This window comes from Natator depressus, chromosome 14 (assembly GCF_965152275.1).
Source record: "Natator depressus isolate rNatDep1 chromosome 14, rNatDep2.hap1, whole genome shotgun sequence".
In the NCBI taxonomy this organism is placed as follows: Eukaryota; Metazoa; Chordata; order Testudines; family Cheloniidae; genus Natator; species Natator depressus.
Genome location: NC_134247.1, coordinates 8,750,774 through 9,021,632, shown reverse-complemented (window position 1 = coordinate 9,021,632; position 270,859 = coordinate 8,750,774). Strand labels below are relative to the sequence as shown.

General features: G+C 40.9%; 6 protein-coding genes and 2 non-coding genes across 28 annotated transcripts; 3 read left to right on the top strand and 5 right to left on the bottom strand.

Annotated features, from left to right (window-relative positions):
- Nucleotides 1-6,362: 6,362 nt before the first annotated feature.
- On the bottom strand, nucleotides 6,363-17,221 carry C14H17orf75 (chromosome 14 C17orf75 homolog). Its single transcript, XM_074971572.1, has 10 exons — nucleotides 16,743-17,221; nucleotides 14,306-14,386; nucleotides 12,817-12,942; nucleotides 11,807-11,947; nucleotides 11,502-11,559; nucleotides 10,175-10,294; nucleotides 9,449-9,513; nucleotides 9,187-9,323; nucleotides 8,360-8,463; nucleotides 6,363-7,989 (listed from the first exon to the last, which is right to left on the bottom strand). Exons 1-10 carry the CDS (start codon nucleotides 16,883-16,885, stop codon nucleotides 7,780-7,782), a joined length of 1,185 nt encoding a protein of 394 aa, XP_074827673.1. The 5' UTR covers nucleotides 16,886-17,221; the 3' UTR covers nucleotides 6,363-7,779.
- Nucleotides 17,222-18,668: 1,447 nt separating this feature from the next.
- On the top strand, nucleotides 18,669-36,861 carry ZNF207 (zinc finger protein 207). 13 transcript variants are annotated; one of them, XR_012641884.1, is made up of 14 exons: nucleotides 18,669-18,847; nucleotides 19,758-19,884; nucleotides 21,113-21,251; nucleotides 22,255-22,425; nucleotides 24,106-24,181; nucleotides 24,767-24,814; nucleotides 26,837-26,937; nucleotides 28,392-28,552; nucleotides 29,269-29,361; nucleotides 30,584-30,826; nucleotides 31,734-31,896; nucleotides 32,122-32,305; nucleotides 32,528-32,607; nucleotides 36,807-36,822. XR_012641884.1 is itself a non-coding variant. In XM_074971561.1 (13 exons), exons 1-12 carry the CDS (start codon nucleotides 18,807-18,809, stop codon nucleotides 32,280-32,282), a joined length of 1,524 nt encoding a protein of 507 aa, XP_074827662.1. In that variant the 5' UTR covers nucleotides 18,669-18,806; the 3' UTR covers nucleotides 32,283-32,305; nucleotides 32,528-32,924. The 13 variants fall into 13 exon arrangements, 11 of the variants coding, with proteins under 11 accessions (XP_074827662.1, XP_074827663.1, XP_074827661.1 ...); XM_074971561.1 differs by lacking the exon at nucleotides 36,807-36,822 and having other exon boundaries at nucleotides 32,528-32,924; XR_012641883.1 differs by having other exon boundaries at nucleotides 18,670-18,847; nucleotides 32,122-32,607; nucleotides 36,807-36,861.
- Nucleotides 36,862-49,318: 12,457 nt separating this feature from the next.
- Nucleotides 49,319-61,031, bottom strand: LOC141998389 (sterile alpha motif domain-containing protein 9-like). 3 transcript variants are annotated; one of them, XM_074971155.1, is made up of 4 exons: nucleotides 60,819-61,031; nucleotides 58,983-59,155; nucleotides 57,480-57,527; nucleotides 49,319-55,411 (listed from the first exon to the last, which is right to left on the bottom strand). In XM_074971155.1, the coding sequence occupies exons 3-4, from the start codon at nucleotides 57,481-57,483 to the stop codon at nucleotides 50,613-50,615; spliced, it is 4,803 nt and encodes a 1,600-aa protein (XP_074827256.1). In that variant the 5' UTR covers nucleotides 57,484-57,527; nucleotides 58,983-59,155; nucleotides 60,819-61,031; the 3' UTR covers nucleotides 49,319-50,612. The 3 variants fall into 3 exon arrangements, with proteins under 3 accessions (XP_074827256.1, XP_074827259.1, XP_074827258.1); XM_074971158.1 differs by having other exon boundaries at nucleotides 59,085-59,155; XM_074971157.1 differs by having other exon boundaries at nucleotides 58,983-59,100.
- Nucleotides 61,032-69,296: 8,265 nt separating this feature from the next.
- Nucleotides 69,297-81,144, bottom strand: LOC141999081 (sterile alpha motif domain-containing protein 9-like). Of its 2 annotated transcripts, XM_074972218.1 has the most exons (4): nucleotides 81,067-81,144; nucleotides 79,937-80,138; nucleotides 77,059-77,105; nucleotides 69,297-76,648 (listed from the first exon to the last, which is right to left on the bottom strand). In XM_074972218.1, the coding sequence occupies exons 3-4, from the start codon at nucleotides 77,060-77,062 to the stop codon at nucleotides 71,847-71,849; spliced, it is 4,806 nt and encodes a 1,601-aa protein (XP_074828319.1). In that variant the 5' UTR covers nucleotides 77,063-77,105; nucleotides 79,937-80,138; nucleotides 81,067-81,144; the 3' UTR covers nucleotides 69,297-71,846. The 2 variants fall into 2 exon arrangements, with proteins under 2 accessions (XP_074828319.1, XP_074828318.1); XM_074972217.1 differs by lacking the exons at nucleotides 79,937-80,138; nucleotides 81,067-81,144 and having other exon boundaries at nucleotides 77,059-77,128.
- Nucleotides 81,145-88,252: 7,108 nt separating this feature from the next.
- ERN1 (endoplasmic reticulum to nucleus signaling 1) lies at nucleotides 88,253-150,747 on the bottom strand. Of its 2 annotated transcripts, XM_074972219.1 has the most exons (22): nucleotides 150,572-150,747; nucleotides 128,526-128,646; nucleotides 111,671-111,704; nucleotides 110,699-110,771; nucleotides 109,061-109,133; nucleotides 107,247-107,369; nucleotides 106,198-106,299; nucleotides 103,981-104,242; nucleotides 103,562-103,640; nucleotides 101,959-102,121; nucleotides 101,025-101,143; nucleotides 100,358-100,549; nucleotides 99,384-99,588; nucleotides 98,118-98,208; nucleotides 97,560-97,749; nucleotides 94,092-94,191; nucleotides 93,256-93,455; nucleotides 92,543-92,690; nucleotides 91,875-92,002; nucleotides 91,305-91,428; nucleotides 90,627-90,694; nucleotides 88,253-90,260 (listed from the first exon to the last, which is right to left on the bottom strand). In XM_074972219.1, the coding sequence occupies exons 1-22, from the start codon at nucleotides 150,659-150,661 to the stop codon at nucleotides 90,054-90,056; spliced, it is 2,892 nt and encodes a 963-aa protein (XP_074828320.1). In that variant the 5' UTR covers nucleotides 150,662-150,747; the 3' UTR covers nucleotides 88,253-90,053. The 2 variants fall into 2 exon arrangements, with proteins under 2 accessions (XP_074828320.1, XP_074828321.1); XM_074972220.1 differs by lacking the exons at nucleotides 110,699-110,771; nucleotides 111,671-111,704; nucleotides 150,572-150,747 and having other exon boundaries at nucleotides 88,254-90,260; nucleotides 128,526-128,569.
- Nucleotides 150,748-153,835: 3,088 nt separating this feature from the next.
- On the top strand, nucleotides 153,836-153,900 carry LOC141999108 (small nucleolar RNA SNORD104). The gene has a single exon (XR_012641967.1). It is a non-coding gene; the product is annotated as a small nucleolar RNA SNORD104 (small nucleolar RNA).
- A 320-nt stretch (nucleotides 153,901-154,220) lies between these two features.
- LOC141999109 (small nucleolar RNA SNORA50) lies at nucleotides 154,221-154,357 on the top strand. The gene has a single exon (XR_012641968.1). It is a non-coding gene; the product is annotated as a small nucleolar RNA SNORA50 (small nucleolar RNA).
- A 2,854-nt stretch (nucleotides 154,358-157,211) lies between these two features.
- On the bottom strand, nucleotides 157,212-270,636 carry TEX2 (testis expressed 2). Of its 5 annotated transcripts, none has more exons than XM_074971978.1 (12): nucleotides 270,471-270,636; nucleotides 215,362-217,013; nucleotides 197,613-197,813; nucleotides 195,233-195,569; nucleotides 193,618-193,865; nucleotides 188,534-188,683; nucleotides 183,768-183,867; nucleotides 175,040-175,172; nucleotides 163,792-163,917; nucleotides 160,595-160,804; nucleotides 159,990-160,110; nucleotides 157,212-158,126 (listed from the first exon to the last, which is right to left on the bottom strand). In XM_074971978.1, the coding sequence occupies exons 2-12, from the start codon at nucleotides 216,985-216,987 to the stop codon at nucleotides 158,004-158,006; spliced, it is 3,375 nt and encodes a 1,124-aa protein (XP_074828079.1). In that variant the 5' UTR covers nucleotides 216,988-217,013; nucleotides 270,471-270,636; the 3' UTR covers nucleotides 157,212-158,003. The 5 variants fall into 5 exon arrangements, with proteins under 5 accessions (XP_074828079.1, XP_074828082.1, XP_074828081.1 ...); XM_074971981.1 differs by having other exon boundaries at nucleotides 163,792-163,911; XM_074971980.1 differs by lacking the exon at nucleotides 270,471-270,636 and adding an exon at nucleotides 270,300-270,437.
- Between the last annotated feature and the right edge of the window lie 223 nt (nucleotides 270,637-270,859).

The following is a 270,859-nucleotide window of genomic DNA, read 5'->3' as shown; positions in this document are numbered from 1 at the left end:
GAGCAGGCCTTTCATTGCTTGGGTGGGCTCTGCCAACCAATCCCAGTTCTCAGTTAGGCTGACACCTGAAACCAGCACTAAATGCACACATACAGATGAATAAATCAAGTGTTTTATATTTCAATATATTAAGGGTGAATTCATCCACACACCTCACACAAAGGCAAGGAAATGAACGTAATCTATGCTCAGTGTCACCAGCTGAGAGATCAAGGGCAGTACAAGGCACTTGGGCTGAGATCTTTACTCCCTCTTTTAAAAACTGTTTGATATTAACCATTTTAAAATATCAAATAAACTGCACAAGCTCTTTAAAATAGTGTCAAAATCTATCAATCTCAATTATGCTGTCTTTTAAATTCAGTGAGTGAATAGAGGATAGATTTTCTCTTTCACCTCCAGATGTCCTTGCTGTTGCCGGTTTGTGTCAGAGCCTTAACATTACTCGTCTCCAGTCATTTGTGGATGAATTGGGACTTACAGTGGCTCTTCTCATCTGGTCACGAAGGAGCAATTTACATCGTGAATTGATTTTTTTTTTTAATTCAGCAGCTACCAGAATTTCACATTATGTAGTTCAACAAAATGTGAATGTATTGGACCTTACAGATACTTAATGTCAGAGAGAGAGTGTGGAATTGTTATGATCAACATGAAGACACTAGTGAGTGGTGTATATTTTATAACAAATTTTTTCTTATGCTAATGTCCTTGGACAAGTATTTCATGGTGAAAAGAAGAGATGTGGTGAAGCTGTAAGAGCTATTCCCATAGTCGATGTTGAATTGCAGCACAGCTACTGTATAGGATTATCCAGTATTGGGCTTTAGGGAGCAACCAGACGGGAGGGGTAATGAAGACTGACTCAGAATCTGGGGACACGGGTAATACAACTCCTAGAGAGACACCTGCTGGTCAATTCAGAGGTTGACACTGGCGGCTGCTTTCACTTAGAACTCCATGTTGATGGCTCCTTCTCATGGGAGCCAAAAAGAAAGAAATTAATAGGGGCCAAAAAAAAGCACCATCCAGAATGAAAAGATGAGTGCACAGTCAGTGGGAGTTGCAAGTTGCACCTCTTATTCTTAGATCCTTGGATCTAGAAACAGTATTTTGCACACATCACTAATATTAAATAAAGGAAAAAGCCAGATAAGGAGGGATGGGATATGAGCTCACGAGAAATAACCTCTACATGTGGGTTAAGGAAGAAAAACTTTTAACTTTTGCTAAATCTTTAACTAAGCATTTCATGTCCTTTTTCCAGTCAGCCAGTAATACTTCGCGCTTACATAGCATATCACAAATATTTATGAATCTTCACTACTTGCTTAGGTAGAAATAAGTAAGTATTTTATAAATGAGGAAACTGAGGCTAGGGGAGTTACAACTTGTACAAGGTGACAAAGTGAGCTTTTGTCAGAACTGGGACAAGAACTCAGGGATCCTGTCTCCCGGACCATGCTCTGTCCAATGGACCATACTGCCTCTGGTTTTCAGATTGGAGAATTTGGGTTTTAATTTGTATACAACAGATGGAATCCTATGCTTGGTCCCAAAATAGTGTGGCCATCTCACAAAGTCAGTAGACCTCCTAAGATGTCCCAGATTTTGTGCCAACATTATATTCTTGCAAGATTTTGGGCTGGATTTTCAAAAGCACTTACCGTATATACTCAATCATAAGCCGGTTCGTTTATAATGGGTTCTCAAACTGGGGGTTGGGACCCCTCAGGGGGTCACAAGGTTATTACAGGGCGGGTCGTGAGCTGTCAATCTCCATCCCAAACTCTGCTTTGCATCCAGCATTTATAATGGTGTTAAATATATAAAAAAGTGTTCTTAATTTATAAGGGGGGGGGGTCGCACTCAGAGGCTTACTATATGAAAGGGTTCACCAGTAAAAAAAAGTTTGAGAGCCACTGGTTTATAAGCCAACCTCCCCTCCCCAGATGGATAAGTAAAAATGGAAAATTTTTATGACCCATTCATAAGCCGACCCTATAATTCAGGGGTTGGCAAACTTTGGCTCCCGGGCCATCAGGATAAGCCACTGGTGATTTGTTTACCTTGAACGTCTGCAGGCATGGAGGTAAACCTGAGTAAACAAACTGTCCCAGCCTGCCAGCGGCTTACCCTGATGGGTCGGGACAGCAACTAGTGGGAAAATTTTGGGCGAGGGAGAAGCTGGCGGTCAGGGGAGTAACCCCTATGACCACCCCCCACATGACCCTACCCCGGGACCCCCACACTCTCCCCATCCCATCCCTTCCCACCTTAGCTGGGGCGGACCAGGGGAGGATGTCTCTGGCCTGGCTGGAGCTGCTCTGGCAGGCGCGGCTGCAACCTGCCAGCCCCAGAGCTACAGCTGCTTCAGAGGTTGGGGGGAGAGCAGCGTGGCCAGAAGCGGAGAGACTCTGGCCCCATCTCTTCCCTTCTGGCTTTGCTGCCTCTCCTTGCCCCCTCTGTTGGGGGAGGGGCTGTGTCCCACCTCTCCCCCTCTATACCTGTTCATAAGCCCACCCCCTTCTCTGATGCTTCCCTTTTTTACTAAAAAAAAATTCGGCTTATGAATGAGTGTATACGGTAAATAAGTTAGGAGCACAAATCTTATTGATTTTCATGGGACTTGAGCTCCTAACGTACTTAAGAGTTTTTGAATATCCCACTGTTTGGTTTTACCTGAACTTTAACCAGATCTGACCCCACGTAGGCATGTTCAGATCTAGCAAGCCAAAGGCCAATAGATTTGGGGTTCTGGTTTTGGTCTTTCTCTTATTATTGTAATTCTTTTTCTTTTAAAAAGTGACAGCCTTAGGGTACTGTGTGCTGCTGCTCAACAACTCCTACAGCTCAACGCTTCACAGCACAGACACTGAGAACTGGTTGAAGATGAAGGCAATATATTCAGCTGTTCACTAAAAGAATAAATCATGTGTGAAACAAAAACAAACTGTTTTAAAGGTAAATGTATTATTGTCATCATTAATCTTTGGCTTTTAATGGGAAGAAGCTCCCTAATGAGGTACTTTAAAATGCCAGAACATAGTACAGTAAATTGACATTGCTGAGCACTTTACAACACGGGACATGAAAAATTCCACAGGCCTGATTTATGCAGCAAAAATACATTAATTTCCAATGAGTTTAGTAGACACATTAGTCACCAAATGTATCCTGACTCCCCCACAGAGTCTGTTTAGTTTGCAAATAAAGCTAGATTTATGCAGCTTGATTTTCTTTTGCTTTCATCATCAATACTAATGCCTCCTCCAAGTGTTAATCACAGAGCACCAAACAATATAATTCTGCCTTAAAAATGCTGAATAATTGATGCTTCACCATCAAGGGCTAGGAGAACAAAATAATATTTGCAAGGTAACACGTTGTGATATGTTTCCAAATATTTTTGTATTGTGTACATTCTGTATATTTTTGTTGTAACAAATATTATTTGAGCACAGCTTCCATTAAAGATTTGGGGGGCTTTTTTTTTTTTTTTTTTTAAATAAAGAGTGAGCTTGTTAATGTAACATGCCAAAAACAAAAAAAACACCAACTTGCAAAGAGGGATTGTGTTTTATAAGTACATCAACAATTAAAAACTTAACAAGAATGTTTTGACACGAGTGATTTGATTTCAACTTTTCTATTTCATCATTGACTATGGAGATCAATTACTTATGTTTGTGTTTTGTTGAAAGTGTGTGGTAAAGGAAAAAAATTAGGTTTCTGCCCCTTTCTTATTCTCTGTATAAGGTAGGAAGAGAGTGGTATCATCTGATTTTGTTGGTTTTTTAACTTTAAAAATTCATGTCTTGTCCACTTCCTGATAACTGGAACACTTGTGAAATTATGACATCACAAGAGACAGCAGCCTAAAGGTGGAGAAGGGGATTTTTAACCCGTCTGTTTTAACCAGGCTTTATTTTGCTGGTTTTTTTTTTTTTGTTAAAATATATTTACCACCAATGTCTAATGAACACTTAGGAGAAAATGTCTTTTACAGATTTGACACCCGCTTGAATTAAGAAATGGAGTTAATGGTCCTCCAGTAAAACAAGGAAAGACCACAAGTGATATTCCTGAAATTGCTTAGATATAAAACAGAAACAAAATAAAAAAAATCAGCCTGCTTTATTCATTGTAAGGGAGTAAGAAGGGACACGATCCCAATTTTAAAAAAAAAAAACCCTGCGGGTTGACGTTAAGAATAGTTGGGTTAAAGTATCGCTAAGAAATTAATTAAGTAAAATGCTCTGGCTCCCAAAATCCCAGTTTTGTCAAGGGCACTTTCAAGAAGTTTGAACTCTTTCTGTCAGTCATACACCTGAATAAGTAAGTCACTGCAGAGCTGATAGGAACGCAACTGGCCTAAAATAAGTGTATCAAGTATATAGCAAGATGGAGGATGGTTTTTTTTTAAATACCAATTATTACCTTGTTCCTTCAAAGTGCAGATCTTGGGAAAATTGAGCCTAGAAGGAGCTCAAAGCAGGAACAGATAGATAATGAAGAGAAAATCCACCAGGCATGCAAGGTTTGACAGTTCCAGGCTGGAACCCAGCACAAAGGCAACCACATGTGATGGGACACAAACTTAATAGGACTGCAATTGAGGTAAGCAGCTGCTCAGGGAAGAAAGGCCTATGCAAGTGGAAGAGATCAAAGTCTCACAAGCAAATGCTAAAAAAGCTGGGCTTTATAACTACGGGATGTGACAGGTACTATATATATTAAATATGGGTAAGTATGAACTTGCTAGGACCACATCGTGAATAATTTTTCTCCAAAAAGAAGAATGTGCCAGGTGATTCTCACCAGTAAAGGAGTGTTTAACTGTGATCACCCCAATGACTGGCCTGGAAAAATCTGCCTGGCTCAGATATTAGAGCTAGAAAACTGTCTTAAATAGCTTTGTACCAGCCATAAAGTTATGAGGATGGCAGCAAATATGTAGGTAACTCTATCCATTAAAGATGTCCTGAAGGTAACTCAGAAGCCAGAATATAGATTGTTTTTGTATCACAAAGGAGAAAGTATATTACCCCCAACACATGTAGTCTGCTGCTAATCCAGTAACACCTGTATTATAGAGCTTCAAAATGACCTGCCCATTACTAGATTGGGTATTTTGAGGCCAGCCTTGACTGCAAGCAATACACGCTGTAGCTCATGAAAGCTTATGCTCAAATAAACTTGTTAGTCTCTAAGGTGCCACAAGTCCTCCTTTTCTTTTTGCGAATACAGACTAACATGGCTGCTACTCTGAAACCTGACATTACAACTTAGGGCCTTCAGCCAACTGCACCATCCAAAGTGGGTGAGGAGCAGCCTCATTTCTCACATCACCAGTCATCCCCTGGCAACTAGAGATTCTTGCATTGCAGATTGTAATGCTTAAGGTTGAGATTTTGTCATGGTTATTTTTACTAAAAATAACCAGACAGGTCGCTGGCAATAAAAATTCATGGACGCCTGTGACCTGTCTGTGACTTTTACTAAAAATAATGGTGTGGGGGACTGATAGGGGGGATGACTGAAGCCCACGGCGGGGAGTTTGTTCTCCAGCACTCACCATGCGCAGCAGCTGAGAGATGCGGGGTCCCCACTGCCCGCAGTGGCTTGGAGCTCCAGGGACCCCACCACCCACAGAGCCTGACAGCTCTGGGACAAGCAGCTTAGAGCTCTGGGGCTCCTGTGTCCCCACCTGTGGTGGCTCGGAGCGCCAGGGCCCCTGCCAGTTGACAACTCCGGCCCCACCACCCCGGGGCTAAAGCTGAAGCAGAAAATGTCACGGAGGTCTCTGAAAGTCACAAAATCTGTGACGTCCATGACAAAATCTTATCCTTAGCAATGCTTGATATGAAGACATTAATCAGCAACCCATTCTTCATGATGCTCATATATTTCTTAGCATGGAGAGATCCCTTGCACCCGAAGCAGTTAGAACACTGAAGGATCGGTTTTCCAAAGTTGTAAAAAATTTATGAAAGTCATAGAAAGCAAAACAGGTTATTGAGTGCTGCTAGTATTGGCTTACTGACTGATGAATAAAACATGCTGAAGGAAACTGTTATTACTCCTCAGTGATCCAGCATGCAGCCTGTGATGTGATGTGGTAACTGGTTGTTCTTTTTAGGCTACTTTTATTTTCCTCTCTGCCAATGCACATCCTTTGTCCCATCCATATGATGGTGCTATACTTGTAACTCCTCCAGAGATTGCTAGGAGAATAATATTAGCTATAGAGCCTAAACAGATGTATTCATTCATTGGAAATACTTTCTTGGAATTAAAAAGTAAACTATACCACCAAGGTTTTAAATTTATTTTATTAGATATGATTACAGCACAAGAAAACATGTACCTTTTAATTTTGATGTACAGCATTCACAAAACAAACAGCAGTCACACAACTGGTTCAGTAAGGTTATTACAAGTATAGTTAGTGATGGAGACCTCTTCATAACAGGATAGTTCATTAAGTGTCAAGTTATGATAAAACACACTATGTGCAAAGGTTACATTCCCTAGCTAATCACTTGAAACGTGTGACTTTTGCCTACCTAAGGACTATTCCTGCAGTCCTCCTCTGTATAATCTTGATAAAGGTCCCCTTAGTTTTGGCTCCTATTGCATCCAAAGTGGTAAATATATTCTGCTGTCTACATTACTTATGGTTTAGAAAATGTATTTCCCATGTGTGAGAAAGTTCATTGCTGGAGTACAATGATGCATTTTCAAAATGAAATATATATACAGACTTAAGACCAAGTTAAATTCATCTTTATAAAAATTTTAGCCTGATTCTCCCCTGCTTTGCAACATATATGCAGTGTTGCTGTAACCGTGTCAGTCCCAGGATAGTAGAGAGACAAAGTGGGTGAGGTAATATCTTTTATTGGACCAACTTGGATAGAAGTTGGTCCAATAAAAGATATTACCTATTATCTCTTGTAGCTTATATAGTCATTTACACTTAGGCAAGGTGGATGTAAAACACTACCATTCTGATATAGCGTTCTTACACCTGTGCAAAATCAGTGATTACAGACAGTGGAGTATCAGACCTATCAATTTACAGATAACTTGACTGGTTTGACGTGTATACTCCCAGGCACACCTTCCATACAAGTCAGGAAAGTTTGTTTTAAAGACTATATTCAGTTTAAAACCAATCAGTTCAGTAAGCATAATCAACAACATAATCTGGTCACAGAAGTACAGATTTTCTATTTTAGAATTAAGGATGTGAAAACAAATAAGAACATAGGGCTTGTTGCCTGAGAAAATTCTCGGAATTGAATATGTTTAATTCATTTACTATATGTGATTTATCCAAATGTTTGTCGTTCTTTATATGACTTTTTTGTTTAAATAAATCTGATCTCAATGTTTAGTCATGCTCCTCTCTACTAGTTCTTCTGTGTTAAACATTTTCTAAATGCTTAAAACTATCACTACCATTTGGGTGAAAGTTTTTCTTATGACATGATAGTAAAAAACAAAATGGTGTGGTCCCCAAAAAAGGAGGATCAGTTGCAGAATCTGATAAGTGTTGAAAAAAGAATGTCTGGATTTGTATAATACAGTATATTCAAAAACTGAAGCAAATCTCATGCTGCTTTTTCTAAAAAGACCCAGATGTGAAATAAGTTTGAAATGACTGAATGCTTTCAAATATAATTTAAGCTTCTGCAATAGTGAATTCTGATCTGCAAAGAAGGAATTAATTATTTATACAATAGCACAAAGCGAGTACAAAAATTAAGATCTTTAGGCTACTGCCGTTTCTGTCATGAATTCCTCAAGGACAGTTATTACATTTTTGGCTTCTGGCATTTCTGCTTGCTCCACTTTAACAATCTTCAGAAGGACATCTCCACTGCCACAGTTCTTTAGAAACACAAAACACTTAAACAAGGCATAATGGTTCATTTCTGCCTGACGAATAAACCTCTTCAGGTTGTTAGTGTCTTGTATGGCCTATAAACACAGTAACAGAAAATATTCCTCATTCCTTTATCTGTAGGGAAGGTATGCCAATACATAAACTTGGAGAAGTGGAAGAGTGTGCAGTAAGAATTTTATTACATACACTAGTAGACAAATCAGTTAGCTACAACTCTTGATAGGAGTTCCTATTGTAATTTTAAAGTTAGGTTGTTTTAAGAAAAAAATAAGTTGGTTTCTAAATCTGTCTGTCTCCTTTAGAGGATATTCTGTTCTTGTCCACTCTGAGTACAGCAAGAAGGAGGCAAGCTCTCACAGTTATCACTGTATCAATGCAAAAGTGACTATTTGCATAATCAGTAACCCTTCTGTCTCCTGCAAGCATATGTGTATACAAAGTTACCTTCAATTTAAAGTTCTCCAATATTTGCCGGAAGAGAAATGGATTTCTACCTTCAGCACCATTTAGAAAAGCCTGCATCCAGTCGTCACAAAATTTGTTACTTCCTGTCACACGTTTAGGAACAAAGAAAAGGAGGTAAGGAAAAAGTGAGTGTGTGTGTGCATGCGTGCATTAGAGCACTGCATAACCCACATCTATGTGATTATGTACTTAATCTCACTCACACAATAATTGTAACTAACACCAGTAACGTTTGCCCTATGATATAAATATTCAAAAGCATAAAAATTCAAAAGATAGAATGTGTATGAGAAAACAAAAGAAAATGTAACTAATCCCCCTTTCTTGCTATTTTAACTAGTATAACAGGAAAATAGATTTTGTTTTCAGTTTCTTTGAAACATCTTTCCCAAAGTTCCAGGTGCTTTTAAAACTACAAACAAGGTTAAAATCTACAGTAAACTGTCAAAACAGAATAATAATTGCCCAAAATAACTATAATTATCTAACCATCTACATCCCTCTATATACCACTCATCAAAAGCCTGATGGAAAAAGTGAGCTCTGCAGGTTGATCTGAAGCTTAACTAATCTGAGTTTTGGTAGATCATAGAGCTGAGCAAATTCCAGACTCTAGGACCTCTCACTTTTAAACCAGAGATCAAGTGCCTGTGTGGATCATATATGGTATGATATCAAATGGGAAGAAAGGTGTTCTCAAGATAGCCAGGTCCCAAAACTTTCTGGGTATGATCCTGTAAGATGCTGAGCCTTCTCTAAAGATGAGCTGGATAAGTTGATGGAAGCATGTCCATCCATGATCTTACCTGCATTATGGAACTGAGGCTGTGGTCCACTACAGTCTATTACCACTGATTTGTGATGTTCCTCAGTCATGGCTATACACAAGGAGGTCATTGTACCTTCCTGAATGAGACCTTGGAGACTGGCAGCACTCAGAAACCTGACATACAAAACTATTGTGAACTGCTAGTTTACACTCAAACAGCAAAACCAGGAAAGGGATCATACAATAAGCCAAGCAATTTATAGGCTATATTGTCTCTGTTTAGGTGTAATATTCTTTACCTGTGAATATCTTTCTTTATTCTTTCATCTGAATTTTTAACTTCAACAGGAGTATAACTCAAAGCCTTTTAAAAAAAAACAATTTGTTTGCTGTTGGCTGTATATATTTCACTTCTGTTACTATATTCATTATTATTATTATTATTTATTATTACTAGCAAAGAGGAACAAGTGATCCTAGTTAAGTTCTTTTCCAAATAGTCTAGTAAGTACCAGATGCTAGATAAGTACTCCAGACTATATTCATTACAACTATTTATACATTTTGAAAAGTATGTTTGTATTTCTATTAACCATTCTGCCCACATCCTTCTCATGTTCATTGTCTAGCAGTATATAACTCATCTTATTTTTTTGTTCTCAGCATCTTTCTACAATGAATTTCATAGACACTTAGTGTCCTTGTCTAGTCTGAGCAAAATGGAATTTGTATTGCCTCTCTCATTCTAACTATAATTGAACACTAAGCATTCAATTTTAAAATAAGTCAGCTATAAAGTTATTAATTTTAAAAAGTTAGTTTTCCTGACTGGTGAATGAAATAGCTCGTAGTGGCTTAGTAATACAGCTGAGAAAATTCACTTTGTATTGACTAAAGGGGGAGGTTTTCTTCATTCAGTTCAGGGTGAATGGAAAAGCCAAATGCAAGCTACATTTACAATATAACAGGATCACTGAGTTGACTAGAAAATGTTCAGAAGATGTTTTAGTTTGATGTATACTTACAGCATGTAACAAAAAGGTGAGTTTCTCCTGGAAGAGCTGCACTACCCTCTGGATAGGACATACAGAGTCCTCAAACCAACTTCTTAGGTAGGGTTTAATATAAGTCTCCAGGTTACTTTTCTGTAGCAAATTGAAACATTAAAGCTTTGATTCTGGTATAAAAATAAGCATATTGCTAACCCATTCCAACCATGCAATTTGGATATCAATTCCTTCCTAATTTTGAACTACCATCAGCTAAAATCATTAGCTTGGTATCTTAAGTCTTACTAACATGAAACACCAGCTCTGAAAGCCTTTATATTCTACAAGAAGATGACATGTTATATTTGTAATCTATTCTCACATGTATCAGCAAGTAATGTAGTCCAGTAGATAGGGAACAGGACTGGGAGTCAGAACTTGGGTTCCATTCCCTGAACTTTTTCTTTCTTTCAAGTTTATTCACATAAAAAACAAATCAACCTATCATCACTGCTTAGAAAAGTTAGGGGACTGAATGCTCATTGCTAACCTTTCCATATGCTACTATAATTTCTTAAAGGAATTTAGTCAATTTATTCACACTTCTGTGTGAATTTACCTATTAGTGTCCTAAGTAACCCTTAAGATTACTGTGCTTGGGAAAGAAAGTCTGATGTTTCCATTTGTTTAACTTGTATGGTGGGCAGCACTTAGTGTACGCACTTGTTTCACAGTATAGATAGTTGCTCATTTCCTCCTGTTTATGTTGGTCTTTCATGTACTAACTTTTTGTCAGAGTGGTCAATTCTTATTCTGTAGCCCATGGGGCTAGCCTGCCAGGTTGCTATATTATACAATCTGTTTTTCTTTATTAGCTTGATTGTTTATATTGTTTTGGTTTATATTTCAGTAGATATTATTTCATTATATATTCCTTGTTGTAATGCAAAGAACCTACAGGCTTGTATCCTGTATGATTAGCTAGAGCAAGTTAGCATAAGTGTTTATAACCTTTGGGATAGATAAATGGTCTACTGGTTATCCTTTTGATGTTGGGGAACTGAATGGAAAACTGAATGTGTTTTACCAAAATTCTGGGATGTACCAGTAACCACAAGATACACGGCAAGAACATGGGTTCTGTCCCCAGTGAGTGCCCTTGCTGCACACCCTGAGAGTCCGGACAAAGTATTGAACTCTCTACATTCTCTAATTCTGTAGCCTGATTTGACAAGAACCTAAGTATCTTCTGCTCAGATCATTGGCGAGCCTCTAACAAATCAGCCCTATAAAATCAGGTAAGCAATTCATAAAATGTCATCTTTACCATTTAAAAGAATTCAATCATAGAATTAGATCTTACCTCTGAATCAAGGTTAGTCTTCAGGCCTTGAACATATATGTCCAACTCAAGTCTGAAAGTATCCTCTTAAGGATATAAGATACATAAATTAAGACTTGCTCTTTGCCAATTTAGTATATAGTAGGTAATCACTTTTTTGGTTATACTCTGGAAGATGTGTACAAGTAGGCTAGTAGTCAATGAATTCAAGGAACTGGCAGCAGAGCTGGAAAAGGTTTCAAAGTTAACAGGGTAAACACGCTACTTGTTGTTTTCATATGCTCTTTTCCCCACACCCAAATAAAGAGAGGTTAAGGAAAGGATATAGCTCGAGCCCTTTTTCTGAGCCTCCTAAGAAACAAGTTACATACTCTGGAGGGCTGATGTTTGTTTCCACTGTTGCTGTTTCTAGAAGCTTTTCTTGTTGAAGAAGACAGTAATAACAACCAACTCGAAATTCTGGTATGCTAGAGACAGAAAAAAAATTGAATTAATCATATGCAGATGTGCCAAATAATGTAATGATTGTTCTAAATGAATTTCATTTTGCGTCTCACATTAGAAATTAACCAGCCACTGACCATAGGTGAAATCCTGACCCTTCTAAAGTCAATGGAAATTTTGCCATTGACTTCAATGGGGTCAAGATTTCCTATCCTACATTTTATATAAAATTGTGAATAATCAGATAATGATTAAGATTAGGATTTTGAATCCCTATGGTTTTTCACCTTGATCAAAATAATTCTGTCCTGATCAGAACAGTAATATGTCACTCTGATTACCTTTGACTGAGGTACATCCCAGAAATAAATGCAAGCTTTAACTATCCTATTTATAACCTCTTTTTAAAAAAAACAATTGTTGTTCATATTTTCCAACAAGGCTTCAAAAGATAAACTGACTTTAGAAATAAAGGCTATGTGTAAAGGAGTGAGAGTCAACTACAATATGTTCTCTCTCCCCCCATATATATGTGTGTGTAATTTACTTTAAAACCTGCTAACACCAATTCAACCTGCACATAGCAGCACATATACAACCTTCCTAGATCTTTTCCTCCTTGTTAACTGCACAGACAGTGTGATCAGAACAACCTGATCAAAACCAATTTACTATGTTTGCAGTTTTTCACTGCCACCTAAAGGAAATCTAAGGCAAATGCTACTGGCACATAACTAAACTGGGAGCCTTACATATGCTTTGACAGGCTGATTAGCTGCAATCAGGATTAAATTCATATGCAGCAGCAGATAGTAAACTTAGTGAGACTGCCAGCATTTCTTATCATTTCCCATGTTTATCACAAATTAAAAACAGTACATTTTACTCTTACCTCAACTCCACAGATGCAACATTACCCATCCCCTCAAAAAGTGCTCCTTTAATAAGACGCTTAACAATAAAACTGCGTAACTCTGTCTCTGCTTCAGCTGGTAAGTTAGTATCCACCAAGGACAGGCTTTGAAAACAAGATAAAATTCTTTGAGAAAAAGAGTAAACTATTTTAATTCTCTAGCTGGGCATCTGCCCGACTGCAGCTGTAGGTTGTATATTTGCTTCCTTATGGTTATAGCAGAGGCTGAGCCAGGACTCCTGGAATCTGTTCCTGGCACTACCTCTAACACATCATCTGACCTGAGGCAAGTCAGAAATGTATTCAGTGTCTTGTTCACTAGATTATGTCAATTGATATTAGAATTAAAGAATCCCAGATTCCCTTAATAGCAGGTCGCTTAGGCCCAGATTCACAAAGGGACTTGGGCATTGTGACAACAAGCATCACGGCGCCTAACTTTTAGGTGCCTACAAAATCACAGGAATAACACTGCAATTCAAAAAGCCTGAGTTAGCTGAGGCTCCCTAATCAAAGAATGGGGAGAGATAGGCACCTTAGAATGTAATTCATAAAACTGAGCATGCTAGGTGAGGAGTCACCTAAGCTAGCCCTTGGAGGAAGCCAAGGAGGGAATGTATCCTAAGCTCTGCCCCTCTAAGGGAAGTGCTTAAATCCAGGCTGCAGGGAGGCTTCTTAGGGAGACAAACACCTATCTCTTGTAGTGACTCATAACCAGGGAACCGTTCTCCTTTAGTTTGGGCACCTAAGGTGTTTCTTGTGAGACTGGCATAGGTAGGTACCTAACTCCACACAAAATGGCTGGAGGAGGAGATGGTTGTAGTGCCCACTTGATAACTTTTATCCCAGTGGTTTGAGTGCTCACCTGGGACATGGGAGACCCAGGTTCAATTTCCCCTCTGATGGAGGGGGGGAAAGGATTTGAAGAGGGGTCTCCTAAATCTTTCAGGAAAGTGCTCTAAACATTGGGCTATGGGATATTCTGATGTGAGGCGCTCTCAATCTCTCCTGTTTTATACAATAAATAGCAAGACATTAGAGTAGGGGTCTGAGGGGAGACCTCGGCTCCCGTTCCCCTGCTCCAATGACTCGTTAATTATTTATATTCAAAGACCTAAAATTATGTAGATATGCTAAGAATTACTAGTAGTATAAAAGAAATGAGTGTGAACCCAAGGAGTATAATTTGCATTGGTCTATTATTGTAAGCCTCCACTCACCCAACTCAGAAATTCCATTTGGTGTACATGTCCATTATCATCTTGGTGCTTAATAAAAAAAAAAACCACCAGAAAAAAATGCCCAATATATATGAATGAATTCAATATAGCTTTCAGGGAGATTTGTACTTCTGATGCGGAATGTATTCCTTTTTGTATCTACCCAAATATGAAGATGTCAAAAGCTCTGAATTAGAAACTGAATGGGAAATGAGGGTGCTTAAATGGTTCTGCTGTGTTTGTTTTACCTAAAGTCTTCAGCAGAGGGAGTTTCTGGTGTTGCACTGCTCGGACTTCCATCATCACTGTCAACAGCCTGCTCTGATGAACTGAAAATCAAGGCATTTTTATGACTGACATTAAATATGGACACATAACATGTATACAGGTCTATTACCACTAAACAGGGCAGAGGAGAAAGAAGCATTGTGGGGATGGTGCAGAATGGAAGTAGCCTTTGAAAGTACTATGGAGTGGAGGACAAAGGGGGCGATGATGAAGGGAAGAAATTACTTGTTCCCTATTCCAGGGGAGACATAAAAAATGGAGTAGAGCAGCTAAGAACTGAATAGATAGGGAGAGTGAACTCCTTCTCAGACCTAAGGTTTTGGTAGCCAATGTAGGAAAGCTTAGTACCGCCGTTGCCTGTGCTCTGAAAACCTCCAGCTTCAGTGCTGTCAATCATGTACCTTTCTAGAACATTATCTGGAAACCCTTAGTTTCCTATCAAGATGCCCTCTTTATGAGTAGTCTGCATTTGGAGCTGTCCCTCCAAAACACAATATGTTCTGGTGCCAAAGGAAGGGTGAGAATAATCCACTCCTTGCCAAAATCTGGTATTGTCCCATTCATCTTTCTGTTTTTCATCTCCTCACCCTGCACAAATAAGCCCTACTTAACCAGAGCTCAAACTCAGCTAGGCAGTGGTAAAGCAGTGGAAACACACACACTATCATAAAATCAGAGAATAATAGGACTGGAAGGGACCTCGAGAGGTCCTCTAGTCCAGTCCCCTGCACTCATGACAGGACTAAGTATTATCTAGACCATTCCTGACAGGTGTTTGTCTAAACCTGCCCTTAAAAATCTCCAGTGGTGGAGATTCCACAACCTCCCTAAGCAATTTATTCCAGTGCTTAACCACTCTGACAGGAAGTTTTTCCTAATGTCCAACCTCAACCTCCCTTGCTTCTTGTCCTATCCTCAGGGGTTAAGGAGAATAATTCTTTTCCCTCCTCCTTGTAACAACCTTTTATGTACTTGAAGCTGTTATCATGTCCCTTCTCAGTCTTCTCTTTTCCAGACTAAACAAACTCAATTTTTTCAATCTTCCCTCATAGGCCATGTTTTCTAGACTTTTAAATCATTTTTGTTGCTCTTTTCTGGACTTTTCCCAATTTGTCCACATCTTTCCTGAAATATGTCACCCAGAACCGGACACAATACTCCAGTTGAAGCCTAATTAGCGTGGAGTAGAGCGGGAGAATTACTTCTCGTGTCTTGCTTACAATACTCCTGCTAATACATCCCAGAATGATGTTTGCTTTTTTTGCAGCAGTGTTATACTGTTGACTCATACTTAGCTTGTGATCCACTATGACCCCCCCAGATCCCTTTCCGCAGTACTCCTTCCTAGGCAGTCATTTCCCATTTTGTAGGTGTGCAACTTATTGTTCCTTCCTCAATGGAGTACTTTGCATTTGTCTTTATTGAATTTCATCCTATTTACTTCAGACCATTTCTCCAGTTTGTCCAGATCATTTTGAATTTTAATCCTATCCTCAGAGCACTTATAACCCCTTCCAGCTTGATGTCGTCTGCAAACTTTATAAGTGTACTCTCTTTGCCATTATCTAAATCATTGATGAAGATATTGAACAGAACTGATCCCTGCAGGACCCCATTTGTTATGCCCTTCCAGCATGACTGTGAACCACCGATAACTACTCTCACAGAATCACAGAATATCAGGGTTGGAAGGGACCTCAGGAGGTCATCTAGTCCAACCCCCTGCTCAAAGCAGGACCAATCCCCAGTTTTTGCCCCAGATCCCAAATGGCCCCCTCAAGGATTGAACTCACAACCCTGGGTTTAGCAGGCCAATGCTCAAACCACTGAGCTATCCCTCCCACCCCCAAAGGGATACTGTTCCCTCTCTGGGAACAGTTTTCCAACCAGTTTTGCACCTACTTTATAGTAGCTCCATCTAGGTTGTATTTCCCTAGTTTGTTTATGAGGTCATGCAAGACAATATCAAAAGCTTTACTGAAGTCAAGATATACCACATCTACCGCTTTTCTCCCCTCACCCCCTCCATTTTGCCATGAAGACCACTGAGACCAGAGTATGAGCTGTAATTAACCAGATGGATTACATCCCCTTTATTTGGAAACCACACTCCAAACCGTTACGAGTCTCAGCCACCCTCACTGCATCCTCTTGCACCCTCTTCCCTCCCTTCTCCTCCCTCCATTCCCGGAATTAAAGGCAGCTAACAACGGCCTCGCTCTCTCCTGCTCTCGTTCCCCCTCCAGCTGCATCATCTGTTGACAGCAGGAAGCAGTGTGAGGGGAGGGAGATGGCACCTGCAGGTCACTTTGGACTTTTCCCTAGGAAAGGGGAGAGAAGCAGAAGGCTGGGCCCTGTGGAGCGTGTTGGGGAGGAGGAATCCATCCAGCCCCTCACCTGTAGCCCTGGTAGCTGTACAGACAGTAGTAGCTATTACTGTACCGCTCCGGCCTCCGCTCCTCTGCCGAGCCGCCCCCTTCCTCGCTGCTCTCCAGCTCCCTCTCGTCCCCATCCACAGACTCCTGCAAAGACGGCAGCATCTTGCCCCAGCTCAGCAGCTCTTCGTGTGTAGCAACGAAATCCGCCCTCTAGTCTCCTGCGGTACGGTGCTGGTCTTCCTGCTCCGCTCACGCCACAAACACTCAGGTTCCGGCTGCACTTGTTTCCTCTCCTGCCTTTCACACTGACACCGCTTCCTAGAACTACTGCTCCAGCTCTCAGTTCCTGGAAGGCAGATGCTTTGTAGAGCACGTGTCACAGCCTCCCCCTGTTGGGATGGAAGATGTTGCTGTGTGTATTCCCATGAGATATTTACAATTTCGGCACAAATCTTAAAATCTCTCTCACTCAAAGAGTCCCAATGTGGCAGCTCTGAATCTATTTCTCTCCCCTGCCCCCATTCCAGACTTGCCCTCATTCAGTTTGGAGGGAGAATCTTTCATTTAGGATCTTTTGCAGTCTCCCTCTCTCTCTCTCAGGAGGAAAGGTTTTACTGAATGTGTTTAAGTGATCGATTTTAAAATTAAAATTAACTCTGAAGCTGTTTAAATCCCCATCCACCAATCAACTTATCCTTTGCAGGAAAATCCCTAAATTTTACAGCAGAGGGTAAAAATCCTCTTCTGTATTCCTCAAAGTTCTTCTATACTTTTATAAGCAAATTAAGGTTTTTTGCAAAGGAAAAACATATCTTGTCAATTACCATTTCACATGTGAATTTTAAAGTACAATTTATGTCCATAGCATGACAGCTTCTGTTTATCCATAGAACAACTGTGGTATTGCCCAACAGCGAGGGAGAGAGAGCTCAGTATTTTGAGCATTGGCCTGCTAAATCCAGGGTTGTCAGTTCAATCCTTGAGGGGGCCATTTAGGGATCTGGGGCAAAAATTGGGGGATTGGTCCTGCTTTAAGCAGGGTGGGGTTTGACTAGATAACCTCCTGAGGTCCCTTCCAACCCTGATATTCTATGGTTCAAGCTTCTCCAAACAGCTCAGCCAATATGCCTCAAGGACAAGTTTGGTGTGATCACCTCTTTTGGTGACTATGATGGTTCTCTATAGTTCATTCATTGGTCTCTGTGCTGGGACTGTCAGGTTTGCCACTTAGGCCTTGTTTTGAGGGGACGAGATTCCACCCGTTTTGCCTTAGTGCCATGACACAGTGCATCAGTGCAGTAAGGCTACATGACATTGTGTTGATATTTTGAGGGGACACAATGGCGTTCTCCCTCAGCGCCACCACACAGTGCATCGGCCTGGGGAAGGCACGTGGTGATGCTGTGCTGACATTTGAGAAGAAGGGATGATGTTTTTGTTTAGTTAAGGGCCTGACGTGAGGTGTTGGTGTCGGAACACCCGAGGATGGGGATGATTTTTTCAGGGGAAAGGACTGTTTTGGTTGTGGCAGGCTGACATGGTGATGCCTTGCAATGAAGCTGTGGTGGTGCTGTGCAATGAGGTTGTGGTGATATTCCGGAGTGCTGTTTTGTCAGCAGATAGGGGTCTGCAGGCAACCTGCAGATGTTGCCTAGTGACACACAGACGCCACATCACAATGGCACAGTCTGTCCTGTCCAACAACCCTGTGGGCACCTTAAACCTCTTCGCTGGTGGGTATCCGAATCCCTTCCCTCCTCACCCTTATCAGCTCCCTGTGGCCACCAGGGCGTCATGACAGAGGGTTCTACGCCCCTAGGCGGGACGTGAAAGGAGGTTGAAACAAAATGGCTGCCGTCAGTAATCGCGGTGTTTGTTAGGAGACTCAGAGGCAAAGGGCGCCTGGTGGACGTCACGTGACAGCCCCTTCGCGGCTGCTGCGGTGCATCCTGGGAAGCCCAGGGCTTGGAGGCGGCGGCAGGAGGGAGCGGCGCGGCCATTTTGTCTTCCTACGAGAGGCCGGTGGAGGGCCTCCGGCTGGTGCCTGCTTGTCGCCTTTCTCTAGTTCGGTAGCGCCACCGCGATGGGCCGGAAGAAGAAGAAGCAGCTGAAGCCCTGGTGCTGATATCCTTTGCCACAGAACGGGATGGCTTCCCGGCCGGGACTGGGCGGGGGTAAAAGGGAGAGCGCGGCCTGGTCTCTGTTACCCCGGAACGTGGCCTAGTCTCTGCTTCCCCTCCCCTAAATCTCCTGGCCGGGATGCCCCGCACTCGCTCACTTTCTCCCTCCTCCACTTTTTCACTGCCTGGTCCCGGGACTCGGGCTCTCCTTCCGCCCCCTCCCCCCCATCCTTTACCGGGAGTCGCCCCGCGCTCTCCTTCCCTCACCAGGAGGCGGCCTGGGCTCGGGCTTTTCTCTCCCTTTCTCTCCTCTTCCTGCGCTGGGGGACGCGGCTTGCTCCTTCTGCCTCCCGACCGCCTTGTTTGGAATTTCAGCTGGGTGGTGTTTGTTTTCTGGTATTCCCTCCCCGCCAGCTCCACCGAGCTCCTAGCGAGCCTGCGGTAGTGGGGTGAGCGGAGGAGTCCCCGCAGGAATAGATGACACTCTCCGCAGCAAGCTGCTGCTAGCTGGGACAGTGTGGATTCGTGGAGATGGAAAAAATCTTCATCTCTGCAGGGAGAGGCCGTAAAACTGTCTCAGAGAAACTTTAGAGAGATCTCACTCGCCTTGTGTGACCAACAGGGCTACAACTACTCTGCATACAACAATCAGAGAAACCTTGGCATTTAATGAGACTTGGCGCTTCCCTCAGTCTCCTAAAGGATTGACTGCTGCTCTGAAGGCAGCATTAAAGATCAGTTCAATTTGCTGCAGCCATAAATATTGTTTCCTAGCCACCGTTTTAAATTAATCTTTTCACAGAATTGTATTACACTTGATCTAACTCCCCTGGTTTTTTCCCTGTTGCCATTCCTTTAAGCTGTTTGATACAAAAATCTTAAAGCTTCAGAATGTCCTTAATAATCTTGAATAGGTATTGCAATAGGGATTTTGATGATGAGAAAATCCTTATACAGCATCAAAAAGCAAAGCACTTTAAATGCCATATATGTCATAAGAAACTGTATACAGGACCTGGTTTAGCTATACATTGTATGCAGGTAAGGCTTTTTTTAAATATATGCATAACTTGCCTCGTGTTCAGTTTGTCCCTAGAGTGATACTGCATTAAAAACTTTAAGATTATTTGTTTATTACTGCTAGAATCTCAAATAAAACTTTGCTGTAGTTGCCTTGTTTAGGAAACATTGATGTCTCTCTTCTCTATTTCTAATACAAGAACATACATCCCTTTTTATAAACTCACTGGTTTTAGTAATGCTGTCACAAATGTACATGATAGCATATAGATTAGACAGATAATCTTGGCCTTTCATTCACACCTGACATTGGGGAGGATGTATTAGTTGGTTTTAAATCCAGAAAACAAGTTCCTAACATGGTTTTAACATCTGTGTAGTTTATATTGGCAAGGGAAAATGCACTTCTTAGTCTGAACCTATTATTAGATATGTTTAAACTACAGAGACTATACGAGTATAGCTACATTGTATAATGCTGGCATGACTCCATAGTGTAGACAGAGCCTGTGCTGACTGATGGGTTTTTCCATCCGTATAGGAATACCAAGTCTCCAAATGATGGTAGCCATCAACATAGCTGCGTCTACACTGGGGGTAAGTCGACATAACTGTGTCCATCAGGGATGTTTTTTTCACATCCCTGACAGATGTCGCTATGTCAACCTAACTTTTAAGTGTAGACCAAGCCTAAGACTAAAATTTTTCCTCATGAGGCTGTATTTACAAAGACAGTTAAAGTAGTATTAAAAAAAGGGATAAACCATGTAGTTCTTATCTAAGCTAAACTGTGAATAATGTACAGTAGCATGTGCCCCTCTTTAGCAGCATCCCTTAGTTTAAAAGACACTTCTTTTCTTTGCGAAAGTATGACCGGACACATCTAACCCCCCCCCCCCCCCCAAAAAAAAAAAAAAAGGTTATTGAGCAATCTGATACAGAGTAAAAAGCGTTCAATGTATTATAAATGTAATGGAACAAATCGCTCAAAACACTTTCATGTAGGGGCCAACACAAATTGCAGCTGTTTGGGAGAGACATTACCAGTAGATGTTAGTTACAGATTTTAAAAAGAAAATAATTATTTAACTAAACATATGTGCATTTGTTATGGATTTGAGTTGAGGTGACAAAGTGGATAGCCTTAACAGAATAATCTGTAAGATTTGACGCTGCCTGTAGAAGTAATGTTATCAGTCACAAAAATCTTAGCTGATTGCAATAAAGGAATCTAACTTTTTTGATTTAGGTGCATAAAGAAACAATAGATGCTGTTCCAAATGCTATTCCTGGAAGAACGGACATTGAACTGGAAATCTATGGTATGGAGGGCATTCCAGAAAAAGACATGGATGAAAGGAGACGGTTACTTGAACAAAAAACTCAGGGTAAACTTGAATGTTTAGTTACTTACATTATATGTTCACCATAATATGTTAACTAGATTAGAGCATATAAAGAGGTGCATAGCTTTATCCCTATTTACTATGAATGACATAGGTGTAAATAGTAATATTTAATGAATGTATAAATTGCATTTCTGTAGTGGTGAAACTAAAATGTTACAGTGGCCCTGTTTTGATCCTGAGATGCAGTGTCTTACAGAGCTCTATTTAAACCATAAAACTGTAATAGTTGGGATTCGTGCTCTGTGAAAGTAACTACTTTAAATATAGAGTTAAAGCTGATACTGAGGAAATAGTTTAGCAACAGGATTTGTTTGAAGGAAAATCCTCAGTGGCCTGGGTTTTACATTGCCATTCAGATTTGATTAGTGGAGCTGCCTTGCTCTTTAGGTAGTGGAGGTAAGGAATATCATCAGTGATTTTGGTTCGGCTAGAGAAGTTGATACATTCTGTAACTACTTTGATAGGCTTTGCTGGCAGCTTAAGTGACTAATGATATTTTCTCCTAGCCAAAGGTAACTGCTTTGGCAAGTACCCGTCTGGAAAAGGATTATCCTGTTACATAGCAGGAACTGTGACTTGAGGGTGGATAGAAGAAAAACAGCATAAATAGAATAGAGGTTTGGACTTCTTGGGTGCTAAGAATGCCTTTGTGAACTTCCCTGGTGTTCTAGCCTCCCCCGGAGCCCTACTGCGTAGATTAAGCTGTGGCATGCAGACCTAGGTGGCAGTTCTTAAGAATAATCCTGGTAGGGTTTCTTGCCCCACTTTACCAACTCATACACACATATAACACAAGGGAGGAAGGGTTATGTAAAATTTTTCCTTCCTTCCTTCCTAAAATACATAGTTGCAAATTACCAGCAAGGTGGTTTAAAAGTTAGTTTCAAATTGGAACACCTAAGTAGTAGATGAAATCTTATGCTCTTAAACGCTGTAGATTTGTGTTATTCTTAATCTGACAGTGTTCATTACATTTCTTTAGCAGAGAGCCAGAAGAAGAAACAACAAGATGATTCTGATGAGTATGATGATGATGAATCTACAGCTTCAACTTCATTTCAGCCACAACCAGTACAGCCGCAACAGGGATACATGCCCCCAATGGCACAACCGGGATTGCCTCCTGTGCCAGGTGCACCAGGAATACCCCCAGGTAACATAGGCTTTTAAAGCTAACATGGAAAAACCAAATACTTTCATTGAGATGCTACTTTAACGCTAGGATGATGGTCTGTCACCTTCCCAACACTGTTAGATATGACAGTATAACTTATGACTGATGCTTAAGCACAGCTGTCTTGACATCTTCTTTCTTGAAAAAAATATAACATTAAGAAATGTCACAATAGTGCTAGAAGGATTGCTGAAGTGAGGTACCAATCAAGGAAAAATTGTCATAATGCCACCTTTCTGATCTAGCTTCAGGCTGGCTACTGCTTCTGTTTCCCCTTCAGTTCTTGGGCCAATTACCTGCCTGTGGTTCTCCCAGCCTTCCCAGGAGGGGCTCACTGCCACTCCCAGAGTCCTTCAGGCCCTTCTTCCAGGGCACTGTTTCATTAGTTCAAACACAGCTCACAAAGTAACACACTCACAATCAGTGCAGGCTGCTGGGGCCCAGAAGCGTTTCATTCTGCTTCCCTCTCTCTCTGCTCCAGGGGAGTCACATGAGCCAGACTTCTTTCTGTAGTTCCCCTTCAACTGAGCCCTCTCAGCTCTTTGTAGAAAACACCTATCTCCTTCTCAGGTGGGTCTTATAAATTGAACAGGACCGGCTGGCTTCTGACCCGTTACAATCCATAAACATGAAAAGCTAAATGTCACTGATAGGTTCTTTTTATTTAATGACAGGATAGTTTTTCTGTTGTGAATAACTTATTCCAAAAAATCCTTCCAAGTAGTAGCAATAAAGGGATTAATTTTGTCTCTATTCACATAAAAGCCTAGTTGAGTTTCAATTCTAACATGACCAGATGTAGTTTTCATATTTAAACATATTCCTATTCCAGATTTTTAATGAGTCTATAATTTGTTCATCATTTTGCACTTCCATTCCTTAGACAGGGTTTTTTGTCCACATTGCCTACCTGTGTTACCCTTGATAGTTTTCTGCTTTTATATACTATGTAAATTGACTTTGTTTTGACACTAAAAGTGATGAACGTACCTACATCTGCTATGTCGGAGAAGCTTTCATTAGCCTGTCTCTTGATGCTATTTAAGAGTTTCACTGAGGTTGGAAACTGCCATTTAGGGAAGCAGTTGCTCTGTCAAGGAGAGAAAATGCCCTAATGAGGGAGCCTAGTTTGTAGGTGCTTAGACCACTAGCCTAAGACTTGGGAAACCTGGGTTCAGTTCCCTGCTCTGCTACAGACTTCTTGTGTCACCTTGGGGGAAGTCCTTTAGCCTTGCTGTGCCCTACAGGTGGGAAATGAATACTTCCCTACTTCACAGAAGTGTTATGAGGAGAATTACATTTAAGACCATTGAGTGCTTTGGGATCTACTGATAAAAATGGCTATATAAGAGTAAGATATTACTATCTCGATGCTGGCTAAATTTCTGACAAAATGCTAGGTTATGTGTACACTTATATAAAGAGGAAGAGCGTCTCTATCCCTTAGTGATAGAAAATCAGTTTTCTGATCACGTGTCCAAATGTAGTAGTGATACCTGCCCCCATCCTTGAAAACTCATGCAAAATATATCTTCAAGCAGTGTTAAAAAGGATTTTTCTCTAAAGCTTATATACAAATAGTTGATCCAGTCTTGTTTGTGTCTGAAGTCTCACACTGATAAATCTATTACTCATCTAAAAATTACTTTCAATTTAAAGGTATACCACCCTTGATGGCAGGTGTTCCACCAATGATGCCAGGAATGCCTCCAGTTATGCCAGGAATGCCACCTGGGTGAGTAAAAACGTAGGCTTAATCAGTTGGCCTATGTTCATGCAGTGGTTTTTGCACACTAGCAGTTTGCCATCTAAATCTGTCATTAGCGGCTCTGAACTGTTTTAGAAAAAATCAGAATCTCTGTGGAACTTTGGGGGGTTTATAAACTTGAGTTAATTTTAAAGTTAACATAGGGCCTGGAAGGCTATACCACAACATCAAAATGTCACTAAAATTTAGCAAGTCATGCGTAAATGTGGTGGTGGTGTTGCTGCTCCTCCTCCCACCCCCCAGTTAATACAGTTGGATGTAAAATCTTGACTTGCTGGTTTAAACCCTTCCATGAACCCATTGTCAAAGTTTGTGCTGTGTATATACATTATTGCATCAGAGGTTATCTCTTGTTTTCATCAGTTGTGGATCCAACCAGGAACAAGCTTGTTAGTCAGTTTAAGATTTTGTTAAATGAGATTTACACAGACTGGTTGTAGAGTGTACAGATGAGTTTTTAAATTGTTAATGGGGTTGACACATAACACCCTATCACAATGTGTTTGGAAAATCACAGGTAGATTTTTTGATTTTTGTCATACATTTTCACAGATTACATCAACAGAGAAAGTACATGCAGTCATTTTGCGGTGAAAACATGTAAGCATCTAATTAATAATGTAATTTAGGTACATTCATTATGCCATTTTATGTCAAATGAAACGTGTCATATTGAGCCCCTCTCAATATTTTAGTGTTCCGTAACTAGGTTTTGTGTAGTGCAAAGTTTGAGGTTTTCATTGTTAAGAATAATAAGGGATCTCCATCTGGGTCCATAAGACAAAACAAAGGGAGATAACATTGCAATAGCTGTCTTGTTTCCTACTTCACCTTTCATTTTGCAGCAGTCTTCAGCTTCATTTGGTCACTCCCTGTGAGTAGTGGGAGGTTAATTTTTTTTTTAATGAAAACATTTCAGTGAGGATTCATTGATATATAGCTTAAGCAACCTGCTTAATGTCATATACAATTTTTTAATTAGAAAAAAACTGTGGTGATCGGTCTGATTATTGCAGTTACATTTTACGTGGGTGTTTTTCTGTTTGGTTTTGAAACGTATAGCTTGAAGGATTTCATTCTGCCATCAGGACATTGCCAATTTTCCCTGGTTTTTAGTCTGAGTGGCACTTAAAGCTCTTTGTCAAATTTTAATCTGGATGGATGCTATGCCATATAGTAAGGAACATAATTTGCCAAAAAACTGCACTAGTCTATCAAACCAATTACAATCTTATAGATTGTAGTTATTACTTTACATTGTTACCAGTTTAAAGCCTAACTTAACCTAAAACAGATTTCCACTCGTTCTTTTTTTTTTAAATAAGGGAACATCAGGATAAGTAAGACTAGCCTTGGCCAATGAAATAATATGTTCTAACTTATTGTACTTTAGTCCTGTTCTTTTCAGATTCTAAGAAACAAATGTCCATTTCATAACATAATATCCCTGCTGTTTCTTGTAAGTGCATCTTCATGGTGACAGTAGGAGGGCCTCCCTCATCCAAGAGTTCCTGAGAGAATCTTTTGATACTGTGGGGTGCCTTCACTGCTTTCCCTAGCCTGGTTGCAGGTGTTTCTAGCTTAAGAATCCTCATTCTTCATATGGTATCTTGTGGAAACCTTGCCTCCCATTTAATAAAATCCTGTGGTAACTAAATTGCTTACCTTGAAAAGTAATATTTGGACAGTATTTAATGTCTTTTTAGCTTATTTTAATGGAGTTTAGCAGCTACAGGTGGTAGGAGGGGCCAATGGGACACCAGTGTTCAATATTGGAGGAAACTTCAGCCATATCCAGTAGGTGAGAGGAATTTATTCTTAGAACAGAGAAAAAGCCATGACCTTAGACAGGCACAATCAAATCCTGCTGTTCAAAGCATAGCCAGAATTACTGGAGATTGATTTTCTGATGTTTCCTTCTTCAGTACGTTTGACGGAACTTTATGTAGTCATCTTTACCTGTTTGGTTGTCTGTCAGACAACATTGGAAGCAGAAACTTTTTTTTTTTTTAAATAGGAAGATGTGGCTGTGTATTCACAAAAATTGGCCTGAGACCTCAGACATATGTACTACCTGAAACTTCTAATATTTTGTATAACTAACTTGATTTCAAGTTGACTCTGTCTCTTTACACATTGTTCAAGGTTAGACTGTCATTTATGTTATCCTGGAATCTTTAAAAAATGAGGGGTAGTGTAACAGCATGATTTAAACAAATTTCCTTGGGCATTTTGTTAGTGGGGTACTAATTAGCTTAGCATTACACTTGGTATACAATTTATTAGTAGGCCACTTACACTGAAACTGAGCCAATTAATTGAAAAGGACATGCTGGAGTACCTTTTTAATGGAGAGACTAGGCCTGGCAGTCTGATATTAAATCTGATTGATGTCACCTTAAGGAATTGAGTCCCACATGAAAACTGTTTCTCTTCCTGTTGACAGTGGAACCTCTTTTATTGGGGACTGGTTTGTCTACTGAGTCAAGATGACTTGAATTCCTCTGTCGGTGGAAATAACTAGGTTACTTGCAACACCTTTAGCTTAATATTAGTGTGTGCCAATAGTCTCAATAGGAGATCATTAGTTTTCATATTAGTCTCTATTTTATATTTTAATAGGATGATGCCAATGGGTGGAATGATGCCTCCTGGGCCAGGAATACCACCTCTTATGCCTGGTATGCCACCAGGTAGGTCAGTGATGTCGAACTCATACTGTGGTGAGCTAAATTATATCTTTTATTTAACTTGGGGTTCTTGGGTTCATATGATTAAAAATCGGGCTGTATGCTACCCATACTTCATACTAGATCTCTAGAATTCAGTGGTGGCTTTCCACAAAGATAAAGGGTAGAATTTGGTGGCAAACTAACATTTTTAAATAGTACACTTTTATTTGTTGGAGAGGGAAAATGTGGAGAGTTGTTTTTCCTCTTTCATTATCCTTTCTCTCAAGCTTTTAAACACTGAGACAGCTGTGAAAAGCAGCTGACTGGTACTGCAGGATCCTAGAAAAGAGAAATTCCTGCATCGCTGTTTTGACTGCTGTTACTGACAGCTGGCTGAAATTGGTGCAGTCTTAAACTCACCTGCGATCCTAAACTCAACTGAGTAGGCTGGAAGATTCACACCCGTTAGGTAGATTGTATAAAATAAGTTTATTCCTGTCCAGAATTGACTGTATTACACTATGCTTGGGGGAGCCCTCTTGTCTTATTTCAGGAAGCTTTATATTTTACACAACAAATTTTCTCCAGTCTTTTTGTTTAGGTGATCGAGTATTTTAATGTGTTTCTTTGTGTTGAAGCGTTGCTTTGCTTTAAATCATAACTATAAGATTATAAAAACTGCTTCATAGCCTTTCTCTTGTTTTGCTTGTAACCAGTATTGTGGGCATCTGTTAACTGTACTAACCGTTTTAGGAGAACCTTCCATGGCAATCACGTGTCCAAAAGTAGTTTGGTTAAATCTTTTTTTTTTTTTAACTACTAAGTATTGCAAGTGAGTTAAGTTGCTTAATTTAAAGGTCTTTTACGTATAATATGTCTACCGTCAGAAGAATTGTGTTTCTGGTTGCCTTACCTGGTCTTTTAATAGTCTGCAATATTGGCTGTCTGAGGGAGCCATTTCCATGTCCTCTGCAGAGCAATCAGTCACAGCCTGATCTGAGTTCACACTTTGCTACCAGCCCCATAAAGTTCATTCTCCACTAATGACAAACAGTTTGTCCAGGCTTCGTAGCAGCCTTATCACTCAGTTGGCAGCTTAGGTTTAGTTAGTGAATCTTACACAGGTTCTCTGAGTTGCATGTGGAGTTAAGAGGAAAGAACTTGTATAACTGTGTTGGGGGGGTGGAGGAGTACCTAAGCTACTGTCTGTCCTTTCCCTGTGTCTCAAAATTGAATCTGTAATTGTAAGGTGGAGGTGACAAAACTTCAGTCTTTCTTATAAGTAAGTGTGTTAATTTATATTATACATGCATATGTGTTTAATTTGTGACTATCTAAAACAGCTGTCTCTACAAGCTGATAAAATGTACATTGACATTACAGGCTTATGTATGTCAAGACTGCACATATTGTTTTTAAAACATTCTGGAATAGTGTACTCAAAAGGAATATTTCTGTTCACCTGTGCTTGAGTTTTTATTACAGATTCTTTCCTATTTTCATAGGTATGCCACCACCTGTTGGTCCTCGTCCTGGTATGCCTCCCATGACACAAGCACAGCCTGTGACAGCACCAGGCATTCTTAATAGACCTCCAGCTCCTGCTGTAGCAGCACCCTCCCCACAGCCTCCAGTTACAAAACCACTTTTCCCCAGTGCAGGACAGGTAAGGTGACCTTCAGAGACTCTGGAATCTTAACTATCTAGTCTTGTCCCTTACAATGGACTATAAAATTAAATCATTGTGACTGTTAGTACTTCTCATTGAAGATACTACAAAAGTAATTGATAAAACTTCTCACCTGTTTTGACTCTTTATTGTAATAATGCAGTTTAACACTAGGCTGCTGATTTTTTAAAAGGATTTTTATTCACTTTTTATTTCCCCTGTCTTCAGTGTCTTATAGCAGCCCAGGAACTAGGTATAACTTCTATCAGCGGATGTGGGGCAGTGGGGGATGGACAAAACACACTGACACTACTTCCCTTATGGAGGGGAATGGTTGGCTGAACTTTTTTCCTCTGTCAGCAGATGGAGATTTGACTTCTCAAAACTTTCAGTAAAGTTCACAATGCACAAGTCTTGTCATGGTTTGTTTTAAGCAGGATTTCAACTTGTGGCCTCTTGATTTTTTTTTTTTTTTTTTTTTTAAGGCTTGTGACCATTGCCATTTGTTGTAAATGAATACATCCTTAATTCTTTACTTGCTTTCAAGTATGTTGCAGAAACTTTCATAATGTCCTTTTTGCATTTTGGACTTCTGCATGGAAGATAATCATTTACAAAAAATTCAGTCCCTTGGATAAGAGATCCTTCCATATGGATATTTTCCACCCAATTGTTTGGAGACTGTTCACTGTTTCCTTTCTTTTATGCTACAGATGGGGACACCTGTCACAAGTTCAAGTACAGCTTCATCCAATTCAGAAAATCTGTCAGCATCTTCTAAAGCTCTGTTTCCTAGCACAGCACAAGTACGCAGGAAGTTGCAGTTTTAAAAAAGAATCGCTTTGCAACTTAACCCTTTGGACCGTTATGTAAATCTGAAATTGTCTGCCTAAACATCTTCAGATAATTGCTGTTATATTCCTGATTATGTTTAGCTGGTAAAACTACAAAATCCTTAATTGTATATTACATTTTGTAGGAATACACATTTCGAAGTGTTCAATTCCTCTTGGATAATGGGAAGAAATGAGAAATACTACATCCTGGTTCTGAAGGGTTAAAAAAGCATGAAAGCAGCAAAATGCATTTTAGTGGGCAGTGGTTAGCTTGATGCATGGTGAAACCTTTTTAGTTCATGCTGTTTAATCTTAATATAGGGAAACTCTAATTTGCATTATGTTCTAAAATTGAAACATTTGGCTTCAGTTAGAAGGTTGAATGGAGAATTGAAAATGTATGCTGGCTACTGCCAAAGCATTCTCTCAAGTGAAACTCATTTTTGTAGTATTTTACTTTTAAAGCAAAGTTGTCTTGTCTCTAATTTAATTTAAGCACAGACAGTATTGACTCCAGCCTCTTGTGTTTCACAGTGGACCTCAAATTTGTTTTCACTTTAATCATTAATGAGACTAAAATTTCAGGAAGAGCTGTAGACAGATATTTAAAAGACCTTTGCAAGACTATTGCAGTGTTTTTGTTATGGAGAGACTGCTTCAAAATTAATTTAAATTTTTAAAGTCTGACATGTTAGACCTCTTATACTGAAAGGTTTAGTTAAAGCCAAGATTTTCAAAACATCTAATTTCATTAATGAATGCTAACACTTGGAGTTGTATTCACTAATGATTGCTAAAGTACACTAATTGTAATAACAGAAATAGAAATTCACTTCAGCATAGCTTGTCTTTACTAAAGCAGAGTGGTCCATAAAGGATTTATATATTAAATTGAATGTTCTGGGTGAAATTATGCAAGAAAGTCAGCAGAATATATATGCAATTTTTATTTTGTACCTTTGTTTTAGCTATTGCTTTTGACCTGCAACATCTAGACTCTTACAGTGTGTGCACTAGGTTTTATTTTGTCTTTGTTTTCAGTTGCTTTAGTATTATGTGATGAGGCTGAACGTTACTTTGGACTAGCTTATTTTAATTGTGTATCTTACTGGAAAGTTTCAGACGTCAAACAGGTAAATGAGTCTTATTTTAAAAAGTAAGTATTTCTACTGATTAATTTTTTATTTCACAGGCTCAGGCAGCTGTTCCAGGACCAGTGGGTACTGATTTCAAACCTTTGAATAATACACCTGCAACAACCACAGAGCCCCCCAAACCTACATTCCCTGCTTATACACAGTCTACAGCTTCAACCACTAGCACAACAAACAGTACTGCAGCTAAACCAGCTACGTCTATAACAAGTAAGCCTGCTACCCTTACAACAACCAGTGCAACCAGTAAGTTGATCCATCCAGATGAGGATATATCACTGGTAAGTTAAAACTGTTTTTCTTAAGTTGATAAATGCAACTCACGTTTCCATTGCAATTGTTATGTGGCTAACAGGATACTTTTCTCTATCCCAGGATGACTTTAATGCTGGCAGGAGTACAAAATATGTTGAATTAATTTATGAGAAATTCATGTGAGGGGATATATCTTCAGTTTCAAGGTGGTGAATAGCGTAATATAGAGTTAACACCGCCTAACCGTACCTTTATAAATGGTGAAACTGTTGCATTGACTCTAAGAATAACCCCTCCTGAGTGTGGCTCTACCTTAATTGGCTCTCACTTCTCCAGGCTGATATATAACTGTTAGAACTGTGCCAGATATAAACACATAGCTAGGCAGCCTGGCACAAGTGAGACTGAGCAATTGTGAAGTGCTCCTGACAGATATGAAAAACAATTATATGGATGCGCTTCTCCAAGTTCAGAACTGAAAAATCTCAAGACAAAGTGCATCCTGCTTTCCTAAGCAAGGTTAGAATTCAGGTTAGACTTAGTTTTGTCCTTTAGATTCCCAGTTCATTTGAGATTTTTTTACATATAATTTTAGTATTAAGAAGAGATTGAGTCTCATCTTTTTCAGCCCTGAGAGGATTGGCTCCTTATGTGCAAAATATTAGAGTTGACAGTATTAGTATAGCAATTTGAAATAGTTGAACTTGCACTATGTGGTAGCTTTCCTGGGAAAGAGAGATACTATTGGTAATATACTTGAGAATTTTATCATAGCAAATTTAGTTCTATTTTTGAAGCTACCTTTAGTAACAATTTCAGTTTTATAAATTCTGGCTTAGGTACCTGGACATTCTGCACCAATATTTAAATTAATATTTCAACTACCTTTCTCTTCCTGGAGTGTTAAAACATCTATGTGTGCTGTATTTTTAGGAAGAGAGAAGGGCACAGTTGCCCAAATATCAACGTAATCTCCCTCGACAAGGACAGGTATCCATGGGCAATCCATCAGTTGGATCGCTTGGAGGTATGATGCCACCACAACCTGGAATTCCTCCACAGCAACAGGGAATGAGACCTCCTATGCCTCCTCATGGTAATCACACTTTTTCCTAATACATTTGAGTTCACTGAAAGCTTTTTAAATCTAGAAGCAGCTGTTAATTTGAAATGGATGGGTTTTTACAGAAATATAACTTAATGTTTAACTTTGTCTCTAACCTTTAGAATCTACTAAAATAGCTTTATTTTAAAATAACATTTTTAAAAAAGAAAACTAGTAGATACGTTTACTTTCATCTTAAAAATGTTTTGTTCATAGGTCAGTATGGTGCTCATCACCAAGGCATGCCAGGATACCTTCCTGGAGGGATGCCTCCATATGGTCAGGGACCTCCAATGGTGCCCCCTTACCAAGGTGGACCTCCTCGACCTCCAATGGGAATGAGACCTCCTGTAATGTCGCAAGGTGGCCGCTACTGATGCTACTACACACAGTCTAATAGGTTTGGAGATTAAACCTTTTCTCATCTTGTGCTGTTAATATAGCCAAGCTTCCGTCAGTTAAGGCTTCATTGTGACTTTTAAAAAAAAATATCTTCCCACATGCAAGGAACTATTGGACATTCTTATTTTACATGGGAAAAATTTATTTGGAATAATAAAACAGGAACTTTTCCTGATGTTGCAATTTATACTGTATGGCTTCTTTTTCATGTTTCATCTAGGTTTTTAGAAGTGAAGTATAGTAAATATGGTTCGTTAAATTGTGAAGGCGCTGGAATTACATGAACATACCATCTTAAAGGCAAGTTCTGTAACATTATGTTGCTATTTGTAAAGTGATGCCTTCACAGCACTTCAGGTGCTGTTGGACTTCACGTCCCCAACTTAGCTTGGTGAGGGCTGTAACTATTCCCAACTACCTGTACATTTAAAAGTCTGAACATGTAACAATATTTAATGTATTTAGCGTTCCTCCTGTTGCAGGGTTTAAGTAAACTGACCCAATAAGGTCGTGTGACTTTTCTGTACTGTTATAAACTTCATTGTAATAAAACAAGACAAAAATTTATATGCCTTTTTATTCATGACCAGCTGTGGACAACTGCCTGCAAGGTTTGTACAGATGCATGCCACAGTAGTTATTGGTGTAATAAACGCATATTTACTGCTGCTCTTTTGATATACTCTAATTCTTGTTTGAACTTTGTCACTTAGCTGCATGTTGTAGTCTCCTAAGCAAGTAGACATAGACCTGTACACTTATTAACTAACTTTTAAAAAAATGATTAATAGGAATGAAGTTACAGGGTACATCTCATCTATCGTTTATAATTTGTTTAAAATGGTACAGGTTTCTTTAATAGGCCTTTCTTCTTGTCCACAATAAATCTTAGATGACTTGTAACATTGGCACTTTCACATGTTAGCAAGATGTAATTGTGACCCCTGGCTGATGTAAATCCTAGTGCCAGATGCATCCTGTTAGTTCTTTCTTCAGATAACTTTCTTGGATGTGTGACTGCATCAATGCATGAACCCCAGGAGCCATTCAGGAGAAAACTTCTAGAAGCTTAGGTGCATGACACACAGTGAGTGATTTTATTGCTACTGTATTGAAAGTGACCTGCAAAAAGGAAAAATAGGCCTTTGGCCCATGTTTTGCCTCTCTGATGTGCAAAGAACGGGATTTTGTTTTCTGCTTTTGCCACAAATATAAGGAATTACAAATCTGATTGTTGGACACAAGATGACTTGTGGATTGAAAGTTTTCTCAGCCCTTTAAGTGCCTGGGTGTTGAACCTTTGAGACTCTTCTCCCAAGTGTCTTAATTACTTAGTTAACAAATCAGAATTTTTAATCTGAATTTGTCTCTTACCCTCTTACTCAGATTAATTTCCTTGTTACGACGAATATCTTGCTTCTTTAGTTGACTAGTCTTCCAGTGTTGAGCTAAATTTCTAATGGAAAAATACAGACATGGGGAGAACACTTTTTGTGATGGGGGGGCTTCCAGGTCTTTTAAACATCAAGAAGAAGAAAATGGCAAATGTTGCTTTCCTTTGCAGATCAACTTTTAAATACAAGTTCCAGCCATAAGTTGTATCTTATCTGTGCCACTTGTGTTGTGGTGAAACTCTTTTCCCTTGTTTTTCCATCGCGTAGGCTGACAGCCTGTACCCTAGTTTGGTCATTAGTGTAGTAGGTTTTCCTGTTTTTTTTTCCTAACACTAAGCATTGTGGCTTAGTCTTAGTTTTGGAAGAGAGTTCTCTCGTTTTTTACAGCTATGGTTTGTACCAGGAACTTCACATTGCTTTTCTTTCGTGCCCCATCTTTTCAGTCTGCAAATTTTCAAATTAAAGATATCGAGAACATTGTGCTGTCTTCCAGTAGAGTATGTGGCCCCATGGAACTCATTATATAGTGTCTCAGGTTCTTTGGCATCTTAATTTCTAGTTATATGGCCTTGGTTTAACAACTTAGAAATTTATCTGGCAAATCTCCAGAAACTTGTATTAATCTTAAGCAAGATCCATAGCTCTCCAGATGTCATAAAGAAGCATTTTTCTAGGCACTAGGTGCCATTTACCTGCTGGCCATCTGTCAGCTAACATGTAGAATAAATAAGCAGACTCATTCAGTAATTTGCTTGGAAATGCATTATGAACTGGCCTTGAGTTTTCAGTTATCTTTTTTTCTCTCCCTCCCTTCCTCCCTCCCTCCCGCCACACTTTTCCATTTCTCTACAATCATAATTTAATATGTCCATTGTTGTATTCCAGATGGAAGCTGGTTGTCTTCTGTATTCCTTTCTTCTGATCCCAAGGATCATTCAAAAAAACCCCAAACATTAAAGCTATCCTAACACATTTAACTTTTTTTTATACCTCGCCTAAAAACATTCATGTCGATAGATTGATTTTTGTATTGAGCCTGTAAAAACTGTGGAACTTCCAGCTTTTTCTCAAGCTCTTATGATGCTCTAAGGATATCTCTCCTCCTTCCCCCTGCTGTAGTTCTATAATCCATTTTTTAAAAAACTTTTATTTTCTGCTCTGCACCATCCCACCCACCCCCCCTTTTCAAGGATGAGTAGTCAAAAAAAAAAAAAAAACCCAAAACCCAAGAACCTTAATGCATGCATTGCTCACTTGATCTGCTCTACTAATTGTCGTTATTTGTCCTTTAGTCCAAAATAGTTCCCATTTCTTAAATAGTTACTGTTTGGCTGGTTAGGTGATAGCATCGTTTTATAGCTCACAAATATTATTTTGGCTACTTAGAGGTTGGAAACCTTTAGATCTCTTTATTTTGTTCCTAACAGGACCTGAATTGATGAAATCTCTTACAAATATACTTGGCAAAGTTTAGTTATCTGCTCTTGGTATTTCTCAGGTAGACACTCCCTGTTTTGTTTCCTCTACTAGGAGACCTGTAATGCAGCTACCTTGAGTTGCTGTCACTTCTTTTTCAGTGTGAATGTTCTTACAGAATTTGCTGTCTCTTACTGGCCTGCCGTTTCATTTATGTCCAGAGTGTCAGACTTGCAGTAGAGTTTCCTGAGGAGACAAGCTGCTTTCAGATAAAGTAATTTTTATATGGATTAACCGTTTAAATCCCCTCCCCTAAGATTAGCATGCCATATCTCATAGTGAAATGAGAATTTATGATTAAATAAGATTGGTTGACTGACCTGCAAACTACATAACCAAATGTTGGTGTAGGCACTAAAAACATCTGAGTGAATAATTTTTAGGCAAACGTTTAGAAACAGATGAGGAAAGTCAATGCTTGTGCAGAAGATTAAGCATTTTTCATTAGAGGATCTAAATCATTTTTAAAATAGCCTCATGGTACTCCTGTGAGGTAGACATATTCTAACCATTTTAGAGACAGAAAATAAGTGATTTGCCCAAGATCATTCAGCAAATCATTGAAAGAGCCAGAATTATAAACCAGGAGTCTTGATATCATCTCTTTTTTGAGTTGCTAAACTACCCTTCAGCACAGAGGTTACCTTTTAAATTAGATTTTACAAAGTTAACTAGTTTCCGTGGTCTCTAATCTGTGAGTGAACTAACTCTTTCCTTTGGTGAATGATTAGTAAGACTTTCCCGATGACTAGCTTTTACTCTTTTTGCAAATCATTGCTCCTCTATTTCAGTTCATAGATTCAAGATATTGGTAATAAGTTTGAGGATGGGATGCATATCTGATAATTAAAATGAATAATTAACCCTTGCTCTGTGCATGCACAGGAGGACACAAGCTTCTAGAAAGTATTCAACTGCTTCTGTGGTTTGCATGGTGCATGCACTCATTTCGAGTGTATGGAGCTGCAGAGCAAATTACCTGTGTAGTGCACTCAAGTCAATGGTAATTAATTTTTTCTGTGAACTAATGGATAAAGTACAGCATATAATCTGAAATTATTTTGCAGAAACCAAAGAATTCTGAACACAAGATGAAAAGAAAAAAAGCAAGACTTGTTTGGTTTACACAGTGAGAAGGGCAATATAATGACTTCTGATAACAGAAGTTGAAACTGTAACAAACTAGCCTATCAGCTGGTGTTGCAATTTCCAAAACAATTTTAAATTTTTTTGTCTGGTACTAAATATCTTAATAATTGTACTGGTCTAGCTACTACAGAAGACACTAAGGTGAGGGTAAACTTTTCAGTGGCTGATGGGATTTTCACCTAACATTACTTTTTGTGAACTAGTACAATAAATGCCATCAGTTATGGGAAAAATACCCATAGACAACAAAGTTGTGTTCCAGTCATCAAGCTACAAATGAAGTAATCTAAAGTCAGAACTTCGTACAACTCAAAAATAGTCAGAAAGTATAAAAGGGTTAGTTTGGAATTAACAAACAAATGCTAAGGCAGTGACTTCTTTTGTTTGCTTGATCACTGGAATTTTGTTAATTTTGAATGCATGTCTTTCACTTAATTGGGTTATGTTTTTCTAAAATTTAAATTTTTCTTCTTCCTATAGCCCTGCCATAGGACAGGCTGAGGCAGAGTCTCAGTGTTGCCCTGTTCAGTCTGAGGCAAGTGGGATTTATTTTATTCATTCTAGGGGCTTTCACAGCTTTATGGCTGTTGGATATCTATGTCCCCAAACTTGCAGCAAGTTTGGTGAAGGCCCCTAAATTTAATTTAATTTAGGATTTTTATAATCTTTTGGTAGATGGGCTCTATATTAATATTCATACTTATTGGCTGTGGTGTTTTTGAAGAGGTTGGGGGGCAGGGATATTTAAGATCGATGTGGATGCAACTTTTTTCCCTTTATCCTTCAGCCATTTCCCTTTTTTCCAAATTCCATGCACTATTTTTTTGACGGTAATATTTAATAATGGAACTACATGTAGCTTATATGAACACATCTGTTGCGTGATGCTGTTGCTTTTTCTGGGAAAATGTATTGAAATGCTTCTTACTTGAAATCCAGAAATTTCATCATAACACTTTAAATCCGTTTAGTTATTAGGCCTACAGTATTAATTATAAGAATATTAGTCAGAGCTGGAGGCAGAAAATTAGCTGTATTTATAGAACCCTGAATAATAATTTTCCATAAAAGGAAGGATATAGTGATATACTTAACATTTTTGTTTTCACATGTTATACCATGAAAGTTACACCAGAAGAGTAAATATTAATGTAGAGCCCTGCAAAGAAGAAATACAGATTTGAGTTGGTAAATAGAAAAAAGGAATGAGAAATTGAAGTTGTAGATTTTGCAAAAATGTCAGTTTGAAAGATTTCCTTTTCATCAGCCTCTTTTTTAAAAAGGCATAATATTGTAAAGTTTGGTGTATTGCACCATGTATTCTAAAATCATGGCATTCATTGCGAATTTTGAGGGATTTTTCAATGTAACTTAACATGTTTAATAACTACTGTTACCATATCAACAGTATTGAAGATAAAACTGTACTCTTATTTAGAAAATGAGAACTTTACTATCCTTAAATAATTTTAAAATTACTGTTTGAGCAGACTGCCCTTTTGCCTTTTTCTAGCGAAAGCATTTGATACCTGGACAATTTCAGCCTGAGAATAGGTTTTGTCCCTGTGTAATCTGACTGCCTCTTGGCAGCATTTGACTCTTACAATTTCCAAATTAAAAAAATTAATGTTTGCTAGGTTATTTGAAATTGCTGCAGCAGATGAGTTTTTAAAGACAGTTTTTGATGCACCATAGAAACTGTTTAATTTCTTTAACGTTTCCTTAAGTAATGGTTAACTTGTATGGCTTTCACAAGTCTGGTTGTGGCTCACATTGTCTTTAATACAATGGACTGTCACCTACAAGAGTGGAACGTGTTCCTTCTGCCCTGTTGCTTTCCCCCTTTGGAACTCCTTCCCAACTTCCCCACACTCACATTCTGAACCCCTTCTGGGTTTCTGATCCTTCCTGGTGAGCTCCAGAAACTAGTTCTAATCCTCACTAATGCCCAAATTTGTGAGACCTACGCACTGAATGTTAACTGTATTCAAGTAATTGTTGAGCAATTTGTGTTATATTCCTAATTCTGTCAGTTTGATGTTACCCTTTATAACACTACAAGACAATAGTACAGTAACTAGCATTTTTATACTAAATTTATTCAAGTTGTAAGAGCACTTGTTAGGTCACTTCACTGTCTTGTCTCCTTATTTGCATAAACTGGTCACAGGCAAGAGTTTTCTTGCAGAGGAGAATTGAATAAGTAGTGTGTTGTATGTGTTGCTACAGGTATCTGAATCATTCTGTTAAGACTCAATTAATGAGAAGAGCCAGAGATATTTAGTGTTTAATATTCATTATTGATTCAGTCTGCCTTATATCACCATTTAATAGACTGACACTAAATAGTTTCCATCCAAATATTTGCATTTGGTTTGGTAAGTCTTCAGGTGTATTTTGTAGTAGAAATGTTCAAATGTAGATTAATGTATACGCTCCCCCTTGTCCATAGTGTACATTTGTACAAAGATGAGTATCCTTCTTTGATCCACACTTGGGTTATATCCAATAAACATATATTCCTTGTGGCAGTTAAATGTTCAGTGTCATACTCAAACCATCAATTTGTTTTCACCTTTGCATTGTTTGAAGATACTAGTTTAAGATGGTCATGAGAAATCACTTACTTGCACTTCCTATTTCTGTTGTACTAATGCTCTTAATATAATTTAAATGTTTCTTCACCATGCCAAAAAAACCTGATGATTCTCTGTATTTCTTGTATCTATCTTGTGAAATGAGACTAAGTACTGTAGTTCATTCCTCCCCTATCACTGTAGGGATATTTTCTTTTCTGCACCAGTTATTCTCATGTAAATTTGAGAACATACTTCTTGGAATCCTAGTAGAAACTTTCATCTGGAGGAAGACTAATCGCTTTGCTATCTGCTTCCGAAAGATGTACTCAGTGGCACTCCAGAATAATTCTGCAGGATGTTGTGTGTATTTGAGCTTCCTTTGCTATAATTTTCAATTCAGTGCATTTCAAATGGTATCGGAAATCTCAAGTTGGTCTTCAGACACAAGCTTCGCTTCTCCCTTTCTCCCTGTTCCTGCCTCCCTCTAAGGGAGTTTTATGATTTTCAAAAGTTTCTCATTTTGAGATTTCAGTAAAAATTTGAAGTTCATAGGTCTCAGTGACTTCAGCAGGCATGCCAATATTATCTTAATTCAGTGCCACAGTTGATGTCCATGTATTAATTTGAAAGCAACAAGAGAGCAGTTTGCATTTGCTTTAAATATTCAGTGGTGATATATGACCTATAAAAGGTAGAGAGGCTTTGCTTTCCTTCTAACCACCCATAATGGCACGCTGCTTTACATTATTTAATTTAATAGTTTTTCCTCAGCTCCTGGATCAACTGACCAATCTTAAGTGTTTCAAAAAGATCTCTGAACACAAATCTAGTTCTGAAAAAAAAAAAGAAAAAACCTTGCTCCTAGTGTGAAGCTTGTCTGACACCCTTGAGTGTGGATCTGAGGAGGATATTGCCAGGAAAAACTTAAATTGTAAACAAGAAATTCCCTAATTCAAAGTAGTGTGAACTTACTGATACCCTGTGTGTCACGAAGTTGCTCCATTTCTGGCTTCCGTGTCTTTTCCCAAAGGCTCTTAAGAATCACTTTAAAATATTACTCTTATTTTCCTGCATTCTAATGGAAGCATTAGGTATTATTCCATTTAAAGCTACAAGGACCTATATTTCATGGACAAGAAATGCTATAATGTTAAACTGCTAAATCAGGTGAACTTGTGCATATCTCTTATTACATGCAAGGTAAATAATAGGAGTGGCAAAGTACATGCCATGCGTTAAGTTCTTGGACGCTTTAGAATGCTGTGATGTTTGCCTTATACAGAACACTTTGTATATTAGTATTAAATGCTGTCCCTTAAGTGCTGTGGAAAATACTTAATGCCAGTGTGCCTATTTTCAAAATGATTTCACTAAAGCAGGGTTTCTCAAACTCCATTGCATCATGACCGCCTTCTGACAACAAATTACTACATGACCCCAGGCAGGGGGACCGAAGCCTGAGCCAAAACCAAAGTTTGACCCCTGCTGTCCAGGGATGGGGCAGGCCGAGGAGGAGGCAAAGCCGAAGCTTGAGGGCTTCAGCCCTGGGTGGTGGGGCTCTGACTTCGGCTTCAGCCCTGGACCCCAGCAAGTCTAATGCCAGCTCTGGCGACCCCATAAAAACGGGGTCGTGACCCACTTTGAGGTCCCAACCCACAGTTTGAGAACCACTGCATTAAAGTAACTAGGATTTTATATAGCCCAGTGATTCTCAACCTATTTACCATTGTGGGCTGCATCCAATACTACCTGTATGGCCCTGAGGATGTCACATGGGCTGCAGCTCTGTGCTGATTGGGCCACAGGTTAAGAACCATTGCGATAGCCAATCTGGAGAAAAGCCGTTAGTGGGTTTAGTGGCCTCTTTCTGCCGCAAATGTAGTGATGGTCCATTTTCGTGTTTGCCATAAAAACTTGTCCAGATATTAGTTTGGGAGTGGGAAAAGAATTGAGGATAGTTGCTTTGGAAATAGACCTTGCTGAGTTTTTGTGTTTGTGCAAAACACATTTAATCATCTGACTGTTGTGATTCAGTAAAAATATGTTGCTCAGATGGCAGCTCTCTGCAGATCTCTACCCCATCAGAATAGGAAGTAGATAAGAATAATCACAGCTAGAATGAATACTGGTATCATGTTTCTGCTAGTGTATCTGCAGTTTAACTGCAACATCATTGCTGGCCAAGTGACCTACGTATACTGAGGACCTCTATGCAAGAGAGCCAGACTTTTAATCCACAATTTCTTGATCCCTCGGCCAACACAGACTTGAAATACAACAGACTCCTCAGGGTGGTTACAATTTGTGCGCCTCACTTCTCAACCCAACTTTTTTCTTAAGAGGCGTGGAAGGATCCACAGTCAGGAGTCCTAACCAGTCCTTGATTGGCCAGATGGTCCCCACGTAAAGCCCGAGAGTAAAGGAGGAGAAGGTGAACTACCAGTTGAATTTCCACTACAACATCCACATTTCATTCAGGTCGTCAGACACAGTGTAGTGTTGTTAAGATCCAGGCTTTTTATTCAGCCTTAACTCAAATTATATCTAGTAGGATGGTATATCTTGAATGCTGGGATGCTCCACACTTCTCTGCAAGTCTGTGCACCAGTTCTTTTGATTTCTCCAACCATCTATCTCCCTAGCAGAAAACTCTAGTTTTAATAGTACCATTTTTAAATGGTGCTGAACTCATCTTAAAACACTGAGCTCATCTCAAGGTTTGTCTTGACTAGGAATTAAAAGGTAAGACCAACAGCTGGTGACAGTGTAGCATTCTCTTGTATAAGATCATGTTTGATGTAATAGATGATCATTTCGGGCTTCCTAGAATAGTAAGTTAAGAAATCTGATTTTTGAGGCCATGGGATTTTTTCCCTCTCCTCTCCTTTATAGGGTGTGTAGAGAGAAGACACATTGTGGCAGGGGAGTTGATAGGTCAGATGAGGTATGTCAGTTTCAGGTATGTGTTGCCTCAGGGTTTCCTTTTTGTTTTTGCTATATCAGTATAAATTTTAATCACATTTCAAGAGTAATTCTTTTTAAATTGAATTACACATCTGCTGTTCCTACTAAAACTGTGTTAACTAGTCCCAACTTCAACCTTTTGGTTTTGAATGTGGGAATTTTCATCATACCTAACAGACCACATATACTCAAAGGAATCCATTTCTCTGTTCCCTGATTTATGAATCACACACCAAGACACAGTAAAACTGATTTCACAAACAACTTCAACTCTATTGCCTCAGTGAAGCAGGTGAAATTTGAGAAAATAAGTGTACCCGATCTATTTTCACTGAGTGCTCTTTAACAGGGTCACTCTTGCAACTACAACTTGTAATCCCTTGACATTCAGGTTTGTCCAAAAGGTATTTATCATATTACACTTGTCTGATACATGAGTCAGAAAAGTTTGAATCAAATTTAAAGGCAAATTAAACATAATTTTATAGCTGCCTTTAGTCCTTTTTTTTTTTTAAAGGGACATTGTACCAATTGAGGTTTGAAAAAAAAATTTTAAATGAGAACTAAATTATGGATAAACTCCTTGATTTAATACAACTTGTGTTTTTGTTAACTAGCAGCAGAATTTCAGCATTTGCTACTTACTGGTAGAGAAGAAAAATCCCACAGCACTGCCAGTACAGGTTAGTTTAATCTGTAAGTACCTGATGTTCCTGTTTGAAATACTGTGTTCAAATACCATTTAAATACATGAGGAGAGAGTCTTTTGATCACCTAAATGTAAATACGTCTTTGTTGCGTAGGATATATGTTGCTGTCTTCAGTAGTGAGTAAATTTGTAGAATTTAACAGTTAAAAAAAAAATAGTGATTCTAACTACACCTAGGGGTACTATACATTTACAAGCACCTGATTAACGGAAATGGGGATTAAAAGTTTTGATAGTCATTTTGGCAGTATTGAGAAGCTTAATGGACACGTGGATGTGGATTCAACGGTCACTTCTTCAGTAATTCACTTACTACCGAGAGAGGTAATTTTACCAGAGTGAATTGGTGATACAGGATTTTGATATTCGCTTATATTGGGGATTGGGTGTTCATGCCCCTAATACTGTAGCAGTAATTTAACCTTGACTTAAATTTTCTGTTTACAGATAATATGTAATATCACCTGACTTAATACCCCCACTCTCATATATTTGCTGTAGTAGGCCCTGTGCATGGGGTTAGACTCTGAAATCCATTTTAGCCCCTTTCTACACTTCAAAGAGCTCCTACAAATGTTTTCCTCAGAGACTTTAGTTTACCCCATATTTCTTGCCTTTCCCTCATATTCCTCTTTACTTTCTCCTTCCACCCCTCCAGTATTGCTTAGTGTGCTTTATCTGCTTAAATTTGAAGCAGGTGACTTAATTGTTTGGATGTTTTTTGGTTGTGCAGTGTCCTGAGCGTCTCGAGTATTTTGAATGAAATTAACTTCAGAAGATAAAATTTTGTATGTGTACACAAATATACTGTGACCGTTTTTAGGTGCTCTACAAAAATAAACTCCAAAACTACAGCACATTAAAGATCAAGGAAAGCCAACAGATGGAGGTAGTCAAATAGAAACTGAAACTGTCGTCATCTCAATTTACCTAATTAGAGCAACAATCTGAATAACAATGTGATAAGCTGACATATACAGCTCCACCAAGTTGATTTCAGAATTGAACATCTCACATAGGTTTTAAGAATTCATTTTCAATTATAATAGCATGTTAATTTTTTATGTTATAGAAGAAAACATGCTTACTGGTTTTAAGAGCTGTGATAACCTTTGTAGTTTTAGCAGGACACATCACCCAGGGACTCCTATTATATGCTCAGGAATTCAGACTAAATGTTCACTTGCCTGCAAGTGGCAGCACACGCACTTCAACTTTCTCACTTGTGATGTGCCTGTTCAGACTTATCTTTTGGGAACCTGGCGGGTCACTTTTATATTGGCTTTAAAATTAATCTGATGGCCTATAACTCCTAAACATGACTGGGAGTTATGTGCATGTGTAAAAACTACAGATTCCTTACTTTGAAATCAGTGACTATATGTAGTAAAGTTCACAAATCTTTCCTTTTAATTGATATTTTTTAAATAATTGTGAATCCAGTTGCTGTTTGTGGCACCAAATCTCTCACCTTATTAATAAGTGGTTCTTTTGGACTGCAATATTGTTCTGTGAGGTCAGCTTACAGGGGTTGCTAAAAAAGAAATTATTTAACCTTCTACTTCACAGTACCCCCAATTTGGTATTGAACGCTCCGCTTTGCCACACCCATCCTCTAGTGCGGGGGTCGGTAATCTGCTGGCAGGCTGCGAGACGTTTTGTTTATGTTGACCATCTGCAGGCACTCCCCCACGCAGCTCCCTGGGGCCGCAGTTCCCTGTTCCCGGCCAATGGGAGCTGTGGGAAGGAGCAGGCCGCAGGGATGTGCTGGCCGTGGCTTCCCGCAGCTCCCATTGGCTGGGAACGGCGAACCGCGGCCCCAGGGAGCTGCGGGGGGGGTCATGCCTGAGGACGGTCAAAGTAAACAAACTGTCTCGCGGCCTGCCAGCGGATTACCCTGATGGGCTGCGTGCCAAAGGTTGCCGACCCCTGCTCTAGTGCTTCATATTACAAAAAAGTACAATGCTTCAGGATGGCTTTAATATAATGAGCTGTGGTGGAAATGCCACCTTTCTGAGATTTTTTTTTGCCAATTAAATAGCCCACAGCATAACATGAATATTGTTTCAGTAATAAAGAGCTAAGTGCATTTTCCTTTGACACAGCAAATTTGGATTTTTTCTGAAAGGATACTGGGAATCTTTAGGCCTGTCATTACCACACAGGTGATCTTAAGTTGAGCTTTTGGTCCATTGTCATAGCTGTCCTTTAGCATACAATTGGATCTTTTACTTTACTGTGGCAATTACTTGGAGGCCACACTAAGAGTTTATCTATCTTCTATGAACCAACAGTCATTCAGGTATTGATATTAAAAAGTGTCCCAAATTCATGTTCTTTGAAGAAGTGAAGTGAATGGGACCAAATTAACTGTGTTTAGAACATTAAAATATGCCTATCAATCTGTAAGCACATGTACAAAACTTGTAATAGATGGTAAAAGTATTGGTAAGAGGGAGGGGTAAACTGAGAGGTTGGTAAGTATGTGGGTAACTCTGTAAAATGCATGTTGACTGTAGAAATGGTAACTGTCTGCAGTTTAATTTTCGTAGCATTCAGTTGACAGAGAAGTGTTGAAGACCATATGGAACCAAGAACAATGAATCAAACTTGCATTCCTTGTGTGTTCTTATGGGGCTCATATTTCTTCAGGAATGGGAAATTGGATATATATACTTCCATAATATGTATCTATTTAATTCTGACTTTCTCTAATGATTAAACTTAGTAATTTAATAAATGAATTGTTGCCTGTGTATTTTCTCTGAAGGAACAATTTAGAATTCGCAACAATTTTAAGTATAAAAAAGTATGTTTTCAACTGACTTTCAGCTTAAATAGCATAATGAAATCAGGCAAATGAATAAAGACACAGTTTATCTGCAGAGATATTAGGTGACATATGCTGCAATAACATGCCAAACAATGCGTACTGCTCAGCTGTGTAAAACATTTAAATTGGGTATGTTAATCAAGTATTAGTCTTTGAGGCTACAAACAACCCAAATCAGATTTTTGTGCTCAGCCTTGCTAATTTTTTGGGGTGTTTTTTTGTAGCTTTTTAAAAAAATTCTGGCTTCTTTTGTTTTCTGTAGGTCTCAGTAACGTAACACTGATAATTAAAATTAATACAAGCTCCCAAAACTGCTTGAGTAACTACACATGTGTTATTAAGACACAATACTGGAGTAAACAATGCAGCTGTGCTTTTAGGTTAAGGCATATTTGACCAAATAAGGACTGGGAAGATCCTTTTAGCTGGAGTGGTATGGGTACTAAATTGGCACAGAATAATTAAACACGAACAACTGATGTGCAGTACCTAAAAGTAAGTCTTTTACATATTTGAAGACTTATCAGGTCCACCCTCAGTAATCTTTTCTCAAAACCAAACACGTCCAGTTTTTTAACCTTTCCTCATAAGTTATGTCTTTTAAACCTTTTGTAATTTTTGTTGCTGTCCTCTGGACTCTCCAGTTTGTCCACATCTTATGTACCAGACCTGGACATAATACTTCAGCAGAGGCCTCACCATTTCCAAGTAGAGCGTGACAGTTACATATGACACTTCTGTTATCCAGAAGGACATTTGCCTTTTTTGCTACAGCATCACACTGTTGACTCATTCAGTTTGTGATCCACTGTAACCTCCAGATCCTTTTCTGTAGCACTGCTGTCTAGCCAGTCATTGCCAATTTTGAATTTGTGCACTTCTCTTCCTTAGTACTTTTCACCTGTCTTTATTGATTTCAGACCAAATCTTCAATTTATCAAGGTAATTCTGAATTCTAGTCCTGGCCTTCAGAGTGCTTGCAGCCTCATCCAGCTTGATGTTATCTGCTAATTTTGTAAGCATACTCTCCACTACATCATCCAAGTTGTTAATGAAAACAATGAATAGTAGTACTGAACCTAAAATGGATCCTACTTGCATAAGAACGGCCATGCTGGGTCAGGCCAAAGGTCCAGCTAGCCCAGTATCCTGTCTTCCGACAGTGGCCAGTAGCACTTGATATCTCCTCCCAGTTTGATTGTGAACCATTGATAATTCTTTGAATCTGGTCTTTCAACCAGTTGTACATCTTATAGTAATTTAATCTAAGCCATATTTCTGTAGTTTCCATATGAGAATGTTGTGGGAAGCAGAAGACTCGCATTAGATTGATTTAGTGTTACTCGTTCTCGATAAGTGCGTGTAGGCTATTTCCACTTTATCCTTCATGTTTGAACAATTTGATAAGTTGTTCCAGTATGTTTCCAGATATTGATTGCCCTCAGACATTAGTAATGATGTGTCTCAAATTGCTAGGCCATATGGCATCATGTACCTTTGACTCGTGTGCCCATTTTGCATGAAGCAAGGCAGGTGCCTAACTCATTCTTGCTAGAAACAACGTAGGCATCTAAAGTGACTCCTGGAGACAGGTTCCCTGCTGTGAACCGCTAGTACAAATAGGTACCTCCCTGCAGCCCCAGCCTAGGAGCTGAACTCGGAGTGGGGCTTAGCACACAACCCCTCATCAGCATTACCCAGCGTAGGCAGCTGCCAGTTTAGCATGCTGGCTTTTGTGGATCATGTTCTTAGGTGTTTCTCTCCCCACCCCCATTGTTCAGGGACCCTAGGTACCTAACTCTAGGCTTTGTAGGTCACCTTGGCACTCCATTGATTTTTCTGTGCACCCAAAGTTAGGCATTGCGACACTGAGCGGATTTCGAGATCTGAGCCTAACTGCTTAGCTTCCAGAAATTCTGCACTAATTCTTACAGTCCAGCTGTCAACTGGCCAGCACAAGGTGATTTCTCCTGTGAAACTGTTTGAATAATCAATTTTTTGCCCTGCCATCCTTAGTTTAAAACAACCTTGCCACATGTAGCTGAGAAGGCTCTGAATGAGCCACATATAAAAGCTTAATTAGTATCCTGGTTCACCCCATTCCTCTTCTGCTGTAAATACTGAAATGTGAGGTTAACCAATATTTTAAGCTTGTATCTTTCCTCTGGTGGGAGCCTCAGCCATCTGTGATTCAGACCTTTTCAAGCTTTTATCAAGTCAATATACAATTACAAAATTCACAGCATTTCACAGAGAGTGGTGATTCTAAGTCAAGTTTTTAACTCTGAAGTGGACAGTTAAAACAAAAAAAAGTTTGTGCAGGAATACCATTTGCTGTTCCAATACCATCCATAACTCTGATATCAGATGCATCCAAGAAGGATTGGGGAGTACATATATGTCAGATCCACACTCATGATTGGTGGTCTCATTGGGAGTGCCAGTTACATATTCTAGAATTGAGATGGATACATCTAGCTTGCAAAGAGTTTATACCACTGATCAAAGATTCTTCCATTCCAATTCTCATGCTCAATCCACAGTGGCCTATTACATAAATAAACAGGGAAGTGCAAGATCAGATCTCCTATGTCAAGAAGCCATAGATCTGTGGGAGTAATATATCAAGAATTGTATCAGTCTTGATGATGATTTAACAGACTCACTAAGCAAAAAAGTGACTTTATATCACAAATGGGAATTAAAAGATTAATTACTGGACCAAATCTTCCGAAGATGGGTTTTTCCCCAAATAGACCCATTCACTTTTAATCAGAAGAGAAAGCGTCTGAAGTTTTGTTCTCGAGCAAGAAAGAGTCCAGGATCCATAGCGGACACTTTCATGATTGCTGGTTATACTATTTGATATGTGCTTACCTTCCTTTTCCTTTAATTCCAAGGCTTATTAAGGAACATATGGCAAGAAAAAGCTCTAGTTATACTTGGATTCTGGGCAGTGAAGGAACTGAGTAGTGGTTGGGGTCGTTGCACTCTCAAAACCCCTGGGAGGGGGAACATGAGCACAACCCCCTACTGGACACTACTAGTGAAAATGTTCCTCGCTACTGTGCTAAGGTGCCCATATACCATGAGTGGGATCCACATGCGTCTACCTCTCAAAGAATCAGTTACTATGAGATAAGTAACCCTTTCTGATTGAAAAAAGCAGAGCAGGTGTGATCAAGTTAGATATTCCAACAGCCTACAGCTTCTCCACTTGGAGTATTATTGGGGAAGAAAATCCAAGCAAGAAAGCTTCTCAATTATCCCTTCTCAATGTTCCCTTGATACTACATATGCTTGATTTTGGAAATCTAATAGCTTTGTATGCAGCAGACAGAAAAATAACTGGGAAAGATTTCAAATACAACCATAAAGTCTACTTGAACCCAAGAGAGAGCTCATCACTTTGGAGCATTTTCTGTACAACACTACTTCTTGCAGATTCAGCGTCAATCTTCTTTAAACAAGGTAACAGAGTCTAGCATTATTTATAGTTGATTGTGATGTAGACACATTTAAATCCTGAATTGTTCTAATGAATTCAGGCTTTGTGTCGTCGCTCATATGCAACATGGATGTTATATTAAGTTTAAAAAGTCAGCTGGTTTTAACAGCCCTCTTTCTAACAATCTCAGTTTTAATTTAAAACTAACTTTCCTCTTTCCCCAGACTTTGAACAGAGAAGTAGGGCTTAATCCTTGTGTATAGGAAAATAGTGGCTGATTATAGTTTCAAATGAACTGCAGAACTAAGTGGTTGCACGTAGAGCCATCAGATGTTGAGTATGTCAGAAAAATTTCCATCTATTTGCCCTTTTATCTTCTATGTTGAAGAACTCAATAAACAAGTTGGGATTCATGTAAAAGGTTGTTTAGTCAGACAGTATGCAAATGATATTTTAGTTTCCAGTGAAGTTTAAGTGAGGTAGTTGTTAATACAATAATATTAAAAGAAGCAAAACACAAACTCCAAAAATAATGTATTGTTACTTCATTAGAGTACGCTTTTTTAATACCTCATTAAAAATGAACTGGTGCAGTAAAGATATTTATAATATAATATAACATTAGTAAATTATAATAGAAATAAAGTATTAATGTTCAAATAAGACTATGAAATCAGTAAACATACAAGTCATGTCCTAAACCACATAACATGAAGGTGATATATCAGTCAGTGCCCTTTCTACAAAACATAACCTAGCAGTGTGAGAACGGCTCATGTTTAGTGTATTACCTTAGACAAATTTGAAAAATTGTAATGATGCTTAAAGTATTTTTACTTCAAACTATTAATATATTTTAAAAAGAAAGCTGCTAAGGTAGATTAGCCACTATTTCACCAATTTTACCTGTTTTTTTTTTTTTAAACAATTGATTTGCAAAGTACAGCAAATTTTTTTTAAACAAATGCTTACTTTTCCTGCCCACCAATTTTCTTGCACCCGTCCCCCCAAAAAGGACAAATGAGTTGATGCACTATTGAATTTGGTTATTCAACATGTGGTACTATACAACAAATGAAGTATGCTAAATAGTTAAGATACATATTTTGTTCATGTGTACAGCATGAGTCACTTTAAAATTATTTTCTTTCCTTCATCTTGGAAAATACTAAAACCAAACTACAGAACACAATTACAAATTATATTCTATTTTATAATTCTTTTAATGCATCCAAGAAGCAAAATTAAATTACCCAATGTAACAACTGTGGAATCCACTGTCTGGATTTTGGAGGAAAGGATAAAACTGACATTAACACCTGCTTAGTCTTGTGGTGCATTTGGCCTCATAGCTCCAAATGATCCTTGGTGGTTTCTCATTCTCTATCTCTTTTGCATTTTTCAGTTTTACCAATAATTAATATACTAGTAAGTTGCACTCTTTTGAATTTTTTTTCACTGATAAAACAAACTTAAAAAGTGAATGGACCCATAATTATTCAATCACTATGATTCATGGTAACAGGTTTTCTTAAATATAAGTTTCCAGACTTTCTGGATCTTCAAGCAGGGTTATTATGCTTCTCCCCACAATTCTTTGGGCTTTTTTTTTTCCTGGGTGTCATGCACTTTGATTTCTTGATGAACGTTTTCTGAATGTAACAAGTAAGACTAGCACAGTTTTCTAACTGTATAGTGGGTACTCTCAAATTAATGCACCCAAGTACCTTACTCTGTGGAAGAGTTTTTTTCTTTACTTATTGACTTGAATATCATGAGCAACAAGCCCATTAAATGAAAATCCTAAATAAAATGTCACATTTTCATTTCCTTGAGGCACGGAATCATAATGTAAAGGTACAATATGAATCTGCCCAACATGACCCTGTACAAACAGTTTTCCATTTTCTGTCCAACCTGAAACCCTTCTTAGAACATCACGTATTTTACCTACATTCCACACATCACCATGTTGCCACTTCATCCGTCGATCATTTAGGGAGCCACCAATTAATTTATCAATCCTAGTCTTGTGCATAATCTTTCTTAGACCACTTCCCTTTCCCAGGAAAAAATGTGTGTAGATTTTTTTCTTTCTTGGAGCAATATTTTTCACTTTGATGTCATGCATGCGTTTCATAGTCTGAAGAGCTGATACGAGAATATCATCTTTATCTGGATTAGGTTCTTTGTCTAATGCATCATCAGGCCAGTACAGTAAGGTGAGCAAAAAATGGGCACTTGCTGGAAATGCTGTTCTTCTCTGTTTAAAAAATCTGTTGCTGAGTTCTCTAAGAGTTTCAAAAGGAAGAAGTTTGGAAGATCCAGGAGATAAACATGCTAGTGTAATGTGACACAAAATGTAATTGATGAGATCAATATCCTCTAGCCTCTCTTTCTGTGGGTCATCTGGGTAAAAATTAATTATTTTTTCTAGCTTTTCAACTGACCTCATCTCCTTTGAATCTGTCAAAAATGAAAGAATGGTAGTGACACTGCCACCACCATACTTATAAATGTTCATACGTCTGAGGAGTTGAGTTTCAGGTCCGGCTTTTTCTTCTCCCATAGGATACTCTGAGGTAAAGAACTTAGCATATACCTCAGACTGTCTTTTCAACCACTTTCTGGGATTGTAAACTTGTTCTTCCTTCTCCTCCTTTGCCTCCTCATCTTGTTTCTCCTGGTTTTTATCTGTTTGGAAGTAACTTAGATCTTCTGAAATCCAGTCCAGAGCATTATAAATGTTCTGACGTAAGCCTTTTAAACGACTGTGAAGCTTTCCCCAGGGTTTTTTAATTTCCTCAGGAATGTAGTCTGTTAGCAAATAACGCACAAGCTCTGGATGTTCCCCTTGTGTGTTTCTGGGAAATACCTCAAGTGTAGACAGGAGTTTTAGTAGACGACATCCCACTTCAACCTCTCCAAAATATCCGGCATTGTTCATACTGTCGATCTCTGACTTTGCAGCCTGTTGTGCAGCCCTGAAGCATTTCATAGCTTTAAGGGCAGTTTCTATCATCTCAATGACTCCACCAGGAGTGGCCTCATACATCTTTTTGTCCAGAGTAAAACTAAACCATTTCCTGTACACTTGACCTTCTGTATCCAATATAAAAGAATCATTTGGCAAATGAGATTTGGCTACCCCTGCCCAATATTCTGCATCCTCAAATTTTTCATGATTGTAATGCAATCGAGCAAGCTGCTGGGCAAAGAAGGCATCTTTTCCCAGGCATTCGTATGCAGTTTTTAAAACCTCTATAGCTTTTTCACAGTCTTCAACCTTACAGACATGCTCAATGAATGGAGAGAAGAGGCTGTCAGTATTGTCTCCCCTGCTCTTCTTGTCGCGTCGTATGAACAAATCTCTGATGAACTTCATGAACTCTTCTCGTCCAAATCTATGGTTTAAAAGCACTTTTTCCTGAAGAAGTTTCATTGCAATTTGACTCTGAGGCTGACTTCTTGAGAGCTGATGCAGAATTTCTTTTGCAACCAGGTAATGTATGATATGGACAGATGAAATACAGGTGGTATTTTCTCTTAATTCAATAAAAATAACTCTTGCCTGTTCACTTAAGTTATTTTTGAAATCATACTCTCTCACTCTCTTTTCTGTATATGCCCCGAGCCCTAGAAAAGCTTCACAGTGTGATAATGAAATGTGTGAATTGTGTACATAGAAATTGAGCAAAGCAACATACCTCATTAAATTAGTAACGGGGGAAGAAAGGTCTATGCCTTGCAGCAGGTGCTCTACAAACTCCCTCACATATGTTTCATTAAACTCCTCACTCATTAGGACAAACGTAAGAATAAATTCAGGCTTGAAGTCTTTCTGCTTTTTAAGTTTTTCAATTTTGGTTTTAAACAGGTGTTTCTCTTGGTCTGTCAATTTGTGAGTGACGGCAACTGTATCGAGGGGAGAAGCTTTGCAAAGCTTTTCAGGGACATTAGATCGTTTACAGCCCAAGAGGATGAAACAAGGCTTGGAAAAATGACTTCTTCGAGCTGCCATTGCATCCATTAAATCATTCTTTAATTCATCCAGATAATCTTCTTCATAGTCCTCAATCAGGAGGATCACTGGGAGAGAATTCTTTATGTCATTTTCATCATATTCTCTAAAATTAACTGCATGCTTGGAGACAGTTGCAATTGAATATGAAGATTTGACCACAGCACATCTTAAATCCTTTCTTCTTTTCCATAGTACTTGCCTTGCAATGGTGCTTCCTCCACTTCCAGGTTGATGAAATATTTTTAGTTTAGCCACAGAATACCTGATTCTGTTCCCATGCAAAATATCATCTAAGATTTTATGAACCTCTTCACAGGCCTCCCGTTCAATGACTTCTCCACAGCTCCCTTTATCAGCAAGCCAGAAATTTTTCCAGCTGACTTTTCTACCTTGGTAAAATGTTTGTTCTATCTCTTGTATTTTTTTTGTGCTCAGAAGATCCAGTTTGATATCATCACATTGATCTGCACACAATATTTCAAGGGAAGACATTTTTTCTTCTTCCAGAGTTGGAAGCACACACAGACCTCTTGTGGAAACTGGTAAATGTCTGGGACATATTGCAGATGGCATCATGTTTTGAATAGTGGCATCTACGTGACTTAGCTTCATGCCCACAATGCTCCTCTGTTCTAGTGTCTCAATGCTACAAGATGCCTGAGCGAGGTTAGCCCACTTCTCATAATTTTCTTTGGACTCTGCAATGCATATGATATAATCCATACCATTCATTTCTGTATAGAATTCCTGGAAGGTGTCTACAATTGGCTTCTCCACAGGTGATGACAGTAGGAAAAGTACCACAAAAGATCCCTTTGGAAGGATTTCATCACAGATAAATGAAATGGCTTTCTTAAGATACTTCTTTTTCGTTCTAATCCAAGTGTCTTCATCACAAGATTTTTCATCCCCACGGAAGTCACTGCGTCCATTGCAAAATATCCAGCTGGTGTGATCAAATAGGCCCAAATGTTTTTGAAATTCAGTGGTGCTCATCTTGCTTTCATTGGAATAATTTTGCAAGAAATGTGACCTTGTTTCATGATGCTCTTTGTACTTGGCATATAAACCTGACACATTGGAATCCTCATCAAAATCAAACACACAGAAAATATTCATGCGCATTAAAAAGTTGACAGATTTCAGATCTTCTTTTCCACAGCTGTTTGCGACAAGAATGTACAATAGAGAATCATTCATATAGTTCTTGCCATCAGTGAATAGGACTGATAACTTCCGCCCTAAATTTTGGGAAATTTCCATAGGGTCCTCATTACTGGAGGACTCAGCCTTTTCCCTTCTGACATCCTTCTCTTGTAAACCCTGAATAAAAGCCACTAGCTCTTCATTCTTTACAGGCTCAGACTTTGTTCCCACTCTTTGATAGAGAACTGGAATTTTGTCAAAAATCACCTTATTACTGTGTTCGTTAAATCTAGGTAAGCGTACTTGAAAGATCTTTCCCTTCACTGTACTGGATGATGGTTCAATGTCAACCTCTACCACAAAGTATTGTTCTTGAGAGTCTTTCTGAATCACTTCAGTAAAAATAGGAGGGTGAATGCAATTTCTTGCAGCTTCTTGTTCAGATGGTTCAAAACATTTTTCAATGTAATCTAATGCATCTACGTAGATGTCTCTCTCTCTTACCGGTATGCCGGCTATCTGTCCGTGTTTCCAGCCCTTGTCTTCAACACTGTCCATTACACCAAAGTGTATTGTGCCATTTGTTCGAACATTCATGCAGGCTGAGGCATATCTAATGACTTCATAGGCAAACTTTGCTTGCAATCGTTGCCTGTCCAGCTTCGCAGCAGTTGTGAAAGATTTGTATTCATGGCAAGGAATGATCAAATCTATGATTCCAGTTTCCGGAGCAAGAATTCTGTTTTTCACATATTTAAAATTAATGTCTTCATTTTTAAATTGTCTGAATTTGCTCAGCGTTAATGATTCAACTGTATTTTCATGTAAGGAATGACTTTTTCTACTTCCTCTCCTGCAAAAAGTAGACACTGTTTTTAATGTGTGCTCCTTACCAGTCTTTTCTACTGCCCCAGTGTTGTCTGTTTCTGAAGATACCTTCTGGTAAGATGTTACATGAAAACTTTCATGCTGTGTGATGCTGAGGGCTTTTAAATCACTGTCTGTCTCTTCAGTTGGTGCATTAGCCTTCATAGACACAGCTGAACTCCTGTTTTTTACTCTCTTTTTATCATCATTGGTAGTGATATCGGAACCCAACACTTCTGAAGCTTTAATGCTGGGATTATCTGCTTGGGCTGAGTCTACCCCTGCATTTTTGTGCAAATGTTCCAAAAGTTCATTTCTTTTCCGTGTTATTATGTGGATTTGGCCTCCTTTCATACCCATGCTTTTGAGGAAAGGTTCATCTAATTCTTTGAGCACTGGGCCAGTCACTTCCTCTTCACAGAGCTTTTCTACATATTCTTTCTTAATTCCAATAGATTCGAGCCAGCATCTAACATGAGACTCATTCCATTCAGCCAAAGGTAATGTTTTGTAGTCTGAAAATGAAATTGTGTGTCAGTAGCACATACTTAGGGAGGCAAGTATCAGAGGGATAGCCATGTTAGTCTGGATCTGTAAAAGCAGTGTACACCCACTGAAGCTTATGCTCCAATACGTCTGTTAGTCTATAAGGTGCGGTGCCACAGGACTCTTTGCATACTCAGGAAGAGTTACTCTTTTTTGTTTGTTTAATTTCACCACACAATGCACTTTGAATTAGTGTTCTGGTCCTCTTTAAAGCCTTGTCTAGACCCAGAGTTAAATGTGTGATGTTTGCTAACAACATGTTTGAAAACTCTAGTGAAGACAAGGCAATTTAGATTTCAACATATACTAATTGCATTGAGTTGAAGGCCAGGCTTCACCCACCCATGCCCAGGTTTTAACTCCCCTATCTTAGACTTTGTTAAAGGCAGCCTGGCTTGTCAACACTAGACTTCTCAAGCATGTTAGCTCAGTGGTCTCCAAACGCACCCCCAGTGCCAGTTCTAGGGAAGCGCCAAAAAAAAAAAAAAAAGCTGCCGCCGGCGTGCCACTGCAGACGGAGCGGGGAGAGCCGAGCTGCCCCCGGCGTGCCGCTGAAGACAGAGTGGGGAGAGCAGCGCACCCCCAGGGCTGGTCTTGCGCACTCCACTTTGGAGACCACTGTGTTTAGCTAAAACTTTCTAACAATGCACCTTTTATGCTAGTCTAGACAAAAACTAAGAAGAGACTGTATGGAGTAGCTGCAGGGACTAGTAGACAGTGTGAAGCTTCATCGTATCATAGAGTTTAAGGCCAGAAGGGGACCGTTACATCTTCTGGTCTGACCTGCATATCACAAGACATTAAATGTCACCTAGATCAGTGGTTTTCAAACTTTTTCTGGGGACCCAGTTGAAGAAAATGGTTGATGCCCATGACCCAGCGGAGCTGGGGCTGAGGGGTTTGGGATGCGGGGGTGAGGGCTGTGGGGTTGGGAATGAGGGGTTCAGGGTGTGGGAGGGGGCTCTGGGCTGGGGCAGGGGGTTGGGGTGCAGCAGCGGATCAGGGCTGTGGGCTGGGGGTGCAGGCCCTGGGGTGGGGCCAAGGATGAGGGGCTTGGGGTGCAGGGAGGGGTTCCAGGTTGGGGGGGCTCAGGGCTGGGGCAGGAGATTGGGGCACAGGGTTGGGACACGGACTTACTTCCAGCGCCTCCCGGTCAGCAGTGCAGCTGGGGTGCAGAGGCAAGTTTCCCACCTGTCCTAGCCCTGCCGACCGCGCTGCACCTGAAGCAGCAGGTCCGGCTCCTAGGCAGAGGCACGCAATCAGGTCTGCACAGCTCTTGCCCGCAGGCACCGCCCCCTCAGCCAGCCAATGGGACTGCAGAGCTGGTGCTTGGGGCAGGGGCAGCGCACCGAGCCCCATGGTCACGGACCTGCTGCTGGCCACTTCTGGGGCACAGTGCGGTGTTGGAACAGGTAGGCACTAGGGCTGCCTTACCTGGGCAGCACTACCGATGGGACTTTTAATGGCCTGGTCGGCGGTTCTGACCAGAGCGACCCAGTGCCTTATATGCTTACAGTGCCTTACAGTACTGGGTCGCAACCCAAACTTTGAAAAATGCTGACCTACGTACCCCTCTGTTATTCAGAGATGTTAGCAAGACGAAAGCATTTCAGTCCTCAAAAGAATGCCTGGGGCACACAATGTTGTAAACAGGAGAGGCCAAGGTGCCCTCGGTACCCAAGTCTGCAGGGCAGGGGCTTGATCAGATGAGATGTGCCCCGATGATCCCAGCAGGTGAACCGCACCCCATGCTGCAGACTCGGAGGAAGGCAAAAGCTACGGATCAAGTGCTGAGGTCTAGTTACAGTTGTGCCACTGATTTCCTCTATGTTCTTGGGGAAATCACTGATTACTACTGTGTCTGTTCCTTTCTCAGTGAGGATACCACCTCCTTACCATTCTCCCAGGGCTGCTGAAAAGATTCACTAGTTTGCCCCACACGTTAGATAAGTAAAATGTTATATATTCAAAAGGGAAGTATTGTTAAAGCAAATTCCATTACCCAAGAAGTACAAACATCTTAAAAGAGAGACATACCCATTTTCTTGTAGAAGTAGTTGTTTATCCTCTTGTGCAGAAACTGATCTAAAGGGGGGGAAAGCCATAACAAAGAGCTTAACTATTTGTTTCTATGTTCACTCACTTTTGGGGGGATGTGAGGGATCCATTTATGTGTTTGTTATTTACTGAATTTAAACCTGGGTTTGCCATCTAGCTCTGTCTTTCAGACCCCAGTATGAAAGGGGTGGAAAAATAAACTTAATAATGTACAAACCACAATATGAGAATCTCTTACTCATAAACCAGGGCCAGTAGCCATTCCCTCCTCTGCCCCGCTCCATTCTACTTTTTTCTTGGGAAGCTGGTAAAAGCTGGAACAGATACAGCAGGGCAAGTGTGAAAAATTGGGATAGAGATTGGGGTTTAATAGGAGCCTATATAAGAAAAAGCCCCAAATATCGGGACATCTGGTCATCCTAAGTAGGGGCAGTAGCTGTCCAAGCTTGGTGCTGGAGGGATCAGCTGCAGGGGTGAACAGATAGCTTAGGCTTTTGGCCATTGAGTCTTGGGTATGTATTTCTCTTCTTGAACGCTGGACTGAAACTATTCTGATAACTAGATTTCAGATAGGCCACAGAACAGCCAACACAAGGCTGGCAGAATTATAATTAAAATTTTAACTACTGCATTAAACTTGTTACAGTGTGGTCTGAATTCCACCTCTTCACCTTTACAAAGGTCTGTTTATTCTGTCTTCTCCCCAGTAATGCACTTCTCTGGACAGTACCTTACGTAGTGCCAAATTAAGAGAGGGCTCTTAAGAGCCTGCTTAATGCTGCTTTGCTTAGTGAGCAAAAATAATTACTTGTCCTGCTCCTGTAGTCAGTTGGCAAAGTTTGTAAGTCAGTGGGACTCTGGTTGTATCATGTATCAGAGGGGTAGCCGTGTTAGTCTGGATCTGTAACAGCGGCAAAGAGTCGTGTGGCACCTTATAGACTAACAGACGTATTGGAGCATAAGCTTTCGTGAGCAAATACCCACTTCGTCGGATTTCCACTGCATGCATCCGACGAAGTGGGTATTTGCTCACAAAAGCTTATGCTCCAATACATCTGTTAGTCTATAAGGTGCCACACGACTCTTTGCTGCTTATATCATGTAAATCAGCGAAACCACATTCTAGAGCCTTGTCTACATAAGTTGTACTGCTTTATAGCATTATACTTTAAAGTGGTACAATCCTGTCCCCTCCTTACTGTTGACACACTTAGTTTGGCATAAAGGTGCCTTAAACTGGTGTAGTTTATTCCTATATTACAAACAACTTATCCAAAAGTGAAGTGTGCAAAATAATGCCCAATAATACAATTATACAAGAGAATGAGAAAACAGAAATTTAATAATGCCTGCAAATAAATATTTATAAAAGGTCCCTCAAGCAAACTGAGACAATAGACTAGACAGTTAAAGAATAAGAGGTGACAGCATATGTCAAGGAAAATTTGTAAGTATAAATAATAGCCACAGACATTTCCGTACCACACTCTGACAGGTCAATTCTGCTCTCTCATGCCAGGTCAGTGGAGGTGGGTTTCTACACAGCTGAGATCCAGTTCCATAGTGGCAATTCCAGGCTCCTACCTGCTTCAAGGATGTGCTGTGAATTCAGATTTAAAGGCAGAAGAATCCTTAGAGTGGATCAAGAGAGCAGCCTGCAGCAAAAAGGCAAGTTAAGTAGGCGTGAGCATAGGATTGGAGAAAGATGGTCCAATTCCTGTGAAGGGTAGGGCGAAGAAGGGGCAGCAGGCTAGTGTGGGGGTGGGAGAGATTGGTGATAAGGGGTTAAAACGTAATGGGGAACAAATTCACACATTTAAGTAAACAGCAAGACCCTGGAACAGATACGAGAGTGTGATGGGTATCTGCTACCTATGCAATCAATAGCCCCCTAAATTATTTTGCAAAAGCAACTCTAGATTGTACAAATACTTTTTAAAGTTCTTTTCTTTTTAGCTGATCTCTTAGCCTCTTGGTTTGGAGCCTGATTCAATGAAACCTTTCCCTTTGAGCAAAGTGGGAATGTTAATTCCTTGGCAGGGAGTGGTCACAGCCCACACCCTGAAGTACACAAAATGGGACCTGAAAATGCAGTGAGAGTTTTTGAGGAAACGAAAGTTATTTTTGAACGTCCTGGCTAAAAAGCTCCTCAAGGAGGCAGCAAAGTGTAAGAGCTGGATGTATTTCTAAGTTGTTACGTTCCTGATCAGAACCAACCCCACTGAGAGGATAAAAATTACCTTTATCCCGGCCCCCACTGAAGTTAGAGCAATCCCTCGTGGGCTGCCCTATGTTACAATCCACTGCTTATGGGCCTAAGGGGTTGTTTTGGCAGCCACAGAGTGGCTCTCAGTCCCATTTCGCTACCATCATAGCGTGGTGTAGAGTGATTATGCTGGTTCTGTACCACAATGGGACCCTCCCCCAGTCCACACTATGCGCAGGAGGAGGGTTGTCAGTGACTGACTGCAGTAGTTTTGTAGCCCATAGGGCTAGCCTGCCTGCTTGCTTATATATCTTTTCTTATGGGTCTGATTGTTTTCCTGCATGTGAAAAGGGAATATAGAGAAACCATGAACCCTGGGGGCCTAGTTTTCTAGAGGTCAACAAATTTGCAAATCAGGGTCTTAGATCTGGAATTTCCCCATCCTGAGTGACAGAAACCCAGATCCTCAACATCAGTGTTGGAAGTTAAGGGGGTGGGGATCAATGTAGATTCTGATCCTGCAGTTTAATACAGAGCTGTTCCAAGGGGACAGGATGGGTGGCCCTGTATTTGTGTGGGGCAATGCTAGGGTTGGGGACATTCTCCAACCTCATCATGGGCCCGGCACAGAGCGATTAGCTGGCAAAGATAACACCATCGGGGGCTGCATTACCCAGAGATCCACCCATGGGATTTAATCTGCAGAGAGAGTGGGGAGGCAGACAGTGAATACAAACTGGCAGGCAAATCTTCCTCTTAGCCCACTGCCACAGGCTTCTTGCAGAGGGGGCCATTGGCCCCTAGAAACAGATTCCTGCCTGAACAACAGGCCTCCCCGAGAGAGGAAAGGTTCAGAATCTGGGAGCTGAAGGAAGACAATAGACCTCAGGGAACATGGCCGTTGCAGTGCAAGGCTTCATTCTTCTGATCCCTGCTATGCCTTAGGGAGAGTCACTAGCACTGAGTGACCCAGAACTAAATATCCACAAAGAACGTCATATTCATCCCCATCCACCATGCCCAGCCCCTTTCCCGCCAAACTACATTTAATTAAGACGTCAAGGTACTGAGTTTTGAGCCAACTCTCAAGTAGTGCTACAGGGAAGGCTTACCTGACTCAGGCTGCAGCGGGGAAGAAGCTGCCTGCTCGCTCACTCACGGAAGCACCAGTTCTGAGAGAGGAAGCTTTCCCCTTTACAGTTGGAGATTTGTTTGTGAAAAGAGGAACTGATCACAGGGCTGGACAGTAGCCCATGTTGGCTGATGTCCCCAAAAGTGCGTGGGAGAGAGTGCGAGAGCTTCTCCCCAGAAGTGAGCTTGAAACTTGTCCAAGTCTCCACCCACCAGACTGAGCCTGGCTAGAAATCATCAAGCACAAAGCGAGACACTTCCGTGTTGAGCTTTGAGCTCAGCTGTTTAGCTTGCCTTAGGCCTGGTTTATGCAGTTTATGGCCTGATTTAACCATGTAGGTTTTTCTTACTGAAATAGCTAAATCTGCACAACCCTCATGTGTAACCAGTGCTGGTGTTCAGGTGCTTTATAACACCTTTCCTTAGGGGAATAAGCTATCACAGTATAAGCACCTTTTACCAAGGTAGCTGCCTCTGTGCTAGGGTGGTAGTACTGGTCTAGTTAAAGCAGTACAACATTTGTGTGTAGGCAGCCCTTCGCTGCAGGCTGTACTGTTAGCCCTCCCAAATGAAGCCCTGGGGGGGGGATGACAAAGAACCCCTCTCCCCCCCAGGGTGACTGGTCCAAGGTGCCCCCCTCCCGGTGTGAGTGCTGCTCCCTGTCACCCAAGTGGGGCCAGCCCAAGGCCCCCCCTCTCCCTGCTGGCCCAAACCCCCTTGCTGCCTGCCCACGCGGGGCCAGCCTGAGGCCCCATCTTCCCCCCCACCCCCCCAAAGCCTCGCTGTTGCTCTCCTTGGGCTGGCCTGAGGCCCCCCCTTCAGCCCCCTGCAAGCAGGACCAGACCGAGCCCCCCCCTCCCCCCACACACAAGGCCAGCTCGAGGCCCCCGTCTATCCCTGCACATGGGGCTGGCCCAAGATCCCTGCCACCCGCCCATGCAGAGCCCTGTGCCCTTCTAGGGGTTGCAACCCACTTTTTTGGAAAAAAATGCGCTTTTGTCTACTTTGCTCTTGCCAACTGATGATCAGATCAGTGGCAAGAGCAAATGCCCATGTTTGCCAAAAAAAGGCGGGATGGCCAGACAGGGCTTATAAAAAGGGACTGTCCCAGCCAAAACAGGATGTAGGGTCGCCCTACCAACCTTCCCTTCCAGAAAAACAACCCCACACTCCAGGTGTTGTGTAGGAAATGTTCTCCAATACAAGGAACTGTTTGGACACTACAGGGATGGGCTGAAAAACCTTGGACTGTGCATAAATCAGGAATTGCAGGGAGATGTGCAGCCGGACCCCCAGTAAGAGGTTCTGCAGGAGCCCAAAGAGGGGCTGTGACCTGACACAACCCACAGAGCACCAAGGTCTCCCTCTTGCAGCAAAAGGAACAGGTGTTGGGGCAGGGTGTGGGTGTGTGAGAGAGAGAAAGACCAATGCCATGCACATACGCATGCTCATGGCTCCGTGAAGGAGCTGTCCCAATTTAGCTGTGGAACAAGAGTGGATTACTCTCCCGCCCAACCACCCAGCCTCAGATGGATGGCAGCAAGTGGTGTTGGGATGGGTCATGAGGGCGAGGAAGTGGCTTACATGAAGCAAAAACGTACAAGTAATCTCTGAGCGCGGTTTAGAGGTGGACCAGCTGAACGTCATGCCGCCAGCTCAAGTGGCATGGTGGGGGTGGCCTGGGAGGCCTATGGGGAAGAGGGCCTGATGATGCATTCTGGAGGGCAAGGGGTGCGGGCTGGGCAGGGACCCTCCTGTAGGACCGCTACAGGAAGCAGAAGGCATTGATGCCCTCACTGCTGAAACATTGGTCAGGGTGTGGCTGTGCAGCTGGCAGCAAAACGCCCAGGCAGGAGGGAGAGCTTTGCTGTTAGTTACTCCTTAAATTACCTCTCCCCAGCTGCCTGCCCTGTGATGTTGTCAGATCACATGTAGGGAGGCAGACACAGTAGTAAGGTCACAGAATACCATCTAGAAACAGATCTTAGCCTGAACCCATCTGTCTCTGGTTCCAGGGAGGGCATGTATATCAGCTGCCCAGTTTAGACACATTACAGTAGTACTAGTAGCATCAGCCAGGTTGCGGGGGTGCATGCTGTACAGACCTATGATACCGGTGCTATCACCAATTTGTCAGAACAGGCTTTTGCTGTGAGGTGTCTCTGGGCCCAGGCTCAGTTCTAGGGAGCTGCTTTAAGAGCCATAGTTCAAGGTTCTTTTGTTAAACCCCCATTATTGTTCAAATGTCACATTAATCGCAAGCCACACCGAGCAGGGGGCAGCAGTGCTTTAATTGAGTGGTTTTCGAACTGTGGGTTGGGACCCCAAAGTAGGTGAGCAGCCAGGCCATGGTAAGAGTTGTGGGGGGGCAGCTGTGGGGAGCCTTAGACCCTCCACTTGCCTAGGATGAGGGGGGTCAAGAGTTGCCCCTAACCCGTGTCCCGCCCTCCTCCAGGGCAGGTGGAGGGCCCACAGCTGCCCACGCCGCTCTTACCATGGCTGTGCTGTGCCCCCCCGAGCACACCTCCAGCTGGAGCCTGGTCCAGGTGAGAGCTGCGCAGGCAGCTGTGGGGAGCCGCAGCCCCTCTTGCCTGGGGTGGGGCAGGGCAAGGACATGGGCTGTGGGGGGCTGCTTATGACCCCCACCCATCGAATGCTTGAGCACCCTTTATCGCCACCCACCACTGTGTGCTGGTGTAAGAGAGGGGCGCCACTCACTCCCCGCCTCAATTCCTTTGTACTGGACAGACTCTGATAGAGCCCTCAACTCATCCACCCTCTGGCTGAGGTAATTGCCACAGAAATGCTGCCAGCTGCACCCTTATAGAGCTAATAGCCAAACTCTGTTTTAAAAGACAATCCAGCTAAAGGTCCTCAAGAGACCCCTTTCCTGCAAGACCAAATGGAGAAGTGCTTCCACTTAGCCAGGTAAGCGTTTCTAGTTGTGTTTTTTCTGCTATTCAGAAGCACTTTTTGAACATCCTTCAAGCGGGACCTTTCAAAGGGTCTCAGCCATGAAGTACTCACTCCATCAGATGGACAACTCAGAGACTAGGATGGAGCAAGCACCTGTGGTCCTGGGAAATTACATCTGGATCCAACTGGAGACACAGGAGGCTCGACCGACAAGAATAGTAGGGTCGAGTACCAGTGTTGACGAGGTCATGTCAGTGCTAGGAGGATGAGGTGAGCAGGTCTTGTTTCACTTTGAAGATGACCCTGAGAGGTAAAGGAATCGGCAGGAAAGCATACAGGAGGGATTTCTTCCAGGATAAGAGACAAGCATCTGTCAGCGAGCGTGGGCTGAGCCCTTCCTGTGAACAGAACTGATGACATATCCCCCAGAGATGAAAGATGGACCTGACCATATCTGGACCACTTGTGGTGATCAGAGAAGGATCTGCGCAGCTGATCCATTAATGTGTTCTGTTTCCCCAAAGGGCAAGCAGCTCTGATATGAACTGAGCTGGTTATACAGAAGTCCCAGAGGTGAATTGCCTCCTGGGACAGTGGGTTTGACTGTGCTTCTCCTTGCCTGTTTATGTAAAACAGGGTTGTCTAATTGTCTGTCAGAATTAATAGATTTTTTCCCACCGTGTTAGGGAGGAAGGCCAAGCAAGCTAGATGTATTGCTCTTAACTCCTTGACATTTATGAGTCTCTAGATCTTGAGACGACCAAAGATCTTGAGTCTACAGGGACCAACTATGAGCTCCCCAACCCAGAGAAGATTCTTATGTGACTAGAGGGAGGGTTGGAAGCGGGGGGAGAAAGGGAAAGAGTAGTCTGGCGTACTGATCAACATAGGTACATGCTGCCCTGTGACCCAGAAGACTGAGGCAGCTGCATACTGTTGTGAGAGGATATACTCTCAGTTGCAGCACTAGGTCCCATAAAGTTTCAAACCTGGCTTGTGGAAGAAAGGCATTGGCCTTCATGGACTCTAAAGACTGCCCCGATGAATTCTATTGTCTTTACCCATTTCAGGATTGATTTGTCTCAATTTACTAGGATCCCCAGTGCATTGAATGTGGACAGGTTACTGGATATGCTGGATAGGATTTGAGCCTCAGACCAACCTCTGGCCAAGCAGTCGTCTAGGTATGGGAACATGTGGACACCTAATTTTCGTAAGTGAGCTGCCACAACTGCCCTGCATCTTGTGAACACTTGAGGAGCAGCTAACAGACCAAAGAGAAGCACGGTAAATTGATCATGGCAACCATTCACCACAAATCTGAGAGACTTTCCACAGTCGTGGCATATTGCAACATGGAGTTAAGCATCCTTTAAACTGAGGGCAGCGTACCAGTCTTTTAAATCTAAATTAGGCATGAGATTGACTTGGGGATCAGGAAGTAGCAGGAATAGAAGCCCTTTTCCCTGAGATACAACAGGACTTCCTCTATGGCCTGAAGAATACACGTTGAAGGGCAATCTCTTGAGAATGGTCCCTGAAGAGGGATGGAGAAAGGGGTTGGGGTGGGGCAGAAATGAACTGGATGGCATACGTCAGTTTCACCGTGCTTAAGATCCACTGGTCTGATGCTATGTGGGCCCAAGCATTTCGGCAGTGGGATAAGAAATTGATAAACAAACAATGGGGAACAAATGGAGCCATGGTGACTAGTACACTGTCCTTAACAAACCCATCAAAATGCCTGTTTGGACAAGGCGGCTGGATGGGATGAGCTCACTGATGCTGAAGAGGAGGGTGGTGGACGGCACCTCCTATAATCTCTGCCCTTTTTCCTGAGTGGATCTTGGGATCGAGGCGCATACTAGAATTTGTATAGCTGCTGCAGATCATACTGTTTTCTTTTTTATGCTGGGGTATAGATCTGAAGGGATTTGAGTGTTGCCCTAGAATCCTTAAGGCTATGAAGCCTGTCATCCATTTTCTCTGAAAACAGTGAGGGACCTTCAAAAAGAAGGTCCTGGTTAGTCTGTTAGACCTCTGGAGGTAAACCAGACAACTGCAACCATGAACCCCTTATAGTAATCGCTTTTGCCATGGTTTGAGCAACCGAGTCTGCACTATCCAAACCCCCATGGAGGGAAGTCCTCTTACCTTCATCCACCATTACTGCAGATTCTTGTCTACAGTCCTCTGGTACATTGTTTTTAGATTTTATAATACTCTCCTAGAGGGTGAAGTCATATCGACTCACAAGAGTGTGTTGGTTGCAATCCTGAGTTGCAGGCTTCCTGAAGAAGAAAGCTTGCAACCAAACAGATCCAGCCTCTTTGAGTCTTTGCTTTTCAGCATGGAAGTTTATTCCCCCTGTCTTTCCTGATCATTGGCAGCTGCCATCACAAGAGAGCCAGGGGGCAGGGCGGTGGAGTAAGAGTAAATATGTTCAAATGCCCTAGAGAAGATGAAGTACCTCTTTTCAGCTCATTTTGCTTTGGGGGGAAGGGAGAAGGGTGTCTGCCAAAAAGCCTTGACTGGTTTCATGATGGCTTCATTAATTGGTAGAGCAACCCTGACTGGGGTTGCTGATACTAGGATGTCCACCAACTTGTGAGAGCTTTCACGCACGTCTTCTGCCTGAACGTCAAGTCCAGAGGCCACTCTTTTAAAAAGATCTCGATGAGCAGTGTGGTGATGGCGGTGATGAGTCACTTGGACAGCTCAACAGCCTCATCTGGTGATGAGGATGCAACATGCATCTGAGGTGTTGGTTGGTCTGTGGCTTGTGGCAGGGAAGGTGCCTGAGTGGCTGCTGGCTGCTTGGTACTAGTCTTGATACTGGGTACCAGGGAATGATGCTTTTTGGTAACTGCCTCTGGTGAGCTCTCAGTGAGCGAGATGGTTGAGGGGAGGTCCTAGCTGGAGGGGAATGCCCCATGGCATCCAGACTGGCTACTGATATGGGCCCGGGACGCATCCTTGCCCAGCTTGTTGATCCTTAGACGAGGCCCAGTGCTGGGGATGCTGTATGACTCATGGTCCCAATGACTTACGTTCCCCATCCTGGGTGGGAGACAGAGCACCAGACCTCTGAGTCTGAGGAAGGAGAGTCAGATGCTTCTGCCATTGCAAGGGCAGATCCAGATGGAACCAGGGAGAGGTAACCTGAGCCTGGAGATGGCAGTACCAGGGAAATCATGGGAGGCTTTTCTCTTGTCAACATGGGCTTTTGCAAAGGCTTGGGTTGTGGCACTGTAGGAGCTTGATATGGTGAGGTATGAGCAATGGACATCGGTACCAGCTGCACACCTTCCACTGCCAGCGATATTAGTACCAAGGGGCTAAATAAGACTCATGCAGCTGCATACACCTCCAGGAGGGTTGGGATCAGCACTGTCTGCTGGCCAAGTGTCATTCAGTGGACGGCCTTGTCAGACCTGGCACCAGCTCTGGAAGCTGTTATCCCCTCCTGGGAGATGGCGAGCGTTCTGGGGAGGATGCGTCTCTTGCCCAAATGCTTTGTCAAGTCTCTGCCTTTGTCTGGCTTTGGTACCAATGCAGTCAAGAGCATAGGTGCCAACTCCATGGGTGCTCCGGGGCTGGAGCACCCACAGGGAAAAATTAGTGGGTGCTCTGCACTCACTGGCAGCCAAGCTCCCCTCCCTCGAGCGCGCCGAGTCCCTGTTCCTCCACCTACCTCCCAGCGCTTCCCCCCGGCCGCCACCAAACAGCTGGCGGGGATTTGGGGAAGGAGTTGGAATAGGGGCAGGGAGGACACGGAGTTGGGGCAGGGACTTTGGGGAAAAGGGGCGGGGCAGGGGTGGCAAGAGGCAGGGCTGGGCCAGGGCCATATGGAAGGGATGGAGTGAGAGCAGAGGCAGGGTCAGGCACCCAGGGGAAAGCGGGGAAGTCGGCACCTATGGTCAAGAGAGGAACTGAACCTTCAGAAGGCCTAAGCTTTTTCTTTAGTACCAAGGAACAGTCCCAAGGAGCCATAGACGCCTCTGGTGGCTCTGCACTGAAGCTGATGTATTTGGGGCGCCTTCCCCATGTGACACCTCCGAGGGGAGTGAAATGCTGCCTCCATAAGGAAGCACTTAACCCTCACCGGCCTATCTTTTTTCTTGAGTGAGGCTTGAACGCTTTGCAAATGTAACATTTGTCACTAACGTTTTGAGCAGGCTGGGTGCAGGTTGCTGACCAGCATGGGTTTCACACAGATTCAGCAGGACTTAAACCCCAATGAATGATGCACCATTCTGGTACCAAGAGAAAAAAAGGAGTCAAAAAGAGATCAAAACCAGAAAATTAGCACTAAAACTGTCTAAAACTAACAAACTACTATTTTGCAACAAACAGGATCTATATATAGAAAGGAGTGAGGGAAGCACGTGAATTAACAAGCCTGGGTCGCTCCGACGACTGTCACTGGTGGTAAGAAGGAACTCTGGTGGGTTGGGGGAAGCTCTGCTCTCTTACACCAGCACACAGTGGTGTGTGGCAACAGGGCGTTCACGCCACCCGTTAGGATACTGCTGAGGGGGGAAAATGTCCAATATCTTTGTACAGGATGCGTGTACACTTATAGTGGAATGGACATGTGCAATCAATTGAAGAAGAACAAACAGCGATCTCACAGATTACCTTAATGGACAGTACTCAGCCAGTCAGGGTTGGTAGCTGAAGGACTCCATTCTTAGAGATGGGCCTTCCCCACGATAAATCTATTGAACACCAACAAGAATAACAAATACCCTCTCTTCTGTTCCAGAGTGGGTGCCAGCCAGGGTCCCTCCAGAATACTTACTGCATGCCTTGGTCTCAAGGTCGACTTTATGCCTTTCTCCTGATACCCAAAGTCATGAAGATGATCAGGCAGGGAGGATATGGCTACAGTGACACAAAAAGCCCCCTTAATGGCCCAGAGCATATTTAGTAGCAGACTTACTGCACCTGTGCACAGTGACTTATCTCTCTCCCAGACTTGTAGACAAATTCACCAGAACTTCCAAGTCTCCAACTGTTTAACCCTTTCAAGTCTCTACCAAGAGAATTTAAATCGATTTCTACAGTTTAAATAACATGGAACACTTTGTGGCTGTTTGGCAGTGGGAGGCAGGGAGAAGCATGCAGCGTGGGTTTTTATAGTAAGGTAAAATTAAATCAGATGGATTTTAAAAAGCCCTTTGTAACAATCCCCATTTTGTAGCTTTCTTCTTCCAAACTTTGAGCAGAGGAGTTGGGCTTCATCAGTGCTTATAGGAAAATAGGAGCTTAGTTTTCAGCTACTTTTATATTAACTAGTTGTACCTAGTCAATGAGTATCTCTAACATCCTTTTTAGGAAAACCTTTCATCTAACTACCCTCTGTCTTATATCTGTGAGAGAGAGCTCAAATTAGGTTTCTGTTAAAGGGTTCTTTTGTCAAACTAACAGCAAGTGATATTTTAGTCTTCCATGGATGTTTGTGAGGTAGTAACAATGCAATAATTGTGAAAGAAGCAAAATGCAAACTCCAAGAATTCTTTATAGAAGTCACTGTATTGTAGTAAGTGCAATAAAAACAGACAGTGAATCAGTACAATTAAGATACTTGTGCTGAGTGTTTGTCATTTCAAAATTAATAAGTTAAAATATAAAAACTATATGTTCAAACAAATTACATTAGGAAATCAGTATACATGTAAATCCTAAAACTAAGTAACAGGAGGATGTAACAATAAGCAGTACAGTTTCTTAAAGAATTTAGCCTTCCACAGTGTTAGAACTTCTTCAGTTTAGTTTCTTACCATAGACAAACTTCGTAAAATTGTAATGATGCTTCTTTTTTTAAAAAAAAAATCTTCAAACTACTATATTTCTCCTCTCCAAAATCAACAGATGTTTTGTTGCTTTATTGAATTTGGTTATTTAATACAGATAACTTTTACAGCTAGTGTGCCTGGTACTATACAACGGATGAAGTGTGCTGAATAGTTATGGTACTATAGTATACATAACTGGTATGGTAGAGATAGTTTATTAACAGCTATCAATTGTTCTCCATGTCCAATGGAGGTAGAACAAGAAGCAACGGGCTTAACCTGCACCAATGGAGATTTAGGTTAGATATTAAGAAAACCTTTCTAACTATAAGAGTAGTTAAGCTCTGGAATAGGATTCCAAGGGAGGCTGTGGAATCCCCATTATTGGAGGTTTTTAAGAACAAGTTGGACAAACACCTGCCAGGGATGGTCTAGGTTTACTTGGTCCTGCCTCAGCATGGGTGGCTGGAGTAGATGACCTCTCAAGGTCCCTTCCAGCTCTACATTTTTATGATTCCATGACTTAGCTGTGGGCCAATCTGCAAAAACCAGTAAGTATCACAATAAAACTTAAAACTAAATCCAAAATTATAAAATGTTAAAATATTTATAAATACAGATTAAAAAAGACATACACCATTAATCTGTATATGATCACCATACCGCTAGCTTTTTCCTTATACTATAAATGGCATGATAATATACCTATCTATATATGGTAATATACATAAATATACATAAGTATTTTATATGGGTCACCTTAAAATATAATCTTCCCTCTTACTTTCCCTGAAAAGATCAAAACCAAATTATAGGTTGCAATTAATTACAGCCAAGATTGTATCTGCCAATAATTCATTTACTAAGTCAAAAAAGGAAAATAAATTACCTGTATTACCTACTGTGGAATCTGCTGTCCACATACTGCAGTAAAGACTAGTATTGATGTCACTTAAGTTGGTACATGTTCAGTCTAGTGGTGAATTTGGCTCCATATTGATAAACAATTACTTTCTTCTGGGCTTTCAAACACCACAAAAAAAACCAACAACAAAACTTGACTATACATGACCATTACAGTTCCCAGAATATTCTGCATGGGAGTTAGAGGGGGTTACAACAGAGGTGTTAGACCTACTTAAATTCCAGTTCCATTCAGTCCGCCTCCTGAAATTCCACTAGATGTTAATATCAGATACAGGATTCTTCTTTACTTTCTCTTTTATCTGTTGTTGAACACTGCTGCTGTTAAACTCTTAAATATAACTACATTATTTTACTAGTGCATGAAAGGAACTAATACAGATATAAGGCAGTCTAAAAAGCATATTAATAGGTTCCATTTATTCCAGCCAGCTGCCTGCACATAGTTGAAAGCAAGGACTGCAATAATAATCTGCTGCTCTCTCTTAACTGATGAAGCAAACTAATTTTAAAAGCAAAGGGGGCTGGGGCATATGAGTTATGAGGAGAGGCTGAGGGAACTGGGTTTATTTAGTCTGCAGAAGAGTGAGGGGGGGGGATTTGATAGCAGCCTTCAACTACCTGAAGGGGGGATAGGCTGTTCTCAGTGATGGCAGATGACAGAACAAGTTGCAGTGGGGGAGGTCTAGGTTGGATATTAGGAAAAACTATTTCACTAGGAGGGTTGTGGAGCACTGGAGTGGGTTACCTAGGGAGGTGGTGGAATCGCCGTCTTTAGAGGTTTTTAAGGCCCGGCTTGACAAAGCCCTGGCTGGGATGATTTACTTGGTGTTGGACTTGCTTTGAGCAGGGGGTTGGACTAGCTGACATCCTGAGGTCTCTTCCAACCCTAATCTTCTATGATCCATCACTACTCCTCTTCTTATAAGTGCTGTGTCATATTTTGTTTCTAAGTTTGTGTTATTGATATGAAAACTTACATATCATTTCAGTTTTACACAAATAAAGGATGAAGCCTCTCTATGTTGAATATCCAGTTTTCTTCATCCTTTCCAAGAGACAATAACTTAAAAATTTCCTTTCCTTTCTGGGGAATTGAATCATGACAGCTACATTGAAACAAAGTATTCAGATACAAAACAATGACTTGAAAATTGCATATGGCAGTTGATACTAATGACACTATGTCAGAGTTGTACTTGCTCTAAGAGAAAGATTTAGTTCTCATTTTGGACAGTGGACTTTTTTTCCTGTTACGTTCTTTTCAGAACGTAACAGGAAAAAAACTTTAATACCTTGCAATGTTTTGAGTCTAGTGGGAATTTCAACTTAATGCACTAAGTACCTTATTTTTTGGAGCAAATTGTTTTATTTTTTTACCTGAATGTCATAGGCAACAAGCCCACTAAATGAAAATCCTAAATTAAATGTCACATTTTCATTTCCTGGAGGCACTGAATCAAAATGTAAAGGCAAAATATGAATCTGCCCAACATGACCCCGTGCACATACTTTCCCCTTTTCTGTCCAGCCATTCACTCTTTTTAAGACACTATGAACTTTGCCTATTTTCCATACATCTCCATGTAGCCACTTCATTCGTCGTTCATTTAGGGAGCCATCAATTAATTTATCAATCCTAGTCTTGTGTACAAACTTTCCTAGACCATTGCCTTTTCCCAGGAAAAAATGTGTGTAGATTCTCTTTTTTCTTGGAGCAACGTTTTTCATCTTGATGTCATACAAGTGCTTCATGGACTGAAGAGCAGCTATGAGAATATCATTTTTATCGGGATTAGATTCTCTGTCTAATGCATCATCTGGCCAGTACAGTAAGGTGAGCAAAAAATGGGCACTTGCTGGAAATGCTGTTCTTCTCTGTTTAAAAAATCTATTGCTGAGTTCTCTAAGTGTTTCAAAAGGAAGAAGTTTGGAAGATCCAGGAGATAAACATGCTAGTGTGATGTGACACAAAATATAATTGATGAGATCAATGTCCTCCAAGCTTCCTTTCTGTGGGTCTTCTGCATATAAGCTAATTATTTTTTCTAGCTTCTTAACTGACCTCTCATCCTTTGAATCTGAAAACAATGAAAGAATGGTAGTGACACTGCCACCACCATACTTATAAATGTTCATACGTCTGACGAGTTGGGTTTCAGGTACGGCTTTGTTTTCTCCCATAGGATACTCTGAAGTAAAGAACTTAGCATACACCTCAGACTGTCTTTTCAACCACTTTCTGGGATTGTAAACTTGTTCTTCCTTCTCCTCTGCCTCATTTTCTTTGTTCTGGTTTTTATCTGTTTGGAAGTAACTTAGATCTTCTGAAATCCATTCCAGAGCATTATAAATTTTCTGGCGTAAGCCTTTTAAACGACTGTGAAGCTTTCCCCAGGGTTTTTTAATTTCCTCAGGAATGTAGTCTGTTAGCAAATAACGCACAAGCTCAGGATGTTCCCCTTGTGTGTTTCTGGGAAATACCTCAAGTGTAGACAGAAATTTTAGTAGACGACATCCCACTTCAACCTCTCCAAAATATCCAGCATTGTTCATGTTGTCGATCTCTGACTTTGCAGCCTGTTGTGCAGCCCTGAAGCATTTCATAGCTTTAAGGGCAATTTCTATCATCTCAATGACTTCACCAGGCGTGGCCCCATCTGTCTCTTTGTCCACAGTAGAACTAAACCATTTCCTGTACACTTGACCTTCTGTATCCAAAATAAAAGAATCATATGGCAAATGAGATTTGGCTACCCCTGCCCAATATTCTGCATCCTCAAATTTCTCATGATTGTAATGCAATCGAGCAAGCTGCTGGGCAAAGTAGGCATCTTTTCCCAGGCATTCGTATGCAGTTTTTAAAACCTCTATAGCTTTTTCACAGTCTTCAACCTTACAGACATGCTCAATGAATGGAGAGAAGAGGCTGTCAGTATTGTCTCCCCTGCTTTTCTTGTCACGTCGTATGAACAGATCTCTGATGAATTTTATGAACTCTTCCCGTCCAAATCTGTGCTGAAAAAGCATTTTTTCCTGGAGAAGATTCATTGCAATTTGGCTTTGAGGCTGACTTCCTGAGAGTTGATGCAAAATTTCCTTAGCAACCAGGTGATGTATTATTTGAACACATGAAATATAGGTGGTATTTGCTCTTAATTCAATGAAAATAAGTCTTGCCTGTTCACTTAAGTTGTTTTTGAAATCATACTCTCTCTTTTCTGTATATGCCCCGAGCCCTAGAAAAGCTTCACAGTGTGATAATGAAATGTATGAACCATGTACATAGGAATTGAGCAAAGCAACATACTTCATCAAACTAGTAACAGGGGAGGAAAGGTCTATGCCTTCCTTCCAGTGCTCTACAAACTCTGTGACATATGTTTCCTTAAACTCCTTACTCATCAGGACAAATGTAATTATAAATTCAGGCTTGAAGTCTTTCTGCTCTTCAAGCTTTTCAATTTTGGTTTTAAACAGGTGTTTCTCTTGGTCTGACAGTTTGTGAGTGACAGCAACTGTATCGAGGGGAGAAGCTTTGCAAAGCTTTTCAGGGACATTAGATCGTTTACAGCACATGAGGATGAAACAAGGCTTGGATGAATGACCTCTTCGAGCTGCCATTGCATCCATTAAATCATTCTTTAATTCATCTAGATAATCTTCATCGTAGTCTTCAACAAGGAGGAGGACTGGGAGAGAATTCTTCATGTCATTTTCATCATATTCTCTAAAATTAACTGCATGTTGGGAGACAGTTGCAACTGGATATGAAGATCTGACCACAGCACATCTTAAATCCTTTCTTCTTTTCCATAGTACTTGCCTTGCAATGGTGCTTCCTCCACTTCCAGGTTGATGAAATATTTTTAGTTTAGCCACAGACCACCTGATTCTGTTCTCGTGCAAAATACCATCTAAGATTTTATGAACATCTCTGCAGGCATCACGTTCAATGACATCTCCACAGCCCCCTTTATCAGCAAGCCAGAAATTTTTCCAGCTGACTTTTCTACCTTGGTAAAATGTTCGTTCTATCTCTTGTATTTCTTTTGTGCTCAGAAGATCCAGTTTGATATCATCACATTGATTTGTACACAGTATTTCAAGGGAAAACATTTTCTCTTCTTCCAGTGTTGGAAGCACACACAGACCTCTTGTGGAAACTGGTAAACGTCTGGGACATACTGTAGATGGCATCATGTTTTGAATAGTGGCATCTACGTGACTTAGCTTCATGCCCACAATGCTCCTCTGTTCTAGTGTCTCAATGCTACAAGATGCCTGAGCGAGGTTAGCCCACTTCTCATAATTTTCTTTGGACTCTGCAATGCATATGATATAATCCATACCATTCATTTCTGTATAGAATTCCTGGAAGGTGTCTACAATTGGCTTCTCCACAGGTGATGACAGTAGGAAAAGTACCACAAAAGATCCCTTTGGAAGGATTTCATCACAGATAAATGAAATGGCTTTCTTAAGATACTTCTTTTTAGTTCTAATCCAAGTATTTTCATCACAAGGTTTTTCATCGCCAAGGAAGTCACTGCGTCCATTGCAAAATATCCAGCTGGTGTAAACATCTAGGCCCAAATGTTTTTTAAATTCAGTGGTGTTCATCTTGCTTTCATTGGCATAATTTTGCAAAAAATGCAAATGTGTTGCATGATGCTCTTTGTACTTGGCATGTAAACCTGACACATTGGAATCCTCATCAAAATCAAACACACAGAAAATATTCATGCGCATTAAAAAGTTGACAGACTTAAGATCTTCCTTTCTACATCTGTTTGTGACAAGGATGTAACTCAGGTAGTCATCTATATAGTTCTTGCCATCATTTAATAGGACTAATAACTTACGCCCTAAATCTTGTGAAGTTTCTATGAGGTCTTCATTACTGGAGGACTCAGCCATTTCTCTTCTAATATCCCTCTCTTGTAAACCCTGAATAAAATCCACTAACTGTTCTTCATTCTTTAGAGGTTCAGAATTGGCCTTAAGTCTTTGATAGAGAACTGAATTTTTTTCACATATTGTCTTATTGCTGTTTTCATTAAATCTAGGTAAGCGTACTTGAAAAATCTTCCCCTTCACTGTACTGGATGATGGTTCAATGTCAACCTCCACCACAAAGCGTTGGTCTTGAGTGTCCTTCTCAATCACTTCAATAAAAACAGGAGGGTGAATGCATATTCTTGCAGCTTCTTGGTCAGATGCATTGAAACATTTTGCAATGTTTTTATCCAATGCATCAACATAGATGTCTCTGTGTCTGACTGGCACACCTATTATCTGCCCATGTTCATAATCCTTGTCACCTTCAAACCTGTCCATGACACCAAAGTGTATCGTTCCATTACTTCGGATATTCATGCAGGCTGAGCCAAATCGAATCACTTCAAAGGCAAACTTTGCTTCAAGCAGTGGTCTGTCTAGTTCCGCAGCAATTGCAAAGGATTTGTATTCATGGCAAGGGGTGATCAAATCAATGACTCCTGTTTCAGGAGAAAGGACTGTGTTTTTCACATACTTAAAATTAATATCTTGAGTGCCAAATGGTCGAAATCTGCTCAGAGTTAAAGCTTCAACTCTTTTTTTATGCATTGAATGACTTTTTCCATTTTCTGTCCTGCCAAAAGTAGACACTGATTTTTCTGTGTCTTCCCTGCTAGACTCTTCTAGTGGACCAGAGATGTCTGTTTCGGAAGCTGCATGCTGATGAAATGTTACTTGAGAACTTGGTACATTTTTAGGCCGTGTGATTTGGATGTTCTTCAAGCCACACTCTCTCTTTTCAGCTGGTACATTAGCTGTTGTAGGCATGTTAGAATTCCTGATTTTCATTTTTTTCCCCTGAGCATTAGTTGTTCTACCAGTGTCACTCAAGATTTCTGGAGTCTTAAAACTGGGATTATCTGCTTGCCCTATACCTGCTTCTTTGTTCAAACATTCCAAAAGTTCATTTCTTTCACATATAAGTACATGGATTTGGCCTTTTTTCATACCAATGCTTTTGAGAAAAGAGTCATCTATTTTTCTAAGCACTGGACCTGTTACTTCTTCCTCCCATAGCTTTTTCACATATTCTTCTTTTATTCCAATGGACTCTAGCCAGTCTCTGACGTGACACTCATTCCATTCAGCCAAAGGTAACGTTTTGTAGTCTAAGAATAAAATAAGTTTTAATAAAAATAAATAATAATAATTAATAAATCAGACAAAACGTGAGGTCACCCTGAGCAATTCAGCATGCTGTGTTCTTGTAGTTATAATCCTCCTTGAGAGCGAGCATGCGCATGTATGCATGGGTTGGTGGACTGAGTATAAAACTGGGGATCAGGAACTCCTACATTCTGATTCCAACTCTCACTCATTTGCTGTCTAGTCTTGGGCAAGTCACTGAGCCATTGTGGGTCTGAGTTTCCCAATCTGTAAAATGGGAATAATACCTATTTACCCACCTTGCAGGGCTGTTGAGAGGATTCACAGTTGTGTACCATACAGTGGACCATTTACTTGTACTTATATGTTTAAAAATAATTATGGGGAGATATCTTAAAAGCAAGGTACATACCCATTTTCTCTTGAAGTGGGTTTATCCCCCTGCTGATAAATGAAGATCTAAAGTAGAAGAAAACATACATACATGTGTTTCAGAAAATCATTTCCACGTAATCCAGATTTACTCTATCTATACTGTAATTAATTTTTTGCACCGTTTGTCTTTTTATGTACATTATTTCTTCATTTTCAAAATCTTGGATTGCCATCTAGCACTCTGCTTTTCATAGTCTGACATAAAAGTGGTGGAAAATAAATCCAGTAATGCATAGAAAATAACATAACTCATTAGTCATGAACTTGGGAGCTTAAATTCATAACTCTAGACACTAAAAATCATGGGCTGAATAGAGACACTGGATTTAATGCTCATTACAACAATCTATAACCCACTAACTCCCCTCCAGCTGTTTCCTCCCTCCCCTTTCCCCCCTTTTACTGGAGAGGCCTTAACAGGCCATTTCACCTTGAATGGTCCCTTGAAATATGGGTTAACTACTTATGCTAAACAATCTTTCATCTTGTATTTAGCTGTGACACTCTGGTTAAGTTTCCCAGACATGAAGAGCTCTGTGTAAGCTTGAAAACTTGTCTCTCTCACCAACAGAAGTTGGTCCAATAAAAGATACAACCTCACCCACCTTGTTTCCCTGAGGGCTTGTCTACACTTACAGCACTGCAGCCTGCCACTGTAGCACTTACTGAAGACACTACGTACATCAATGGGAGAGCTTCTCCTGTCAGCATAGGTCCACCCGACCGGGAGGTGGTACCTATGTTGACGGGGGAAGCCCTTCTGCTGAGATCGCGCTATCTACACCGGGAGTTAGGTTGGTATAACTGCCTCACTCAGGGGTGTGGATCCGATGTAGTTATAGTCTGAATGATATAGTTATAGCAACATAAGTTTGTAGTGCGGACCAGGGCTAAGTAACCCCTCTCCCAAGTGCTGCACTCGAACAGCCTGTAGCTTGCAAAATTGGGAAAACACCTTAGATTTCCCCCATTCCACCTCTTTCTTAGCCAAACATGGCATGTTAATGAAGCCAAATTAATATTGATAACCACAGTGATAATGGGTCCACCTCTCAAATAGTGCTACATAGACAGGACTTAATCCTTGACTAATCTCCTGTATCACAGAACCTCCTGCTCATCTCACTGCATCTGCATCTCCAAGAGAGTGAGCTGGATACATTTTCTCATTTGCGAGACGCTTGCCTATGGGTAGGAAGAAATTATCATTGGGGCTGATTGGCATCCCATGGTGAGTTTTAGGGCTTGGCTAGATGATGAGTTAGTGTGCAACCAGAGGGGTGTATGCTATAGTGTGTTCCAAGGGGGAGGGTCCAGCTGGAGGTGTGGGCTCTGGGGATGAGAGGTTTGGGGTGCAGAAGGGTGCTGCAGGCTGGGATCGAGGGGTTCGGAGGGTGGGAGGGGGATAAGGGGCACAGGCTCCGGGCGGCGCTTACCTCAAGCAGATCCTGGAAGCAGCGGCATGTCTCTTCTCTGGCTCCTTCACCGAGGCGCGGCCAGGCAGCTCTGCATGCTGCCCTGTCCTCAGGCACCACCCCTGAAGCTCTCATTGGCTGCAGTTCCCGGCCAACGGGAGCTGCAGGTGTGGCGCTTGGGGCGGGGGCAGCGTGCAGAGTGGAGCCCCCGGCTGCCCCTGTGCATAGGAGCCAGGGAGGGCCATGCCGCTGCTTTCAGGAGCTGTGTGGAGTGCCCCCCCCACCACCACCACCACCATGCTCCCTGACTGGAGCGTCGGAGCAGGGCAAGCCCCAAACCCTGCTCCTCAGCGGGAGCTCAAGGGCTGGATTAAAATGGCCCATACAGCTAAGCCTAAACTGTCAGAAAAAATTTTCCCCTTCTTTTAGTGACAGTTCAGGTTGCAGAAGCACATAGCCAGCCACCCAAAACCTTACAATCATAGACATCAGAAGAGAAGAGTCGTCTCCATGCCTCATTGCCTTCATACTGCCTACAGGACTGTGCTAATGCACTCTGACACCTCCAACAGGTACTGAAAATCAATTCATAGGACTGGAAGGGACCATCTGGGTCATTGAGGCCAGTCCCTGGCTAGCACAGGCCACCCCATTGTATAATCCTGTTCATAAAAGTATCAAGTTCCATTTTAAAACTATTACAGTTGTTTGCTCCCGCTATTCCTGTTTGGGGGGGGGTTCCAGAACCTCACTCCTCTGTTGGTGGTGAGAAACCTTCTAATTTCCAGCCTAAATGTATTCATGGCCAGTTTATAGACACCAGTCCTCGAGTTTAAAGACCCCTTCTCCCTCCCTGGTGTTTTCACAGACAGCCTTAACTTTGCTAGGCTAAATAAGACACTACACACTCCAGCTTCATCCACTTTGCATTGTAACCAAGGAACAAAACCAAACAAAAGCAATGCAACTTAATAGCAACCTCAGCAGTGTTAAACCACCTTAGCGACCCAGTGACTTGACAGGTGTGACAGCCATATGTGCTGCCCTGTAGATACAAGCGCACCCTGAGGTAGCCCTTAAACATTTTGCATTTCCTGGGTTTCAGAGGTTTAAGCATGGGGGCACTCATCTTTCTGGAAGTTGGAAGGGCAGGAGGCTGTGCTGGGCAACCTGACTGCCACTTTAACCAGGGGTTTTGGCAGTTAATTCCACAGGTTTCTTGAGAAAGTCAATGCATAGTTAGCTATCAAATACAGTCCCAGCCCTACTTCCCTGGCTTATATTTTAGACAAGGGGCTGTGCTGTCTGTGTACAAAATGAGTTCATATCCCAGCTTGTTCCTGGTGGCAAATACCCTGTAGTGCAAGGTTTCTACACAGTGTAGTCCAGGTTTCTACACAGCTGAGATCCAGTTCCTTAGTGGCAATTCCAGGCTCCTACCTGCTTCAGGGATGTGAATTCAGGTTTAAAGACAGAAGAATCCTTAGAGTGAAAGAGACCCTGCAGCAAAAAGGCAAGTTAAGCAGGGCCCCTGATTTGAACCAGCCTTGTTTTTGGAGAGACGAGAAACCCTTGGCCCTATAACTTTGATGGAGAGTAGATGGAGAGGTGAGTATAGAACTGGAGAAAGATGGTCCAATTCCTGTGAAGGAGAGAGGGGAGAAGGGTCAGTGGGCTATTGGGACAGGTGGGAGAGATTGGTGATAGGGGCTTAAAAAGGAAGGGGGAACAAATGCACACATTTAAGTAAACAGCAAGACCCTGGAACAGATGTGAGAGAGCGATGAGTAGCTGCTAATCACATCCCTCCCCCGAATTATTTCGCAAAAGCAACTCCAAGGCTGTACAAATACTTTAAAAAAAATTCTTTTTAGCTGAGCGCTTCACAGCCCCAGGGTGGGGGGCCTGATGCGTTGAAACCCCTTCCCCGGGAGTAGCGTGGGAACGTTAATTCCACGGCGGCCGCGCAATGGGACCTGACAAGGCAGCCAGAGCACTTGAGGAAACGAAAGTAATTGTTGACAGTCCTGGCTAAAGCTCGCCACGAGGGGGCAGCAAAGCTCGAGCGTGGAAATGGAGGCGTTTGTGGGTTGTTTGCCAGGTGAGGGGATGGGCTCCAGAGACCACCCGAATTGGGGTCAGGGTCAGCCCAAGGTGGGGGGTTAATGGCCTTTAGCCCAGCCCCCAATGTCACCATCAGCAGCCCACGGGCCCACCGAAAATCCCAGCCTGCAGCAAAGCCCGGGGCACAGCCCCCTTCCGCCCCATATGCCCAGGGCTGGTGCAGCGGATGGGGACACACACCCCCGCCCCGCGGGCACGGTGCTCAGTGCCCGGTTCCGCCATTTGACTGCCAGGGACCAGGCACCGGGGAGAGACCCGGGCTGGGCCCCCAGGGACGATGTGCCGGGGCTGGGCGCCTCTGGCAATGGGGCCCCCGCGCTGGAATTCCCCGGGCCGAACGGCCCCGCGCGACTCTTCCCGGGGAGCCGCCCAGCAATTGCCCCGGCAGGGCGGGGGCGACGCTTCCCCAAAGCCCCCTGCAGCTCCAGCGCCCGGGGCTGCCTCACCCGTCGCCGAGTGCCCCGCGGGGGGCCGCGCAGCCGCCTGCCCCGTCCGAGGAGCCGTGGGTCGGCCGCGGGTTTGCAGCAGATCACGGGGCTGGGCAGCACCCCGCGGCGGCGGGCTCGCCCGGCTCTGACGCGCCCAGAAGGGCGGGTGGGGAGCGAGACCAGCGGCTGCCGAGCTGGTTTCCATGTCACGCCCTCCCCCATGCAGTGAAAAATAAATATCTCGGTGCTAAAAAGACCGCCCCCCCCAGCTCCCCGCGGCTTTCACTTGCGCTTCCCAGCCGCTGCTCAGCGCCCAGCTTGCGCCTGTTCCCGAGCCTGACCCCCCCCCAGGGGTATGGTCGGCACCCTGCCCCGCCCCTGGCCCCTGGCTTGGTCCCAGCGCTCGGCTCGCACCCGCCTGGCTGCTCCCAAAGCTGCTGCGTCCCTCGCTACCCTGCCTCTCGCGCCGGCTGGGAGCCATGCAGCCGCCCTGTAATGGGAGCCAGTTACTGTGCTGGGGAAGCGCCTGCACCGACCGGACTGGGTTTAAAGACCCCCCAGTCACGGCTGTGGGCTGAGCTAGCGGGTCTGCTTACCCCACCAGCCTCTCAGCACCGCAGATGCCTGCTTTTCTTGCACAGCCCCCCCGCCCCGCTGGCTCCCAAAGGACACGCTGCTGTAGGCCACAGCGAAAACCGGTTCTGTGGGGGTTGGGGGCATTCACAGAGCAGCTGTAGACTGGGTGCCACGCCTGGGCCCGAGACATGAGCAGCGTGGTGGGACTCACCGCGTAACGTGGGTTTGGGCTGACGAGCAATGGCTGAGGGGAAAGGCCAGGGGCCTGGCGCGGGGTGCTGCGCTCATGCCAGGCCTTCAGCGCCGGGATGCCAGCATGACAGCTGCACTGACAGTCGAGACGGGAGTTGGGACTCGGAAGCTTGCCATGCCCAATTGCCACTGGTCAGTGGGCAATCATTTTGGAGTTTGAAAAGCCACAGTGGGGACCATTGTCATGCAAGTGTGCAGGGCCATGCATCACCTTCCGCTATGCAGATCTCTGATGCTCAGTAAAATGCAGGCCATAATGGATGGATTCACAGCAATGGGGTTACTGAGCTGGGACCATAGCTGGTACACGTATGCCAATTTTGAAACCAGCCCACCTTGCCACAGTGTGCATGCACAGGAAGGGCTGCTTTTCTATGGTTAGGCAATCATTGGTGGATCACTAGGGATGCTTCACCAACATCTGCGTTGGCTGGTCACAGACATTGCACGAGGCGCATATCTTTAAGAACACAGGGGCTGTTCAGAAAGCTACAAACAGCGCCATTCTTTCCTGACCTGTGGCTTACCAAGGGCCGTGTTGAAATGGCAACAGTAATCCCGGGGGACCCAGCCTACCTCCTGCTCCCCTCACTCATCAAACTCCACGCCAGCCACCTCGACCGCACCAAGGAAAGAGTCAGTCAGCAGGTGCAGAAGGACAGTTGAACATGCTTTTGGTAAGCTGAAGGGACGCTGTCATTCCGATCCAGTCTTGTTAGTAAGGAACACCAAAGATATCCCAATGGTTATAGCTGTCAATTGTGGCCTGCATAAGATCTGTGAGGCAAGGTGGGGGAAGGGTGCAGCCAGGGCAGAGGGCCTCTGAGTTCAAACAGTCAGATACAAGAGCTTTAAAAGAGCTTAACACAATGCTATGTGGCTGAGGAAGTGCTTTGAATTGAAAGAGACTTTCCTTAATGCGGTGTGGAGGCCTGTACTTTACCTGGCCCAGACGGTTTGGGGGCTGATAGGAATTGTGTGGTGCTTGGTATACATTTATTAATGCACCTATTAATTTTGTGGTGCTTGCTGTACCTTTATAATTATTACACGGTTTGTCACTGCTCCTCTGCGTTCCATCAGCCTGCACAATAACATGCTTTCGATAGCCTTAGTCATTTCACAGCATCTGTTGTGAAGTAATAAAGATGCATGTTTCCAAAAAAACAGATTTTTATTGTGTACCAAAACCAGTGCACAAGTGCTATGTTGCATCTAAAAACCAACTACAATAAAAACTTCTGAAATAAATTAACAGAAAAGAATTTAACAAGGGGAAAGAACATTTATGGCCATTTCGGCTACCCTACAGCAACCATGGCTCTCGCAGGCCAGTGTAGGTGAAGCTGTGGTTTTCCTTCCTGTCCCATAGCATGGAGAGGTAGGGGGAGGAATGCAGCCCCTGATGCCACCTGGAATGCGTGGGTGGGTAAGTAAGTAAAAGGAGGTGCTAAAATGGAGCTCTCCATTGACTTTCTAATTGTAGCCAATTATTTTATCATTCATTTATTGTGGGTGGTATAATGTTAGGATTATAGAAGTATAAGATTGGTTAGTAGTCAGAAGAGACGAGTCTGTATGAGGTATCTAAGTAAGCAGGGCTGAAACACAAGGCCTACAGCCTGAGGCCAGTAAGAGTTTAGATTAGCCCTTAGAGTTAAGAAATGCTTGATGTAAGTAAGTGACCGACAAATAACCTGATGTCACAAGATTAAAAATTGTAGCAATGAGTGGTATTGCAAAAAATTAGCTGCAAGATTAATTTTAGATTACAAAATGCCCTAGAGGTACTTTTTTTTTTTTTAAAACATGTTCCTTAACCACTGGATACAGGTTGTGCGTCAGTGCTGAGAATAAAAGGAACTATACACAACCTATGGAAAACAGGGTACCCCAATATTCTCAGGGGACACAATACAATTAGGGAAAAGAAGGCTGACACTTTCACACACATGCACAGGATATGAGGTATAGTCAGAATCACATTATAAAAGAGGGTGCCCAGATTGGGAAAATTGAGCTCCCCCTGGGAAAACTCCAGCAGGAACCCTCCGTCTACTGATGATCAATCCATGAGAGACCCAGCATACCCTAATACTATCTAGGAGGATATGAGTATGACTATAGCTATAATAAGTGAATAGGTATAGTAGGATTTATCTGTGCTTGGATATTCATTGTTGGTAACTTTTAGCAATTTTATTAAAGAAGTTGTTCTAGTGAATGTATGTGTTACTTTCCTTAGTCTTCATGTGTTCCTAGAGACTCTAGATCTGAAACAAGTGGCAGAGGGAGCTTTCACTCTGTTGAGCTTGAGACTGTAGCCAGCAGAGCCAAACCCACAGTGGTGTAATACAACATTACTAAATGCACTGGATCCAAGGGGCATGTAGCATTGCTTCTTCCCCGAGGCGACGCTCCCGAGCCGGGAACGATCAGCAAATGGAGCGGCAAGCGGCGATATGGTCTTTGCCCAAGCAGTGGAGGCAACGTTGGTGCTAGTCACTCCCAGAGAAGGAGTTGACGGCACGAAGCGCGGTACTTAAACCTGTCTTGCCTGGGCATAGTGCCCGGGCTGGGGAAGAGTCCTGCAAAGGGAAGGAAAGTCCAAAACGCTAACTAACAACTATGAACGGATAACTAATTACAACTAGAGAAAGAAAAAACAAAACAAAAAAAACTATGTACAAGGAAAAAACAAGTGAAAACACAGTACACATAGCAAGCTAAGAGCACCGAGGAACAGGCGTTCCGACTCTGGCCATGCAGCAGTAAGAGGGAACTCCAGGCCCCTCTGTTCACGGTTTGATGCAGCACAAGCTTCCAGGCTCTCAGAGAATGTGTCCTCCAGTATCCTCTTCTTTCGTCTCCTCATTTGGCTCAGATATTCCATGGGTGTGGTGGAAGGCCCCCTCAAGGCCACAATGGCAGCAGCTACAGATAAGACACACACAGGTATCATGTCTATAGTCACAACTGGAAGCAAAAGTTAAGTTTCGGAACCCCCTTTACTCGGTCCCTTAAATTTTAAACAAGACATGCTTATTGACACTTCAGCTTCAGAGTGCTTGTGCCCAGCACCATCGCTAGTCCCAGCCATGGTGAGTATGGCCCAGTAGAGGTGTGGGAGGAATTGTTCAGTTGCATGAAACAATAACATTTTAGCCTATTTCCATGGGTACACATATAGGGCAACGACACTGAATACTGGCACTGTTTTCCACAGGCAGTGGTGATTTTAGCCGATATCTCGCTCCTGAGAGTAACAAAAGCACAGAGATGCTGCTGCTGGTGTCCCGAAGCCGTCTGGGCCCATATGCTGCTAGCCTGTTACCTGCAATGGTGCCTGACGAAGTCATTGCAGAGTGGCGTAGGGAAGTGTCTATGGAGGAAGAAATAAGGCTGCCGTCCCAAGAATCCTTCAGGAGAGGATTGCAGAGTGCCTCCATGAATGTTCCATCAAGGTCTCTCAGGAGGACTCAAGGGACATCCCTGTGTACATAAACAAACTGCTTCACATGGCCCCCGCCTAACTCTAGAGGGGAATGGAAAGCAGACAACAACTCTACCTGTGTTTGTTGTACCACTACCTCTTCTACTAAGAATAAATTAATGAAAAGTTGATACCTGCATCCTCCTAAGCTGGGAGTCAGGCACCAATGGGAAAAGCGTTCACACACTTGCCAGAGATTCTTCCCGTTCATTGGGCTTGCCTGTGCTCAGCTACTGGGACTAGCTAAACTGCAGTCCTTCACATCACACGGCACTGCTGCTGAGCCCTATTATACCCTTTCAGCTGCATCCTCCACGCAATCTGTGGATGTCCACATGTCTACGGCTGATCTGTTGCTGTGCCCGCACAGCCTCTTCTCCCCACAGTACCCAGGAGATCCAATACTTCATCTCCTCCAGACAGGAGTTTGTCTGGAGCATGGAGACAGCATGGTTGGTCAGGTAGTTGCACACGAGGGAGAGCTGCTAGGTGTGCCTGCCGAAGTTGGTAATCGGAAAAAGGCATTTCAAAAATACGTTGGATTTTTGAAGGGGATGTGGCTTATGGTCTCTGCGATCCCGAGGCATTAGAGTTCACAACTGTGACCAGAGAAGTCACTGTCGGGCATTGTGAGACAACTGCTGGAGGACTGTTGGGGTTGACACAGGTCACGCAATGTCTACATTCGCACTGAGTCAACCTCAGTACGTCGACCACGGCTTGACGCCAGAGGTAATGATGTTATTGCATTGCTATAATGGGGTGTTTACGTTGGCGGGAGAGAAATTTTGAGTGTAAATGTGCACAATCAAGTAGATGCAAGGCAGCTTACATCAACCTAACTTTGTAGTGTAGACCAGGCCTATGACTCCTCAGACCCTTCTCCTATTACTCTGTGAACTGTTACCTAGTCATCATAAGTAGAAGCCACAAGACAAAGACTCCAAGAAGAAAGAACAGTTAGACTTTGTAGTAACAGTGTTTCTTCAAGATGTTTTGCACATGTGGATCCCACAGCTTGTCCTCCATCTGTGCTCCTTTGGAGCCCATCTCTCTTGAATTAGCAAGAGAACAGAGTCCGTCAGGCTGTTCTGTCCTATATGCCTTGGGGAGGTGTGGCAGGGGTGTGGCACGAAGACCTTCAGGGTATGTCTACACTGCAGACAGACACCCACAGCTAGCCTGTGCCAGTTGACTTGGGCTCGCGGGGGTCAGGTGCTGTTTAATTGCGGTATAGATGTTCAGGTGCAGGCTACAGCCTGAGTTCTGGGACCCTCCCTCCTTGCAGGGTCCTAGAGCCCAGGCTGCAGCCTGGCCCTGCAATGTCTACACTGCAATCAAACAGTCCCTTACTCCGAGCATCTTAGCCCAAGTCAGCTGTGTGTTTTTATCTGCAGTGTAGACATACCCTCAGGGTGCAGGCCTGGCCCCAGCGGGCACCGGTGGTCAAAGATTCTGATGCTTTTATTTGGCTTTTTCACAGTTGCCACCTTTATTTGCAACACAAGTCATTCTCCCCCCCTTTCCCTGAATATGTGTGTTCCAAGAATCAAGTCTTGTTTGTGATGTATTCTTCTGTAAATTGGCTGCCTCTCAATGCTACTCTTGTGTTTACCTTTTGTTTTAGCTCCTGGAGGTGGAAGATGTCAGGCAAACAGGCTCCAATCCACATCTGTCCCTGACTATTTTTGATGGACACCATGTTGGTGTGTGCTCACTCATTGTTTTTTCTTATGGCCTTACGAAGTGATGGGGATACTTGAGACAAAGATCATTTTAGTTAGCCTCTGAGCACATCTGTTTATTGTTCTATTTTAGGTACCTATGTAGCTCCTATTACAGGAGTACCTGAGCACTTAATAATCTTATTGTATTTATCCTCAACATCCCTGTGAAGAAGGGCAGAACTAAGGGGAACTGAGATACAGAGAGAGACTAAATGACTTGCACAAGGTCACAGAGGAAATCTGTGGAGGGGAGCAGGGAGCTGAATCCAGGTCTCCCGAGGTTAAAGCAGGAATGACTTTCAGAGGTGCTTGCAGACCAAGAAATGTTTGCACTAGTTGGGAAAGTTTGCAACATGGCATCAGTTCTGCTGCACTGGTATTAACAATATTAGGAATCCTGGAATAGATGGGGCACCAGCTGCCGACACCTTTCTAAACAGTGTCATGTAACTGCCCAGAACAGGTCTAAGCTGACACAGTGCTTAAAGCAGTTGCAACAGCCAGTGACTGACAGCAGGGCTCCTATCACCACAAAATGGAACTGAACCCATGTTAACAAAAGACACACTCAAAGTCACTTCCCTGAACCACTACGAAGAATGGAGCAGTGGATAAAATAAACACCCTCTCGACCCATCTCTGATTTTAGTACAATAGCTAAGTGAATTTTGAATTGCAGGAAAAGAATGCTTTTCAAGGCTTCTAAAACACTGCAATTAATGATTCGTCTATAATTTCCTATGTTCTCTGTGCATGTCTCCACTGCCCTCTGGTGGATGGAATGTCAGACTCACTCAAATGTTTATTGGCCTAGTGGTTGCAGCATAAAAACTCTTAACAGTACGGCACAAGCAGGGGTTACCTTTAGCTCTTTATTGAGGAGTAAATATGAACATACCCTACCCAGCCCCTGTATCTATCTCAGAAACCTGATGCCTTGCTCAGTGGAGTTTAAAAAAAAAAAAAAGGCAAAATCTTCCCCCTTGCCCTTTTTGCTTGGTTACCTTTAACACGGGTTTTCACACTCTTCCCCCCCCCAAAAGCCAGGCTATTCCCGTGAAGGTCAGCGGCAGAGAGTGCACAGCTTCCTTTCTAGTCCTACCCATCTTCCCAGACTGCAATGAGTGAATAGCCATTTTCACTAAAAAAGGGGAACACGCCTCAGTCTCTAAACCTATTTGTATTTATTGAGTACAAGGCATTATTTAGTAGAATTATAAAAGAACTGTACATTAGAGGTATAAAAATATGAAATAAACTTTGAATCATCTTAGGTAAAACTACCATTTTTTCAAGCTTTAAAAACATGTAACTTGCACAATTTGGCATCTTACCTTGACATCTGATTTCATACAATGTAAAACTAGGAAACTCCCCCAAATGTAAGCTTTAGAAAGGTGACTGCATTAGAAAAAGAAAAAACACACACCCCATAGCGATGCCCAGTCACACAAGTAACCGTCAATAATTTACTAGTTTACGACACAATGGCACGGTCAGACAAATTAAAAGTTTCCCTGTCCACATGATTTACCCATTAACAAGAACAGACAAATTAGTTCCATTGAAAGATGCAGTATAGCTTTTCCTCTTCCAGTTATTAAAAAGTGGTTAACAGAAAACACTAGAAGCGTTTTTTTTTTTTAAAGTATTTGGCATGCTTTATACTTGTACCATTTAAATTTGATACCACTTTGTAGTAAAAATTAAATAAATATAAATATGTTAAATAAATATATTGTAAAAGAATAATACACATGTATTACATCAGAACCCAGCATTTCTTAATGCTGTTCACACATTTAATGCTTGTCACAGCTTTAGGGCCACTGAAAAGGAATACTGCATCCTTTCAAATGTAAAGAAAATGTATATAAAAGCTTCACCTTGGACATCATCATCAATCCAGACATACAGGAACTCAGGTTCCATTGCTTATTACTACTTTCGTTCACCAATTAAAAATGTGGTCCATAATTTCACTGTTCTTTAGAGCAATTCATATTTAGATCCCTTTCCCGCTACAGGGTCACACTGCCTCTGGCTCAGTAACTGAAGACCTTCTTAAGAAGAAAGAAAGGAACAATTTTAGCCAGACAGTTACTGTATCCAACACACCAACTGGCCTCTTTCCTACAAAGAAGCTAGAAACGGACATCTGAATATGCTTCTCCAAATTACAGTATACCTTAGTTTTTAATACTGTGATCTAAGCCAAATACTGTCATTGCCTTTCTGTGAACATTTGGCTGATCTCTCAAAACCCCCTAGCATGCAGTCTTGCACTTGTGAAGTAAATAGAACTGACCGATTTTTCCAATCGGTAATGTATCGGATGGCATTGTATCTACCCAAGAATTGGGGACTAATATTCAAGGGTTGCACTGATTAATTAGAAATTACATTCTCTTTACAGGTTTTGGATATTTTCAGATTATTCCCTTTACAATCACTGTATTGTATCTAAGACACTGTTTCAAATGCAGAATATGGCAGTAGTGCAATAGCAGGTTTGGATGGTTTGCTACAACTAAAAGGCTCCTTTTCCAGATCCTAATGCCTAGTAACGATATGGTTTCAGTCACTGTGTTTGATTCTGTGCAGTAAAATATATGAATTATAAAATCAAGTACAATGTAAGTATGTTCAACAGCAGAACGATGTTTACACATAGCTGTTTGCACTCCATTTTCACTTTCTTTCTTAAAAGCTGCCTTAGGATAACTCCACCAGCTTGGTTCAATGCTTTTCTGAAGTTAGCTCTCATTCCTTGTGCTCCTATTGTCCTTTTCCTGCTTCAGCGCAGACACAACATAAGGCACGTTTGGAAGCTTGGTTTCTTCAAAGAGACATTTTACTCTTTGATGATCCCACTTGTCCCTGCTAAAGGTAGGCCAATTTCACAGCCTTATGCTTGGAATGTTCATCACAGAGAAGGGAGCCCCATCTCCACCCTCTCAAATGGTATCTCCTGGAAGTCTCTGCTCTGCAGAATCCTGACTATAATAATGCTGAAAGAGTCGTTCCCGGCTGCAGATTTGCATTGCGTGGTAGGTGTGAAGGAGAAGGCAAGGGAAACGAGACGTGAAATAACATACAAAATAGTCTGGGATAGAGCCCAGCGTCTCCTGCACTTCCAGGGGCAGTTCTCTGTAATGATGTTTCTAGGGAAAAAAAAAAAAAAAAGATACAGAAGAGCATTCTTTATAGGGTATTCACTTTCTTCCTCTGTGCAACATACTAAAGAGATCCCCATGAACAAGAAGCAGTTTAGTGGCCAAAGAAGACTTACTAAATGACAAGTGTCAGTTTATAGTGGTGGATTGTTGGCAGTAAAGTGGACCACCACCTAAGATAAGCCAATAAAAGATGGTTTAGGTGGAAACAGAAAGGGTAACATTCAAGTAATTTAAAATGCTGTTTATACTTCTAAATAGGCATGGAGAATATGACAGGTATGGGTGGCTAAAGTTTTACGTGGTACAGATTCTAAGATGGTTTGATGCTGGTTCACACACACACCCCTTTACCTTATTTCTCATCGCCCGCAGAAGATCCCGTACTGAGCCCCCTTTATAGGATCTGAATTTTCGAAGATCTGCAAAAGCAAATAGGCTGTTTGTTTGTTTGTTTTTTTTAAATGAACTGATGTGTACAAAGTCCTCCAGGGAGCTGATCTGTTGCTATCTCCCATACTTGCAGCCAAAACACGTGAGAGAGCTGTTTGTACTGTTCTGGCCAGGTACATCAGGATCTGAAGTATTATAACCTTTTTCAAACACTAAAGGAAAAAAATCAGTGCAGGAGGCATATTGACAATGCAGAATATTAAACAGTTTGATGCATGTGTGACCCGTATGATTTTTGAACTGTATCATCTCTGCTCTTAAAAAGTAAAATGTAAATACCGCTAAAGCCTGGTAAGTAAACAATGGAAAATAGGGCCTGAAATGGCCACACTCTTGTTTTTTGTGTTTGCATGCTTGTTTTAAGTCACTCAGTTCTAAAATAGGGTTATATATATGTGTGTATGTGCGCGTGTACGTATATGTACTTTTTAATTTAGAACAATTCAGTACTTCAGTTGCAGGCCAAGTTCTCATGTAACAAATCTGAAAGACAATGGTATTGCTGCCTTCCTGTACATGCAGGTTAGGGATAATAGCTTGTAATTCCCTTACATTATTATGGAATATAATCTCAGTTACCTGTCTGAAGGGGAACCGTGATGTGCTCTCTCCAGTCCATTTTTACCACCTTTCTCCCTCCTCTCTCTAACTGCTTGACTATGGGACCATCTAGAGATTCTTTTTCTATTCGGTCACTCACATCCTGTAAGAAATGTTCAAGTTCCTTCAAATGCTGTATTTTTACTTCCAACTCCTACCCACTCCCCACCCTCCCAATTACAAATTGCCACCCTCTGCCAGATTAAAGGGTGTCCTGAAAAATGGCTGTTTGCTGCTGTGAGACAGTACAATGTAATTGGACTGAACATAGGATTGGTAGTCAGGAGCTATCTGCTAGAGTTCTTTCAACATAGAAAACCCAACATGCTCACTGGACTGAAACCCTCCAAAAGGGCTGGACATTTTCTTACCTGCACTGACTAAGCACACAACCTCACTTCTTTGTTCCTTACACTGCACGTTCATCAACTGCTGATTCTACATGCAACTATCTCAAAGACTTTAAACTTGAAGTTTTAGAGTATAAGATTTTAAAAACGTATGCAGAATGTTTCATCCTGGACAAAATAAAAAATTGACAAGACAGACCTGAAAAAACTGGAGCTGTCTTTCTAGATCCCAGAAGAATGGGTGCTTCAGCACACAGCTGGCAGATGGACGTTTCTGAGGATCCATGTTTATCATCTGCTCTATTAAGTCACGAGCGACTATGTCCTCTACGAGAAAAAGGGTGATTATTCCCAGACTGTCTGAAACAGTTAAAGTTGTTTTCAGTCTTTAAGAAGCCATCACGACACCTTCGAGTTTGTCAGAGATTTAGAATTTCCAGTTGGATGCTCAGCCTACAAAAAACAGGCCAAATCCTGCCCTGATTTATAGTCTGTGCAACCCACCAGAAAGTCATTGGGGTTGAATCAGTACAGCTAAGAGCAAAGGTCAGTTCAATCTTTTTAACATCCTGGATTTACATGAAATTCCTCTTAAAACTATCACAGTAAAGCTTGGAGGGCTCAAAACTTTGCAATCACCCGGAATTTCATACGCTTTTGGACAGTAAAGTCAATAGTTTTAAGGGCTTCTAAGTTAAGAAAAGGAGCTTCCCATATAATTACTTCAGGTGCTTGTACTTCACATTTGCAACTTTGGGGTCATGGTGATTCATAGGTCTCAGACCATTTCCAGTGGTGTTTTGGGAGCTAGAATAAACTGTGCAGTGCTTTACATTTAACAGAGTAGGAACACATCCACCTACTTACCGTGCCTCTCTGAATTTAAGGAGTCCAGACTGTAAACACCGAGTAGAATGTTGGCTTGCCGCTGCAGGGATTTGCCAAAGGGATGACTGCCTTCAGATACCACGTAATAGAAGACACAGCCAGCCGAAAAGATGTCCACAGTGTATGTCTGCAAATGAACATATGGTTTATAAGCAACATTACAATATAGTTTATTCAATACTTTGGGTCAACTTCACAAGTCAGTTGTGCATCTGAGGGAACAATAGAAGTTTCTATAATCACACTTCTCTCCACAATATTCTAAAGTAATTAGAACATGGCAAATCCTGCACTAAACCCACCTCCAAGAACATCTCCTGTCTTAAGTGACCACTTAAAGTATTCCCACTTTTCTAGTACAATCCCATTCTATTGCTAAAGGCCACCATGAGTAAGTAACTGATTTTTGGTGGCCCCTTGGGTGATCACTTTGATTTCACTAGGACTACAAAATATGGAACAGGATAATACAGTAATAGCCCACTAATCAGAAAGTTCAGCCCTCAACAAGAGCTAGTTGTGTTCAGAACCTCTGAAAATTAGTCCACAGACATTTTAGTTCCAAACTAGCTTGAATGAAGAGGCAATGAACTGTGGATGTAAAGGTCTGACTGCAACAGTGTGACACTTGCCAATCCCACTCCATGGAACTTCCCTAACCCTCGGAACAAGAACAAATGTGATTGACTTACAGGGTTCTCTTTGCAATCTTCACTCAGCATCTCTGGAGCGATCCACCCTTCAGTGCCTGGCACACCAGACTGACGGCTAAAACTGTGCCTGCCCACTGCCAGCTTCTTACACAGGCCAAAGTCTGAAATCATGGCTTTGACCTTGCCATGGGCATTGGGCATTGAAATTAGGATATTATGAGGTTTCAAATCCCTGTGGACTAATACAAACACCAATTAACTGACACCGGGTAGCACCAAGAGCATTTTTAATTGTTTTATTTATTTGGAATGAAATCCTTTCACATTACTGAAGCAGTTTTTGTTAACGGTCAGGGATCTATAGGCTTAAGCTCAAGGCACCTGTTGCCTATTCATTTGGGATGCCTATTCTACCCCATTTCCTTCAAATCTTGCAAGTTCTTGTTAGAGCCATCACCACCTCCACACATCCCCAGGTATTCCAAAGCCATCATTTGTTATATTCTAATGAGAATATAACAGCTGAGAAGCTCAAAGCAAATGCTAATATAGCAGGGAAGTATCCCCATTTTACAGCTAGGGAAAACTGAGGCATAGAGGGGTTGTGTCACATACAAGTCTGTGAAAGAGCTGGGAATGAAGCTAGATTTCCTGGTTCCCAGTGCTGCTTTATCATGGCCACTCGTGAATGGGCATCATGGAATGGCATTGTTATTTAAAAAAGGAAAGAAAAAGAATGAGTGGTCTCCACTTCTCCCAGCCACCCAGCAATAAACTACATGGCTGCCATAGCTCCCTGCACCAGGCTGGCTTATTTTGCTTCTTAACCAATAAAACATACAGTCACCTGAAATTGAAACGAAGGGCCTTCTTACCAATATTGAGAGAGTGTAGATAAGCAAGACCAGATGTCGTCTGTTGCAGTAGGTTAATGGGCTGTAAGCCATGGCGACTGAAGTCCTTCTGCTCCACATACTATACATTATATAAGGGAAAACAGAAAGTAAGCCTAAAACCCCAGCATGTTCTTTATACACTGGTCTCTACATAGATCTCAGGCCACTGAAAAGCTCCCTCAACAGAAGTAAATTCTACCCAATCTAATGAGAGCTGGTTATAGTCTATCCCACAGACAAAGGGGAACTTTAAGACATCATACTGTACTAAAATTCCACAAGCCTGTTGCGCAGAGAGCCCATGTGCTGATCCACTCCAGCATGCTCTTCAAATGAAGGACTTTTATTTACAAGGGGATCCCAAATAAAAGCGAAGAGCAATAGACTGCCCAGTAAATCAGCAGAGTGAATTTTTTCAGCCCAGCATTTATTTATTTTTGCTAAAAATGCAGACTGAAACTTTGTGTCTTTGAGTCAAATTTGCTGGTTTGGGTCAAACTCCACCCCCACCTGAAAAAATAATTCAGAAAAAAACCAAAGTGTATGAGTTCTGACATTTTCAAAACATAACGTTATGATTTTTCAATTAAAAATGCCCTTTAATTTAGAATTTTATTGCAATTTTATTTTTAAAAAGGTTAACTCCTGCCCCCCCTAAAATTAAATGAAACTTTGTGTTTTGGGTTTCACTCAACTAAATTTTTTCCCCCCAGTTTGGGCACCAAAGCAAAAACCCAGCTATTTGTACATACTCATAGAGGTATGAAGGGACCATTGTGATCTTCTAGTCTGACCTGTGTAGCACAGCCCACAGAACTTCCCCAAAATAATTCTTGGAGCAGATCTTTTCAACAAACAGGCAATCATGATTTAAAATGGTCAGTGATGGAGAATCCCACACGACCCTTGGTAAATTGTTCCAATGGATAATTACTCTCACCATTAAAAATTTATACCTTATTTCCAGTCTGAATTTGTCTGGCTTCAACTTCAAGCCATTGGATCGTTTTATACCTTCTCTGCTAGATTAAAAGACCATTCTTAAATATCTGTTCCCCACATGGATACTTATACACGGTCATCAGCTCACCCGTTAATCTTCTCTTTGTTAAGCTAAATGGATTGAGCTCTTTGAGTCTACCACTATATGGCATGTTTCCTAATCTTTTAATCATTCCTGTGGCTCTTCTTCGAACCCTCTCTAATTTATCAATATCATTCGCAAATTGTGGACAACAGAATTGGATGCAGTATTCCAGCAGCAGTTACACCACTGCCAAATATAATGGTAAAATAGCTTGTCTATTCCGACTTAAGATTCCCCTTTTTATGTATCCCCGGATTGCATTAGCTCTTTTGGCCACAGCGTTATACTGGGAGTTCATGTTCAGCCAGGACCCCCAGATCTTTTCCAGGATCACGGCTTTGCGGGATGAAGTCTCCCATTCTGTAGGTATGGCTATATTCTTTATTCCTAGGTGCATACATTTACATTTAGCCATATTAAAATGCATACTGTTTGCTTGCACCTAGTTTACCAAGTGACCCAGATTGCTCTGAATAGGTGACCTGTCCTCTTAATCCCCCAAATTTGGTGTCATCTGCAAACTTTATCAGTGATGACTTTTATGTTTTCTTCTAGGTCATTGATAAAAATGTTAAATAGCATAGGGCCAAGAACCAATCCCTGCAAGATCTGGTTGAAAAAACACCCACTTGAAGAGAATTTCCAATTACATTTTGAGATCTATTTGTTAGCCAATTTTTAATCCATTTAATGTGTGCCAAGTACATTTTATATTGTTCTAGTTTTTTTAATTACAATGTGGTGTGGGTACCTGTGATCCTAAGCAACCAAGTCAAATGCTTTACAGAAGTCTCAGTATATTATGTCAACACTATTACCTTTATCAACCACACTTGTAATTTCATCCAAAAAAAAAAAAAAAAAAAAATCAAGTTAGTTTGACAGGACCTATTTTCCCTAAGCTCATGTTGATTTGCATTAATTACATCATTATTATTAATTGAGTCTTATTAATTGAGTCCAGTATCAGGAGCTCCATTAACTTGCCCGGGATCAATGTCAGGCTGACAGGCCAATAATTACCAAGACATCCCATTTACTATTTTTAAAAACTGGCACAGCATTAGCTTTCTACTCTACCGCTCAGTATTAAATCTCCCTTATTTCCACAGTCAGAGCCCAAGATAGCTGGAGCTTTTACTCGTCAGTTTCCTGGTTGGCCTAGATGCCCTGGTTTTTAAAGGAACATAATTATGTTTAGGTTTTATCCTAGCTCAGAGAAACCTTTCAACAGGAATTTAACTCTGAGCAAATGCTGCTCATTAGCACTGCCCAGTGGAGGCTGAAAATAGGTAGGCCAAGGTGTCCAGCATCTTACTCACACCAGGCTAAGCAAAGCCCTTGCCTCACTTCCCCCCACAAAGCTTTCCTTAGCACATGCGCCACCTGCACACTCACGCTGCTGGGCTTCTTTAAAAGGCGGCTCTCAGGACAAGCTAAAGCCTTAAGAAGCAACATTTTAGAGAGGCTACTAGTGAGGGCAGCAGATGCCTTACACATGGTGGGGGATACAGAGTGACTGAGAAGGAACCTTTTTCAAGAACACATATAGAAAGTTCAATAGACCCTTCTCTTATATCAGAGACCTGGGGAGGGCTGGGAAGCCAAATGGCAGGAACACACAGCAAAGGGGGAAAAGGAATGTTGTCTGGGCAGAGGAAGCCAGGGAGGAGGAAGGGTAAGAAAAAGTTTTCTTCTTCTGTTTTACCACCCAAACACTGGCAGGCACTGGGACACTGATGCCATACCCCTTCTCTTTATTATAGTTGCTGATTACAAGATAGAAGGAAAACAGCAATTGTGTATAGCCCATGAGGCTGTGTTCTTTGCTTCTGTGATACCAGAGTATTACAGTAAATTGGGCTGTCTCAGATTCACCCTGGACTATAATAACACTGAAGGGATGATGATGATGATGATACAAGGAGGAAAGCCTCTTAACTACACATACAGCAAACGACTATGTTGTAAAAGTAAATAACCAATTACAGATGGTGATTTGGGTAACATCAGAAATGTTCGCAAAAAGAAAAGGAGTACTTGTGGCACCTTAGAGACTAACCAATTTATTTGAGCATGAGCTGTAGCTCACGAAAGCTCATGCTCAAATAAATTGGTTAGTCTCTAAGGTGCCACAAGTACTCCTTTTCTTTTTGCGAATACAGACTAACACAGCTGTTACTCTGAAACCTATCAGAAATGTTGTCTGCATAGAACAGGTGCCTGAACTGCAGACTCAAAGCAGAGTTTAGAGTCTGCCATTGAGAAGCCTTTCACAGCCTGTTTTTTCTCTCTGCCTTTACCCCACAGCCCAAGCTCTTTGCTTTAGCAATTTTTTATGTTTGTAAGTGACCTGTTACCTCCTGTAAGGTGGCAGCACAGAGCTCTATGGCAATGTACTGAAACTGCCTGTCCTTCTCAGTGCAGAAATAGCGGATCACGTTGGGGTGCTCGTCCGACTCACGCAGCAGCTGCACCTCGCGGTCAGCAAAGCTGAAGCATTCAGGGAGAATTCTTTTCACCGCCACATCTCTGTTATCAAATGTCCCTCTGTAGACAGTGACCCGTATAGCAGAGAAACCTCTTAGAGTCAGTTTGTGCACTGAGATAGGTGGGTTACATGGAACACATTTCACACAGATAGATTTAAAAAGCACTTCTCCAGTATTAGACAAGGTGCCTCTGTTCAATGCTTTCATTTCAAACAAATATTTACAAATGACGACATAACCCTGGATTTTTGTTAGTGAAGGGACACTGCAGAAAAGAGACGCACACACGCACAGAGCGCTTACTTTTAAAAGTCTCATGGGAATGTTTCCATTCATATTAGACCATAAGAATTTTTTAAAAAATATTCAAAAAAATAGTGGGGCATTAATTGGGCTCTAAAATCAAATGCATGGATTGTCTTGTACCTGTAAACAATTGTTCCTTCAGCTCCATGTCCCAATACATTTTTCGGGCTAAATGAAATCTTGCCGACCATTACTATGCGTGTGTCCTCATCTGAACAAAAATAAGCAGCAAAAGGATTAATTTAAGGCAGATTTTAAAAGTCAGCACTTTGCAGTTGCATATCCATATGGAGTCGGTATGTAAAACCTCCTCTTTCAAGTTTAAATGCACAACACTGAGAACTAAGAAAGAGGGAGGGAGGAGATCTAGGGCCAGGCTTTCAAAACTACATATACATTGCTGACAAGTTTTTGTACGGGCTGACATTCAGATTTGGGCATGCAAACTGCACCGGGGTGGCTGGACACCAGACTATCCAATTCATGATTTCAAACATTCTGTGTACAGATCAGGACAGCCCCAGTGGGGCTGGAGCCCTTTGGAATTTTGACAAAAGATCATGGCTGGGGACATACATGAGACAAGCAGCTTTTAGGAGACAAGAAGCCCTTTCCAGTTTTTAAAATGCTTATGTGAATGTAGCATTGGTGGAAGGTGCCGAACTGACAGCGCTGCAGAGTGGATGCAGTGCAGGCACTGTGCTGCCCTCATGGTGGAACTTACTTCCCTGGAGGGACCACAGACAACATGCAGAGGAGAGGGGAGAGTCCAGTTTCCATGGTCCACTCAATTCTTGGCTTCTATTAATGCCAATATAACAATTTTTTTAAATAAGCTGGATTTTTCTGCATTAGGGTCTGAACTGAGGCCGCCAACCCACTTCAAATATGCCAATGAGCACATGGCCCATGAGCAGCCCAATCCTGCACTCCTGACCCAGGCAAACCTTCTAGTGAAGCCAGTGGTAGGATTAAGCCTAAAATGACAAAAACTTGTGGTCAGCATTGAAAAAAGAATTTGAAAAGTCGCCTCTCACTAGAAGAGCTCAAGAATAGGGGTGGAGAGAATACACCCAATGGTGGACATGAATCCCAAAAATCAGGATTCAAGACCAGATGTCTTTCTAGGAGATGTTCTAGCTCAACCAGAAGTCCTGGGCTTGCTGCAGGAATCAAAGGAGGAAGTTCTCTGGCCTGTGTTATACAACAGGAGGTCACACTGGTTCCTTCAGGTCTTAATCTATGAAATATTGTCAATATCCTATGTTTGTCGTCCCCCCACCCCTTGTTGTGCTTTGTTACCTTTGGCAGTGGGGGAAATGTTACAAACTTTCTGATTTGAATTCTTATTGGGACATACGATGAAAGAAGTTAGATTAACGTTACCTCCCTCTTCCTGCTCAGTGGAGAGACATCTCCCAGTGTCTGAGCCAGAGAGGTTGGAATACGCTGAGTGGTTTGATGCTTTGGGAGACACGTTCGGTGTGCTGGTAGCTGAACTCTCCGTCTGCACATAGGAGGTGTCCAAAAAGTCTGCCTCTGGGGGGAGATCGCTGGGGGCACTGAAGGGCAGTTGCTGTTGCTGCGTACTCTTCAGAAGGAAAGAGATGATCTTAACACCACAGCAGTGAAGGAATAAAAATCTCAATAGACATGCAGACAAGGTGGCATGTCCATGGCTCAGCATCCAGAAAAGGCAGATTCTACTATCCTCTAAGTGAAAAACTTCTCATTGCCAGACTCCTAACTTATTTCTGGTAGGGCAGTTAAAGAGTCTCTGTAACCCAAACTGTTCTCTACCTTGTTATACATTTTTAAAGCATGGTTGATGACTCAGGCTGGTTGTTTGTTGTAGCAAAAAATGCCATTAGCCTGAAGTTTATTTTCCCTTAGAAAAGCATCTTTAGACTGAATAGCTACCGTTAAACAGTAAAAGGGTACAGGGCCTGATCCAAAGATCAGAGAAGTGGATGGGGGCGGGGATCTTCTGGTAAATTCAATGGTCTTTGGATCATGACCAAAAAAGCAAGCAACACACACACAAAATAACTATGGGCAAAAATCCATGGAAGAGTCTTGCAGGTGGAATAGGAAAAGTCTCAAGTGTAACGGTGTGTGTCACAGAAATCACTGCCACATCAAACATGCAGTAGCCTTAGTTATCAGATTGCATATCTGTGAGTTATCATGGTGATAACAGTTATTACTGACAGCTAATGGAGAAAGCAGAATTGCCCTTCTTTTATGAAGTCGTGACTCTTTTCCTCCCCAACTCCTGCATCATCTTTACCAGGCTAGGCTGCCAAACATTACAGCCCTTTCTCAGAATTCACTAGAATATCAAGCTCAATCAGCATTACCATTGGACAGGTGATGACGAATGCTACCCAGCCCACAAACAAAAAGGTGCTCAGGATGATTGTGGCCATGTCTTTCAGCATGGAATCTACGGGAGCCTCTGGCCGAGGTACAGGTGGACTGGGCTTCTCTTCAATGTCCTTTGGAATGGTAGGAGGCAATTCTTTTGAGGAACCTTCAACTATACCAATAACCTAGGAACACAGAAGACTCCATCAGTTCAAAGTCTCAATGGATAATGTATGTTATATATGCTAGTACAGCTGTTAGTACAGTACATTTCAATGCGGGACCATTTCTTAAAAGCTTACTGACGTGCAAGACTCTCTTGGATGTAATGGTGGCTCACAGCAAAATTGGTCAATCTTCTGAGGACCCTGCAGTTCATTCATTCAATGGACTATTTCCACTGAAGACAATGGGAGTTTTGTATGTGCAAGGAAAGCAGGACTCAGCTTTAAGTCTGATATCAAGAGTTCTATAACACAGAATAATGCCAATGACACCCCATGGGAGGGTACTGTGCTGCACTTCCACAAAGAACTTGGGAAAATTCCCTACACTTTTTCCTACAGAGTCCAAGTTCTCCCAAAATTTTCATTTCCCTCCCCTGTAATTTTCCAGTGGCTTCTTCAGTTATTCAGTAATACGATCAGGTTATTCACAAACCTCCTCAAAACTGGCTTTTTCAGAGTCAGCTGGAATCACATTTTCATGCGGTTTAGGCAAACTGCTTGGAAATTTCTCCAGGATTTTTGTAGGGGCTGATAATGGTGTTTCATGGTGTCCTTTAAATAAAACAACATTTGTTACAAGAATTGTTACTTTTTAGGGCAAACATGCTTGATTTTGGTATCTCTGCCAAGAAGCAATACTCGGGGCTTATTTGCATTAATAAAATGGCTTGAGGCCATCACAGAATAGAGCGCAGAAGAACTTTCAGCCTCTTAGCTGGGAATTCCCATTTATACAGGAGTGTGCTGTCTCGTAATGTGTGTTTGGAGATACTGTGGGTTATGACAGTTTAGAATAAAATGAGGCTGTCTTATATGTACCTTAACACCAGAGCACTGTCCCTGTGGAATGACCCAAAGCTTGGAAGATTTGGGTATATATCTGAAAACTGTGACATGCCCTTTGAAGTGAAGCAATGCTCTTGCTCTTAAAGGCTCTAAACCTGCAAGTATTGGTTATGGCCAGACTTCAGCAGGACTTGTGCTCAGGCTCTGGCTGCAGATTTGGACCCTGATTTTGTCTCTTGTTGGAAATAAATATTGAATAACTACCCTTTCAGTGAGCATTGCCCATCCTGTGCACTGAATGAGACAGGGGCCTTTGGAAAATACAGGATATAATCATGTAATTAAAAACTGTATCATAATGCATATGCATAAGGGGGCCAAATTAGGGTGGTAAGGCAAACTTATTTCTGGCATCCTCTAACTTTTGAGTGCTTGACTTTGCATCTTTTAATGTAGTGGTTTTGGATGTAATTTAAAATACTTTGTATATGGTAACAATAATCTCTGTCTGGATTATTGCTTTTGTCCACCAGAGGACAGTGCAATAGAGAGCGGGTGGAATATTACTGACTTCCTGGTACCTATTAACAGCCAGTGGTTCCTCCAGTAGTTGAGTTTCTTTTCTTTCAATCCTGCTGAAAATTTCAGATCCGTACTAGGAGTGATAACACACTCGCCATTGTCTTCAATAGTAACTCCTTCTGTTTTGGGGCCCTCTAACAGAGGTATGGCTCGACCACGGGGCTAAAAAGACAGAGATTTATTTTACAGTTAACAAAGCACTCTCTCTCTCTCTCCACAACACTTTACAAAGCCTCAGAGAATTTACCAGTCTAACTCAGACAAAAGACGGGACATAACTCAAAAGTCATATTAGAAACGCCACAAGCTTTCCCTTGGAATTAAGTAAATGTTTAACTCAGAATATTTTATTGCTAAATTACAGGTGGGAAGCTCCACCTTAATTTGGGGTTTACTTCATATACCATGCCTCTCATACCGTAGGGTCAGAGAGTGTTAGCAAGCAACAAGTTACATGCCAGCAATGCAGTAACTGCACGTAAACATGACAGCCATTATGCCCTCAGCCATAGTTCACACAGCCTTGGACATTAGATCCTGCATTACTGAGAGAAGGAGTCTTGCTTAGGAGGTGGGGTTGCCTCCCCCCACCTTGTTTTTAAAAAAAAAAATAGGAAAAAGGATCTTTACCTTCCTCCCAGGCTAGCCACAATCCAGCAAACAGAAACTTGCTTTAACATCTCATCATAATGTTGGTGCTTTCAACAGTATGAACTGGGTGGCAACTTTAACATCAATAACCACAACACATTGTCAATAGTGGTAGAAACAGCCTTGATATGTTACTTGAACTCACATGCTCTGGTTCAGATGTGAGAGGGTTTCCGTCCCAGCTCAGCCAGAGAGACACACTTCCTGACTAGCTATAACTAAATATTACTTACAGCACTGGAAACCATTCTTGAAAGAAGGTTGGACTGTCAAATTTTCATGGTTTTCTGTGGCTTCCTTGATTTGTAATTTGTTACTTTAAAAGTCCTAGTTGCTCAGCAGTCCTCTGTGAACTGCTTTTGTTATTTAACTAAGATTATAGTCCTTATGGTTGTGAAGATCCCTTTCCAAATATGAATGGAGTGTAATCAGTGCAGGGCTTCTTACCCACAAAAAGTCTTCTGTACAGCATTCCTATCCTTTATAGCTGGGAAATGTTGAACAGTGACAAGATATCAATCAAACCATTTAATTTAGGAAAGCATATTATGCTTTATCACAACAAGATCGAGAATCACTAAATAATCCATAACACAAAGAATCATTGTATCTATATTCTGTGTGTATTATGTCTATTTCTCATTTGAATGAATTTAAGTACTTAGCAGATTTTAAAATAAAAACCACACCGTATATTTGAAAAATATATATATATTTTTTTCCCAGCTGAAACTGACACTTGCATTTTTTGCTATGACAAAGCTGTGAGTTTTCCAATGTTTTGCCAGGACAAACAGCCTTAAATGATAACTAGAGATGGGCCTAAACACTCCAAACATTGGGAGACCTGATAAAGGGTTAATTCTCAACTGTTCAGCACAGAACCATACCTAATACTAGAAAGTGGGCTTTTCAAAACATGGTATCAAAGTCCTGAAGTATCTAACTTACCACAATAGCCACTCCTTCATGCACCATTGATGGAGATGCATACAAGCTCGTTGAGTATTTTCCTACATAGAGCGTAGGTCTAGAACAACAACAAAAGTTAGGGAGAAAGTTCCAAATGGCTGTTTTTACCACCTGAGTTACAAAGTTGGTCATGCACTGTTTTAGACGCTTCAATTTGAGTCACTGGCATGATCAGCATTTATTTATTCCTGTACAAATACAATGTTCAGTAAATGTTAAAGAGCAACGAGCCAATTATGTACTCTCTCCTTCTACTATCTTGCAATTTATAGAATAGCAGCTCTATTAAGTAACTGAATAGAAACACAATTTCTAATTAGAGTACTGCAAAGCACCATCAGTCAGACTCTGAAAACAATATTTATAACTTTTATTCTGACTATAATATTTATACTCACGTCAACTTGCTCTTGGTCTCCGTTTCCTTTGGGAAAGGATACTTCCACTTAGTGATGCGTCCAACCTCCCCAGACATGAAGGTCAGGTAGCGCAGCGTTTCTATTCCCACATTTGTGTGCATTACTTTCCGTAGTCCTTCACGCTGCCAGATGTAAAAAGCTACCACCGGGGAACCATAATTCTGAATCCACAGCACATCCCCAGACTCACTATCCACAGTCACCACCAGCCCGTCTCCGTTAGATACAAAGTGGGACATTTCTAAAACATACAAATACACGAGGTTATTTGAGTCTCCTGCTTATTCATGGCTATAGTAACACACATACATTGGCAGTACTTGAACCTTAAATGAGCTACTAAAATCTGTTAGGGCTCGTCTACAAGAAGACATAATCCATGGCAAGCCAGAGTGTGAATCTATAGTGCATTCACTGCACACTAATTGGCTGTGTGGACCCTGCTACTACGTGCTAGTGCATGGCAGCAGGGTCTGCATGGCCAGTTAGTGCACAGCAAGCTACTGTGCTGTAGATTCACACCTTGGCTTGCCTCACACTAAGTCTCTGTGTAGACAAGCCCTTAAACTGGTTCATTTTATATTGAAAAAGACTAGCCCTAGTGAGTGGCTCAAGAGTTCTCGAAATTATCCTGATGTAAATACATTCTTCTCTCTCACCAGTAGAAATAATATATTGTTTAGTTTGGCTCCTCAGCATATACTTCTAAGGACTTGCAGACCTGCCTCTTCTCTACATACAGAATAATCATCATATAAACCACAGTATCTCCAAACACACATTACAAGACAGCACACTCCTGTATAACTGGGAATTCCCAGCTAAGAGGCTGAAAGTTCTTCTGCGCTCTATTTTAAATGACCAGATTCAGAAAATATAGACAGCCCAATCCCGCAACACAGTATGCTTGGGCAGGCCCCGGCACCTGCACACAGACCCCCTGAGTCAACGAATTATCGCATTGCAGGACTGGGGCCTTAACTGGGAATGAAACAGCATAACCATGTCATGCACATTTCTTTTTGATTACTTCCATTAGAAACAACTCTGACATTGATAAATTAGGCTGAAATATTCAAGATTTACAGGGAAACCCCAGTGACATTGGGATTTAATGCTACTTATTCCAGAGTCAAACATTTGTTTGTTTGTTTTAAAAAAAAAAACAGTATCAGCACTGAAAAGCAGCAGACATTTCCCAATAAGATGAAAGGGAAGGTAACTGATTCCATGTAAAGTTTGCGATTTACCATAATTTTGGGGCTCGCTCCCATTGTGCAATAGTTTGGCAAGGTGAAGAAATATCCACTAGGAATCAGAACTAGAAGGTTCTTGTTTTTATTTCTAACTCACTTACCTGATGCTCTCTTCCATACCAAAGGACAAGTTTCAAATTTCATGTGTGTTTTAAAGTTATTCTCTCTAGATCACAACCAGGCAGTGCCATTTTCCTGATCCACATGAAGCCCCACTGTTTTTAATAAACTTAGCCCCAATAGTTATCTCTTCCAAAATTTCCCCTTCCTCACAATAGCTGTAAACAAACGTTATCATCATCATTCATTCTGTGCTCAAACAGCAGGCACTGTAATTCTAGGGAGGATACACTGTATTCTTCATACATAATTATTGTCCTACTCTAATAGTCATATTATTTTGCACTATCATACTTGTTGAGATCGTCAGGTGGAAGTGCAAATCATTATCAATAGTATCAACACTAATAATATTTTGCATCTCTCTAGTGATGTCCAACTGATGATGTAAACAAGCTTTACAAACATGATTTAAGCTTTTCAACCTCTTTATGTAGCAGGGAATTATCATCCCATTTTACAGCTATGGAAACTGAGGCACTGAGAGATTTGGGTAACTTGCCCAAAGTCACACAAAAAATCTGTGCCAGAGCAGTAGGGCCATCCTTTCCCTGATTGGACAAGTTAAAGGATTGCCATATATGCACTCAGATTGAAGAAGCGACTCCAGGACTGTGTGGCTTAAATAAGGGGGGGGGGAGGAGGGTAAAAGGGGGGAGAAGGGAAGGGGGCAGGGCAGAGCAACTTAAAAAGATCAGTGTGTAGATACAGAGGCGGGGGGAGGGAGGAGCTGGTTCTGCCCATTGCAGAGAAAAATGTCAGGATATTGGAGCTATAGCAAAGTGAAAAAAAATGCAAAGGACAAGATCAAAATTCTTACTGTATTTCACATCTTCATCAGGTACAGTGGCTGCATAATCAAAGTAGGTGGCATTCCATCGGAGCTCCTTATTTTTGGTATCATACATTGTAATAGTGTATTCTGTTAAAAAATACACACTCTGTGTAAATAATCCTTTGAGACAACAGAACTAGTCACCCGTCATGCCGGACACTTCTCAGGACAACACACATCCTGCTTTTCATGTTTTCAGCCTTCTTTTAGGTTTTTCCTGGCACTAAGAGATATAGTTACACATCATGGAACTTAAAGACAAAACTAATTTCTGTTCCACTGAAATCTACTGCTCAAAAGGAAGCTCAGAAGACAAAAAGCAGTAGGCAGTGCTCCAATCCATGTTATCAGCTCTTTGTGCTTCTTCCTCGAAGACTTCTTCTGTAGCATTCCTACCTAATTTTATCTACAACCAAACCCTGCATTTAAAAATTAGGTGCAATATGTTCTGTAACAGAATTTTCGCAATAAAGATCATTTTAAAAAATAGTTTTAAAAACAGATTAATCTACAGATCTGATGGCAAATCTGTAAACACAGCTTACAGAGAGACATCCCAAATATAGGTCTTTGGTCTATTTTAATCCTCTTCACCTAGAATGGAGCATTTGTATTTTCAGTATGACAGCTGCTGTCTCTCCATTTCCCCAACCCATTTATTTACGGGGACCAAAAGCTTCAGATGCAACCAGGGCTACAAAGCTGCTAGCATGGTACATCATTGAATTAACAGAATTTAAAAGCCACTTTGCTTGGGAGTCAGCCCCAGGAATCACTTACACAAACACCACTATATGCAGAAACCACACATTAGTCTGTGAATGTATAAAATGGCACATGTCCATTGCTATCTGAAGGCAAATCATTTTTTCTGTTTACATTGTAAAGCCACCACCTCCAGAAGTTATTCTAGGAGATTAAACAAACCTGAGTTTATTATCACAAGGTTATCCTTTGTGGGCCTGCACTAGCTTTAAAATGAACCCAAAAAGCCAAAAACTTTCTTTTAAGTGGTAGAGGGAAAAGTGTCTTACCGGTTCGCCCAAGATACAGGAGGGATGTTGATGGACAAAGGCTTTCTGCAAATGAAGACGTTAAGGTTTGCTGTTTCTCCCCAGTGACGAGGTCTATCACATACCAAATATCTTGCTTCTTTCCTGAAATCACCAGTTAAATTGCATTAGTGTTCAGTCTGAAAATTACTCAGATACAAAATCCAGGCTCTTAGAAAAAACTTTTTTGATTTGAGAAGTAGTTCTGTAGTGGGCCCATAGTTTGGGATTTTTTTCCATGGAAAATGTTTAAAAGTTTTTTTTTGTTAAACAAAATAATTTCGGACAATAACCAAAACTAGAAACCAAACAACACTGTTGTCCCCTCATTTAACGTTACTGACTCCTAGCAGGTACTGGCAAGCATAGTGACAACATTTCTACGACATCTTTATAAGCACTATCATGTAAAATAAGGTTATCACATTCACACTATCCAATTGGCAAATGGTTACTGAAGAGAGTTTTGAGGATTGAAAATCCTTATGCTAGGAGAGGAAGAAGACGGAGGTGCTGTTTGTTGTAGCACAGTATGGTGGGAAGGAATTATCAGTTTCTACACATGTAGGAACAGTATGACAATGGAACAGACTGCCTAGGGAGGTTGTGGAAGCTCCTTCGCTGGAGATTTTCAAAAGGAGACTGGAGTCATCTGTCTCGGATGTTTTAGACATACCAAATCCTGCATCTTGGCAGAGAGTTAAACTATATGACCCTTGCGGTCCCTTCTAACCCTATGGTTCCATGATTCCAAATTGATACGGGATTTTAGTCCTAATAACCCAAATATCAGAGCCACAGTCTGTAGCAGCCTAGTTTAGAAATGTCAAATAGTTAACCTGCTTTTCCCCCCTCAACAGTTTTCAACAGAGCGATGTGAACTGGAGACCTAGAAGGTAGGGAGAGAGTGCAGATTTCCTCCAGGTCTTAACAGATGTGGTGTCATCTCCAAAGATGCCAACCAGGCAGAGTAATGTAAATCCCCCTAACTATTAATGACAGGTTTCAGAGTAGCAGCCGTGTTAGTCTGTATTCGCAAAAAGAAAAGGAGTACTTGTGGCACCTTAGAGACTAACCAATTTATTTGAGCATAAGCTTTCGTGAGCTACAGTGAGCTGTAGCTCACGAAAGCTTATGCTCAAATAAATTGGTTAGTCTCTAAGGTGCCACAAGTACTCCTTTTCTTTTTGCTAACTATTAATGAATCAGGAGATCTGATTACAACATGGTTAAAAGCTGTAGTGTAGATTCAACCTAGCCATGACCATGTAACCAGGCTTCAGATTTGAACCATCCAGGACAGTACCCCAGTTCGATCTCGCCTACACCACAACTTAGAACCATGTTGTAACTCGATTTCCTGACTCAGTTATAGTTGTAATGTAGGCAGGGGCCTTTGGCTGGCTGAGGCAAGTATATTTATAAGCATGAGAAGGTGATTAAATATACCATATAACTGAGCTAAATATGTTTTGTGTCACAGAATAAAGTTAATTACATTTTCTGTAGTGGGAGAGTAACTTTTTTTTTTTTTTTTTAAAGGCAATGCAGTGGTTTGAGAAGCTATTCTCCTTCTAAGGGAAGGCAGTTGACTTTTTATCTTCACATGTCAGTAAGTGCAAGATTCTCTATCAGAAAATATTACGAAAGGCTTTAATTAACAGCCAAGGCTGAGATGACATTTTCATGCAAGAGAGCTCTGTCTGGTTTAGGCAGTTTGTATTTGTCGGTTGCTGTTGAGTAATGTTGCAATCTTCTAAATCAGTTAACCCGTGGAGAGATTAACTAGAACTTACCCATGTACAGAATCCCATCTGAACTGCGACAGGGTGATGCTTGCACTAGCTCAGGGATTGTAAATGGAAGTTTCTAGAAAAAAAAATGAAAAGGCTCATTTAAATCATAAAATTTTTACACTTTGAAATTAGTGCGATTTTCCCAGTTGTGTTCAAGGGAACAGGGTACCAATACAGCTCATGTGGGGACTTCTCAGTGTTTTACTAGAAATGTAACAGGAATGGAGGAAATATTTATAGTACAGAAGACTGGAGGCCAGGACTCCTGGGTTTTATTCCTAACTCTACCACCGACTTGTGCACCATGTCCCAACACTGTGCTTTAATTCCCCCATCTGTTAACGAGTATACATATATTTACCTGCCTTGCAACGGTGCAACATTAGCATTGCAAAGCTCAGTGATCTTCATACAAACCGTGTTATTAAAAAGGCAATGAATTATTATGATCGCCAAATTCTATAATGCTCCTGGGCACGTATCACATCTACATGCTTGGTGAACAACCTTCCAGGATTTTAAGAGGCCTTCATCAGGAAGAGAAAAGTGACAAACAGAAGTGTTGCACAAATACAAGAGAGGCCAGGACTTTAAACAGTGAAATTACTTCCATCTAGCTTGGAACATCTACAATGATGCATCCAACCCGAATATTTTTACCTGAGGAGATTAACAGGTGAAAGGAAACATGATGTTCAGGACCGATTGCTACCTAGATCTACCCACAAAGAACACCAAAAATACAAACACAAATTAAGGCCACGTATCTGGGTGCATTAGGAAAAAACCTGTCAGTAGATACTTCTCTGTTCAAAAATAAAAAAAAATGTTAAAGTTCTAAAAGGAAGTCATAGCGGCTGCCAGGAAAAGAAACTTGTGGGAAGCCAAACATTTTATCTGAGTTTCATCACAAAGCTGTTGCTTTACTCAAGTGTTCAGCTGACATCTGCGGGGTTGACTATTTCGATGCAAATATTTTGGAAGGGTTCACAGTTTAACCTGCTTACTAAGTGCTATAACAGCACCTGCTATTTGAGACAGCACAGAATCCACATTTATCCTAATATGGGTTGGACTTCTCAATAGGACTGCTAAAAATTTTATTTTTTTCAGGCCATAACTGTGTGTGCTGTATTGAATACCTCTCCCTCCCAGGATGCTATGAGGATTACTTAATATCTGGAGAGTGCTAAAGAAGTGGTGTTATCATCATCATTACACTAGCAAGTGCCACAAAAATATCAAAGGTGGGTCAAACGGGTCTGCCTTTTGTTGGTATCCTCAAGCCAAAGGGGTTTTCTGTAGCTCACAAGGAAGGCTGTAAATGTTGCCTGTCCTAAACTACAGGATGGCCCTTTGAACCAGAAAGCAGTGCAACTCGAATGCTGTCATTCCAGGAATTTGTATCCTAAAATTGGTACTGGCACTGAACAGTGTTTACTAGCCAATGTTGTCAGGCCTTCCCAAGAAATACTTGCTTCCAGTAAATGATTCAAAATGTGGGCAGCTTGCAGAACTTTACAACGCTGTCAGGAAAGCAGATAGTTGGGAAAGTAATTTAGGGACCTACCCTTTGTGCAATCTAATTAGGGCGCATGTGTAGACAGATTAGACACTAGCAAACCAAAATATACTCACAGTTAAGCCTTCATTATTTTTGCCACCAAGTGTATATAAACTGCCATCGTTTGGGTCTGGAAGAAATGCTGGCCTATGAGTTAAATAGTGATTATAAATAAATTGAACACATTATACTTGTCACCAAACCAATAAGCAGCAATGGTCAGTGTGTGTGTCCTGGTGAAGACCATTTGACATCTGCTTGTTGACTTTAGAATATCTGGTTGTTCGAAACACTTATTAATTGAACATCAAAGAGAATGAATATCAGAACGGGCACAGCCTATTAAACCTAAACTATTGTCAATAGTGTTCCTAGTCCAACTGAAGCTGGGTTGACCAGTATGAATACGATGCCTTGCAGTATAGGGATCACAGTTCAAATCTAATTTATATATAGTGGCAATAAAACCAGCAGTAACATATACAAACAAAAGCGGCTCAAAAGCTGGGGGACAAAAAAGCCTGCCCAAGCCCCACTGCCCTGGGTGTGGAGGGGCCAAAGCCCAAGCACTTCGCCCCAGGCAGGGAACCTGTAACCTGAGCCCTGCCACCCAGGGCTGAAGCCCTCAGGCTGTTGGGCTCAGACTTTGGCTCTGGTGACCCCATTAAAATGGGGCCCCGACCCACAGTTTGAGAACCACTGAGATAAGGTACTGAAACTAAAGGTTTAGAATCTGAACACTGTTCCCCAGCAGGTTATGCTATTTCCCAGGCTGTTCAAGTCAGTGATCCTGAAATAGGCATGGTCAACCTGCTTGTGTTCCAGACAGGTGCTCCAAGCATGGTTTTTGGAGAGAAACAGTCTGAAGGAAGGACATTTCATTTGAATCCTACAAACAGGGAAAGTTTTTAATCTTTAATCCCATGTCTGGTTACCTGTGGTATTTCAACAGTTCCCTACTTTAAACTAAAACCAAACTTCATGATGTCAGTGAAAAATCAAACAAGCAATAGAGGGCTGAAGTAAACAGAGAAAGAGAGACTTACTCTTCCACGTGTGTTGGCACCTGGAGTACAGGATCTGCACAAACAGAACATGCGGGAGTCAATGTATAGGCAATTAAAAGTCATGAACTCACACCAACCCCAGGATTGACCATTTTGCGAGCCACGTTGGGTGTTTAAGGGAGTCATCCATAGGAATGTATAGCATCATAACATAGCACCCATCTGATAATGCAAACAGGGCTTGTAATTTATTGTATACCTCTGTAAGCATCAGCAGGGCACTTTTGCTCCCTCTAAAGCTACCTTTGTACTCAGTCTTATCCTGCACTCCTCATTCTCAATACGTAACTCCCAAAACCATCAACAGAAGGGGATTCGCATGAAGCAGCAGTGTCACATCATGTCATGAGTCATCTCTATATCTTTCCTTGGCCACAAGCACACTACATTGCATGTAAAGGCACCTTTCTAGAGTGCAAAAAACTACCTCTTCTTCTAAAAACGACTTCCTTCGTGTCTGGTCCTTGGCTGCCCAGAAGGAAGCTGATCAGAATTCCCAAGCAGCCACAATGACAGGATTCCACCATCAATTTTATTTAAACACATGTGAACATTCATTAACGTTAACGGGTCGTGGAGAATAGAGAGAGGAGAATATAAATCTTCATGTCTGAATGCAAAAGGGCCTGCTTAATGCCTCTTTCATCTGTTTTTTATGATCACTCACTATTCTGTGTCTAAGCAGGCAGGCAAGCATATACTTCCTTAGCAAACTTCACACTTAATTTATGATGCAACTTGTAAACCGAGGACTTGGTTCTGCTCCCATTGAAAACAACAGCAACACAGTCACTGATTTAAGCAGGAAGCAGATAGAGACTTAAACATCCTACTCCAAGGGAAAATATATGGGATATGGAATAATTTACCAAATTAAAATGTCACTGAAAAAAAGCCACAGCGTCCCAAGAACCTCCTTCACACCTGTCTGTGACAGAAAGGATCATCTGAACACTTTAGGAAAAGTTCATGTAAATGATTTCTCCAGTGAAACTTCCCCAAACGTCCATTATTCACCACCTCAGCATTGCCAGCTCTCACAATTTTACTACACATCTCGCAGTGTTTAGTATTTTTCTTGAAGCCCGATCCCGGATTCCCTGGGATTCCGTGACAATTACAGCTTTCATTTTAAAAAGGGAATTTTTCGACCTTTTGGATACAGAGGAAAGCTTGAAAACACGATTCCTAAAAGCTCTCACAAGCAGGCACATTAAAAAAAAAAAAAAAAAAAAGGTTGAGCTGCTTGTTTTTTTAATCTTCTGATTTTTTTAGGCTCACCCTCATACTCTTTGGGGGGCCTGAGATTTGAAGGCCTGGGGTTGACAATACTGGTACCAACAGAGATACCCAAGTGTGCAGCATATACTCTTGTGTGCAGCATTGGAAAGAGGACTGTGTGCACAAAGCATGCATCCTCCACCCTCATCTGTAAGAAAGTTCCTTAAATAAACCAGAAGGTAGGGATCACAACAGGTTCTTGCTCCCAAAAGATAAAAATTTAAAATAATTCAATCAATAAAGAAAACAGATTAAACAGACCAAACAAGCTACTGCAAAAAGCAACTCTTATTTATCTTTTACACCAGTTCTCTCGTCACACACACACAGAAACAAAATGATGCAAGAGGAAGGAAATAAGGGCTCAAACATTCACTTATGAGAGACTTTGATTGGGAAGCTGGCACATGTACTAGAGATTTCAAATACACTACAGTAATAGCAGAGCTATGCAAGATAAGGGCAACAGACTCATGATTCAGGGTGCTTGTGGACCCCCTGAAGTCCCTCCACTCCCCATGTATTGCAGTGCACACACTGCTAGATCTGAAGAACAGTAGCAGAGCTTCCCCCACACCTTCAGCCATTTCTTCCGTTCCACTAAACAGCCCCACAGAGCAACGGAGTTCAAAATGCAACAGGATCCAGAGTTTTGTTTGCTTTTTGAAACCTAAAAGATGACTGAGTAGGTTCTTTCTTAAAGCAGACAGAGCAATTTAATTCAAAAGCACGTAAAGCTTCTGGAAGAAACCCAATTCATGGGTGTGAAGCCAGCACTCTGTTATGCTGTTGAGCAATTTTACACTTGTAGATTAGATCGCCCAGGGAGGCCATGGCAATAAAGTGTTGATGCTCCCTAGTGTGATACTCCCTATTTCAACACTATTTACTTCAATACTTACTATTTCAATAGTATCAACACTATTTACTTCAGACCATTTCTCCAGTTTGTCCAGATCATTCTGATTTTTAATCCTCTCCTCCAAAGCACTTGCAACCCCTCCCAGCTTGTTATCCTCTGTAAACTTTCTATCTAAATCCATCTAATACAGGGGTTCCCAAACTTGGTTCGTGGCTTGTTCAGGGTAAGTCCCTGTCGGGTCGCGAGATGCTTTGTTTACCTGAGCGTCCGCTGGTACGGCCTCTCACAGTTCCCAGTGGCCACGGTTCGCCATTCCCGGCTAATGGGAGCTGTGGGAAGCTGATTTCCAAATCAGCTCCTCACTGAAGACGCATAGCAAAGAAAAAGCATGAGATGCCTGATGTAAGGTTTGGTTCAACTCAACAATAAAAAAAAAAAAAAGACCTTTGTGAAGTAAAGAGTGATCAGAAACCATAAGTGTCCATCTGAATCCAGGTGAAACAGACTAAAGGGAGAAAGAGATAGGACCTCCATAGACTAAGGTATTTATAGTCACTATGACCTCACAAGAAGGGGAAAAAAAATTATTTGGTGATATGAGAGCATCATAAGTCAGCAGTAAATGGCAAAGGCTTCTGTTAAGTCAAACTTTAATTCAAATGTTACAAGCACTGCTTGAGGCACACACCAAGTGACTTTGCAAGTTCTTGATGAACTGATTAGGTACAGAAATTTCTGATGTGGGAAGACATAAGCTGCCTTTGGTAATTTCAAAGATTTATATTGTCAGTCTATCTTCAGCAACAGTACTTGAGCAATGCTGCCAAAAGCCCTATCTATGATCATCGCTTCCTCAAGTGATCGCTCATGATGATAAACCTGTACACTTTGGTTTTGAAATGATATATTTGTTTTTTGGGTTTTTATTAAACTCAGTACAACATTATGCATTTTAAAAATCACTTACTCCCTACTCTAGACAAGGTCTTCGGTGACTATTTCTTGCCTCAACTCTTCCTTTAAACTTTTCAGACATTTTTAGTCTAAGGGTCTCTTATTTATCTGAATGTGAGGAGTAAGCCCATTGACAAACATGGTGTATAACTGGTGAGATCTGAATCAAGTTTCAACTTTTCTATTACACTATTTACTGACATACTATAGCATGCACTCAAAGATAATTCCAAACGTCACCTTTAATTTAAAGGTTGCTCTAATCTTACTGCCAAAATCCATCATTATGTGTTACTTTACAACTTGCTTCTAAACGGAACAGGAAAGGATGTGGTGCTTTTTCTTTGTATAGATTAGTATTTAGGGTTTTTCAGCTAATGTACAGCTGCAGGAACGGTCAGAAGGTTAGATTCTAATCTGGAGTGTCTGCATCTGGCTTGTCCACAACCTTAGGCAAAGAGAGTTGTAGCTCTTCTCTCCCCACAAAAAAATTAGAAGAATTCAATTACAAACAGCGTAAGTTCCATAAAGCATTTGTGGACTAAAAGACCTTGAGTTCAACTCATCTTGTAATGCTGGAGAACCTCCTCAAGAGGCATGTGCTTCAAGGCTCAGCTCAAAGTAAAGCTCCCCTCCCCCTTTCCTACTACCTAAGGGCTCTTAACCCAAGAATATGCTGCGATTTTATCTACCAACTATAACTAAGCAATATGTGTGTGTTCCTATCTCTTATGTTGTCTCTTACACACACACACACACACACACACAGAGCTAAAGCTCAGAACTTTGTGAAGCTGTTAGAGAAGAGTGTCAATCATGACAATTTCATCAACCAGTAGTACTCCCTTCAAGATACTGAACAATCTCACAACACCAGAAATCCAATTCATGTCATCTCACCTTCCTCAATCAATCTTTCCTGTTGCATGTCCCCAAATATGGAAAGAAAGTCTTGTAATGCTATGAAAATAATGAGCTCTACTGTGATGTAAAAAGTATGTTGTCTACTTCAGTTAGATCCTTATAAAGATATCACCACGACTGTGAGAAAAAGTTCTTAAAACTTTCTTTCCTGGCATCGTGATTTCAAGCTCGATCTCAAAGAAAGGGAACTAGTGATTCCAGCTTTTACTTACGCCCTCAGTGATGGTAATTTGATTTAGTAAATAGTCAAAATTAGCAAGGCAGGTGAACTAGATTAAGATGTTCTATTTAAGGGGCATGAAATTTTGTAGTACTTACTGCACACACAAAAAAAAAAAACCCAAACACCAATCCCATTAATGGCCTCCTAGAACACTGTCTAAATGTCCCATATGAACCATAAGAAACAGCTGCCTATGTATCAAAAATACAGATCTGATTCATTTTCACTCCAGAGGCTGCTTGCAGCAGAGCATAACATGACTGAGGAAAATCTTTTCTGTTCCTTTACCCATAATACAGTCTATCCAGAAAGACTGGCTGTGCACATCCACTTGTCTCAATTCATCCGTTGAAACAAATTTTCTGGATTTCCTTAACACTTACATTATCTTTAACTAAAGTTTAAATGCCCTTGTGAAACTACCTTCACATGAAAGAGGGCGAACTTTTCTTACTCTCTGTCATGTGGTTTGGTTGATATCACATCTTCTGGTAGCTCCAATGTTAGCACAAGCAGACTAGTAAAATAAAGAAGACTAGCCTACCAGAACTGAAGTCAAGCTTTTTCTACCTAATGGGCTAAAATGAAGAAGGCCCCTGTCACAGTTACTAGGCTCTTTGAGTGCACCCCACTCAGGTCTTGGGCCTCGAGCCATCACTTCTCTCTTGGGGTGGAATCACGTAATTCTTCCACTCTCAGACCAGACCCTGGGCTGCAGTTCCCTGTGACCAACCGTGATTACTCTGCAGGCCTGACTTATCTTCGTGCCTACAGTTCCATTTCCTCTGGGAACAATGACAGCAATAACCAGTAACTAGACAGCTTCCTTAAAGAAACGTATTATTTATTTAGAACCAAAGTATTTAAGAGAAAATGGATCTTAAAACAATAAACCCGTCTAGATGCATGCCTGCTTCTGCCTGAGGCTCACCATTCCCCGAACCTAGGAAAGACCCAGCTCCTTCAAACTCCAGCGTCTCTCTGTGTCAGCCTTTCTCCCTGGACAGCAACTGACAACTACCCCCCTACCCCCCCCCCAAGTCTTTTTAACTGTTCAGTGTCCCTTTGATCACTAGGCTCCCAACGTGCCAAAGCTGTCTCACTTCAAACTGGAGCCTGGAAGTATGTCCTTGTCCTGTAATTGCTCCCCATATTTGTTGGGAGATTTTCTTATCTACATCTATTGTGATGCTTTCCTGCTTATTTTTTTGCACAGTGTCCCTATTACACTAGATCAAAACATTCATATAATTCAATATATAACAACACTTCACTGACCATTACACAACATAATTACATCTCACTATTCCTAGATTATTAAACACAGCAGCTGCACGTCTGCCACAGTCCTGTCAAAGCCCTCAAAAGTAAAGCTAACTCACAGAGTTGAGAGATGGAAAAAATGATCGGCGGGGTCATTCAGTGCATAGCCCTAATGATGCGGGAGTAGAAAATAATTTATTCCTTGACATTTAACCAGTTTCCAGTTTTGCAACTCTTTTCAAAAAAGATCTTTACTATTACAAAACCATCGGCTGGAAAAATAAAGGGTTATGAAATAAGAGGTTACTTCTAGATTCCCTCTGAGGGCCCACTTACAAGAAGAACAAAGTCAGGGGGCCCATTTACATAATGATTGCCCCTGGTTTTACCTCATTAATGGGGCCCAGTTATATCTCATTGGCAACAACATTATAACCAGGCAGCAGTCAAATGCCCTGACCCAGTTCTGCTTGTATTGTACTGTAGATGGACCCTACTAATGACAGACTAAATTAGTCTGGAATAATTCTAGACAGCATTTTGAAGGCACAGCCTGGGATTTTAAAGTAAAAAAAAAAAAACCACAACCACCCTGCCATATCTGTATTATTTGAGAATAATTCCTAGCAAATGGCATAATGCTAAAAGCTGTATACAAACATCTAATCGCTTTACATTCTCTCTATCTGCCTCATAAAAAAGCAAGATAAGGAGCGATTTGCCCTTTGACAGTTCTTTTTAAATGCATGAGATATCACTGCAGATTTCCATCCCTTTAATGTGCCTCTAGGTTGAACAGAAACACATGAAAACAGTGACTGAAAAAGGAGAAGTGGCAGATTCTGAAACAGCAACTGAACTAGTTGCTGCCACAGTGGAATGAACTGGAAAAAACGGTTTCTGAGCTGGAGTCTCATCAGAAGACGTGAACTAATGGACTGGGCTAAAAAGTGTGTGTCATCCCAGCTAAGTGTTGCAACTTCTTTCAAAAAGATTAGAGACACTGACTCACAGTCCTCTGGAGTTTTCAAAGGACAGAGGAATTGATCGCTTTCATGGATATAACAGTTTCTCTTTCTAAAGTCCCTATGGGTTTTAATCTTTGGATCTGCAATTCTGTACCAAACAATGTTCCAAGGCTCGGAATTATTATTATTTTACAGTAGGATCTATAGATCCCAACGTGAGCCCACTAACAGTGCTTGAAATATAAATTATAAAAAGGGCCCAAACCTGCAACTTCTATTCATGAATCCTTAACTTCAATGGGCTAGTCATGTCAGTAAGGTTTTGGAGGATCAAGATCCTTTTTATAATTTATATTGACAACTGTTACTATGCCCATCATTGTGCAGAAAAGAACATACAGTCCCTGCCCCAAAAAGCTTACACTCCAAATTAGACAAGACACTATACTAGCTAGGGAGGCAGTATGGAGAGGGTGCTGGACTGTGACTCTGGAGACCTGGCTCCATTTCTGGCTCTGCCACTGATCTGCTGGATGACCTTGGGCAAGTGCCTCTATCAGGCAGGTGGGTCTGGTCAGCTCTGGCAAGCTGTCCACCCAGGAGTTAGAAAACCAAGAACATCTGGCCTGGCTGGCTGATTTGTAACAGTTGTGCCAATCACACATACTCTAAGAGTCTTCACACTGACTCTGACGAGTGGGACAAGGCGAAGGCAAAGCAAGCAAGCAACCTTCACTGGCAATAGATATAGCCTCAAACCTGTGCATGTTGTATATTCCTTTGGAAAACACTTCATGGAAGAAGTGGATTGTAGGTAGGTAGGGAGAAGGATCATTTGGGGCAAAAGGGCAAGGAGACTGTTCCAACCAGGACAGCGACAAAGGATGCACAGAAATAAACTGGAGAAGGACAAAGACAAAATATACCCAAAATAGCACCCTGAAACACTACATACTTAAATTCTTCACTGTTGAAGATGCTGCTTATTAACATAAAGTCACATTGTTAACAGACTAGCCCAGAGTGCTTTTTGGGGGGGGGGGGGAGAGTACTTCTTACGAAACACCTTCTGAACAAAGACCACTGACATAAGACTTTTTAAAATACAGACCATTAAATTGATGACATTCAGGGGAGAACCATTCTTCAGATCTGATCTTGCCAGTTGGCTCTGGGCCGCCTACTGTAACGCTCTCAGATTTCTCATCTGCACTTTTTCTCCAGCTCAGTCTTCCCTGCTCTGAGAGATTTCCTTTCCTTCATTGTGGCACAGATTATAGTTTTGTGACCAAAGCAGGAGGCTGCCCAATAAGTCACTCGTAGGCTCATTACTGGCTGCTTGAGGGTAATGGATTCCATCTTCTTCTATAGAAAGAATACTGCATAGTTGTCAGATATGTTTAGTCAAAAGAACATAAAGAATAGAGTCTGAACTGCTGCATCCTAGCCTTGCAACACAAACTAAGGAGGTGACACAGAAGTAGCATCAGCAGCAATGCCATCTCTAACTGCAGAGCCCCACCGTTTTAAAAGAAAGAAGATGACCTTTCAATCCGGAGAGTTTTATTGATTAGTTCCTTAAGACATTGTAGATACAGATTCCAATCAGAAGGGTGAATGTTCACATTTTATGAGCAATAATGGTATGAAAAAAAGTAAAAACAGAAAGAGCTGCAACTCTTTCAAGCTAACATGGAGACTGCTCAACAGCTTGTGAAAAGTGCAACTTTACATTGCCTGGATTTTGCCCTAATCATAACTTTGTTTAAATGATTTTTGTTTGGTGCAGTGGCCTGATTATACCCAAGTTGGATTCTCAGTCTCTGGATTCCGCAGACAGGCTGTCAGTACTGAGGAAGCTTGCTTGGTGTCCTGATGATGGTGAGAGGAGAAGATAAGGAAGCGTGTCACACCGCTCAGAACTAACCACTCCTTTTTTGGATCAGAGATGGCACTTCAGAGACTTGTTCAGAAGTGATGTCCACACCCTGGAGCCTCAGAATGATACGGCTGGACTGTTTGGGGCTCCAGCAGGGACAAAGGCTCTTCCGGAATGGGACTACCATTTTTTTTTCTATTAACTCTAGGACCATCTTTGTGAAGTGCATGTGATGATGCAACAGCAGTTACATGGCCAGTCGCTGAGGGCCCAATCCTGCAAAGTGTTGAGCACCAGCTCCCCACTGAAACCAATGGAACCCGAAGGCACTCAGCACCTTGCAGTAACTGAGCCCACAGTTCACACTGCAGATAACTATAGTGTGTGCTTTCCTTTCTAAACTATTGCCTCTCTCACTGTTTATTGACAGTTGATTTATGCTGCACATGGGGAGAAGAGAGCCGGAGCATTCAAATCACCTGTCTTGGCAGCACTAGATGAGGGCAGGAAACTCAAACAGGTTATTGTGGTGATAAGAGGCACTAGTTCATTTACTTTGCATTCCTGTAATAGGTTTTAGTGCTAATCAGGACAAACTATAAATGGAAAGATGTTCATGTTTGTTTAAGCACTACTAGAACGTGAATAACCCCCCTTCCTGATACTGAGTTTCAGCACATGAAGACACATGGCTGTTTGTTTTTAAACAAGAAGGTACTATACAGTTGGTCATGCTAAACACCTAACCTCTTACGTGTAATAACAAAACCCTATGTCACTGATAAACGATTTCACTGTGCTGTAGGCGACCTCCAGAGTATCTAAAGTCATGTGAACAACAACATATGCTTAATTTTCCGATATCTAGGGTACAAAGCAGCTGTCCGAGAACCCAGGCAGTATGTGCAACTTAGAAGTTTCACAGAAAGTTTTGTATGCGTTACAAACTTATAGTTAACAGAGACAGACAGCACGACATATGGTAAACATGCCAAATTCAGTACTAATATTACAGTTCTTCTGGTATTAAACCCAGCATTAGAGCAGGATGGTAGCTGGTTAGCCAACTCTGATGTTGGGCTCCCAGTACTGCAACTGTCACACATCTTTCATGTGGGCTTTTCACCAACCTGGTAGCAACCAATGGAAGATTCAGAAATGACAATTTCAGTTAGAAATCTAATCTCCAAATTCAATTCCCAGGTCATTCATGTAGTTCCTTGCCTGTTGAGATTTCACAAGTTCACTAAACTAACCCAGAAGAATGCAGCTTGTTTTTAAATGTATTACCATATATTTGTGCAGTGAGGTTTGTGGTTTTCATTGTCATATAGAACCAAACTGGTGGGTGATAAGCACTTCACAAAACATTAGTTGGGTGTACTGCACATAGATAAGGATCCAGAATATTAAACAGTCAATAAAATAAAACTAGCACGACCAGACTGGATAATCCAGTTCTATAGGGCATTAATGTACCACAACAACAAAAAACCCAACCCCCAATGGTATTTTGCAACTTTTTATTTTTTTTTTTTTAATAAGGAAGAGTAACTTAAACAATCTGGACTTAAACCAGTGTCCTCTCTTATTTTCATTAGTTAGGTACCCTCATCCCTCCTCAGAGGCACCTAACCTCTTCCCCTTAATAAGACTGCTTACAAGTAAAGGCCAACTACTGCACTGAGTTTATACAAGCGAGTCAAACTCTACATAGGACAGGACTATACACTTATATTCACATATGCTGTGTTATGTCAGTATAGGTTAAAGTTTTTCTTAATATTAATATAGCTACAAGCCACAAAGCAATCGTGAATTGAGAGAGTAGTAATTTTCATTCATCTAATCAAGAATGCTCAGGGATAGAGGGGATCTCCGTACAACATTTACATGGGTGAAAATATTGGTATAGAGGGTGGGAAAATTGTGAGGATACCCATAAACTGAGATTCCTGAAATTTCTGTCTCACTAGCTTAACATTTCCTACTCTACTGTGGATAAGAGGGGTTTAAAAAGTGCTCATTTTGCTCTTATAAAAATAACTGCTTGTTTGCTAGAACTACATTCAAACAATGAACAGTCTCATAAAGACAGAAGAACTGGTTTGGACTACAGAGATCAGACTAGCACAGTCCTTCACCACCAATTCAGCCTGCCGACTGAAAGGGCAACTGGTTTACAAACACTGAGTAGAATGATGCAATCACTGTGACAGCATTTCATTTAGCTGCTTTCTAATGGATTTCCAAAAGGTGAGGAGAAAGGGCTACATCTCAAATATATCTTTCACATGTAATCAACCACCAGAGTCCAACCACAACCATTTTATTTTGTATTAAATGCCATGTTTTCATGAAGAAAAAAATGATAAAAGCTATTCTTAAAAGAGCCTCTTTCTTATTATTTTATGTATTAAATTATAAGAGTATGCAGTCCCTAGCACACAACTTGTTCAACGTCAACTATGACAGACCTGAACCATTAAACTTGTGTTATCCCTAGTGCCATCTCCCTCAGGCACACAGCAGAGACAAGAGAGGACCTTTATACCCTGCCCTTTAGGTCAACAGACAGGCTTTATTGTACCAGTCGGAGAAGCATACTCCAGGGTTAAGAGCCTTCCACTACAAATCTTTTGCCTCCAGTTCCCAGTATATCGGCAGAAGAACCCCAGGGAACCTCTATTCTATTCTAATCAGAGGCTTATAAGGCACCCATCATGCCATAGTATTTGGGTGCCTACTCAAGATTCTTATACCATGACTCAGTTGCCATGGTGGCACATACAGAGAGTGACTCTCTTTCAAGTAATCAGAAGCCTATCTGTGTACAGTTTTATAAATCAGACTCAACACTTCCAATCACATCTGAAGCAACCATAGAGCTATTGCAGTATTCAGAGAATTAGTGCAATACATTCCCTGCTATGCTCCCCCACAGCTGGATGTGGGGAAAGCTATGTACTGTAGCAGTGCTTTGTGTAATCCAATCTGGAAGGGACAAAGGTACTAAAAAATCCTTGCATAATGACAGGTTTCAGAGTAGCAGCCGTGTTAGTCTGTATCCGCAAAAAGAAAAGGAAGACTTGTGGCACCTTAGAGACTAACAAGTTTATTTGAGCATACGCTTTCGTGAGAGTGAGCTGTAGCTCACGAAAGCGTATGCTCAAATAAATTTGTTAGTCTCTTAGCCCTGGTCTACACTAGGAGTTGAGGTCGAATTTAGCAGCGTTAAATCGATTTAACCCTGCACCTATCCACATATGAAGCCCTTTTTTTCGACTTAAAGGGTTCTTAAAATCGATTTCCTTACTCCACCCCCAACAAGGGGATTAGCGCTTAAATCGGCCTTGCCAGGTTGAATTTGGGGTACTGTGCACGCAATTAGACAGTATTGGCCTCCGGGAGCTAACCCAGAGTGCTCTATTGTGACCGCTCTGGACAGCACTCTCAACTCAGATGCACTGGCCAGGTAGACAGGAAAAGGCCTGCAAACTTTTGAATTTCAATTTCCTGTTTGCATGGTCACCTGCAGCTTGCCACACTGGCCAGAGCTCATCAGCAGAGGTGACCACGATGGAGTCCCAGAATCGCAAAAGAGCTCCAGCATGGACCGAACAGGAGGTACAGGATCTGATCGCTGTATGGGGAGAGGAATCCATGCTATCAGAACTCCGTTCCAGTTTTCGAAATGCCAAAACATTTGTCAAAATCTCCCAGGGCATGAAGGACAGAGGCCATAAGAGGGACCCGAAGCAGTGCCGCCTGAAACTTACGGAGCTGAGGCAAGCCTACCAGAAAACCAGAGAGGCAAATGGCCGCTCCGGGTCAGAGCCCCAAACATGCCGCTTCTATGATGAGCTGCATGCCATTTTAGGGGGTTCAGCCACCACTACCCCAGCCGTGTTGTTTGACTCCTTCAATGGAGATGGAGGCAACACAGAAGCAGTGTTTGGGGACGAGGAAGATAATGATAATGAAGTTGTAGATAGCTCACAGCAAGCAAGCAGAGAAACCGATTTTCCCGACAGCCAGGAACTGTTTCTCACCCTGGACCTGGAGCCAGTACTCCCCGAACCCACCCAAGGCTGCCTCCCGGACCCACCAGGTGGAGAAGGGACCTCTGGTGAGGGTACCTTTTAAAATACTACACATGGTTTAAAAGCAAGCATGTTTAATGATTAATTTGCCCTGGCATTTGCGGCTCTCCTGGATGTACTCCCAAAGCCTTGCAAAAGGTTTCTGGGGAGGGCAGCCTTATTCCACCCACCACGGTAGGACACTTTACCACACCAGACCAGTAGCACGTACTCGGGAATCATTGTAGAACAAAGCATTGCAGTGTATGTTTGCTGGCATTCAAACAACATCAGTTCTTTATCTCTCTGTGTTATCCTCAGGAAAGTGCTATCATTCATGGTCACCTGGTTGAAATAGGGTGCTTTTCTTAAGGGGACATTCAGAGGTTCCCGTTCCTGCTGGGCTGTTTGCCTGTGGCTGAACAGAAATGTTCCCCGCTGTTAGCCACGGGGAGTGGTGAGGGGCTAGCCATGTGGTGGGGGGAGGCAAAATACGACCTTGGAACGAAAGCACATGTGCTATGTATGTAATGTTAACAGCAAGGTTTACCGTGAAAGAGTGTACCCATTGTTCTGTAAAATGTGTCTTTTTAAATACCCCTGTCCCTTTTTTTTTCCTCCACCAGCTGCATGTGTTTCAAGGATCACAGGATCTTCTCCTTCCCAGAGGCTAGTGAAGATTAGAAGGTGAAAAAAACGCACTCGTGATGAAATGTTCTCTGAGCTCATGCTGTCCTCCCACACTGACAGAGCACAGACGAATGCGTGGAGGCAGACAATGTCAGAGTACAGGAAAGCACAAAATGACCGGGAGGAGAGGTGGCGGGCTGAAGCTCAAATGTGGCGGCAGTGTGATGAGAGGAGGCAGGATTCAATGCTGAGGCTGCTGGAGGATCAAACTAAAGTGCACCAGCGTATGGTTGAGCTGCAGGAAAGGCAGCAGAAGCACAGACCGCTGCTACAGCCCCTGTGTAACCAACCACCCTCCTCCCCAAGTTCCATAGCCTCCTCACCCAGACGCCCAAGAACGCAGTGGGGGGGCCTCCGGCCACCCAGCAACTCCACCCCAGAGGATTGCCCAAGCAACAAAAGGCTGGCATTCAATACGTTTTAAAGTTTTAAACTTTAAAGTGCTGTGTCCCCTTGTCCTTCCCTCCTCCACTACCCCTCCCGGTGCTTCTCTCCTCCACCACCCCTTGGCAGTTATCCCCCTATTTGTGTGATGAATTAATAAAGAATGCATGAATGTGAAGCAACAATGACTTTATTGCCTCTGCAAGTGGTGATCGAAGGGAGGAGGGGAGGGTGCTTAGCTTACAGGGAAGTAGAATGAACCAAGGGGCGGGGGGTTTCATCAAGGAGAAACAAACAGAACTTTCACACCGTAGCCTGGCCAGTCATGAAACTGGTCTTCAAAGCTTCTCTGATGCGCACCGCGCCCTCCTGTATTCTTCTAACCGCCCTGGTGTCGGGCTGCACGTAACCAGCGGCCAGGCGATTTGCCTCAACCTCCCACCCCGCCATAAATGGCTCCCCCTTACTCTCACAGATATTGTGGAGCGCACAGCAAGTAGTAATAACAGTGGGAATATTGGTTTCGCTGAGGTCTAACTGAGTCAGTAAACGGCGCCAGCGCGCTTTTAAACGTCCAAATGCACATTCTACCACCATTCTGCACTTGCTCAGCCTGTAGTTGAACAGCTCCTGACTACTGTCCAGGCTGCCTGTGTACGGCTTCATGAGCCATGGCACTAAGGGGTAGGCTGAGTCCCCAAGGATAACTATAGGCATTTCAACATCCCCAACTGTTATTTTCTGGTCTGGGAATAAAGTCCCTTCCTGCAGCTTTTGAAACAGACCAGAGTTCCTGAAGATGCGAGCGTCATGTACCTTTCCCGGCCATCCCACGTTGATGTTGGTGAAACGTCCCTTGTGATCCACCAGTGCTTGCAGCACTATTGAAAAGTACCCCTTGCGGTTTATGTAATCGCCGGCTTGGTGCTCCGGTGCCAAGATAGGGATATGGGTTCCGTCTACGGCCCCACCACAGTTAGTGGATGGCTTTGCTGCAATGGGATTCCCTATGACCTGCACATTTCCCAGGGTCACTACCCTTGATATCAGCAGATCTTTGATTGCGTTGGCTACTTGCATCACAGCAGCCCCCACAGTAGATTTGCCCACTCCAAATTGATTCCCGACTGACCGGTAGCTGTCTGGCGTTGCAAGCTTCCACAGGGCTATTGCCACTCGCTTCTCAACTGTGAGGGCTGCTCTCATCTTGGTATTCATGCACTTCAGGGCAGGGGAAAGCAAGTCACAAAGTTTCATCTAAGTGCCCTTACGCATGTGAAAGTTTCGCAGCCACTGGGAATCATCCCAGACCTGCAACACTATGCGGTCCCACCAGTCTGTGCTTGTTTCCCAGGCCCAGAATCGGCGTTCCACGGCATGAACCTGCCCCATTAGCACCATGATGCCTGCATTGCCAGGGCCCATGGTTTGAGAGAAGTCTGTGTCCATGTTCTCATCACTCTCGTCACCGCGCTGACGTCGCCCACTTGCCCGGTTTCGCTTTGCCAGGTTCTGGTGCTGCATATACTGCTGGATAATGCGTGTGGTGTTTAATGTGCTCCTCATTGCCAAAGTGATCTGAGCGGGCTCCATGCTTGCCATGGTATGGTGTCTCCACAGAAAAAAGGCGCGGAACGATTGTCTGCCATTGCTCTGACGGAGGGAGGGGCGACTGACGATGTGGTTACAGGGTTGTCTTACAGGGAATTAAAATCAACAAAGGGGGTGGCTTTACATCAAGGAGAAACAAAAACAACTGTCACACACAATGGCCCCCTCAAGGATTGAACTCAAAACCCTGGGCTTAGCAGACCAATGCTCAACCCACTAAGCTATCCCTCCCTCTCGTATTTCAGGCAGGACTTCATGGAGGGAGGGAGGGGGGAGCAAATGAATACAAAACAAATCTGGTCTATTTCTTGTTTTGATCCACTCCATCTATCTTTTACATCTTTGGCTGGCAGCAGACGGTGCAGAAGGACTGCAAGCCATCCACATCTCTTGGCTGCTCAGCAGAAGATGGTACAATAGGACTGCTAGCCATCCATATTTCCTTCCTGCTCACCATAAGATGGTACAATAGGACTGCCTGCAGGACTAAAGAGAGTGACCTGGTCGAGTCACTCCTAATGTAGTCCCTGCACCCATGTCTGCCCACGCGCTCCTGACCGACGCGGCCAGGAGCACCTCGGACATGACGATGACGGCTACCAGTCCTATTGTACCGTCTGCTGCCACAAGGCAATGGGTTGCTGCTGCTGTGTAGCAATGCAGTACCGCGTCTGCCAGCACCCAGAAGACATACGGTGACAGTGAGCTGAGCGGGCTCCATGCTTGCCGTAGCATGGCGTCTGCACAGGTAACTCAGGAAAAAAGGCGTGAAACGATTGTCTGCCGTTGCTTTCACAGAGGGAGGGAGGGAAGGAGGGCCTGATGACATGTACCCAGAACCACCCGTGACAATGTTTTTTGCCCCATCAGGCATTGGGATCTCAACCCAGAATTCCAATGGGCAGCGGAGACTGCGGGAACTGTGGGATAGCTACCCACAGTGCAACACTCCGGAAGTCAATGCTAGCCTCGGTACTGTGGAAGCACTCCGTCGAGTTAATGCACTTAATGCACTTAGAGCATTTTGTGTGGGGACACACACAATCGACTATTTAAAAATGATTTCTAAAAAAACCAACTTCTATAAATTCGACCTAATTTCATAGTGTAGACATACCCTAAGGTGCCACAAGTCTTCCTTTTCTTTTTAAAAAATCCTTGCATTAACAAACATTAAAAAAAAAAAAAGAAGGTCACAATCACCTTACCCAGTGCAGAAGAATAAACTTTAAAAAGGGGACATTATGTCCAAAAGCAAATAAAGCTGTACAACTATTACTAATGTGCAGGCCTGAACTAAGATGTTTGGTACAGTAATCGTATCTATAACCTCTGCCTAAATGTTCTGAAACATTAAAAAACAAAAAATCAGATATAAAAAAAATCCAAATGTGAAAATATACAGATCAGCATGATTACTGTACTGCTGCAGTTAGATATCAAGTCATGTCCAGAAGGAGAACAGCAAAGCTAAGGAATATGTCGTTCAGTATCTACATCTTTTTCGGCTTCTGCACCCCTATGTTCATCCTTTACAAAACCGTGATAAATTTTGTACAAAGTAGGTCTTGTGAGCCAGTATTTAAAAACTCATAATCAGAGGAACATTATTGTCCTGGTAAAATAAGCGTATCAGCATTTTATGTAAAGTTATTGAATATATACAGTTATTGAAGTTACTCCACAGAAGATAGGAGGACACCTCGTACTCACCTTCTTTTAAAGCCCACTTGATTGATCCTGTCCTCTTGCTGACAGCATGCAAACTTCCATCTAGGGTTGAAACAAACAACAGCGTTTCTGGTACAGTCACCGAACTAGTGCTTCCATAGCTCTGAAAAAGAAGAGCCCATAAATTTACATTATAACTTGTTTTAAAATCTGTTACTTTTAATTATGTCATGCTGCAAAAAGTCAAGATTCTTTGGTTTTGCATGTAAGGATTAGTCTGCTTTCTGCAAGACAAACTGTTTTACAAAATCCCTGCTAGGCAGATGTGTATAGTAGAGATGAATGAATGTTACTCACAGGTACCCAGTAAACCTGAAGGAGAGAGGAAATGGCACTGCCAGATAGGAAACTGAGGAATGGCTAGCACCAATCAGTAGATAAACTAAAGTATCTAAAATCTGAGCACTCATTTAGACCCCAGCATATCTCTTGGCTATACCTGCTCCCGGAGCTCAGCCCTCCTGCTGTATCAACACTGCAAAAACAAGCTGTGTTAGACACTTGGGGTGAAATCCTGGCCCTGTTAAATTCAATGGAAGTTTTACCATTAACTTTACCCATAGTGTCAAGCATTCTCTCCTACATGGGGTACTATACTCTGCTATTCCTTTTGATACCAGTGGAGAAATCATTCTCAACTCTGGTTTGCATAGGCGGGAGAACTGTTTACTACTTGTTGTCATTTTCATAGCATAGACAGTCTTTGAGTCTAGCTATTATATACATGTAATTCTATCACAAGGCATCCCAAAACTATGTAAAAAGATAACAGAAACAATGAGGTTGGGTCAAAGGTGCTAACAGACTAAACCAGAAACTTAATTTAATCACGCCTCTCTCTCAACCTGGTACAAAAAGAATCAATATATACCAGCAGCCTCAACACATACATTTTGTTACAAGCCTTTAGTTATCACCCAAATAACTTCCTTGTTTGTAAACTGTATTTGTGTTGCCCATCAGTCTGCCATCTGCCTTGTCTGGGAAGTTTCAGAACTATATTTAAATCTCAAGCTACTATTGTTGGTAAGGTGAAACTATGTGCATTGATAACCCAATGACTGAAATTTTGAAAAATAATTCTAGATAAATTCAAAGGTTTAACCATATTAGGATTTGTGAAGGACAAAACATGAAGTTGCCAAGCTCAAAAGCTTTGGCTCACCTGTGGCTCTCTCCTTGGAAAATTATGGATTTTTCAGAACAGACCAATTCTGCAGTAATATACCTAGTTCTCTTCCCATTATATAGCAGTATATTATAAAGTAATACTTAACTAACTCCTAGGTACCACCCACTGATATAGTAATACAGTGAGCATGCATGTTGCATTACAGCAATCATGAATATTTATGGCACAGCTTGATTTAAACACAAAAAACAGTTAAAAGGACAAATCAATAACAGTCCTGAAAACAGGGATCGGAGATAAACTGCTGTAGGTGCAGAAGAAGGAAAAATATATCAGTGCTTAAACATAGTTACAAACTCAGTTAAATAATAAAAGCTACAAGGGGCCTAATGTTTAGACAAAAGACATTTCCAGTTAAATAAAATATTTATACCCTGCATTATAGACCAAACTTTGTAATACTTGTTCAACAAGGGGCACTTAATAGCAGCCTCTCTCATGCTGGTCTGTAAGTGTGTAAGGCAAATGATGTCAGTAATCAATATTCAGTTTAAAAGCATCTTTCCACACAAATAAAATGAACTGCAACACAGCAGGAAGAGGAGCTACATTTTAAAGACAGGGCATCTGAATCATCTTGCAAAAATTATGACAAGTTTTTTTTAAATCAAGAAACGTCCCTAATTCTTAAGTTCATCATCTTTTGGTCTTTTCCTACTTATAGCAGTTAGCATTTATGCAGCATGTTTCCTCTTCAAATACTGTACAAACAATCATTTGGTCTCATACTGTGTAAATCACCAGTTACTCCAGTGGAATTGCACTGGCGTAAACATGGTGCAAATATCTGAGTAGGTCTGTGATGTGGTTCTGGTGGGGGGCTGGCTCACATGGCCCCATAAGTCTGAAACCAGTTTTATTCAGCTACATCTGAAGAGAACCAGCACCAGAAGATATACAGAGGTGTCTCTGGATTGAACAGATCTCTTCACTTATAAAATACACAAGTATAAAATATAATCTTAAACGAATACATTTTAATTTTAAAGTCACATCCTCTAAAGTGACTTAGAATAAGCTAAGCTGCTCACGAGCGAAGACCTGGTGCAATGGATGTTAGTCTGGAGAGATTTATAATAGAAACTCTGGCACAAATTTGAGCAGAACACATCAGAATAAAAATGGAACACCCTTTTCTGATTAAACTGTAAAACATTAACGAGAACAGCACATGTGCATATCCTGCCTAGAGACTGGGAATACACTGCCCATGCCTTGCCTGCTATTGATTCTGTGCAGACCAGTTTGCCCCAGGGCGGAGTTCAAGAAGAAAACATGTATCTATAAGTGCTTGTCGTGTTGCATAGTTTTGACACACCCTTTTTCTGATGTGATTAGGATATCCTAAACCCACCATGAAAATACTGGGGGGGGGGGGGGGGGGGAGAATGGTGCAATAAGGACTGAACCACATACTGTGCTTCTATGAATTTTTGGCACTAGCATCATCATCTTAACAGGCTTTGCAATACAGAAAAACTGTCTGCTTGACAGGGTCCATCTTGATCTAAAGATTCCACCCAGAGTCTGTTGGAGCTATCACTGTTTTGTGGATTGAACTCTGTAGCAGAGGTTCCATGTGGATGGGATCACTGCAAGATCAAGACCCAGAGCTTTTAACCAGTAACACCAAATATTAAAGGTAATAGAAAATATTTTTAAATACAGTGCTGTTCATCACCAGATCTCAAAGCATTTACAAAAATGAACGTACATCATATCCTCATTTTATAAAAAAGGAGACTTAAGCACAGTGGCTTGCCCCATTACACACACCCACACACAATCAGTGGCTGAGCAGGCGGGGAATAAAGCACAGTATTTCTGGCTTCCAGTCCATTACCCTATCCACTCCACCATGCTGCTTCTCATAACTATACAAAACAGCTTTTCAGACAAATGCAGTGCAAGTCTTTTTAAGCCATCAATTTTTAATTTTAAATTTTAAAAAGTAGATTTGAAAGGTTATTTTTTTCTTTAATGTGGTTCTCTGTCAATCTTTCTTTGTCCAATTTATTATTTTCAATAATTTTATCTAATGCATATTTATTAAAAATGCTCCTTTAACTTCACTGAAGTAGGGCATGGCATACATTTTCAAAAGTGACTATTGATTTTGGGTGACATGTTAGAGGCCAGATTTTTCAGAGGGCAAAGTAACTAGCAATTTTGGTGGCTCAACATTTGGGTGCCCAACTTGAGATGCTTAAAAGGACTTCATTTTCAGAAAGTGGTCAGCAGCTGCCCTCTGAAAAATCTGGCCTCTAACATGTCACAGCTGGACACCCAAAATCACTAGTCATTTTTGAAAATGCAGGCCTTACCCTACTTCAGTGAAGTCAAAGGAGCATTTTTAAAAACTATACATTAGATAAAATATTGAAAATAATAAATTGGACACACACAAAAAAGATTGAAAGAGAATCACATTAAAGAAAAAAAAATTACCTCCCCACACTATTCTTACCTTCATCAGCAATAGCACCATAAGAAAAAGTGTGAAAAATCTAATTGCTTTTCAATATTATACTATTTAACATTTTTCAAGCTAAGAAATGCAAAAGTAAAAAGACCAATCAATTTCATTTTTGTTTATTGTAAGTTTCACTTTTAGGTTTTGACAATATAGTCCAGTGCTATCAATCTAATAAAACAAAGTGCTTACACTGGAATTTATTTGCTTTTTAAAATTTAAATTTCATGTAAATATGTGTATGGGTATTAGGTTTGTTGGATGTTAGTTTCACAAAACATTTTTTGTATATATTTTATGGACAAGATTATGCAGCAGCAGGATAGCCATCTAAGGTGCTTCTACAGAAAGATCAAAGACCTCACCCATATATCTCCTGTCCCACAGCAGGATTCCACTTTTTAAAATAACCTGCCCTTCTATTGTTCATTGTTGCTTAATATGCAGTACAGATAATCATGTTGGTTTTTTTATTAATGTTCAACAAGGAATTAATTTTTTTGGCAGGTTTTTACGATGTGTGGTCAGGGTATGTGCCAGATCTTTCAGGACTTGAAATGGGTTATTGGTTCCCAATTATTTTGTTTGGTAAACTGAGGCAAAAAAAACCCTAAGTAATTTGCTCAATATCACACTACAAGTCAGTGGCAGAACTAGGAATAGAATGCAGGAGTCAAACACTAGATACCACTCCATCTTTGTTTACACAGGTGCTTTCCCACACCAGGTCAAAAAAATAGGAGACAGAACGACTGTGTTACAGGAGCAGTTGAAACCCACTGTAACTCTGAACATTTTTTCCATCAAGTTATGTGAAACCTACAGTACGTGTTGTTCTCTCTCTTATGGTGTTATTTTTTCAGGCTTCAGACTTTTCCTGCAGCATTAGCACTATAGTGCAATTTAATTCCAAACTATTTTCTTTCTATGGATCATCATCATTCATAAATTCAGGACATTCTGGTCTGGCATAACCAGATCTAACTTTCTGGTTTGCCTAAAGATTCAGCAAACAAACAGCACTAACAGAACAGAAACGCTTATGTTTGTTTCTCATTCCCATGAAGTCAAATTCTTCCTCCCCAACAGGAAAATCAATAAAAGATGTGAGTTAATCTGTGATATTTGTTTTGGAGGGGATTTGCTCACGATCTAACTGACAATATTCATCAGCAAAAATTTAAAAAACACAGCCGTATGTCTTCCAAGAGATGTTCAAGCAATCAGGCAAGCTACATTAGTATTTTTAACCATTTTGATACTGTATAATTAACAAAGAGTTAATATTTAAAGCCATTGGTTCTTATTCTCATGAATAAAATTACTCTGAAAACAAAAACTAGTGAATTTTAATCAACCCTATAAATTTAAGGGAGGTTAATTTTCTGAATATCATCATTTGCACAATAATACTTTGTAATAGTACCTTTCATCTGGAAATCCTCACAGACGTCACAAAAGATAATTAAGCCTATCACTGCTGTGAGGTATGTAACCGTTTTTAAATATGCATTTTACAAATGGGTAAACAACCACAGAGAGGTGAAGTGATTTTCTCTTGGTCACATAAATCAGTGGCAAGCCCAGAAGCAGAAGTCAGGAGACCTGACTCCCAATCTCTTGCTCTAATCACCAGATATCACTTTCTTTCCAATATTGGTACAGCTGATACAGTAGCATTTTCTCTTCTGGGCCAGAAATTTAGGAATTTAATTCCATACCAAAGACTTTAGCGCAAACGCAATAACTGTAATGCAGTTCTAGGGTGAAGGTGATGTACTGTTTATTAAGGGTGCCCATCCTTCAGGTGGTATATTAAATCAAGGGCTTTTCTGTCTGACATGGACAGCCTAAAGTATAAAGTTAAAGATCTCACGTTACTTTAAGGAAAAATAAAAAATAGGAGAGAGAGACTCTGGGATATATTACCCAAGTATCCTGAGCAACTTTCCCTATCTTGATAATACAGATTCTAAAGTCCAGGACTCTATACATTCTGCAGCTAGTTACTTGAACACAATGTCTGAATAGCTACCATAGCACTAAGAGCTACTAGTATCTAACAGCTTTGGAAATCACTCTGATGTACTTTAAATAGGACAGATACTATATAATATCTTACTCCATTTCACTAGGTATTTTACCTCCAATGATTAATGAATGGCAGCACCTAGTTCTCAGTTAGCAGTCTCTGGTGTGCAAACTGAAAGAAAGCAAGAAGTTTTACTCCTGTATGTCAGGTATTCATTCTTCCTACATCTAAAAATGTTAAACAGCTAATGTACATTTAAGCTAGTGTATACTGAAAGCACTAAAAAGCATCAAAACACAACAGAGGTCTTTTTAAAAAAAACAGATGAGCAATTTATTTAATTTGTTCAAACATTCTTTAAAACTGTTTGTAGCAAATTAAATAGAAATTCAAACATTTTTTGTTGTACAGAGTGATCCATCATTTGTCAAAAGAACAGGAGTACTTGTGGCACGTTAGAGACTAACAAATTTATTAGAGCATAAGCTTTTGTCAGCATCCGCAGGGCACTGCACTGTTTAAAAAAAAAAAAGAAAACAAAGCATCACAGCTGAACCTATGAAATTAAATAAATGTTCCAGTTCTGAATTATCTATGAACCACATAAACAAACCGTGCCCATCAAGTTAATTGCACTTAATTACGTATCATCCTCATATGCCAGATGTTTCCCAACTGTATGTAGCAGGTTAACTAATAAAAGATAAGCTCATACTGGACACCTGTGGTGGTTTGTTTAAGGAGACAACCACTGAACTATAAATTTTAAACAACCTGTGTGTATGTCCACTTTATCCACTTGCTAACTCAGACTCTTGCCTACTCCAGTTATCAGAACGGGGCAATTATCTCCCATGTCTTACACACGACACTCCCATTAATACACTTCAGAATGATATTAGCCTTTTTTACAACTGCATCACATTGACGACTCATTCAATTTGTGATCCACTAGAACCCCCAAACCCTTTTCAGCAGTACTGCCACCTAGCCAGTTATTCCCCACTTATGTGGCTGTGCATTTTATTTTTCCTTCCCAACAAACGGCTTCCTTCAAAAAGGAAGAAATAACATTCTATCTTTACATAGAACCTTTTATCCCCAAAAGATCCCAAAGCACTTCACAGACAAAATGGTATTCAAACAGATATTACTTTATCCCACTACTAAAATGCAGTTATCTCTGGGATGCAACACAGTTGTTAAAGACAGGAAGTGAAGATTATTGTAGCCATCCAAAATTGCAGGTAGGATTGAGGTAGGCAGAATGTAACAAATAGAGTTGGAATTTGGCCACGAATAAAATGGCTCAAGCAACAAATCTCTCTTCAGACTCTACACAGATTAACTCTGCTCTTCTAAACTACTCACTCTTTGAACAAGCATTTATCATCTCACAGATTCAGCTAGTTCCCCAACCAGCATTTTCACTTCCTGTCTTCTTTTAAGAAGTGAATCTAGTATGTATCATCACTGTAAAAAATAAACACATGCAGGAAATTCCTGTAGGGGCCATTACTAATAACTAGGAGAAACACAGTCAGGCTGCAGAACTGATCATGGATCAACACCTTCAATAAAGGAGAGAATATGGAAAGAGGAGAGGGTGAAGGACCTCAACTATCAAAGTCTTTCTCTCCAGAGATAAGGGGAAGAAAAGTCTGACCATCATTAGGGCACAATACAAAATTTGCGTTTTAGCACAAACCTCCCCACAGTAATGAAGGCAGAATGGCAGCCCAGCTCCTTGCATGCCAGCCCAACTGCTATCTTATACAGACTGAGACACACCAGAGTCGCTTTAGCTGCTCCCTGGCTACCATCCAGACTTTATTTCAGCTTGGAAAAGAGACTAAGGGGGGAATATGACTGAAGTCTATAAAATCATGACTGGTATGGAGAAAGTAAATAAGGAAGAGTTATTTACTCCTTCTCATACCACAAGAACTAGGGGTCACCAAATGAAATTAATAGGCAGCAGGTTTAAAAACAAACAAAAGGAAGTATTTTTTTACACAACGCACAGTCAACCTGTGGAATTCCTTGCCAGAGGATGTTGTGAAGGCCAAGACTATAACAGCGTTCAAAATGAACTAGACAAATTAATGGAGAATAGGTCCATTAATGGCTATTAGCCAAGATGGGCAGGGATGATGTCCCTAGCCTCTGTTTGCCAGAAGCTGGGAATGGGAAACAAGGAATGGATCACTTGATGATTACCTGTTCTGTTCATTCCCTCTGGGGCACCTGGCATTGGCCACTGTCGGAAAACAGTATACTGGGCTAGATGGACCTTTGGTCTGACCCAGTATGGCCGTTCTTATGAGTTCTTCCATTGACCTGGCCACCATCTCTCAAGAGGGTGGATTAACTACAGTGATGGAAAAACCTTCCATTGTTGCAGCAAGCGTCTATGCTATGGCTCTGCAGCTGTAATGCAGACAAGCCCTGATATCACCCACTGGATTTTTGAGTATAGGGAGAGTTACTCACTATACAAATTCATAAAAGCAGTGTTTAAAAATTACACCTATATTTTGGTTACAAAAGACACACTGGGGATATTCAGCATGTTTTCTTGGCAGGGGATATTCAGCTGCTTCAGCCCCTTACGTTGGCTTGCACCATCATTTGCCACAGAAAGCTTCTAACTTTTGAACAGCTGGTGCCATTAGCAGCTTGGGGTTTTCAGGTCTGCGTCAGTTCCTTACAGCTTTATTGTGGCTTCTTACAGATAAAGGCAACACCCAACAGGAAGAGAAAAACAAATAAGATCAAAACCTAATAAAGCCATTTTACCATAGTGTGCAAGAATCTAAATGATTAGACTCAGAAACAATACCTGGAGATGCAGCACAACTCCTGAGGAGTCTCCACATACAAGAGAGGAACTCAAACATATTGAAATGTTCCTCTACTACTAAGGCTGCAGTACTGTGGATAGGAGGAAGAGGACCAGCCCAGAAAATGCTTCACAGCCTTAGAGTTTTGAAATCTTATAATGAAAACTACTATACAAGTGCAAACAATTAGAGAAATTGATCTTCACCACATCACAGTGTTGTACCAATAAATTAAAAACCAGCAGGATCTTATTAAAGGGAAAAAGGCAAAATACCACATTTATTGTGAATACAGAAAGAATCATAGTAAGCAGTTAGTTACAGCTGTAACATTCCATTCAATCTCATCTTTATTCACTCATTCATTCATATACACACACACAGGTTCTGCAAGGTTGTTATCATAGTAAGCAGTTAGTTATAGCTATAACATTCCATTCAATCTCATATTTCTTCACACATTCACACATTCACACACACACACACACACACAGGTTCTGCAAGGTTGTCATCATAGTTACCAGCCTTAGAGTTGCTCATGCCAAGCCACTGGCCAGGTGGCCTGGACATGAGGAGGGAGCAGGGCCTTGTCAGATGCTCATCTGATGCTCCTGGAAGTTGGTTTGCAGAATCAGACCCCAAAGTTCTCACTTTTTAAGAGTCTATTTTTATAGGAATTTCTTCCTATGCCAGTCTATGGGAATTGCTTCATCATGCTGTTGCTGAATCAATCAGCAGATAGCACATTCCTGACGGCTCCAAGAAGTTATCTTGTTCTTTGGTTCTCCCATTCTTGAGGCTGTTGGGTGGATTCCAGTCTGCCCTCCGGGGGTCCTCTGGTTATTTCCACTTGACGCCTTCTTCAGCCGATGGACACTGGATTCTTAGGCTGGCACCTCCCTGATCATTCAGTTGTTATCCACACCAAGCATCCGTCCACATACATCCTCTATCTCTATTTTAATCACAATTGTTAATACAACAAAAGGGCGGGGAGTCTCTGGGTGCTGTTTCTGTTGTTAGAGTATTGCTTTGAGTCTCTGTGAATTGCTTTGAGAACAGATTCTGTCTTAGAATGTACTAACACAATTAGCAGCTTGCAAGTTTCACACATAGAGGGAGAGAAACAGTACCAAAACCCAAGAGACCTCTTAATTAGTAATACCCTGGAATTTAAACTATGGGGAATCAAACTCATTTGTGATTTTAATACAGAACTTCTTTAATATGATCCAACAACAGCACGGATGGGAAGTTGGAAGGCATCACTGTAGCTCCAGATAAATCACAGGACTTTTCCTGATGCCTAGATGTCATGATGGGTGAACAATATATTCATCTATATGATTCTGAATAAAGGAGAAATCAGGCATTGTAGTAGGTGGCCTGGTACACCTGCAGTTTTACACCTACTGCCCTTGTTGCAGCCTTCAGAGTACAAGAGTTATGCCTGTATAACCCATTAGTTCTAAACTATTTAAACAAGGTGCAGTACCACAAACACAACTATACAAGAGGAAGGGTTGCAGCAGCCACTATATAGCAGGTGCCGTGCCTAGCCTATAGAAGGCACCACAAAGCCAGACCATTTGCAACTTTTGCAAAGCCTTTGCCTATAGGGATTGCTTAAAAAAAACATGGCGTGTCCATGGATTTCTGTTGTATCTACTCTTTACACAACGTTAAGAATATGAGGAACACCCCCCGCCCCAGAGACTACCCCCCAGAGTTAGGTTCTGGTAGCTTCCACAATAGAAGACAGGGAAACCCATGAGAGGGCTTCCAAAATATTTAAATGGATACTACCCAATTCCTGTACACTAACATTTCCATAACTTCTGACTTTGTGTGGCTCAAAAGCTTGCATCTCTTATCACCAGAAGTGGGTCCAGTAAAATATATTACCTCACCCACCTTGTCTCTCTAACTTTCCCACAACTAATACAAAAAATTTCCCAGAATTCACCATTACAAATTATAATTGCAACCATAATGATGTTTGGAAGGTATGTATTGTTTTAAAAAACAGTACTTAAGAAGCAGGGAACTGAACTGTTACTTTGTCATGTCCATATGAATTGTGAACTAAACAAGACACCTAAACTGCTTGTTGGTATATCAAAAACCAATATTTTCTTTTAACTCTCAGCTATTTTACACGATCAGTAGTACCTGGAAAGGAATGGAAAGTAGTTAATGTGCAAAGAGTTCTTTCTGCACACTCTGCAAATGGGAAGCATGAAAGTATCTTCTTACTTTTAGCCTTCAGATCGTTACTGAGTTTAAAGATAAAAGGAGAGAGGGGAGACCATAACTAAAGGAGGTATTCACACAACTTTCTACCACAAACCAGACTAATGTCTGTCTCCTGCACAGCATATGACCCAGAAAGTTCTGAAGTATTAATCAGATCATGAAATTCTAGCAGCAATCTGCACTCTCATCTTAATCGGTTGGGTGTAGTATAACTGGAAGGGGGAGGGAATAATCTCACACCCACACAGCCAGTTCCCTTTTAGTCAGGTAGAAACCTGACATCGCTTCCTGGTTCAGCGACAGGGATAACCGGGGGCTATGTGCCTTCTATACCCCCTCTCTCATCCAAGGTTCAGTGAATAAGGTGGGTGCTTTAGTCTGCATGGCTGTCAATCTAACCCTGTTCACAAGCACTAAATAAAATACCTAAAATAATAATAGCGTTGAAGCAGATTTTCACTCAGAACAGGCTTATATTCTAAGTATGTATGATCTATTAACTTTTACATATTTTCAGATTAAATGAAGAAAGGTGTGAGAGACTGTGTTGAGAAGAAACCAATGGCTGCACAGCCTCTTCAGATACTAGTGTGGGATGTTTTTACACTGGCTGTCAAGCCACACAAAATAATCTACTTCCGATGCAGTTGGATACAACTACCTAATCTCCTCCCCAACACGCCAAACAGGTAAGAATCCAAGAAGCAAACGTGCCAGGTTCTTTAATGGACCTTAGTCTTCTGCAACCTGGCACATAGCACGGACATTGCACAACTAGGATGGCAGTTACTTCTGGAATTCAGAACTCAAACTGGGACTAATATTTTGAAAAAGATAATATTAAGGTTGCAAAGTGGACACAGAAAGCTCCTGTACTGAAGAACTTATTGTCAGGACTCCAAGGGCCAATTTCTGCTCACTTACACCCAGGAGGTTGAAACCAACTAAGTTACATAGGCGTAAGCGACAGCAGAGTTTGGTCCCATGTATATCTCTCTTCCCTTCAACCCACTGATCCTGTAACAATGATGCCCCTGTTAAACTCTGTTCTCCCTTGCTCCAGTTGCCTTGTTCCATCACCTCTTGCTCCCTGCTTTTTTCCTTCAGCCTTCCTTCATTCTCCATGCATAATCTCCAGCTGCTCAAGGATTCTCTGTTTATATTAAACCATTGAAAGGGTATTTATGTGGTGCTGCTTCTTATGCACTGCAGCAGCCACCTTAGATATCCAGGGTGCGATCATGAAGCCTTGAGCTGAACCCTGAAGATGAGTCAACTATTTCAGGCTTAAGGCACTTGTCAGTGTTCCTTTATTTCCAATGCCCTATTTGTTTTACCTATTAACAGGTTAAAAATCCATAAGCATATGCAACTCTTAATAATTCAAAATCTCCTATTAATTTTAATTATTCAAGGCACAGTATTTTTCAGCTAAGACTTTTAAACTGACAGACCCATTGCAAATTACTGACGTTGGTGAGTTAGCAAGTAAAAAAGAAGCCACGAATGCTGCATCACAAGATCTACTTTATTCACAAACAACTCACCTGGAGAAACTGATAGGTGCTTAGTATAAAACAACAGAAATAGGTTGATTTAATCATTTAAATTCCTTCATGGCATATTTGTAAATATCAATAGATAATTGAAAAATTAACATGTGTAAATGTCTAAATCCAATTTTTCATTATTCATGTTGTTTACTTGGATTGTGCACTTCACATTGGACGATGAAAATAGACAAGTCAGTTTCACTTGTGTTTATTAGTGTACTTCAGCACTACCCAAAGGCTGCAGGGTCTGGGTTGCAAACACTGAACAGACATGTTTGTTTGTTTTTCAAAAAAACCTGCTCAGCTGGAATTTTTTTAAATGCCCAGTGAAAATTTCTTTTATTAACATGAGATCTTATAAAAACTTGTATTTACAAAGACTAAACTTGAGACAAGTTTAACCTGATGGTACCCAGAGAAACAGACTGCTCCATCATAAAAAATACTAAAGCTCCAATCCTGAGATGAGCTGCAGGTATAGGGGTCCACTTCTTCAGAACTCATTTCAACACTGGGGCCTAAATAGCTATAATTCAATACAAATTCTTGAAACAGATTCTCATTTCACATTACAATCATAGTCCAAGGAGATGTAATACAACACATTGTCCGAGAGATACGGCAGGATGGAGAATTAACAAGGCAAGACGACAGACCAAGCTATACCTCTTTAGTGGTAGCAGAAAAGATAATTATACAGAACATGTGAAAAGCTTGGTTGAGGTCCTCCCTCAAAAAACCACCCTCTGTGGAATCGATTATGAATTTTGATCAGCAGGATAGCTCCTTGCTAACCATGAATTTCCATCCCAGTGGTAAAATTACATGAAAGATTCAGAATATTAAAGAAACTATATTGCTCCTTTTGATTCTAAACAAGAAATGGTTGCTTTAAATAAAAACTAAAAAGATGGTGACTAATGATGGTGTTATCTGATATTTTAACTAGAAACCCAAATTTCTAGGTATTCTCCATGCCTTCACCAAGTTAAGCTTCAACAAATATTCTTGAGTACTGAATGTTAATCAGAATATAATGGAAGAGGGTTGGGTCTTTTAAGTGCTTGTTGCCACTAGCATAACAAACCTCCTCTTACTTAGACTCACTAAGGGTCTTTGAGGGAAATAAATAAATAAATTACAAACCAACAAAGAAATGAGTCCAAACCAATTTGAATTAAAACAAAGCCAAAATAAAGTTGTGTTACAAATTCTGATATGTTTATGTATTTGTGCACAGCCGAGTATCAAACAGGATATTATCTATCATTTAGGAAACCTCTGTATGGGTTATCAGATAAGTGCCCTATTTCTAGTACTTCACTTTTAAGACGAGAGAAAATTTGTCTAGAAAAAACTGGTTTAATGAAGATCAAATTCCTATGAGAATAGTTTCCTCCATTAATTTAGCTTTGTTTAAAGACAGTGGCCTATATTTCAGAAGTGCTAAGCACCCACATCCTACTGAAGTCAATGGAAGCCGCAGTTTTGAAAAAAAATCAGGCCACTAATTCCTTAAAGTTTTAGTTCTATAGCTTAAAAGTATGCCGTATTATTGGAGTGCTTATCATTAGGGACTCCTCAAGTGCGAGTAAACAACACCGAAAAGTATTCCATCTATCCACAATATGTCCCAAACCTTTTGCTTTATTGAAAGAGCTCAGATACCAGGGATGCCATGAATTAGCTGTGAGCTAGAAAAGCAGTCTGAATATTGCTACCTGTTACTTCAATAAAACAGCTTACAGCTTGTTAGTAAGCAAATCACAATGCCATGTCTTACCAGTAAATGATTTCCACTTTTTTTCTTTTTAAATAAGAAAGTGTTTGGAAGAGATTATAAATGTGTTAGTAAATTCAACTTGCAATGTTTGGTGGGATAAAAACACTGACATTTTGCTAGGTTTAAATAAATCTTCACAACTTCGCTGCTACAGCCTGGTTTAAAGCACTAATACAAAACTATTGAAAGTATAAACTATTAACAAAAGACCAAATCCTGCATTCCTTGGGCACCCATACTCACTATTTCAATGGAATGCAGAACAAGACTGTGTATTTATATTTGGAGATATTCTAGCAAAAGCAGAGTCTAAGCCTATTTCCACTGACTTCTATGGGAGCAGAATCAAGCATTTTTGCTACAGCAAAGAAATATAACTTGTGCTCCAGGAGACAAGGTATGGACAAAGTAATATATTTTTTAAACGAGCATCTGCACAATACTGGAAGCACTTAGCATAATTGTCACATGTGGTCTATGATTCAGGGCGCTGATTTTGTCAGCTAGTGCTCTAATTACATTGCTGGCTACAGGTTGAGAGTCACTGTGCATAATAAAACCAAGCCACTGAAATCAATTTTGTGAAACAGAATTAACTGATTTTGCAGCATTAGTAATTAAGTTGATGCTTAAAGGAAAGCTGACCAAAAAAATAAATGAAGCTACTAAATTTACACTTTCTTTAGAAAATTAAATAAAATATAGTGGTCTTTATGACCTTAAAAAAATTGTAGCAACTATCTGTCAGTTATTTCTAGAGTCCCCGTCACTGCAGTGTCTAGTCACTGGTGAGTCTTCATAATTGCGTGCATGCACACGACAAAAACATGTCCGTACACATCATCCCAGGAGCAGGCAGGGTATTGAACTATATGTAAATTCCACTCATAGAGGATTCTATCCTCTCTCTAGGTCAAATTCTGAGAGGTGCTGAGCATCATCAACTCCTAGGAAAGCCAATGGACTGAGGCCCCTCTGGGGAAACAGAACTTGTTTAAATATTCACAAGAACACTAGAGCCAGGAAGGGTAAGGACAGAATTATGCATATGCGCATCTGTACACTAAGCCACAGTTGTCAGGTCTAATCTTAGGTACATGCATCTTGTTAGTATTCCTCTAAAGGAATATAAACACAGTAATTATTACAATGAGCTACCAAATGTATCAGCAATTCAAACCATACATACTGGTGTTATTCAATATAAACCTTAAAAAAATATGTCTCTTTTCATTAAGTCTTAATACTGTCTCACCTTAGTTTTCATGCATGTTTGGCAACTTAACTATCACTGCCTGATGACAGAGAAAAATGCTTCAGAAGAAAACATCTGATCAAGGCTGGGGTTTCCCAGTTTCTAGAACATGCTGCAGGTGTTGCACCTTATGTATGTTATTAGAGAGCATTAAAACTCAGCCCACAGGAGAGGACATACCAGTGTTCAAAACACTCATTTTATCCTGAACAAGAGGTTGCTGGTTTTGAGCTGTATAAGCTTCAAAGGGAAACAGGCAGAATTCAGGGTGTTCTGCTATAGCACTGATCACAAGGAAAGGGTTAAACGAACTAGCTTTCTTAAATATATTTGTCTTCTCAGTTCACCATAACACACTTTCTTTCAAATTACACAGTGTTATATTTCAGTGCTCTATAATATTTATTGTGGCACCACTGACTATTTATAGGCCACTCTATTATACTGTCCCCTGTTGTATCAAAGATGTTGCTCCCTCATAATGTCCTTCCATTTATTGCGTGGGCAATTCCAAGAACTGCTCACTGAGTCACCTAAATAATGAGGAAGGCCATGTTAAAATACAAGAAAAAAAAATATAAACTACAGACAAACAACAGCAATGGTATCACACAAAATGACAAAGGCTGGGAAATTAGGGCAGACGAATTTCTACAACAGAATGTCCCCATTACTTTTTCTTAATATGTTCATCTATGTCTGTCCAGTTATTTGGGTGATCTGCGTTTTCTAGACTGTTCCATTTTCTTCACCTGGCAGGGTAAAGAGACTGGGACAAGGAGCAAGGGGTGGGGAAGAGACAGGATTGGTAAGAAGGGATAAGGCAGAAGGGGTCATGCTTGAGGGGAGTGGGCAGAAAAGTCTGCCTACTAGAGCATGTTCCCCTACAGGGACAGGAACTGGTTGAGCGTCGAGATTGGGAGTGGGAGATGGAGAGGGAAAGGGAGGGAACAAGGAGCCAGTAGGGGCGGGAATGAAACTAGCAGGGCAAGGAGACTGGGACTGAGAACCAGTGGGTCGGTGAAAGTAGAGAGTGGGAACAGATCGGACAGGGAGCCATGGTGCAGGGGAAGAACTTGGATGGGCTGGTCAAAGAGATTGGGACAAGGATCTGGAGGGGTGCGGGAAGAACATCCAGATTGGCCAAGGAGCCCAGGGAATGAGATTGGAACTGGGAGTCCATGAAAATGGGGAATGTGGGGTGTGACTGGAGACAAGGATAGGAGAAAGACAAACTGGATAAGGAGTTGGGATGTGGGGACTGTTTGGGAAAGGAGACTGAGGACAAGGAGCTGAGGGCCTGGTGAACTTGGAATGGCTGGTCAAGAAGACTGTACCTGGGTGTGGGGAGGAGACTGGGAGGGGTATACCAGAGGGGTGAGACTAGGATGTGCAAAAAGATTGAGATTAGAAGCCTGAGGAGTAGAGACTGGGACGGGCAAGGTGAAGAGACAGGGACAAGGAGCAAGGGGTGGGGAAGAGACAGGATTGGTAGGAGGGGATAAGGCAGAAGGGGTCATGCTTGAGGGGAGTGGGCAGAAAAGTCTGTGCCTACTAGAGCATGTTCCCCTACAGAGGCTGGAGTAGAACCCAAGTTCCCTGAGTCTCATTATTCCTCTGCTGTCAGCAAATATCTTTGAAACTTACTGACAAAGTGTCTCATCCCCCTCTACTGCAGGTCCATGTCATAGAATCGTACGACTGGAAGGGACCTTGAGAGGTCATCTAGTCCAGTCTCCGGCACTCATGGCAGGACTAAGTATTATCTAGACCACCCCGACAGGTGTTTATCTAATCTACTCTTAAAAATCTCCAATGACAGAGATTCCACAACCTCCCTAGGAAATTTATTCCAGTGCTTAAACACCCTGACAGTTGGGAAGTTTCTCCTAATTACCAGCCTAAATTACCCTTGCTGCAACTTAAGCCCATTGCTACTTGTCCTATCCTCAGAGGTTTGTCCCCTCTCAGTCTTCTCCAGATTAAACAAACCCAATTTTTTCCAACCTTCCCTCATGTTTGCTACACCTTTAATCATTTTTGTTGCTCTTCTCTGGACTTTCTCCAATTTGTCCACATCTTTCCTGAAATGTTGTGCCCAGAACTGGACACAGTACTCCAGTTGAGGCTTAATCAACGCGGAGTAGAGTGGAAGAATTACTTTTTGTGTCTTGCCCACAACACTCCTGCTAATACATCCCAGAATGATGTTTGGTTTTTTTGCAACACTGTTACATTGTTGACTCATATGTAGCTTGTGATCCACTATGACCCCCAGATCCCTTTCTGCAGTACTCCTTCCTAGGCAGTCATTTCCCATTTTGTATGTGTGCAACTGACTGTTCCTTCCTAACTGGAGTACTTTGCATTTGTCCTTATTCAATTTCACCCTCTTTACTTCAGACCATTTCTCCCATTTGTCCAGATCATTTTGACTTTTAATCCTATCCTCCAAAGCACTTGCAACACCTTCCAGCTTGGTATCATCTGCAAACTTTGTAAGTGTACTCTCTATGCCATTATCTAAATCACTGATGAAGATACTGAACAGAACTGATCCCTGGGGGACCCCACTTGATATGCCCTTCCAGCTTGACTGTGAACCACTGATAACTACCTATTACTGATATCAGTTACTCTGTTAGCTCAAGTGGCAGAGGTCTGGGTGGTGGACCTAAAGGTTGCACCTCTCTTGATGACCCATATGGATGTTCATATGATGGAATTTCTGTTCTTTCCCCCAAACTTCTGCAATAAATGACACAGGGGTCCTAGAGACAGCAGTTTCTTCCATTGCATAACCCTGATTCATTCTCAGAGCAGATCCATCCTGTGCACTGAATGAGGCAGGGGTCCTGTGGAAAAAATAGTATATGGTTATGTAATTAAATACTGTATCATAATGCATGTGTACAAGGGGGCTAAATTAAGGTTGCCCAGGCAACCATAATTCTGGCATTTTCCTAAAGTTGAGTGCTGTAACATTAATAATGTTCTTTAATTAAGTTTTGTGCATGTGTAATATACATTTAAGCTATACATTTCCAATGTGTGGGGAAAATTGTACCTACAAAATATTTGTTTTCAAGTCAACTTTACCTGACTGGATGGAAGTTCCTTTTCAGAGCCATTACAGCACAGATGAAATACAGACAGTTTTGTACTGATCTCTTATGATTTGTTAGTGTTAATATGGATGAATTTTAAAGTAACTGTAGATTGTGAATAAAACCGATACAGCCTAACCTATTTTTAGGGTGGAGCAAAGGGGAGGGGAAGCAGAAGGGAAAAGGAGTTTCATTTCAAGCCCAGCACCAGCAATCCTAATTGTAACTAAGGAGTATGAATGTGATCTAGTGACTAGGGCTTTACACTGGGACTCAGGAGACCTGGGTTCTAGTCTCATTTGTGCAAGCAACCTTGGACAATTGCTCCTTGCGTGTGTCTCCTTCTGTAAAGGATAATAATCGTAACTGTGACTAAATATTTTTTCCTAAAAACAAATAAAAGGCTGTCCCTGGACAAAATCATATATGCCAAGTTTAGGTTGGAAAGAATTATTAGTTAAGTTATAAACTTCTACATACAAAAAGCACTAATATTAACTATGGTCCCAATCCTACAGTGTGATCCTCATGAGCAAACAAACTACTTTGCTCATACAGTGCCCGTTGATTTCAATGGGCTCTGAATGGGCACAACAGTCCACCCAGGCAAATCATCATGCAAGACTGAGGCCTATAGCAGTATGAAATGAAATGGGGTTTGCTTATGTAGTGTGTTTGAATCAGGTTTCATTTATAAGACGGACCCTGCCAGGCATAGGTGCTAGAAGTAGGGGTGCCGCTGCACCCCCTGGCTTGAAGTGGTTTCCATCATATACAGGATTTACAGTTTGGTTCAATGGCTCGCAGCACCTCCACTATACAACCTGTTCCTTCACCCCTGCTGCCAGGCCCAAAATTTAGGTTTTTCTGATGGTGTTGGCATGGTAAGAATCTTAAAAAAGTTACTACTAATCTTAGATTTTTTTTTCAACATTAAAACACAGTGCGGGACTAGGAGACTATTTAAAGTTTTCCTCTGCAGTGGTCCAAATGCAATAGCAACGTGCTAAGCAATGAAACTCACCAGTATAGATAAACTGTCCAGACTGACTAGAATAAAAGAAGTAACCAACATAAATGGAGAGCTGCATCTTTTTTTCCTTTGAAGTAACCATATAATTATACCTAAAATTCAATACAAACTATAAAATACAAAAATCATCCTAAATGGTGAAAGGCAAATTTGATATTTTTCTATAAGCTCCTTGTTTTGGTAATACCACTACACAAAAATTTTTAAGATAATTTATCTTGACAGTATGCTTTCAACTTTTGCACTTTTCCTAATTGAGCAACAGTAAGAAACACTTTAGAGTTTCACAGTTAAGCATGTTTACTTTTTAAAAGGGGAGTGGAGCTGTGTAGGGAAAAAGAAAGCTTCCAGCTTTGCTTAACCTGAACTATAACCCCATCTATCAAATTGGTATTCTCAGGTGAACAACAAGCAAGCCATTATACTTGCTTAAAAAGCATAACCTTAAAACTCCCCTCTCCTAGATTCAGGTATAGCTCAGATACCAAGAACTGCATGCCAGTTGGCCCTTTTCACTATCACTGGATCCATGGAGGTCACAAAATAGAGGGTCTTTTTCAGGAATGGGATTTTTTAAAGAATAGATCTAAACACATTTTTTTAAAAGCAAATAATTTAAAACCATCTGTCTCTGTAGCAAAAGCTAATTGCCATATTAAATTTATCTGCAAAAAGAATTCACTTGTTAAACACACTATCTACCTTGGTGAGTCCATGGCTACATTCTTTCCCATAGCCTCTTGATGCCCAATGATACTGCATGAGCAAATCCACACACAACCTGATTATTTTTCAAGAGGGTTTGTGACAGTGCATGGTGCACTTGCTTTTCACCCCCTAAAGATCAAGTTTCAAATTCTGAATAAGAGTCCCCTCTAGATATTTGTTCACATCGCAAAGTCACCAAGTGCATATTTAGCATAACTGGCAATTTTGGTCAAGAGAGCATGGAAGTAAAGTAACAGATGAGCTGCAAATTGGGAACGCAGTGGACTGGCTGAGTTGTGTAGGAGACAATCATTTTTATCTCCACCATCAAGAGCGTTTAGGTTTCAGAGTAGCAGCCGTATTAGTCTGTATCCGCAAAAAGAAAAGGAGGACTTGTGGCACCTTAGAGACTAATAAATTTATTTGAGCATAAGCTTTCGTGAGCTAAAGCTCACTTCATCGGATGAGTGTTTAGGTGTTTCACAGAACATAAGAAGACAAGGCCTCTGATCTGAAGAGCTTACAATCTAAACAGAAATCTACAGATGCAGGACAGGAGACAGCATATAACAAAAAAAGTGAAAGGACTGAGCTGTGATGTTTTATCATGTCTACCTAGTTGCTTTATTTGTCTACATTATTTTGTCCATCACCAGTTTTGTTCATGCTTCTCTAACCAGCACCCCATCTGCTTGCTGCCAAGTTAATTCTATTTTTGTTTGAAAATTAGTATATATACACATCTATGCAGGAAATATTTAGATAGGGTATTATAGGTAATCATGGCAGATAGCAAGTGGGTACACAGCTGCGTGTTTAGGACAGAAGTGAAACAGAGAAGAACGTCATCCACATGCATGCGTATACAGAGTCATTGGGCATTCAAGGGAAGAAAACGGAGATCACATAATGACGTTTAAATAGGCAAATAAACAGCTTTACAAAGATATATAAAAGTTATTGCCATTATTATTATTATTCAGACGCAGGCGGCTGTCTGACTTTGCAGATGTGACCTACATAAGTTACAGTAACCTCTTGGCAAGCCCTAGCCAAACACACCCAGATGGCAGCTCCCCTCTTACATATCCCCTTAAACACCCACAGCTAAGGATGCAACTCCCTTCACACAGTGCAACTCCTCTCTGTGCAACTCCCTTCACACAGTATCCTTGTGGAATTGGGGGGGAGCAATTCCCTCCTCTCTCTGTTCACACTGTACCTCAGGCTGAAGGCACTTCCCCATATCTCTGTCCCACACACTGAGCCCAGCGGAGCACCCCTACTTTCAGTGCCTTCATAGGCCTGAAGCAATTCTCTCTCTCTCACCCCCGCCCCCGGCCGCAAGGGGTGCCCAGCCCTGATGCCCAGGTCCCCCCACTCTTTTATACCCCTCTCCTCAGTCAAACTCTTGACAGAGCCCCAGGGAGCTGAGTGCCCGTTTGGACAGGGCTCTCAAACCTGCGGAGAGGGGAGCACGCAGCCTGACCAGAGAAGGGCTCCCTCTCCCAGGGCAGGGGGATACATGGGGTAACTCGCCCACCTCAGCCCTGGGGGTGGGGTGACGGGGGCAAGTCCCCACGCTCTATGCCCCCCTCCCTGACCCGGGATGGGGGCGAGGGATGTCGGGGGGGGCAACTCCCCCCTCCCAGCCCCCGGGGTGGGGGGTAACTCCCCCCGGGCCCCCGCTCACAGCCCGGCTGACTGGTGTACATGGGGCTTCCCCGCCCTGTGCCGCCATCCCCGGGCCCTGGGGGAGGCTGAGGCTGAGCCCGGGGCCGCCGCTCACTTACTCTGGGCCCCAGCACCAGCAGCAACGCGCCCAGGCTGAGGAGGCAGCGGCGGAGCAGGGCCCGGTGCGGGGGGCGGCCGCCCCGCTCCATGGTTTTGCACCGGGGGCTCAGCGGCGCCCGGCCGGCTCAGCGGCTCCCTGGCTGCGCCGTGATGCAGCGTGTCCGCCGGCCCCCCTGGCCCTTGCGGGGCGGAGCCGGGCCGGGGAAGGCCACAGACGTCAGCCCCGGCAAAGGAGGTGGAGCAGACTGGGAGGGAGCCAGGCCCGGGGGCTGAGCCAGGGCGGACACGGGGACTTTGCCCCCAGCCCCGAGCTGCAGACGGGGACACCGTTTTATTGCGCCCGGGCGGACACGGGCGATTCCCCCTGAACCCCATGCAGAGGGACAGCCACAGTTCTGCACTCACCTTCCCGTTAGCCTTGCAGCTCCCATGAATGCTGCTCTCCTTCGTGGGAGCTGCAAAGCTAGCGCAAAGTGCATTGAGCTCGAAATATGTACCCATCACATGATATTATCTAGAGCAGTGCTACTCAAAGTGGTGGTCCGCGGACCGGTGCCGGTCCACGAGCCATCGGCTACCGGTCTGCGCGCACATGGGTGGGGGGGGGGAATTGCCCGTCCCCCACATCAGAGAGCTTGAGAAGCACTGCCCTAGAGTATATCAGCTCTGACAGTTCCCTTGTTAAAACTCTCTTTCAGTATTTGGGTGGTGGGGTGTACCGGTCTAAACTGCAAGTTTACATACTTTATACGTGCTCGAACCAAAAATCACAACAGAGCTTCAACACTCTGATCAATCGCTTATTCAAGGCAATTTATTGTTTTGGATGTGGGCTCCTATGCATAAGAATTTAAAAAATAAAGTATATATATATACTCTGCACGGCCACATTTTCATTAGTGTGTGCCATTACAAGTGCCTGTTCAAATGAGTATTTAGACGTCTGCATTTCCATTTGTACATACAGTAACTGCACACATGACCACTTAACGTGGGCAAGCCTAGATGTAAAAAAACAATGTGTATTTTAAAAATGACCTTGGAGTACTATTTCTTTGAAAACTGCCTCAAAGATCCCGTGAGACAAGAAGGGTGAGGTAATTCTTTAAGAAAAGGGATTTGCTCTGCTTTGCCTGTCTTCAAAGTTTTCTGCCGCACCCCACCATTGTTCCATGGGACGTATGCTTCTTGGCAACTTCCCTCCACCCCAGAGATGGCAGCATTTCAGTGGGTTTCTATGTAGATGGTTCTAAAGAGCTGTCAGAGCCTTTGGGATGAAAAGGGATATAAAAATGTCAGATATTATTGCCTTCCATGTTTAAACTTGTTATATATTGTTTCATATCTTTGCATCATTAGTTCATTGCCTATAATTCTTATTATTCATGTTCTGAAATTAAATTTCACTTTAGATTGAAATGATACATGCAGAGATGTCAGCTATGTAGTTCACATGCACATATAGTACATATTAAAACAATTTACCTTTTAGAATGGCTCAGCAAAAGTTTGAATTTCACCTATGAGAAAACAGTCTTCAAAAATATGGAATATGGAAAAATAAAAATATGGAAACTCTTGCAAAAAATAAGCAAATAAACTGGAATCAACATTGTACAATAGCTATGAAAAACATAGCTATGAAAAACAGCATGCTTAGAAAATGCTTTATGTTTAATAAAAATAAAACTCTTTTCTCTGGGCACAGTTAAAATACATTTAGAAATGATCAACTCCCGCAAAGGAGAAATTAGGATGACATCAAATTCTGGAGTGGAGGTGCATCTCCATCTTCTCTTTATCTACTTTACCAGTTTCCATTGTAGATAGTTAGTGACTGGTCCCCCTACTGGGCAAAACAAATCCTAGACATTACAAATGTTTTAGATCACAAGTAATGTATTAAAACTTATGTTCTTAACATGTACAACTGCTGATGGAGATTAGCATGAGTATGTGAAAAACGACCTTACTGTTTTTCCTACTTATTTAGGTGTGCATGGGACTTTAAACACATACAGCAAACAATGAGGTCACACTCCTTAGCATCCACATAAAGGCCTGAACATGAAAATTCTGCACAGAGAATGGCTGGACTTCTATATAAGACAGATAACATATAATGGCAACTGACCACAGAGATAGGGAGAGTTCACAGGAAATAAGGTGAAGGGAAGACAGTTCAATATTTGGGATTTATGCATCTCCTCATTTAGCCGTCGTAATCCTGAAATCCACGCCTATTAAAAAGCTTATTTCCCAGGGTCTCAGAACTGGTGTTTTTTAACCCAAGGCAGGCAGGTTAAATGCCTCTGTTGGGGGTGGAGGGGGAAATGGGAGAGAGCAATGGTCATTGGGTTTGGAGCTGATTAATCTAAGCAAGCTCTGGCGCCCCCACTGGTCCCAGGTGGGCTCGATGCTACCTGGTCTGACTGAGCCAGGCTTGGCCCAGCATGGTACAGCCAAGCTCAGCTATGTTCAACCCAAAAAGAAAAGGAGTACTTGTGGCACCTTAGAGACTAACCAATTTCCAAGGCCCCGCCCCAGCCTACTTCGAAACAGAACCGTTAGCCCACGGTGCTCTGGTTCACACCAGCTAGATGCGGTTAGCCCCAGGCCAACCAAGCCCCGCGCGGTCCGATTTGGGCCTAACTGGCCCAATACAACCCCGCCCCCTCATCATTCCCCCACCTTCCCCCGGCCCCGATCGCGCGAGACCCAGCCGCTGACGTCAAACGGCTGTGTGTCCTGTGACTTACATGTCATTGGTTGCTGATGAGAAGGGGCGGTGCCTGTTGAGGCGCCCGAACTATAAATGTTGGTGGGCTGCGACGCTCCGCCTTTCTCTCTGCCTAGAGGGGTCGGGGCAGCGCTGGAGGTGAGTGGCGGAGGGAGGGCCCAAATCCGCTTGAGGAGATGGGGCCGGTCGGTGTGCCGTGGAGACGAGGAGGACTAGTGGTGGGGGCGGTGAGGTGTCCCGTTGGCTCGGAGAAGGGGGGTGTCCGGCGGGGGGAGACCCATGGCTTGGGGCGGGCCGTTTGCTCTGGCGGTTGGGGAGGGAAGCGGGGTTGGGGGGTCCCGCCCGCGGCGAGCGGCGGCCGCTCCGGCAGTGGCGAGGGGGGCCCGGAGGGCGGTGGCCCGAGGGGGCGTCGCTCTGGCGCGGGGAGGTAGGCGTGGGGGTTGGGGGAGGGGTCCTGCCCGCGGCGGGAGGCGGCCGCCCTCGGGATGGAGTCGGGGGGGCGTCCGTCCCACCAGCGCCGGCTGCTGTGATGATTCTCCTTACACGTGTTAGACTTCTGACGCGGATGAAGTGAAGCCGAGTCTGAGCCCCCGGCGCCGGGTCCCTCTGGACCAAGCGGGCCACGGCGCCCTGCCTCCTCCTGGGCTGCGGGTTGAGCCCGGCCCTGCACCCAGACGCGCGTTGTGGCCGCCGAGGAGTCGGGGCCCTCCGCTCGGGCTGCGATCCTAACAGGGCTCCTGTTCCTTGCAGGCATGACGGGAGCCGGCCTGGGACCTATGCCCTGGAGACCTGCTGCAGTCTCTGGAGACCTGCTGGCCCATTGCCAGCTGATTGGCTCGGTGTAAAGGGTGGGGAGAATGGTTAATAAAACAGCAGAAAAAAATTGTCTGTTTCTTTATTGTGCTCTCCAGCACTGTCTTTGAACTGGTGAAGTGGCCAACTGATGGCTTCGCTGGCTAAGCAACAGTGCAACAGGAAAAGCTTGTTCATAACTGGTGCTGCTTAGTTAAAATCTGAGTGGCTCTTTTAAGAGCAAGTAACAGTCTTGTTACTGTACTGCTTAAATCTTAGACTATAATTAAATTCCCCCTTTGCTGAATGAAATTTCCTCTTCCTAGAGGCCTGGTACTGGTGGCAGTGGACACTGGAAAGACAAACATGTCTCATTAAAGTTAAGATCTCTCCTTGGTTGAATGACTTGGCTTTTGATGTCCTGTCCATAGGACATTGGCACTGCAGAATAGGCATAACCCTTCATAGAATTAACTCTTCCCATGACCACCTAGGAAGTTCTGTTACTTCTACAATGCAGCTTGTTCTAAAGTGGCCAATACACTTGGAACTGGTTGTGCTTACAGAAATGTACATTTCTTCCAGCTGCTTTGAAACCAGGAGGCTAGCAAATGCTTGGATGAAGGACTATAAAACAGAGCAACTTCAAGTGACTAGGTTTTAATGGGAGAAAAAATGAAGGTAGCATCAGCTATAGCACACTTGAAGGGGGGGTGGTATATATACAATTTTGCATTATATATGAGGGGGTAGAACAGCTTGCATGAATGTAGTCCAGTCTACACCTGTGGTGCCCCCTTGCTTGCTACACAGTTGGCTCAGTAGAATATAGAGCTGGCTTAAGGGTGGAGGGGGAAGGACAGAGCGGAACTGGGTGGTGCTCCCTGCCATTAAGCTTTAAGCAGTGGGTGAAAACTGAAATGCATTCAAACTCTGGAAGGATCTTAATTATGAGAGAAATAAGGCTAATAGGACAACTGACCAAAGCTTTTGGACAGTGAAATAAGATGCAGTACTGAAATAAATGCTAGATGGGGATAGGGAAAGAATTTTTCGTTTCCCATGCATCAGTTTGGTTGTCTCCTAATTCTATAGTAGCTTTAAGATCTGTGTTTTCCCCAAGTTTGGCTTCACTAGTTTTCCTGCAAGGAAGATCTAGCAGAGGAATGATTAAGTTGTGTAAACAGTATTTGAACCACACCATTTTGAGTAGGACCTAGTGATTATAACTACTAAGGTTTTTCCTTGGCAGTGCCAAAGCATCTTTCAAAGGTACATAGATGGCCACTACCCTTTAAGATCAGAGTGCCTCATGATCAGTGAGTTTGTCCTTCCACCACTGGTAAGACATACTGACTTGTAAGAGGAAGACTTGCAGCAGCTAGAATTGAGCTTAGCACTAGACAAGGGGTTGGTAACCTTTCAAAGGAGGTCTCCTTTGGTTTGTTTGACCAAAATATTTTGAGAGCTACATCACAGCAGTATAAAGAAAAGGAGGACTAACATTTATTTGAGCATAAGCTTTTGTCAGCTACAGCTCACTTCAGTGGCTGCATTCATTTTTTTCCACTGAATGCATCCGATGAAGTGAGCTGTAGCTCACAAGAGCTTATGCTCAAATAAAGTTGTTAGGCTAAGGTGCCACAAGTACTTTTTCTTTTTGCGGATACAGACTAACCCAGCTGCTACTCTGAAACCTGTCATCACAGCAGTATGTAACTCAAAACTGATCTTAAAGCTCTTATTTTCAAAGCCAGAACAATACATTTTTTAAATCACTTACCCTAAAGCATCAGTCTCCATAGTGCAGCTTGAATTGAACATACTTTCTCCAGAAATTCATTTTTATTGTAACAGGGAGGTACCACATGAAAGTGGCTTCCCAAATACATCTTTTGAAAACATCTTGCACAAACAAACTACTGGTCAAACAATTATGCAGAAATAACTTACAAGCTATGTAATGTGTCTGACATGGGATAACTTTATTTCAGAAAACAAAGCAAGCCAATTGTAGTTACCCACATAGTTTGATGAGGAAGTGCAATATAACAATTGTGTAACAAATCTGGATATCTTTACACATTAGTGCATCTAGTCCTTTTACTTATTAGTTATTGCACATAGAAATTTAAATCATATAAAAGACCTGCGTACAAGACATGCAGACTTCATGAAAGGGAAATAATGCCGGTGTAGTAATGAGTGCAATACCAGAACAGCATACACAAACTGGAATGGTCACAGGAGTTTAGGTAACAAATATAACCTGCTAATATTGCAATTAAAAGTAACGAAAAATAGGTGTTCAAATATAGACTTAATTTTTAAATATATTAAATGCTAATTTTATTTATGATGTTTCAGGCAAGGTGCTGTTTAAAAAAAATCTTCACTATGATAGCTTCATTTAGAGCTGGTAAATAATCAAAAGTTACACAAGATCATTCTGATTTACAACAAATAGGACTGAACACAATATATAAAGTTCTTAAAAATTTACTTTTCAAAAGAAAAAAAGCAAATTATGCTATTCAAAGGGGAGCTACAAAACTCACCTTTGTAAACTAAAACATTCTGACAAATACATGAACAGTTGGCAACACTGAGAAAAAAGTCACATTAAATATCAGATATGTAGTGTTCAAATAGTTATTGATTTAATGCATACATTTAATCTCCACACAGGACAGAAATAAAAAGGCAGTTTTTTCTCATAGTTTTGGCCATTTATTAGCATTTATTAAATCTGTCATAACCAGTTTGTGATCAGCCTGAACAACTTCAAATGCTTGAATTCCTATTTCACATACAAAACTGAGAAATAAACACACAGATGTCAAAATCTCCCTTCAGTTACAGCTACAAATCCTCACCAGCATCAGGTGATTTGAAGTCACTGGGGATGCATGGCTATCACTGATCAGAATTTAGTCCCATGCTTTGCATGTAAACACTGGTGTCTCAGGAAAACACAGCAACAGAAACTCCTATGAGAATCCCAGAGTTTATTTCATTGTATTAGAAACTCCATAGACAAGTAGGGTAACTATTTCTGGTCAGTATGTGCAGTTTTAGACATTTTAATGTGTGCTCATATCTTTAAACATTCAGAATTAATCACAAACCATGGTGATTGTACCTCACTATGAGGCAGGCTTGCTATGGTTTGGTCTCATGGCTTTGCCGAATGCTTTCTTAAATCACAATAACCCCACCAATTCCCACCTTCACTGATATTTGTGAGTGTGTGTTTTATGGCTACTTGCTTCCCAAAAAAGCACTAACTTGGTATGAAAAAAATAAGTTAATATGTATACCCCACCTAAATGGATTCAAAATATTACCTATACATCCAATTTACATTCTTTTCTCCTGAAAGCACTTCATATTTCAATTGCTTGACACAAGCTATTGACTGCAGAAGTGAAAGAACATAAAACAGTTCATTCTACACCTCCAACTGCCTGAGAGAGAAAAATAGTCTTCCAGTTGTATACATTTGTTCCTGCCAGAGGATTTGGCATGCAGTTCCTTTACTGCAAAAGAACCACCCTTCAATGCAGTAGCATGATGTATGAACACAAACTGACCACAATTTGTGTCATCAAGCTCCTTGATCTATTACAATTAGATTTTTTTTTTCTTCAGAACAGGTCATCTTAACCTCAGTTAAAATCCTGACAGCAGCCATTACAAAATAAATCAACTTATAAATGGAATGAAACTTTGTATAAGTGCAGTAAACAGGAACAATAACCAGACATGTTGAGCGCAAATAAATGGTTATAGGCAGTCCTCTTTAAAAAGATGTGGCACAAGTTAAGGACAAAACTACTGCAGTTTAAAAAACCATGAAAATAAATTTCTTAATACTGTACACTGCAAATCTTCACATTTCATGGTTGATCAGCAGCCTCTGTGACTGGATCTTTTGAAGGGCACGTAGATGAGCGGGGATCCATGGCTGAATGCATTAGAGGAATATAAACATCATCCATGTTTGGCATGACAAAAATTTTCTGTGAAATGAAGGCAAAATTAAATGCAACTTAGTTTAACGTGTCATTTTGGGGTTTCTGATTAGCATCATTCAAAAGTAAGTAACATACTTAAAATCAATTTCGGTTTCCCTAGGTTGGCCAGAATTTGATGCAATTTGTACATGCAAACTCTGCAGTGCCTACCAGTCACAACAGTTTGGTTAATATGTGAACTATACCCCATATTCTTCATAGTGAGTATGATAGGCTTATAGCATAATTATTGAGTATTTTATGCAAAACAGGTCATGTGAGGGGTCACTGCAAAAGTTATGATTTGCCAAATATCCTATTTGTATGCATGTATCATTTTTGTATCTAAAGTTAGAAATATTGACTATGTAGCTGTATTTCATTCGTGCTTACTCTGGGTGACACCCACAACTAGCCTTTCTGGTACAACAATGAAGAAGCCAGACAGTGCTAATGGCCCATCAGCAAAGACAATGGACCCTGGAATAACTTAACCTTCCTGTGAACATTCCAAACAGCCTGTAAGTAATAGCTGCTATGACGCTACAAGGACATGTGAGCAGGCCACATGATTCTGGACTCCATCTTGGGATGTCAGTATTTTTCCACAAACCAGTCTGAAAACCAAGTTTTGAAACAAAAGGTTCCCACCATATGCTACAGCAATATAAGGCAGGGAGTGACATCATCTGTTATTCTTCACTCCCCATACAGAAATATTCCTGGAAACACCTGAGTAACAAGAACTGAACTGGGGGAAGTGCTCGACCAAGGCTAAAGGGATTTCTAGCCTGTGTATGAAGACCTGAGAAACCCAAGCTGTAAAACTAATGCAGCTTGCCTTAAGACTCTACAAGTCTGCCTGTACCATCAGTTAGGGTGAGATTCTGCTGTTCATATCCAATCTATCTAGTATATTAAACTTAGGTTACATTTTTGTTTATTTGCTAGGTAATCTGCTTTGATCTGTTTGCTATCACTTAAAATCTATCTTTTGTAGTTAATAAATTTATTTTATGTTTTAATCTAAACCAGCGAGTTTGGAGTGAAATGCACAGGAATCTTAGCTCAGAGAGGCTGTTGCAGATTTCTCTCCACATTGGGGGGAGGGAGGGAAGCGAGCTCTATGAGCTTATGCTGTACAGCGCAAGACGGTATAATTTTGGGTTTATGCTCCAGGGGGGGTGCATGCCTGGGGAGCTGAGAGTTACCTTGGCTTTATCCTTCCTACTGTTGGTTCGTGCAGTGGCTAGTCAGAGAGCCTGCATGTAACTGCAGCTGGGCGTGTGTCCCCTACCTATGTTTATGCTGGTGCAGCGGGTCAGCAGTTTGTCACAGCTGGAGTGTGAGGGAGACCCCAGGCTGGTGGCTCAGAGGGCTCAGTGGTACCCCAATTCCAGGTGGCGCCCCATGGGGGAACCCGTCACAGTATAAACCAATTAATTTCAGATTAGACATTAGGAAGTGCTGAGATCCCTGCACATTTCACTCAACTCAATAAAGGGCCAAAGGGAAGTGCCTGTTCCCCCCACCCCCGCCCAGCATATACCTCATTGCAGTTCCTTTCAAGCAGAATTCAAGGTGGCAATTTTGATCTAGCCAGTCTGCCTGATAGGTTTGTGTCATAGATAGTCAAGAGACTCTCCCACTCTTTGGACCATCCTGGAAATGTATATCCATTGGGTTGATCAGTTGGCCAGATTTTCAGCAGCGCTCAGCACCTAGTAGTTCAGCTGGATGCCGACCACTTTTGCAAATTGAAAATCTGCACTTCTCTTATGTCTGCACTAGGAATTAAAGGAACAGTTTTGAACTGCAACCTTCATTAGTTAAACGAAAAACGTCTTTAAAGTTATTAAAGAAACATACCTGAAACTCTTGTTCCAGTTTCTTTTCTATCCAGTCAGTCACATGAACCAAAGTTACTTCTCTCTCGCCGAGCTTTGGCCGAGCTTTTAGCTCTAGATAAGGAGGTCTTCGGAAACCGTACCTCAAGAGCACACACACAAAGAGGAGAGAGTTTTTTATCGTGACTATCTCCTGAAGGAAATGCTTGAACACATTAACTGTAAATAGAATTCAGATTTTGATGATAGCTCCTGTCACCACTCTAGTTTATAAATATTAATTTCTATTGCATCTCTTCCAAAATACATTCCAGCTGAGTGTCTAACCTTTTCTTCTTGTTCTTAGAACTATTTTGCATATTAAATGCTCTGCAGTTTGCAGAGGAAGGTTCTATTGATACTAGAGCTTCTGACATGATGGCACGCACATTTTGTAGCAAAACATTTCAAAGACACTGGGCAAGGGAAGAAAGAATCACACTGATTTTTATTTTATTTTACAGAATGGTCAAATAGCTGCAAAGATATAAAAGTACCCAGTGTCTTTTATAAGGGAAATTAGTATTGTAAGTGGAAAATTGACAGTTAAAAGAATTCAATTTCTATTTTACTTTACTCTACACTTACCATATTCTGTCAGTAGGTGGTGGTGGAATGTTAACTGCTAGTGTTCCTTTACACTCTTGTACTTCAACAGTGAGCAATAGTGGAGTATTGGATACCTCTTCAATCTTCTTTTTAATAAACTCAGTCTCTGTTGCTTTCTGGAAATATTTTGACTTGGTAATTTTATCCACAATCCTCATGATCTTACTTGTCCGATGTCCTCCAACATACCTTCATATGTAGAATAAGAAAAATACATGATCAAAATGATGCGCCCAGAAATTAGCTAGTTTTCCTAAAAATTTCTTTATCTCTGCATGTTCCATGAAGGAACACCACAGTAGGAGCTAGAGGCTGTAAAAACCATGATCTGACACTAAAAGCTTTGGAATAAAATGAAGAAAAATGTGGGCTGAATGCCAGGGAAAATGTGTGTGGTGCAAGCCTCAGCAGTTGAGAAATGTAAAACAAGGCATGCTAAAAGCACTCCTCCAAAAAAATTTTTTTTTACACATATGCTGGGATTTTCAAAAGGGATCTAATAGAATTAGATGCCTAGCTCCTTTAGGACCCACAAAATCTCAGTGATAGTTTAGGGGACAATCCTACACTATCTGGCGAATAGACTAGGCCAGATTTTCAGAGGTATTCAGGTGCCTACTGGAATTTTCAAAACAGCGTCTAAGTGCCTAACTATTTTAATTTCAATTGAAGTTAGGTGCCCAGATGCTTTTGAAAATCCTAGTAGGTGCATAAACATCTTTGAAAATCTGGCCCTAAGTGATGAGAGGTCTTTTCAATCTTGATTGCCCGAACAACTTACAGTTTTTTCCTGGGTGTCTCACATAGGGTCAACTAGATGGGGCCCCAATTCTGATTGCAGCCTTTGGGCAGTATGGCAACACAAAAAAGGGCTACAATTTCTATGACTATCACCAATTTCATTTGCTAAATTATTTATAGATTTTCTCTGAAGTCATGTTGATTTGCAAGGTCTTCAATAAAAGTCCTAAACAGAGATTCACACTGATGTGTCCAGGCAATGCATGTCAGAGTCTGCACCCAGCTGGTTACAAGTGACTAATGGCTCTTCTATCCAGTCCAAGTGCACCTCCTTTCCGGATGGCACTAGAAGCATGACAATTTTTTTTAAAATGGCTAAAGATGCTTACATGATTGTCAACAGTAAGTTGGCATGATGTGTGCAAATTTGTATATCACCATCTTAACAAAAATTGTCAGGAGACAGATGCACTGAAGCATGTGCACATACATCTTGAGTTCAAGGGGACCAAACACCATGTCCCAGCTGTTTAATGCAGAGTGTTTAATTATAGGTTTTTGGAAGCGTTACTGTGTTTAGTGTGGAGTTACTGGTAGGAGGACCAAGGAGGAAAGAAGAACCAGGCAGTAGAAGAAGCAAGGCTCCAGGAACTGTTTGCTGCACATATGCAAAAAGACTGTTTTTTCCCCACTACAACTAGTCTAGATGGGATGCTAGCAAGACAGACACTTTGTTGTAAGGACAGAGTACATCTCTACTTCCTTCTACACCTAGCACATCTAGGAATGCGAGCACTGCATAAAAAACATAAGGATGGCATCTTCCACATTCCTGCAGTGCCCAGGTCATCCACTGAATGAGATGGTATGGGGGGTTAATCTCTATTAACACAATGGGCCAATTCTCAACTGGTATAAAACCAATATATCTCCATTAATTTCAATTCCCTGATTTATACCAGCTGTGGATCTAGCCCAAACAGAAACAGAGTTATCCATTCATTGGATACTATAGTGGTAATGGTGCAAATTTTCAAAGGCTTGAAACAGAGTTCTGGCCAATCAGAATTTCCTTCTACATTTACATAAAAGTACAGATCACATATAATTAACATTGCCAAGAGAACAAAAAGGAAAACCAAAGTATCTGTAAAAGTATATTACATATAAATAATTCTGACAGATCACTATATACAAATTAAAAGGATTTGCCTGTTAAAAATACACACTTTAGGGAACTACTGCACAGTCAAGCTACTCTAAAAGCCGTTGAAGAGAAAATAAAAGTGACAGCGATCAAGAGAAGCTATGGCTCAAATGCTACTTAAGCATCAAGTTTAGAAATTCCTAAACCCTAAAAAGAAAAGGAGGACTTGTGGCACCTTAGAGACTAACAAATTTATTTGAGCATAAGCTTTCGTGAGCTACAGCTCACTTCATCGGATGCAAAAAATTTGTTAGTCTCTAAGGTGCCACAAGTACTCCTTTTCTTTTTGCGAATACACACTAACACGGCTGCTACTCTGAAATCTGTCACTAAACTCTAAAGACACAGGTTCAATCCCCAACAAAAATGACCTAGTCTTTCAGCCTCTCAAGGTATTTAAAACAGCTGAGGTTTAGTTGGTGGTTTAAGCATGATGCTGGGAGTTCTATTCCTGGCTCTGCCACTGGGTGAGACATCTTAGGCATAGGCCTTGTCTACACTACAGGGGAAATTCGATCTAAGCTACGCAATTTGAGTTACATGAATAGTGTAACTCAAATTGACGTAGCTTAGACCTACTTACTGCGGGGTCCACACTACGTGATGTCGACGGGAGACGCTCTCCTGTCGACTCCCCCTACTCTTCTCAATCCAGTGGAGTACAGGAGTCAACGGGAGAGCGATCTGCATTCGATTTAGCGGGTCTTCACTAGACCTGCTAAATTGACCGCCAATGCATCGCTCGTCGACCCCTCGGTAGGTGTAAACAAGCCCATAGAAACTTCAAAGTAACTTGGTGAAGTCACCACATCTGTAACATGGGATAGGGACATTTAGCAGTCTTTAAAATCTGCAGATGAGTTATGGAAGTATCAGATGTTGTAAACTGAGCACTATGCAGTTCACTCTGCAGAGATATTTTGCACAATACATTAGAAACTAAGCTCCTATCTTTTCTGCTACGATAACTTGCAAGAGTAGCTATTTGTTTTGGTCAATATTTCCCTTTCTTCCTTTGTTGTGTAATATGCTACCCGATTGCCCCCCCTCCATCCCAGAAGCGTCTGCTTTTCAGTTGTGCTGTTGGATGGACGACACACACACACACACACCTTACTGATGCCCTTTCCCATGACAAGCACTATAGTGGAACAGAACATGAAAGGTTGTCATAATCCTTCAGCTGGCAAAGCATGTTTAAAAAAAAAAAATCAGGTAAACGTCTCACCCTTCTGCACCAGGAGTCAGCTGCTTCTCTCCTCCCATCACCTCAGAAGCATCCTCCTCCTCTGACGATCCAGCACTAGAAGACTCCTCATCACTGTCTGCAAGGCAATATGCCCTTGGCCTGAAACTGAAAGAGACAGAGAGAACAATTTCCATATGAAACTTGACATCATCACCCATTCACCATGGATAGCTCTTGTGGTGCCTTATATATTTATACTGAACTGTCTGTAATTCTCTCTGGATAGTTAAGGAAAGGGAGGGCAGAGAGAGAGAGAGAGAGAGAGAGTAAAAAAAACAAACGCACACTGGGATTGGTTGCAGAATCCTCGAATTAAATATGCGTGATTATTTACACAGAAGCCTGTTTTTCTTCAGTAAAGCTGAAACCTGCATGAAATGAGAGTCTATTGTATGGCAAGACAGAAAACGGAATGGCTGTTTTGCATGCCACCTAACGGAATGGGAGATGGCTTTAAATATGTTTGCAGACACATTCTTGTTGGTGTTAGTTGCTTTCCAAAAGGTTTGAATAAAATGAAGAATGTCAAAAGTTTATAAAAACAAACAAACCCAAACATGAATTTTAAAATGCTGATATGAGACTATGCAGCTGTATCTTGTGCAGGACAAGTAGATTTATACTGAATGCCAACATAGGACTCTATTCAACACAAATTTTGACTAAAGGTTCCAGGATGGGAAGTTTCAGTTTTTATTTTGGAGATTAAAAAAAGCGTACTGTGCCATGCCAGGTATGGTGTTTATGCTTCACATATGTACACAAGCTATTATCCCTGGTCACTATCAGAGTCACACGGGTCCTTTGTATCTATCTACCATAATTATTGGGGGGGGCCAGATTTAGAAATGATGTGTAAAGCGGTGTAAATTACAAACTGGTAGGTGAGTGTACAGGAGGCTACTTGATTTTAAGAGAATCTGAGTGAAATCTACATGCTGAAGACCCAGATGGTGGTTTAAGGGAAAGTACCCTGCCCACACACAGTTTAGCTCACACCCTCCTGTTGGCTGCTTTTCTTCCTATACCTTATCTTTTTTTGCCTCTATCTGGGCAAGTTGTACGAACTCAGGCTCTCTTACAGCACATACACCCACTTACTGGCATGTAACATAGCACCTTACGTATTCTTTTTAAATTGAAATCTGTGCAAAGCAATGTGTTGTGCACACTGTTGGCACTTAAGATATTCAACCTCTCAGACAACACCTCTAGAAACTCAGACCTCATAGTGGGTGTTAGAGAGAGAAGGGAAAAAAGGTTAAATGGGAATTTCAAAGGACATTGGACCTGATTCTCCATTGGCCTCGAAATAATGTATTCATGCACATCTGAAATTGATAGTATTCTACATCCACTTTGCATGAATGTAAGTGATTACACAAGGTGCAGGGCACTGGAGAATCAGGTCTTAAAACAGTCTACATCAAGGAAACTTGCAGTGTTGTAATTAATTGCTATGGTTACATTAGTAATTTGTATCATTGCAGCTACAGTTGATGTAGCTACATAGGTATAAAATTTCCCTAATGTAAGTTTAAAAGGGAAGGATAAAGGAATTTTGCTGCTGGGCAAAAAGAAAAAGGATTCTAGGTACTAAAATTCCTTTAAAAAGTCTTTTGTAGAATTCCCTCCATCCCACCCTAGCTGGGGGCACAATTTCCAATTGGTCTCTTCGTGGCACACATTTCCCTCCTTCATGGATCCATGGGAAAATGGTTCTGCAGGCTGGTCAAGTTGTAGCTCATTGTACCAATGAGGCACAGGAATCTGGTCAGTGACCTGGTGTATATGGCAGTAGTGTAATTTCTGCTGAAGAGAGTCCATCATGGATTAAGAGGAGTGGGGGTAGTGGAGCAAAGAGGTTACTCACTTTGTACAGTAACTGTGGTTCTTCAAGATGTGTCCCTTGATGGGTGCTCCACTTCTGGTGTGCATGTGCCTCTTAAGCCCTTGATCTGAGATTTTCAGTTATCAGCATCCATTTGGCCCATGCATGCGCCCTATGCCTCCTTGTGCAACGTAACAAGCTATACAGAGATGCACAGGCAAACTGCATTTAGTTCCTTATTCACTCAAAACATCCCCTAAGGAACAGTCTGAAGCAGAGGGGAAGGAGACTGGGTACTGGAGCACCCATAGGGGGACACATCTCAAAAAAACAGTTACTGCACCAAGTGAGTAACCTCCTCCTCTTCAAATAGCATCCCCATGGGTGCACCACTTCAGGTGACTTCCGAGCAGTATCCCCAGATGAAGGAGGGAGTTTTGAACTGAGTCCAGAATTGAAGACAGTACTGCAGAACCAAGTATCGCATCGGATATGACAGCATGGATCAGGGCATAATGTTTAAAAAATGTATGTACTGAAGCCCTTGTAGCAGCCCTACATATTTCAGATACTGGTACATTCTTCAGTAATGCCGTAGACGTTGCCTGAGATCTGGCTGATTGTGCTATCACCCTTTTGGAGGTGAGGGGCAATGCCCACAGCATTGTAAGTGATAATATATCCCAATATCCATCTCAATCGTTTCTGACTAGAGACTGAGAACCCCATAGATCTATTTAGAAAGGAAATGAAGAGTCTCGGTGACTTCCTAAATTGCTTGGTTCCCTTCTATCACCCAGGGTACGTAAACAGGATTCTTGTAGAGAACTATGTGGCTTCAGGAAAAACCCTGGTAGATGAATGGATTAAGGTGGAACTCCAACAGAACCTTAGGTAAGAATTTAGGATGTGGGCGTGAAGAGACCTGGTCTATAAAGAACACTGTAAAGGGACGATCTGCTGTCAAGTCCCCAATCTTCCTGATCCTACTGGTCTAGGTGATAGTTACCTTATGACACCTCCATTCAAACCAATGGCAACCTGTTTTCTGTTGTCTATGAAAATGGTCTTTTTAGTAACTGAGTACCAAGTTGAGGTCCCAGGTCAGGTAGTGTCCCTAATCTGCAGACAGAGATTCTCCAAACCTTTAATAAGCCTAGATGATACCGGATGTGCATATATGGAGAATCCTTCCACTGGAGGATGAAAGTCTGATATTGTGGCCAAATGGACCTTAACTGAACTAACACATAACCCTGATTTTTTTTTTAGATCCAACAGATAATCCAGGATGACTGAAAGCAGCATCAAATCAGGCAGAAGACAGTGACACCACCACCAATTGAAGAATCTCTTCCATTTCTGCACATAAATAGTGTGGGTTGATCTCCTCCTACTATTCAGTAACACTTGTTATACTTCCGTAGAGCAGGAGGATTCTAACCCAATGAACCAACAAGAAGCTGTGCCCTGAGGCGGAGAACCGCTAGGTTGGGATGAAGCACACGACCTGTATGTTGTGACAAGAGATGAAGACTGGTCAGGAGCCTGAACAATGGTTAGACACATAGGTGAAGCAGGTAATGGTACCACTACTTTCACTCTATTTAAATTAATTATACTAACCACTACAGAAATATTAGAAAAGCCACGGCACGCTCAAGGCAGACGTGCTAGGGTTCCACATCAGGCCAAGATGGTTGAGAAGAAACTAAGGGCTATCTGCCTGTGTATCCCTATATTGCCTCGATATTTGGCACGAGGAGGTATAGGGTGTATGAGCAGGACAAATAGACACTGCTAACTGAAAATCTCTGATCAACACTTGAGAGTCATGCACACCTGAAGTGGAGCACCCAGAGGTAAACTACTTGAAGAATAATCTTAATCAGGATACAAAATATTACACAATAGCAACTAATTCCTGGACTCAAGTTTTGGAGTAGTTTTGTGCTCAAATGCGAACCAAATCTTTTCGCAACAGATTCAAGTTAGGGAAAGATATGGGTGAATACACTTTGACATTAATATATCTCTTGTAATGCGAGAGTTTTAAGCAGTTATAAAACAAAAGTTTCGGGCAAGAGGGAATTACCCAGGATTGTCGTTTTAGTTGCGTAATATTTCACAGCTTGTTAAGAACATGCAATTTATAGCTGGGTTTTCTTTCATTTTTGTTCTTGTGGTTTTGTTCTCATGTTTTCCTTTTTCAAAGGAACCAGGCAGAACACTGAAGTCATTGTCACTGCCCATATAAATGGGCAGAGGAAGATGTTAAGGTTGCTGTATGGAGCCCCACCAATCTAAAGGACAGTTCAAGTACAATGCACCAGTATACAGCATTCTTCCCTAGGAGCATGCGTAAAGAATGAGGGCAATAATCTCAAATTCCTTTTTAAGTAGCACGGATCCAAGTTGTAAGGTTTGGATTTGACCTTCCCCAAAGATTTCTTCATAGGTACAACCCCATTGTAGCTCACTGCTTGTATCAGAGCACCCAAAAGTGATGCACACCAAGTGCTTCTACACCAAAGCTGAAAGAGGTCACTCTCACAATAGTCCCAGTGAGCATTCCTAAAATAATCCCACAACGGAGACACTGCCAGCCAAGACATCAACAAATCCTCTCTTCATTAAATTAAGTGACATCAAAGACGATCTCCAATCTCATTATACAATGTGTGGATCACACTACATGATCACAGCAGAAGGGAGTGCCATTCTCAAAGTATCTTCTTGCACTGACTGCATGGGATTTCACTGAACTGCCACTTGTACCCTGTATTATTATGTAGTATACTACAACCAAGAGGAATTATATTGTGTAGGAGACTGCATTGCATTTCTAAATGTAGATTAGCCTGCCTGTATTTGCATATAGAAATCTCTGGTATGCTGTCTGAGACATGCTAGTCATTTATTTATAGAATAGCCATTTCACATTTTGCTCACTGGCAGTGTCTCAGAGTTGCATTTTGTGTCTGAGGGCTCTCCAGCAGGATAATATCCCAACACACTTCAGAGTACTGTCCAACACATTAATGCAAGATACTGTTTTTGATAGAATAATGCTGGACATGTTTGTTAATATGAGGGACTGAAAGCAACTTACACCTAACTAGTTTTGTTGCCTTTTTCAAATGAGGCAGGTGTCTTTTTCCAGCTATTTGGGGGGGGGGGGGGGGTGAGGGAAGCTTTTTTGGCTGTTGTAGCTCCAGACTCGATTTGGCTCAAGGCACTTCCATAAAGGTCACATTCAGTCAACTGCCTACGCTCATTTATATATGGTCTGCACTGCTAACTGAGATTTCCCCACTTGTTTATACAAATCTCACCCATACTCAAATCAAGTACCGCTTTGGCAGACAGCTAGGTGTGGTATGGGGAGACACTGACGGAATAAAGGGGTGTGTGTGTATGTGTGTGTTAGGCTGTGTGGTCTGGCAGAATAAGCATATTGCTGGAAGCCAGGAGGTTTGAAGTTCCACTCCTGGTTTTGCCACTGACTCTCTGTGATGCATTGGCAAGTTGTTTAACCTCCCTGTCTCAATTTTCCCATTTTGAGGGATTACAATTTGTAAAGCATTTTGGACATTTAATAATACTACTACTTGAAGAAAAGATGTTGAAAGAAAGATTCACTCACTCAATGAGAAATACTTATGATGGCTTCATTATTTATGTGTATTTCTGATTTCCTCATAGTATTTAACCCTTTCACGCCAAAAGTCAGATATCCCAATGCTGTCTGTTAACACAGGCTCCAAGAGATAACATTTCACCACTCAGGAAACTTCAGCTTCCAAAGGAGTCATTGGAAAGTTTTCAATTTATCATGTTTCCTTGCCATCCCTGCTTAGAATGGATATGGCTTTTTCCAGTCTGTTTTGCCCAGAAGTGATTGTTTAGTTTTTTTGTGGCCAGGGAAGGGTAAAAAAGGTATTATATATAGGATAGTGACAGCAGCATTGTGATCAAAATGTTCCTGATATGATGGACGTTCATCCTGCTTCTCATGCTACACCAGTCTTGCAAAATTCTATGTCGATAACTGGCCTGGAGAGAATGATTTCTTCAGATGGGCAAGTAATATCTCACTTCTTCATTACTGTCATGGTAAAGGCAAGTGAGCAGATTAGGTCTGGGTTGGAGAATCTTTGCAAGGCCATGCCACACCATTATGTGCCTATGTTTTATTTTTAAAGTGCTTGTCAGAAATACCCGCACGACTGTGGAGATAATTATATTGTAATATGGTTATCCGTACTAAAGTGATTTCACCACACAGTTATGAAGTAGTTTTCCGTACTACCATCTACCTTCTCCAGCGAAGGGTACTGATGACAACTATATCAAACTTGGATTCAGAAGCATGGAGTTCAGTTCGATTTGTCATAGCAATTCTCCTGACATAATCTGAACTAATACTTCATTGTGCTAATTTTAATATTTGAATTAAGATGAACTGTGCAGATCAGAACTGAACTGTGACTACTACTAAGGTGTCCATACGCTTCATATAGCACATTTAATTTTCAGAAGCTTTACATGGTATCCATTGTATATGGTAAAAACAAAAGTATACTGGAAGTGCGCATGGGTCAAATTGATGAACATCTGGCCCTGGGCACGATGCACACTTAGGAAAGGCCATCTGAAGGGGCTAATACAGTTTTAGTTCTAAATTCAAAGCATACATTACTAGTTACTGATATTAACATTTACTTTACCTGTAAATGATTGCTGTGTGAGAATTCAAACTATGGTACATTAAAAAAAGAGAGGTGTGAAATCAGTGTGTTTGCCCACTGTATTTCAGAGACTGTTCCTTCGTTACAAGGATATAAATCCATACAGAGACATTTTTGTAGGCTTGAGGGAGGGGAAGCAGACTCTCCATCTCTATAGGCGTTTGCTTTTTTCCAGGGTGGGTGGGGGGCATTTTGTGGAAAAGCTCCTTTTAATATTTAGGATCACAATCTTTGTGTCAGTGACACTGATGTAAATCCAAAATAATTTGTCAGTCTTTGGTGGGGTCACTACACATTTAACTTTAGTAAAACAGAGCAGAATCCAGCCCACTGACTTCAGATTCCAGATTTATCTGTGCAACAGTACAGAATTTGGTCATTAATATATTTTTGCTTGTATTTTATTTTTACAGGTCATGTCATTTAGCACCGTTATAAATCTCACTTTAATATACTTCAGAATGGACCAGGTTATGTCTCAAGCATGCAAATTAGCTTTTATTAAATATTAAGGGACAGTTTTATTTATATACCAGCAAAAGGTTAGATTTTCAAGAATATTTTCTGGATTTGTTGGCAGTGAATATGCACTAAATCATGGAGTCTGCCTACCGTTCAGGGACTGGTGATTTCTCAGGAACTACTATGACATTCTAGTTTGTTGCTGGAAGAGAAAAGAGTTACTTTGAACCATGAAAATTCTAGGACCCCAGTGGCTACTTAAATTCTTACTTCACTACACAGCAAAACTAGTATAGGACACATGAATTTAGGAGCATTCTTAGCTTCCAAGGATTCAGAAATGGTGTCTTTATATCCAGGCTCGATAGTACTGAGACACTAGGGGCAGCAACAGCAAATGAGGAGGTTGGGAGTAACCTATTATCTTAGCCTCTCAGCGCATTATTAAGATTCCTTTTCCTTCTAAAGAAGGAAAGAAAGAAAACCCATTGAATGGTTTTATATAGCACAAAAAGAATCAACATTCCACAGCTAAATTAGTTGGATATTTGACAAATACCACTCACCAGATAAATACAAATCCACAGATTGATGAATCCAAAACACATTATAAAAAATGAAGAAAAAATAGCACAAATACAAGTTAGATAGGATACAATATGTAATTTCTAGCCAGTTTATCTAGGAGGCATTTCTCATTTAAACAAGGAGGTAAACAGAACTATTATATATACAAAATTGGACTTTAAAAGGTGGACATGTTTATTTACACTGTGCAGTAAAGTTACTGAGGAGCATCTGAACTGTTGACATGCAGGATGCAGCTATCCTTTCACATTCATTATTTGTGTTATAGTAGCACCACATAATACCTACTAGTCTAAAGAAGAAACTGTGCAGGGTATTGATTTCTCAGGCACAAATGGGAGCAGTGTGTTTATGGAAGAAAAATGGGAAACCACTGTGGACTCACCAAAGGCACATTCAGCATTTAGAATTTTGTGCATGAAAGATCCAAGTCAAGTCTAATGCCTAAACAGCACATACCTAGACAGCTGCAAAAGAATGGCATGTAGAGCCACTGATTAGGGATGAAAATAGGTGTCAGAAAAACGTAGGCTCTACTTTCAGTTCTGCCATAGCAGTGTAATCTCAGGCAAGTTGCTCCACCTCTCTGACTCACCTTCCCCCCATTTGTTAAGCATTAATACTTGCCTGCTTACTTACTATACAAAGATAATTTGAGAACTATCTAATAACTAAAGGTCTTTGAAAATGTAACATCCATATTGGTTTATGCTCACACAATATTCATTAATTTAATTTCAGAAAGAGGAACTACACACAAATGAGGAAACTAGTTAAACAGAAATAAAAAGATACAGTCATTAAAGTGAAATGCCTGCAAGCTGCATGGAAACTTTAAATAAAAAAACACCATAAAAGAGGCTCACATTAAATGTATATCCTAAAATAAAAAAAACAGTAAGACAACCAAAAAATGCCACCATTGCTAAACAAAGTAAAAAGCAGTTAGAGGCAAAAATGTATCCTTTAAAAACTGGAAGTCCAAAGGAAAATAGAAAGGAGCATAAACCCTGGCAAGTCAAGTGTACAAGTATAATTAGTCAGGCCAAAAAACACTCTGAAGAGCAACTAGCCAAAGACTCAACCTAACAGCAAAAAAATGTTTAAGTACATCAAAAGCAGGAAGCCTGCCAAACAATCAGTGGGGACACTGGGAGATTGAGGTGCTAAAGGAGCATTCAAGGAAGTTAAGACCATTGCAGAGAAACTAAATGAATTCTTTGCATCAGTCTTCACTGCAGAGGATGTGAGGGAGGTTCCCACACATGAGCTATTCTTTTTAGGTGACAAATCTGAGGAACTGTCCCAGACTGAGGTGTCAAGAGAGGAGGCTTTGGAACAAACTGGTAAGTTAAATAGGTATCAGTCACCAGGATCAGATGGTATTCACCCAAGAGTTCTGAAGAAACTCAAATATGAAACTGCAGAACTATTAAGTGTGGTTCCTATCATTTAAATCAGCTTCTGTACCAGATGACACGAGAATAGCTAATGTGACACCATTTTTTAAAAAAGGCTCCAGAGGTGATCCTGTCAATTTCAGGCCTGTAAGCCAAACTTCAGTACCAAGAAAATTGGTTGAAACTACAGTAAAGAACACATTTATCAGACACAGATGAACACAATTTGGGGGGGGGGGGGCGGGGGGGAGTCAATATGGCTTTTGGAAAGGGAAATCATGCCTCACCAATCTATTAGAGTTCTTTGAGGGTGTCAACAAACATGTGGATACAGGTGATCCAGTGGGTATAGTGTACTTGGACTTTCAGAAAGCCTTTGAAAAGGTCCCTCATCAAAGGCTCTTAAGCAAAGTAAGCAGTCATGGGATAAAAGGGAAGGTCCTCTCATGGATGAGTAACTGGTTAAAAGACAGGAAACAAAGGGTAGGAATAAATGGTCAGTTTTCAGAATGGAGAGAGGTAAATAGTGGCGTCTCCCAGGGATCTGTATTGGGATTAGTGCTGTTCAACATATTCATAAATGATCTGGAAAAAGGGTAAACAGTGAGGTGGCAAAATTTACAGATGATACAAAATTACTCAAGATTGCTGTCTGCTTTGGATTTAGCTAAGAGTTACAAAGGGGTCTCAAAAACCCCTTGGGTGACTGGGCAACAAAATGGTAGATTAAATTCAAATATTGATAAATGCAAAGTCATGCACAATGGAAAAAGCATAATCCCAACTATACATACAAAATTTATGAGATCTAAATTAGCTGTTACTACTCAGGAAATAAAATCTTGGAGTCATTGTGGATAGTTCTCTGAAAACATCCACTCAATGTGCAGTGGCAGTCAAAACAGCTAAACAAGTGTTATTTACTCCTTCATTTAACATAAGAACCAGGGGTCACCCAATGAAATTAATAGGCAGCAGGTTTAAAACAAGCAAAAGGACGTATTTCTTCACACAATGCACAGTCAACCTGTGGAACTTGTTGTCAGGGATGTTATGAAGGCCAAAACTATAATGGGGTTCAAAAAAGTATTAGATAAGTTCAATGGCTATTAGCCAAGATGTCAGGGATGCCACCCCATGCTCCGGGTGTCCATAGCCTCTGACTGCCAGAAGCTAGGAGTGGTTGACAGGGGATGGATCACTCGAGGATTGCGTGTTCTATTCATTCCCTCTGAACCACCTGGCACTGGCCACTTGCAGAAGACTGGATAGATACTCAGCTAGATGGACCATTGGTCTGATCTAGTATGGCCGTTCTTATATTCTAATTTACGTACACTTGGGTATCTGCAATATGTGGTGAATATGTTAAAAATTTCACAGCAAGAATGGACAAAATTAATCTCTAGTGGGAGCCTACCAATGCCACTGGAGTTACACTGAGAATGTATTTATCCAGTATTTGCAGTTAAACTAAATCCTTCTATTTTTTACTTGTCAGTGTCAAAGAAGAGAACACTGGAAGGAGATCTTATACATGTTCAAATATCTATATTTTAGTTTATCAACATTTTTTCTTTTAGAAGTTAGCATTTCACAATGTCACCATTTGTCTTTTTCTTGCAGAAAATATACAGAATAATGAAATCAGAACTGATCAGGTAATTAATGAATGAATTCAACTGATTTTAAAATAGTCTTTTCAAATCTACTTATTTGTAATTTAAATGTCTCTATGTTTTAAGATTTGGGATTTTAAAAAAAGTATTTTGTTCTGCTTACAAAATCTTTATAATTCGTTTTTTTGTTTTTTTTTTTTAATAAAATAGGTCCTATTTGGAGAGCATATTTATACCTTGTGTACAGACTTATCTTCAGCATTTACCAGGGCTTTAAATGCAAGTGGAAGATACCTTAAGATAAAAATCTACTGTCTAAACATAATGAAGAACTGATATAATAAAGTATATTAACTTGTTATAAAAAGTTAGTTTATGAAGATAATCAAATGTCAATAAACAGAAGTAATTAACTGGTTCCAAATGTTATTACAGACTTAAGGCCAAATTCAGTCCTCAGATACAAACATCAACTTCCATTGATCTAGAATTGAACTGCAGTAACATCTGAGGGTAGAATTAGCCCTGCCTTCCTAAACACAGGTCTGGTTTCTTTCTTGGGCAGTAATATCTTACCCTTCTTTGCCAATCTCTCCAACTTTCAGTGCTTCACCAAGAGGCTCTTTACCAAGTTTGGTCAAATTCATTTTGGTCTCGAGGGTCATTAGAAAAGACCCGTTGTAGGACATTTCCAAATCAATCCAAAGCCCTAGAATTGTTAATAAAAAAATTAAACTTTTTAAGATGTGACATTGCAACTTAGAATAACTTATACAATCATTTTATATTAAAGTGATGTCAAGCTAGAAATAACTTTGGAACAAAAGCATTCATAGCGTTATGGACAAGACCAGAGATTTTTGAAAATGGAAAATAGTTTTTAAAATATCTTACTTTTTACCACTTGTGCAGTTTACTTTTCACATTTCACTCAGCTTGGAAAGTGCAGGTAATGAAGATGTGTCAGTTACACTATGTGGCGAGCCTGCACTACCACAATGCCATTATGGTTCAACTTCCAGAACTTTGGGGCATGTTTTATATGCGAGTATAACATTTTTGTTTAGTTTTCATAAAAAAAAGTTTTATTTTTAAATTGTTTGAATCCCTGGACTAGTTGATAATAAAATACCAAAACAATTAATTAATTAAATTACTAGTGAAGTTCGAGCTCCACTGTGGTGCTCAGAAATCTATACATCATCATCATCATCGACACTAAATAATGAAACTGCCTATAAGTTAGACAATCATTCCCCCTACTGGCTCTACAGTCCTTTCTAAGCCACTGTAAAAAATGAGCTGGGAAAGACCCTCTGATACATCCTCTGCAAGGGAAGGAGAGTACCACACCTTCTTGAATGGCAAGATAGAGCCCCTCAGAGAAGTTATCAGACAGACAGTCTCGTATTGCATGATCTTACCCAAACAACCCTTGAGATATATGACTTCTATATATTCACATTAAGGCTTCATAATACAAAAAATAATTCTGCTTTGAACAGCCTCATTTCCTCTAATGATTTACCTTATGTGAATAATAATAAACACTCGCCTGCTGCAGTGTTCTAATGTACTGCACACCAATATGAATATAATTCAAGTATTTAAAAAAAAAAAAAAGTAAAAACCGCCCTCTTAAAATTCAAACAAAACCTTTTAAAGAGGCTGAATACAAAAAATTCAGATCTATGTTTTCAGAAGTGATTAGTGATTTTAGGTGCCTAATTTGAGATACCTTAAAAAGCCCCAATATACAGAGGGCAGGTGCTCAACACTCAGAAAAATCAGGCCCCTTTGAAGTGTCAAGTTGGGCAACCAAAAATTAATCCACTAAGAACATTAGTCACTTCTGAAACTTTAGGCCTTTGTGAATGCAATCTATCGTTCTCTTTTCTGCAAACACACATGAGCAAAACTGAAATGCCATACAGAGTCCAACCCTGCAACCACAAACTCCAGGATGCAGGCCACCCAGTCAGCTATCATCATACAATTAGAAATAATGCTGAAGGCGAACTGTCTTTAGTTTCCTCATGTACAAATATAAAATTTCTCCACAATTCAGATGAATGCGAGTTGACTGTTTCACATTATGCTTCTAAACAAGGAAACAAATGCCAATTTATGCAGAATTTCCCTCTCTGCTTTCTGCTGGTGAAATTAAAGATGGCATTGGGAACAGATATCACAGGTCTGAACAGCTGAGAGCAACTCTTTTTGTAATCAGTGAGTCAGCATGCTCCAAACTTCAATGATGTTTTAACAACAGATTAAATTAAACTAAGGAAACAATTCAGATTACTGAGAGAAAGGATGTTCTCTTCTACTCAGGGTGACTGGTTTGTTAGTATTTATATAAAAAAAATAGCACCCCCCCCACCTCATGGTACAATTTAGTCATCAAGTTTTTTGTTGCCTAACCTTGATGAAGATACAGTAACACCAGAGGCACATATTATCAAGTTATGGCTATATTAACACAAGCACTGTTTAAATTAAAAAGCTGCTTTCTCTGTCAATGACAGTAATTGCTCAAATGATGAAAGTCACATAAGCAGAATGTCTTTTCTTGAAGTCAAGAATTAGTGGAAATTTGTACTTTGAGAGGCTCTGAAAGCATTTTTCAAATATTGTACATCACTGCATTTTTAAGACCCAAAGCAGACTACATGAAATGGCCTCAAACAGCATAATACCACAACATTTCATTCAGAACTCCAATTTTGATTGAGAAAGTTGCCTAAATTACCTTTATGCTAAGAAACTTACTGACAAGTAAGTTTATATTGCTTATGCAAAAATAAAAATATTTTCCAATGATTGTTGTCATATTCACATATATCCCCTTAAAAATTAGGGCCAAAAGAGAATTAAACTAAGGTTATTGCAGAGATTCCATGTTTATTACAAGAATTAATAAAATGCAGGAACTAAAACATCAGAATTTGACAACGTGACTGCAATTACAAGGATTACAAATCCTACCATAAACACTTGTCTGCTGCAACTACTCTGTAAACAAGAAACCAAAAGGATTAGTTTTACTGAATGGTAGTGTGGTCATAAATACAAAAGTAAACCAAAACACACAGCAATCTCATAAAACCTGTCTCCTGACTTTTAAATGCGATGCATTTACTACAAAGATAAGAACAAACAACTGAAGTACTAAGTCAGAACTGGCAGCCCAAACAGATTCTTAATAATTCAAACATGCATTTCCAGAATAAAAATTCTTAGAAACCAATTAAAAAAGTTGTTGAATCTTTCTATCAGTGAATCGGTCTACAAAATCTTAAAATAAAGTTTAATATACTGGAGCAGTTTTATTGGTTTTTAATCATGGTTGGGTGTAATATGTATTTTTTTATTCTGTTTAGTTATTTCTGTTAAAAGTCACAATAATGCTGATGGGTTTTGTACACTAACTGCTTTCAGCTTTCAGACAGGGGCATCATTTCAGAAAAAAATTTTGATGGTTGGAGAAAGAGGGTAAAATTGTGTCAGCATATAGAACATTATATTCTGTAAAGTTGGTGGGAGATTAGAAGACATAATGGAACATATACACCTGTGAAATGTCGTGGGTGGGGGAACCCAAGGTTGCGGGGGGGCAACTGTCCTCCCCCGCCCTTGCTCTACAGTAAATGATGTTCTTGCTTGCACATACCTGGGATAAACCTGTCACTTGTGGAGACCAGTATCAGCAGAGTGCAATTTTCATTGCACAAAACATAAAGCTTATTGGCAATCTACTTTTATGAGAGTTCTTTACAACTTTACTGGAGAGGACAGGCAAATATCTGCCACTAGACTGGATAGCTAGGTCACAACATGTTTTGCCGTCTAATTCTTCCCTAATTTATATGTGCATCCCACATTGAAATCAATGGAATTACAAAAGGAGTAATTCAAGATAGAACTACTAGAGATCCAAGTATACAGTCTGTCTTCTACATGTGGAATAGAATTGATGACAAAAGTATTTAAAGTAACGTTACTTTAAGAACAGATTTTTTAAAATACAAAAAAATAGTTCAGTGGAAAATGTCAAGTTTATACAAAGTGTTCTTAAATAATTCCCAATCACCGTTCAGAGTTTTCTGATTAAAATTTTCCACCCAGCTGACCTGGCTCATAATTGTTTTCAGTTTTGTGAAATTAGCCCTTAATGATTTTAAACAGTTTTAGTCATCCTACCTCTGAAGTCAATAATAGTATTTTAACTGCAAAAGGCTGATACTGGTAAGCATGATTTCTGACCATGATAATAATCACTGATTCTGATGCTATTTCAACTGCTATAAAACCAAAATTATAAACAGAACCATGCAAGTCTCTGGTAGCAAAAAAGAATACAACAAGCAACATGTCCATCATAAGCAACTACTGCTGGGTGTGTCTTAGTAGGGCACATCTAAAATTGCTTCACTTCTAATGAAGAATCAATGCTAGATGGTTCCCCAGGGCTTTATTAGCGACATAAGCAGAAAAGCAGAGGCACTAGTAATGTCAACCTATGTCTGTCAAAAGACATGCCAAATAGAAATGCCTTAACTAAGCAGACAAAAAAAAATATAAAGTAATGGAAGCTACTGCAAATGAGAAACCAGAGATAATTACCACCAATAAGTGTGGCTTAATTTTGAAGGAAAATATCAGACCATAAAGTTGTCTACTACATTCGCTTCTTTCAAAGTATTTTCAAGTTTAAAAATAGTAAGATCCCACAACTGGGGAAAAACTACTAAAAAAAATTGAAAAAACTTAATCAGCAATATTACTTTTCAGCAGAAATAGGATCACAGACGAACTGTAACTAGGGAACAAGCAATATGTTCCAATCCCCAGATAATCTGGGATGCAGTAAAGTATTTCCCCCTATTTCCATCAGGAAAAAAAAGTTCCATTTCCAACAGTAGTGAAATTATTTGCTGTCTTAGAACAAAAACTTTAAGTTAAATGAAAAAATGGACTTTATTAAACCTGGAAATGGTGTACTCTCAGTGTGCCAGGTGTTTTACAGGCAACTTTCCAGCCCCCAAAAGAGTTTATAATACAGGGAGATGATGCACAGATAGATGATGGTGTTTAGATGCAACAAACAGCGGTGATTCAATGGTGGTGATTAGTATGTTTCTAGATAGCTCCATGATAGATTTTAGAAAATCTTAAAACTAAACAAAACTATTTTGCTCACACTTCTGAGAGGGACATTAGAGCTTATAGGCCTTCTCCTGTCCTACACTGATTTGAGAAAACAGAATTTTTAGTAAAAAGAAAAGGAGGACTTGTGGCACCTTAGAGACTAACAAATTTATTTGAGCATAAACTTTCGTGAGCTACAGCTTCATCCGATGAAGTGAGCTGTAGCTCACGAAAGCTTATGCTCAAATAAATTTGTTAGTCTCTAAGGTGCCACAAGTCCTCCTTTTCTTTTTTGCGGATACAGACTAACACGGCTGCTACTCTGAAACCTGTCAGAATTTTTAGTGTCATCCATAAAGTGTGTGTATGGCATTAACCAGCTGATAAGTGTTAAAATTTTCAGTGAGTATCAATTATTGCAAAACTTGGTCTGACATCAGAGTTTGCACTAAATTCATTCGATTAATATATCAAACTCTCAGCCCTTTAAGAAGATGATGCAAGATGATCTTGTATATTGCACCCAAGCACTTCAGACAGTAACTATCAGGTATGAAATTGATTAAACAACTTTGCATAGAAGCTAGGCAAAGAAATAGGAAAGAGTTGAATAGAGGAGTCTGTCAGATGTTTAAAAGTTCTGACTTTACATCATTTTTATGTAGAGCCAAGGAATCCTAGCCTAGAGACAGAGTTAGTTATTTCCCAAGTTTACAAATAGAATCTGCATCAACTTAATCAACTGGCAAAAATGCTTTTTCAAAGATCCTAGTCCTTTGGATGAAAGGAGAGCTTGCTGGATATTCTGTTTTTTCCAAATGATTAAGCTACACCTTCAACAGTTATCTTACTGCATTGGAACAAAACTCATCTTCAAGCTCAAATTAAAAAATGACAGGTCTTGATCAAATAAACAGCTAACTACTCTGAGACTAAGGAGATGCACTCAGTTGTGTATGCTCACATCACGACTTCCAAGTTTCCTAGAATAGAACAGGTGTATTGACTTTCGGCAAACCCCTGAAGCACAGTTCTCAACTCGAGAGCACCCCAAATCTCATATCAGAAGGTAAACATAATTGTTTCTAAGGCCTTGCCTGAACATGAAGTTATACCACTTTAGCTCTACTAATAGAGTTAAAAAGTGGTAGAACTGCCCTAGTGGATACAGTTATACTGGTACAAAAGTTATTGGTATACATTGGTATAGCTTATGTATGTAAATTTAGTAGAATAAGTGATACACCAGAATAACTGCATCCATACTAGGGGCTGTTGTACTGATTTAATTATTTTAGTGAAAAGTCACACTTCTAATCAAAATAATTAAACTGGTACAAAACCTGTATGCAGACAGGACCTGAAGTTCTGTTGGGCAGAATGTGATGATCTGGATATGATGTTAAGTAAATAAAATGCAGCTAAACACAGCATCAAAACCATAGTTCTCCAGCTCCGGTAAGCCATCGTCACTTGACCTTTACAAACAAATGAGAGGAACTAAGGTTTAGAAAGACAGAAAATACCCACCCTGGTCAGGAATTTATCAGCTAGTTTAGTACTGAAATTTCCCCTAAGAAGCACTGGAGAAGAGACTGGCTGGCTTATGCATGAGTGTGTCTGTTTCACCATCCTTGTGTTCTGAGAAAATATCATTGTTTTTATCTTTATTTAATGTTTATTCCTGGTAAGGGACACTGGTGGACAGGTCAGTTAGTCAGGAGTATTTCCCTAAAGTTCTGCTTAATGGAAACCACTTAGTACTTACTTTCATCCCATGACTTCAGTGTACTTCAAACATTACGTAAGCCTTTAATGCCTTTGTGAGGGATTATATTTGTTTCACAGATTGAGAAACTGAGGCACAGAGCATGTACGCAACTTTTCTAACTCACACAGCAAGTCAGCAGGAGAGCCTGCAATAGAACCTAGTCATGTGTTCTAATCTACCCTGCCAGTGGATCTAACAGATAACTCTTGTCAAGAGAATTTGATTAGTCTTGAGCAAAATTATCTTTGGGGCTATAAATTAATTTGGCTGAACACCTGCGCACTCTCGAGTGCAGAAGCAAGAAGCTGGATACAATCCTGCTCTACCATTTGAATATACTCTGTTGAGAAGTTTGTAGAAATAAATGGAGTTTAACCTTTTGCTGACTCAGTCTCTGTGACTTAGAGGCTCTATAATGTTCTCCAAAGTCCCCACAACTGAGGCAATTTAAAATCCTTGCTGACTCACACTATGATCAGTCAGGGTATGGTTAGGATCCAGACATTGGTTACTGAGTGCCAGCTGGAACAAGTTCTTATTCCGACATCTTTGCTGCTCAACTATCTGAGGGAAAATGGCTTTAAAGAGTGACTAAATTATGAAGCAGATGTAGAGGGATGGTAAACAAACAGGCTCCCTCAAGGGAACATTTCCCCGTAGACCAATTAGAGCCTTCTAAACTCTGGGTCAAATAAGCCCTTGTAGATCAAGTATATCCTTCAAAAACATTTCCAACACGTCACCAACAAAGTTAAAACAGGGAAGAGAAGATGTGGAATTTAAAAAGAAAAGATTTGCTAAAGGAGACAGCTGAAAATCATGCCCAATGGCTACAATGAAAATCTAGTTCCTATCTAACAAACAGTTTCATCTATCAGAACAGATTTCTATGCTGGGGAGGACGGGGGGCGGGGAGAGGGCGAGAGGCAAAGACCTACCTGCCCCCTCTCTTTAAGTGTACAATCAAATACTTCTAAAAACAGACTTTTTTCAACCTGTAACACTCTGTCAATCTTTGAATTTTTTTCAAAAAAGGATGTTTAAGCTATTCTTCATCTGAGTGGATTGCCTCTTTATGCAAATACCAGAGTGACAGAAATCACAGCCATGACAAATGCCTTGCTTTGGGGATCCGTAAAACCAGAAAGAACCCAGATTGAGTTTCAGCTCCCAGGGCTGGCAGTAAGAAAATCATCACTTCATCAGTTATCACCTTTGACATTGAAAGACAAGCACAAAATCCCACAATGCTATTTTTACGAAGTCCCTTTTTAGAGCTGAGCCAATGTGTGTTTTCTGGTTTATTAGTTGTAGCATTTTGCTGTATCATTGTTTTCATAGAGCAAGGCTGCAGCTCTTAAACAGAAATCAGATCTGGGTTCTGCTATGGTACAGAATCAATTATTCTCTGGGCATGAAGAAAAGATGCTGGATCCTTTACTACTTTGTACTTTGTCAAATTTTACTTTACTTTTATAATTCTGTGAATTTAGTGGTATTCAGTTGGGAAGAGAATATAATTTCCTTAAATTCATCCTGTTGCTCACCTATAAAAGTACCTTGCACAGCCAAACCCCTAGGGCCTTCATTTAGCACTCTTTCCCTCAAGCAAAAAACTCATACTGAAATCCATGGGCCAAACTCTGCTCTCAGCAGTTCCACAGGGTAGAACTGGAAAAAGAGGGAAGTTGGCCTTTTATCAGAATAAGTTTTGCTAAAGAGAACCCTTAAAGCGGGCTGCTTTTCCCAGGTTTACCAGATCCCAGCCTCCTACCCCAGTCTACATCTTCTGTACAACTTTTCAGGCATACAGCATATTTGGAGTGCTAAAGGCACTTTATGAGTGCTGCAGTCTGAACATCAACAGCTTTACAAATCCATTCTTAATAATGGTATGGTAGCCAAATGAAAAATAAGAGGGGCACTCAAATAGTTTAAGCCCAGATCTTGTGCTTTGTTTAGAAAAAGGTTTTGCCAAACATAAGAGAAACAGTTGTGAGGCGGTTCTGTTTGTGTTTTTTTAATATTTCAGTAGAAATAGTTTAGGTTGCCAGTACTACGGAATGTTTATATCTCTATTGTAGCAGTGAACAATAACAGGACATGAGAAATAAAAATGGAGTATAAGCACAAGTGAAACTAATTATGTGTCCAAATTGAATGAAACGGAAAAAGTAAACAAGTCACAAATGGTAAACAGTGTAACTGCATGGTTAGTTTCAAAAATTTAAAGGTTATCAGTAACACTGGGTAAGATGTTTTTAAAATAAATCTTTTATAACTTGACAGTGTCCTTTTAATTCTGCAATAGAAGCAAAACATAATAAATATTCTTTTTACCATCAACCTAAGAAATTCCTGTTCAAACCAAGTGTTCATTACCTTTGTGATCAACAGAAGGTTTGAAGGCTTGAAGAATCTTCGGCACTGCTATTCCCATGTCAAGTTCAGTTAGAGCTAGCTCATTCATGAAATATGGCAGCTGGAAGAAAGGAAAGAATACAAAAATCAAGTTAATTTTAATGGAACTATAAAGAGACCAGGTGTTCTGTGATATTTGGAAGGTGGTTAAAGTATAGTACATTTGAGAAAACATTTAGCTGAGTTACCAATTAAAAGGACACACAAAGTACGATTACATGCAGAAATTTTAATTCTAGGATTTAGCATTCCTTTATCTGAAAATAATATTTTAGCGGATGCCTTCATTTATAAACTCTGAGCCAATGCATTTTTAATATTTCCATTCCAATCAGTTGCGTGCACCCAATCAAGAATACAAATTTCAACCTACAACATTAAGTTGATACATTGTCAAACACTTGTATCCCACATTTGACTGATAAATGAACTGTATGCTCTATCGGTCAAAACAAACAAAAGGTGTAGACCAAGAATGAAGTGTAGATACTTGGCAGTTTGCCAGATTTAAAATGATCCGGTTTTGTTTTTATTTTTTTTGAACATGTTATCCAACTGCAGTTACACATTTTTTAGTGGAGAAATTCTGCAGTTAGGCTGATATTATAAAATAATAAGACCATCACTACTTTTATCCACAGCAAACTCTGCTTGGGGTCTATACCTTTTATCCTACATCATGCCTCTAGTACTATATACTGCGCATGCATAAACATACAAAATAGGGATTTAGAATGAAAGCGTATGAATGATAATCATATAAATATATATTTATATCTTAATAATGTATATAACACTATATGCAAAGGTACGTTCATTCTGAATCCCAGTGTTGAGAGTACCTATATAATTTCAAACACATACATGTCCTAAACTGTGTTATACATGGTGACGGAACCCTAATTTTTCTATTCTTGTTGCTGGAGGCTCACACATTAACTTGCACTGCCCTGTGCTATGCTGCTCATCGATCACCGTACACATACTTTGCCTCTCTGCCTCCTTCCTGGATGTCCCTTGCCCAACTGAAGAGATAAGACAAATTGATAAACAGATGTTTTAATTACTAGGGGAGAGTAGTAATTTCAAAGAAAATTCTGTAGGTGAGAAAGTACATTATGAACACACTCAAGCAGTCCATAATTAGAAATTATTTAGGGCTTCTCTACACTACCGCTAAAGTTGATGTAACTTACATTGCTTAGGGGAGTGAAAAAGCCACTCTCCTGAGCCACGTAAGTTACATCGACTTAAAGCACTGTTTACTCTGTGCTATGTCGGCAAGAGAGCGTCTCCCGCCGACACAGCTTCCGCCTCTACTTTAGTTGGAGTAATTCCATTGACAGGATAGCGCTCTCCTGGCGACAAAGCGCATCTACACCAGATGCACTACATGGGTGCAGATGCATTGTTGCAGCTGCGCTGATGTAGCACGGTAGTGAAGACAAGCCCTAAATTGATGTGACCGAGTCTCTTGCAGCACTGTTCCCAACCAGGATAATGCTGCCTTTTCTAATTTTGCCCAAGACACAGCAATTCCCCCCCATCACAGCATGGATTAATACCATATGTAGGCAAGAGGAACTTCTGCTGGGTTTAGATTGGGGCCATCACTGACAGCATTACCGAGTTCAAAGCTGGCAGATGCATTATTTTCTGTAATAACATTCCTGCTGAGATTCCTGGAGAAATTAAGGGAAGGAGGAGCGTGGGAGGGAAATGAAAAAGGCTGCAATTTAGCCAACCAAATTAAGGGAAAGTTCCTAACATCAAGATGCTCAGTAGGGATGAGACTGTTCTAAGATGGTTGCACAGTAATCAGACTGCTCTAACGGTCATATAATAAAGTATTGCGGCTTGCAAGAGGAAGAGGGTTAAATGGGCTGTTTGACATAAGGTGAGGACAGCCTTGAACAAGAACACCTTGAGCACAAATTTGAAGACTACAATAACCTCAGCAATTCAAGGCACCAGGACCCAACAGGGAAGCAACTAAGTGCCCAACATCTTCCCATTCTCCAGTGATAGGTGGCCCCTATTTTGGGGACTCACATGGTAATGCCATTGCTTGGGGCCCTCACCATGCAGACTATGTAGTCATTGCTGAACAAGGTAAAACATTTGAAATATTAAAGACTAGACTATGGCATTTATGGGGTGTTTCCGGGCCACACGGCCAGAAGCAGCTTGGGAAGATATTGTGGCACATTCAGACTATTTCCCTCATGAAAAAAATTATTTTTAAGACAGTAGAGGAAAGCCACACGCTACCTACAAAGTCCAGAAGCAGCACAGAAGATTTATCGCATTTCCCCCACTTTACTTTTACAGTGATGTGAAAAAAAGATGAGAAGGAATAGGATTATTGCAAGAGTTTTTTTAATATCCTTGTATAACTCAGTACTGCTATACAGACTAGTTTGTTTAGAATAATTCCTCCTATTTAAAAAACTGCTTTCAGAAAAGTAACATAAAAAAAGTAAATAAAAAAGAGCTCCTTAAACCAAAAGTACTAAAGTCTGGGTGGGGGACTATAATGCAATAAATGCATTAAGTGTTTCAATACACTAAGTCATTGGCATTATATTCTACCCAGATGCCTTTCTAGTCACTGCACTGCTGTGAATTCCCATCCTCTTCCTCCCATTTTGGATAATTTAACAATCTACCTTTCACATTGCACCAATATAGCACTTCCAATGAGAAGGTTTTTAAAAAGCATAGGGAACTGAAAGGGGGAAATAAGAAATATTGTGAGTACAACAGATTTGTATTCAAAGCAGATCAGGAGGTTTCCTTAACACTGCAAGTATCTTTCACAAAAAAGATCAAAAGGGTTAAAAAAAGCTAGCTGCATAAGTGAATTGATTAAAGTTATTAGCATTTAAAAGATATGGGTATCCAGCTTGAGTTCCTGTGTTTTTAAAAAAAATATTGTGAGTTTAATGCTCACGAGTAGTACAGTACTGGCTTATTTGAACCCTGAGTCAGTGGATGGAGCCCACTGAAACAAAAGACCAACCCCCTCAAAATAAGGGTGGGTCCACAGACCCCAGGACTTAATAGAGGACAAAGAATGAAACGGGCAATTCACAGGGTCAAAACAAGGGACCAACAGAAGGACACCAAACAAAGAACTCTGGACAACACCCACTGTTCAGAGGAATCATCTGGACTCCACCTAGAGGAGCTCTGCCTGGATGTGTGAACGGATGAGGGACCAGACACAGGCCCCAAAATCAGAAAACCACCCTGAAGAGTGAAGCCCTCTGCCATGTACAGGTATTCCCACACTGCCCTGCAATATGCCTCCAAAACTGAGCAGAAAGTATCATGTCTCTGAGTCAGAGATCAGTTCCCTCTCCACGGCCCAAGGCAATCTTTGGCCGTCCTGCTGAGACCACCTAGGGGACCTGTTGTGGGGGGGTAGGTTTTTGTGCTGTGGACAACTGCCGACAAGAGACGGCACTGACACCACGAACGCATTCCCCACAGGACACCAAACCATCAGAGGAGCTAACTTTGTTATCAGCAGACTGAATTTGCACAGACCGCCAAGGAGGTGAAAGGCCCAGAATGGCAGAAGGGCAGCAAATGAGAGAAAATATATTGCATACCTTTGCCTGTAATAGCAGCGAATATTTATAACAGAGCAGTGCCCTATACATTTATGGCGTTTATCAGCATTTCATCTCTCTCCCCCCCATTCCAATTTTTTGCACTCAAACTGTTCTCAAGATGTTTGAATAGCTTGCTTCAGTGGCTGTGGAAACAGCCCTGGGTAGAATTAGTTTACTGCTTACTTCCAGTAGTACAAGGAGCACTCTCTCACAGCTGGTTTTGGCAGCTAAATTCCAGTCCTGGTGACAGCAGGTCCACTCCTTTCTTTGTGTTTAGGAACAGACCGATAAACACCCCCACCCCACCCCACCAGTTGTTGAACAAACCTGTGATTAGCTGCTGCTATTTGGAAGAGTCTGAGAATGCAAGGGGCAGACCATGAGTCAGTCAAAACCCTTTCTCCTTTTCTTTTTTGAGCTTGTGCATTAGATAGCACAATTATACCCCTTTGCCTTTCAGATAGCTGCTGCCTTTACCACTACTCCCACAGAGAATCCTGGTTTATAACGGATTTCTGAATTTAAAGTGTGCTCATATGGGCACAATTACAACTATATGGTCCCCACCCCTTCCTGTTGTCAATATACCATTTCTGAAAGCAGTTTTCATTTCACTGAAATCCTGAATCCTCATCGGGGGTTCCTGTTCAGATGTGCCAGTGAGTAGAGAACCAATACACTAACACAATGGGTTTGCAACATTAGCCTTAGAGATTTGTTGGTCAAGCAAGCCTAAAATGCTGTAATACTACTGCTTAATGCTAATACAGTAATACTTTTCACCTCTATCAGAGGACCTCTATGTGTTTTGCAAACATCCATGAATTCAGCCTCCACACCCCTATGAAGCAAACAATTACTACTATCTACATTTTGCAGTCAGATTAAGTGACTTGGCCAAGATGGCACCCTGAAATCTGTGGCAAAGCAGGATTACATCTAACTACTCCTTTTGTCATTAACAGGGTTCAAGACTCTATGTCAAAATACAAGATATTTCAAAAAGTATTTTTAAATAAAATCTCTATAAATCATGTGACTAAACTAAAAAAATATATCCTTTTTTATGCTGGATAATAGGAAGTGCAAACCCCCCAGGAGAGATACCTTTATTTTGCTGAGTTTCATTTGGATCTTCTTGGACACAAGATCAGACCAGTACTTTTCTCCTAAGAAATCCCAAAATATTCTTCCAACCAAAGCATTTACCCATGCCTCCTGTTCCTCTTCTTCAGCTACCGTTCGGATATCTGGCAACTGGTAACAAACATATCATTCAGTTACGGAGCACAGTTTAGACAATCTAGTCACTGCCTAAAGAACATTTTCCTCTAGGTCTTGTCTACACTGGGAAATTCATACTGTTCGTTAACCCATATTAAAATAATGTTTACACTGTTTAACAAAGACTATAATCTTCAAAATCATGGTTAACCCTTGTGTGTGTGTCTGTTAATGCAATAAAATTTCTCAGTGGAGACCTAAACTAAACAGATTTGGAGTCATTTGCAGAAAAGGTATTCAAGTTATCAGATATTCACACAGACTATTTTTAATGCTAACAGCAAAAGCAACATTTTTCACACTAAAAGATACAAAATTCCACAACACAGCAGATAAGAATCTGACAAGTGCTTAGGTCTCCTTCCTGCCCAAACCCACTTGCCTTATCAAGTCTGAAAGCAAAGCTAAATATTTTTTTGCTAAGCAAAACTAAATCAGAAAGAAAGGAATACAAGAAAAATGTGAGACAATAGAAGGGAAAATCCTTTGTATTTTTCCTCCACTTGTGTGTCCAAAAATCCACTAATGGAATGACCAGAGCTATATACTGTCAAAGATGAAGACTGAATCAGTGAGGGGGGGGGAGGGGGGTAATAGGTTAGAGAATAATTCTCTGCAAAGTTACAGGGGTTCAAGCACAAAAATGCAACATGACCTAGAAAACATGAAGCAAATCTCCCACATCATTGACATTTGACTGTACGTCTGAAGAAACTATACGGTTTTCTTTCCAGTGAGTTGGAGCAATATCTGGAGCAATGAAGTTTTGTGGCAATATCTGAATGGATCATGTCTTGATTCATTTGAGAGTAATCTCAAACAAATGAAGACACAATCCATTTGGATATTGCAACTTTACGACTTCAGCTATAAAGGCAGAGCCAACCGAAGCTACATGCCAATACGTACGCACCTCCACTTTCAGATTCAGATGCAGGGAGTCTGAACTCTATGTAGAGGAGAGAAAGAATTTATGTGATTTCTCTATAAAGAGTTTAGAATGGGGAGAGGTACAGGAAAACTTAATTCAAAGAGACTCCTAAAGCACAGTCTTTCAGCACACTGTATTATATATGTATCTCCTATTATTGTTCATGGGAGAAGTGTGTGCATAAATACTCCCCTCCCCCTCCCTCCAAATCTACTCCCAAGAAGCTCAAAGGAACACTGTCAGTCCTTCGACTGAGTACACTTAAAATAAATGTTTGCTCAAAAGGAACTGACCTGCTATTTAGATTGTAAGCTCTTCAGGCAGGGACCATCTACCACGGTTTTGTACAGTGCCTAGTACAATAGGGCCCTGATTCATAGATAAGGCCAAAAGGGACCATTGTGATCATCTAGTCTGACCTCCAGCATAAAACATAGGTCATAGGACTTGACTAATTCATGACTGGGGCCCCTAGGTTTTTTACCATAATAATATTGTGAGTAGGGAGCTCCATATACACATGCAGAATTGTAGAGGAGCCATTAGTGATAGAAATACACCAGTTAAAAGAAACTTCTCGTCAGTAGAATGCAGAAGTTAAGTTGCTGTGTCTCAAACAGAATGTATTCATTAATGGAGCTTTGCTCAATGGCTTCCTTGAAGGAAATTATATTCCCCCACCCCTTCAAAAATGTGTGCATCAACTTTCACACCCAAATTCCAGGATAAGGCAAATGGCTCACTTGTAGGAGATTTTAAAACATTTGGACAGGAGGATAATGGTCATTCTGTGAGATGCCTTAAGCTTACAAAAGGCTGCCCCAGCTGTCAACTGAACTCAATATTTCTTGCTTAAAAAGAAATCTCAGATGTGTTTATTGTTTCAGACAACTGAATCTTGATGTGCATGTTTAAACTTACAGGAGGAGGAAAGTAACTGCCACATTTCCCAATCATTACTGTTTAGTGATGCATTTCCAAGCTGCTTGTAAAATTAATGCAAAATTAGAAAGCTTTTAGTCTTTTTTTTTTTTTTAAATTAAAAAAGTAACTGACAAGTACAACTAATAATTCTTGGATGGTGTACGGAGAAAGTTCTTGCTCAGAAATCTCATGAGACTATATTCTGAATAATGCTCTAAGAAGTTCCTTTTATATAAGAGCCTCATTTGAATTTTATTGTAAGAAAAGCCCCACGTTCTAAATTGTCATGGAACATACATTAGCCAAGCTAGCATTAAGAGTCGCTGATGGGACTTTCATTAAATAAAATTGATCTTTAAATGCTAGTTTCTCTGCTTTGAGGTGATGCAGAGTTGATTTTCCTGAGGCAGTGTAGGCTGCACATTTCCATGCTACTCTAGATCTCATTAAAAAGAAACAAGTTTAATAGGGGAAAAAACAGCAGCAGACAGTATATTTACAGTGATAAACTGAGACACTGACAATATGCATGGCACATGTTGTTTCATTCTAATAATCTTTTCATGCGCACCAAGATGCTGGTCCTAAAATGCCAATTATAAAGAAGATATGCATAAATTTTGTGCTCTCTGAGAAGCTCCACAATTTAACAATAAGTGACTCTAAACACATTTAAAATCTGCCATATTAAAAAGGGGCATAGTGCTGATGGCAGCTTGCCTAGGACCGTAGGAGGTGGCATGTTATTTTGCTCAAGACAGAAGGATCAAGTTACCCAAGTCTGGACTCTGATAAAGTGATAACTTGATTTGAAGTGCAATTAGTTTCACTAGCTACAACAAGGTTTCCCCCTGGCTCCACAGTATCTGTGTTTATTTTTTAAATTTTCTGTGTTGTTGATACTTCACATGTATATCCCCGAACATAAAAAAATAACCATTCCTTTACCATTTTAGGTTACTATTTATCCCCCCTGCTTCAAACTTTTGTTTTGGCACAGCAACCAGCTAGAAACAGTGGCTGCTCTGAAATCAGCTGAACAGGATTTCTTTGCAACCTTAATATTCCCAAGGGCTGTGACTTTATACAAAAAGAGAATTTGCTGGATTGCTAAATTCTGTATGACCCAAGTTCTTGCCAGCACCATTATCCTATTTATAAACTTAAGCCTGACACGTCAGATTCAGTATTGCAACCAATCATTGTTTCAGAGGTTGATTGCGTGGCCAGGATCCCTCCTGGCCAGGGCCAATGAGCCCCAAATCAGCTCATATCATGTACTGTACGTGGTCCTCCTTAACTATGAGCTGTATGAGGGCCCTGAAGTGCACATTATTTTACATGCACAAAATATATATTAAGTAAACTGGGGTCACACTTTATATTAAGGTTCCATTTATTAAGGATAAATGAATGATTAATAGGTGTTTTACTAAGTAGTTGAGCAATTAGAAAGTCCAAGAGGTGAAGAGGCTCCTGATAAGCCATGGTTTATCTACAACACCCACTCATAAGCATGTTATATATGTGAGTAGTATGTGTTATAACATGTGTTAATCATTTAGTAACCCTTTATAAACCATTTATAAATGGAAACTTAATACACAATACCCATGGTTTAGTCTTTGTAAGGAAGGCTGCATCTGAAAGCAAGTTTCTAAACAGAAAAGTGGATAGTTCCATTGCTTTCACTCAATTAACTCTCTTGGAAGGGCTCCTGCATTAGAAACTATGTCTCTTGGTCTTGGAAACCAAACACTCAAAAGGTCATCAGATGACATTTACATCAGTGATGAAATCCTGACCCTATTTGAGTCAATGTGGCAACAATTTCATCCTAGATGAATTTAAAAAAAAACAAAAAACAAAAAACAAAAAACTTTCCTTTGGTTGAATTTAAAAATACACAGAAAAATACACTTACATGATATAAAGAATTGGAGACATGAATCAGCTTTTGAAACATGGATAGAAAAACTAAATCACAGGTTCCTGAGCCAAATTTGTGTTTATTCCTAGTATACTCCCATGCAGTTTAGAAAAGAGAATAGTGGAAGCTTTTAGGTAGCATAATTTAGGTTGAGGGAAGGAACAGGGAAAATAGTTTGTTTATGGACGTGTCCAGTGTATTGCACACACACAAACTGCCAGAGATCATAAATGCAGAGTTAAGCAGAACAACTGTGTGTAGTGGCTCTAAGGGGACCGAAGTTCTTCATCAGATTATCAAAGTCCACTGAATTGTTGGCCATTCTGAGCTGAAAACAGAATATGTATTAAAATAACATCACAGTACAAGTCCCTACTTACATGCATCTGAGGATGGGGTCATCATAAAATAATTCTATCTGCGGGATGGTGGAGATACATGGACATATCTGAATGTTTTATAACTTCCCTAAGAAAGATTAGCTAATGAGAATAAACTCTCCTTACTCAGCACTAAATTGCATTTATGGCTGAAAAATGAACTCTAAAAATGACTCCCTCCTGATTTCAGCACGTCTGCATACCAATTACGTTTTTAGTTGGATCTGGTTAACATTAAACTAAAAAGTTAGTTGATATGATCTTTTTACTACTCTTACTATTGAAGCACGAGCATAGCTATAGGAGAGTGAACTGGACGGTATCATGGCTCACCCATCAACAAAAGAGGTAACTCCATATTTATCATGGGACTAATTCTGCTACGCTCAGTTACCCCTGTGTTACTGCCCACTGGAGGAAGTGAACAGCTGAGGGAAAACTTGGCTTACAGAATCATTTTTGGTACTGATATCACAAAAGCCAGAAGAACACAACTGGACTTTGGAGATCCCAGGTTGAGTTTAAAGAGCTGGCAGTTAGAAACAATGTCTTTATAAGGAAGCAAGGGACAAACACAGATCCTCACAATGCCATTTTTACACATTCAGAACAGAGCTGCACTTTCCAGACTTATTTTTTTCCCCTTCTATGCAATCTATACTTTTTACAGCAACAAGTGTCAAAAAAGTAACAGGACCTTAAAATGTGTCTCATGGAAGTACACTAAGCACAGGGCTTTTACCTTTTTCACAGAAGTAGGGCTACTGTCTGCACTACAGGCTGGACTAACCACAGGGCTTTTATTTTCTTGTGGAACACACTTCGCCATGTATAGATTGTAGTCCAAAAGCATTTTCTGTCGCACGTTTCCTGCCAGCTCCTTTTGTTTAGGCTGAGACATGATTTCTTCTCCGCTTCCTTTGCTACTGCTGCGACTGTGAGTAAGAATTCCAGACTGGCTATTGGATCTACTGTGTGATGGCAAGAACCCTAAAGCAGAAGGGATAACAGCCATTAACAAAGAGGGTGAAGAAGGGAAGGGAACAGCAAAGCAAGTAGCAGACCACATGAAAATAGACAGCTGTAGAGTATCAAGCATGAGGCATGATCATCACTTTGTTGATGCTAGATTTTTTTTTTTTTATTTTTTTTTTTTTAAAACAGATGGCTACAAGGTTATTTGTGCTTAATTTATTTCATAAAAGGCACAATTCAAAGAAGTTCTTTTCCATCACTCTTTTAAGGCTACAATCAATTCCATAGTGACATGTTTAAATGGCCTTAAACTCTAATTTGCCAGTACTTAGAATGATTCAAAATCCAGCAATAATGCATGCAACTGGAGATATCAAACTCCTCAGTTACCCAAATCATATGCAAGCACATTTGTGGTCACCTGTACAACAGATGCTCGATTTTCAGATAGTTTTGTTGGGGAGTGCCTTGGGCAAGTACCCACTATACTTAATTTTAAACTATAAGGAATAAATAGATTGTCCAAAGATCTGAATATTTGAAATGTATATTCCTCAGGAGAAATGTACAAAATACCAGTTGTGAATTTGCATTTCAGATACCTATGTTCCAGAAATGATGTTGTCTACACATTTCAAGGGAAAAATTCGGAATAGGGAGGCATGAAAAGGAGAGGGAACGGAAATTTAGGATTACACCAAATGAAGTATTAATTAAAAAGCATCCAACACTTGACCCAAGCATTAAAGTTCTTATTAGGAACATGTCCCTCTACATAACATATTTCTTGTTAGTTGTGGCTGATATTAAGGCAACAGAATTTCATATTTAAAGAGCACTGTAAGCATACATGGCCATTGACAAAAATATGTATTAGTGTGAATCTACCCATGGGAAGGCTTTTCATATTTTAACAAAAAGGAAAGGGGGAAAACATAAGTAAAAACTTATAAACCTAATTCCCACACCCATTGAAGTCAGCTGCAAAAAACTCATTGACTTCAATAGTGGACGACTGAACCCTTTTTGTAACAATATTTAAATCTTTGCACTATGAAAATAAATTGATACTAAAGAAAAATTTTAAAGTAACAATTTATATGTATGAGGTTACAACCACATATAGAATTGTATCTTGGTAATAGATGATCTTTAAAAACCTGTTTAAAATCACAATTTTAGGGAATATCTAATTCTGCATGATTATTTTTAGACTTGCTTTTTAAGAGCTAATGCTTAAATTGGTTCATTACAAACACTAGCCAGACATTCATTTTATGGAAACTTTTGCTGTACTTATTGTAAATCCCTTTACAAAACTGTACCTTAGTAAATTTAAAAATAAATAAACAAATAAATAAATAAAGAGAGATACCGGTTACCTGGCTTGTTTCCACATAAACTGAGAGGCTTCTTCACCTCAGACTTTAACTTGGAAGCCAGAAGGAATCTCCTAAACCATTCCTCCTTCTCCCTACCCGTTCTTCCAAACAAATAAAGTATTTGATCCTTCTGGCCAATGAGCTTTGTCCCATCTTGAGGTTTCTTAGATTCTTCACTGCTTAAGTCTAAGTTCTCTGCTGGCGACCTTTCTTCTAAGTTCTCTTTATCAGTCTGGGCCTTAGCCATAAAGTCATCTTGCCTTCCAAGTTCAATGCAAATAGGATACTTTTTATTCCAAATTCGTTTTCGAGCTAGACTCTTGGGAACCAGATAAATCTGTGAAATAAAAAGTGAGAGGGTTAGATAGATCAAAAAACCCAAAAAACAAAGAGAGAAATTCCATATGAACCAATATCTTCTCCACTTACAAATTAATGTATAGCATTGTGCATTAGGTGATGAAAATAGCCAGATTTCACCTCAAAGGTGTTGAATGGCCTCAATTCCCACTGGGTTTAATGGGAGTGGTGGGTGTTCAACTCATTGATGTATCAACAGGCACCATGCTTGCCAAGTCTTCTAACAAATGATATGGAGAGGCTTAGCGATAAGAATAATTTAAACCGGATCATGCTCAGGTAGTTTATACTCCTGGAATCACATGAATACACAAGAATCTCTGCTTTAATTAAAAAAAAAAAGTTTTCCAGCTCTCATGATTGTGCAAAAAAGCTTGAAAATGTGACTCAGAAGCAAGAAGGTAAAAAACCCCAAAATTATTAAGTCTCATGACATTTGAGGGTCCAACACATGATTTTTGAATGCTCGAGATCTGCAATACTGATGTTGTGTGACTGCATAGGAACCAGAAAGCGAAACTTTTTGATGGTCATATTTCAAGCTGAGTAAATGCAAACAGCACCCAAATGTAAGTAGAAAGAAGGATTTCTTTAAAGAAATTTTTTTTATCTCAACTGTTCCTTTAAAAAGGCCTACGTCGCTCAAGATACCCACAGTGTGTTTAAAAAGTAAAAGTAAAAAAGTTTAAATTCCATTATTTGCTTATTACATTTGGGGCACACTGTCCCTCTGTAATGGATTTTGTAACAAAAATCTCATGCTTCTTTTGGTCAGATTTTAGATACCACTAAGAACCACCAACCAAGTCCTGTTGTACTGAGCTATAAAACCGCTCAATCGTGATTTCAAAGTCTTATAGTTAAAATGTTTCCAGCAAGGGAAAGTATGCAAAGAGGACAGGAATCTTTATAAATTTCTACCTCATCTTTCTATCATGGAAGTAGTTGGGCCCCCTCTGTGTGCAGCTTTTGGGAGATCAATGAAGGCCTATTGCCTCTTCTGTTTTCTTTATTCTTCTCTTCCCCAATCCCAGATTTCACTGTAGCATGGGTTCCTCCTTCACCTGTGCTGCCAATACCTTTCTGTGGCCACCATCTCTTGTGATGCATGGGGATATCATGCAAGATAATGCTGATGTAGTCAGCTGTATTTTATGCTGGGATCCCCCACAAATTTGGGAGAGGAGCAATGTAGGGCATCATTTCTCCAGCCTCACTTCTTCCCACTCCTGTCTTGATTCACAGAAACTCAGAATCCATAGTGCACCTACCTAGAGGGAAGCTTGCACAGCACTGTAGTGGGAAGAGACATGATGCAGCAGAGTTATCCCTTTCATTCACCTATCCACCCACCTCCCACTCTCTTCTGCTTCATCCACGCAATTTGTATTACCTCCACTTGTGCAACAGCAAAAATGACTGGGCTCTGAATCCTTTTGTGGTCTTGAAACAAGCAAATTTGATAGTAGGTTTCTAAAATATGATATGCACATTGTTTTATGTATATGAGAAAGAATGCTCAATCTTCCCACACCACACAGTTTCAGGACTCTGCATATTTATGTGAGAAAAAAAATGGGGGTTGAGTTTTTAAATGTCCTTTTGCTTATGTGCTACTGATTTATTCTCACAGTCCCCTTTTTAAACTTTTCAAGAGGATGCTCTGAACATTGTCCCCGATGGTTTTATGCTTTTTATAGCAAGATTCATCTATGTGGCAATGTAACAGAAGGCTTGTGTAAAAAAAGATACCAGCCCAAAAATGTTTATGTTTTAATATTTTTATCGCCATAAAAAAAGATTAAACATAGATCAGTCTTCAGTATGAAATAGCCACTGGCTAATGTCTGTCCCTTTTACGCTCGCAGATTAAACCAGCATAATACTTTGAAAGCTAATCAGTAAATAAACAATCTTAATTTACATGACAGCAGAAATTAAACAACTAATAATGTAAAAAGGTAGTCTCTCTCTCTATACTACTATACAGCAATCAGCAGCATAACTAAATAGAACTCACCTTGCTGTCCGTAAGCTCATACATTTTCTGGCCAATGTAGGTGACATCAGGCTTAGACTCATTGTAAATAGCCCTTCTGGAAATATTTTTATTGGGTTTTGAAAGTCTTAATGTGCTTCCTTCAAGTCGCACGTAGACAGAATGAGTCAATGTAGCATGGTACGTTTCTGGATCATAATTATAAATTTCATTCATCCATCCCTAGAAAAGAAATATTTGTTAATTGATATTGAATTGGCAACCTGATGTAGTATGAAAATAAAATTTTAAATAAACAGTTGTCAGCCATTTATAGCAACACAGACTCCTTCCCACCTCATGTCACATATTACATGGATGAATGCAATGAGGCAGTAGATTGGGCACCAGACTGAAATCAGGAAAGCAGGATTCTATTCCTACCTCTTGCACTGGCTGTGAGAGAGACTTCGGGCAAATCAGTTAACCTCTCTGCACCTTTTTGTTTCCTTATCTGTATAAACAGGGACAAATGTTTCTTACTCACCTTTATAAAGTGCTGTGAGATCTATGGGTGAAAATTACTCCATATTTAAGTAACTATTCCCAAACCTGGGGGTACCAGATTAGCCAGAGGCACTTGTCAGAGGAGGAAAGCAGCAGTGTATTACCCAGAGCATACATTCATGAGACATGAAGTTAATGTTTTCCTTGTCTTAGCCTGCCAGATGACACTTTAATAGTGACTCTGGCATTTGTGCATTAAGAGCCAAGTCCTGCAAGGTTTTGAGCATCCTCAGTGCTCAGTGAAGTCAATGGAAAGTGAAGCTACTCAGTACCTTGCAGTCAAGCCTTAAATGTGCACAGCAGAAATCCTTACAATACTGGAGGAGATGGCATGGGAGAGATGGAGAGAGAAAGGGAAGAGGAAAAGAAAGTCTATGAACATACATCTCTTAATACCCTATTAAAAATACATTACCCAAGCCACTATACAAAGAGTCAATATATATTATTGCAGCACTATAATCAACTAAAAATATTCTCCTACACAAAAAACAGGACAATATTCTAAGGCCCATTTACTTCATTGGGAGCCGGTGCCAGTCAGTTTCTCAGGACAGACATTACATAATTTTCTGAGGACTCTTTAATTAAAATCAATCAATTAATGGTACCTAGATTATATTAAATTCCACCACCTATTTGCATTTTCACTAATACCCACAAACAAAACACAAGGAAAATTAAGCTATTTTATATGTTCAGTAGCCACCACATTAAGTCACACATCTGACATTTCAATTTAAAACACATACAGTCTGCTTTTAGATTTCACCAACACCTAAACTGGCTTTTAGAGACATTTTGTATTTGGGTTTTGTTTACACTGGACATAACCAGCCTTCACATACAGAAATACAAATGCATCAAGGAGACAGTTTGTAAAGCCAGGATGATTTACAGTATATACAGCAGGGTTTGTTTGTAATGGGCCCACCCTACTTCCTTTCTGGAAGTTATTAAGCCAAAAAGTTTCAGAGCAGACACAGCAACTAGTTTTCACTTGAGTTTTGAATTTCATCCAGAAATTCCAGCTGGAATTATCAAAACACAAGGACATCACAAGACTTGCCTACAATCATAGCGTGTTACTCTGTGCAAACCATAGTATCCACGTGGCTTATGTAAAATTTCCCCCTCCACACCAAAGTAGTTCTCTAGTGTAATGCAGATCTTTGAGCTTTCTCTGGACTTCCTATAACCATACAGACAGACGGGCATGCTTTTGAGGCAGTGGCTCTCACCAACATTGCACCAACACTAGAGACAGCTCACACCATACCAATGTCCTCAGATTACCATCACACTTTGTTTTGTTTTTGTTTTTTTGGGGGAAGAAAAATCAAGACTTCTTCCCATCTCCACTGAACCTTTGGCCGTAAAGTCTTGATAGAGTCCACCTTACAAAGAGGTGCAATAACAGACTAGAAAACCCTTCATTCAGGGTGCAGTCCTGTACATGTGGCAGGTCTTCCCTCTAGCCGTGGCCAACTCCATCACAGAATTATAGAATACCAGAATACCTCTTTCCCCCATGAGAGCTTACTAGGCAGCAGTTCTGCAGAAATGGACCTAGTTGGAAAGCAATCAGACAAAATTAAACCAGCATCTTGTTTTCCTCTGTTTATATATTCCTGACTCTTTTCTTAGAATGGCTGGATAATGAAATTAGAAGAGACCCACACAGCTTTACTGATTTCTGACATGTGCTCCAGCTTTAGGTTTAAAATAACTGGATAAACTCTGTAATCAGCTAGTCTAACAAACACTTCTAAAAATCCTGTCCTGATCATTTGCTTACTCTCTCTATATTCAATAACCCAAACAGAGGCTCTGGGCACCCAGAAATTGTCACTTTTGAAAATCTTATCCATACCTAGTTGCTGCATAAAATGACAGAGAATGGCAAACAGCGTATAAAACAAGACAATGGGTACTATGCACACTCATAGTTTAGTATAAAGAACAAAGTTACAAAAAAGAGTTAAGAAATTAAAGTTAGTTATTACTTAACTAATATCCAGGCCATCATCAACACTTTAGATATAATGTCTAATACAATACTTCCGGTACATAAACTCTGAGGGCAACTCTACATGAACCTTCACTTCACGGCAGGCTGGTGCAATCTATCTTGCACCAGCTTGCCACACATTAACTGTCTGTGTGGACACTATATGTTAACCCAGTTTCAAAGCAGGGTAGCTCAAACCACACTAATGAACTATTAATGTGCATCAGCAGAGTCCACACAAACAGTTAGCGTGCACAGGCTATTACAGGGAAGATTCACACCCCAGCTTCCTCCAAATAAAATATTTGTGTATGCAAGTCCTGAGTTTTCCTGACTTGTAAGGAAGCAAAGTTTTCTTTTTACATTGAAATTTCGAGGTATTTAACAGCAAATAAATTTAAACAGGTCCATGAATATATGAAAAACTTCATTACTTGAAGTCAAGTGAGAATTCTTTGTCAAGTGACTATCCTTGAATATTTGTTAATTAATCTGAAGCTATATGTCTGATGCAGAAGTTTTTTCAGAATATCTACTATTTTACCTCAAATTTAATTGGCTGATCAATAAATCTGCTGGGGGGGGTGGGAGTTTGCATGTTTTATTTAGAATAAAGCCTTTGGAGAACAAGTGCAAAAGACATGTGAAAACCTCAAGATTCTTTTCTCCAATTCTCATATTTTTAAAGCAATTTAGTTACTCTCTGAAATTCCTCCACTCTCTGAAAAATAGTCAGTGGGGATGGGAACACATTTTCAACCCATGTTGCAACCTATTTTGCACTGTGTCCAAACAATTAAATTAATGGACTGTGCTTAAATATAGCAATTCCGCCGCCATAATCCATTAGAGACAGATACATTATCCCAGGCTATTGGAACATCAACAATGGGCTTCATTGTTGTTTGAGGAGGTTGTATGGTTTGTTTTTTGGTACTACTGAAGCAGTTAAAATAAGAAATTTAGTAACTCAGTGAGGACAATGGGAATAGTCAAACTACTCTGCAGGTGTTTGCCATGCACAGTGATCTTATGAGCTCCATCTTTAAAGATGAGCAGTTTTGTTTAGAGGATGGAATAGGAAAAATTGTCTGGCTATCAGCAGAATAACTAAATTGAAAAATGCTTTGTTAAACATTGGGTGAAACTGCTTTTAGGAAAGATCAGCCATACTGTTAAAACAGCTAGATACACTAACAGGACCTGGCCTGGCTATTAGACAGTAAATGTTGAGCTTCTAGCTTTAACGAACTGTGTGACCTCTGTCTTACCAGTACCATAAGCTGTCCTAAATTTCCTATGAAGGCATACTTCTAAAGAGCACTCACAAGAAATTCAAGTCATTTAGGTTAAGATGGACTAACATTTCATATATTTTTTCATTCCCTCACCACTTGCCCAATCCTGCAACTTCGTACTTGAGTTGTAGTCCCATTGAAACCATTGGGATTACTCCTGTAAGAACTGCAGAATCAGGCTCTTTAGTACCACACTTAAGCAATCAGACATATTAGATAATTGCAATGTAACAGTTTAATACAGTTGAAATCTTAGGCATGTTATAGTTTAACATGAAAACACTGTTCCAAGAGGCAGACTCAGTTTATGACTGACAAGCCAAAGTGTTCAAAAATACCAGGTTTTCTGCACAAAGATACCATCAAGCACATAAATGAAAACGCCCGCCAGTCAGTTTCACATGAGCCAGAATTCAAAACATCACTTCCTTCAAGAGTCACTTGGTACCACTTTCACAGAGATTGATAAGACGACATTAGCACTAAATTGATCTCATTTTATACTCCAGTAATGAGGTCCAGAAATGCCTGCAAAATCTGATAGATATGCAGTCTTCATCAGAACAATCCCTCTTTAGTAGGTTGTTTCCAGTCTTTCGTAATTAATTCATTTAAAGAATATGTTGCTTGATAAAATGGGGAAGATAAAGAAAAGGATACCTTGTACCATCATCTTTCAAATCAGGGATATCAAGCCACTTTACAAAAGGTGGCCAGTTAGCGCTGTATTTTCCACTGCATGCATCCGATGAAGTGGGTTTTAGCCTACGAAAGCTTATGCTCAAATAAATTTATTAGTCTCTAAGGTGCCACAAGTACTCCTCATTCAGTTAGCAATAGAGGACACAGAGGCACAGGGAGGTTAAAAAGACTTGCCCAAGGTCACAAAAAAAGTCAATGGCATTATCAGGAATGGAATACATATCTCCCTCTTTAATACATTTTTTCTAAAAATGCTCAGAAGGCCACCTGTCCCTGAAAGTGCTCCTCTCCCCCATTTTAAAAAAAGCTTACATCTCCAGACTTAAAGTTGTATCTTCATTGCATAAGGATGTAAAAATTTATAAACCTACACACAGGGTGGGGAACTGGCACAAATTAAATATAGGAAATGATCTGTGAACGATGTTGTTATAAACATACAACTAAGGGTAGCCTAAAATTTTTCCTTTACCTGTAAAAGGTTAAGAAGCTCAAATAACCTGGTTGACACCTGACCAAAAGGACCAATGGGAAAAGAAGATACTTTCAAATCAGGGGGGGGGGGGGGAGGGGAAGGTTTTGCTTTGTGCTCTTTGTGTGTTCTCTCAGGAGACAAAGAGAAAAACCAAGCAAGTAATCCAGCTCCTACTATATAATACCTACTATTTTTGTAAGTTTAGGTGTAATAGCAAGGAAATGCGTTAAAGTATCTTTTGTTTTAGCTCGTAAATTTTCCCTGTGCTAAAAGGAAGGTTTATCCCTGTTTTTTGTAACTTTAAAGTTTTTCCTAGAGGGAAATCCTCTATGTTTTAAATCTTATTACCCTGTAAAATTACCTCCCATCCTAATTTTACAGAGGTGTTTCTTTTACTTTTATTTCTTTGTACTAAAGTTCTGTTTTTTAAAACTCTAATTGGTTTTTAGTGCCCTAAAAACCCAAGGGTCTGGTCTGTGCTCACCTTGTTTACCTATCTGGTTGGTAAATTATTCACAAGCCTCCCCAGGAAAGGGGGTGAAAGGGCTTGGGGGAATATTTTGGGGAAACAGGAACTCCAAGTGGTCCTTTTCCTAAATCTTTGTCTAACTCATTCGGTGGTGGCAGCAGTACTTATCCAAGGACAGGGAAGGATTTGTGCCTTGGGAAAGTTTTTAACCTAAGCTGCTAAAAATAAGCTTAGAGGGTCTTTCATGCGGGTCCCCACATCTGTACCCCAGAGTTCAAAGTGGGGAGGGAACTTTAACAGATGTAAAGCATAAACATGACAGAATAAAGCTTAGCATCCATAAACAGAAAGAAAAAAAAAAGAAAAATTAGAAAAGGCTTTATCTATGCTCCAACAACATAACTGAACCATTAGCTTCTGGCAATCAAACTTCATCAATTACTGTGGCCAAGTGAATGGACTGTGGCCAAGTGAATTCCAGAAACATTAGCCAAATTCAACTCTGGTGTAACTCCACTAACTGGCACTGAGTTACACTAGCTCCTTATTTGGTCCATTCCGTGAGTCTCAGCCTAGTGTTTCAAGGCATAAGATCAGCCAATTCAATATTAATGCAAGGCTTTGGGGGATCAAATACTTGAAAGAACTGACTTCAGAAGGAACATGGGCTACGTTGCTAAATCCTAGGCCTAAGAGGAAATGGAACTCTGAGCCAGTGGACATATTCTGCACAGTTCTGTGCCGCAAGCTGAGTCTATTTCATAGATGAAATGCCATCAGAAGGTACATTCTTTCTTCAATAAACCAAAGTTTGCTACACCCAAAGCTATCAGTTTCCTAATAAATTAGATTGTAAATTCTTTGGGGTCGGGACTGCCTTTTACTACAATATATTTTTGTACAATGCCTAGTGCAACAGAGCCCGTCTATTCTGATTAGGGGCTTTGGGCTTTTTTATTCATATTACCTGTATTATAGTAGATAGAAACTGACATCTAACCTCTTTGCTGTCCTCTCGTTCAAAAGACACCATACTTTTCTGCTTTTAGAACTAAACCTCAACTTCCTTTTGCTATCCAGATACTTATTGGATAACAGCTGAAGGCCAACTAATATATGTTGCATTTGGATAGCATCTTCCATATGACAGGTTTCAGAGTAACAGCCGGGTTAGTCTGTATTCGCAAAAAGAAAAGGAGTACTTGTGGCACCTTAGAGACTAACCAATTTATTCGAGCATAAGCTTTCGTGAGCTACATTGCATCCGATGAAGTGAGCTGTAGCTCACGAAAGCTTATGCTCAAATAAATTGGTTAGTCTCTAAGGTGCCACAAGTACTCCTTTTCATCTTCCATATGAGCTTTCAGCATGCTTTACAAACACTAAATATAGCATTGCAACCCACTTGGTAAGCACTGTAATTTTTATAGATTAGGAAACTGACACAAAAAGGGTAAAAGATTTGCTCAAGAACACCAGGGGAGTCTGCTCCAGTGCCAAGAAAAGAACCCAGATCTGCTGATGCCTGGTATTGTGCCTTACCCCCGTAGCCACCCTTTCTTTTGACTCAGCCAGACCAAAAATCTTCAATTGTAAAGATGACCAGCTACTTACAATCATAGAATATCAGGGTTGGAAGGGACCTCAGGAGGTCATCTAGTCCAACCCCCTGCTCAAAGCAGGACAGGACTAATCCCCAATTTTTGACCCAGATCCCTAAATGGCCCCCTCAAGGATTGAACTCACAACCCTGGGTTTAGCAGGCCAATGCTCAAACCACAGAGCTATCCCCGCTCCCCCCCCCCCCCCCACTACTTCAGGAATAGTTTTTCTGACTTACTGCATACTTATTTAAAAGGATGTGAAAACTAGGGAATTCTATGTTTATGACAGAGATTTCAAAGCTAATGACTCTGTAGGAGATAATTGATCAACTGGTATACATAATATACACACAGTATACTTACCAAGACCCTTCAGCAATAGCTTTCAAATGGAGGAATTTTGAAATTTCCAACTGCTTTTATGGGCAAGTTTTACAACATCTCAAGGGACAAAATTTACACCTCAAAATCAAAGCTGTGCTCCATGATTGACAATTACTCCCAGATTAATCCTATGAATAGTCATACTTTTAATTCATCAAATCCAAACATTAAGTATTCATGTAGCCAAAGATTAGTCATTTTAAGTTAAGAGAAAAGGAAGGGAAACATAACATACAGAAGAGCATTTCAAATTTTGATCTACCTCTACGACTGACAACTGTTTTACATGGCAGTCAACAGCTGCCTTGAACCTGTGTAGGATAATTTCTCTGTAACCCACCTGAATGTGGTATAGTGGGAAGTAGCAGCAGAGATTTTACAGTGAGAGACAGAAGATTTATTCCCCTTTATCCTTTTGCTATTGGCAGGAATGTGATTCAGTACTAGCATCTCTCCTCAGTGCTGCCTGACTTGAGTGCTGCACCCAAACATCTGAGCACTGTTTGGGGTCAGGATGAGTTAATGGGGGAGGCAATTGCAGAAGGTGAAAACAGCCCAGGAATTTGATTCAGTGGGAGGTGGCCAGGCCAGAAACCAGGGTTCTCTAGAACCCTCAGAAGATAAACATGTTAAGACCATAAACCTTTGGACCTGGGTTTTTGTATATATTTTTACTTTATCAAGTTGGTTTTTTTGACTGAACCAGGTACAGATGGAAAGAAAAAGAATGTTCCTGTGTGTGTGGTGGGGGAGTGGTAGGGTTGCCAACTTTCTACTCACACAAAACTGAACACCCTAGCCCTGCCCCTCGCTCACTACATTCCCTCTCCCTTGGTGGCTCGCTCTCCCCAACCCTCACTCACTTTCACTGGGCTAGGGCAGAGGGTTGGGGTATGGGAGGGGGTGAGGGCTCTAATGGGGGTTCAGGGTGTGGGAGGGGGCTCCAGACTGGGGCAGGGAGCTGAGGTGCGGGAGGCGGTGAGGGCTCCGGCTGGGGGTGCAGGCTATGGTGTGGGGCTGAGAATGAGCAAATTGGGGTGCAGGAGGGAGCTCCAGGCTGGGGGGTGGAGCCAAGGGATACAGAATGAGGGAGGGGGCTAGGGTTGAGGTGCAGGAGGGGGTGATGGCTCTGGGGTGGGCCAGGGATGAGGGGCATGGGCTTACCTCGGGCAGCTCCCGATCAGTGGCGCAGCAGGGAGGCTAAGGCAGGCTGCCTATCCTGGCAGGTACTAGGCAGGGGGGCCAGGAGGCTCCACACGCTGCTCTCGCCTGCGGGCATCGCCACCCCCGGCCCCCAGTGGCCGGTTCCCAGCCAATAAGCGTGAGGAGCCGGTGCTCAGGGCAGTACACAGAGGCCTGGGCTCTTTCCCCCCACCTAGGAACCGGACCGGCTCACCGCTTCTGGGGCACAGCACGGCGCCAGCCAGGACAGGTAGGGAGTAACCTGCCTTAGCGCTGCAGTACCCCCGATTGGACTTTTAATGGCCTGGTCGGCGGTGCTGCTCTGAGCCGCCAGGGTCCCTTTTAGACCGGGTGTTCTGGTTGAAAACCTAGGGAGTGGAGGGCTTCAAATAAGGCTAACCCTGGATGTATAATTTGTAATACATTATTCAGTGAAGTGTACTTTCCCCCCCCCCCCCCCATCAACTGTCTGCAAAGAGTCAAACTCATTTGCAATTTGCAGACTTACAGTAAACAACTCTTGGTTTTCAGATTACTGAAATACTTCATGATCAATATTTAAAATTTGCATCATGTTTATACATAACGTATTTGTTCCATTCCCTGACTGGATGACTTACAGCATATAGCTAACCAATATGGCATGAATTTCATCATCAATTTCAGTATAAAGTTCAAGTTTCAGAATTCAAAATTTGCAGTGCTGCTGCTGAATTATGGAATTCAAAGTTCACTTTCAGTAAACTGAGTTTAAAATTATTTTTTTGCAATTATTCATGCAAATAAAAAATTTTCTAGAATATTTGTGAATGTGAACACAGAGGCATGAAGAGCCAAAGCAAATGTTTCAAAACTGAAGTGAATATTTGCCAAAATGTGTGTGTGTGGTATTCACCCACCTCTCAGCAGTCGTACTTTCTCAAAGAAACATTTGAGAAGTCCTGTTTATAAACAATGGAAATCTAAAACAGTGTGTGTGTACAGGTATATATAGATACACAAAGTACTTTTTTTAAACCAACTGGAACAGCTGAAAAAAAACAAGTCATTTTCCTGGGAAGGCTCTTCTTTTCCATTTGGAAACATGGATTCCCATGCTCATTTAGGTTTTCAATATGACTCTTTTGTAACAATTGCTACCTTACTTGGGCAATAACATCATCAGCAATACCATTAATGTTGCCAGCCCAGCTCTGCAAACATTTTTTAAAAAACTTGTGCTCCCTGGTTGGCTCTAGAGCATCAAACATTCCTGGAAAATCACTTTGCAAGTCCAACATAAACAACAACTACATTTTGTTAATTATTTTATTGACAGAAGAATAGTTTTGGGGTTGTTGGGTTGTTTTTTGTTTTTTTTTTTAAAGGAGATAGTAAGGCAGGTCAAATGCTGGGTCTAACCAACCTGGCCTTTTCCACTTAGGCATCTAAAAAAAGCCGGTATCATTGCTTGAAATATAAAGCCATCAGAACTGTGCATTGGCTAGATTATTAATACGGAGCATATTTTAAGATAGATGTAATAAGACATGCTGGCAAAGTTAAGACACCTTTAATAACAGATGGTGTCTCTGACACATAGCCCATTGAGTTTGTACAGGTAAAGGTGATTATCATTTTTACGGTTGACTAAAGATTGCTCAAGCAATACATTCTGAATACAGATGTGAACCTTCCCAAACAAAAAACATACCCCACCTTACTGGAAATACGAGGTTTAAAAGAATCAGTTGAGTATTCTTTTAAGCTATATAAAATAGGCAGGTAGCAAAAAGGAAAAAAAATTATTATAAGTCCACGAAGATTTTTTCTTCTTCCAAAATGACAATCAAGCTGTGCTCATATTTGACCTATGTAAACATGTGATCTGAATATTACCTTTGTGTCTCCTTTCACACTTCACTCCTGTTTTTTGCCCTTCCCTCTCTAGTCTGCTCTTAAATTAAGCTGTTTGGGGCAGGGGCCACATCTATCTGTATTTGTAGAATACCTAGCACATTGAGTCCCTGATCCTTATTATAGACTTTTGTTAATACCATAATATAAATAAAGTTGAAGTATTATGCTAGTGTAGTTTTGCTCATGTTAATCCAAGGCATGGACCCCAAACCAAACCTTTATTTGAAGTCGAGAACAGTTTTTCCAAACTAACACAAAACCTAAACATCAAGAGCAAATACACTGAAACAGACTGAGCATTCAGCAATATTCACCACAGATACGCAATACATGAATCATGCTGAATTGGATGGGTCTGGTAAGCCTCTTGCCTATATCCCCCGTGTCATATAAATGTACTACCTAAATCCAAAATGCAGGATAAAAAAAAAAGAGGTGGCATAGATACACCTCAGGATGTTTAGCATCAACTGTAATCCAACCTTCTGCTCACTAGCTCTTGCAGCTTTGCAGATGAAGTGGTTATTCAGAAAGCAGTAACTGACAAGATAAAGAGTTAGTAGGATGGTAGGTCATCAAGGTGGCAAGGAGGATGGCTTCTAGTGCAAGAGGGAACAGCAGAGAGAGAAATGGTACATAAGAACATAAGAATGGCCATACTGGGTCAGACCAAAGGTCCATCTAGCCCAGTATCCTGTCTGCCGACAGTGGCCAATGCCAGGTGCCCCAGAGGGAGTGAACCTAACAGGTAATGATCTAGTGATCTCGCTCCTGCCATCCATCTCCACCCTATGACAAACAGAGGCTAGGGACACCATTCCTTACCCATCCTGGCTAATAGCCATTAATGGACTTAACCTCCATGAATTTATCCAGTTCTCTTTTAAACCCTGTTATAGTCCTAGCCTTCACAACCTCCTCAGGCAAGGAGTTCCACAGGTTGACTGTGCGCTGAGTTAAGAACTTCCTTTTATTTGTTTTAAACCTGCTACCCATTAATTTCATTTGGTGGCCCCTAGTTCTTATATTATGGGAACAAGTAAATAACTTTTCCTTATTTACTTTCTCCACATCACTCATGATTTTATATACCTCTATCATATCCCCCCTTTCCAAGCTGAAAAGTCCTAGCCTCTTTAATCTCTCCTCATATGGGACCCGTTCCAAACCGCTAATCATTTTAGTTGCCCTTTTCTAATGCCAGTATATCTTTTTTGAGAGGAGGGGACCACATCTGTACACAGTATTCAAGATGTGGGCGTACCATGGATTTATATAAGGCAATAAGATAGAGAATGTGATGGAGACTATCCCTTTTTTAATGATTCCTAACATCCCGTTTGCTTTTTTGACTGCCGCTGCACACTGCGTGGTTGTCTTCAGAGAACTATCCACGATGACTCCAAGATCTTTCTCCTGATTAGTTGTAGCTAAATTAGCCCCCCCATCATATTGTATGTATAGTTGGGGTTATTATTTCCAATGTGCATTACTTTACATTTATCCACATTAAATTTCATTTGCCATTTTGTTGCCCAATCACTTAGTTTTGTGAGATCTTTTGGAAGTTAGCCAGATCAAATGAGAGTAGTGTACCTGCCCACCAAAGCCCAGAAGTATTCAAGATGGATCCAGCCCTGAAAACCTCATATGGAAAAATCCTCAAATTCGTATTTCCCAATTTCACATTTGCAGTAAACTATTTAAGGTAGAAGGACATTTTCCCATGTGACAAAGGGGAACCCTAATATCTCCCATCAAGTTATACAACATTTGGCCAAAGACTTTATTCTTTATTATTTTAGATTCTAAAATGATTCAAAATTCAGGACAGTTTCCCCCCCCCCCCCCCAATCCGTACTCAGAATACATTGTCTGTGCTAGTTAAAATGCCTTATTGGACTGAGCCCTCATCTGCACCATGAACTTTATTCTCAGAGGTAAATAGGACACAGATACAATGTACCTTTGATTTGAGAGGACCAAAGTACACCCAGTTTAATCCACCTCTAGTGCTGATCCCTCTTCCCTGTCACTGTTTCATATGAGAGTATTTGAACAATATGTACACAGAACTTTCTGCTTAGGAACAGCAGCAGCAGCCTAAAACTGAAACTCTATCACATAAGCACGTTGAAACTTAACAATACAGCACATTGTACGATTGCTAACAAGCTAATGCAAAGTGCCCCCTACGCACCAACAGAACCCTCTTAAAGTTAAATCATATGCAGCACTGGAAAATTATTTTAACAGAAGCCAACTCAGGCCCTACTAAGAACACTGCCATTTCAAAACATAGATTAAACTCATGTATTCAATGCTTGAGAATTTCATGACTAAATGTGTATCATCAAAGTAAACTGTATATATTTAGTCTATTCTACCACATCAAATTCAAGCTCCTTGCCTCTCACCAAGCTCTGCACAAACATCAGCCGTGCCCACGTTTGCCCTCTCTCATTTCTTATTTTTCCTCCCAACTACTGTTACTGTGCTTATTTTCTTTTTCCACTTGACTTCCCACCTTCTTTCAAGTCCATCATTACTCTTGGAATAGCCTTCCATTTGAGTTTGACTAGTACCTTTTCTCTCTTCTCCTTCAGATCCCCTTTAGAACTACAGCTGTGCTAAATGACATCAATGAACCCTCAAAAACGCACCAGCAATGCTTTTATAAATTAGAGGTTCAGTGCATCTCAGACTATGTTTGTGAAAGTTTAACAAACATGGGTTGAAGCTATCCAGCCTTCCCACAGCCTTCCAAGCATCTGAAGACCCTCTCCCCATTATTCATATGAAGCTTTTGGATGAAGGTTAATGTTAGAAAGAGGAGTTTCTGTGAGAGGTAGTAAGAATTCTTTTTAGGACTGAAGTGAAAACTGGCAATTCCTGTTAATCTCACCTGTTTTAAAGACCACAGTTTAGTAGCTTCAGCAATTAATGGATTTTTAGTGGGTGACTCTTGCTTGAGCTAATCAAAACTAAAATCATTCAAATATAATCAACTACACAAGTGGATGTCATGCTGTTTTATTAGTTACTTAACCAGAAAGGTCGAGAGCTTCCATGTTAGCTTGCTAAAATTAGCATCCATTTACAATCCAATGGCAGCAAATCAGAAGTGCTACAACCATGCTAGTCACTTCACCCATTATTTGAGGCATTTAATCTGGAGAGATCAAAAATGTAGGCCACAGAATTCTACAATGTGGTTTTCAGCAGCCTTCAGCTAAGGAACTCTCAGAAACTACAGGTCCCAGTATGCAATGTTCTCTCTTGAAGTAAGTAACATACCATTTTATACATGTTAGTTACTGCCGAACCCTCAGCAAGTTCAGTTTTGCAAAATCTGGGCACACCTACTATATATACACAATGCCATCCAAAATATTCACTATCCTTTGATTAGAAACTAAAGTACCACTATAGAAAATTAAGATGTTGTGTGTAATATTTTTTACCACTATCGTATGGCCCTCAGATAATCTGCCTGAATGCCAAGAATTAAATAAAAAAGCCTGCAAAGGATGAAACCCACAAGAAATGAAATGATGGCAAAGAAGGTTCCTGGAGTAACCGGTGCAGGAGAGCTATCAACTGGGGAACACCCCCCATCTGGCTCCGTCAAGACTAGAATGGTTTAATCTTCCCAAGGCTAAGCCAGGATCAAAGGGAATCCTAAAGCTTCCAAGATGCTTAAAAAAAGAAAAGAAAAAGATAATGAGTGAGTAGCCAAAGGCTACCAGTGTGTGCTGGTGAAAGCTGACACTGTATGACATGCAGAGACAGGGAACCAACCCAGGAAGTTAAACAAAATATATACATAAAAATTCTTCAAAGAGCTTACATGAAATTCCAAACATCTTTCTGGGCTCATTCTAATGCAAACACATAGCATATGATTTAATGAATTTCAAAATGTAACTTTAAATGGAAAATTGAATAAAAAAAGCTTTCTGAAGCGTCCATCCCACATCTCTGACTAGGCTAGTAGTTTTTCCATTTTGCTACCTCTGCTTCAGCAGAGCTGGTTAAAAGCTGGTTTTTCTTTTTAAAATTAGATCCTTGGTTTTAGCAAGGCAGTACAATGTCTTTATATATCAATTTTAATTTTAAAGTGGTTACTGAATAAAGAGGAAAAACCTCCAATTTTTTTGGACAGGCATTTAGCATGCTATGAAAAATAAAAATCAAGATTTTTCCTTGATACTTTATCTGTGCATCCTCCTTTCATGGAAGTGAGGGAAACAGTAATACCTAGCTCACATAGCACTTTTCATCAACAGATCTCAAACCATTTTACAAAAGAGGTCAGTATAAAATGTAAGCAGTGGGAATGTCCGTTTTCCTTAAATCATACTCTTCAGTACATCTATCCAACAGACATAATCCACAGATTACACAGAACCACAGACCATGACAAAATTTGCTTTTCACTGTGACATTCCCCAAAGCTTTGAAAAATGAAAGTGATTAAAGTCAAGACTTCTTGAGAGTCCAGATTATATCTATCCTTCCACTGGCAACAGAACGAAAGACTGCTTGGCTACAATGGTCAACTACAAATCTGTCTGCACTGCAAGCCTGCTCAACTTCAGGGTCCAGAACTAGGGCTGGTTGAAAACTGAAATTACTTCTTCTCCCTTCCCTTTCCAAAAAAAAAAAAAAAAATTATTTATTTATTTACACTAAAAAAAAGAATTTTGGGGGAACTGCTTTCCTTGAAAATTTTCAGCTTTCCAAAAAAAAAATAAATTTTTTTTTGGTTACTATAAATTTTGTAAAAAAGTCCAAATTCCTCCCCCATAGCTTTATACAAAAAGAGAAAAATAACAAACTCTTCAGATTATAAACCTTTCAGGGCTGCTGGAGCAGACAGTCCTGTTTATGGTCACCTGTTGGAGAAGAGGTAATTGTCAGCCAGTGTGCATCTTGGGATGACAAGCTAGTGACATGAACACCTGCGCTGAAGAGAACAAGAATGATTGAGAGGAAGACCCCAGCCTGAGAAAACAATAAGTAGAAGAAAGAGAACTACACGGAGAACAGCAAAGAAGGAGTTGATTATTTATTGAACACAAAGTGTTTCTGGAACAGTCTTAAGGATAAAAAGAAAAGGAGTACTTGTGGCACCTTAGAGACTAACAAATTTATTTGAGCATAAGCTTTCGTGAGCTACAGCTCACTTCATCGGATGCATAAGGATGACACTTTCCACTCCAAAGAACTTACACTATAAATTAGAGTGAGAAAATATACAAATGCACATGATAGCATGTAGGCTGAAGGTCTCAGCTTCAGAGAAAAAAATACTGGAACAGAAAAGTAGTAAAACAAAAAACACAGAAGAAAATCAATCATTACAAAAAACCAAGCCATTCTTCTAAAGAAAAACACAGAATGAAGAATGTTACATAAATACTAAACAGTCCTAAGAGAACTTATAAAGATCATACCAAAAAGGAAAACATTTTTTACTTGTTCTAATAAATATTCTGAAGTTAAAATTCAAGAGAACGTGTCATTAAAAATATTCACTATTTTAATCTGTTTTCCCCTTCCCCAAATCTCTGACTGAAGGGCTTTGAAAGCATGACATTATGTTCCTGAATATGTGACAACTAAAAACAGATTAAAAGAGAGCTCCAACCAGTTTATATTCCTTTAATAATCAGTATTTAGTTTAATCAATTATATATTATAAGTAGACTCTTTCTAGAGAGTTTTAACTGTCATCCACCTAAAAAACAGAATAGTCTTCAATTAGAGGAAAAAATAAGCAACTTGTCTAGGAAGTCCGATTCTCCAGTGCAGCCAGACACATTGCAGCAAAATTTTTATGTCCTCTGATGGGAATGGACTCCATTAAGAACACCAAGAGATATGCACCATTTCGCAACAGCCTATTCGTTATTTTTATAACCAGTATTTTGGGTTGACTTGTTAATGGACATTTTTTTTAAAAAAGAAAAGGAGTACTTGTGGCACCTTAGAGACTAACAAATTTATTTGAGCATAAGCTTTCGTGAGCTACAGCTCACTTCATCGGATACATGCAGTGGAATTTTCCACTCAAATACATTTGTTAGTCTAAGGTGCCACAAGTACTCCTTTTCTTTTTGCAGATACAGACTAACATGGCTGCTACTCTGAAACATGTCACTTTAAAAATAAAGACTCACAGTATACTGAGATTTTAATCAGTTAAAATGATATCAAGCAAAATTCATGGTCACTGAGAAGTTTGAGGTTATGTTCTATTCCAGACATAACTTCTTATCTAAAACTACCCAATTAGCCAATTGCCTATTCTTTTTCAATTTTTATTTTTATTGTGGTCACCAATGTAAAAAGATGATTACGTGACTCCAAGTGAAAACATCAAAGTAATAGAAAGAGTGATCAGCAGGGTCACAGCTGGACAAAGTACAGTTGTAAATTCAACAAGGCAAGAGAGTACAGGGGCTCTGAACAAGGAGAAAAACCGCAGTGCTAGAACTTTTTAAATCCAGGTCTTAGCTCATTTGATGGGTTGCAATTATCAAACTAAAATACATAAATTACAAGATATTTACACAGTATTCAAATAGAGACACATACCCCAACCAAAATTGTCCCCCTTGACATTTTTCCACTTACCATTTCCTCCTCCCACCCTAATTATCTGACATTTGAGGTAAGTTTGTTTTCTCTCTATTTCTATATTGGAAAATGTGGAAGCTTCACTAAAAAACAAGCAAACAAAAAAACAGTGCTCTTGGAACTTTCTGGACTGACTACATGAGATGAATTGCAATGTGGACAGCAAATTCCGCAAGAAACAAAGCACACTGTCTGAGACACACTGGATTTCACACACAACATGCTTAAAAAAAGAAATCTTTGCCACTAACTCCATTCAGCAATTCTGAAAGACAAGTTCAAAACATATCTGCCCTTTTCCTTTAGAGGTGATTATTCTATTTCTCTCTGTAGCTGGATGCAACGTTAGCTCTCTCATCTTGCATAAGTAATTCACTAAGACAGCTGAAGTAGAATACTCTTGCCTACTAAATCATTTCTAATATTGCCAAAACCACATGCTCCCAAAGGGGTACTTCAGTTGCACTCACTGATAGATATGATTCTAAGGTGCAAATGAGCTAACTAAGTTAGTTTTTCTAGCCAGAGTAAGGTATGTCCAGTAAGAAACCTCACCTTCAATATTTCCGGTTCCTTGATGTCCAGAGATGCTGTATTCCACTGCTTGCTCAGATTTTTATGTAGTTTGTGATATTCACAAGCACTTGGTGTAAGAAGCCAAATCACACAGATAGCAATCATAAATCCAAGGGCAACTCCCAGGAAGAGTCCACAGAAGTAGCTAGGGAGAGGGAGTATAAGATAAGCATAGACTAACATTGTAAAGAAGTACAAAGTCTTAACGGGTAGTTTAGGCTGCTGCACACATAAATCAACTTCATCTTCGCTACTGAGTGCGATACCATATTCCTCAGTTATTTCTGCCTGGAGCAAAGGTTCTGTAGGTTTTTCCACTTTGCTTTCATCCTCTATTAAAAAAAAGTCTTCAGAATACAGTTCACAAAACTCTTCATCCTCTTTGCTTGCCAGTGCAGACAAAGAACATTTTTCCAGTACCAGCGAAGTCTTCAAATTTAGGTCCTTTGTGCTTACAGACTGAGAGTTATTAGTCTCAGTGTCTTTCACATGTTCCTCAGCAGTTTTGTACTGGTTACTTTTATTTAGAGTAGAATCACTTCCGTAGTAGTCCCCTTCAGAATCACATTCTTCTTCCTTAATGCTATAGTTGTTATTGGTTTCCAAATGGCCATTTAAAGTGGAAAGATTTGAGAGTTCTGAAGCACTTGAAGATAAGGCTTTGGGCCTGTGGCTACTACTTTCGTCGCCCATTATTTTGCTGAGTAGTTGAAAAGGCTCATAGATGACTTCTGAAAGGCGTCTTTTAGTGTCTTCAATTTTAGCCTCCATTTCAGGTACTTTAAAAAAGGAACGAGTATCTGAAGGAGACATTAATGGGGAAGAGGGAGCAGTTTTGGAATCGCCACCTGTAACTCGAGGCTGAGTGAATTGTTTGAACAGGTGTAAGTTCAGTTTAGAGTCAGGTTTGTAGGATACAGCTTCAGATTCTTGTTTAGATGTGTCTGTGGACAGAGACTTCACTAAAGTTTTCATTAAGTGTCTATGTCTTGTGGGTGGGGTGGGCTCTTTTGGTTCTACATCTGTTGAAAGGGACTTAACTAAACTCATAAAAGGCTTTGAACTAGAAACAGTGGATGAAGCACTACACAAGACAGTTGGCTTAGATGGAGAGGACAATGGGGAGGATGACGAGCTGACTTTCTGTTCCAAAGGAGACAACACACCTGATGAGCTAGCTACATGATACGAATCAGATGAGGGCGATGGAACTAATGGCACTGCACCGAATACTTGCGATGATGAAGAAGAATCTAATGGCTTTACAGTGTTTACGGTTGGCAAAATCACAGGTGACGAAGGTAGGAGGGATGCAGAGTCGACCATGCTATGTGAGGTAGCTGGACCACAAAAATCATGGCCACCATGTTCAAAGCAGAGGTCTTCCTTGGCTTCAAGTGCTGTTACAATGCTTTGGTCTTCCAGTTCATCACTGGGAGACTCCTTAAACTCCTCTTCCTCCTCCTCTTCCTTCTTCCCAAATGCCGAGAAGTGAATGGTGATGACATCTCGGGAAATAGATCGCTGAACCTGCACTTTTGGGGCAGACTGCTTTGAAGACATTTCATCAGTTTTCTCTGCATGGCTACTGTTCAGACTTGTCATTGCAGGTCCCAGAGATGTGTCAGGGTCTGTGGAGAGAATATTGAACTAAATTAAAGGCGATTTCTCCTCAAACCCCACTCTTATTTCCAACTATTAAGAGAAACACAGAAAAAACTATTTACAGATGGCATGTCTGCAACTTAAGAGCAGCAGATATACATACTGGCACTTTTCATTCCCCTGGATTTAATTGCATTTTATCAAGTGAAACAAATAAACATATTCTACAGTAACTAAGAATTTATTTTCAAAAAAGTCACACATATATGTTTTACATAAAATACGTACAAACTTGGAGAAACTACTTTTTCCTCAAGTACACATAACAATGCTTTTCATATCAGATGCAAAGATTAAAAGGGGGACTCAGTCACAGAGAAAATGACAGGGAGCAAAGCAGGTGGAGGAGAATGAAGGCAAAGGAGGGTGTGCGTGTGTAGGAGAAACAGGGGAATGGTGAGGTTTAAAAAAAAAAAAATCTTCTTAAGTTCCATCCCCACTGCATGCTAGGAGCTAACAAATTCTCCTTTCCACATCTCTCAACAAGAAGCAGCCCTTAGCTTATACAACGAAGATGGTGCTGCAGTATAGGCAGACCGACTCCATTCTCTGAAGCCTAAATGTGTCACCACTATGACATACTTCTATTAGCTCACAGAGAAATGATCACAAATCTGTTTCAAAGATACTGATCTCCACATCTAGTTCAATGCACCAAGGTCACTTAAAAAATAAAGTCCCACTGAGCCAAACCTGCTAGCAACACCACTTTGTATATTAATCACACCACATCCACTAATGACATGCATATGATAATTCAGGCATCTTTCCGACCAAACAAAGAACGGCAAAAAAAGGGAACTAGAACACACACACTTTTAAAAAGAAATGAATCCAAGGCACTGGTGACCACCATCCAAAATGGTCAGGCAAAATATTACCTCTGCAATTTCCCATGAGGCAGTACTTTATTTTCATTGTCAAGACAATACGTTTGTCACTTTAGTAACTAAGCTATTTTCAGGCACTGTGAACATGTTGTAATCAAACTGACAAGCGGAATCAATCAGAAGTCTTTGCTGATATTTAAAGTGCTGTTATACTCAGAAAGGCTATAGGAGAGGGAGCTGGATTCTGTTCTGGTTTACACATCATCCACAGAACTGTTAACCAAGTTCCAACTGCAGGGCCAAGTTTTGCCATGCAGTTACAGCAGTGCAATCCTACTGCCGATAAGGAGCTAAATTTGGCCTGAAGAAGCAATTACAGGTGATAATGTAAAAGAATGGAAAACCCAGCTGAGGTTTTAGATACCAGGGTGAATTTGCAGTTGGGAGGGGGAAAAAAAGAAAGATATAAAAATTGTATTATTTATCTATTTATTTCACTTGTAACAGGAGCAATTTGCTCTGGAAATTAAAGGCATGTCTTCACTACCAATGTTACAGCACTGCCGCAGCAGCACTTTAACATGGCTGTGTAGTCGCAGCACTGTAAAAAACCCAACTGCACAAAGGGAGTAGCTACCAGTGCTGGGAGCATGGCTACCAGTGTTGGTGCACTGTCTGCACTGCCACTTTACAGCCCTGAAACTTGCATTGCTAAGGGGGAGTGTTTTTTCACACCCCTGAGCAAGAAAGTTTCAGTGCTGTATAGTGGCAGTGCAGAAAAGGCCTCAGATACAAACGTGAAACCCTATATTGTCTGTTTTACAGATTCACTTTTCGTAACAGAATAGCATTTTACTGATAATTATGTAAACTGGTATAGCAAGAAAATTATTAATATTAAGGTTCCTCCCACCCCAGAAACAGTAGAATGCAGGTTAGGAGAGAAGTGGGTGTGGAGTGCTATTCCCAGTATTTTGGGAATTTTTTCTGTTCTTCACCTAAACTGATCAAACCCATTCCTTGTGTCCCATGATTTACCTCCCACTTTTTTTTTTTTTTTTTTGCTTTGTTACACAGCTAAGTTAACAGTTCTTTTCTGAGAAACTCTGTATATTGTTTTCAGAATGCAAGACCAGAGTCAAATAGGATTTTGACTTCATGCCCATTGTTAGAACACTAACAAAGAATGTACTCTTGTAATAAAACATGTATTACGTCATATTTTACTGTTTAGATCAGTGGTTCCCAAACTAGGGGCACCGCTTGTACAGGGAAAGCCCCTGGAGGGCCGGGCCGGTTTGTTTACCTGCCACATCCGCAGGTTCGGCCGATCACAGTTCCCACTGGCCGCAGTTCGCCATTCTCAGCCAATGGGAGCTGCAGGAAGCGGTGCGGGCCAAGGGACAGAAAACTTGTTTTCCCCAGCCAATAGCCTACTTCTTCACTGAAGCTAGAGAACGTTTATTGCTGAACATTTTCCCAAGTGGCTTATTTTGCTGGTCTGTTCTGAACCAAGGCTTTTAGAAATCACACTATTATCACATCACTGCTGCTTCTCCATCCAGAAGAACTCAGGATGGAATTAAGTCCATTTTAACCTCATCAGGAGGTGGTCATCATTCTTGACCACAGCGTACTTATCTCCTGGATATATGCACAAGAAGTCTTTAAAAAAAAGCAATGGTGGGTGTGTGTGGAATATTCAAGACCCTGGCAAATGTTTTGTTCTTACAAAAAATCCAAATCAACTTCACTGGAATAACAACTTTTCCAGCGTCCTTAGTAGTTACTGGTATATATTGCCTAACTTGCATATTTTTACTTATGTGTAAAGAACCTTACAATATTTCAGTTTGAAAAATAGAATTAGTTCACACTGTCAAACACCTCACAGTGATTAATCGGCGAACACCACACACAGGTCTTGGTTTCATCGTATTTGCAATTAAAATACAGAGACATCTACCACAGCTTGCAAACCTGCTCATAATTTGATTGTTACTAAGGAATGAAAGGCTCTAAAGGGGCTGGAGAAATGAATACTTCAAGGCACAACTGTCAAACTCTCAAGTACAGATATATTGTTTTTGAGAGGATTCATACAAGAAACCCAAACAATGTGAAATTGATTAACCAATCTTTAGTTTGCTCTGCTTTCTATCCTAACAGTGAAGTTAGTGCTATTAATCTTTCACTTTACTTGAGCCAAGCTTAGTGCAGGTAAGAACTAGGGCAGGTTTTCTTACCTAGCTCCACCATCACACTGCAATCCTGACCTACAACACCCCCCACATCTCTGTCAATGCATTTCAGTCATAACCTATAGCATCCCTACTATTCCAGTTCTCTGCAACTCTCCCCACTTTCCTTCCCACACACACTCCCCCACTGTAACAGTCCCAGGTCCCTCACCTTACTTCTGCCAATGCACATCAGTCCTGACCTTCAGCACTCCTAGGGTTACCATACATCCGTATTTTCCCGGACATGTCCAGCTTTTTGGTTCTTAAATCACTGTCCAGGAGGAATATTTAAATATCTAAAAAAGTCCGGGATTTTGCCATTATTATTTTTCCCCAAAGAAGAGTTGATCATTCGAGAAAGAAAGTGAATGTTGATCACTCGAGAGAGTGCCCGCTTTTCCCCCCTAGCTCCCAGCACTTGTGCCGCGAAACAGCTGTTTTGCACAGCTGGGAGGGAGGAGGGGGAACGGGTTGGAATGGGGGCAGGGAAGGGGTGGAGTTGGGGCAGGGCCAGGGGGGCACAAGCAAATACCTCACCCCCATGGAGTGTCCGCTTTTTTGAATGTTCAAATATGGTAACCCTAAGCACTCCCTCCCAACTCCCTCCTACCATTCTAGTCCTGAACCTTTTGTTTATGCAGTATCAATTGTGCCAAATCGTGTAGATCTGATTTTGGGGGGGGGGGGCTCATGAAGTGTAACTGTATTACCAGAACAATAAGTTGAAGTTGCCTGTGCCCCTGCTCAATAAATTTAAATACTAGTAGTACAAAAACTTTCCCATGTCATCTTGCCTCTTGAAGGCACCACTTCTTGAGGGTTAGAGAGAAAGAAAGTAGGAGGCCATGTGTGCCAACAAGGGAGATTGCAATTTCTGCAATATGGGTTTCTGGTTATTAGGAACTGCCCTAAGGTCACCAACTAAGTTCACACAAGTTACCTCTAATGGGTGTAGATAGTAATGATCTTCAAATCCTATGGACCTGATTCTGTATCTGCATCAGTACCCTAGGAATGAAAAGCTCCTTTTATTTAGAATATGAAATTTCACACAGCCATCTGAGCCCTCTAGCCCCCACTGTTAAGTATTCTGATTATATATAATGTATTTCTGATATATAGAGCCCTGCACAGATATAAAATTTGTATCTGCATCTGATCCGCAATAAGAGAGCCACATAAGTAAATGACACTATGTGCCCCAAAAAAGTAAGGCATATCCAAACTAATGTTCAAGTGTTGTGCGTAACGTGGTCTATCAGAGTGCCCATGGCATGAACTCTGTCGTGGGGAGATAAGCCCTTGGCCCTGACAGTCTAGGGCTGCTCCTATAAATTCTACTGTCTGCATCGGAGTCAGGTTAGACTTCTCCGTGTTTACACAGAATCCCAAGGATGCTAGGAAGTGGAGTAGCAATGTAATTGATGCCAGGACTTCTAGGCAGGATCAGCTGTTCAGAAGCTAGTCATCTAAATACAGGAAAATATGATGAGTAATCTTTGAGTTACCTCTTCGTCTAAGCCTGATGAGTCATCCCTGAATTACCTCTGAGCCTGCTTGAGCCAGTTTAAACCTGACGAGTCATCCCCCAAGCCAGAAAGTGTGATGAGCCTCTGTAGGTAATTACCTACAGGTCTTGTGATAGGCCACATGACATTCAACCAGGCTTCAGCCAATCCACAGGTAAGGATTCACCCAGGTGATCCCAAGGCAGGTATGTAAGTTCCTAAGGGAAGCAGTGTCTCCAGTCGGCTCAACATTACATGGCCAGGAATACTCTCATTGCCTAGTAGTTCTAATAGACTACCTCTGCTCCAGCTGTGCCTGTTTCCACACTAGCCAGCACCTGCTCTAATCTCAGCTGGCTGCCCAGTGATTCTGACATTCATCTCAGCTGTGCTGCTGCTACTACTGAAAAAACACTTTGTGAAGACCTTGCATGCTGTTGCTAGGCCAAACAGAAGTACCCAGTATTGGTAGTGTTTGGCATCCAACACAAACCTATGGAATCTTCTGTGGGAAAGGTGAACGTCCACATGAACGCACATGTCTTTCAAGTCAAGAGCTGTGAACCATGTACCCTTTACAATGGGACCCTAAAAAGCATCCCTGGAAAACATGGGGAATTTTAGATTGCAAATAAAAATGCTGAGCCAGCACAGACTGAGGACCTCCCTTTTTCTTGGGAACTAGGAAATATTTTGAATATAGCGCCTTTCCCTGATGTTGAGGCAGCACCCACTCCATTGCTCCCTGTTGGAGGAAAGATGCTACCTCCTGAAGGAGGATCTCCTCATTGAAGTAGTCTCTGAAAAGGAGGGGATGGGGAGAAAAACCTCAAATGAAATAGCCAGAATGGATGGTATCCAGCAATCACTTGCCTGTTATCTCCCTCCAGTTGTGGGGAAATTGTGATAGGCATCCACCAAAGCGGGACTCACAATTGTGTGGAGATGGCAATACATTGGTTCACAGTTCCCAGGTGTCCCATCAAAGTATTTTTGGGCCTGGGGATGGAAGTTGGGTAGCTGTAGTTGAAGTGGAAGCAGCAGCGTATCAACCTCTGTACCTCCTGCCATTTGCAAGACAATGCATAACAGCACTGGTGATTGAAGGGTTACAGTAAAGGCCTCCATTTGTAAGGCTGGTTCTGGTACTTCCTCTTTGGAGCTGGTGTATTGATACACTCAGGGAGTGGAGGGTTTCCCAGGAATCTTTTAATGAGTGCAATGACTCATCTGGTTTTGGTTAGAAAGGTTGGGCAAGTCCTCTAGAGTATATTGTACCTCCCTGGGAAACCCAGAAAAGTGAAACCACAATTCCCACCACATCAACATGCCAGTTGCCACTGATCTCGATGTCATATCGAGACATGTCATATCATGTCATATCGGCGGCATCAATCACAGCTTGTATCAAGATTCTGGCCACTAGCTTGCCATAGCCAAGGAGGTCTTGAAATTGACCCGTCTTCCTGGGGTAATTTGTCCTTAAAGTTCAGGAGCTCTGAATCTGAATAATTCAGAAAATTGTACTTAGGCAGGAGAGCCTGAATTCTGCATTGGAGGCTAACAGATATAAACCTTGGTCTCATCTACAGGGTGGCCCTTGGGTGGTTTTGCCTGGTACTTTCCATGGTCACCTGGGCAACCAGGGAGCTCAGGGCAGGATGAGTGAACAAGAACTCTTCTCCCTTCAACATGAAGCACCACTTTTCTGCCTTCTTGGGATACGGGCATGTGTTGCCAGTATGTGCCATACAGCACTAGCCAGTTCCAGTATGGCTTTGTTCACCAGGAGTACTACCTAACTAGATCCCATGGGCTGTAACATATCCAGGAGCTTGTGTTGCAAGTCCTGGACCTCCTCTAAAAACATCTGGAGCTCTTCTGCTACTCTCTGTAGCAGCTCCTAAAATTCCCGGTGGTCATCTGGAAGAGATGGTGAGACTGGAGCAACCGGTTCACTGAGCACGGAAGACAAATACACCTGTCAGTACCAGCAGATCTGGTTCACCTTCTTCCTCTCCATGGGTTCAGGGGGAGGTTCTTGTTGGCCTCTTCAAGAGGAGGCACAATATGACTCCCTGTCAGCAAAAAAACACTGGTTGACTACATGCATATGGGTTCCGTGGCCTCAGTAAGGCCAGTATGAGGGGTCAAAAGTAGGTTGCAGCAATCCCCAAGGCAATCCAAGGAGAAGGACCCCTGCTTGTGTGGGCGAGGCTGGTTCCAGGAGACTATCCCTTATCTGGGCTGATCTCCCGCAGTGGTGAAGATGGTTCCACTGGTACATTCAACCCTCCCATTGATTAAAAGGTTGGATCCAGTTCCATTGGCATTTATAGAAAGCCTCAGCTAGTGGTAGGGAAGGGTGATGGACTTGTTCCCAGGTCCCTGACTCCTGCCGGTGTTAAAATATCCCTGGTGAGGATCAGTCCCAATAACAGAGGAGACTGTGAATCTAGGATGAAGATATCCTCCAGATGGTATAAGTAACCAATCCCTTCAAAGATTGCAACTTGTCACCTTGTACAACTGGAGTTAGTGAGAGAAGACCCTTCGTAATCAGCCACTCCTTACACAGCCATGAGAGTACCATTGATGAATGAATCTCTGACCAACTGGTTTTCATTGGTACCAATGGTTCTCAGTCCACCAGGTCCTGGTGCTTTGTCTGAGTCAGTACAGCAGTCAGTGTCACTGTTGATTCAGAAGTTGGTACCACAGAAGCCTTGCTCTGATGCATCTTATGACTATGAGGCTTAGGGAGACTTAAGTCCTTGCGGCCTGGGCATGAAGACTCACCTGACTTGGATATGGTCAGGAGGGATCTCTCCTCTTAGTAGATCTAAGAAGAATCTGCTTTGATACTTATGAGAATGTCCCCTAGTCTCATGAGAAGGCCCAGCCAAAGGGTCCTTAGCCCTGCTCTTTCCCACTCCTGAGTGAGATATTGCACTAGGAGGTGCACTTCTTGGTGACTCTGGCTGATGTACGGAGGGTTCTCCGTCCCAAGTCTGAGTCCTCATTGTGCATTCCATAAAGGGTGCTTCCACAGCCAGAGTTCTCAGGCCTGCCCTGTTTGACTAGGATAAGAGTGGTAGATTACTGCACTTGGAGATGTGTGCTTCTCAGAGGCAGTACAGGCAGCATTGGTGGTTGTCACCGACTGAAAAGGAGCAGGGACACAAGACCCAGTTTTGAAGGCTGATAGCCTGGGTATAATTTAAGTCCCATGCAGGGAGACCATGAGGGGTCACTGGGGTGGGCTTTCTAACAGCTAGCTAAACTGGAAAAGCTATTACTCTAACAATAAATTGTGAATTATAAAAAACTTTGAAACACTTCCAGGAAGGGAGAGGAGCAGCTCCAGACACTGGAATATTCCAACTCAGGCCATGCGGTGGACAGAAAGACCAGGAGAGGTAGTCAGTCTGGACTGACCCTTATACAGTCAATGCAGAGCAGGGGGAGGAAAAGGGTGTAGGTGTGGACCAAACCAACAGACACTGCTTGCAAGAATTCTCTGGTCTCGGGTGCAAGGAGCACATGTTTACCGACAGTGGAATACACATAAGGAATAGCCTCAAAGAACAAAGAACTAAGAGAATTCTCTGTAAAGCTCATACAACTGCAGAAGAATCTCACATCAAGGGATAACAAACAAAGATGTAGCATACAGTAATACAGATTTTGTAATATATGTATTGACGACTGGGGTGAACAACTGGTAACAGTTTTAGACATCTCACAGCAAAGAACAAAAACAGCTCTCCATAAAAACAGAACAACACTGACCCAGAGGGTGGAAAAAGCCACACCAAGAAAAAGGGGGTAACAAGATCTGAGAGAAGGTTTTGTGGAAGTTTAAGTGCAACGGACAAAAACAAAGACTATAAATTAGCCTACAAGACCAACAGCTACCAACTAACCTTTGCAATAAGTTTAATAGTCCATGCTAGCAAACAAGGATATTTTGACTGAATATCATACTACATAAAAGGGAAAGACAGAAAAAAAAAAAATTTCTAGTGGCATAAACTCTGTCACTTTTCTAACAGCGAAGAGCCTATTATGTTCTACAATGACACCTCGTAAAGACTGCTTCTATCATCATTATTCTTCCTTCCAATTGGAAGGACAAGTCCCTCCAAAAATGAAAACCAAAAACCAGTAGTTTTTGATCAGCTACTCAAACCCCATAGAGAAACAGGAGTTATAACAAAGCTTATTGGACCATATACAGATATGATTTAAGTTTACTTTTTTCAGTTTTAAGTATCAGGCTCACAGTGGGGACAAAGATCCCGGATCATAGAGCAGAAGGAAGCAAAGCACCCATGCATGCACACCCACCCCCTCCAGGATTCTAGAGGACCCTTCCTTCAGATTTCTGCTGCAGGAGAGGCTGGTAAAACCTCATGCATCTTCTTACAACACTGTTGGTGAAACCTGATCTATTTAGGAACAGGGAGATCCTTGAGAAACTTAATATATTCCTTAACATTCCATCTCCTTGAACATGCAGCATTTTACACGGTTTGACAAATATTTGAAGCAATGGGCTATTGTTACAGTAAGGAGATATACAGTTTCAGTTTTTAAAATAAATAATTTAGTACCACATCTTGCAGCGGAGAGAAATTTCATCGTTCTGGGCCACATTTTTGGAGCTTAAGGATTTCATTCGCTATAGACTTAGATGTAATTTGCCTTGGTAAGAGAAGCAGCAAGCTACCAACATACAATAGGTCTTTGAACTAAATATCTTTTTATATAGCGAACTGCAACAAAAATATTATGCAACAGTCTGAACAGCAGTCATTTGATGTGAAGCAATACACCTTCTGAAGTGTACTGATGTGAAGCAATACACCTCTCAGTAAATGTTCCTTATTTGGTCTTTACCCTTCTATAAAATACTAGCATTGGCCCTGCACTCTGGTCTAAACCATCATCAATTCTTTCCCTTAAAAAAGGGTAAAGAAGGTTCCCTGAGCTCCACATAACCATGGCTAACCTTCACCTTTATATTTATTTTAAGAGCAAAGACAGATGTGAAAAACAAAATGATTCAAGCTGGAGTGACATTCATACCTTAAGCGGCCCGAATTCTTGAAAAAAAGAGGAAAAATTTTCAGATTCTGTTTGTTACCTCCAATTAAAATGTCAGAAGTCTGCCGCTTGGTGATAGATATGATCATCAGAGTTGCTTCAGGCAGGCGCCATACTGAGTTATCTTACAAATTACAGTCAGAAAGACAGGGCCTTGTATTTCTATATTTTGTTGTTGTTGAAATAATAAGACTGATCCTTTTGCTTTTTAAGGGCTCTTGTGGTCACGTGACAGAAATACAGAGTTTAACTGAGGTGAAGTGTATAATGGTGCAATATCAGCTAAGAGATTTACCCCTCCTAACACTGCTTTGAAAAAGAACTTCTGTGCTTTTAAAAATTAAATATCTATATTGACCTTCATTTATTCATTAAAAGAAGATTTGGGATTTCTCTACCTTAGGCTTTTTTGCACTAATGCAGAAACCTATAACATTTCACTGCTGTACTTTATCGTGGAGTAAGCAAGCCACTTCTAGTGTAGATGTGCTGCTGTACAAGAGGTTTGCACCAGCATACCTACAATGCTGGTGTTATGTCAGTGCATAGGCCACAGGGTAGACAAACCCTTGAAAGCACATTCATCTGTGTTTGACAGGAAAAATGTAGTTCTGCCTCATGGTCAGATAATAGAGCTACAGTACAGGCAGCCAGAATCCACATTATAATGCACTGACTCGGTCAGAGGCATACCGCAGCAAGTAACTTAAATAGCTGTAATGGGATATCACCACTTGTAAGGTAACTCCCTTCTCTTCATGTGCCAGTATATTTATGTCTGCATCTGTAATTTTCACTCCATGCATCTGAAGAATTGGGGTTTTTACCCACAAAAGCTTATGCTCAAATAAATCTGTTACTCTTTAAGGTGCCACCAGACTCCTTGTTGTTTTAGTAGGAGGATGGAGGAGGAAAATCCATGCAATGAAGGTAATGTTCGAGAATACTTTACACAGGCCTCTTCTCCTTTAGAGAAGTGTATTTGCAAGATTGCTTTGACTTACACCTCTGTTGTGGAACGTTTTTCTCTGCTCCCCCCTCAAATTCCTCTGCCTTCTCAAAAACAACCAACCGCCCCCCCCCCCCCCAAACAACCAATCTACTGGAGACGGGGACAGACAGGAAGGAAAAATCGTCCTTCATTTAAGTAACATAGTTTTATCTCCAGGCCAGAAATCAAAACACATAACCAAGTTTGTTTCTTTCCACTTTCAAAATATGCAGTCAAATAGCTTGTTTCCCTAAACAGTGTAAACTCTCTTCAATTATTCACTAGCTCAGATACAGATTTTTTACAGGTGTAGGAGCACATATTTTGCAACTGGATGAGCCTTGTGTGTAAGCTAAGGGGAGAATACCATGGTATTAAAGAAACAAGGAGTCCGGTGGCTCCTTAAAGACTAACAGGTTTATTTGAGCATAAGCTTTCGTGGGAAAAAACCCCACTTCTTCAGATGCATGGAGTGAAAATTACAGATGCAGACATAAATATACTGACACATGAAGAGAAGGGAGTTACCTCACAAGTGGAGAACCAGTGCTGACAGAGCCAATTCGATCAGGGTGGATGTAGTCCGCTCCCAACAATAGATGAGGAGGTGTCAATTCCAGGAAAGACAAAACTGCTTTTGTAATGAGCCGGCCACTCCCAGTCCCTATTCAAGCCCAAATTAATAGTGTTAAATTTGCAAATGAATTTTAGTTCTGCTGTTTCTCTTTGAAGTCTGTTTCTGAAATTTTTTTGTTCAAGTATAGCTACTTTCAAATCTGTTATAGAATGTCCAGGAAGACTGAAGTGTTCTCCTACTGGCTTTTGTATGTTACCATTCCTGATGTCCGATTTGTGTCCATTTATTCTTTTACGTAGGGATGGTCCGGTTTGGCCAATGGGCATTGCTGGCAGAGGGGCATTGCTGGCACGTGATGGCATATATAACATTAGTAGATGTGCAGGTGAATTAGCCTCTGATGGTGTGGCTGATGTGGTTGGGTCCTCTGATGGTGTCGCTAGAGTAGATATGGGGACAAAGTAGGCAACGAGGTTTGCTACAGGGATTGGTTCTTGGGTTAGTGTTTCTATGGTGTGGTATGTAGTTGCTTCAGGTTGGGGGGCTGTCTGTAAGCGAGGACTGGCCTGCCTCCCAGGGTCTGGAGAGTAAGGGATCGTTTTCCAGGATAGGTTGTAGATCGTTGATAATGTGCTGGAGAGGTTTTAGCTGGGGGCTGTACATGATGGCCAGTGGTGTTCTGTTATTTTCCTTGTGGGGTCTGTCCTGAAGTTGGTGATTTCTGGGTACCTGTCTCGCTCTGTCAATCTGTTTCCTCACTTCCCCAGGTGGGTATTGTAGTTTTAAGAATGTTTAATAAAGATCTTGTAGGTGTTTGTCTCTGTCTGAGGGATTGGAGCAAATTCGGTTGTATCTTAGGGCTTGGCTGTAGACAATGGATCGTGTGATGTGTCTTGGATGGAAGCTGGAGGCATATAGGTAAGTATAGCAGTCAGTAGGTTTCCGGTATAGGGTGGTGTTTATATGACCATCACTTATTTGCACTGTAGTGTCCAGGAAGTGGATCTCTTGTGTGGACTGGTCCAGGCTGAGGTTGATGGTGGGGTGGAAATTGTTGAAATCCAGGTGGAATTCTTCAAGGGCCTCTTTCCTGTGGGTCCATATGATGAAGATGTCCTCAATGAAGCACAAGCAGAGGAGGGGTGCTAGGGGACGGGAGCTGAGGAAGCGTTGTTCTAAGTCATCCATAAAAATGTTGGCATACTGTGGGGCCATGTGGTTAACCATAGCAGTGCCACTGACTTGAAGGTATAAATTGTCTCCAAATCTGAAATGGTGGTGGGTGAGGACAAAGTCACAAAGCTCAGCCACCAGGCGTGCCGTGGCCTCATCAGGGATACTGTTCTTGACAGCTTGTAGTCCATCCTCATGTGGAATATTGGTATAAAGAGCTTCTACACCCATGGTGGCCAGGATGGTGTTTTCAGAAAGATCACCAATACATTGTAGTTTCCTCAGATTATAGAGATTTTCATCAACTGCTGGAATCTGAGCGAGTTGGCAGCTCTTCCGGACACCGTGTGGCTCAAAGTGGTGAATCTAGAGAGCTGATGTGAAAGCTAACATGAAGCCATTTCCTGTGTAAGGTTTACATTTGGTAATACATTCGTGCCTATCCCTAGACAACTCATCTTCCTGTCCCAATCCATATGGATAGTTTGCTCTGAATAAGTGTATTTATAGAGATAGAGGGACAAGGTGGGTTATGTAATATCTTTTATTGGACCAACTTCTGTTGGTGAGAGAGAGAGAGGGAGAGAGAGCGAGCGCGCGCTTTCGAGCTTACACAGAGCTGCTCTTCAGGTCTGGGAAATGTACAACACAGTGCCACAGCTAAATAAAAGGTGGAACAGATTGTTTAGCATAAGTCCAGTAAAAGATATTACCGTGTCCACCTTGAAAAGAAAAGGAGGACTTGTGGCACCTTAGAGACTAACCAATTTATTTGAGCATGAGCTTTCGTGAGCTACAGCTCACTTCATGGATGCAAGGTGTCCACCTTGAGTCTCTAATATCCTTGGACTGACACAGCTACAACACCACAGCATATTTATGGACATATTCATTCTAATACACCAAATCCCATAGACTGTTGGAGACACTCAAAATGCTTTCAACACAAGTGCTATGCATCTCCTTGATGAATAAATGAACACGCAGCAGCTAGCACATTTAGTCTTTAGCAATTTACTTTTAAATCAGACTCTGGTAACAGGTGAAAAGAGATGTGTCTATTTCCTACAATAGGAAACACTTGTCCTCATCACTCAAAATCCATCACAACAGAGCACACTTATCAGGTTCTTCTGCAGAGACATGGTAAATTACAATGTGTCAGCATTAGGTATGAGCCAAAATCAGTTTTAAAACCACAGTTTTACAATCCACAAGTGAGATCTTCAAATGACAATGTGCCCAAGACAAATACGTGTCTTAAGGGTTCTGTTTCAAAGTTCTGGAGAATGTCTTCGAAACACAGTGGTTTAAATTTTACGGTTTTCAGTTTACATACAAAGACAAGCAAATCTGTACTGCGTAAATACTCTACTCTAGATACAAACTCTCAATGGACAAATTTACAGCTTGTCTAAATGAGCATTTAGATTGCTTAAGATTAAAAGCAGGGTAGATCAAAGCACACCAGGAAACTTAGTGTGCAGCAGTAAGGACCACACGATAGTTAGCTAGCGCACAGCACACCAGAGCAGCACAGATTTACATTCCATCTTGCCACACACTGTGTGTCTATACAGACAACAGTTAGTTGTCTTTATTGGAATGGAGCTATTTTATGAAAACAGGCGTGCGTTATATATTTAGGATTTCCATTTTGTGGGATATTGTGTTTTTTGAAACATGGTTTCCTACCCCTGCAACACTACAAAATTATGTCGACCTAATTTACATTGGCATACAGCCACTGCCGTTATTAAATCGCTTGTGTGCACACACAGTTGGCCCCTTGTGTCAGAGGTGTGCGACCTCACCAGGAGCGCTTGTATCGATTGTATTGTCAGTGCAGGGCGCTGTGGGATGGCTCCTGAACCAGTAACAGTTGATGTAAGCAACACAGTGTCTACATTGACACTTCATCAACCTTACACTGACTGTGACTCTACACAAATCAGGGAGGTGGTGTTAGTAAATCGGCATAGAGAGGCACTTACATCAGCAGGAGCCAAATTTAAGTGAAGACACTTCCACAGCATGGCAGCTTACGTCAACCTAACTGTGTAGCGTAGACAAGGCCTCTCTCAGAGACAACAGTCAAGGGCATTCTAAGTACCTAAACATCTCACAATCTTTAAAATGTATTTATCCTAACATTCTGCCTATGACGTAAGGAAGTACTATTAACCCCATTTTACAGATGGAGAACTGAGACACAGAAATTAAGTAGCTTGGCCAAGGTCACACAGGAAGACTGGCACAGCTAGGAATTGAACCCAGGTCTCCAGAATCCCAAGTTAGTTCCCCATACTGATAGATAGATCAGAGAAGGACAATCCAGTGTATGCCACAGTGGTTTTCTGAGTTCTAATGTTTTGCACCATGTATAAAACATACATGAATGGCATACCAAATGTAGGAAAGGAGCAAAAGAATGCACACACACCATTCAACCATGAATTGTGGGACATCAACATTTGAAAGGTGAAAAAATGCAGAATCCAAGTTCTCTCATATAGCACTTTCTTACACTTTCCTTAACTGTAGACCCTAGCTTCTCTCAAATGCACTAAACTCACCCCAAACTCAGAAAGATGATGGGAGATAAAAATACATTTGCAACTGAAAAGTAAAAAATTAACTGGTTTGTTAAAAGAATTATCTGCCCGATAAAAGAATTAAAAAAAAAAAAATCTCTAAGTACCATGGTCACCCTTAAAGACATTGTCTGCAAGCAGACAATGCTTCCTTAAAGTTATTTTCTAATCTAAGCATAGGGGAAACTGCAGCACCTGACCCCAACATGTGGTAACTGTTTTTTCCTAAATGGCAAACATTTGCAATTATTCTGTAAGTGCATGTGTACACACCCATACACAGTGGTTGCCTTTAAAAACTTTTCAATTACTTTAGACAAAGTAAATGTTCTATCACTATGTGCAATTTTTCCTACGTTAAGTACAGTGATGTACACAGAATAACGCAAATGAGGTACTATTATGCAAGACAAAACTTTTTAAGACTGACCACGGTAGTTTCACAAGTTGACCAGAGGTGAGTGCTCCAACAACAATGCACTTGGGCACTATTACCTTGCCATTTTTTTTTAGCTTCCATAGATTAAATCTTTTAAGTGCGTCCATTTGGATCATGAGTCTGGCAACTCAAAAGAAATAATCTGCACTTCAGGTTTGTTTTAAACATTTTATTTCCTATACAATATTTTTGACTAGCAATAAGTCTATTCTTTAGTTAGGTCATTAGCACAATCTGTATTTAGAATCCCAAATTCACAATATAGTGTTAATTACCTGGTGTTTAAGTTATTTAAATATCAGTTGCTAATATATGCAGTGTTAATTACCTGAAACAGATTAATTTTACTAACAAAACAAGTGGGTTGGAAATAATTTTGATACAATGAATAAGCAAAATTTTATACCACGATTGACTAATCATCATACCAAAGAGGGAAAGTCTCAATTAGCTGATATTTTCCCACCTCCATACTATGAAGTATATATAATTTTATAAAAAAAACCTTCCTAAATGCCACTCTCAACACAAATAGTGTAGACTTTGGCATCGGCGTTACAAGACACAGCAGGACATTACCCATGTTCAGGATATGCTTATACTTTGGCCTCATCTACACAAGACTATTTAAGGTTAACTCTACATTGACTGGTTTCAGAGTAGCAGCCGTGTTAGTCTGTATTCATTTTCTTTCTACATTGACTGAAACCTATAACGGTATGACGAAACCATTGTATAAGTGGGTCAAAAAGACAGGTTTCTACCTTATTCCCCCACCTGGGTTAGAGAACTGTAACCTGGTTTGATCCTGCCAACACCGATTCAGCTATGTTTATAACCCAGTTCTGCCACAAGAATTTAAACTGTGCTTGTGCACAGTTTAAGTTAAATTCTTGAATGCAGTGTATGCATGGGGCCTTACACCTTCAGACTATTTTGTCCAACTAATACTATCTGCAACTCCTTACTGCAGAGGGCTACGCTCAGTTTAGCATGTCACATACCACACATATACATACCTTTAGCAGATCCTGTTTACTTCCAGCACTATTCATTTCAACCTCCAGATCAGCTGCCCTAATGAAATTCACTCTGTGAAGCTGCAGTTAATTCAGCCTATCAGATTAGTAATTTAAATTTTAATATAAAGACTGACCACCAGTGTAATAGGGTCAAGGGATTTTCATTCTTCGAGATGTTATTCTTAAGTGCCTGTCTACTGACTTCATTTATTATAGACATTGTCAGAATCCTGATGGATAATTAAAATGTCTCTCTATTACCTCAGAGAAAACCAGATCTAATCTGGACTCACTAAACATCATGGGTACCACAATGAGTCTGCTTCAAAGGTATTTATTCACCCTTATTGAGGTCATCAGCTATATTAAAATAATGTAGTTGAAATGCAAGTTCCACTGTTCAAAAAAAAATCTGAACTCCCTGGAACTTGGCAAAATTAACACCTCAGACACAGTGCATGCTGATACCATAAACATTATCAGACACAAAGAAACCTGTATTCCCATCTAAAATAACCCTATTTAAAATAGTTCTTCCTAATTTGCAGATGATATTTCAACATTCCCTCTCCAAAGGCATATTTTTAAGGTCTTTGGGTGATTCACAAGATGTTTCTCTGTGACCTTGGAAAGGGCGAGAACTAGAAATTTCCCTGATCCCACCTGTGACCATTTTTCTAGTTGATATCTTGATACCTACATCCATCTTTTTAATAAGCAGAGAAATAATTTTTAAAAATAAGTTTAAAAAAAGGTTTCTTTAAGACAACACAAGAACTATTCAATATTAACATTCTCAACTACTTTCCCACTAGCTACATGCCGCCCGGCAAAGGTTTTCCCTTTAAAAAGCTGATAAAATAGCTAACATTTAAGATTCTTCTCCTCCACTGAGGTGCCTGTTCTCCCCCTCTAATCTTTGATTTGTTTCTTAAATCATTTTATATATTTGCTCTCTCTCCATCTCAGTTTTCCCTTCTTCAGACTCTTGCTCAGGCTTCTCCTAATTCCAATTAAGTTTTCCTCACTTACTCCTCCCACTGTCTCTGCTGTTCCTGAAGAGTCCTCCTCTCTCTCTCTCTCTCTCTTCTCTTCCAGATGCTTAAAACAAACTGCCATTTCCCAACCTCTAGGGAACCTTCTGACACCAACATTCTTTCCCCTTTTTCTTTTAAAGGAACATCACCACAAACAGTCTGCTTGCTATTTTAAGCAGATACCATGAGCACCAATATTGAGTAACACCAGAAAGAATTAACACATTTTATACCCCTTTGACTGGGATACTTAAAAACACTCCTTTACCACCTTTCCTAGTTTACAGGTTGATATTTAAAATCAAAATAGTAAAATAGTTATGTTTATTTAATAGAGAAATGGACCTGAACCAAAATGCTTGATCCCTGCACCTCAGACCTTGGGTGTTTCAAAACCCGAACCCCCATTTTGACTTGGTGGCTGGCAGTTCAATCCCTCAAATGGTCCAAGACAAACAAGCCTGCACTTGGGTGCCTTTGCAGGGTGGGGTAGGAGGGTCAAAGTTTTATCTTGAACAATTGATAGTAGCAAGTTTAATTTGTAATTCTTACCCAGTAGGCCTTTCTTTTAGAGTTCTGCAACATAACTCTGGTTTCCTGTCCCTCTTGATTGTGCAGCACTTAGCCCTAGACAGTGCATTCTGCTCTTGTGCGAGGGGGAGGGGCATTAACAGCCTTTTAATGGGAATCTAATGGCATATCTGCACTCCGCCTGGGTAGGCAGTCAGCTAATGCGCTAAAAATAGTAGTGTTGGAGTCTGTTTCCCCACCCCACCACCACCACCACATTTCTGTACTTTCCCCATCCTTTAAGAGATCAGTTTATTCCTCTCTAGAAAACTCACTTTATCCAAGACATTCCCCTTTAATATGTCCTTATTTCCCTTCATCAGTTCCACGCATCTCTCCGTTGTCTACTTCTTGGTTCTCTCCCAGAGCTCACTGAAGTCAGTGGGTAAAGTCCCATTGCCTTCAACAGGCTTTAGATCAGACGCTTTGCAATGGGGCTGGAGCATGAGCCCTGCTAACCCTCTAGATGTACAGGAGTTGACAGCCCTGCTGTTGTCGTCTTATTTCTACCCTCAGTTTGTGGGCTTGAGCCAGAGACTGTAGATGACTTGTTTTGAAGCTGTTTGAATGTTTATTTCTCAGTCTAATAGGTCATTATTTGATATTAGTCATGTGAAAACTAACAAATGACACTCATTAGTGAAGCAGCAGCTGCAGCCACTTCAGTCAACAGTTAAGAGCCAGGAACTGTTTGGCTTTACAGTATGCTGCAAGAACAGTCTCTCTCCCCATCCCACACATCATACTCAGTGAACTTTTAATTCTATTAAGAGTGGCTGCCTACACAATCTTTGCTGTTGATGTCAATACACCCACTCTGGCAGAGGGTCAAGGGGCATTCTCCAGATTAACTGCCAAGAAAGGAGACGGCGTACACAGCAAAGAAGAGGCGAAATGACCAAACCCTGGTATGTCTTTGAATGACCAACATTAGACCTTGGACATACTCTTGTGGAAGTATTATGAAGCCAGACAGAAGTATCTGGACTGAGTCCAGCTGAACATTCAAAGGGCTGCTACAAAACACAAATGCAAATTGATGTTGCTTTTACACAGTGCTGCCAGGATCAAACATTAACTTTCCTTCACTCCACTAGAGATATTTCTATTCAACTTGTGAAAAGAGTAGCTCCCCTAACATGGCATTGTGAAGCATGCTGGAAAATACCAGACACAAAGACATTCTCTGCAGGATAAAGAAAAATTTTTAAATACGTGAAACACAAATCACCACCTCTATCCCTACTGCACTATCAAGAAGATTAAGGGGATATAACAATGGCCAATGAAGTTCTTTCCTCGAATCCCCTAGATATCAATGGTTTTTGTTTCAAACTGAGACTGAACAAAAACTAACAGATATACAAAATATGGAATACTATCAGCCAAAAGATGAACTGGAATACCCAAAAAGCCTCATCCATTTCTATTTTCCACAATATGTAAGTGCTGGAAGTTCTAGATGCTCTAGCCAAGATTTTCAAAAGCAACTAGCTATTTTAGGTGATCAGCTGAGGAACCCTAAAAGGTGTCTGATTTTCATAAACAGCTAAGCAGCTACCTTCTCAAAATTAGGCCTGCCCTATTAAGACATATATATATATACATATACATATATATACACACACACATATACACATACACACACACACACACACATACACACACAATTTTAAAACATCCCAGAAACTATATAAATTGGGGAGCATTAAAACCAATATAAAGTTGGAGTTGCATCTTAACCATTCAAGAAACTTCTACTTGCCTGCGAAAGTATCAGACTACAGATTTCCTGGCAACTATTGACAAGACCTTTGGGGTTTTCCTTGAACAACACAGCTGTTAACATGCATACTCTTTTGCTGGGGATATATAGCCAATACCTTATGGAAGAAGTTAGACATATTTGGTACTTTTTCCTACCTGTTGCTAGGCTCACTACTTTAACTTAGTGGGTTCATTGCATTGTCAATACTTCGGGCAGCTGGTTGCACCAAGTGTGATAATCTTGTTATGGAAAAGACATATGAAATGTGGAAGAGGATATAAATTCAATAACTTTTACTATATAGCTGATTATTAAATACACTTTTTTTAATTCAATGACTAACCTAAAAAAATGTATTAAATACCTTGGCTGTAACATACATCTAGCTGTACCACCCAACCACATCATTCTCTTGCATCAAGGTAGTTCTTACCATCTTTTTTGCACATACAGACAATGGACAATGATCAATTTATTGTAGGCTACTTGTGACTGCCATTTCTCTTGTGCTCCCTAAATAAAATTACATCATTTCGTACTTTTCACTGTGGAGAACTGGGACAGGTCTCCCACCACCAGCATGTCCCCTTGTGGTCAGAGGTCACTCTGCAGCAACCTGCCTGTGTTTCCCCTCTTCAGGGCCCTTTAAGAACTGCATACCACCAGTTCAAAGGTAATTTAACACATTCCCTTTGTGGGGTGCAATTTATTTAGTCCTTATACAGTCTGGCCTTAGTGCCCCAATCCCTGTTCAGTCTATGTCTCTCTGGTAGGAAATCCCCAGCCCCGATTCCTGAAGCTTCCTCCTGTATTAGCAGTGCAGTCCCAGTGCTCTTAGCTAGGGCAACTACCCTGATCTCAGGGTCTTTCTTCTAGGAACCTTTCTACAGACACCACCACAGCTTTCAGAACTTCTACCTCAGCTTCCTGCTGCCCTTTATAGGGGAAATCAGCTATCCTCAGTCAGGCCCCATCAAGGTTAATGCAGCACATGTGGCTCCTTCAGTAACCAGGTTTGGCCAGCCCCTGGCCAAAGGCCCGTAAGGAGCAAGCTAACATTTAACGTGTAGATTTTATTCTCAGGAGAACTAGCCCTCTTAAAATTTCCTTCTTTAAAACTAATGGTTAGAGGATGAGAAACCTTGTCCTTCGTAAATGAAAAGCTATCATTCCCTACTGTAGTATCAAAAATAAGAGCCTGTGGTTAAATAAACTCAGAGGATAACCATCTGGATATGGCTCTGTGTACATCACTGAACAAGTGGGAGGGATCCCTTGCAAGCAGAAGGGCTAGGGAAGTTTTACTTTTATAATGAAAGGAGTGGAAGTGTGTTGTGTTTTGCTTTAATCCTTGCCCCAACCACCCTGCCAGTCTCCCCTCAAAACTGACAGACAGACAATTTCATATTTCAGTCTTGGCAATGAGCCATAAGGGATCTACTGCTACTGCAGTTTGGCACCCTTCAACAAGCTTTTTGCAGCTCCAGTAAAAGGTCTATTTATGAGAGACAGAGGAACAGCCACACAGAGGCAACTGGTTCAACAACAAAACAGAACATTTCAACTCGAGGGGGGGGAAATGGAAGAAGCATCTCCAAATGAGACCCCAGAGATTAAATCTTTATATTCAATGTCCTTCTCTCCAAAAGTGGTGCCCCATAAATATAAACCTCCTAGGCTGATCCCCACAATCATAACACTAAATATTACAGCAGACCCTCTTATTCACAAGACTACTAGAAAACTTCCTGCAAGATACTAGATTTTGTGTATACTTCTAGTAGTTTGCCCTGCCCCATCCAGACACAGCATCTTAAAAGAGTTCTCACTTGCCGGATGGAGAGTGTGTAAGGATTAAGATCTGAAAATTTCAGCTTGTGCACAGAGAAAACAGACTGACCTATCAGAAAAGAAGAATGGAGGTGTGGAGCATATACAGTTGGCACTATTTGATTCCTAAATGGGTTATTTACCTATTCTAGTCTTGGCTGTAAATAGATCGTTGCACATGCATACTGCACACAGAGCTGATTGTCTGCATGTGTTTATTTTGCTCTCTAATAAAAACATCAATGATTTAACAAGGTTAAAGCCATACAGAATTGCAGAAAGGCAATGATGCAAGGCCAGAACCTTTTCAGGAAGTTTATTATAAACCTCAACTCTGGAAAAAAAAAAAAAAAAGCCTTTCAAAGGGAAACTCTCAGAAAATGAACATGAGAGAGAAAGGTAGGATCCGCTGGCATCCACGCACTGTTATTTAGGAGTGGAGGAGGGATGTAATTCAGAAAGGAAAACAACAATATTTCTTAATCATTTGCTAGTGTTGTGACTAAGGAGAGGGAAGGCAAGGTGTTTCTTTCACTATCAAGATTCTGCCTTATCTGAGTGGAATCAGTTTCACACTACTAGTCATGAATGCCAAATTCTCACCTCTGACACTTGGGGCTCCTGCAGACCACTGGGAGACCCATATGCGTTGTGAAAGCAGGATTTGGCTCTTAGAGTGTAATTATAAGAAGACTCCATACACTACAGTGAAACAGCAGCAATCAGATCTTCACAGATACCAGCAATTCAGGTGTCTTATTGAAAAATACATGCCTTAAAAAAAGGAACAAACTGGACACTTTGTACAACTAAGAAAATCCCTCTTTCTTTGAATTGCATTTGACAGAGTAATGTGAAATGGTCAGAACACTAAGACAGACTATAAAACTGATGTTCTACTTTTGTTAAAAAAAAAAAGTAGAAGCAGGACACAGGATTGCAAACAGCAGTTCGGAGAAATAAATGGCCACTGAAGAGATTTCCTCCCCCCACCACCACCCACTCATTAATTTTCTTTAGTTCTGCTCTGCAGTTCAATGATCATTGTGAAATACATGCAGCTTTATCCAGAAATGATGGATGGGCCATAAAGCGGTGTCTCTATCAAAATAGTAGGAAGTGGAGGTGGATCAATCAGTAACACTTGAAATAATTAAGTCTTCCTTGATTTCATATGCAAGAGAAATGGGACACTTTCCTATCAACTAAGATATTTAACCAAGTGTCAAGCCTGCCTTGAAAGCCTGACTAATGCACACCTGGGTTGCTTTCTAAAAACTCATAAGAAAAAAACCAAAAACACTTTGATGCACTTCCAGTCCAGCAATAAGGATGTTTTAACAAACAGGATTCACAGGGTGGAACCAGGTCATCTGGTTACAAATGGCTTCAGTTTAGCATTCTTTTGCCTCCACGCCAGCTTACAAAGGTTGCTGCCAGCCAAGTATAGGTCCTACATTAATAAGCAAACCCAAAATTGTATGTTCAGTCTTTGCTTACTCTAGTTATCCTTCATTTATTAAACAGGCAAAACTTCTGGTCATTAATTGAGGCAGAGGAGATAGTATGGGCAGCCAAGCACAGTGGTTCTGAACCAGGGGTACATGTACCCCTGGGGGTACACAGAGATCTTCCAGGGGGTATATCATCTCACCTAGATATTTGCCTAGTTTTACAACAGGCTACATAAAATGCACTAGCGAAGTCAGTACAAACCAACATTTCATACAGACAGTGACTTGTTTATACAGCTCTATATACTATACACTGAAATGTAAGGACAATATTTATATTCCAATTGATTTTATAATTATATGGTAAAAGTGAGAAAGGGAGCAATTTTTCAGTACTAGTGTGCTGTGATACCTTTTTATTTCTATGTCTGATTTTGTAAGCAAGTAATTTTTAAGTGAGGTGAAGCTTGGGAGTACAGAGGACAAATCATACTCCTGAATGGGGTACAGTAGTCTGGAAAGGTTGGACCTAGCAGCACAGTTACAGTAACCTATTTACTGCACCACAAGATGAGCAGGAAAGACAGAGGTAAGCAGCAGGGCCAAAGCAAGATCACTCAAGGCTGGGAAAGACTCGGTGGACTGAAGATAAGGCCATGAAGGCCTGAGGCACTAGCTTAGATGCCAAGAAACTATGAGCCGGTAGCCAAGTATCTTTCCCAGACTTGAAGAAGAGCTCTGTGTGGCTTGAAAGCTTGTCTCTCTCACCAACAGAAGTTGGTCCAGTAAGAGATGCCACTCTGTCTCTCTAAGCTGAAGATGAGAAAGTTTGGGAACATGAAGAGAAGGCTGTGGAGACCCAAGTGTAGCACTGATGTGAGAAGAACCAGCTTTCATACAATTCAGTCATTGGTGCTAATTTCAGCACTCACTCACCCAGAAACTAGCAAAACCTCTCCATTTGTGACCATTTGCAGCACTGTGGATCTACTCTCCCCCACATCCAGGACAAAAGCTTCCCATCAAAAGCTCTTGGGAGGAGAATGCCCTCTCTTGTGTTTGAAAAGCACCTAGCTCACTCATGTAGATCTTTCCAAAACCAAACAGTACCAAGCAACTAGTTACTGGTGTTTGATTTTATGCACTATTTTCCCTCTCCTATTTTTTATTTGAAAGCTTTGTTTCTGTCACTGAGTTTGGTATTGTTTTAATCTCATTCAACATCTTAGATGTTAATCAGACACTTTAGAAAATAAGTGAAAGTCAGTACAGTCAGTTTCTAAAAAGGTTTGTTTTTACAAAGAAAATTTCTGTAGGCCTTTAAGGCCACGATAAGGACTAGGCTGTTTTTAGATATTTTACATGTCTGTATACACATACCCACACAAAACTCCTCATATTTTGGTCCAAAGTTACCTAACAGTGCCCCTTTAGCACAGTGGGGTTTGGTGATGTTTAACTGTGCTAAAACTAGCACAGGATCCAGTGATCCAGTTCATAATGCTTCATGAAAAAGTTAAATGTTGAGATTAACCTCAACTTACACCTTCAGAACTTCCATATATATTTGAAAATATTTTTTAAGTCAATGGGAACATTTTATTTTTCCTATCTTCTAAATAAGGATACTTAAAGCGTCTATTTCATGCTTAACTTTATACATGAAGGAAAGTAACATCTGCACAAACTAGCAACTTATTAAAGGAGGTTGACTGAAATAGCTTACTACAGTACTTTATGGGTTAACAGACCATTTGAAAGAGCAGGTCAAAACCAGTGTAGGCAGTACCTATCTTAAACTTCAACACAGCCAAATTTACTGTAATGGTTACAAAGGGGAATTTAATTGTCCAATTCAGTATTTTCCATAACCTTTCCATCTGAGAGAAAAGGGGTAGTAGTGGAACTCAATTCAGACATACTGAAACAGGCCAACCATTCCTGATTGTGTTATCACTGCTTAATGCAACATCCTATTTGAAGGCAACAGGAGTAATTCTTACTAATAGCGTGCGACAAACCAGTCTGTACAAATGGTTCAAACCTTCTGCAGCAAATGTCCTACAAGAAAATAAAACATTAGGCACTGCTATAAACTGCAACAAACAGGAGCAGATAAGCTCTTAATTTAAAAGTGAGGGGAAAATATAAACATTCTAAATAAAAGGCTTTTCAATTTTTTTCCTTACGAGCTGTCAGCTGCACTTTAAGTGTAGGTCCCTGCCAGCTGCCCATGAAGACACTAATTTGATTATTCTGAATGCGATGGTTGGATTTCATGCAGATTACCCCTCACAGCCCTTCTGAAGAGGAAAGAAGAAGTTTTTAACCTGTTAAATCTGAGCTTTCTCAAACGATTTCTTTTGCCTTATATGTGCCGTCATTCCTTAAACATGCGTCCCTTGTCTTGGCATACAGACATATGGTGAAAGACGGGTGGAAGAGGAGGAATAGATTTGTTGAGACCATCACACTTTACACTAAGGGCCTGTCTTCACTGCACTTTCAATGGGATGGGGGTGAACCAGCTACACAGGTCCCTGTGGTATCACAGACTGTCTCATGGCATATTTTGAAATTCTGCTCCTGAGCCATGCTAGCGGCATGGGAAATATTTAAAAGCAAGGTTATTTCAAATCAGGATTTTCCATCAGCTTGATTCTAGAAGACCTGGTCACGCGTCCTATACTGTTGTTAAGGAATAATGGGCCAATTACAAAGAGAAAATAGTTTTCAGGTATTCTTTATTTGAAAGTGAGACACATTAGCTGTTCAAACACAACTGCACCTCATGGCCAATGCAGCACCATTTTTCTAATCCATCAGTCTTCATTCAAGAACAACAGCTCTTCCAAAATACAACAGCCACTGAATTTTGTTTTCCTGTTCTGCCAGTTAATTTATAATATTTTTTCTGTGTAGCGTGTTAGAAAAGAGTCAGGCAGATAGGATTGTTAAAGTTTGTAAGATACATTAAAATGAGGACAAACCTAGCCTTGTAGTTCATTGAGCATGTTTTGGGATGTTGATATAACCATATTTTATTCTTCACTATAAAATCACTAATCACTTGAGTACTTTGACAGTAATATCACCGCATGATACTTAATCTTCACTTTTGTCCTTCAGAAAGCAAATACTATTAAAACATGGCCCTTAACTCCCCTGTCCATTAACACTAATTTTCCTTACATGTCACTGTGCTAAATATTGTCTGAACTCAGTATATTTCTTCATGGTACAACAGAAATGAAAACTTCTCCCTTTATACTGCATACACCAGTAAAATATAAGCAAATTTTGTTGTACGCTTCCTCTGTCGAACCATCAGGGATGCAATCTATGCCACAGCATTCAAGTCTGACCTCTCTACATGGTGGAAGATTCTTTAACAGGTTAAAACCAGTTCAGCTAAAGTGGTCTGAACTGTAACCCAGTTTGAGGAGCCTTAAGGTAGTCTGACCTGTTCTTACTGAACCAGTTGAAAGGGCAAATTGTGGCCACATTCATACAGACACCATGGTCACCAGCGAGGATTGAACCTAGGACCTTCTGCACAAAAGCATAAGCCCATATCACTTTAGCTGAAGGAGTACTCCTTTTGCAACAGGTCACTGGGGCCAGCCACTAAAGAAAGCATGGTCACACACTAAGCCAGTACACACTACTACACTTGATCTAGGATTTCAGTTTGGGCCCCCAGATACAATTTTAAGGCCCAAAGAACACCTTTGGAACATTTGGGGGTTATTGACTTGCTAAATAAAAGCTGGAAAATACAGTTTCCCACATTAGCATCTTGTAGGTTTTTTGCATTGTTCTAAAGATGCCGATCTCTAGCTGTCAGCCTCCTCTCTCTCCCCACTGTGAAGTAGAGCTCAAGAGATATCTGCTTTTCCATGTTTCTGAATCTCTTTGATACCCTTCAAGGTGGAAAGCACTATAGAAGCTAGATATATTTATGCTACAGTTACCATTTGGACAGCCAGTTTCTACGTTACCATACTATCAAGGCACAACAGATGCCAGTTTTTAGCAGGATGCCTCATTCAGGCCTGTTTAGTATGCTAGATTTTCCATTAACAAACCATTCCTACTTCTATAGTAACAGATTGGTGGGAATAAGTACTCTTTCTTTAAAACACAAGGGCTAGAGGAAGCTTCCAGCTAGAAGCTCTGCAATGATCTAGTCTAATAAAAGGTCTTTGTTCAGTTCTAGAAGAAAGTTACTTTTTAACATTGCCAAAATGACAAGCACAACCCAGAAGAAGAATATAACAAGTATCCACAGCAGCAAGCAGGATTCCTGCTTGAACATTAAAATCTTAGATATCAGCCCTATAATAGCACATATTAAGATTACTGTTTCATAGTTGTACAAAATTAATCAGTTGAATATACTTAAAACAAAGTAAAATTGGAGCTGTCTAATCCTGAAACGTAAGTGATTTTAAATGTAGATGTCATTTGATTAAAAATTTATAACAGCAACTTTCTTAATGCTTGCATGCATACACAAACTATACGAAAGGTCTGATAGCAACAGAGTATAATAGAAAACAACAGAAGAGCAGTGAACCACTACATCACCAAAGCAGCATATTCAACACTTTAATGTTGAATTCAAAGCAAATTTCTATACTGTATGGGTTAGTTATAAAACCTACTCCACCCTCCTGAAAGCTTTTAGATCACTCGTAACAAAAGGCAGCCACTGACAAACGCATACATTGTCCTGCATGAATTATAGGGCAGAGCCTACAAGCATCTGCATTACCAATGCAGCTTTTGACTAAGCCCACTGGATCCGGGGTTCATCTTTTCTTCTCAAGAATTCTGTTCTCCAGAACATTCACTAGAATCTTCATATCAGCACTGAGAGACATAGGATAGTAGTTGTCTGGTGTTCTCCAGTCACTTTGAAAAACAAAATCACAAGATCTTTATCATCAATTCAGCCTCTGTCAACAGCCAGAATTCCAAACACAACCAAAAGAATAAAAACTAAAGATCTCCAGTCTATGCGTACAAAACTCAATCTCCACAAAATACTTGTGGTCAAAGTGGCTGTAGCCTTAACCTAAGCAATGAACTGTGTCATCAAGCCACTAACTGAAACAGTCACCAATAAACTTGCAGCACTACCTTTGCCATAAAGCTAGGCTGGAATACTCCTCCCAGTATGTTCAGCTGAGAATGACCCTGCACTAGTGGAGGGATGCAGAAAAAATAATCTACCATTAAAGTTCTTGGTCTAATTTCTGGGACTCCGTTTATTCACATCAGGAAAGAGATTTAATTCCTTGACAAACAGAACTTATTTTACCTATTCAGTCTCCAGTCTTTTTCCAAGTTGGGACATTAAATATCCTCCTTAAAACAGGACCACAGAGCATTACATTTGTCATAAATATAAAGGGAAGGGTAAACACCTTTAAATCCCTCCTGGCCAGAGGAAAAACCCTTTCACCTGTAAAGGGTTAAGAAGCTAGGATAACCTCGCTGGCACCTGACTAAAATGACCAATGAGGAGACAAGATACTTTCAAAAGCTGGGGGGAGGGAGAAACAAAGCCTCTCTCTCTGTCTGTGTGATGCTTTTGCCAGGGACAGAACAGGAATGGAGTCTTAGAATTTAGTAAGTAATCTAGCTAGATAGGTGTTAGATTCTGATTCCTTTAAATGGTGAGAAAATAAGCTGTGCTGAATGGAATGTAGATTCCTGTTTTTGTGTCTTTTTATAACTTAAGGTTTTACCTAGAGGGATTCTCTATGTTTTGAATCCAATTATCCTGTACGGTATTTACCATCTTGATTTTACAGAAGTGATTCTTTTTACTTTTTCTTCTATTAAAATTCTTCTTCTAAGAATCTGATTGCTTTTTCATTGTTCTTAAGATCCAAGGGTTTGGATCCAAGGGTTCACCTATGCAAATTGGTGAGGATCTTTATCAAACCTTCCCTAGGAAAGGGGGTGTAAGATTTGAGAGGATTTTGGGGGGAAAGATGTTTCCAAACGGGCTCTTTCCCAATTATATACCTGTTAGACATTTGGTGGTGGCAGCGATAAAGTCCAAGGGCAAAAGGTAAAATATAGTTTGTACCTTGGGGAAGTTTTAACCTAAGCTGGTAAAAGTAAACTTAGGAGGTTTTCATGTAGGTCCCCACATCTGTACCTTAGAGTTCAGAGTGGGGAAGGAACCTTGACATGGTGGCAGAGCAGTGGGATTAACTTGAAATCATTTTGAGATCAATTTGAGATTTTTTTGAACGAGAAGCACAGATTTGAAAAGGAAATTTTTTTTTTCCTTTGGGCTGCTGGAAAGCAGGTTTTAAACTGAAAGCAGTTAGAGTTTTATTTTTTTTCTCTGCTTGGGAGCCAGAGCAGAGACAAAAGGGAATTGTCTTTTGTGAGCTGGAGTTTTCTCTACCTAAAGGCAGGGCAGTAAACCTCCTGCAGGGAAATTCACAAGTCTTCACAGACCTGAAGAGTTTTGGTTTTTTTTTAACCTAAGAGCAACTAGAGGGGTTTTCTGCCTATTTGCCTGGAGACAAAGGTGGTTTTTTTGTTTGTTTGGGGTTTTTTTAGGATTTTTCAGTAGGCTGACAATCACTATCAGAGAATATAGGTATCATATTACAGCACTGCAAAATTTTACAAGCCAAGTTTTTTTTTTGTTTGTTTGATTTCTAACTCTCTGGTGTAAAGTTAGTTAAAAACAGAGAGACAAAGATGACAGAAACCAAGACACAACATAAATTGGAGTTAGCCAGACTGGAGGCAGTGAAAGAGGCAGAAAAAGCCCTAGAAGCTGCCCACAGGAGAGAAATGGAGGCAAAGGACAAAGAAATGTAGGAAGCGAAAGAGGCAGAAAAAAACCAAGAGGCTGCCCACAAGAGAGCTATGGAGGCAAAGGCCAAAGAACTGGAGGAGAAGGAAAAAGAGAGGAAGCATGCACTGGAGATGGAGAAGGCAAAAGCTCAGCAAAATATACCAACAAACCCTAGAAATCCTTCTCCAGGTACCACTTCCCATCCCAGAAAGTTCCCCACCTGCAAGACAGGTGATGATACCGAGGCCTTCTTGGAAAACTTCGAAAGGGCCTGCCTTGGGTACAGCATCTCTACGGACCAATACATGGTAGAGCTGAGACCGCAGCTCACTGGACCCTTAGCTGAGGTGGCGGCTGAAATGCCTAAAGGAACAAATGAACCAGTATGAACTGTTTAAAACCAAGGAGAGAGTCAGAATGGGGCTAACACCTGAGCATTCCCGTCGGCAGTTCAGAGCCCTAAAGTGGAAACCAGTCGTCTCATTTACCTGACATGCCTACCACATTGTGAAACATTGGGATGCCTGGATATCAAGAGCAAGTGTTTAAATCTCCAGAAGATTTGCCCTTCCTAATGCAAATGGAGCAGTTCTTAGAGGGTGTTCCTGACAGTGGCCAATGCCAGATGCCCCCAGAGGGAATGACCAGAACAGGTAATCAAGTGATCCATCCCCTGTCGCCCATTCCCAGCTTCTGGCATACAGAGGCTAGGGACACCATCCCTGCCCGTCCTGGCTAATAGCCATTGATGGACCTATCCTCCATGAACTTATCTAGTTCTTTTTTGAACCCCGTTGTAGTCTTGGCCTTCACAACATCCTCTGGCAAAGAGTTCCACATGTTGACTGACTGCATTACTTCCTTTTGTTTGTTTTAAACCTGCTATTAATTTCATTTGTTAAGAAAGTATTATTTACGCCTTCTCATATTTACTTTCTCCACACCAGTCATGATTTTATAGACCTCAATCATATCCCCCCCCCTTAGTCGTCTCTTTTCCAAGCTGAAAAGTCCGTTTTATTAATCTCTCCTCATACAGAAGCCATTCTATTCCCCTATCATTTTTGTTGCTCTTTTCTGAACCTTTTCCAATTCCAATATATCTTTTTTAAGATGGGGCAACCACATCTGCAAGCCGTATTCAAGATATGGATTTATATACAGGCAATGATGTTTTCTGTGTTATTATCTATCCCTTTCTTACTGATTCCCAACATCCTGTTTGCTTTTTTGACAGCTGCTGCACACTGAGTGGATGTTTTCAAAGAACTATCCACAATGACTCCAAGATCTCTTTCTTGAGTGGTAACCGCTAATTTAGACCCATCATTTATATGTATTGTGACAGGGTCAGGCCAGATAGCTATAGGAGAGTAACAGAAGGCAGATATATTAGCCCCAGGCTAAGTAGGTCCCTTTTCCCTGGGTAAGGTAACAGGGAAGGTTCCAGCACAATCAGGAACCTTCTGGAGACAATTAAGACAGGCTGATTAGAACACCTGCAGCCAATCAAGAAGCTGCTAGAATCAATTAAGGCAGGCTAATCAGGGCACCTGGGTTTTAAAAAGGAGCTCACTTCAGTTTGTGGTGTGCATGTGAGGAGCTGGGAGCAAGAGGCACTAGGAGCTGAGAGCGAGAACGCGGACTGAGGTGTACAAGCATTATCAGACACCAGGAGGAAGTCCTATGGTGAGGATAAAGGTGATGTGGGAGGAGGCCATGGGGAAGTAGCCCAGAGAGTTGTAGCTGTCGCACAGCTGTTCCAGGAGGCACTCTAGACAGCTGCATTCCACAGGGCCTTAGGCTGGAACGCAGAGTAGAGGGCGGGCCTGGGTTCTCCCCAAATCCTCCCAACTCCTGGTCAGACACAGGAGGAGTTGACCTGGACTGTGGGTTCAGAAAAATGACCAAGCTGAAGGCTGCCGTGAAGCTCCAAGGCGAGCAAATCCGCCAATAAGCGCAAGATCCACCAAGGTAGAGCAGGAACTTTGTCACGGTATAGTTGGGATTATGTTTTCCAATGTGCATTACTGTGCATTTATCAACATCGAATTTCATCTACCATTTTGTTGCCCAGTCACCCAGTTTTGTAAGAGCCTTTTGTAGCTCTTCACAGCCTGCCTGGGACTTAACTGTCTCAAGCAGAACTTCAGCGGATGTAAACTGTCATAACTCTACTGAAGTCAATGGAGCCACGGCAATTTACACCAGCTGAAGATCTGCCCAAGAATCTTTCTATTTAAAGACCCCACACTTCAGGAAGAGGAGGATTACCTCAGTAGAAGATTTTGATTTTTTTAAAAATTTTCTACTGGAAAGTAATTAATTCAACGTTCTTCCTAAGGTTTCTCTCTCTTTTAGCTGTACTTTAAGAATATATACATCAAGGAAAGATAACTTTTAAGAAAGAGGAATTTAAAAAAAAAAACCTGAGTTCAGAGCACTATTTCTCTTCTGGAAAGTTGATTTCCTCAAGTACACCTAAAAAGCAGAGCTGTAACTCCTTACTTATCACAGGAATTAGTGAGGTCTTCAATTACTACAGGAGAATATAGAACTCTGATCCTGGCAGATAATGCCTTTCACTCCAACTAGGAAGATGCAGACATAAAAGTATGATTTTTGCCCAGAGATGATTGGGGGGACACCAAACAGGTAAGAGCACCTATAAAAAAAAAAAAAAAAGACAGCTCTTAAAAATACCACCTGTAAAATGGGTATAAAATATTCACCTCCTTGAGAGGGTAGTTTATTGAGCTTCATTAAAGCAGAATTATTTTTCTATGAAAATGAAAAGCATGGGTATTAAGTAACGAATGTTTGTAAAGCTCTTTGATTGTTCAGAAAATTCTGAGATTCATAGATGAAAAGTTCTATAGAAGTGCAAAGCATTATTCTACTTTAATGAAAGCTGTTTCAAACTATCACCCAAGAGACAAGCAAGATGGATTGCCCAATAAAGAACAGCTTTTAAACAAAAGGTCAAAACAAAACTGCAATGAAAAATACGGGAACATTTTAAAAGAGAGAGAGTCACCCCTAGTAATCTTTAGTGCAGGTACCACTGTACTGAGGCCTTCATAAGTTCTTCTAAACTCATACAAAGAACTTTTAGTGTTATCTAAATGTACTTTGTTCTACTTTAATCACATGTTCCTCACTTTTTTTTTTAAGCTTTCCAGCATTGGATGAACACATTATTAAAGTAGAACAAAGCAAATTTAGCTAACACTAAATTAAGTTTTGTGTGAATTCCCCTAAGTTTTAAAGAAACTGTAAATCAGAGATTAAAAATAAAAAGCAAACACAGCACCTTACAAAGAAGGACAACATAACAACTAGAGCTGGGTGGAGAAAGGTAATCTCATTTCAGAGGATATTTCAGAATTCAATTTTGTTCAACTTTAGAATGGAAACCGGAAGTCCTGAAGTTCTCTGTGAAAGGGGATGGAGCTCTGGCTCCAGGGCAGTTTGCGTGGTGGGCCGCCCCAGAGCTGGGGCCCTTCCCGGGCTTGCCAAGGAGCTATGAACCTGGGAGCCAACTATCCAAATGTGGACCACACTGAAAAAGTATGAACGCCCCTGCAGTAATGGATTTTGACAATACATTTTGAGGGAGAGGTATTGTCTATCTAGTGGATTGACCACAGGAATGGGAGACAGGAATTTCTGAGTTCTAGTTCTGGCTCTGATCCCAACTTCCTGAGGATTTACATAGGGTAAGACAACAAGGAGTCCAGTGGCACCTTAAAGACTAACAGATTTATTTGAGCATAAGCTTTCGTGGTTAAAAACCTCACTTCTTCAGATGCATGTTGTTTTTGAGGATACAGACTAACACGGCTACCCCCTGATACTTGACACCATGCATAGGGTAAGACAGTATGTTTTACCAACTATAGCATAGATAGGGTAAGTCGTATTTTAAACATATTAACTGGTTGAAGTGAACACCATGCTCCCCATAGCGTGGACCTTGACCAGCTAACCTTTCTCTCACACACTTTTATGCTAGTCCAGACAGGCTCTTACAGGGCTTGATCAAATCACTTAGCTTGCCTTACTTCCCTAAAATGGGGATGATATTAATGAACCTACCTCACAGGGGCAATATGTGGGATTAGTTAGTGCTTGAAAAGTGTTCTTCAGATGGAGAGAGCTACCAGTATTAGATATTTACTCTAGTACAAAAACAAAATATGAAAAGATTAAACACAAAATGTAGATATAAACTAAAGTGAAATCTTCTTAGTGCTGCAGGAAGGGGAGGTACGGCTGGTGCGTGGAACTTGTTCTCCTGCGCAAAGAGCAAACAATCCGCTCCTCTTTAATCTGATGAAAGATTATTTCAAACTTCAGTGGATTAATCTATGGTTGACTGACAGGGCTGCCTGCATCACTGATTAAATTAAAGGATGTTGTAAAAGCTTTTTATTTTTTGGTGAAGTGTCCAACAGAAAAACCAAGAAAGGATAGAATGTCCATTTTGGATTTAAAGTTTTAAAAAGCAAAGCCTAACAGTCTCCAAACTGTATTATAACCAGCTGTATTTTATTCAGTTCACCGCTCCAGGCCAATGGGGGCTGCAGGAAGCGGCGCGGCACAAGGGACAAACCTGCAGATGCGGCGGGTAAACAAACCGGTCCAGCCTGCCAGGGGCTTTCCCTGAACAAGCAGCGGACCGGCTTTGAGAACCACTGGTGTAAAGGACATGATTTAAAATAAAGGGATTTAACAGTTACAAGAACCTACAAATAAAAATGAGCAGCACTGAATTAGTCACTGACTTTTTACTCTAGGGGACCCAGAGTTCAAATAGGAAAGGTCACTGAAAAAATACAGCTAACATGGTCTTTGCTCAACAGTTATTCTTAACCACACAAGAGCCTCCTAATGAGATTTGCCTCCTTGTGTGTTTTTATTCTTCTTCACAAGAACAGAACTATTAACTTACATTTTTTCATATTTTACATTTATAATCATAATTCTGATTTAATGCCATTCAGAGGATTATCAAACTGCAGGATTAGTATTTTAAGGCTCTTTTTTATATCTGACGACAAGACATATTCCATTCATTTTTTTCAGTTCTCAAACATTTCCAAAAAGGTTGTTTTAAGGGTTTATTTATTTTGTGAACTAAAAAACACATTTACAGAACCATCTACATTTGTGTGATTAACAGTCAGAGAACAGAACTGCACAGGATGCACCCTCCCAGGCAGCGAGGTAGCAACCGAAAAAGAGTTGCTGCAGAATCAAGAGAGAAAGAGACTGCTCCAGCCCAGTAGCTTCTTTATAGGTTTGCAAGTTGGAATTCACATATTTTACACTATAAACCTATTTTAAGAAATCACAGCGGTAAAGGAGAATGGGGGTGGAAGGAATCTCTTTGCTCTCAATCTCTCATGAGCCAAGGTTACTGATGGTCAACTATTCTACAATACTCCCCATGGGTCATGGACACACACAGTGCACCAAATCCTGCTTCTCTGGCTCTCACAAGCACTCCCACTGATTAACTATGGCCCACATGCCGTCATCCTCAGTCAAGCAAACTCCCCTTAACTTCAATCAGAGTATCCACCATCCTTCCTTGTACAAATGTGTCCCTCGATTTGTAACTGTATTTGGTCATAGGTGGGTTAACTTCATTCACAGTTTGACTGAAAGAAAAGCCAAGGTTGTATTAAATGGGCTATCATTGTCCTGATTCCTACAGTTTTTGTGGTTCTAGCTACGCAATACCATGCAGTTCTAACAATCCCACTCCAAACATGAAGGACCTGAAAACAGACCAGCAGTAGCTATTGCAGCAGTTAACATGGATCATTGCTGCCAAAGGGTTTATGAATCACACAATGTTATTCCGGCCTCACGTGGGGGTGGGGAGAGAGAAAAAACTAAACTGGTGTTCAATAAATGCAAGCCATACATCTCAAGATAGGACAGAGAAAACACAAGCAAAACTGGAGGTCATGTCTTCCTGAGCAAGCATTCTCAAATTTGTTCCTAGCACTGACAGTAATTTAACAAGAAATTGTCTAGTGAATACCTTTTCTCCCATTCATTATTGGATGAGCCCTGTCTCCTCTCATTCACATCCTTGTGGCAGCTATTGCAATGGCTTACATGAAAAAGTAATTGTAGAACAGTATTTAATGGATTCTTAGCCTTTTAATGTGATTTGTCAGCTGGGAAATGAGAAAAGCCAGCACCATATGACCAGCCTGCTCTCCATGGTCCACAGCCCACAATTTGGGAACCAATAGCCTAGTGGGCCAGGACTCCCAAGTTTTGGCCCTGGCACCTAATCTACACTACAGAGTTGGTCAACCTAAGTCGACGACTTGGGTCAACCTAGTTGTGCATGTGTCTACACCAAAATTTCTCTCCTGGTGATGTAAGCAATCTCTGCTCTAGCCTCATTGTGGGACCTTGGGCAAGTTGCTGCTGTGCTTCTGTTTCCACATCTGAGACAGGGAGATAAACATACTTACTTACCTCACAGGGATGAGGTTAGGCTTAACATAGTTAATGCTAATGCAGTGCTTTGAACACTGATGTTGCTGCAGAATTGCTAAAATAGTATCTAGATTTTGACACAGAACAGAGCTAAACTAGCTGCAGAATCACATGGGCCTGACACTTTCTAGGGATGGGACTTGTGCATATTATAGAGATCATCAATAAAAACTTGTGTGCATCAAACTCCTTTAAATTCCAATTCTAGGAGGTTCAAAAACATAACAAGGGATCTTGTGCTAAGAACAGCAGGGGAAAAAAATAAATAAATAAATGAAAAATGTGTGTGGAGGTTTACAAGTACCAAACAACCCTTTGTGCTTAAGGCAACATCCTCCTTGCTTCAATCAGATTTACATTCAGCCCTAATACTGAGATAATGAAATGCAAGCATACAGAAATACTGTAGCCTTACCTCAGGAAGGGGAAGGAGGGAAGGAAAACTGAATAACATTTCCCAAGATTGGTAAAAATGTGAGCTAAGGGGCCACCTGCCTTTCTGCTACTTGATTCTTCTCTCCCCATGTAGGGGACAAGAAAATTTCCATTCAGGGAATTTCTTTTGAACTATTGCGCTGGAGAGATGGACTTTGCCTTCCCTTCTCACTCTCCCACCCCCCACCGCACTTCAACAAACGAACAGGCTCAGGGCTGGTCTACACTTACAGTGCTGCAGCTGCACCACTGTAGCATTTAGTGAAGATGCTGCTTATGCCAATAGGAGGGCTTCTCCTGTCGGCGTAGGTACTTCATCTCCCCGATAGGTGACAGCTATGTCAACAGGAAAAGCCTTCCTGTCAACCTAGCACTATCTACACCAGGGGTTAAGCTGGTATAACTATGTCACTCGGGGTGTGGAAAATCCATGACGCAGTTATACTGATATAAGTTGGTAGCGTAGACCAGAGTTCTGCTGCTCAAAACAACAGAGGTGCCAAGATAAGTACAGACCTCAGGAGAATCACGGGTGAAAGAAGCATCTGGACACACACACACACACACACACACACCCTTTGCTCTCCCTTCCCATGAAGCCAAGCAAAAAGCCACCAATCTAATAACCCTAAAGCAAGGTAGGGCAAAGGCTCTTGCAATATAACCAGATAGGATAAAGCTTTCCATAGCGATCATCTCACCTGTATAGAAAATTAACTTATTCTATCTTTAAATCCTTTCAACTCTATGAGTAGCTCCCATGATGAACTAGCCCACAAATAAAGACATGATTTCTTTTTCCCCCCACTGGTGTGTGAAGAGGCACAGAGGAACCAACAGGTAGGAAAATACAATTTAGACTATCATGTTCCAGTTAGTGTGCCAAAGAGGGAACAAATTCTGATCTGATGCCCCTAATAACTATATCAATAACTATGGGATTACATAGAGAGATGAGTGGGGAGCGAGCCCACACTTTGACTCTACTTTAAAGCAGCAAATTGTTAGATCACCTAAAAATAGCATTCAAACTGGGACTTTGACAACATAAGGATGACCAGCCAGGAAAGAACAGCAACAAAAACTCCAATAAAAATCAATAAATATTTAAGGCATAGGTAAATTAACAAGATATAAGGAAGTGTATAATCATGCATCTGTATCCCTCCAGCTGTGCTAGAAAGTCTGAGGCTATGGCTACACTCTGAGGCTTTTAGCAACACGGCTGTGCTGCTACAGCCCATGCTGCTAAAAGGCACGCAGTGTAGCAGCTATTTGTCAGCAGGAGAGAGCTCTCCTGCTGACAAAAAATTTCCACCCCACACAAGCGGCAGCGGCTTTGTCAGCAGGAGAGGTACTCCTGCTGACAAAAAAAAAAAAAAAAAAGGAGTACTTGTGGCACCTTAGAGACTAACAAATAAATTTGTTAGTCTCTAAGGTGCCACAAGTACTCCTTTTTTTTTGCGGATACAGACTAACATGGCTGCTACTCTGAATCCTGCTGACAAAGCGCTCGTTTGGGGGTGGGGGGTTAACACCCCTGAATGACAAAAGTTTTGCCGACAAAGTGCCAGTGTAAACAAACCCCAAGTTTCTTAATGTAGGCTAGATTTTCCAAGCCCATTCTTATGCAAAACTTGCAGTCAGTCATACAATAAGGACCAAAGAGGTCCATCAGTGGGCCTTCTTGTCTGAGGATTACTCACAAGAGTAAGGGTTTGCAAGCGCTGGCCTTTAAATATAACCCAGTAGCAAATCATTAATGTTTTACTCTTAAACAATATATCTATTTCCAAGTAATGTTCCTTTAGTTTTTAATTCAAAATGTGGAACATAAAATTCTCAGACTAGATTACTATAAACTCGCAAACATATATAAAACTCAAAACTACAGGTAACTAACCACTTTGTAACATTAAAAATGCTCAACAGCACAATTAAAAACAGGATCTCTCTACGGGGCACTCATTACTGTTGCTAAATCACAACATATAGTTTTAAGACAGGAATTAGATTTTTTTTTTTAAAAAAAAAGTATGTTACAGACATGATTAGGCACAGATACTAAAATAATTCCAAATATCTTCTGACTGTATTTTGTTGTTTAGATCAGAAATCTGAAATTTTCTGGTCCATTGTCATATGCCTTTATTATACAAGTTTTCAGTGCTTTTGAACAGTGCTAGTTTAAATGACGAGGTGCTCCAACAAGGAGGATAAAGCCAGCCCTGTGGAGGACCCAAATAAAGTATGACAGTTTAACAAGAAATTCAAGAGTCTAAATCTCACTGAAAGCAAATCTGATCTATCAGATCAGGGATCCTGTTTTTTTTAGTGGGTTTGTAAGTGCATATTTAATAGACTTTACAAACAATGTAAAACCATGATATGAAATTGGGATTTAGACAACATTCCAGACATCAAACTGATTTAGCTGTACTTATGATTCCTAATCTTTTGTATTGGTAGTATTAGAATTGTTAATCGGTCCTGGTTGCAGGTCAGGGCTAACATTCAGCTGCTACCTGAAGTTAGTGAAAATCCTCAACTATAAAACGTAACAGTTACTAGACTAAATTAAATGCTAATGAAATCAGCAGCACAGTTTGACCAGTCCTATTCAGTTTTTAGGTGTCATCAGGGGAAGTTAATAGACCTACCTACCAATCTAGGTTTGTTTATGGTATCCATCACTGTAATATGAGTGCTGTGGTTCACACCTTAGCATAAACTAAGCCAGGGGAGAAGACAAGATGCTGAAGAGGAAGTTCAGGGGAACCAGTAGATATTGAACCAGTCTTCAGCACTTACTTTGCCTGAAGATTAAAGTCCTCTATTGTCAAGCACTCCCCACTATCAGCAAATGGGGTGGGATGTTGAAGTTCAGAAACAATGCTCACTCATGAAAAACTGATGCCCTGCCTGTCACCCAGAAAATGATATCGTTTCTTCCTTATGAACCAAGAAAATACATGATTTTTAACACCTTCCCCCCAACCCCCACCCTAGTATCCTAAGTAAGGTGGCAGAAGTGGTAGCAAACTGTCAGAGACAAAGAAAAAGTAGTTTTCATCCACTATTATCAATATGCCTTGTACAGTAATGTTTGTTTGCTAGCTAGATTTAGCATTCCTCCATTGGGCCTCAAGTAACGTGACTAATGTGAAACTCCTTTCATTTACTGTCAGTGTTTTTCTTTTGTATCTTAGTATTAAGTCTATTTTGTTTCAATAATCTGCCCATATTCCATAGTTATTTGTTTTATTAATTCTGAGATAGGAATCTTTTTTATGCTGAAATCAAAATAAAACATTAGTACTGTCTAATACTTTTGGGAGAGAATCTTGTATATAAAAGAGTGGTGCAAGCACTTTGTTGACTAAAGAGACCGTGGGCTCCACTCTTAAGAGACACCACTGAGAAACCAAAGAGCACAGGGCTGAAACAACTAACAACTGGAGTCATTACAAAGGCAGTGCATTTTTTTTTTTTTTTTTTAAACACACACAGTGCATAGTTAGCCCATGGAACTCCTTGTCACTAGACAGCATTGAGGCCAAGAGCTCAGTAGGATTCAGAGAAGGTTTGGACGCATATAGATAAAAGAACATCCACATTTACGGTAGATAGCAATTTTTAAAAAAATGCAAATAAAAACCAAATGTTTCAGGGTATAAACCAACTGCTAGCCAACAGGAATTGGCAAGAAACTTTCCTAGGGGCAGATTATTCCACTACAGGGTTTCATGCACCTTCCTCTAAAGAAAGATGCTAGCCCTGTCAAAGACAGAATACTAGACAAGATGGACCAATAGTTGAAGCTGGTATGAATTTCTGTGTTCCGTTTGTGTGCCTTAACTTCATGTTTTAAGCAAGGTGTGGGTTAATAGCCTTAGGACAGTGAGTTATACTAGGAGATATTACAGTTCAATGATAGGCTAGGGCACTTGCATAATAACTTCTATTTCCAAAAACATTTTTGTATACTGCATGTTTATTGAAAAGGCAACATGGTGAAGGCTGATTATAGAGTATCTACCAGGTGCTGAGCAGGCTCAGCTCCCACTGAAATCAACTGGAACTGAGGGTGCAGCACAAGATTTTAATACAATCAACACAATAAACCACAGCAGCTAGCTATATGCATTTGAAGGACTGAACAAATGCAGCTTTGCTATCCACTTGGAATAAATAGGTTCAAATTATGAAAGACTAGCAGGCACTATTGCTCATGACCTGACTGGCAGAAATCCTCATAGTCAAGATGATAATTATTGTTGGACTGATAAAACCCTCCCACTGCTCCCCTTTCTCAATGGCCAGAGCACTGGTGACATCCTGAGTGGAGTTTCAGACCATAAGCAATTACAGCAGCTCCAAGAAGAAAATTGCAATGGTAAGGAGAGGGGAAGCTATGTTTTCTTTCCTGCAACTGATGCCCTCTTCTCTCAGCTACATGATCCATCTCAGCATGGGTCTTCTCCAATACAAGCAGGGTCAAGAAGTTAAGGTAAAATTAAAAACAAAGCTCATTGAAGGGTTTAAATAAATTAGATTCTTACTGGAGTTTTCAGCACTCACCAAATGTACTCTTGCCCCTCAGGTGAAGAGGTGGCTTCCAATGGGCAATAATGCTTGGAGCTACATAGCCAACCATTTTATGCACACACTACCTCCTCCCTCAACTCAGAGGGCAATTGTTTTCCACTGTATGTCGTAGCTCCAGTCAAATACATGTAAGGTACAAACATATAGTGAAACAGATCTAGATCCCCTTATTTTACTAGAAAATGGACCTCAGCCAGCATAGAGAGCTACTGTCCAATCCTCGCAAATCAAATCACTCCTCTAGGCTGCTACATTAAGAAGATGCTCATATTCTGAATTCTCACTGGCTACATATGGAGCTGTAAGACATGTAGGCAGATTTCATTTTGCAAATGTTAATCAGCCTAACAGTCTCCATGAACTAATAGTGGACAACTATACAGTTGAAAATAAAAGAGGGTAGGTGGGAATATGTATCCTACTTCCCTGTTTGTCTGCAGAAGTCACAGTACAATAATGTATTAAAATCACTGTTCTACTATTTAAGATCAGCTACCATGTATGCAAGTCCCCTGTTTCCCCTTCACGGACAATATTTTATAACTAGTCTAATTTGAGACTGAACCTGCAAAGCCTTACTTGCACCAACAGTCCTTACTCATATGATTTGCCACATTGACTCATTGGCAGGCACCTTGGGTCCAATCCTGAGAAGTACTGAGCCCTTCAACTCTCATTCAAGTTAGCGGCACATTTGGCACTCAGGACTATGTAAGATAAGACCACTCATACATCTGCCTGTAAAGTGCCATGCAGATCTACAGTGCAGGAAAAATAATGAGTATTACAAGAAACTGGGTCAAACCTAGGGCCTCAGCTACTTGATAGCTTCCATCCAAACCAATACATCCCACTGATTTTCTTCCCCTGCCCCCAGTAGAAATACTATGTAATTAAAGCAGTGCTGAGAAAGAGTTAGTTGTTTTATGTCTTGATTTGCCTGGCAATAAGTTAAACAGCAAAAGCCACCAGATGGACTCCAAGGGCAATATAAAATAATTGTCTTAGATCTACATCCTGCCTTGTTCAATTACCCTATGTATATTATGCTGGTCATTCAGACTTTGATACATATTGCCATGCATTCAATCTACCATAAAATGTTCTAATGTAGAGCTCATAAAAATTATTCTATTTGGTAGATGTGCTGTTAAAACTATCCACTCATACATCTCTATGCATCAGGTGTGTGGTTGTTTCTATAAGACTATTAATTACTGAGCCAAACTGTGCGCCGGGGGGGGGGGGGGGGAGGAGGAGGAGGAGGGGGTTGTGCACAGGTGGCACCAACAGTTGCCTTGCAGCACCAGATAACACAGCAGCACTGACTGACAGCTGAGGATGTCATCCATGCACTCTCATGTCTCTTTGACAAAGTCCCATTTCCAACAAAACAAGAAAATATAAAAGGGAAGTGAACAGCTCCCCCCCCCTTTTTAAGGGGGAGGGGAGACTGCTCATGGAATACAGTAACTTTCACCTCATATCCATCACAAGTCAATAGTGACTAAAAGTGTAGTGTAGGCGATGGAACAGCCATCCTAAATACAATAACTAAGTTTCTATACAGTTCTTAGTAGATAGTGACCACAACTGACATCAGTCCTTCATTGCCGCTTCAACACCATGAGATGCGAATGGACCATGCAGACTGAACTCACTCCTAAAAGTGGCCTTGCTAGGTCACCAATAGGCATTTTGCCTAGAAGGTGTGGAAAGAAAGGTTGCAGTGCCACTACCTGTGTTCATCTACAGAATGGGTACCAGAGAACTTGACAGGGCTGTCAAATCACACGCAGTATATTCACTAATTATAATCACTATAGAATCTAGTCACAAGAAGAAGTAAAAAAGAAGCACCAAGGAGAGAATAAAAGGCAAGGTCACTGGCCAGAAGTAAAGTAAGTAGCATTCAAGATACAGGGGTTTACTCACAGTTAACATTCCTACAGTTAAGCATCTGTTGGCATTTCCATTACAAGCCCAGATCCGGAGTTGTATAACTTGGCCATTTAAAAAACAAACAAACAAACAAAAAAAAGTCTGCCCCAGGCTGAAAGTTGGCATATAATATCTCAGAGGAGCACAGATTTTTAGGGGTTGTTGTTTCTTAAGTATTAATTTAGCTCTGCACATTTTAAAGGCATAGGATGGCAGAAATAACAGACGTTCTTACAGTTAAATACTGTTTCTGCTCTTATAACTGTGGCATTTTAAAAATTAGTATTTTCAGACAATTAATCTATATGGCCCCGATCCAAAGAATTGCTCTGCATGGTACATTAGCGTGCTTATAACATCTTATGAGACACTGACCACCTTGCAGAACTAGGCCTATTGTCACCAAAAAGCAATGAGCTATAAATGACAATCACTTTGCACGTAGAGCTAGTCCTTTTCCTCTAAGTATCTTTCTTGTGATGCTTTGGAAATTATGAATATAATAGCTGCACTGTTTTAATATATATTCATAAAATATAGTATAATGGTATTGCAGGGACGGTTATGGTATTTGTTCTGGATGTTCTTCATTGTGTTCTAAAAGACACAATGAAACCTTTATTAATAAACATTTTATTCAATTCAGAGTCATCAAAGGATTAATATTCAATCATAGGACTATTTCCCTTTCATCCCCATTTTTTTAAAATATTTTAATCTAGCCATGAAGTAAAAAAAAAAAGCGAGAAGGACAGCCAAAGAGCTATGGAAATTCAGTGTAAGAACTGCAAAGCTCTTTACAAAGATTAGCTTATCAGGTCTAACAACCCAGCTATGAAGACAGCAAGAGATACATAAGGATCATTACATCCACCACTGAAATGCATTTACCCCTGAGGTGAAACACAAGCAACACCATGCAACAGGGTTGGGACAGAAAGTGAAGAACACCAGTCAGTTGAAATTGCAGGGGGACATTAAGGAGGCAAAATGGAATTACCTGACCTGGAATGTGGCCAGGCCATTGTGGGCTAGAAGTGCTCCACTTAAAAGAAAGTTCGTATGGTGGCAGTGGAGTGTGTTTTTGTTTTGTTTGGAGGTTTTTGTATTGTTTTGTTTTTAAAAGGACTCAATTGTCTGGACCTTGGCTTTAGATCTCAGCCAGAGGATGAATTCTTCAGTCTTTAGATCACAGAGAGATGTTTTGGTGTTCAGAGGGGTTTCTAAAGAGTGGACAGTCATATATATTATAAACTGCAAATCCTAGGCAGAAAAGGGTGAAAAAGGAGTAAACCCCAAACCCAGCTTGCAACCTTCATGCTATCTGGTTTCAGTATTACATATGAAATATTCTTTTATCAAATTAGCACCATTCCAAGGATGTAAGTATCTTTTCCCACAAAGCATAATTCTTCCATCCGGCCACCAAAACATAGACTTTTTAATTCCCCAACATTAATTCCCATTTCTGAATCATAACAGAACAAAAACTACATTATTGCATTACATTATTAACTTCACACCATGAGTTCATTTCAGATCATGAATGATAGGCTACATTTATTAAAGTTATAGTACTTTGGATGGAAGGGGCTAGAAGTACAATTTCAAAGCACTTCACAAACGTGAATCAGATCTCAACAATTCTGCCAAGAGGGGGTGAATCATAATTTAAACTAAGGAAACTTGCCCCAACTCTGGAGATAAGCCTAAAAGAGATCCCAGTTATCTTGACTCTTAGTCCTCTGCAGCCACTAAACCTTGGCACTGAGAATTATTTAGCACTATGAATAGGGCCCTATCAAATTCACGGCCATGAAAAACGCATCACCGATCGTGAAATTTGGTCTTTTGTGTACTTTTACCCTACACTATGCAGATTTCACAGGGGAGACCAGTGTTTCTCAAACTGGGGGTCCTGACCCAAAAGGGAGTTATGCGGGGCCCCAAGGTTATTTTAGGGGAGTCATGGTATTACCACCCTTACTTCTGCACTGCCTTCAGAGCTGGGTGGCCAGAGAGCAGCAGCTGTTGGCCAGGCGCCCAACTCTGAAGGCGGTGCCCTGCCAGCAGCAGCACAGAAGTAAGGGTGGCAATACCATACCAGGCCACCCTTACTTCTGTGCTGCTGCCTTCAGAGCTGGGTGGCTGGAGAGCGGCAGTTGTTGACTGAGGGCCCAGCTCTGCAGGCAGCAGCAAAGAAGTTAGGGGGGCAATACCATACCATGATATCCTTACTTCTGCATGCTGCTGGTGGCGGCTCTGCCTTCAAAACTTGGCTCCTGGCCAGTAGCCACCACTCACCAGCTGCCCAGCTCTGAAGGCGGCAGCCGCCACCAGCAGCAGCACAGAAGTAAGGGTAGCAGTACCACAACCCCCCGGCAACAATCTTGCGACCCTCCTACAACTCCTTTTTGGGTCAAGACCCCTACAATTACAACACCGTGATGCTGAAATCATGAAATTGACCAAAATGGACCATGAATTTGGTAGGGCCCTAACTATGAAGTGGATCCTTTAGGAGATTTATGCGCAATTCCTAAGCACAGTAGACATTTTCAGGTCTTTTTACAAACTCTCTTAAACTTGACCCATGCCCATCTTGGGATGGCCTCAAATTTACAACAGTTTCCTTGCCCAGTTGCTTAAGTGCCATGGGAATAATCCTGCCTTGGCTGGACAAAACAGAACCCCCAATAGTGATGGTGAAAACCTAATTGACACCACTGGGGATGGTGATGATAATATGGTAGAAGAGTGGCAAAGAGCCAGTCAGTAGCTATACCATGCAGACAGTGGGTGGTAGATTGAGGTCAAACAAACCCAGTTCATGAAAACTATTAATCTACACCAGCGGTTCTCAAACTGTGGGTTGGGACCCCAAAGTGCATCATGAGCCCACTCTAATGGGGTCATCAGGGCTGGCTTAGACTTGTTGGAGCCCAGGGACAAAGCCCAAGCCTGAGGGCTTCAGGTTACAGGCCCCCTGCCTGAGGCTGAAGCCCTTGGGCTTTGGCCCCTCGACCTGGGGCAGTGGGGCTTTGGCTTTGCCTTCGCCGCCCCCAGGTGGCAGGACTTGGGAGGGCTCAGGCTTCAGTCCCCCTTCCTGGGGTCCTGTAATCATTTTTGTTGTCAGAAGGGGGTCATGGTGCAATTAATTTTGAGAACCTCTGATCTATACCACCCTTCTGGGCTTTAAGGGAAAAATGCCAATGTTTGTTATATTTTATTATCTGTCCTTCAGAGTCACCTCTTCTCATCTAAAACACTGACCCAGAGAGTAGTATAGTGGCCTGTACTTTTCGCAGCAAAACAATATTTTAAAAGAATTAAGGTGCAATAGAGAGAAAGAATGGTCTTGCAGTTAACAGATAGGGATGGGAGTTGGGAGATCCAGGAGGGGAAGAAATTGGGGATTAAATTGTCCTCTTTTCCCGTCTTATTCTCCTACTTCCTCCAAGGTAGGAATGACAAACTCAAACCAGACCTCTAGATCTGATCTGATTACCACCAGACTTGCATAAGTTTAGATCTCAACTCTGCAGGTTAGGGACCATCTCTGCCAAACTACATGCAAGACTGGCCCTGTTCATGACTTCACAAGAAACTGTTCAACCATCCAGCCGCATTTTGTTCTCAAAGAATTTTCTGCTGTATTTCAGACTTTTCAATATCTTCTGGTTGGGAGAAGACTGAATATGGTCCAGCAATAATCCATTTGAGACATTTTTCAAAAGCAACCTCTGACCTTGGGTATCTCAAGTTTTGGGCACCCAACCTGGGACACTTGGACTTCATTTTCAGGGGTGCTGATCACAAACAACTCCAATTAAAGTAAATGGGAGTTCACATGCTAAGTAACTGTTAAAAGGAGACCACAAAGCATCAGATTAGACACCCAATATACGCAGACACTTTTGGAAAATTCAGCTGTTAGCCTCTAACAGCCTCACTCTACAGCACCAAACTGAAGAGGAAGAAGACACACCTTAATTATTTCACTAAACAATTAGACATGTAAATATGGTACTATGAAAATGATCTGATATACCATGCCAGACATACTTCGATTTTCTCGCAAAATTTTTGCGGCATTAGAATGCTCAGAATTTATTGGAACTCAATGCTAACATAAAGCAGCTTTGTGTCAGAGACTGCAATATGGTTTTGGCTCTTCTGGGAGAACTTAAACATAACCTCCAGTAATTACTTTCACCTGCTAGACAACAATAAAAATTTCTGCTAGTTTGATTTTATTGTTAAATATTAAAGTAACTAAAAAATTTTTGCATACGTATATTACCATCTGTAACATAGGGAAAAAATGAGCATTATGAACTTATAGTTAGCATTTAATATTGTGATGTTTATATTGAAAAGCAAAAAAAAAAATCTTTGCAGAGAAGGGAAAGTTTCTTCCATCTCTCGGGTGACTGACAGCCCATCCTGACAATCACTCTCTTTCCCTCGCTCCTGGCTGTCCAAGAGCTTCATCCCATCACATATTTACAGTATGCAAGATGTTGCCCCATTTGCTTTCAACTCTATTCTAAGAACAAGCAATTTAGAAAAAGAGGCATATAAGGACACGGAAAGTTGCTAACTCCTGTTTTAATCAAATATATGGAGAGAGGGGAGGGTAAAAAAACCTGTGGTGGTTTCTCTAGCAGCTTTGATTTAAGGATCACAAGCAGATAAAGTTAAGTATCACAACATTCCATGTATTATTATTGCCATGAACAAGCTAAGGCATACAAAGATTAAGTAACTTGGGCTCCTCTGACCTTCAAAATGTTCCCATTTCCAGTCTAACCACTATGCCCCAGTCTTAAACTGGAATGGGATCTTAACCAATACAATCCAAAAAAAAAGTTTCCTAACTTTACTGGTAAGAGCTTCACTTTAAACCAGCATTCTTTTGGGTTGTCAGAATATCTAATTATAGAGATAAACCCTCTGCTTTAAACCTATTGACTGTGCTACGTTAATGGCAGAGGCTTCCATGAAAACAAGGGAATAAGTTCAGTCGGACTTCAGCACTTTCCTGAATCAGGGTCTTTATCTTGACAGGTTTCAGAGTAGCAGCCATGTTAGTCTGTATTCACAAAAAGAAAAGGAGTACTTGTGGCACCTTAGAGACTAACCAATTTATTTGAGCATAAGCTTTCATGAGCTACAGCTCACTTCATCGGATACATTCAGATGCATCCGATGAAGTGAGCTGTAGCTCACCGAAGCTTATGCTCAAATAAATTGGTCTTTATTATATAAATACTTGAAAGTTCTCATGTTTACCTCTCCATCTGAAAACTGAAATTGTTAATTCTGTTCTACAGTCACGTGGTGGAAAGTCAATCCTATTGCTCTCAATAAGCAAGCTGCCGTAGTCAACAAACACAGCATCACTTAAATCAATCAATTTCTTTATTACCCAATAAAAACTAATATAAATGTAGAAAGGAAGGAGGAAAACATGTACAATACAGTGACCAGATAGCTAAACAAGTCTAAAATGCAGGTTTGTTTGAAGCAGCTGGATGGTACAAAACCAGACTTAAATTCCAAGAGAGCTAACTAATCATTTCATCCTACTGAGGTAGTTAATACTAGGTGATTTATTAAATGTGGGATTTTTCTACTAAAAAGTCTTAAAAACAAGTGTTAAAAGTATTCTTTGTCATTTCAGAGATTATTGCACTCTCCACTCCAGAGATGCCTACATCTCAATGGAGCCAGGTTTAGGTACGTATAAATGTTACAGGATCAAAGGTGCTTATTAATGTAATTTCCTGTTTGCACACACACAAAGTAATAGAGAGAGAGTGTTAAACTGAAGCGATCAAATCAAGTGACCGTTCTCAGGGGGCGTAAATGAAAGTTTAAGCAAAAGAAACCACAGGTTTAATATGCAGCTGAAAATTTTAAATCTGAAAAAGCCAGATAGATTAAGGCCAATGATTAGTGCCATATAAATATCAAAGGAGCTAAATTTACAGCTGTCATTTCTCCGTCACAACACTGTCATTTTGCATTTTATATCCAAGTGGTGGCAACATGAATAAGGTCAGCTGAACATACAGAGTTGCAAGTCTGGGATCACCAAACACTATTAAGAGTTATACTAGATCAAGGTTTAGACTTTCATAGGGAGCCCTTTCCTTAGATGGAAGAGTCTCTCACTACCTATAGGGCTAGAGCCAACCCGGCCCTCTTACTTCCTTCATCTGCCCTCTGAATTACAAATCTTAACACTCCTGACCTGCACTATATTCAGCTCCTTCCTAACAGTTTCCATAAAATCCTTCTGCATTTCCATCCTTTTGTCTTGTCTTTCCTGCTGCATACGCAAAGTAGAAATCAGTCCCTCCTAGAGCAGTGTATAAATACAAGGGGTGTCACTGAACTAAGTTATTTTTATTGTACCTCTCTACTCCTACATTACCCTATTCACCTTTCCCATCAATATACTGTCCTGCCTGAAGCACCACGTGATGCTGTACAGCTTTTTAGAAGAAAAATGTTTTGGATCATACCATCTTCCGCTCAAGCACTCTGATATCCTTGAGAGGCATTCACTAATTAAGCCGGCAAACAACCATCATTATTTCATCTGTGGGAAAATGGAGGTGCTGAGATTTGAGTGACTTGCAAATTCAGTAGTGATCCTGGGCAGCAGGGCCAAAAGCAGAATCCACATCTCCTGACTCCCAGTCTTGTAACCACTAAACTATGCCTCAATTATAAACTAATTTTGCTTCTCCTCCCTCCCCAGGCCTGCTCCTCCAACTATTCCATCATATTTAAAATCCCACTAGGTCTCAGTTCCATTTTTACCTACCTGTATCATATTAAGGACTATAACAGAATGAAGTTTGGTCCTTCAATCTCTGTAGGATATGTCTGCATTCTAAATCTAACACACACCACTTTAAACACACTGGGGCAGAGACTATCTTCCTCTATGCTGGCTCATTACTGGGCTCACAACCGGTCCTCAGTACGTCTCACACAGCTCAAAGTTGTTGGCTTTCTGGGCATGTGGCAAGACTTTACCTCTTTTCCCAGATTTCACCTAAGGGGTTGAATGAGTGGAGTCCAGATGGACTGACAGAGTCACAGTTATTGATTATCAGAAGGGTTTTTAGCATATAATGTTTATAAATCTAGAGCAGTAAATATTCACATCTAACAAAGGGACGCAATTACACTTTTCCCTAATCATTGCCCTTTTCAGTAGGCTAATATGTTGCTACATATTTCTTCTGATGTTATGTTCTCTTCGCTGTCTACCTCCCTTCATTTGTTCCATACTGCTCTCTTCAAATTTCAGTAAAGCCCCTAACCCACTTTACTGCCATGTAACATATCAAATATTTCTGCCCATAACTGTATAAATCCCCTGTCTCACTTCCTACTCACTACATCTTTTTATCTACATACCCCACAGCTGTCTAAACAGTTGTGTAGAGAAAACTAAATATTTTATAGTAGCATTTGAAACTCAAACACAGACATGGTAAAAATCTGAATATGAAACTAACTATAAAATAGAAGTGCAAGTGACTTCTTTATCCAAAAGAAATAAAAAATAAAGATCATTAATGTGTTTTTAAAATTCATTTTTAATAGTCTAAGATGTATTTATTATGTAGTAAAAGTTTGTTTTTACCTATTGCAGTTAATAGTGTTCATTAAATATTCTCCCATATTCTCTATATATGATAAAGCATATGTTTACTTTGCACCTGAAATGTCAAATTTAATTATATGATTCAGATGAGAATAGTTCTTAGCCCATGACAAGAGTCAAGTAATACTACTACTATGATTTTTTAACTTGACAGGAAGAGGCAGATTTAAGCCACCAATCAGAACCATTCAGACCACTGTACCTCCATAGAAGCCCATTGAGAGGTCACCCACATGGATCAGCTTGCAGAATAAGGTCTTAAAGTCAATCAAAACACGTGACCCCCCTCTTATATTATGGCATATCACAACAAACACTTAAAGGCTGACTTCTTTATTCCACAAAACCTTAACTTTACTTTCTTCTGCTGAAATTAAAATGCTTATACTTCTCAAATACTCTATTTTTTAAGAGCAATCAAGTACTTACCCTAAAAATAATCTGAAGTTACACAAATATTTTCACTTTTTAAAGTACATAAAGTTTTTCTAAATTCCAGTTAATGTTATAACTTATTGTATAAAGCAAACCAGTGACACTGTGGTTGTTTTGTTTTTTTAAACCACACAAACAAGATCGTGAAATTGGCATGTCTGGAGACAAACAAGTATGACAAAGCATTTTAATAGGAAGATAGGTTTTATGGATTGGGATTTTCAAAGGTGATTAAGAGAGCTAGGCACTCAGTTCCAACTGAATTTCAATGGGAGCTGGGCATCAAACTCCTGCAGGCCTCTTTGAAGCCAAGTCATAGTTCAGAACACATTTGTGGATGAGGTATACACTGGCAAGAAGTTTAGACCAAACGTTTAGAGGGAACTTTGTTATATTTCTTTTTTTTAAGTTGCAAAATCCAATTTTAATGCCAACTAGAATAATTTCCTGGGATTTAAACACTGAACATCAATGGAGGAAGAACACTAACATAGCAGTACTGCGAATTAATTTCAGGAGAACCAGAAGGCACAACAAACAAAGCCTACTTTTCCTGAACAAACCAAGTAAAGCACTAAAACAAAAAAACCCATCAATATTGAAGAGTAAATTAATTTGTTCCAAGTTTCAACAATGATAATTTGAAGTGTTATTAACAGTAGAGGCCAGGAAACTTGTTTTTAAGATAGGATAGTTTTTAAGATTTAAATAGTGTTCCTGTCAGGTTACATATCCACTGAATACTAATATCAGACCAGATTCCAATTTCAGTTACATTGGCAAGTAAATCAGGAATAACTCCACTGACTTCTGAATCTGAACTGATCAGAATCCAGCCTAATAGAAAAAAAATGGCAATCCTGATATATCTGACCAGAACTGCTCATTGCTCACCCGAAGCCAACCACCCAACCCCGCTTACTATCAAGTGGAAAAACAAAACAAAAACGTGATAAAGCACTAAGTCTGCTTTCAGCTGTGGCATACAGGCACGCAGCGTACGTGCCATTAAGTACAGACCAACGTAATCTATATCGGGATGAAAACTGGCTGTTCTTCAAGTAGTCTCTCCTGTTGCGGCTGGGGCTGTTCCTTGCATCGCAGGCTGGCTACCTGTGAGCTTCAGCTACTACGAGCTACAGAGACAGACATGATACAGCCTTCCTCCCAAATCCACTGCTGCAATCAATATGCGTGTCTCCTACAGGAACAAGGGGACAGACAACCTAGAGCGGTGGATTAGGCTGCCTCATGGCAAAAGGGGAATTTTGACGGGAAGGTCACTCCTCCAACTCCCACCTACCTCAACCACGTTAAAGTCCCCTTGACGGTCAGCTCTCTACACGCCCAGCCCAGAGCAGATCCTTACAACAATCCTGACAGCCAGTGACCCCCCCCCCAAAAAAAAATCCTTCCACCCAGAGTCCCCTACACTCTAGGGAAACCCAGAGCCCCAATACAAGCTCTGTTACCCAGACTCCCCCAAACACACACCCTGGCGCCGAGCCCCCTGCTACCCCAGTCATCGCCCTGTCATGCCAGTAAATACCTTGCTACCCAGAGCCCCCCCACGAGATACCCTGCCCCACAGGGGCAGCTGCGTATCCCCCCCCCGCGCAGGCCCAGCCAGGCTGCTGCTACCTCCGAGGCCGAAGGTCTCCTCCTCGCCCAGTCCCGGAGGCTGCCGGGTTCCAGCGCCTCAGCCGGGGCTCTGCAGCAGGCGCTCCCGCCGGGCAGGCTGCAGCGGTGGGAGCGGGAAGGAGGACGGTGGAGAGCCCAGTCCCGGGCTGGGGCCAGCCCTGCCCCTCTTACCTTATCGCCGGCTCATGGTACTGCTCTGCCCGGGGTGTGGGTGGCTCCAGCGTCGCCCTGCCCGGTCCCTCGCTGCCAGGCCAGCCCCGGCGGCGGCAGGAGGAGGGGTGGCGGCAGAGCTGCCTGACGCGACGCGGCCAATCCAGGCTTGGCGGTGGGCTGGTCCTACCGCGGCGATTAGCTTGGCGGTTAAAGGCACAGGGGCCACGGCGCGAGGCTCCAGTGTATGGGCGGGGCTGGCGGGGGGTGGAGCGGAGCTGTGTTCCAGTGTAGTGGGGTGTATATGGGGGGGAGCTTGGATCCAGTGTAGTGGGGTGTATGGGCAGGGGAGCTTGGATCCAGTGTAGTGAGGTGTATGGGGAGGGGAGCTTGGATCCAGTGTAGTGGGG

Excerpts from the sequence above, each read along its gene's own strand:
- C14H17orf75 (XM_074971572.1), bottom strand. The coding sequence starts at position 16,885 with ATGCTGCCGTCTTTGCAGGAGTCTGTGGATGGGGACGAGAGGGAGCTG. Across the intron at positions 11,948-12,816 it reads GTTGCATCTGTGGAGTTGAG|CATACCAGAATTTCGAGTTG; the intron begins GTAAGAGTAAAA and ends TTCTGTCTCTAG. Across the intron at positions 9,514-10,174 it reads TCACCTTTTTGTTACATGCT|GCTTTGAGTTATACTCCTGT; the intron begins GTAAGTATACAT and ends TTTTTTTAAAAG.
- ZNF207 (XM_074971560.1), top strand. The coding sequence starts at position 18,807 with ATGGGCCGGAAGAAGAAGAAGCAGCTGAAGCCCTGGTGCTG. Across the intron at positions 24,815-26,836 it reads TCATTTTGCGGTGAAAACAT|GATGATGCCAATGGGTGGAA; the intron begins GTAAGCATCTAA and ends ATATTTTAATAG. Across the intron at positions 30,827-31,733 it reads CAGATGAGGATATATCACTG|GAAGAGAGAAGGGCACAGTT; the intron begins GTAAGTTAAAAC and ends CTGTATTTTTAG.
- LOC141999081 (XM_074972217.1), bottom strand. The coding sequence starts at position 77,128 with ATGTATGTTTTCTTCTACTTTAGATCTTCATTTATCAGCAGGGGGATA. Across the intron at positions 76,649-77,058 it reads CCCACTTCAAGAGAAAATGG|ACTACAAAACGTTACCTTTG; the intron begins GTATGTACCTTG and ends TTTTATTCTTAG.
- ERN1 (XM_074972219.1), bottom strand. The coding sequence starts at position 150,661 with ATGGAGCGGGGCGGCCGCCCCCCGCACCGGGCCCTGCTCCGCCGCTGC. Across the intron at positions 128,647-150,571 it reads TGCTGGTGCTGGGGCCCAGA|AGCTATGGAAGCACTAGTTC; the intron begins GTAAGTGAGCGG and ends CTTCTTTTTCAG. Across the intron at positions 93,456-94,091 it reads TCTACACTCTCTCAATATTG|TCCACAGGGATTTGAAACCT; the intron begins GTAAGAAGGCCC and ends TGTTTGTATTAG.
- TEX2 (XM_074971978.1), bottom strand. The coding sequence starts at position 216,987 with ATGACAAGTCTGAACAGTAGCCATGCAGAGAAAACTGATGAAATGTCT. Across the intron at positions 188,684-193,617 it reads GCCCTACTTCTGTGAAAAAG|TTGCCAGATATCCGAACGGT; the intron begins GTAAAAGCCCTG and ends GTTTGTTACCAG. Across the intron at positions 160,805-163,791 it reads CTGACTCCTGGTGCAGAAGG|GTATGTTGGAGGACATCGGA; the intron begins GTGAGACGTTTA and ends CTACATATGAAG.